This window comes from Phocoena phocoena, chromosome 18, assembly GCF_963924675.1.
Source record: "Phocoena phocoena chromosome 18, mPhoPho1.1, whole genome shotgun sequence".
Lineage (NCBI taxonomy): Eukaryota > Metazoa > Chordata > Mammalia > Artiodactyla > Phocoenidae > Phocoena > Phocoena phocoena.
In genome coordinates this window covers 67,628,470-67,895,630 of record NC_089236.1, presented here as the reverse complement: position 1 = coordinate 67,895,630, position 267,161 = coordinate 67,628,470, and the positions used below count along the sequence as shown (strand labels likewise).

General features: G+C 41.5%; 1 protein-coding gene across 9 annotated transcripts; it reads right to left on the bottom strand.

Moving 5' to 3' along the window:
- Window positions 1-48,013: 48,013 nt before the first annotated feature.
- MBNL2 (muscleblind like splicing regulator 2) lies at window positions 48,014-199,632 on the bottom strand. Of its 9 annotated transcripts, none has more exons than XM_065896032.1 (8): window positions 199,434-199,632; window positions 148,190-148,965; window positions 100,821-100,985; window positions 92,474-92,674; window positions 89,105-89,368; window positions 82,297-82,350; window positions 81,512-81,665; window positions 48,014-49,673 (listed from the first exon to the last, which is right to left on the bottom strand). In XM_065896032.1, the coding sequence occupies exons 2-8, from the start codon at window positions 148,361-148,363 to the stop codon at window positions 49,546-49,548; spliced, it is 1,140 nt and encodes a 379-aa protein (XP_065752104.1). In that variant the 5' UTR covers window positions 148,364-148,965; window positions 199,434-199,632; the 3' UTR covers window positions 48,014-49,545. The 9 variants fall into 9 exon arrangements, with proteins under 9 accessions (XP_065752104.1, XP_065752103.1, XP_065752105.1 ...); XM_065896031.1 differs by lacking the exon at window positions 199,434-199,632 and adding an exon at window positions 74,310-74,345 and having other exon boundaries at window positions 49,546-49,673; window positions 148,190-148,497; XM_065896033.1 differs by lacking the exons at window positions 82,297-82,350; window positions 199,434-199,632 and adding an exon at window positions 74,310-74,345 and having other exon boundaries at window positions 49,546-49,673; window positions 148,190-148,497.
- Window positions 199,633-267,161: the final 67,529 nt, after the last annotated feature.

The following is a 267,161-nucleotide window of genomic DNA, read 5'->3' as shown; positions in this document are numbered from 1 at the left end:
TGAGGGCCTTGCTGGGCACCACCCAGTCTGTCAGCATTCTTGAGAGCTTTGGTTTTATCTTGTATAAACATAAGAAGCTTTAAGGGAGGAGCATATATACAACGAAATGCAGCTTTAAGCGTCAGGACACTGAGGGGGAAGTGACAGACCCCCATCCAGCCCACTGCCCGAGGCGGCGAAGGCCAGAAACCGCGGAAGCCGCGCCCACGCTCTGTGACGTCGCCGGGGGTCCCTCCCACCTTCCCCAGCCCCGCCCTTCTTCAGTGCCTGATAAAAGTCGAGCTCTTCCCACGCCCTGTCAGCTACGGGCGCCTGGAAAACCGGGAGAGCGGATTCCCCCGCAGCAGCCGGAAGGCCCGGGGACACCTCATAGCAACAGCCAGCCGGGGCATCTAGTAGGAAGCTGGGATTCATTTCAGCCAACCAGCCCGCGCTTTTGGACCCCGTGGTATCATTCTCGACCAATAGAGAGCCGCTTCATGCCACGTGACACTGACCCATCAGCCAATGGAGGAAAACTCTAGTCGCAGGCTCAGCCATCCCATCTGCCACTGTTGGCCAGGCTGGGCGTTTGCCCCTGCGCACACTCTGCCAGCCAATCATAGGTGAGCTGAAGAAAGACGGAGACTTGCGTTGAGCCAACCAGAATTCGCGGTTTCCTTGCCACCAAGGGCCGGTAGTATGGAGAAGGGGAAGAGCTGGTGGGGTCTGGGAGGGGTCAGTGATTGAGGGGTGGGTCCCGGCACCCTATTCGGGCAAAGAAACGGGATGTGTTGCGGGCGAGAGTGATGGATTTCAGTTTTAACGTCGTCTCCGTGGCATTCTGCCTAAATGATAGACACGGAAATAGTGCTGAGGGATGTGGGCTGAAAAGTGGGGTGAACTGACAAAACAGGGACTCTTTAGGGTGAGAAAATGTCGGGTCCTTAGACATACAGCAGCAGTTGCATGGGTCCTCTATGCGTGCCTCCTAAAACGTTTTTAACAACTCAGTTTTGAAACTTACTGTTCTCTCTGTGGCATTAGATCTTAATTACACACTCTCTCCCACCCATAACGTCAAATTTAGGAGAAGTTATGTCCCTAAATATTCCTGGATTATATTTTGCAATAACTGGTAATTGGATTTACCTTCCATAAGCTATGTCCTTCTCGAACTAGTCTACACCCATCCATTACCATCTCACATTTCTTGGGAATAATAAGTTTCTATAGTTTTAACTAAGGTTTGATCATGGCATACCTCTTCAGCCTTCCTCTTCCGCACAAGGTCATCATGTAGAGAGAATTTTGGTCTGAGTTCATCAATAAAACAGATGTTCTTTTATCATCGTGTTTTTGGTCAATTATCAAACTACTACAAAGATGTACTCAGCTTTAGCAGTGTCCTACAGCCCTATCGCTCCATTATCTTAAAATGAATAACTTACCCTTGCATTATCTTGCTATAGCGTAACACACCAAGTTTTTGCTTAAAATAATTGCGGGCAAGTGTCCTGTCAAAATATGTGGTAAAATATGTCAATCATTATTTCTTGATTCCTTATCAAAATATGAGTGTTACATTTGAGCCACCAGAATCAACAGTGAAGGCAGATGGCAAAAGAACTAAGAATCAAGAGGAAATTTTTAGGAGAATTGAAACCAAAGAGCATCTGATACCTCATTTTAAGCTAGTAATGTGAATAAGTGAATTACAATTAAGAGCGTACATGGATTTGAAGTGAAGCTTCATATCTGAGCATGTTTCAAGAGGATTTTGTTGGTGAATACAGTGTTGAACTAGCATTTTAGAAGTCTCATATACTGTGTAAAACTTACGTGCTTTTTGTGGTTTCTTTAGTAACAGCTACACTTCTTTCACGGAAAAGACATACTGTCTCTTTTAAGATCCAACTTTTGTATTGTAGTCATAAGAAATCCCTAGGTTTGTCAGGGGTTGAATAGAGCCAAGAAGCATCAAACTTCCTCTCTTTGTATGGATCATTACAACCTGTGTAGTAGCTTGTATTACAGTGGAACTGAAAAACCATTCACTTTGCAAGAAGTAAAGGCCCAGTGACTTTTTTTGTTTTGTTGTAAGAAATTTGCATTGGGATTGTGGGTCCAGAATGTATCTTTAAACAACTGCTTTCATTTCTTAGGTCCCCAAAAGTTGAGAAGCTCTGGACTGGAGTGCATCTGATAGAAGTTGTCACAAAAAAATAGTGAGTCGGTGCCCAGTTACTCCACTTAGCATAATAGAGAGAGGACAGGTTTTTAAAGATATTTCTCAGTTTATTTTCCCTGACCTTTCATCAGTGCCAACTTTCTTGATAAGGAGAAGTGTAGAGACTGCAGCTCTTGGAGTAGTGTAGCTCATTTATGTTTCTCCTAATGACAGGCCTCAATTTTCATTCTCAGTGCTACCATAAAGGTAGATTTTTAATCAATAAGACTCAAAAAAACCATGTTAAGTAGGAGCGTATTTTCCTACCTATTCTGTCTTGGTAGTGACCTGATTTGAGGCTCTATGTGAAAGAGAAGAATTAGCTGCTAAAAGAAAGGATGTTGGGATGTGCAGAGAATTTTGAAGATTTGGGTGGGAATTGGGTGTGTATCTCCTGATCTCTTAATTGTTTCATTGCTATGCTAGCATGAACTATCTATTCTGAGAGTGATTTTAGAAATAAAATGTCTCCATTCATTTGTTTGTGGGAAAGACAAAATAAAAATGAGATAAAATAAAATTGAATTTTCCCCAAGAGCTGTAAATCTGTATGATAGTGAAAGCTTAACAGTGTACACTGACACTTAAGGGTCTCTTTAGCTTCAGAAGTACATTCATTGCTGGGAGAAAAAGAGAAAAACTTCATTTCTCCTCTCCCCTCTGAATCTGAGAATTATCTCACCTATGCCCACATATCCTCAACTGTCACACTTGTGTTACCATGGAAACCCAGCTCCTTTCTTTGCTTCAGTGAAAGATGTTGGAAAAGGTGGGATGAAGTGGGAAATACACTGAATTCTGGGACTTTCTGACAATAGCAAGAAGCAAGTATGCAAGGAATTTAATGTAAACAAGTTAGTAGAGGGCATTCGTAATCTGACCAGTGCTTTTCTTGGCTATAAGACCCTGATTCCTTTTGCTTCCTATAAAAGCCTACATATCTCTGATTAACCATAAAGGGGAAGGACAAGTCAAATACATTTAGCACCTATGAAATGCTACTGGTAATTATAAAGAGAGCAGAAAACATTTTCTTGGCCTCCCAGGCTCCTAATACAGTTGAGAAACAGAAGTATATATGAAGAGTGGAAAGGAAGGGGCAAAATAAATGTGTGTCTCTTTTGAAAATGTGATATGTCTCAGCACTTTAGAAAAGAAAAAGAATTAGAATGCAGAAATTGAGTATGTAAACAAACCAATGAAAAAAACCTTCTGATAGAGAAAAGAAATTTTTCTTTTTTTAAAAAATTAATTTATTTTTGGCTGCATTGGGTCTTTGTTGCTGCATATGGGCTTTCTCTAGTTGTGGCGAGTGGGGGCTACACTTCATTCTGGTGCGCGGGCTTCTCATGGTGGTGGCTTCTCTTGTTGCTGAGCATGGGCTCTAGGAGCATGGACTTCAGTAGTTGCAGCACATGGGCTCAGTAGTTGTGGCTCATGGGCTCTAGAGTGCAGGCTCAGTAGTTGTGGCGCACGGGCTTAATTGCTCTGTGGCATGTGGGATCTTCCCGGACCAGGGCTTGAACCCGTGTCCCCTGCATTGGCAGGTGGATTCTTAACCACTGTGCCACTAGGGAACTCCCAAGAACAGAAATTTTTCAATAGGCAATTTTCAGCAGAAAAAAAAAAAATCCATGAAGGAAAGGCTTAATGATTAAAATATAGGGGAGGAAAAAAAAAAAAGAAAAACCCTGAAGAATCTTAAGAGCTTGAAGGTCCTGAGGAAAATAGCTCTAGTGTAATTTTTTGAATATAGAAGACCAGTCACAGTGTTGCTTGCATACCCTGCAGTTTCCCTTTACTTTTGGGAAATAAAAAAAAAAAAAGGGATGAATCAGGATTGATCATTGATGGTAGCGCGTTCCGTTCTGTACATAGTTCAGAAGTAGGCGCATGACTCAGTTCTTGCCATTGGTCTGGGAAGAAGGCTGCTGGGCTGGGGGATTTCTGGGATTCTGACAAGAATGAGTTAATATCCCCACTTCTGACATCATTTGCTTCCTGCTTTGCTCATTGAAATATGAGTATGTGGCCACCACCTTTGGGCTGTGATGCCTTATGGGTGAGTTTGAAAACCAACAAGCTTTGGATGGTTAAGAAGGAAGGGAAGAACCTAGTCCTGGATGACAACATTGAATGTCAAACCTATGTTGGAAATGCCCACCTTTGGACCACAGTTAAGTAAACAGCTAGTGTCCTTTGTTTTATGTTTGTTAGTTTAAGTCTGCTAGGTTTTCTGCATCTTGCAGGCAAATACATCTCAACTGTTACACAGAGTGTTAGGGATTTGAGACAAAATGGTGTTTAAAAAGATCAGCAAGCATTTATGAGCACTTTCATTCTACTAATGAACTGCATGGTATTTCCAAGACATTATAATATTTATTGAGCACTTACTATGTTTATTATTCTAGGCTCCGAGGATACAGCAATAGACAGATAGCCAAAAGAGCTTGAATTCTAGGAGGAGGTACAGACGTTATAAACAGAAGAGGCAGGCATTAAGCAACTGATTACACATTTACATTATGTAATAACAGCTATAACTAATGCTAATAAGGAGGAAAAAAATCAGGAATTACAAGGGTGTGTAATAAAATAAAATATAAATAATAGAATATTACAAAATATATAACTAAATAACTGAATAACATTACAAAAACACTTTTCCAAGTGCACGGTAATAGTATGTATCATTTATACATGAATTCCTAGAGGTCAAGAGAAACATAATAACCTGGAGTGGGTTTGGTCAGGGAAAGCTGTCTGAGAAAATTAATATGGAGCCATGTTTTGAAGGAAGTGGCCAAAGAATAGACTAGGTGGGGCAGAAGATGAGAGAGCAAAAGAAGAAAGCAGGAATGAGGTAGAGTGAAATAAGGGGAATACAAAATCACTTGATTCCTTAATTCCCTCTAGCAACGCCATTGTAGGGACAACTATCAGGGAAAAAATTAGAAGCCAGAAGTCTCAAAGCAAGATTATAAAAAGTATGAAAATAATATAGGAAAAAGCAATATAGAAGAAGAAGTAGAAGAGTACAAAGGTACATTTGAACTTAAGGCATTATTCAAAATAATGGATAATTTATAATGTGGGTGTCATGAAAAAATTGTCATAAGGGGTAATTATGGACTTGAGGACATCATGAAAGAGGGATTCACACTTTGACAAATAGAAGCAGGAAGAAAAATGAAGAGTAGCAAAAAATGAAAATAAACAGGAAAACAATTTTTACTTATAGTTATTTTTTTCATGGTAGCTGTTATTGACATGCATTATGTAAAAATGAATGGGATTTGATTGAAAAGAAAAATTTCGACAGACCAGTAATATATAAAGATAGTCTTTTGGTAAATAATGTAACTTAAAATGTTTTTTGTAGAGTGCCTTTTTGTACCTTGCCATAGAAAAATCTTTTCAATAAAGTATCTGCAAGGAATAATAAATTATAGCTTAGTGATGCATTTTGGAAGTAAAGAAACACACAGATGTACCAAATGTAGTAGTATAGCAGCAATAAATAACCTGTAATAAAAATCAGAAGTTTGTCAGACATTACGTGGTTTTTGGTCAAATAAAATTGTAGTAATTTTTCTAATGCTATTTTCTGTACAAATATAAGAACATTTTAAAATTAAGCTACAGTAGTCATATGAATATCTTGATATTCATAATAATGTAACTAATTTTTTACATTAGTTACATTATTATGAATAATAAAAATGTTTTGCCGTTTCCAAATCACTTTCCCACATATCCAAGAAGCTTTTTGTTTTTAATAAAAAATTTAAAAATAATTAGGAGCAACTCTACTAATATGTGATATGAAGATGCTGAACTAGCCTTACTGCTCCTTCCTCCTAGATGGCTGGAGTAATATGGAGGGTGAAACACCCTGCAATGAAGAAGACTATGGGAAAACCCAGGAATGAGGGTTTTTTGTCGTTTTGAAATTGTCTGGGACTAGAAGAGGGTAGTGGGGATGTGGGCCTGGGGCAATAAGCAGCCAGCCACGCTGTGGGAGAATAAAGCAGGGAAAGAACTGTTGAAAATCTGCTAGTACTTCTCCTTTCCGCTGCCTTGGGAAAATCAGTGCCTGCCCCTGCATGCATTGTGACTCTGAGCTCTGGGCCATGTAGACTCCATAAGGAAATCAGGGCCGCACAGAAGCGCTGTGCTTGTGAGGAGCCATGAAACTCCTTGGCTGCCAACCAACTTAGGGCAGTTGCCCACCAACACCTCCTTCTCTAACTTCCCTGGCAGCTGACGAATCACAACCTAAGGACTGCTCCTCCTGAGCTTGCTTCTCTCTGGGGAAACAGAAGGTGAATTCTTGATCTAAGAAGTGATTGGCTGTAATTTTCTTGGGTTTAGGGTTCTTCACGGCAGAGCTCATTTACTCTCACCCCTGAGCAACTTGGCGTGTCTCAGACTGGGGTCTAGTAAAATGATGAACCATCCTTGTTTACCTAGGACTGCCCTGGGTTTAGTCTAGCATCCCAGAAAACCCCTAAGTGCCAGTGGGTCATCCTCGACCTATCCTCAACACATTTCCAGAGGAAAATTAATGCCTGAGCAAATTAGATTCTTTTGAGAAGTACAGTTATTTTAAAAGACACACACACACACAAATATTAGATTATGGTTTCCATCAGAAGCATAAACATTAGAATGGACCACAATTTGTAAATTAGCCTGATAAACATACTAAAAAAAGATAAGGGATAATGTTAGCTGTATGAAAACAAACAAACAAAAAGGAACCAAATGGCCATATTACAAATGAAATATATCCTAGCTGAAATAAAGAACAAGAGAGATAGGATAAGATAGCAGAAGAGACACAGTAAGGAGCACGTGAGAACATTGGAAGACTAGAGTTCATCTCGCAAAAGGAAGAAGGGAAGTGCAGAGAAGTAGAAAAGGGATAATGGAAAGCAGACGTAGAAGTGGCAGTATACAGATAATCCCGAAAAGAAAGAGAAGGAAAAATAAATGGATGACTTTTTAGAGAAATGAAAGTGTTAAATTTCCAATAAATGAATGGATGGATGAATGAACAAATAAAAGACTTCGGATGGAAGGGCCCATGCAGTATCAAAGGAGAATGATATGGAAAACCCACACTAACAGGTTATAGGGAAATTTGGGAGATCCAAGACAGAAAATTCTAAAAGTTTACAGTATGAAAAATTAATATCAAATTAACATTGAACGTTTCAATAATAGCATAAGAAGCAAGAAGAACAGTAACATAAGATTTTCAAAATATTGAAGGGAAAGGACTTAGAAACTGAAGTTTTATATTCAGCCAAATTGCCATTCAGATATGAGAATAGGAGACAGATAATCTCAGGTGTAGGAAACCTCAGAAATGTTGCAGCACAGAGATCCACACTGAAAACAGTGCATGAGTTCTTGAGGAAAAGGTGGTAAAAATCTAGATGATATTGCACGAGAAAAGATGATCAAATATTTTAGTGAAATCCGTTGTCTTTAAAAATATCTAAGATGAAAGAAATGTCTAAGAGAAAATACATCCATAAATTTTCAGAATTAAAAGTCTAGATAATATCAGCCTGATGGGGGTACATCAAGAAGTTTGAGAACATGACAAAGGTGTTCTTGTCTTATTAAGGGGGATGTTTTATATATACATATATATATAAATGTAATTATACATACATAATGTGTAATATGTATATGTATTCACAAGAAGAAAAAAGGAAGGATAATATTAAAAAGTATTAAAAACAATAGAATTTTTAAATATTGAAAAAATAAGATATTCAAAATAGATCCTGAGATATCAATAATTATTAAAAAGCCAAACTCACCAGTTAAAAGGGAAAAAAAGGTCCATTTACATGCGGTTTACAGAAGGTACACCTAAAGGATAAGGACATACAAAAATTGAAGGAAAAGTATGCTAGAAGTCCTATCAGGCAAATTATTAAAACAGGCAAAGGAAAGCCAGTATAGTGATATTAGTATCAGATTTAAACTCATTTTAAGTCAAAAGTATTCTTAGGCATGGGAAGAATTACTATATGATGATAATAGATTCAATACACCAAGAATTTTTACCATTATTTTACTAATAAAATAGCGTCAGATTATATAAAGCAAAAACTAATATAACCATAGGGAAAAATGGAAAACTCCACTGTCATATTCCCTATAACCTAGCAATTCTAACTCGAGTTATATCCAAATTAACTCTTGTGTGTGTTTAACCATAGCCATGTACAAGAATTTTTAGCAGCTTTGTTCATAATAACAAAAACAAAAAACAAAATAAAATCTTGGAAACATCTTAGATGCCAATCAATTGGAGAGTAAATTGATGTATCATGGTATGTTCACAGTAGAGAATTTTATATGATGGTCAAAACATGAATGATAGTAATATGCAACAATATAGATGACATTGTTCTTTTTTTTTTTTTTTTTTTGCTGTACGCGGGCCTCTCACTGCTGTGGCCTCTCCCGTTGCGGAGCACAGGCTCCAGACGCGCAGGCTCAGCGGCCATGGCTCACGGGCCCAGCCGCTCCGCGGCATGTGGGATCTTCCCAGACCGGGGCACAAACCCGCATCAGCAGGCGGACTCCCAACCACTGCGCCACCAGGGAAGCCCGACATTGTACTATTTACTAAAAATAAAGTAAGCCCCAAAGGTTGCCCATAGCATGATGCCCTTTTAACAATGTTAAACGACTAAAATTTTTAAAAATATACTTTTTAGAAATGCAGTTAGACTATGTAAAAAAAGGAAAAAGGGAAATGATGAACACATGCAAAACGATGAATGTATTGAGTAGAGGGAGGCAAGGAGTTGAGATAATGGGGAAAATCTGGTAGTTTTTCCAACATTTAGGGCTTTTATTTTGTGGGGTAAGTTCACAGGTACTTAATTCATTATTTAAAATGACTAAAGAAATAATAAAAGTAGATCATGCGTGAGTCAATAATAAGAATGTGTCATGGATCAAAGATTATTAATCCATATTATATGCCAGAGTTAAAAACAAACTGTATATAATGACTCAAATTCTAGAGATTCTAATACTTTAAGGTTGGAGTGTTGGGAGCAGAACAATAAAAGACGTAGAACAATATCCTTGCCTTTAAAGAGGTGAGGTACACTTTTCTCTCTCTCACTGTGATTATTAAACCTGCCACTCCCCAAACTTGGCATTCTCAAAGCGTCTGTTCCAATGTGAATGAAAGTGGAGGGAGTGGGCAAAGGAAGAGGGGCTGGGAGGAGGAGATGATATATAATTTATCCAAATATCTCTAGTAACTTTTCTAAAAACAAAGTATTATATGTCCCGCTCTCTCCAGTGAATTCCTTTCTTATCTTCTCGGAGCTTCTGACTCTGACTCTTGACCTATCTCATGCCATCTTACCTTCTAGCGCATACACATTCATTTCATTTCATACTCTTATACTTTGGAATGCAACTTAGACGAATGCAAAAAAAAACCTGGCCTTTGACTTCATACAGACCTGGTTTCACATGCTGAGCTCCTCCACTTTACAGGGTGGGTTACTCAACCTCTGCGAGACTCAGCTTATAAACTTGTAAGCTATAAGAACTGTGTTTATTAGTTTGTGTGGCATGTGATGTAGTAATCCCTAGGCATAAAAAAAGTGAAGTTTTTGTCAAATCTGTACATGCCTAAATGAGGAACCATATGATTTCCATTCCAAAGTGTCATAATTAGTGATTTCTAGGCAATAGTGTCAGGAGACTTTCCATAATATCACATGTAAAGAGGAACATTAAACGGGGCCCTAAAAATGAGCTTTAGAACTGACATCTTCAGCACCACACTCAAGTGCCAGGGTGAAGAAGTTCCATAAGGCAGTATTCATTCAACAGATCTCTATCAAGTGCAAACTATAAAATAGGCACTGTTCTAAATGCTGGAGATACAGCAGTGAATAAAGTTGATTCAATGTCTTTCTCCCATGGAGTGCAACAGTCCAATGGGGGAAGACAATGAAGAAGTAGAAGAGTCAAAATAACGAGGTAAAATTAATGTTTACAATGTATTTTACTTAACCCAATCTGTTTAAAATATTATAATTTAAATATATAATTAAGATAAAAATTATTAATAAGGTGTTTTACTTTTTTTTCATACAAAGCCTTTGAAATCCAGTGTGTATTTTATACTTACAGCATTCAGACTAGACACATTTCAAATGATCAATAGCCATATGTGGCTAGCGGCTACCATATTGGACAGAACAGTTCCAGGTGATAGACAATGGTTCAGGGGAGCAATGGAGAGATTTGAGACATTGTTTTGTGGGTGATGCTGACAAGCCTAGATGATGGTTTGGATGATGGCATGATAGAGAGAAGAAATCAAGGAGAACTTTCAGATTCTTGGCCTGAACATACTGGTCTGTGTGGTTGGGTCAGATTTTCAGAATGACTTTGCTTTGGATCCTTCAGATTTTTACTTGGCTGATTCCTTCTCATTTCCCAGGTTTCTTCTCATATGTCACTTCTTTAGAAAGATCTTTCTTAACCACACAACCTAGAGTTATCTCCAACCCTAGAACATGCTTTTAGATTACTGATTTCTTTTTTTTTGCGGTACGCGGGCCTCTCACTGTTGTGGCCTCTCCCGTTGCGGAGCACAGGCTCCGGACGCGCAGGCTCAGTGGCCATGGCTCACGAGCCCAGCTGCTCCGCGGCATGCAGGATCCTCCCGGACCGGGACAGGAACCCACGTCCCCTGCATCGGCAGGCGGACTCTCAGCCACTGCGCCACTAGGGAAGCCCTACTGTTTTCATTTTTGTACGCTCATCATTACTACCTGAAACTGCCATTTTGATTATTTGTTTATTGTCTGTTTACTCCACCAGACTCTAAGCTCTTCTCTCTTGTTCGTTGTAATCCTCGGTACCTAGATCAGTGCCTAGTACAAAGCTTAATACATGTCTCTTGAATAACTGAAAGGAATTTAGATAAACAAATTTTACTTTTTTACCACAAACTTATAAAGATCAAAATAGAGTTTAAAAAATTCCAAAAGTCAAAAGAGAGTTAAGAAGATGCCTGTGTTATAGAAAAAGCAAATTCTTATGACTTGACTTGCATTATGCTGTTTGGTTTCTAAGATTAGCATTCAAGACCACCTACTGTGTGCAAGGTGCTGTGCTTGTCATATGTATATATAAACTAGCCATTATGTTAAAGATTAGGCTTTGCTTTGAAAAGGGACTTATAAAAATGTAGGTACAGAATTATTTAGGATACATTTCCATGTATGGTCTATTCTCTGACATCTTTTTTTTTTTTTCTGATTTATGTTTAGTTTGTGAGTTTCACAGTTCTCGTCACACTTGTGACAGATGTGTGGTTAACCTGAAGGCTTTGAGTTAGGACATAATTTTCCAAAATAACTTTTTCCATTTGAAGTAAGGGCAACTGCTAGTTTCTTGCTGGGGGTTACAATACTCTATCTTTTTACACGGTAGGTGAAATATTCTTTTGTCGGAGATTGGTCAGTTCATATAGACACGGACACTGGAGATAGAATTTCCCACTCACCGCTTGTGACCCCGAGTGTAACCCTGAGCAGACTTCTGTCTTAACATCAATAGTACATTATTGCAGTGTCTCCTCTGCTGACTGAGACAGGGACAGTGTTTTGTTCATTTGAATGTTGGTAGCGTTCAACACATTGCGTACAACATCTCGGGAACTCATACAACATTTGCAAAAACCTGTAACTGCACAATTGAACTCTAACTTTGCTTCTGAAAGTCCTGTATTTAACACACAGAGAAGATGAAAACAGGGGGAAAAAAATGGAGATTTTCTCAATATCAAGGAGAGGGAGATATAAATATTTCTCTAAAGCTCACCTTATCCCCCAAAGAAACTTCCAGCTCAAAAAGAGAAAGTCCACAACAGGCGAGGTAGGCATCGATCTGTGGGTTTGAATGTAGAAGTGCCAGGAAGAATTTGAAAAATCACCTCTTGTATCAGCTGACTGCTGCCTGAAATTCTGCGCTTAGGGTTTTGGTCTTTTGATGTAAAAGCTTTTTTTTTCTTTTTTCCCAATTATAACGTAAGTGGCAGATACGCAGTTAAATTGCACCATTATCCTATAAACTTTAGGACATTCAGCTATGCTTATCTGGCAGGAAGAGAAAACAGGGAGAGTAAAGTAGAAGAAAATAAGTTAAGTCAGTGCATAAGTCATGGCATGAATGTGTGCCCAGAGTGAGCATGAGGAGGCCACGGGAATCCACTGTATTGATATTTTGCATCATATGCTATTTTTTTTTTAATGAGAAGATTAATCTCTTCACATGGTATGACATGAACAGTGGCAGCCTTAACAATTACTAGATTCTTAAATTTGATTCAAATGCTCTCTTTTTTTCAAGCGGATGTGAGAATTTTCCAGACTTTGGAGCTGTATCTTTCATCTGATTCCATCAATTTCTCTTCTGCTTCTTACTCTATTGTGTTAAACAATGGTTTGGGGCACCTTGGGGAAGACAGATCAGAGCCACAGTGGAAGGTCCATCCAATTGTTCCTCTCAGCAGCCAGCCAGTTATCTTGTCAAGGAGAGTTATTCATCCTGCTTTCCAGGGTTATCGCCTCAAAACTCAGCTTCCTGCTTTTGCAGAACAATATATCCTCGTTTTATTATTACCCTAATTGATGCTTCTCACACAGCTTCACAAAATATTAACACTCAGTGAAAATTAACCACATCAACTGGCTGCACTAGTTGAAGGAGAAATATTGCTGCCTCTATTCTGTTGGGGACTGGTCTCTGGCATTTATAGGGTTTGTTTTTTTTTTAAATAAAAATTTTGACTATTTCTCATACAAACTAATGTTGTTTCCAGTGAAAATATTTATATATGTAAATTATCTAAGAAATATTAATCTGTTGACATACTTAGATTATATGAACAACAGTTAGCTCCAGGAATGAAATGAAGCCGGTTCTGCACTACATACTGACAAACTGAAAGGAGATACAGTGGGCAATTTATGGTTTTGTCAGGTTATGATTATGGTTCTCCAAAGAAAGAAATCCACGTAAAATAATTGCGAAAGGAGACCTAGCAATAGGATGTGTTACTAAGATTTTTATGCCAAAGGCACAAAGTTTCAAAGGGCTCAATGCTGTCTGGATATCAGGAAACCTGGGGATTTTCTATCTGGATCTGTGACTTATGGGCTAGGGGTGGGGCTGAAGCTCAGTAAGACATTTAACCGTGGCTTGGCGAGTCATGTGTGTATGGGAGCTGGTCTTTATATAGTAATACTCCTCAAACCCTGGCTCTCCAAAAGTAGAAATAGAGAACACTAAGTCATTCACGTCATCTACCTATTTCGTTTTTCCACTTCACTCGGTTTCGGAAAGCACTGAAGTACATTTCATAAATTCATATAAGATAACCTTAAACAAAAATTAACTATAGTGATACATCTTCTAATTCCAAGAGTCAATGAGATCTTTCTGAGAAAGTTTAACCTTATTTGTCCAAAAAAGTATTTATAGAAACTGTATTTCACATTGGAATACGTCTATGTAATAACTTTCATCATGGCAGTCATACTTTGTCTTGCTTCCCATGTGAGTGTCTGTGGGCAAGGTGTGCCCAGGTCCCACCCAGGTCTCCCCAACTAAGAATCTGGGGGACAGAGGGGCAGGCATGTGCTTACTGGGAATACTATATATGTTGAACAAAATCCTCTAGATGATTCTGTCATGCCCTTATGGTGAAAATCAATGTAACAATATTAGTTCTGCATTTTTGAAAGGAAAAATCACACTTTTAAGAGGTGATCCTGCAAATTGCTACTGAGGATATCGAATAAGAAGATTACCTACCCCAAATCCAGAGCCTAGTTTAAATTCCACGTCCCCATATGTCCCTCAAACTAGAATTAATTTCTCTTTCTGTATTCCCCAAACACTCCATACTTTTCTTTTGATACGTACTGTAATTTTTCTTGTATTATATTTATTTTATCTCCATCTGTCCTCTCAGCTAGTATGTGGACTCATGCATGTTTGCAGCAGGGGAGATAAAGGTGGAGAAGCTATAATTTTTTTCCTTATCTTTCTAATCTTTATATTGCTTTGGCTGGTCAATAGTATATATTCAATAAATGTGATTGGATTGGATTAAATATGAAATATTAAGTGGTATTAAAATTATGATCAAGTTCAAAATTATTGAATTGTTATATTATCCTCTCTATTAAAAGGTGTCATAGCACTTAAGATCAATGGTGTTTTAAAATTTTGAACTTAAACTCTGAACCAGCTAAAATCATAACAGGAGGGATTTTTAAACAATATAATTCTTCAAAAAGCAGTAAAATAGGCTTAATTCACAAGACTCATCATAACTGAGTCACATCCTTCAGGTAATCATTTGCTAATTTTCTAACCAAATCCTAGTACTGAAACACAAACAAACTCTGGATCTGACAGAATAGTGGAAAATACAGAAAAGCTCCCATTTTTTATCTCATTGCATGTAAAGTCATTCTTAAAAGGAATCACATCAAATTCTGTTTTAATTAAAAATAGCCAATAAGAAAATTCTAATTAGGTAAAAAAATAAACAAGCAATTATAAAACGAATCAGCAAGGCAAATGAGTTTTAAAGATGTGAGTCATCAAGGTTAAAATAATATTAGGACAATTTATAAAAACTTGAACAGCCTTTGATATAGTTTTGTCTGTGTCCCTTAAAATTTCAGGATCTTTTATTGTTGTTTAGAGATCAAGGATGTCTGAATAGTAGGACTTGGACAAGCTGCCTAAGGAAATATTTATTATGATTTTAATTCCTTTATTAAAGACCCCCTCTTTCCTTCCAGCCTGAGGTCTGGTGTAGACAGGATACGAAAGCTTAGCGGTGGTGGTGGGCACAGAAACTCCACAGGGACTCAGACTAGAATAGCCAGGTGGAGAGTTCCCTGGCAGTCCGTGGTTGGGACTCCACGCTTTCACTGCCGAGGGCGAGGGTTCAGTCCCTGGTCGGGGAAGTAAGATCCCCCCAAAATAGAATAGCCAGATGACAGCAGACAGGGTAGAGAAAAATGAATGCCAGTTTCCTCATTGTGAGTGCACAGTGGGTGCCTTGGTTGGGGCCCTTGGCCCCATAACTCTCATGAATTACACAATCTGATCTTCTGCACAGAGGTTTTCAGAGGCACAGTTGAGTGTGCTAAAATGGCTTCCCAGGATGTTTCTGTGCACCCACAAGCCCGGCTTATTTCCAGATGTATTTGGGAAAAATCAAAAACAGGCTTCCTCGGTACTAGAGAGATATAGTAAAAACGCAAATGACCATTTTGTATCCATTTATATATTTCTTTGGGAATATTCACTCAAGTCAGGCTCCTGAGGACCCATGTTGACAGCATATGAGTCCTCTGCTCGTAGCTCGTTGGCACACCATGTCTAGCTCAGAGGCAGGCAGATTTGTTTCCTCCTGGGACTTTAGAAGTGGAATCTGCAGCTGGGCACGTGAACTAAGAAGTGATGGAAAGCTACACTGAGGAGGCCTTTTTTGGGGGCTCTATATACAAATAAATCAGCAGAGAATGCCAGTCTACAGAGAAAAGCCAAAGAATGAAGCAGATTCATAAAAAAGGTAGAGAAAAAGCAGTGATGACCTGCTTAGTTCCAGAGGCGACTGCTCACTCAGTTTCTGAGAGGTGTCCTGCTCGTGAGGAAATCCAGTCGCATTTCCTGCCATTGCCATGTGAGATGCCTCTCCCACTCCGATGTTATACTAAATTTTCCTTTTCCTTAAGTTAATATCAGTGGGTTTCTATTGCTTATAACCCGAAGACTCCTGACAAAGACAAGATTATTCCATTAGGATGTGTTCCCTTAAGCCTCAATTAGGTTTACATTGGAAATGAACAGCATTCTGCTGTCAATTTGTCAGCATTAATTATACGTTATGGCCCAAGCACTGTTCAGAGCCTAATTGCATATAGCTTGTGACAGCGACTCTTGGAGCTGCTGCATGTTGGTTAGTTAGAAGTTCCAGCTATATTCCCTGGAGAATATAGCGTGTCCTTTCTGTAATGGAAATATTGTCTCTCATGCCTGTCATCTTTTGCATTAATAACAAAATGCAACACAAAAGCTCCAGGCAATAGCCAGGTCACGCACCTTGACGCCTGGGATGCAGCTTATCTCACAGACCCAGGCCTAGAGGCGGGGTGCCAGCTCTCCAAACATGGATAGGCGAGGCACATTTGAGTATTTCCTGCAGTTATTCATATAGAGGAGGTGTTTTGCTTCAACTTACCATTTGTTCATGTACTTGTCTTCTGGAGAAACTAAAAAATAATATGAAATTATCTAGTTCCGCTGTAAGACAGCATCTGGCTTACCCAGAAAACAGTTGTAGTTTCTCTTGTGAATACAGGGAATTCCTCATTGTCCAACCTGAGGTGAAGGGCATGTAGGGTTATAGCCTAAGTCATATTTGTAAACTTACCATCATCTCTAAAATAGCTTCATATTTAACTTTTAAATCAATTTAGAGGTGAAACTCTCAGACTATACCATTCATCATCTAAATTTGAATACTCTTGAGAGTAAGATGGGATGCTGTTAATAATAAAGCTAGGACACCAAGCATAAATTGGGGCTGCCACAGGCAAACTGTATGATAAGTCACCCTACACTTGGCCTTTGTATTCAAGTTTCTGAGTGACTTAATTTTAACATAGTCATGTTGGTAGCAATGATAAAAATCATCTAGCTAACATTATTACATTAGACATAGTGCTGTTTGTTTTATTTATTTTTATTTTCACAGTGGTATGTTTGTTTTTGTTTTGTTTTGTTTTTTGGCATGGATTTTGAACACATCAAATTTTAGCTGCCATTTTGGAGACTTGCCCGTACTCCCACCACTGGTCACTATCTGTATAAATGGAGGCATCTCTGGGGCATCAGTCGCTTCACCTTTAAGATTAAGTGGATTATATTCCGTAAACCTAAAGTTCCTTTCAGCTCTTAACAGTCTATAATACACTTTTTTTTTTTTTTTTAATTTTTGGCCGCACCATGCAACATGTGGAATCTCAGTTCCCCGACCAGGGATCGAACCTGGGCCCTCGGCAGTGAAATCGCGGAGCCCTAACCACTGGACTGCCAGGGAATTCACACTTAACAGTCTATAATCAGTGATATGTACATCTAAGAATTCTACTTTTTTTGGAGACATTTTGATTATTTTGATTCAGGTCACTCCTTAATACAAAATAGAAACTACGTATGTCCATGGATAATATTATAAATATGTTTTATACACATATAGTTAATATGAAAGTAATTTTTTTTTTTTTTTGGCTGCATCGGGTCCTAGTTGTGGGATCTCTGTTGAGGCATGTGGGATCTTCCGTTGCAGCGTGTGGGCTCTTCGTTGCAGCGTGCCAGCTCCAGGGTGCATGGGCTCTGTAATTGGGGCCCCCAGGCTTAGTTGCCCTGAGGCATGTGGGATCTTAGTTCCCCGACCAGGAATCAACCCCGCGGCCCCTGCATTGGAAGGTGGATTCTTTACCACTGGAGCACCAGGGAAGTCCCTGAAAGTAATCTTAATGATGCATTTATGAAGTTGCACTGACAGCATGGTGTAGCATCAAGCCCCTGGACTAGAATCTAACTGCTTATTTCCTCTGTGAAAGGTACTTAGCCATCTGGATCCTGAATACCTTCAACTATAAAATGGGAAGAAGAATAGCTACTTTTTAGTGATACTATGAGGATCAAATGATGTGTAGTACGTTAAAGTATCCTCTGTATACCAGGTAAATAGATGTATACAATCTGTAAAGGCAGTCCTTGTTCCTATTAGAATGTTAGTGTTATTATTGAATATCTGTATCATTAATGTGGACTGCTAATGGACCTTTCTATTCTCAATATTGGCTTTTACTGTTAGAGGCATATTTACATTAGGTAAAAGTACATCCATAATTATATACTTTATTAGAGTCAAACATTCCTGGGCCAAAATACCTTCTCTCACCTTCTGAATATATGACCTTGGAAAGGTTACTTAGGCTCACAGAGTCTCTATATTCTATCTGCAAATGATGAATGAGTAATGTATATAAATCACATGGCACAAGGCCTAGTTTATGTGAACTATCATTACTATTATTATAGTTAAGATAGTATTGGAGAATAGAAGTCAAGGTCTCTATTTAAGGTGGGGAACAGAGATATTTCCGTAAGAGGAACTTTATATAGTGCGTGTAGACTACGGAAGTGTTTAAAAGTGAAGAATGGCAGTTGAGACAACAAACCCACAGACACTTCGTCAGCACTGTTGTTCCCACTGGGCAGATCTCATTCATGGTCATCGTTGAGCCATCTGTCATGGACTGGCCACAGTGCTATGACTCCTAAGAATTCAGATTTACAGTAGGGTTGCAGATATGTTTTCCTATACAGGGCTTCTGCCAGTGAAATCAAAGGCCTGGCTTGATGAACTCTGCAAACAGTGTTAAGTTGCCCTTAATCATTTTATTGATGAGGCAGAACAGTCTGATGAGTAATAAACCAATTTTGCCTGAGCCCTACCTGCTCCTCTTGTAAACACTATTTGGAGGAACCCACTCCTTTAATTTGTTGATGAGAAATCAAGTATGGAGTGTTGATGATCGCATTTAGAGAATTATATCTGTGATATTAATGAGGACAGGCAACATGACTGATGATGGTGATTTACCTAACATGCATCAGAAACAGACTTGACAACTTGATTTTACCCTCATTGTCTCAATTAATTCTAATTAAATAAATGCATGACTTAGACAAGGGTCAAAAGTTATCATTGCTTGGTAAAGATTCTGAATTTTCTGGTGCCAAGAAACATTTGCCTCAGGTTATTTTCAGCTGAGTCTAAAGCTTGCTGTACAATTATTTTTGAGGAGAAGGATCTAGATTTAGTAGATTTTTGGCCAACTTCTGGTTCTCGATTTATGGATTTGGCAGTTTCTTAAGGTCCTTGGGTCTATCCCAGCTCTCCTCCTGCCTGAGGTGGAAACTATGGGAACCACGTGGATGTGAAAACCCCAGCCTGCCTTCATTCCCCAGGACCTGGAGCTCTGTCAGGATCTGATTGCCCCGTGGACAGCCCAAACTTCAATTCCTACTCTCCACTCTGGGATTCAATTTCTTCTCCGTTCCTGTATCCAGTGATTTCCAATTCCATCTTCCAATTTTAGCTTTGGTGTAATTATATTTGATATATTTTATCCAACATTTATAAGTGTTTGGAATAAGACCAAGGACCCATCTGCTTAGTTTCCAGATTTTGGTATAAAGAGGATTTGACTTCTCCTGATTTTCAGATCTCCCAGAATGCCATGTCTAATGTTTGTCATGAACAGAATTGGCGTGAGGAAACTAGAGCCAGGATCTAAAATCTCAGAGTCCATCACAGTATGGCAGGTTATTTGAGAAAACAAAAGACAACAAAACAGTCTCCTATCCTAAAGTATCTAATATCTGGAATAAAAGGCACAAACCTTAAACTCTGATGGCAGTGAGACTGTAAATTTTAAACTTTGAGGAGTAACTGGGATTATTTGTTTTACCAGGAATAAGCACAATAGGTCAGGTAGTATTTGAGGAAAGTTCAAGGTGAAACTTGTAGAGTGTTGACTTTTGAGTAGGACTGTGGTCACCCCAAGAAGTCATACCGACATCAGCGCAACCTTCCTGGACCCTGGAGCGCAGTCAAGGTGGAGATGTATGTTCCCCCTTGCCATGTCAGGTTTCCTATCAGTAAGTCACACTGTTCTTAACTTCTTAGGTTCTACAGACTTTAAGCAAGCTTTTTATTTGATTACCTTAATTATAGTGCTTGGTACCTTAATTGTGTCTTCCAACAAAACATAAATTGGTGTAAAAGCATTTTGTGTCCTTAAACACAAGCACTCACATTCGTACAGGGTTTTCCCATTCCCGTTTTCCTGCAGGTTCCGGTTGGCTGGTTCTCTGAGGCTTGGTGACAGTGCTGGGCAGTCTGAGTAGGGCTGTGCTCTGGCAGGGACTGATGGGGTCCTGGAGCAGCAAGATGCACACAGAGTAGCAATATTCTTTTCTTTTTGGTGTTCAAAAAGCGTCAGATTGCATTGTGAATAAACACATATTGGAAGGTTATTAAAGGAGGTGAGCACCGCTTTGCCCCAACCATGTAAGTTCACAGGCTCCCTAGAGGAAAGCTGGCTGAAGATTGTTTCCGGATGCTGAGACTTCCGGCTTCATAGTCAGGCCTTTCTCTGTCCTGCTGCCTCTAACAGCACTGAGAGAAGGGACTAGGGTAGACCAAGGTGAGATTTTCATACACTTCCACTGTCCCCTACCCACTAGTTCTCAGCACTACGTTATCAAAAAGGCAAGTTAGGAGACAACCCAAGTGTTCATTGACAGATGAATGGTTGAACAGAATACAGTAAATCCCTGCAACGGAATATAACTCAGCCACGAAAAAGAATAAATTGTGGCACATGCTAAAAAATGGATGAACCTTAAAACATTATGTTACGTGAAATAAGCCAGACACAAAAGGGCAAATATTGTACAGTTTCACTAACATGAAATACCTAGAGTAGGCAAATACATAGACATGGAAAGTAGACTAGAGGTTACCAGGGTTTAGGGGAAGAAGAGAATAAGGAGTTGTTGTTCAGCGGGTACAGAGGTTCTGTTTGGAGTATGAAAAACTTTTGGAGATGGCTGGTGGTGATAATCGCACAATATCATGCAAGTAATTAGTGTCCCTGATCTGTACACATAAAAATGGTTAACACAGGGGCTTCCCTGGTGGCGCAGCGGTTGAGAGTCCTCCTGCTGATGCAGGGGACACGGGTTCGTGCCCCGGTCTGGGAAGATCCCACATGCCGCGGAGTGGCTGGGCCCGTGAGCCATGGCCGCTGAGCCTGAGCATCCGGAGCCTGTGCTCCGCAACGGGAGAGGCCACAACAGTGAGAGGCCCACGTACCGCAAAAAAAAAAAAAAAAAAAGGTTAACACAGCAAATGTTATATACATTTTAACACATATACAGACAGAGGTAAGTTAAGGGGACCATCACTTCGGGAAAGATGTAGAAGGTATATTTTTCTCTATTTCTCTAAGTACAGCTGTATGTAGTTATATGAGCTATAAGGACAAGATATATAAACCATAAGCCTCTGAATGGTAGAGAGAAAAAGGCAACCTCCTAGGGGTCTTGAGATCCAAGGAATGACACTGTTGTGAGTTCTGTGGGTTTTCTTTTTGCCTCATGTATCCCAGACTGGGTGCGGGAGAACTCAGCAGCTTGGGAACACCAACAGTTGCTGCCAAAAAAAAAACACAACAAAACAAAAACATCCCAAAGAAAAGCCAACTTGTCATCGAAGATGCTAGTGCCAAATTTAACGTGGGGGTAGGGTGGGGCTGGAGCTGACCAAGGGGTGACTCTGTGCCTGCACCTAAAGGTACCGTACACTTACACATATAGATGGAATCTAAAACAAAGGTCGTGAAGAACCTAGGGGCAGGATGGGAACAAAGACGCAGACGTACTAGAGCATGGACTTGGGGACACGGGGAGGGGGAAGGGTAAGCTGGGACGAAGCGAGAGAGTGGCATGGATGTATACACACTACCAAATGCAAAATAGATAGCTAGTGGGAAGCAGCTGCACAGCACAGGGAGATCAGCTCTGTGCTTTGTGACCACCTAGAGGGGTGGGATGGGGAGGGTGGGAGGGAGACGCAAGAGGGAGGGGATATGGGGATGTATGTATATGTATAGCTGGTTCACTTTGCTATAAAGCAGAAACTAACACACCATTGTAAAGCAATTATACTCCAATAAAGATGTTAAAATAATAATAATAAAAGAATAGCGCCTGGGATTGTTATGGCTACAAAACCTGCTGGAAGTTTGTCAAAGACAACATCAACTCCCCTAAACTCCTCCCTCACTGAGACGGTACAAAGCCTCTGCTTTAATCTGAATGTATTCAAAATGTTACCTCTTCACTCACTTCTAATTTTCCCAGAAAATTTTCAAAGACTGGTTTGTTACCATATGCAGTGAGGGACTCCTTGATTATTGCAGCTCAATTCAATGCCTGTAGAGGCCTAGCAACCCATGTAATTATATCCAAAGTAAAAATGGTTACTGGGGAGAATTTATACCCAGAACTATCAGTAGGCCAGTACTTGTAAACAAAGCCTCAGGAATTTCTAAAATTCAAACTATCATCCTTGATGAAGTTTTGCCAACTTTGGATCCTGTGAGAACAAAGTTCAACACAAAAGGGGACTCCAGATCCCACCTCTGCTTCTCTGTGAACAGTAGGATACAGAGTGAGCTTCAAGTTGAACCTCATTTGTCTCCCTCATTGTCTTTGTTGCACTGGACAGATCACTGAACTCTGTGCTTTCGTTTTCTCATCTGTAAAATGGGAATGTTAATAATAATAAAGATTCTTTTAAAGAGTAAAAGTCAAGTTAGTTGCTTATAGCTCCCATTATAAAAAAAAAAACAAACCTTGTAAACTCTTAGAAAGCAGGAACTGTCTTCATCTTTAGAATATTCCAGAAAAACCTGCTCTGCTGCCTTGTAGACACTCAAGGAAGACTTCACTGACCAAAGCAGTGTTCTGTATGAACACTTAAGCACCAGCACTAAGTACTCACTGAGCTATTGAGTACCTGGAGCTACTCATCTTCTCATCCCTGGGAGCTGGAGATCCACACTGCCTAGTCACAGATCCTATTTTTGACAGCAGTCTAGCCACTCTCTCATCCCAGGCTGGAATATCCCAGTGGCAGGGCCAGTGGGCACAGTTCTTCATTAAAGGCTCTGAAAAGCAATTACATCATTCCTTATTTTTATATCTCCCTGGGAGGATATGAGGATTATCTTGGCTTCCTCAAATCTAATTAAACCATGAAACCACCTTATAGAATGGACTGTTTATCCTTATCTTGCAAATTATGAAACCTTAGGGGTTAAGCGACTATGTTAAGCTTACTAATTTAAGCATGGGGAAGTATAAACAGAATTCAACACTTACTCCACATTTTATCCACTGGGTTCTACTCTCCTGGCGCTGAAGAAGAAGAATCTAGCGCTCACATCCTTTATGCTTGTTTTTTTCTTCCCATAGTTATCTGAGGGACTTTAATTCCCTAAATCACAAGGTGGTAGGTAGAATTTAGAGTAGTGTAAGAAACCTGTAAGCTAAGAGATCACTTTTTGAGGGGGGTCTAGATATTTAATTAAGGAAGTCTCTAGAAAAGGACATAACAGAATTTCCTTAATCTATACACCAGTTTCAATTAGGCAGTGGTTAGTTAAAATGCATTTATAGGACAACCTAAGTCAAGAGTTAATGAAATTTGTCATTTATTTTGCCTGCTATAAAAGGAGAACCATACAACTTCATTCTTGGGTATCTTCTCTTGGTTATTTACATGAATTATTTGTCTTATGTCTGGAAATTTAATACATGTCATAGTGCTGCAAATTACACAATCCATCTCAGGTTTTGTAGTTTGCTGTCTAAATGGGTAATCAATCTGAGCTATTAGTTTTATTTATTCAACCCGGTTCAGGAAGTAGAAATTTGACCCCATTTTACACTGTGCTGAAAACATAGATATGGTTAGTCCAAGATGTTAGATGTGGTGAAGGTAAAAAGAAAAGCAGTTGAAATGAAAGGTGAGTTGATAAATGCTGTGCTGATTCTGCATGGCAGGACCGTGGGAGGAGATTAATCTACTGTCTCTGCTAAGGCAGAGACCAGAACACACTGGCTAGTAGGTAAAGCACTGAATTAAAATACGGCTTCATTCGTCATTCTGAATCAGTGAAACAAACTTTGGCAATTTTAAGAAACGAACTCTCAGAGGTACAAAACCGATCCGCTTCCTCTTATCTGATAATTAAAAAAAAAATAATGTTGGTTTCTATCCCAGGATCCTTGAACAAAGTGTATTGGAATGTTATACTAGCTTAGTTACTACATCCAGTGACAGACTGCCATGAAAAACAGATAGTGAAATCCTTTTTGAGTTGGATTTTGTATGACTGCCTTTCATTTGAAGGGAAAAATGCAGAATAAAGGATGGGAAGGTTTAGACCCCGTGACTATGCATCCGAGCTCAGGGAGGAAGAGGAAGGAGAATGGGTCACACACACAAAAAAACAATTTAAAAACTTCAGGACACACTCAGGTATTCACATCTCCCCACAGCCCCTCACTCCTGCCACTGCCTCATATGAGGACATGCTTTTTACTCGACTTTTGAAAACAGTCTGCAATTTTAAGCTTTCCAAACTGCTAAATAATTAACTTTTATTAAACAGAACATTATGTAGAATCCCATGAACTTGACCACTAGGTAGTATTGCAGACAGAGAGAGGATGGAGGACCACGTTAGCTTTAAGACTGTTTTTTTTTTTTTTTGGGCCCAGCCACTCCGGGGCATGTGGGATCCTCCCGGACAGGGGCACGAACCCGTGTCCCCTGCATCGGCAGGTGGACTCTCAACCACTGTGCCACCAGGGAAGCCCTTAAGGCTGTTTTTATCTCAGTGTTCATAAATGTCCTTTGTCAGACAACAAGGCCTTTGTGTGCACTGCTTCACTCTGCCCAGAACATTCTCTTTCCTCGTCCTCCCTGCACTCCTGCACTCTTCCTATTTAACTCATACTCAACCTTCAAATTTCAGTGTACAATCCTTTTCTAGGGAAACTCTGTAATTCTCCAGACTATCTCAGATTCCTTTGTCTCATACACTTTTCACAAGACCTTCTTTCACAGCAGTAAAATTTATATTTATCATGAAATTATTTTATTGATATCTGTCTCCTCTAAGGGAAAGTAAGCTCTATGAGGTCAGGGGCCATGCTTGCTATTTCTCATCATTTTGCCTCTAGGTTTTAGCACAGTGCTTAGAGCATAGCAAGAACTTGATTAATGTTTTGAATAAATGACCGAAAAGCAAGAGCAATTTTGCTTTTGGATTAAGTAAGAAAAGGAACTCAAAACACAACTTCTGTGCCTTTCAAAACCACTATGGGTTTTGAAGTTCTTGTGACCAGTATGAAGGGACAAGTTCTCCATAGAATGCTGGCTCAGGGATGACTGTGAACTTCACAATAAAAGTGTCTGGCTAATTTGGAAATAACTATGAAAGATGTTTGGATGGTTGATTCATTATCATGTGACAAATAAATAACTGGCTTTAAAATTAACAATGATTTTTTTTATCATTTGGTTGGAAGAAGTAAAGAAGAGAAAATTGAGATGGACCTACTGGGCATCTTGGCTAATTATAGTCACATCATTCCTGCTTTTTTCCACCACTGTAACATCTGCTGACCTTCTGTGACATATTGTATTGCTCTAGTACAACAAGAGAAATCAGCAAGTCTGCCATCTTAGGGAGATTAGAAAATAGGACTTCCTTTTGTTCCATGACCCCAACCCCCGCTTGTGGCCTTTAGTTCCCCTTTCCTTTTTCAGGGAAGGTATTACCTTTGGGTTTCCTCTTCAAAACTGCGAAGGAAATTCAAGATTTAGTTCGTTTTCAACTTGCTGCTTGGCTTAGTGACAAAACTCAGCTATTGTTTTATTTATTTTTTTATTATTTTTTTTCAGCTATTGTTTTAAAGATCAATATAAAGTTGAGAGTAAAAATTGAGATCTGAGTGAGAAGCTCTTTGTGTTTCCTTTTCATCTCATCTTCAGTTAATTTAATACATGTTTGTTGCAAAGCTATGATACAGAATGCACTATGATTTGTGTTAGCTGACTAAAAAAAAAGATTCACAGTCCAATGGGGGAAGCAGAGTTGTAGCTAGCAATATAAGACAGATAGTGATACGTATTAGAATAAGAGTACAAAGAAAGTTCTATGGGAATATAAGGGAGGACAGATTAATTTCAATTTAGGGATTTTTGGAAGACTTTGTGAAGAATTTGGACCTTGAAGATGGATCTTTAATGATGGGGAAGATTTCATTGATGTTAAAGAGAAAAAAGAGGGTCTTTTAAGCAGAAGGACACAAGGGGAACCTAGACAAGAAGGTAGGAGAGCACAGGGAATGCTTTAGAAATATATGATAATACTGTGGGGCTAGAGTTCCCAATGTTTGGTGATATAATGAGTAGTAAGATTGTAAATGCAGAGTGAAACTATAGAGTAGGCTTTGAATGTTATGCAAAACAGTTGCAACTTTATAGATAGTGTCTGTTCTGGAAAGGTTACCTTTATCCGAGTTTTAGTAAGTTTTAGTTTAGAATGGTTTAAGATAGCTGGAATTCTGTTCTGATGAGGTAGTGAGAAATAAGGAGGCAGGTCAGCCCAATTTCTTTTGTCTTGTGTTAGTCTCTAGGGGATTTTGGCTCTAATTTATCTGAGATGGGTACATGGGCTTTGTTGGTGGGAAGGGGGCGTGGGTAAATGATACTCAGGTTGCATCCAAATGTATTATCTGCAAAAGAGGCTGGCTGCCCTGTATCCTGGTTGAGGCTGGAGGGCGATGGAGGAGGAACAATGCCTCTTTCCACTGTCTTGCTGGCCTGCATGGCTTCTTTTTCAAGACTCAAAGCATGACTCAGCGTCGCCGATTGATTTTGAAGTTCATTTCAGCTTTGTAGATTTTTTTATTGGCATTTCCTCCCATAGTCTGACAATAGGATGTGTGACAGTTTTTTTTTTCATTTCATTTTTTTCCCCCCAGTGTCCTATATATATTGAAGTTGAGAAAGGCTAAAGTCTTAGGCTGCTATCTAGAAGTCATGTCAGACTGGAAATGAACACAGGATATTTTGAAGTTCCTTTTGGTGATTTCATGGTTCAACAATAAGAGAAATAATAAGAAAATCTTGATATATTTCTTGTCTGTGATTATTTTCAAAAATCTGACAAGACCAAAGTGGAGCTGGAAGATCATGTGGGCCACTATTGTAGTATCCAGGGGGGAGGGATCAGGGAGCGAACTCAGGTCATTGTAGTAGAAATGGAGAAGAGAGGATGGACATGAGATTTGTCAAAGGGGTAGAATATGTAGAGGTTATTGTTGATTGGATGTAAGAGCTGAGAAAAAGGGCAAATTTGCAATATGACCCAGGTTTCTGGCTTCAGTGACTGAGCAGATAGGTGAAAGTGCCACTCAAAAGAATGGGGAATGTGAGAGAAAATAAAGACTTTTATGAGACCAGTCATGAGCTCATTGTGGATATGCTGAGGTTGACATGCCTGTGAAGTTTTTCAGTGCATATACAAGCAGTGGGAGGAAAACACATGGGATTAGAGCTTAGAAGATATATCTGGCCTAGATTTGATGGTCAGTAGTCTATTACAGTTTATACCAAGGAAATGAATGAATTTCCCAAAGGTTATGAAAATAAGAAAGCCAAGGGCAGAAGCTTTAAGACCATAGAAGGAAAGACCAGGACAGCTCCCGTTTAGCAAAATTTAAAATGTTCAAAAGGCTAAAAGAAGGAACAGGGTTCCTACCTCAAGAACTGGACATTTCTGGGGAGAAAGAGCATCCAGATTTGAAAAAAGAAACATGCAGACATTTTAAGCAATGAAAGATATTGTCATTAAAATAAAAATCAACAGATAGATTAAAGAATAGACTAGATGCAGATGAAGAGAAAATTAGTGAATTGTCAAATATGCCTGATGAAACCACACAGAATGCAGAACTGAGAAATAAAGAGATGGGAAATACAGAAAAAGAAATGAAGAGACATCGAAAATGAAATGAGAAGCTTCAAGAAAATGAAATGAGAAGCTTCAATTAAGAGCTAATAGAAGTTCTGGAAGGAGGAGTTTAAGAGCATTATGGAGAAACAATATTAAGAAGAATTATTAGAGGTGTTTTAAAGTTAAACAAAAAAGAAGCCTGAGTTTGAAAAGGCACACAAGCTCAGTTAAGACCAATGCAACAAATCTGCATCTAGAAACGTTATATTAAAATTACAGGACATCAAAGGTAAAGAGGAAAAAATATAAAGCTACAAAAGGCAAGACATATTATGTGTAAAGAAACAAATCAAATTGACAGTTGTAGGATCACTGTGATCATAGATATCAGAAGACAATGAGATATTTTCAGAATGCTTGGGGCAATTACATTGTATAACCACTTAAATGTCATTCAAGAAAAGGCACATATTTTTATTCATTTCTAAGGAACATTACCACCTACCAACTCTTCTAGCAGGAACTTCTAAGGGATGATACATTTTAACTGAAAAGAGCTGAACCCAGAAGGAAGGAGTAGGAAACTCACATGCAGAAAATTGACCTATGTCTGAGTTGGCATTGCAGACCAATGGGTAAAAGATACTTGACTCAATAAATGGGGCTGAGGCATTCCATTCTCCTCAAGGGAAAAACAAAATAAAATTGGGTCCCTGCTTCACTCTGTATACAAAAATCAATTCTCAGTGGAGTAATTTGAAAGGCAAAATTATTATAGAAAAAATATAGGAAAATATCTTTATGGCCTCAGGGTAAAGAAAAATGATTAAACCACAGAGAAAAGGTGTTAATAAATTTGACTATGTTAAAAATTAAAAACAAATCTGCCCCCACCCCAGTAAGATTGGTATGTAGAACAATTTTCAGAAAATTCAAGTGGCTAGAAACTTATAAGAAAGAGGCTTAACTGTACTAGTAATTGGAGAAATGCAGATTAAATCCCAGTGGGATTAGCAGACTGTCAAAAAATGTAAATTGACAATATTAAAAGTTGTAGATTTGGCATATAGAAAGGTAGACAACTAATGTCCATTTGCAGTAATAAATGAATATTGACAGTATTCACTAAATCAGGACAAAAATCGTGGTGTATTTATACAGTGGAACATCATATAGGAGTGAAAATGAGTGAACATGAACTGTGTATGTGCACAGATAATTCTCACACATAACACTGAATGAATAAAGCAAGTTGCAGAAGAATACAAACTCTACGGCACCGTTTACACAAAGTTAAAAAACTCAAAACAATATTGCATGTGGTTAAGGATACATACATGATAAAATTATGGAGATGCATGGGAATGGTATAGCTCAAATTCAGGAGGGAGAGTTATGTGATCTAGAAGGGTTCACAGGGGTTTCACCTGTGTTGTAAATACCTTATTTATCAGGTTGTGAGGTAGGTACCTGGTCATTTGTTGTTTTGTTCTGTTTGGCTTTTTATGCCTTAAATTTTGCATAATGCTTTTCTAAAATGAGTAGATCAGAGGTGAGGAATTGGAGAAGGCAAGTGAAGACCATTCTTTCTACTTTTTTTTTTTTTTACTGGGAAGGAAAGAAGAAAAGAGATTGTATTCTATTTCTTGACACCAAGTGATTGGGAAGAATTCAAAAGTTTATGCTATTTTGTAGATAAACTGACATGTGAAACTGCAGAATTCTGTGCTCAAATTCAATATATTCAAATTTGTGAGGTAATTTTTATTATTTGGACCACACCATGGTCTAATCATGCACAACTTGGAATTATGTTGAATTAAATCATTAGAAAGCAAAAAGCTCAAAATGATTTTTTCTTTGTATTATTTCTTATTCTCTAATTAATATAACTTTTTGAGAAGAACCAATAGTATACATATAGAAAAATCAAAATTGAAAATACTAAATCATTAAAAATATGTATAAAGATCATTCTTTCAAAGAAGCTGAAATTTGATATGAAGTTCTCTTAAAACCTGTGCTCTAAGTGTAGATGGTTTGTGGTCAAATTTCTTTGTTTATGGTTTCAATTCCATACACTAAACTAGGTATCTTTACATATTTTGTTTCATTTATTCATCGTAAAACTTTAAAAAATGAAAGAACTCACCAACAACATCCATATCTCTTTAATGAGATGGGATAGGTATTTTTAAATGTGTGTTAAAAATTATGTGCTTTAGTTGTCTCCTCTTTAGAACTAAATCAGACATTTTCTGAGTAGGGTACAGCATGTTCAGTACTAAAGGAAAACCCCTGCTTGGAACAAAGGTGTTACTGAATAGCTCTGCCAGAGACCTTTATTTCAAAGGCAGAATTTTATTTCACAGGAAATGTGAATATGAAATGTGAATATTACTAGTAATTAGCTTTTAAAATAGCAGGAACTTCATTTTCTTCATTTATGCTTGGAGGCTAGACATGGAATTTGTGGGGTGTTTTTGTGGCTTGTGTGAAATTGTTAGAAACATGCCATATTGTAGCTAAGAAACATACCAAACTTGGTCTTCACCTGAGACAGCCCCTGCAGCATGGTCTTGAGGAGGCAGTAAACCTGGAAGATGAGCAACCACTGTTCTCAGCAGGTGCTGTCCCAGTCTGGGCCCCCAGCCCCACCCCCTTACACATTCATTCTTGTCTCCAGTGGAAAATTTAAAAGAATTAGTAATCATAATAGCATTCACTAACTGTTCAATCTTGCTGTCCCCATTTAGAGATGGTAAAACTGAGGCACAGAGAGGTTAAGGGTCTTAACAAAGGCTACAATGATTGAGTGGCCAGAGTCAAGCTTTAAACTGAGGCAATCTGATTTCAAAGCTACTCACTTAACTGCCATGCTACATGTCTTACCGTATTTGAAGACATTAAACTTGGCCATTAATGTGAGTTACTATCTCACACTAGGAAGATTCTATCATAGTTTCTGTTATCGCCCCTGGTAGCTGTTATCACTGGTAAGTTGGGGCTTAGATCTTTACCCTCAAGCGCTGTGCTGATGTACATATTCTGCTAGGTAATACCAAATCGTTTTCTAAAATGATGATACCAATTTAAGTTCTCAACACTGCATGAGAGTACGTCTTGTTCTACATTTAAAGTTTTTGCTGACCTGCTAGGTGTGAAATGGTATCTTGTGTTTTTAAATTGCATTTCCCCAAATTATTGATACAGTGGAGAATTTTTCACATCTTTGGGCCATTTGTATTTCCTCTTCTATGAAATGTCAGTTCATGTCTTTTGCTCATTTTCATATTGTCTTTTTTTTCTCATATTGATTTATAGGAGTCCTTCACCTATTCCAGATACTAATCTTTCATCTCATATGTGTATCAATGTCTTAGTTTGTGTCTTCTTATTGATCCCCTTGATAAATAGAAATTCTTAATTTTAAAGGAGTTAAATTGATCAATCTTTTTCCTTTATCATTTTTGAGCTTTTAAAAAACATTTAATGTATCTTGCCCTACCCCCAAGATGGTAAAGTATTCTTATGCATTTTCTTCTTAAAAACTTATAGATTTGCCCTTTACATTTAAGTCTTTAATTGGAATTGGTAACTTTCATGATGGTGGGAGGTAGGGATCCAATTAAAAAAATTTTTTTTATCCATTGGATAACCAAATCTCCAAGTACCATTTATTGATAACCAAATCTCCAAGTACCATTTATTGGACAGTTTCCCTACTCACATTGATTTTCCAAGTCCCTCTGTCTCTCTGTCTTGAGTCAAGCTTTCTTATAAGTGTGGACTGTTTCTGGCCTTTCTGTTTTGTTTCATGGGTCTACCTTGTATGATACTTTATCAGTTCCACCTTGTCTTAGTTGATACAGTTTTATAACTAGTTCTGATGTGGATTGGGAAAGTCCTTTACCTTATTCTCCTTTGGGAGTGTTTTGGTATTTTTAGTCCTTTGCTTTTCCATATACATTTTAGAATCAGTTTGTCAGTTACCGTAAACGATGTTAGTATTTTGATTGGATTGCATTAAAGCTATAGATTAATATGGAGAGAAGTGACATCTTAATGATATTGTTTCCCATTTGTGTACATGGGATATCCCTGTTTTATTAAAGTCTTTCAAAAAGTTGAAAATTTTTCTCAAAAAGTCTTTGTACATCTTTTGTTAGATTAATTCCTAGGTACTTTATGCTTTTGTTGCTATTGACACTGGTATCTTGCTTAAAAACTTATTTTCAAACTGCTGTTGGGTACAGTTATACAATTTTTGTTTATTGTGTGGCAGAGACAACTTTGCTTATCATTAAAGGTGTTTCCCTTTCTTTCTGGACACACATCTTTCTTCTTGGCCTTCCTTCCAATTAGGTGCGGCCATGTGACTCACTTCTGACAAATGGAACAGGGGGCAGCTATGATATACACCACATTGAGGTCTGGCCCATAGAAACTTCCTCTCTGGCCCCCCATCCCTTCCCTCTAAGCTGCTGGATGTTGGTGCCAGAAAGACTTTGGAAGCCACATATTGAAGAGGGTGGCATCTCTATCCGTTGGGTCCCCAAGTGACTGGGTAGCATGGAGGCTCATCTCTCATCTGCTCCAATTAAATTAGCTTTACATGATGAGAAACAATTTTTATCTTGTTAAGCCACAGAGATGTATCCATTACATCAAATACGATTATCTTAATTAATGCGTATTAATTCTAATGCCAGCAAGTCAATAAGCACATTTATTAATCTAAATATTTACCTGTTGATTCCTTAGTATTTTCCACATAAATATTACATCATTTGTAAATAACGAACTTTGCTTGTTTTCTTTCCTATTTTTTACAGATTTTATTCTCTTTCTTGTATTACAGTACTAGCTAAGACCTCCTGTACAGTGATGAATCAAAGCAACAATGGTTTGCAAGTTGCCTTGCTCCTTATATTCAAGGGAGTTCTTTTAACATTTTGCCATTAATTGTATGCCTGGTAAAATTTTGTATACATCCTTTATCAGGATATGGAAATTCCTTCTTATTACTAACATATCAATGGATTTTTTTTTGTCATAAGTGGATGTTGCTTCATTTAATGATATATTTGCATCTTTGGGAGTATCATATGTTTTTCTTCATTAAACTGATAATGTGCTGTTATATCTCTTTTCATGAGTGACATTCACCATAATTTTAGCTAAGACTCAAAATTAATAAATCAACATCCATTTTAAGAAGAAGATTCTCTACATTATCTATTGGTTTCTATTTTAGGGAAAATTTCTGTTACATTTATTATTCTCTTCTTCATACTTTTTTGGGACTTATGCTGCTTTTTTAAAAATTTAATTTATTTTTTATACAGCAGGTTCTTGTTAGTCATCAATTTTATACAAATCAGTGTATACATGTCAATCCCAATCGCCCAGTTCATCCCACCCACCCCCACCACCCCGCTGCTTTCCCCCTTGGTGTCCATACATTTTTTCTCTACTTCTGTGTCTCAATTTCTGCTCTGAAAACTGGTTTATCTGTACCATTTTCTAGGTTCCACATATATGCATTAATATACGCTATTTGTTTTTCTCTTTCTGACTTACTTCACTCTGTATAACAGTCTCTAGATCCATGCACATCTCTACAAATAACCCAATTTCGTTCCTTTTTATGGCTGAGTAATATTCCATTGTATATATGTACCACATCTTCTTTATCCATTTGTCTGTCGATGGACATTTAGGTTGCTTCCATGACTTTGCTATTGTAAATAGTGCTGCAATGAACATTGTGGTATATTACTCTTTTGAATTATGGTTTTCTCTGGGTATATGCCCAGTAGTGGGATTGCTGGGTCATATGGTAATTCTATTTTTAGTTTTTTAAGGAACCTCCATACTCTTCTCCATAGTGGCTGTATCAATTGACATTCCCACCAACAGTGCAAGAGGGTTCCCTTTTCTCCACACCCTCTCCAGCATTTGTTGTTTGTAGATTTTCTGAGGATACCCATTCTAACTGGTGTGAGGTGATACCTCATTGTAGTTTTGATTTGCATTTCTCTAATAATTAGTGATGTTGAGCAGCTTTTCATGTGCCTCTTGGCCATCTGTATGTCTTCTTTGGAGAAATGTCTGTTTAGGTCTTTGCCCATTTTTGGATTGGGTTGTTTGTTTTTTTAATATTGAGCTGCATGAGCTGTTTATATATTTTGGAGATTAATCCTTTGTCTATTGATTTGTTTGCAAATATTTTCTCCCATACTGAGGGTTGTCTTTTCATCTTGCTTATGGTTTCCTTTGCTGTGCAAAAGCTTTTAAGTTTCATTAGGTACCATTTGTTTTTATTTCCATTACACTAGGAGATGGATCAAAAAATATCTTGCTGTGATTTATGTCAAAGAGTGTTCTTCCTATGTTTTCCTCTAAGGGTTTTATAGTGCCTGGTCTTACATTTAGGTCTCTAATCCATTTTGAGTTTATTTTTGTGTGTGGTGTTAGGGAGTGTTCTAGTTTCATTCTTTTCCATGTAGCTGTCCAGTTTTCCCAGCACCACTTATTGAAGAGACTGTCTTTTCTCCATTGTATATCCTTGCCTTATTTGTCATAGATTAGTTGACCATAGGTGTGTGGGTTTATCTCTGGGCTTTCTATCCTGTTCCATTGATCTATATTTCTGTTTTTGTGCCAGTACCATATTGTCTTGATTACTGTAGCTTTGTAGTATAGTCTGAAGTCAGGGAGTATGATTCCTCCAGCTCTGTTGTTTTCCCTCAAGACTGCTTTGGCTATTCGGGGTCTTTTGTGTCTCCATACAAATTTTAAGATTTTTTTGTTCTAGTTCTGTAAAAAATGCCATTGGTAATTTGATAGGAATTGCATTGAATCTGTAGATTGCTTTGGGTAGTATAGTCATTTTCACAATATTGATTCTTCCACTCCAAGGACATGGTATATCTCTCCATCTGTTGGTATCATCTTTAATTTCTTTCATCAGTGTCTTATAGTTTTCTGCATACAGGTCTTTGGTCTCCCTAGGTAGGTTTATTCCTAGGTATTTTATTCTTTTGTTGCAATGGTAAATGGGAGTGTTTCCTTAATTTTTCTTTCATATTTTTCATCATTAATGTATAGAAATGCAAGAGATCTCTGTGCATTAATTTTGTATCCTGCTACTTTACCAAATTCATTGATTAGCTCTAGTAGTTTTCTGGTGGCATCTTTAGGATTCTCTATATATATAGTATCATGTCATCTGCAAACAGTGACAGTTTTACTTCTTCTTTTCCAATTTGTATTCCTTTTCTTTCTTTTTCTTCTCTGATTGCCGTGGCTAGGACTTCCAAAACTATGTTGAATAATAGTGGTGAGAGTGGACATCCTTGTCTTGTTCCTGATCTTAGAGGAAATGGTTTCAGTTTTTCACCATTGAGAATGATGTTTGCTGTGGGTTTGTCATATATGGCCTTTATTATCTTGAGGTAGGTTCCCTCTATGCCCACTTTCTGGAGAGTTTTTATTATAAATGGGTGTTGAATTTTGTCAAAGCTTTTTTTTTACTACTTAATGTGGATGTTGACTTATTTTGAGGCTTTCTTTACTAATATAAACATTTAAGGCTATACATTTTCCTTTATCATATTATTTACATCTTTAAAGTTTATATATATTTCATTATTGTTCAGTTCAATATTTTCTAATTTCCATTATTCTGTCATTCAGAGGACTGTTTTAAAATTACTAAACAAGTGGAGTTTCTAGTTATTTTATCATTAATTTCTAACTGTTGCATTTTTTATCAGAAAAGTGTGATTGGATATGCATTATTTGCAGTTTATTATTGAGGCCTGCATTAATGGCCTGGCACAGAGTGAATTTTTTAAAATGTTTCTTATGTGCAAGAACATAATGAATATTACTTAATCTTTTGAGTTCTCTTTTTATTAGGTCAAGCATGTTGATATGATCTTTAAGTATTTCAAGTATTTCCTTATGTCAGTCAATTACTAAGCAGATGTATAAATTTTCTTTGATGAGGATTTCTCATAGTTCTATCAATTTTGCTTATATTCAACTTTTGCTCATGTGTTTTGCATTTATGTTATTATGTGCATACCAGTACAGAATTGATTTTCTGATGAACTGATCATTTGACAAGGCCTTTTAAAATATCTAGTATTGCTCTTGGCTTTAAAATTTATTTTGTCTTGTATTAATGTGGTTATACCAGCTTTCTTTTGGTTAGTTTTTCCTAGTTTCTCCTCTTTCATGCTCTGACTTTCCAACTTTCTGTGTATTTATGTTTTAGAAATGCTTATAGTAAACATCACATACCTAGGATTTTAAAAAGAAATCCAGGCTGGCAATAATATAACAGAGAGTTCAGTCTATTTATATTTATTGTCATTAATGATATTTGCATTTATTTCTACTCTCCCATTTTGTGATTTTTATGTATTCAATATTTTGGGTTTTTTCCCATTTCTTTCTTTGTATTTCCCTTTTTCCACCTTCTTCTGGATGTTTTGAGTTTTTCTGTTTGCTTGTTAATTTTTTTTTTCCATTTGGTAGTTGTACTCGCCATGGTTACCTTTGGTAGTTAACCTAAAACAGTGTCTTTGAAACGGTGAGTTGTGAAAATAATTCTGTGGTTATTGACCAGGGCTTTAAAAAAGTACATAGAAGAGAATGGTAAATGGAATAGTAAATGTCTAATTAGGGAAAATGTTGTTTTCATGACAATGTTGTTTCATATATATGTATATTTTATATATATGTATATTGCATATATATGTATATTGCCCTTAGAACAGGGCTTATTATTACTGCCTCTGTTAGCCACACTGGTCCACTGGTTTTATTTTCAATCATTCTCACATGGCCGGACAGCAGGGCCCTGTAGAACCATATTAGAGTCTGAAGCAAAAGAAAAAATGTGTGCACTTTTCAGGATTTGTTCTCATATACAAAATATATATACTTTTCAAAATATCCTCTCCTATTGTGGACCAAGTGACAAAAGCTAATGAAAGGTCAACAGTTTAAAAACAAGACTCTATAGAAAGCCCCACGTGGCCCAATCTGATGTCAGGCCACTATCTCCCTTCTAAACCCACCCAGCAAGGACGTGTGGGCCGATTGGAAAGGCCAGTTCCCGCTGCAGAGTGACGTGGGGCGACATGTCAAACAAACAGCGACAGACAGTCTTGTTCACAATTTTGATATTTTGTTCATTATGAACTTTTCCCCGTTAGTTTTGATTTTTAAAATATCACACTAGCAATATTCTTTATCTGGATTACTGGGTCTTTTACTGGCCACCTGAGGTGGGCGAGTAAACACGAATCCAGCCGTGCTGACGGTGTAGGCGCTGGGGCTCCAGCTGCAGGCCCACTCTGCCTGGGAAAGGTCCAGTCTAGTGTTTGGTCTCCTGTGCCATGTGGAGACTCCAGTTTTCTGTAGTTGGGCACATGCCACCAGGCAAAGGGTAGATTTGGTGCTAGCTCACGTTAAAATATTCCCATTAAAAAAAAAAAATCTCTGAGCATTTCTTACTTTCTTGATAGCTCCGCAGTGCATTTAAAAGAATTTTCTTTAATATTTTATCCAGTTGTCTTGTTCTTTTCCTCCAGAGGCTCATTCATTGTATTTATTCTATTGTACCCCTCTCCCCCAGTCTAGAAGTTTCATTACGAAAAGATATAAAAAGATGAGCTGTCTGCTGAGTTCAACCAGTGTCTGCTGACTAGCCGCTGGTTTACCTAATTCCACTGTGAGGCAACCAGACTATCCCAGTTAACCTTGCCAGGAGCATGGCTGACAGGCTGTCCTTCTAGAAAAATGATACATATAGAGGAATTCCTTTTAAATGGCCAACTTGTCAAAGTCTGATTTTTCTTTTTCAAAGGTGGTTAATGCTTTTATGTTCCAGGCACAGTTCTAAGAGTTCGGTGTATGTTAACTCACTTTATTCTCACAACTACCTTATGTGGTAGATACTATTACTGATCAGCTCCTTTTTACAGAGAAGGAAAACAGGACTAGAGGTTCACTGACTTGCCTGTGATCACACAGAAAGTGGAACGTCAGGATTTGAACACAGCCAGCTTGGCTACCAGTGCCATGCTCTTAACCTCTATGCTGTAGGGCCTTCACTTGTCACAGGACGTGGTGCGGTTAGCCCAGACCAAGGATCAGCAAAGGGCTCCCTGACTGCCCCAATTTCCTGTCTCCTACAGTGGCTCATGTGCGTAGAATATATGAAAGCGGTAGTCCCTGTGTCCTCAGGTAGTCATCAACTCATGCACTAGATATGCTAATTGATTTCTGTAAAGATTTTTACCAGAGCAGTCACCAAACATGTGGCTTTTACTCGGAACATATTGATGACTCTTGGAGGAGTTGAGATAATCTCAGTATTACGTGTATGTGTTTCTTAATTACTCCTTGCTGTCTTAATGGGTGCTTTGGTCAATAGTGCACGTGAACTGCACTAGTTTCCAAGTGCGACCCACTTCAACTTGTAAACGCCGCGACTGATAGGGAGGAATCACTTCAATTATTTTGAAATGGCTCTGATGGGTGGAGCGGAGTTTTATACTCCTGTGCTTTATTTAGAGCCAAAACTGGCTCCAGGATCGTATTTACCAAATGCACACTGAATACTCTTTGTTTTAACCATATATGAAGATACTTGGCTTCCGTAAGAACCAATTTGATCATTTTTCTGGTTTCTTTTCAAAGAAATGCTGACAAAGAGCTCAGTAATATAAAAGACTAAGAGTGAAACTTTGGACCAAGTGAAACATGACTTTTCATGCCTTTTAAAGGCATGCTTTAAAATAAAAAATAAAAGCTATGTTTCCTCTGAAAGTATGTGAAAATTTGCCATTTTTGGAATCCACAATAAAAAAATACTTCAGTTTTGATTTCTTTCTTCCTCTTTCTTTTCTTCTATGATTAACTGAGTACTCTCTCAGGTGAGACACTTTTACTGGCAATTAATTTTCTTTATCAAAAAGAATCAAATTGCAACATTGAATATAGTTCTTGCATCAGTTTGAAAGGAACTCAAAGCTTGGGCAGTGGAATTAATAAATGGTAGAGTTGCCTTTCTGTCTCAATTTGGATTTTCTGGGAGGCAGACTCTGAGGTGGAGAGTCCAATCCATGGAGAAGGGAAGGAAGCACGATTGGGCCAAGGGAGAGGTTGGGCTGTGATGCATGCTCAGCAAAAACCTCAGCCCACACCCTGGGGAGCTGGGGAGCCCCTGCAGTATTTGCCCTGAGTTGGGCCAAGCTGGGGGCCTTTATACTCCTGTGTCAATCAAGTGGACAAGGGCTGTGCTGGGGGAGGGAGCGAGACTTTGGACAAGGCAGTTCTCTTAAGTCAGTGCAATTCCAGAAGGAGGCCGGCAGCTGCACCTGACTGCTGTCACTCCCAGACATGGGGAGTGAGTGCCTCAGCCCGAACGGGGAGCTGACTGTAGGCTGCAGCAGCCGCTTACCGCTTACCGTTCTTTGAGTTGTGGCTGTCTCGTAGAAGCCAATGCCCTCTTCCGTTTTGTGTGCCTCTCATTCCTCAAGTGTAGAATCCCTTTAAGTGTAGAATCTGCATTCATTCTAATCACAGGCCACTGTGTTTCCATTCCTGTTGCTCCTCATGCTTCTTGCTTTGCCAAATACTATATTTACAACTCCTCAGCTTCCGTCTCAAGAAACTCCTCCTTCAGGGAGCCTTCTGTGACATCTCCAGCTCTCAGTAATCTCTCATGACAGTCACTGGTATTTAATAATTTGGAATTTATCATGAAATACCTCAATACATGTATTTTGTTTTCAGCCATATGTATCTCTAGCTAGATGGTAACTAGATTATGATGATTTCAGATTATTTATAATCTAATAAGAATATATGCTCTTTTTTTTAATGTTTTCTAGCATTTTGTAATACAAAAATATTTGTTAAATGAGTGGATCTGCAGTTTGTTTAGTTCCTTAGCCAAGAATGTGGATCGGGTATAGGCAAAGTTTATGAGAAACTATTTGAATTTCATAATTTTATACTTTCACTTATGTCTGTCTCTTCTGACACCATGGTTTTACTAGTCATTCATTCAAACAAATACATATTGAGTTATGTTCTTAGACACTGTTCTAAGCAGAGGGGATATGGTAGTGAATAAGACAAGGGCCAGACATCACAGAGCTTAAATTCCAATGAGATAACCGATAATACAACTGAAACAGATGAGCAAAATAATTACGCAGTGTGATGGGTGTTATGATGGCAGTAAACATAGTGGTGAGATGGAATCAGCCACTTTAGATCAGGGCTGAGGTGATATTGTCTTCAGAAGGAAATGATTCTGCCATGGCCAGAGAGAGAAGACAAGCACCTACGGCATAAGGAGTAGGAATTTAGGAGGCAGAAAGGACTCCATGTATTTAAGAAACAAAAAAGAGGTCTGAGGGATTGGACGGTAGTTGGCACAGCATAATACACTGGGTGAGGTTGGAGATGTTGGCTAGGGTAAAAGGTTTCAGATTTTATCATAAGAGCAGCGGAAAACTAGTGAATACTGGTGTTTGTCTTGTTTTGTGTGTGTGTGTTTAACTAGGAGGTAGAGGTGTTTGTAGGGCACACATCTGTAAGAGTATAATAAGCAGTATGTGTATGTATATATGTGTGTGTGTGTGAATTGCATGTAAACTATCAACACAAAAACAGATGCTAAAAAAAAATTTGCCAACCATGCTAGAGGTGAGATTGAATTACCTTTCTGTTCTCTATATAGGAAATGACACCACAAAAGTGTTATCATAAGACGATGGGGATACATTCAAAAATGTAAACAAAACATAAGGCATGTCAAATGGTTAATTCATAAAATGGCATGTTTTTCATATTCTTTTTCTGTGTATTTATTCTCATATTTAATTCTATATTCATTTTTTGGATTCTTTTTCTTTAAGACCCCTCTTCCCCAAGTTTTATAACCTTCAGACCCCACAAAACCTGGAGTGGATCCACCTTTGATTGGGACGATGATGTGATCTGATTTTTATTTTATGAATGTGCTGGCTGCCGTATGGAGAATGGATCAAGAAAGGACAGGAATAAAATCAGAGAGACTCCAATTTGTATCCAAACAATCACAATTCTTTGGAGTTTGGGTATTGAAGACGGCCATCAAAATGGTCAAGTTTTGGCAGTGGTTTTCCTTCATTGTTTTCTAGAGTCAACAGAGCCTTTAAGGGGGTGGCGCTGGTTAGCACCATGTCACTTCTCACACTCTGATGTGTGTATGAATCACCTGAGCGTCTGGTTAGAATGCAGGGTCTCCTTCAGTTGGTCGGAGGTGGGGCCTGGGATTCTTCATTTCCAACAAATCCCCAGGTGCTCCTGTGGAAGTTCAAGGACCACGTCTGGCATAGTGAGGTAGTAAAGCACTGTGGATCCAGAGTCAGGCAGCCTGGGTTTCAACGCCATTTTTCTACAAACTTTGTGACTTTGGTTAAGTTAGCTAATCTTTCCAGTCCTCAGTGTTCTTATCTATTAATTGGTGTGCTAATAATAGAATCAACCAGAGAGGGTTATTGTAAAGATTAAATGAGATGATCCAGACTAAGAGGCTATCACAGTATAAGGGCACAAAAATATTTGATATGATTATTCTTGATGTAGTTATAACACTTGGTCTTCTTAGCCAAGCTTGGCTAAGACTTCCTATGAATGATTACCGAAATTTCTCATGCATATAGAAAGAAAGGAAAAGGCTTTCTCTGCAGTATGGATTAAGTAAAATTAATCCAATCAATAAAAACTTATAAACAATGGAATATATTTGCAAATCAAAATTACCAAGTAACGGTCTTCCCTGGTGGCGCAGTGGTTAAGAATCCACCTGCCAGCACAGGGAACATGGGTTCAAGCCCTGGTCCGGGAAGATCCCACATGCTGCGGAGCAACTAAGCCCGAGCGCCACAACTACTGAGCCTGCGCTCTAGAGCCTGTGAGCCACAGCTACTGAGCCCACATGCCACAACTACTGAAGCCTGTGTGCCTAGACCCCGTGCTCCACAACAAGAGAAGCCACTGCAATGAGAAGCCCACACACCGCAGCAAAGAGTAGCCCCCGCTCGCCGCAACTAGAGAAAGCCTGCACACAGCAACAAAGACCCAACGCAGCCAAAAAAAAAAAAAAAAAATTACCAAGTAAAATAAATATTGAGACCAGTGAAGAGCAGGCTAAGCTGCTGATTAAGTCACAGAATGTTGCATCTAGAATAGAAGTTAGAGATCTTATAGTCCAAATGGTTCATTCTACAGACAAAACCAAAACAAAGCAAATGGAAGAGGCCTAAGGGGTCATGACTCTGGTCATCATATATCATGTAGGTGGGATCTTCTTATTGAAAAGACAACAGAAACCCTTTCATTGATATTTTGATATCTATAGAAACCTATCTTTATTTAGGTTGTGACAGTTGAACTGTGTCCCTCAAAAGGACATGTTGACATCCCAACCCCTGGTCCCTGTGAACGTGACCTTATTTGGAAATAGGGTCTTTGCAGATGTCATCAAGTTAAGATGAGGTCATTAGGGTGGGTCCTAATCCAAGATGACTGGTGGCCTTATAAGAAGATAATGTGAAGACAGACACACGGGGCGAGGCCCTGTGATAATGGAGACAGAGACTAGAGGGACGCAGCTGTGAGCTAAGGAGCGCCAAGGATTGACGGCCTGCACCGGAAGCTAGGAAGAGGCCGGGAAGGATTCTCTCCATAGCCGCAAAGGGATCTTGGCCCTGCCAACTCCATGATTTCAGACGTTAGTCTACAGAACTGGAGAGAATTCATTTCTGTGCTGTAAGCTACCCTCGGTGCGGGGCTTGGTTCCAGCAGCCTTGGGAAACTATAGTACTCTTTATCGTTTCTCCATTTTTCCACAGGTTTAGTTTTCCTCTTCTGCCCCACAGAAAGCTTCTTGAGGGTAGGAACTGGACTTTGCCCATGTTCGTGTTCCTTGAACAGCTTAGCAGTGCTTAGTCGGGGCTCAGTGAGCATTTGTTGAATTGAAGTAATTGTAGGCTTCCCCAGAAATAATGCAGCTCATTATTTGTTATTATAAACCCCCTATAATTTGCTTGTCAGCTTTTGACATTGTCATCGAGGACATAGAAGAGGTGCCTCTTAGTTGCCAAGAGATGTTTGGATAGAATGAGGGAATAAATACTGATAGGGAAACCCAGGAGCGTACTTTAATATTATTTTAAGAAGAGTTACTAATATTCACTGAGAGTTTGCTATGTGTCAGACTCTGTTCTCTGTGGTCAGTGCACATTCTTTCATTGAATCATCATAATGTCTAGGTGAGAGAGATCCTGTTAGACCCAAATTACCGATGAAAAACACCGAAGCTCAGAAGCTGTAAAAAGCAGAGTTGAGAGTCAAACTTGGGCCATAAGACTGTAACATTTGCTCTTAACCACTAGACTATTGGGAAGTGCAGACGCTGATCATTCCTTTCTGCAGAACTGAGAGATCCTCAGCTTTGTGTTTATGGACGATAATGTGTTTAGATTGCTCTCCATATAAACGTGTGTGTGAGAGTGTTGCATATATATTTATTCTGTGGTATGTTTGTTACCTCCATATATACAGGCCATCATGTTCCTCAGACATATTTAGAACTTATGAGCCAGGTTTCCTTAGCTGCCACGCTACCGTTTTTTTTAAAGATTTTTTTGATGTGGACCATTTTTAAAGTCTTTATTGAATTTGTTACAATATTGCTTCTGTTTTGTGTTTTGGTTTTTTGGCCTTGAGGCCTGTGGGATCTTAGCTCCCCGACCAGGGATCAAACCCACACCCCCTGCATTGGAAGTCAAAGTCTTAACCACTGGAGCGCCAGGGAAGTATACTCTTCTCCCTCTGTAAAGCCACAGGTTTTATATTTAAGTGAGCGGGTTTCCACCTTTGTGTGCGTTGCAGCACTTAGTAGAGGAACAGAGAGCCTCAGCAAGGAGAGCACTTTCCTGTTGTTTTGCACTGTTGTGGGGTGACCCCTTCGTTTGAAAGAAAGTTCCTCTAATGAAAGAAAAGTTAGATCCCCCTAATTTAGATCATTTTAGTTTACACAGGAGGATTGATAAATAAACTTCTCCCTTTGTTTATATAAGCCCAAGTCCTGAAAAGACCCAAGAGCAAAGTTATCAGAGAAAGGAATGACTGTCTGGACACAGTTGGATTTTAGGTGTGTGTGATCCATGTGTGACCTTTATCTAGGAAATCATTCTCTCTGGCTTATGTGACATGTTCATCTTTTTAGGGGCTGCTTCATCTTGACTTAATGACATACGCTTATTGGGAAAAATTCAGTGACTTTCAATATTTTTTATTTCAAGAGAATCATATTGAAGTTTGATTTAAAAAACTGGATGAAACTAGAGAGATGGTGCAATGTCACATTCCTTCCAGCTGCCTCTGGTCCTAATAAAGAATTAGACTCTGTCCTAAACCTAGAATAGTACTTTGCAGCCCAGAGCTACAAAATATTTCATAAATTGTATTCTTGCGATAGGGAAGAAAACCTGTTTATATATCCTATGAAAGGATTCTTATCATGGCTTCATCTTAAACTTGGATGAATGGTCTACTCTGAATTCTTTTCTGAAATTTGGGCCTGAAAGTTTGCCACAAATAAAGCTCACGTCAACATGACCGTAGAGTTAGGACAAGCCAGGGCTTGAGAGTTCTGCGGCTCTATGTGATCTTAAACGAGTTACTTAATTTTTATGTGTCTTGATATCTCATGTACATTCCAGGTATAATAACTCCTTCATAATGCTAAGGATTATGTCAAGTATATATGAACAAAACAAAGTTACTTTCTGATTATACCCTATTTCATGAAAATAGCTATATGTTTTCACCAACTTTGGAGGGGATGTCTGAAATGGTTTTATTAAAATATAGGCCACATAGCACATATGACATTTACATGGGGGACCTAAAAGGACACCTCAAATGGGTGGGCCGTCGTTCTTCAGAGTCGCTGAAGCAGAGGGAGAAAGTCACATGACTGTTGATCATGCATTGGAAATCCCCTGGACAGCTGTGGATCTAGTCACCCTGAGGGCAGACTCGGGAAGGTAGTGTTGATCTAGAATCAAGCTGCTTGTCACAGCAGAGCCTCTGTGTATCTTGATTAAGAATCTCTGCAGCTGTTAGAACTTACTTATTAGTTATTAGTAATTCTCCTCAACAACTGGGGTGAGTTTCTATATAGAAACCTATATGGACTATTTCACATAGTGCTTGACACATAAGCTAGTCCCTGGGGAATATTCTCAATCCCAGTCCTTCCCCATCCCTGCCACCCCCCCTCCCACCAAAAGCATGGAGGGAAGTCACTACTGTGTTCATTTTGTATGATTCGTTCTGATTCATAGTGACTCAGTCATTTCTATGGACATAGCCCAGTCCAACAGCAATGGTAGCCTAATATTTCGGAGACCCTAGGATATTTGGCGGGGAAGAAGAACTCATTCTTCAGCGAGCCAGTATTTCCTTGTCACGGACGTCAGAATGTTGAACTAGATTTTGGTTTGCCTGGCTGCCCCTAAAAGCTTTAAAGTATTGCAGAAGAACTGTGGTTAATAATAAAGAGAGTATGTTTCTGAGTCTGAAACATTATTTTTAGTTTGGGCTGCCCCAAATTAAAATAACACCTTCCTATTGGCAGAAAATTATAGAATAATTGATATTTAAATATTTTCTGTGCTGAAGAGATAAATTAGTTTTATCCTCTAAGGTTTAAATTTCTCTTTTGATTTTGATGTAGTAAGTACCATAAAAAGTCAGTCTACTGATGAAAATTACACTTCATAAACCAGGTGTGAAAAGTTTTGAGTACAGTTTGTCTTAGATTTTTCACTTAAAATAACAACTTGTTCTCGAAACTTGACACCTTGAACTAACTTAACAGAGAATGTTTTCTTGTCAGGAGTGACTGATGGAATAGCAACTTTTCTTCTGCTTTTACAGTAAAAGAAATTGCTCACCCAAACATATAGCCAATTTTTCAAACATCCACAAAGGTGTGAAAGTATTTTTACCCTTGGAATTCCTGATGGCACTGTTTAAAAATACAAGTGCCTTTATTTGTATATGCCTGATCTGTTGAATGTTTGTGTTGTCTGCCCTTATAAGGGGTCTCATAATCACTCAGAAGGCCTGAAGCTTTAAACCTGCCATGGAGAAAATCTTCTTCTCTCCCTGTTTCTGCCTTGGCCCATAGAGGAGGTGACTTCCGCCAACCTCTGCATGACAAGGACTGTTCCCACCTTCCCTGAGAAATATCATGGGCCCCAAAGGACAGAGAAAGGAGAAGACTGAGAAGGTGCCCCACACCTCTCAGGAGGCCTCACTTTGTTGAGCACCTGCCCTCAGGTGTGATGCTCAGCTCTTGTGCTCTCCTCAGTCCACCCAGCCAGGATGTCCACGTAGAACAGGTTTCATCATTCTGCCTCTATCTGAAGCCTAAGGTCTAAGACACGTTGCTCAATCAGGCTCTTACCTGAAAGCCTGTCTTATGGATTAATGGGCATTTTCTTGTCTGTTAATTAACTGACGTTTTGTTCCCCATTTGGTTACTGATCTCTTCACATCTCTTCATATTCAGGCAGAATTCTGAAGATGAGGGCTGAGTGGTGGGATTTATTTTTATTTCTAATTTCAAAGGATAATAGAAGTAGTTCCAAAATGATCCTTGTAAATTGTTTTTCTTACTGTTAAAAAGCCCAAAAATCCAAAGCCTGCTCTTCTTTGAAGCTACGAAATGTTATCTGTATGAATGTAAAAGCCATTTGTTTTGGCTAATTATCAATCTGTCTCAACAACAAAGAAAGGAGGATGACTAGAAATCCTTTTAAATGCTTCTTTTATTTCATTGGTTGTACATTGGGTGAGTGAACTGAATATTACAACCAAAACATAGAATTGATACAAATTAGACTCCTGTTTACACTGTAAGGTAATGAATGAGGCAATTCTTTAAGTGTTACAGAAAGATTTAGTAGAAATGTTACCAGTGATATGGCTCAAAGAATATTTAGGTGAAGTGCTGTTATATCCTGAAAACCAAGAGTGAAATGTAGTTCCCATACAAGTGGCGAGTTCATCTTTTAACTACAGTATTTGTTGAATTGCTATCATCATGTCTTGGATATTGGTGATTTTGTTCTGTAATTAAACAAAGCATTTAAGATTTATTCATCATAGTCAGACTTCTGAATATAAACAAACTTTTGGCAAATAATATTTATACAGAAAAATAGTTTTAGATCCTCTCAAATCCCAGAATTATTCTATAAAATTACATTATAAATAAATAAAAAGCAAAATCTGTTGTACATATATTTGTACATCTATGCATTTGCCTTGCCTCCTCCTTACTGTAAATGGCATATTTATGACTCTTTGCATATTACAATCACAATTCTGGAAAATGGATATCATAGTAAAAATACAGTCTCCTATATTCGCTTGGGGGTATAGGTGATGTTTCTGATGCTCCATTATTAAAGGGCTGAAAATAGTTGTGTGCTAAAAACTTTAAAAATCAAAATCATGAAACAAAAGAAAAAAAAGACAATGTTACAATAATTAGTCTACAAAAATATTTCAGTGATTCCCATAATTTACCTTTTAGTAATGTATACTATGTTTTCAATGAGTTTAAGTGAATTAACAAAGAAAAAAGAAAATAAGTTTGAATGTTTTAGGCAAGTTGTAGCATAACTACATTGTTATAGCTGAGAAAATTACAAATATCAATAATACATAAAGATGAAACTACCAAAGAAATACAAGTTAGATACAATACTTTCCCACAAATTAAAACAAATGCAACAATACAAGCACTATGTAAGATTACACTTAGAATGTGATTTTTTTTGATAGGGTTATCAAATCTATGATATAAGATAAATAGTCATTAGACTTTGACCGACATTAATTAAAATGGCAGATTTCTTTTTCCTCAAACAAAGATGATATGGTTGGTGCATCTAGTTTTCAGAACAGGCGGTGGTGCCAAAATTTAAAATATTTTACATTCAATCTCAAAAGTCAAAATACTTCAATCACTAATACGTTCACAAAGAAAAGGGATGTTTTAAACAATTACACATAATAGTAATTCATAACAGCTGTTTCGTTTTTTAAACAATAATTTAAAAACTATGTAGGTACTGTATAGGCTATGTGCAACATATAAAATGTGAAATATGAAATATTTGGTACGATAGTGCTTAAAATAAACTTTAAAACAAACTTTCTGAACAAAATTTAATTGTATCGCTATTACCTTGAAGATCAACCAAGTATTTAAAAAAGTAAACAACATTAAAATATGTTTCATCCATATATAGTATATATATATGTATGTGTATATATATGTATGTACTTGTATTAAAGTTTTTTATACTTTTGAGACATAAAATATGCTTTAAGGTGAAAGAATTAAAAGAACTATTTTTTCCATGCTGTAGTCAGTTACAACCTTTTAATCCAACTTTTGAAATGCAAAACAGTAATGGATTTTTTAAAAAGTGAAACTATCTACTTTTTGTTTACATAGTAATTTAGATTAAAGTCACAGTCAAATTTTCAGTGACTAAACTCAAACTTACTTAAATTAGAATATTATACAGATCTCCTCACCTACAGCTTCCTTGTTTGTCTAGGTTTTTAGTTCAGAAGAGTTATTCTGTAACAGGCAACCGGATGGTGAGTTTGAAAGACTAATCCTTTTGATTAGACTGTTGGCATGGGCCTCTCATTCTTGTCAAGCTGGATGAAGTCTGGCAAAATCTAGGCACTTCTACAAAGTCTCTCTTATAAAACAATTTTAAAAATATACTTGTAAAATAATACCTTCAAGACTTTGTTTGGTGGGGTATGAAGATCATACCGTGCAAAGTTTCTTTTTCAATCTAGTTAATGTTATTCTAGAATCACATGATTCAATGCGGCATCTCCAGGCAAACCAAATACCACACTTTGATGTGTCCCCAGTACTTGTGCTTGAATTTCCGTTCAAATTTTAGACCTGCAGGACAGGTAACGGTTTTACTTCACTTCTCATCTTTGCTGCAGCATTCGTGTTGTCAAGAAGTGAAACAGCTTTGATCCAGTAGGTAAATGAAATGACAGTAATTGAAGTTAGAATCGAACCTGCCCTTGGAATAGGTTTTTTGTTTTTTTTTTAACTAATGCTAATTGTTTATTGCTAACTTTGAAATATTCTGAGTCAAAATGAGTAAATTGGTTGGACTTTCTGCATCAGCTATAGTTATGGAGATAAGACAATATTCCTAGGACAGAAACTATGTTTAGAAACCCTTTAAAAGTAAACTTTATCCTTTATGTCTTTAAACATCACAGCTGGTCTCAGGTAGTTAACTATCTTAGGTTGGAATATACTAAGCATACCATATTTAATACTCATATATGATATAGCAGCACTAGCTTCTTAGAGTTGTGGTCTGTCCAGAAGAACTAAATCTTTATTTAGCATGCAGTTTGTGGCAATTCTATTGAGGAGGAAACAGGATAGTATGTACAGTAACAATGTTTAGTTATTCTCAATGCAGATTCTTGGCATTCCATTCCGTTTCTGCTGATTATTTCAGAATTATCTGTTAAAGAAAAAGACAAGTGTGATTTAGACATCCTTCTTGAGGGAAGATAGCTAGTTTAAGTTTTACTCTTTGAAGATAGACATTTAAAAATAGGAATTTCCTGCAATTTCTCATAGTTTTGATGCAATTATAATTTTGCACAATCCCCACCCTTCATGCTGAAAATGTTTACACGTAAGCATTCTGCTGTGTGACCGCTGTAAAGAATGATGATTCCAATGCACACTGTTTTCTGTAAAACTGTGACTGCATATATATGGGCATGCAGTGTGTTTAGACCTTAATCTCTTCTCTTAGTTTTGGCTTCGTATCTCTTTATTATACATTCAATTCTCATTCAATTAACATTTGCTAATGTGATCAGGAAGTCTAATCAAAGAATTAGTTTGTACGTGAAAGGTTCTTTGTAAAGATTAAATATAAATATTTTAAAATGTGTAACAAATTAAGTAATACTTATCTATTAACTTGCATTTATAATTCAAAGATATGTTCCCATCAAAAGTAATTTTGTTCCCAAGATACAATAACAATTAGTTTCAAATTCAGGAACCGTTTAAATGTCCCATATTAAAGAAACAAGAAATAACATTCTAATAAAGCTGTTAAAAACAGTCTTGATAATTCCAAAAGCACAGATAAAACTAAACTATCAAATGCAAGTTTGACATAAGTTCATTTCCAACTTCATAACTTTGCAAAGGACAGGGAGTTTGCCCTGTGTGACCCAGTCAACTAAATGTCAAGCTTAAAAGCCAAGCTTTTGACACATTCTAACAAAAATATTTATTCTTTGTGCAATGCTTTGACCAAACTTTGTGCAATTAATAAACAAAATGTTTATTTATTAAATAGCCAAGAGTCTTCGTTTTCCAAATAACTGGTAAATATTCTTTATGGTCAAGGTCAGCCAATATTCCTACACACTGGGATCCAGTTCCCAATAAAAGCCTCATTTCTACAAGTATGATTTCTTATCCCATATGTCAGAATTTATACATGTGGATATTTTTTACGTTAAGTGGGTATTTCTGCAGTTAATATAAAACAGTTTTAGTACATACACTTAATTTCTCCTCTGAAATAAATATGAGTATCCTTTATTTTATTGGAATATACAGATATGTATGGAATTGATAAAAATAGAGGAAGAATTCATGTATGTTAAATATTTATACTAAATGGAAACTCAAAACTTTGGATAACAGCAGATCACTTTTTTGTTTTTCAAAAAGTTCTAGGAATTTAAAATTAATTGGGAAAAAATATCTCATGTACTGATATACAACTAAAAATAATGAGATATAATGGTTTATATGTAAATATTATCATCATACTGTCTTTGAACAGTCATTGCAAATAGCTAACATTCAAATTCTTCAGATGGCTATATTATAGCTTCATTCTTAGATTTAGATATTTGATTATTAAATAGGAATTATTCTATTTCATCCCTTAGCTTCAATCTTGTCTATAAGTTTTCCAAATAAGAATGTGCCCTAGGACATCAGATCATGTTTTTCTTTTGTCTTTCTTTTCACTTTAGCAGAAGCCTCTCTAAAATATTTATGGAAAACAAACTTGCAATTTCTTAAATTGATATATATAATAATATATGCTTTAGAACATATTCACATTCTTGCTTATTAACTGAAATGAAAATGCCATATAGGATGAAAATTCCCAACCACCTGGAAAGAAAAAGTATCCTACAGAGAGCCCAGCAATGGACAAATCTGTATTATAGAAATTAGTTAACAATGCTTTGGACTTGACTTTGACAAACAGACGTGTCCGGCCACCCAGATGTAATTGAACTGTAAATCAGCCCTGAAGTTAACTAGAAGCATTAACTGGGCTCACCCAGACTGCTTTGCCCCTCTGCCTCAGCCTACACACCATCCGTTGTATGGATAAAGACGTAAATAAAAATGACCTCTGGTACTACTGAACTCTCAGCCGCACTGCTTCCTGGCATCTAGGCCAGAAAACTCTGGCCATACCCTGGTCTATGTGTTGGGCTGTCTTGAGGACTGTATGTGTGATATTAAAAAATGAATTACATCCCCGCCAGCTGTGAGCTTCAAGAGGTTTAAGAGATTTGATCTTAGATGGTAGGAAAGCTATGGGTGTTTTTTGGTGGTAGCATTTTTCTCAGAAATACCGTTTGATTATTAAATATTTTCCTGAGAAATATAGCTTGTTGGTACAGTCTGAATTAAGTGTACTCTGGGGTGAAATACATTTTGGAAATATAGACAGATCAGGAATGCAGATGAGGACCGGTTCCCCAATGAGAGCCTCTTGTTGCACTCCTGCCCCTTTGATCACTGCTTCTGATGTTAGAAGGCACATGACATTACAGGTCGTAGGGCCCACGGGGAGGGGAGGACAGTTTCCAGCAGGATGGAACCTCTGGAGGGAAGAGGAGGGCCAAGTGGGCGTGTGTCAAGCGGGAAGGGTGTGGAGAAGCTGTTTTGAGGGAAAGAGGGCTCTTCTGTCTAGTTTTTGCTATGGCTTTTCTTTAGTCAGATTATATTTTTAATTCACATCAAAAAACCATAATTTAAAATAAGATGAATAGGTAATCTTGTGTTTCCCTGTTGCCTCTCTTCGGAGATTCTCTTCCACACCAATTCAATATGAACATATAAAATAGGTTCTATATATGAAAACTTCTTCAGCCTCCATTGTAATTTCAATGGCCAGGAGGATCAAAAGCTTCAGGAGGGGGCTTCCCTGGTGGCGCAGTGGTTGAGAGTCCGCCTGCCGATGCAGGGGACACGGGTTCGCGCCCCGGTCCGGGAGGATCCCACATGCCGCGGAGCGGCTGGGCCCGTGAGCCATGGCCACTGAGCCTGCACGTCCGGAGCCTGTGCTCTGCAACGGGAGAGGCCACAACAGTGAGAGGCCCGCGTATCGCAAAAAAAAAAAAAAAAAAAAAAAAAGCTTCAGGAGGTACCTGAATATTTCAATATAGATACAAAATTCCTAAAAGAACAGGCTTATATGTGGTCCCAGAACATGGGCTCCAAGTCTGATATTGACAAGTCCTAATCCTGAGCTGGTCTATTTTAAAACAATGGTTAATTAAACCACAGTTCACCAAAGTGACCTCTATAGACTGGCTGTCAGTGGCATCCTTCCTGCCCTGAACTCATCAAAACTGAGGCTGATATCCAAAATTCCTTCCTCAACCTCCAGGCACTGCAGCCCATGCTTTTTTGGAAAGGTCAGTCGAAAACTCCCCTGGGGACTGCCAGCATATGTAGAGGTCAGAGAAATAGCTACTACACTAGGTCCCCTAAAAGTCCCCTCCCTGAAGCATCGTTATTGTCTCTGTTTTAATTTTAATAGATACTCCCCTGATTTTCCAGGAGGTACTAAGAAATTTTTATCAAAGCCTTAAGAGCTATGTCAGTATTGCCGGTCATATTTCACAGACATGGAGAAGGCAGCATGAACAGTGTCAGCTGGCTTGCACAGTATACCAAGTACTTGTGCAAACCAGCATGAGCTTAGAGATGTTAGCTCACTCTGCTCCCTGGCATGGGAATCCCCTCCAGGGTGTAGTGACAGTCTGGGATGGGACCAGGAGACAGTGATTCCAAAGAGCAGGTCTGCGCCTCTCAGGGTGCCAGTGGAGGTCAGTGCTCAGAACCCCTCTGGGAGCTTGGGAATCAGGGAAAGGCGAGGCCATGGGGTAGGGCCTAAAGCAAACAGAGCCTGGAGCACTGGATGAGAGGCAGCAATGACAGTGTGCAAGAACCAGGTGCATAGCAACTGCTGATGGACCTGTGGGCTGCTAGGCTCCCTGCTAGGTCATCCCTGCCTGGGTGGTCAACCACATCCTACCCTAGGCCTCCTCCAGACGGATGCTGCAAACATGTCTGCTTATGACAGCAGAAGCCCCTACCCAATCAGAGTTCCACCGCTTCAGCTTCTAAGGGGCCCTGGCAAGCTGTATCATAGGAAAGAAATCGAACATATTGAACAAGTTGTATTTCTGTTTATCTCTCTGATAGACTCAAATAAGTATTATTTTCTATAACAGAATCATGATGAAGATGGGGATTAAATTATTAAAATAAGATTCTAGCTAACCTTTTATGGTAAATCAAAATCTTGAACTGAAAGCATTATTTTCAATTTCTTTTTCCACTAAAAGGAGAACACACAAAAATGAGAATAGCTGATGCCCACCAAATCGGTGATTCTGTTTTTAAGACAAAGACACACTTGATCTCAAAAAATGATTGCGTCCATAAATCTTCAGTGGACCCTCTAGTCTTTTTGCGGTATGCGGGCCTCTCACTGTTGTGGCCTCTCCCGTTGCGGAGCACAGGCTCCGGACGTGCAGGCTCAGCGGCCATGGCTCACGGGCCCAGCCGCTCCGCGGCATGTGGGATCCTCCCGGACCGGGGCGCGAACCCGTGTCCCCTGCATCGGCAGGCGGACTCTCAACCACTGCGCCGCCAGGGAAGCCCGGACCCTCTAGTTTTAACAAGAGTGTCTGCAGGCAAAAGTATCAGTTGGCTGCAACAGAGTCTACCAAGCAATGAACATCTCCTTCAGGTGGTTGGATTTAAGAATGTAAAGATTCTGCTTAATCCACATCCGTAAATGATTCCCATATGAGCCCAGGACACAATGAGTCTCATTTGTATATACTGAAGACAAAATATGAATGGCCTCAAAGAACATTAAATGGGTTGTTTCCCCACCAAATGTGTTATGAGCAGCCATTTAATAACCCCTGCATCCCCAGTGAAATGCCTACCGTTGACTCACAGTGCAATGGCAGTCAAGCTCACTGCAAAGAGGACCGGGTTAGGCACTGCCTGAATGCTAAGCCTACTGGGGCTAGGCAGGAAATGGGCATAAGTGGGTGGATCAGCCTGGAAGTGTGGCAGATGGAAGCGCCCGTGCCTAGAAGGAATGGAGCAGCAGGTACTCACCTCCAGCCACCTGTCACCTGCAGAAGCCTGGGCTCTATAGTGCCTGACCTTTCCATCTTCCAAAAGAAGCTGGAAATTCAGCTGCTGATTCACATTACGGAAAACAACTCTGTATGGGTCAGATATATCTTTGGGCTGAATTCAGCTCTGAGCTGCTAGTTTGTGTTCTCCTTGAGCCTTACTTTCTTGAAGGAGATATCTACTAAGCCTGGATTGCTAGCTTCCTGAGCCGGGCCGTAGCCAAGGCTGAAGGCATCATCCAGGGAGGCAGCGCTGGTGATGGTGGGCGGGATCAAGAGAGCACGTCTAATGGGGAGTTCATCCTGCAACTTTCAGACATTTGGCTTTCACCCAAAGGAACAGGGTACTTGACCCACCGGCACCTTCTACCTAAGAAGAAATTACTGACCTCCCTTGACTGATTCACCAGATACGAAATATACATATTGCCTTGTCTTTTCCAAGATGATGATGGATTCAGAATGAGCCATCATGTGCCCTTACCTTTGGTGTGCACTTGAAAAAGAGCTGACCAGAGTGAGAAATGCACTCGGTTGAAAGCAAAATAGTCTGTGCAGAAGCTAAAACACTGAACTTGAAAGCGTGAATACCACGAACTCAACAGCGGAACTAACTAGCACTCAGGCAAGAGGGTTCAAAGAAGATAAATCAACATATAATTTCCTCAGTGCTTCACAGGTATCAAGTATTAATACTTTCTGAGTTTTCTACCTTGTGGCTGATCTCCAGGAAATGTACATATAAATAATTTTGGAAATTGTGAGCTTCTAGATGACTTCTAGACATGTTCGCACTTCTTATGTCAGTGTGTTCATTGCACACATTCAGAGATGTCAGATGAGTTATCCTTTAAAATGTTAGTTCAGTAGTAAATTCAGTAAGAACTCTTACTGCTTGGCTTAAATGATAGAAAAAAACATTTCAGTGAAAAGACCAACTGTTTCTAGGGATCCAAACCACGAGAAACAGTTAGAAAAGAGGGCTAATGAATGTTTCAGTTAAACATTCAATACTAACTGTCTTTGTAACGTTGAGTTTGGAGAGGTAGATATAATATACCTTATCAAATATCTGTGTGGCCTTGCTGAAATCTGAAGGAATCTCAGTGGATCTGCATACCACTAGCATAAGAGCTCAAGCAGACATTTCCAAGCAGGGCTGTTGCATTAACTGGGTCCACAGCACAACCAAATTTCATAAGGACAGGGGCACTGTCTCATTCCTCTTTAGATCCCTAGTAAAAAGGATGGGACTAGCTATATAGGAGGCACTTCTTAATTACTGGTTGCATGGATGGCTGAATAAGTAAGAACTTACCGAGGCATAATGCCACAATGTTGGCAACTACAGAAGACCAACAGGCCTCTCACAAGCAAGAGGTTGCAGTGGAGGCAGGAAAAGAACCCCTTGGAGAGTTTACATCTCTTACCCTTTCAGAACAGCTAAGGCTTCAGGAATATCCAAGAAAAAGAAACATTCATCCCCATCCCCCCACCCCATCTTCTATATAGATAAAAGGAAAAATATTCCAGGCTGGGGGCAGAATCACTCAGAGAATGGAAACATGGCAGATAAACAAAAATGGCACCTGAAGAAAACTTCTAGACTTAGAATATTTCTTAGAAATCTCTTCTCATGGTTACAGGGCCCTGTTTCCTCAGAAGATAATTAAAGAAAGGGATGTTTCACTGTCTCCTTAAACAAAACTTATCATTAATCTAAAAATAGACAACTGGATGGAATTTCCTAAAAATATGGCCAAGCTAAGGAGGCCAGCCTGTTGCTCACCATCCCAGTATCTTTGTCTTTATTCACGGTATTCTTCTTGTTCCTCTCACTCATGTTGCTCTTCGCTACTTTCCACTGGTGTTCCTCCGTCCTCCAGGCCCTGCGTTATTTAATATTCTCTGCATCTTCTCCCTAGCGCTCCACACGTCTTCTCCATGGAAGCCTCTACTGTCTGAAATTCCCTGGTTTTGTCTGAGAGGTGAAACTTGTATTTTGGTTGAAGCAAACTATACAAAAGCAGAAAGACATTTGTACATCTTTGGCTGCCAGAGAATTCTGTACTTAATTCTAGGGTAGATTACTATAGATTAGCATACTATGAATTATTAACATCGAAAGCAAATGCCTTTGGTTTCTTGGTGGACATATGTTATCAGAGTAATTCTCGTGATATGTGTTGATCAATGAACACTTTCAAGAACTTTGACTTATTTCATGACTATTCGTAAATTTTGTTTTTGAAGATTTTTTTTGATGTGGACCTTTTCTAAAGTCTTTATTGAATTTGTTACAGTATTGCTTCTGTTTTCTGTTTTTGGTTTTCTGGCCGCGAGGCCTGTGGGATCTTAGCTCCCTGACCAGGGATTGAACCCGCACCCCCTGCATTGCAAGGCGAAGTCTTAGCCGGGGGACCACCAAGGAAGTCCCAGTATTTGTAAATTTTAATTGTATAAAAAGTTCAAAGATAATTAGAGGTGCATGAAAAGACACTTTGAAAACCAGTCACATTCATTATTTGAGCGGTGCGTTTTTCCAGGGCAGGGCAGGGTCTTCTGCCGTATTTGACTTGTTTTCCAAGTGGAGTTTTATTTATACAGAAAAGGCATATACTGGGTTGTGGGAGAAAATTCTCAAGTGTGACAACCAGTTTCACTCTTGGGAAGAGCAACCTGAGGTTGGTGGGAAGGCCCACAATATTTAGCAGAACTTAAAGGTACTTCAGTGCAGATTATTGTTTTGCCTTCTGTCATTAATATAAAGTTTACACTTAAAACTCTAATTCTTCTGTTTTCAATGACATATCACTTTGCTGATGACTCACGACTGTCTAGTATTTTCCACTCTACGATATTTGAACAAAAAGACTTTTCAGATATACTTTCTAAGAATTATCATTTAAAATACTACTAACTGAGTTTTTGTATGAAAGGCAGTAACACTGGCCTCACTGAAAATTACTGACGAGGGTCCACCCTGGCGATTGATATCATCTGGATAAAATACATACATGGAACTGCTTGATTTGAGTAAGATCCCACTCCTTGCATGAGTCCAAGTCACCTGGGAAAATCCAGCCTCTTGTGAGTATTGCAGCGATGCTTTGATCACGATTCCCAGCTCCACCCCTGAGGGAACGCTGAGGCTTACTTCTGTTGCTTTCATGGTGAGACGGGAATCTACACCTCAGATCATCTAAAAATCCATACATCATTCATGGGTGACTTTTTCTCCAAAATGATATTTATGAGGAAGAAAGGAAAGGCATTGGAGAGGAGCTTTTCTATTCCTCACCCTTCCCCCTGTTGCTATAGCAGTGTTGAAAAGAAAATCGCTTTCGGGAGTGTTGTGTGCTCATTCAGGAAGAGAGGGGCTATGAGACCATGTTTGCTCTGCAGGTGCCAGAGCAGGTCGAAGTAGAACAAAATGCTAGATTGGAAGGGCCACACGACAGCCAGGAAAAAAGAAATTGGCAAATCAATTATAGCATCCAAGGCAAATGCGAAAGAGGGTGGTGTGAATGCATCTGGTGGCCACCCAGGACCAGGTTCCAGCTTTTACCTTCCTATTCATCCTCTGGCATTCTTGGTTCCACACCGTACATCCCATTCCTACTCCGCACACCTTCCCCAACAAACATTCCAATCACGCCATGAACCATAGACTGTGGTTCCTCTACCCTCAGCTGGTGGAGAAGGTGAAGGACTTTCCTATCACACACTGTCTGGGGCTTTGGGTTAAGCATATGCTTTTGGCATCTTTCTTGAATTCTAAAGATGTGGAAACATCCATGCACATGGTATTTAGCCTCTTTCATGCTGTGAGCACAATATTATCCTTGAGCAATGTCACCAGTTAAGTACACTATTATAGGCCAGCCTGGAGACCTAACCATCAAATCCACCACTGTCTCCATAGGAAAATTACTTGAGTTCCAAGCCAAGTGGCAAAGGGAATTTTGAACAAACATTTTTAAAATTAGGGACTGTATGTATATTAAGGAAGGCTAAATTCCTCTACTACATCAAGAAATAATATATAATAATTGGGCCACACTATTTAAAAATACTGTAAAATATTATAGAAAAGGTAATAAGATATTTTTCTAAAAATATTAAGTTTAGAATATGTGCAGTGAGATCCGGAGCAAACAAGGCTGTCTGGGATTAGACAGGCTGCCCACATCTGAGGCTACTTCAGGGAAGGTGACCTCTGGACATGAAGGGAGAATCTAAGAAAACATTTTTTCTACCTTTAAAAACCAGTTTATGCAGCGACTGAAAAGAAATTCCAAAAGCATTCCTTTAAACCTGTTTTTTTCAATATGGGGTTTTGCTCCCAGTAATAAATTGAAGAATCAGGCCAAGAAAAATCACAGAAGCAAGATCCTGCTGGATTCAACATTAAGTCCCCAATCCTGCTCAGCGCCCTGCTTTTGTATCCACTGCCATTATGTTAGACTTAGGATCCTGGGCACATCTTGGCCGTAGTAAAACAGTGGAGCAGAATGTATAATTCAGTCTGCTAAGAACTGGCTTTTAAGACACCAAAGGCAGAAAAGTAACCAAATGCTGGGATTCAGTAAACAGAAGGGTAAGTTAATGTCATGCATGGGACGTGAAGTGTGCCTTTGTGTACTGTAGTCATCTTCCACAGTTCTCAAATTGATAGGATGACACTGCCATTTATAGATTTCCAGCAAAAGTAGTTTTGTTTTGTTTTCTTCCTTTTTAGTTCTTTGCCTGGGTGTTTGTGTATGTGTGTCAGAGAGCGAGAGAAAGATGAACAAAACCACTCAATGTGTGTAAAATGATGGTGCAAAGGAAAAATCAAAGAGAGCCCTGGAGTGGAATTTCGGGAGGCTTGTTTGTGCCACCAACCAGCTTTGTGACCCTTCTGGGCCTTAGTGTCTCACTCTGCTTGTACCACATTGGCATCTCTGCAGTGTGGTGGGTAGTTAACCAGGTTGCCATCTGTCCTCCCTAATAACTCCTCAGAAAGTGCCCTAAATATCCTGGTATAATAGATGGCAAAATAGAAACCAAAGGAAGAAAGCAAGCTCCTACATTCTCTCTTACTTCTCTGTTACTAACTGTCCTCCCTCAAAGCTCAGTGCTTAGGCCCATTCTTTCAGCTTCTCTACTTTTTGAGGTGATCCTTATTATATAATAATTACTTTGACTGTAATTACTTACATGTTGGTTTATTGCCTGTCCCCTTGACAGTGTAAGAGCCACAAGAACAGGGACTGTTTTGTTCATTGCTGTATTCCCAGAATTTTGAATTTCACATGACACATAGTGGGCTCTTTATAAACATTTGTTGAGAAAAAGTATGAAGATGCATTGCACTGGGTTAACAGTGGGCTTTTGTTATGGCCTCAGAATAGACTCAGCTTCTAGCCTGCATGGTTCACTGAGGAAGAATTTGCATTTGCACTCAGTTACCTGTTTCATGAAAAGAGAACTCTTAAAGGAAAACACAGCAACAATAAATAATTTTTAATGTGAAAAGATTAATTTTATACTATGGATTAAAAAAAACAAAAACCTACGTATAATTAGGCATCTTTCTTTCCAATCCTAATTCTTTCTTCTTTGGAGAAATGTCTATTCAGATCCTTCACCCAATTAAAATATTGTGGTAAAGTAAGCAGAGCATAAAACTGACCATTTTAACCATTTTTAAGTGTACGGCTCAGTGGCATTGAGTGCACTGACACTGTTATGCACCTGTCACTGCCCTCCGTCTCCAGAACTTTTCGTCATTCCAAACTGAAACTGTGCCCATTAAACAATAACCCCTCTTCTCCTTTCTTGCCAATACTTAACGCCTCCTTCCTTCTTTCCCTCCAGTCCTTCTTTTTATCCTCCCCATTTTGGGCTTCAAAATGGAATTGTTCTGTTTGCGTACCTGAATCGTCATCGATTCCTTGGGATACTATGGAATTGAGCTCTATGGTTTTACCTACAACTGAATTAACCTCTAGTCGCTCCTTTCACAGTTGCCTCCTCCAGGCTGCCCAAAACATTCCTTCTCAAGTAGAACGAATCAAGTAGTGATGTTCGTTTAACCTGAGATTTATATGAAGGTAAGGTTCTATGAAAACAGTGGAGAAAAACAGTATCTCTCTTTTAAAATTATTGTTTAGAAAAAAAAAAAGAGTCCTGGATGAAAGGACTCCTCCTGGTAGACTCTTTTTTTACAGAAGTTTCTTGCCCGTTTACCACCCTTGGGAGGGTGAAATGGTGCCCTCATTCATCTGCTTTCTAGCTCTTGTTTACTGGACTGAAATTTGAATTTCCTTGTTGGTCTCATCAACTAACCATATTTTCAGACATTTCTGATATCGAACTTGGATTTTAAAAAAGTTTGCTTCTACTGGAACTTTCTTCTTAAATGGTTAAAACTTTGTAAACCAATAGGTAAATTCAGTAGTTAGCAGTTTTTAAGGGAACCATATAAAGAACTTCACCCCAGTCCTACATTGACCATAAGCTCCAATCTAATTCAAATATGGTGGAGAAACAAGAGAACAGGATTTGGAGATCAGTGAACCTGAGTTCTAAAACTGTCCAGCCACTTCCAACCTGCTTGAATCTTAAGCACATTATTCTTTAAAATTTGCTCTCCTCTGGAAAATGGATGAGACACTTCACAGAGTTCTACTGAATATTAAATTATGTAATGTATATAAAGTGTCTGATATGTAGTAGTGTTTTTTGATAAATGTTGCTTCCCTTCCCTTGGTCTATTTATTTGAAAATTCATAATCCTAAATAAAATTTGGTTTCAGCTTCTACTTAAATAGGCATTCAACTAATAATTTTGTGCATTTAAATATTATATGATCTGTTTGACACTCCATGTGTATTGATAATAAATCTGATTTTGATGAGATTAGGATTTTCTAAGATGTCAAATGCACTTCCCTTTCTGTGTATGTATATCTTGACCTGTCACTGACAACTAAATAAATATAGGCTGAACTTCTTTATTGTTCGTGAAAGTCTTGACTGTCATTCATATTAATCATTTTCCAAACTAAAATCTTTTATTATAAAAGCATCAACATCCAGTACCATACAGTGATCAAAGTCTACTGCAATAGAAAGTTACATCCCTGGTGGTCCAGTGGTTAAGACTACACGCTTCCACTGCAGGGGGCACGAGTTCAATCCCTGGTCCAGGAAGTTCCGCATGCCATGGGGTGTGGCCAAATAGATAAATTAATTGATTTAATTAAATAATAAATAAAAAATCAAGTTAAAAAAAAGTTACATCCCATGGGAGGCAGCATCTCCTACTCTTTAAATTTAGATCCAGTTCAAACCCAGCTTCTAGACCTAATAACTGTGTTACCATGGGTAAGTGATTCAACATCTTTTATTCTTAGTATTTCTCTTCTCTGTAATGGGAATCAAACGTTGTCCCTAATGCATAAGTAGTTGTGAGCCTTAGATAATGTAATTAACAAGTGCTTGGTGGTAGTAAGCAGGTGCTACTGTTATCCTGTCGTAATAGTTCGCCTATTTTAATTTCCTAGGCTATGCCACAAAACATGAATATGAATATTTTGACAAGGTATAGCATTTACTAATAATTCTTAGATCACTGGGCTTAGAGCAAACCACTATTTATGGATGCTTCTGCACACCCAGTCTTGTCTAATAAACACCCATACTTCAATTTTCAAACCTTCACCTCTTCTCAGATAGGTTCACATAACCAGCAGGAAAAATGAGGGGACTTAGGTTATGAGTTTATGTTAAAAAAAAAAAAAAAAGAAAGCAATTCTTAAACACAGTTTTCCAAGGCAAAGGAATATGGTAGGGTTTTCTTCTCATTCTTCACACACACCTTAGATCTCCCTATTTTAACTTCTTTCCTTGTTCAAGGCCATCCTTAATGTTACAGGGGTCAGAGAAGACCAAAGAAAAGAAGATGAACAATAGGAATTGATTCAAGCAATTCCTTTTCTCCTGGATCTTCATAACTAAAGTGGTTCTCTGGCCCTTTCAAATATCTCGGGATAACAATGACAAGAATTGAAAGAATGAATAATGGAAGAGTTATGAGCAATATTTTGAGAAAAAGAAGGAATTGAGTTTAATATCCGTGGGTATCTTTTTGATTCCTCCAAAACCTTTCTAAATTTTAAGGAGGAAGAAAATCCATTGACTGTTCAAAAAAATGTATAGCTAGCATATTCATGTTGGATTATGGTTTGAGGGAGGGAAAGAGGACTAAGCATGGTGTTAGGAGATCAGTTTCTAATCCCTTACGTAACCTTGAATGAGTCACTTAACCATTGTAGGTCCTTTTCCTCATTGTAAAATGGAAGGTTAGGAGCTTGGGGGAGGTTGTATAGCTGGTTTTGCCACTTAATAGATGACCTTGCACAAGTTTTTCAGCTTCTCAAAGCTGCAGTCTCCGTATCTGTATATTAGGGAGAAGAATATTTCCTTACAGGGCCATTTTGGGTTTTAATGAGATATTTCGTATAAAAGCTTAGCATGATGTCTGGCACTTGGTAAGAGCTTACTCATGGAGAGACGCTTGTGTTATCTTTGTGCTGTCTGTATGCTCTGTAGTACTTTGGGGTCCCTTTAATGATTATTTAAAGCACTTTCTCAGGAAGGCAGTGTGGTGAAAGGGAAAAAACACTACCCTAGGCAGGACACAGACAATTGGGTTCTAGTCCTGGCTCTCTTATTATTTATGTGACTTGGGTAAGCCACCTTACTGATCTGGGGTCTTGTTCCAATTTATAATGTAACTTGCATCATCATTTCCCTTTTCTGTTATTGTAGAAGTATGGCATGGTTGTAGTCAGTTTGCTCTTTTGACTTATTGCCTCTCATAACTTTGATGTAGTTAATGCAGGTCTTGGGTCAGACCTGCAGTGCCTGAGGCAACAGTGACTATGGGAAAATGGGTGACGTTTTACAGCATTCAGCTTAATGATGCCGCTTCCAGAAATGCATTGTGGTAAATACCGAAAAGTGTCTGTATTTGATTATAGGAAGCTCATCGACATAAACTCTGAGATCTTTGGAAACTCCAGAGCAAGGAGAGTGACGATAATACTATAATTTGATCACTGAGAGTTAAAACAGACAGACCAAAAGTTTCAGCACATTATATGTGATGCCGAGGCATGATGGAGTCTAAGTGCTAGACTAGCTGTAGTTTTTCATAAACCAGTGTCAGAAAACACCAGGCAACAAATTTCTCCTTTATAGTACAAATAAAAGTGAAGAAGTGTCAACAGGAGCCATTCTATTTATGTAAGTCATCGGGAGATATGTCTTGTAGAAGGTTGATGTGGCGGGGAGCTGAGAGCTGGTGAATCCACAGATACTATAGAAACTGGCAAGAGCTGCTGGGAGAGTAAAGGATCAAAATGCCTCCCTGAATTTTCTTGATTTTCTTAGTTACCGTCTGTCCTCCTTCATAGCTTCAGGTTCTGAATTCATGGATTCAACCAACCATGGATAGAAAATATTTGAAAAAATAAAATTCCAGAAAGTTCCAAAAAAAAAACCACTTGAATCTGTCATGCGCTGGCAACTATTCAGATAGCATTTACATTGTCTTAGGTAACGTAGAGATGATTTAAAGTAGAAGAGAGGATGTGCGTAGGTTATATGCAAATGTGCCATTTTATATAAGGGACTTGGGCATCCATGGATTTTGGTATTACTCGGGGTCCTGGAACCAATGCCCCACAGATACTGAGGGACGAATGTATTCATCCTCCCCTCCCCACATTTTCCCTTTTCTCTCTATCCCAATTTTATCACTTCATCAACAAAGTAGCTTCCTTACCGGTTAACCTGCGCTCGGCCCATCCCAGCTCACACCTACCCACTCACTTCCTGTAGATGAGTGTTTGCAAGTCTCTCGTTTCGCATTTTGCTGCCCTGCCCTCAGCCTGCCTTTTGACCTCCTCAGTAACCTAACCTCTCCTCACCTGCTCAAGGAGATTTTCTAGTCCTGCCCACGTGTGTCTTCCCTTCACTCCCTCACTCACTGCGGTGTGGCCTTTAGTGCGTGTGAGCTACACTGTCCCCCACTTTAGAGCTGATGTAGTAATAGCTGCTCTGTCTGCATCTTTTGTGGGATAAAGTCCGAAACTGATTCTGAAACTCCTATCTGAGCCACGAAGGCTACTGGGGAAGAAGGTGGGATAAGGGGGAAGCATTGAGCTCAGGGTCAGAGTTTTGAGGTCAAATGCAGGCCATTCTGCTGATTAGAGCCACGGCCACATCTGAGCCTTGATGTCTTCACATGTTAAAGAGCGAGAATAGGGCCCATCTGATAGGGTTAAAGGTGAGAACACATGTAAAGCATGATGCTGGTACATTTATAAGGCCAGTCTCCTTGCCCCTTACCCCACCCCCAGCTCTACCCCTTACATTTCACTCTGGTCAGGAACAACCTCACCAGTTCCTTATCTAATTCCTACACATCCTTCAAGACCTGCCTCTGCACTGTTATACACAGTAGTGTGTATATGTTAGTCCCAAACTCCTAATTTACTCCCCGCTCCCACTTAGGGCCAAGGCTCTGCCGTGGAGCTTACTTCCCATGCAATAATGTTTGAATCCTTGACTATTTCACTTTGTGACCTTGTCTGATTGCTTCACATCTCTTTGACTAGGCAGTAAACTCCTGGGTACCCTTAGCACCTCCCCACACTGGTGGCCTCTAGAATGTTCAGCAGACTCAGCCAGGTCTGACCTTGGAAGCCATTGACTCCTGAGATGTGGCCCAGAGAGAATGCTGGAAGAGGCTGAGAGGCCGGACCTCATGCCAGTTTGTCTTTGACTCATCATGGCGTCATATCCAGTAAGTGAAGTGACAGTCAGGCCAGCTTTGTGTCAGGAGACGGCAAGGATCTCTCCTCTCCATCCACCCACACAGCAAGGCTGTCGACTTCCCCAAACATGCAGGTACAAGTGTGGGAAGGCAGGCAGCAGTGGCAAAACTTGGGGAGATAGATGCCTGTAAGTCAAAAATTTTCTCTGTTCATAGCAACTTTTATTAAAAACGAGACCCCATTCATCTTGCAACCCTTGGCAATGGATCCAAATTCCTGCACTGTGCCTAGTCTCTCTTCCCTTACAAATCTAGAGCTGGAAATAAACACACATATAGGATGAGCTGTATATTTATTCCTCTCAAAGAGGAAACCTACGATTAGAAAAATGAACATGATTTTATTATGGTCAACAAAAGCCAAAGTACTGCTGGGAATATAACTTTTCAATCTAAAAAGATTCCCCCAAATTCCATCAAAATGCAAAAGAGGATGGGATTTGAAGTAAAATAAGTAGGACGATCCACCAGGCAGTCAAGTTCCACATAAGGACCCTTGACATTTTCTCTTCAACTGCACAAAATTGGAACTGATATTATGTCTTTAGGAGCTGTATACAAAAGAATTCTACTCAAGTTTCTCACCATGAGGTGTAAATTATTCATGAAAGATGAAAATGTACTAGATTACAACACTTAACATAACTTAGCCTTTCCTTGGAGAATCTGCAAATACATATATTAATTAAACCTCATGGTAGCTCTGCAAAGCAGCTGCTCCTGAGGCAGGAAAATGAGAGGCCTTTTTTCTTCTTATTTTCTGCCTTCTTGAAGAGAAAAAATAATCTGCCTCTATATGGTTCTCACAGATCCAGCTCCACCTAAGACATACGGAGCGGCCCTCCCACCTCTCCTCTCCACCTTAAACATCTTTTTTTTTTTTTTCACCAGACTAGCAAGACTGGATTCCAGTGCCCCAGCCACGTTGCACCATGGAATTTAGACTCAAATTGCCAAGCAGCTTTAACCAATGGTGTTAACTGAACGCAAACGCCGCCATTTTTATTGTTTTGATTTTTTTATTTGAATAGATAAACAGCAGGCTCCAGTTAATCTCCCTCTCTCTCCTCCTCTGTCCCTCCACCCCTCTTTCTCTACACACACACACACACACACACACACACTCCCTCTCTCCACAAAATATTTGATATGGCGATTCTGCCTCATTTGAGGCAACCAGATCCATTACTGAAACGGAACCTTCCTCTATAGTTAGAATATCAGCACAAAGTTAGAGAAGGCTGAACAACGTTAGTATATTATGATGCTGAGATGGTGTCTCAGCCTGAGCACTATTAACAGGCCCTGGATTTGGACAGTTGCTGTCCAGGCCCTTTCAGAGCACAACATACTTGGGGCCCAGCTGCTTTCTGTTGACTGTTCTCAGGACCCAGCAAACTGCGAGAAAGGAGTGGTTCACAGTTTGATCATCCTTGCAGGGAGGCCAGTCGCTCTACTGCATATTTCAGGGGAGGGAACTAACAGGGGTCTACTCCTCCCACGCTGGGGGTTTGCAGAACCCAGATTTTTCTTGTGAAAAAACACAGGCTCCAAACGGGTCAAGTGGTGAATAGTGGGGAATGTTTAATGCCTCCTACATTTGTCTGAATATAGTCCTAACAGATGGCTTTGAATAATAGATGTTTTAGAAAACTCTTTGAGATGAGAGATTAAGTAAAACATGACCTTACCTTTCTAGACTTCTTGGTTAGGATGGGGTGATTTACTGTAACTTTGTATATAGAAGTCCAAGAATCTATATACAAATAGCTTTGAAGTTGTGTTCATGTTTATATGTGAGAAATGAGTAAAATCTGATGCTCTTAAACTTTTCTCATCTCCCTTTAGTAATTTGTAGCAGGCCTGATAAAGCATAATATAGGTATCTGGTTGCATGTAATTATTTTGTCTGGTAAGATACCATTGAAATTGTTATTATATATATACTAATCAGGCATGTCTGGAAAATGGGGATTTTCTGACTTACCAAATATCCCAATAAATGGAGGGCTAGGAATGTATAATATGTTATTAACTAATTTTCAATAAACTCTTCCTAAGGCCAGCTTTCTGTTGAATGGATTTAGTCTTTGGAAGAGGATGCGGAAGATGTGATAAAACCTTGAGGTCATAATTAAATACCAATCAGCACTTTTTGGAGATGTAATTAGTGTTGTTAACATATTGCCAGAAATATAATTGATTTCACCAGCTTTAAAGGCACTGCGTGGGATGCTCCATTAAAATATTCCTAATACCCAGTATGTAAGAATTTGCCTTCCTAGCATGGACTCATGACCCAGAATGAATTAGATGAATAACTGCCCTCCGCGTCCACATAGCTCTAACTGTGGACACGTGGACAACACGTATTCACTCCAAATCTGAAGGGACCCTTTCTTCCAGGCAAAGGCCTGGGAGGTGTCTGAGCTTTTGTGGCTCTGATGTCTCATTCAGGTAGAGAGTGGGGAGCCTCATATTAGGCTCAAGTACCCTGGAGGCATTTGCCCAGGGAGTCTGCCCAAAGGCTATCCTTAAATTCAGGTCCTACAGAGGCAACTTCCTGTGGTTAACCTTTCATGTCAGCCCAGATCTCTTCTTCTGCTACATGACATTTATTTGGACAGGTTTTGCCATAGTATGAAACCATTTTTATGTTTCTCTTTGGCTAAACGTGCCTCTCCCTATGTAACAGGCAAAGGCCAGGCAAAGTCGGCCACTCGCCGGCTGCCACTGTCCCACTTCAGGCTCTTGTGAAAGCCTCTCCATGGTCTCCGCAGACTCTCCTGCCTTGTCTCCATCTGCCTGCTCTTCTCAGAGTTGTGTTCCGTCACTTTCCTGCTTGAAAACCTTCAGTGGCCAAATAAAGGCCAGCGAACCCTTTACCCTGTCATTTAAGGTCCTACACGCTCGGAATCAAACCTACGTTGTAGCCGCTCACGAAAACCGGTGCTCTGGCCAACGGGATTGTTAGTTTTTCTCTGCTGAGCTTTACACTTCCCCCCCTTTGTTGTATATCAGCACTGTCATTCCATCTATCTAATGATGATGCTTTAAGGAACACACAGATAGAGTCCTTCTGGAATTCAGAGGATAGAAAAAAGAAATTCTAGCTGCAGGGGTTCAGGGAAAGACTCAGAATACAAATTGTATTTCAATTGGGCCTTCAAGGATGTTATCAGGTAAGGTGAATAATCTCTGTATATAAATGAAGAAACTAAGATTTAAAATATATTTACTAGGAAATTATTTTCTCCCCTTTTGAAATAGAATGTATTTTTGAAGTAAAAAAATAATAAAGCAATGACAGGATAGAGTACCATAATAATTTAAGTTAGAGGGATTTCAATCTGCACTCTCATTTTATTAAATAAAATTTCTTATAATGTGAAAAAAACTAGATAATCCATATACTAAGCTGCTGACCTCTCCTTTTTCACTGTATACTCTAAGATTAAATTGGCTTCAATATAGGCATCTATAGATGTATATATACATCCTGACCTTCTATCAGCGAACTGAAATTGACTGACTTATATAGTACCTGGGTTTTCATTTCTGATTGCCCTTGTCACGATGCTACTTGTGAGATGAGTGGCAGAGGCTGGGAGTAAAGTCCAGGGCCATGATTCACACAAAAGAAGCCCATGAATCTGCTTCACCAGGACTAATGACTAATTCCTTTTCACTTCTTGTCTTAGTTCTCATCTTACTTGTACAGAAATTATTCATACTTTTCAGTCTACTCACTGGGTATAATATAACATAGACTATTAATAAGTAGTTCTATATCATAATTAATATATATCAACTATGTATATGGTTTCTAAATGTGACCTGGCTATTACATAACTAGCCTGAAGCTCTGCTCAGATTCAGTTCATCTCCCCAGCTTAGAATTCACCTCAGTCTGAGCTGCATTAGCAGAACTCCTTCATTTTTCCCTAAAGCAACAGAGCTTGCTGCTATTGAGTTTCACTTTAAAGACAGTTTTACCTGTGGCAGAAGTGACTTCCGTTCATTTATAATTATAGAGAGAGGCAGTGTAGCATGGTGGTTAAGAGCAAGGCCTCTGGGATCAAACTGCCTGGGTTTAAATTCCAGCAAGACCATTTATTAGATGTTTAACTTTGGCTAAGTTGGTTAACCTTGGTTTCAGTTTTACTGTCTATAAAATGGGGATGACAGTAATATTTATAACACTGTAGTAAGGATTGAGTGTATCCTATACATATGTATTCTTTCTCATATGATATATATAATATGATATATAAAAATATGTAATGTATTATATAAGAGAGAAACCATTTAGAATAGTATCTTGTATCTATAAGTAATTTGTTAATAATAATATTATTATTATTAGGTGTAACTTGTATATTAAGGCCCAAAGACCTTAATTGAAACAGGAGATAGCTGTTGGTAAATTTGTTTATTGTATTTTTGTTCACATATCTACTCCCAGAGCTAAATAACCAAAAAATAATTTTCTATTTCCCAGAAGTATTTGGATCTTGTCGTCATTTAATTTCAAACTGCAAGTCTAAGTTCAGTTAAAACTTTCATTGCTGTCACCTTGATTAAGCCCTGAGGGTAGAATTTATAGATTTATTGCCAGTTCAACTTGACTCACCATGGGGTAACATGTGAAGGAAACTTGGGCCGGAGGAGCTGTCATGGGATGTTTTGGTCTATGTTCTTTCTTCTCTGAATGACTTGTATCTTATTACAAATACTTATGAGATTTGAACTATTTGAATTGACAGTCTAAATTGATCAAATGAACTAAAAAACGGTCAAAACCCTACCACATTTTGTGTTAAAGACAGATGGCTCAATGAAGGGAAAGAAGGGAGGATGCGTATCGTGCACTGAACTCTGAAATCAGTAGCACCACTTTCTACTCTGTGTTTACCTTCATAATCTCATGCGTCGGGCTTAGCACAGCAGGTAAGGAACCATACGTTTGTTGAATCTTAGAGCTGAAAGGGACCTTGGAGGCCATCTAGTTCTAATCTTCCTTTTACAAGTGAGGAAACAGATTCATTTTGTTTAAATGACATGTAATTCACATGGACATGATTCAGTGTGAGTTTAAAGGGCGAAATCTTAATAAGATGAAAACTTGTCATTTCACAGCCATCAGAAATCTCTCTGAATTCTGAACTCTTGGGCACTAAAAGAATTTCCAAATTCTTTTGTAACTGCTTTGCTCTTTGAAACTTGTTGAAAATACATTAAGAATATCATATCTGAAAATATATGTTTACTACTATTTCTTTTTCTGTTGTCTTCATGTGCAAGCAGACCTTCGTTAAGAGTCATCACTGAAGTGCGGTCCAGCAACGATTACATCTGATAAACTGCAAAATGGAGAATCGAGGATTCTTGAAGCTACTGTCAGGTACTCCTGTAATTGTACTTCTTTGGATTTAATTGACGTTAACTTGTTAGTTCCTTCACCAATCACACTCTGCTGAAAAGTGATATATTTTAGCTTCTGAATAGTTACGCTTCCCCTACACACATACATAAACCTACGCATACATATGCAATCTCAGTTTTTTCTACCAAATTGAGCCAAAGAATCATTAGGCTGGAAAAACATTTATGATACATGATCAAGAATTTATCATAATAAAGGGATTTATCCTAAAACTCCAAAATAGTTCTTTATCTTGACTTCCTTTCCATTCCCAGGAAAGAGCTCTCTGTATTAGAAGTCCTTAACTTGCCGTAAAGTATAACGTTACATTCCATTGTAACGAACACTCTATTATGCTTGAAACTTGCTTTCTGATGAAGGGACTTTATATAAAACTTCTGCCCCAAATCGCAAAAGCATGGTTCAGGAAGACAGGACTTAGACGTAAAAGAAACCTTTCCAGTTTCCCTACTAAGAATGACCATGTGAAAAGAGGTGCTTTGAACCTAATGATGGAAGGACGCACACTGTCTCTCCCTTCTGCCATCCCATCATTTAAAAAAATCTTCGCAGCTAAGAAAGTGATTTGCTGTTCTTTGTTCTATCTGTTTGGAAGCTGAGCTGGCTTTCCTTAGAGGGAAGCTGGCATGTTGAGGTGGCGAGTGAAGAGCTAAAGCGTTGTCCGCAGTTGGTATTGCCTCTGAGGCCCTGCTTGGCCTCTCCTCCCTCCCTCCTCGATCTTTTCTGCTTTATCAAAACTCAGAGGGCACAGGAGGAGCTCCCAGGATTTTACTTTTATTCCTTCATATAAGTGCACTCACGCCTATCTTTTCAGCAATGAAACCTATGGCTCTGGAATCACTTATGCACTAGAGCTGGGAAAGAAGCGTGACTCCGCCCTTCCCGCCTGCAGAATGGAGTTTGGAATCTGCTATTTATGCCCAGACATGATTTTTTCCAGTTTATCCCCTTAGCTGGGACCTTCCCTCCACCTCCTCCTATATGTCTCGCCATCTTTTATCAGTACAGTTGATTTTATTAAAACAAAAGTCAAAACAAAACAAAACGAGAAAAAACCCACTACACTCACAGCAAAACCAGAATGGCTCTTCTGTGAAGGGAGAGCATGCGCAGTCAAGTGTATTTCCGGGCATGTGAGAGTTCATGCTTCTACGCCTCTCCTGGGACCAGAAGCACATGTTTGCAAGTTGGTTGGCTGGGGTTAGGGTTACAGTCAGCCTGTGACGACAGGAAACAGCCAGCTGGCCCTCCCTGAGAAAGAGTCCATCTGAGGTCTCACTGGCACATGCGTTAAACCAAAAGAATTACACGCCCCTGATCAGTTATATCCAGCCTTTGTGAACTCGGTGGCCCCGTCCTCTTCTTCCAGGACCGTTTGTCTCTCACCTGGGAACCAAGCGAGTTTGGGAGCACATAGGACCCAGGTGAAATGTTAACAAGAATCATTCAGACCTCAAATTTGACACTAAGGGAAAAGGGGAGACTTTTCTAAGAGGAGAATTTTCTTTTCCTCCACAACAGATAATAGGGTCTCTGAATGAACTGAATCCAAATACAGCCAGCTCTGAAGCACTCCCAGGTGAGCTTTTCTGATTTTTCTGTGACAATTCACAAAGCCCTGGATGCGTAATGCTGCCCTGAAAGGAATGTAAGCCTGTCAGGTTAATCACACAATATTAGGTACGGAAACGAACAGCGCAACACGAAACACAGCTACATCATTATTTGCAGTAAATGTTAACTCTAAATAAGTGCAACCTGTCCACAAATGCTGGCCATAAACTAATCAAAAAAATAAAATAAAATAAAATCTGATGGATAAACATGAAAAAAAAAAATTCTCCCTGAGAATTTTTTTTTTTTTTTTTAACTATCAGCACTCATTTAGAGTTTGGGATTTGTGAAAGAAAAGCTTTAAAAGGAGCAAACCTGATTGGCTGTGGCTGCTGCTGCGAAGGGGGCACTTGTTGCAGGAGCTGTTGCCGCAGAGACAGTGGCTGACGTAGCGCTGTGCATCATGGGTACTTTCAGGAGGGGGACCATGGGAGCAATGAACAGGAGGGTGTAGCGTTACGGTAACAGAAGTGGCATTTTGGCATATGGTGAATATCAGAGCAGCAAGCCATCATGGGTTAAACCAGCAGATGGCATGCAATCACAATGCAAAGCAAGGAAGCATATGGGAGAGAAATAAAAAAAAGGGAAAATAGCTTATTACAAGTACAATTAAAGGAAGTTTTAAAATATCATCAGTGATTCCCAGAAAGGCCAAAGCAGATTACTTTGGTTGATGTATTTATAAACCCTTTTACCTCCAGCACTAGATCGTTCCCAAGTCAGAGTCTACAGTGCCTGTAATAAACGGTGCTCCCCAAAACGCGAAATTGTAATGTCCAAATGAAGGAAGACTATGCAATATTCACTTTTAATCATCATTCTAAAACATCAAAGCCTCGATGATGTAGGCCTAATTTGGGTTAGAATTTTCTTGGAATTAATTGCAGTTAAATTGAATGTTTTGGGTCGATTTGGGCCTGCCTGCTTGAACTGGAATTACTGGGGATTGTGGTTTATTTGGGTCAATAAACAGTAGAGCAGAAATCATGGCCTTGATGTCAATTGTAACACAGTCACTGTGAAACAGCCAGACAAATTTCGCCAATGTTTATTTTTCTTTACTCTAAGTGGAACTAATCCATATGTCCTTAAGACAGACTTTTGTACCAAGGCATTGGAATGCGTGGGGATAGCTTATGTATGTACTATTAAAAGTTAACATCTAAGGGAATGGTAAGGTACAAATACTCATCACAAATAAATCAACACAAAATTAAAAAGGATAATAAAGCAAGGCAGTTGAGACATTTGTTTTCAAAATACATCCATCTATAATTTTTTTAAAATAAATACTTCTGGGAAACTCTGATAACTCTAACACACAGCAAAGAGGAGATAAAGGCACACCACATGAAACTTTAAAACATTGATGAAATTAGCCTGCCTCTCTGATAAAGTAAGCTTTTTCTTTTTTCTTATGCTAAACCATATAAACTATAAAGAGAAACAAAATACAGATCATTAAAAAGCAGACTTGTACTTGTGGTTTTATGTCTTGCAGTGGTTGTTCTAGTCACATTAAGATGGTCATTGTCTTCAGTATACAAGTACATTTTGAAACCTATACATTAACTCTAAAGCCAAATAAACCTTCAGATCTACCAGTTCCTACAGCATTTCTACGATCTTTGAGATAAATCTCAGTCAAGTGAAGGTATTGTACATAATATAAAAGACAAATAAAAAAAGGTTGGAACCTACCAATACTGGTAGCGGGTGTCATGCACAAAACTGACCCTGCATGTCATGCAATGGTAGGTGGAAAAAAGTGAATAAAGGGAAAGAAACAGGTTAGCGGTTTAGAGTTAACATTCAAAGTGAGATTGAAGCACAACCAGAAATAAGTAGGGTTAGTTAACACAGTCTTTTAGAGTCATTCACATGTTCAGTGTGGGCACAAATATATCTGACTTATTTTAAGCCAATATTATTCATTACTTTTCACACTTTTGATTCATCTCCATTGACATGATTCTAGTAAGAATGACATGTGATAATGCAGCAGTCACCTTCCTCTAAGACCTCGCAGTATCTTACAGACATTCTCAAGTTCATCCTCCAAGGTAGGAAGTGGGTATTTTACAGATGAAAAATCTGAGGCATAGTAACTACTCCAAGGTCATGCATCGTGGGTGTCAAGGCTAAGGCTAGAAATAGAATTCTGTTCCTAAATCCAGGTCAGGTTTTGTATTCACTATATCACACTGACCTTATTGAATTAAAAGTTTGCTTGTTTGATTGTAAAATGTTTTGTGTCAATAACAATATGAAAAGAAAAACAGTAATTAAGATTCTGTATCCTCTAAATCAAAGGGTTGCAGGTCAGGTGAATTTTAGATTACTGCTTGGAAGCCCTCAATGTAGGAAGACTGAGGTTCCCGTGACGGGATGACCGGATGTGTGTGTGACCTATTTTCTGTTATGAGATTCATTATGACAAAGGAGCGGTGGCTAGCAATAAAATCTAAACACTGCAGAGGCAAAACAGCACTGAACTGAGGCTGGGATAGGACCAGGGCTAGGGGTTTTTGGTGTCTAGGTGGGTAAGTGGGAGGGTGGGAAGGAGAGAGGGAGGGAGGGGGGTTTACAGCCTTTCCTTGGGAATAGCTGCCTTACCTGTGGGTGGTCATATTAATGTACTTGAATCAGAAAACGGACCATGAATATAACATACGTTGTGGAATACTGAAAAAAGAATTGTATTGAAAGGAATTATCTACTTCTGGTTCAGCTCCTTAGAGTGAAAATCAAGGTAATGTAAGGATTTAGATAACTGAAGATTGGGTGTCATATGGGTACCAGAGAAGTAGTCTTTAATGAAGGTAGGTGTACCCACTTAGGGTTTTAGAACAGCCTTCTGAGATACTGGGTGAAGAATCTGAGATGTGTACGTCTTTATTCTCTCTGCTGAACTGTTCACACCTGAGGGAGACTTTTTGCCTGATCTGCATTTTGATCAGGCCAACATTAACTAGTCAGGAAAAGAGGCTATTTAACTGGGCCACTCCTGGATTCTTCAGCAAACATGTGCTAATATATCCAACTGAAAACACACACACAAACACCTCATGACACCCTATCTTTCTCCAGCCCTATGTTTCTAAACTTCTTCACAATCAAACTTCTGGAAAGTTACCTACACATAAATTTGCACTTCCTTGACCCCGTTTATTCTTCAATCCTCTCCAATTTGGCTTTCATTTTCACCTCTCCACTCAAACTGCATGTCATCAAAGAACTCCGTATTTCTGCAATCAGTAAGAACCCTTCCATCCTGAGTCATGGTAACATTTAGCACTTGTCCACTCTCTCCGTAATAAACTACTCTTTTCCCTTGGATTTTCTGATAACACAGACACAGACACAGACACATATGCAAACACAGACACACACACACACATACTCTATCTCTATATACTAGAGTTTTTCAGGGCTCAGTCTGGTTCCTTTTCATCTACTCTATACTTTTCTTCTGGTATGTCATTCACTCCATGGTATTAATTCAATTTAGGATTTAAATGCTATCTACAAGCTCAAGGCTTCCAAATTTATGTATCCCGCCCAGATAGCTCCTCTGAGCTCCAGGTTTTTCCATCTAACTGTTTATCTGGCCTTCCTACTTGGATTTCTCACAAGCATCTCAAATCGAACATGTCCAAGCATTGACCTTTTCCACAGCATCTGTTTCTCCACCTCAGGAAATGCTAGATGGACATCACCATCAATGTCATAGCTCTAGCCCAAACTGAAAGTTCTCCCTGACACCACTTTCCCTCATGAAATTCCCTGGTCCAACTCACCAATAAGACAAAGCAGTTCTGCTTCTAAAAGAGCATCTTGTGTTTGTCTATTGGTCCATCTTCACTGCCACTTCTCATGGCTTGATCACCATTTTATGATCTGGGATCAGCTATGCAGTAACATCCTAAGTGGTCTTCCTGCCTCCATTCTCGTCCCCCCCTTTAGTCCATTCTCCATTCTACTGGCAGAGTAAACCTTCCCCAATACAGGCCTGTTCACTTCTCTGCTGGAAATGATTCATTGCCTTCTCATTGCTTTTAGGATAAAGGTTCCCATGGTCTAGTCTCTGACTATCTCCCCAGCTCACACTATACTCCTCCCCTGGCCCCCATGCACCAAGCTCCAGACAGATTAGCCTTTCATTTCTTTGAAATGAACTCATCACACTTTTGTCCTACTTCTGGGCTTCTCACAGCTCTCCCCCCCTGCCTAAAATCATCATTACCCCATTCTTCATTTTCCAGGTCTCGAGGTATATGTTGCTTCTTTAAAAAACTGTTCAATTGTTCTTTTACCTACATTCACATGCCACTTAAATCAGTTTCCTATTTTAAACCTTACTGAACTCTCTACTTTTTCATTCATTATACTCATAAAAACTTTTAATTATATACTTCTATGGCTATTTATTGAAATCCACCTCTCCTCTTCCACTGTAAACTCTGGAGGGCAGGGTTCATGTCTGTCTACGTCTGTGGGGCGCATGGTAAACAGTCAATTGAGTGAATGTTCTCAGCCACCAGTGAGAGTGTGTTGGGAGCAACTTGTTCCTAAAATTTATTAAAGTACCCAGTTTGTGAATGATTTCAAAGTCAACCATGGCTGGATTCAAAATTATCCCTATAAAAATTCCATGTTATTCTCTCGCATTCCAATGTGGATGGGCTTTCTTGGAGCACTTTCTTTTCTTGGACACACCTGAATGTCACTGGGTTGCAGATCATCAACAGTAGCTCCTACAGCCACACTGGGCTAGGACTGGAACCGTCCTTTGGCTTCAGTTCAGGATGTGCCTGAAATGCTCAACCAAAGCAATGTGATGAGCATCTCTCTCTATGTGGCCTAAAAGTGATATGCATATCGGAAACACAGAAGTTTTGCAATGTGTGGCTGTCTTACTCGGTGGCAGATTCTGGTCCTGATCTTCTTTCTAAGCTCCATCTCTGCCTTTTCACCCCACTCTCTCCCACCCCCCACCCCTGCAAACACAGCCCCTTCAGTACTTTACACTGAGCTACAACGGGCAACTTGTTATTCCTCAATTACACTGTTCCCAATCCATGCTCTTCCCCTGCCTGGGATGCTCTTCCCGCACTGGTAAAATTTTCCTTTCAAAGTCCTAAGCAAATTTCTCCTCCTTTGGAAAGTCCTTCTTTCTCCATCTCCTTCGTCACCACCACCTACCGCACGTCCGATGGCGAATACATTGTCTCTTATTTCCTCATTCTCAAATCGCTTTGCCCACTCCCTAAGGTAGCCCTTCACGCTTTGCATTATATTTGGTTTTTGCCGTGTTCTGAACTCCGTTGTATGCCCCTACTGGCTTTGGAACCCAGAACAGACTACGTGTTCAACAGTGGCTTGCTGAATTCAATAGGATAAACACATCTTGCTATGGTTATACAGATAGGGTTTCCACTAAACACTGACAAATCTTTCACCAAGGTGTGTGATACACTTATGTAATAGTATGGTTTCTGATCATTAGGCAGTATTTGTGCTAGCACTTCCCTGTTCTACTTACTCTGTATTTCCAATATAATGAAAGAAATCAAGGAGAGAGTCAGTAGGTCGTCTTTGCTCTGACCGGCAGAAGCATTTCACTAAGGCACTAATTCTATTAACAAAGACTTCTCAAATGTTTTCTGCTTCAGTTGCACAAACATTTCAGCTCTAGAATCTGCGAGTAGGATTATCTGGACAATTCCATGAATCATATATTCCACTTTACGGCAAAGGCACAGCCTCAGTTTTCCCATCTGCAAAATGCAAATAATTATGCCTGCCACTTGGCGGAACTATCTTGAAGGGTAATGAGATAAGAACACTTAGAGGAACTCAGAATAAACCTGTCAGAGAAATGCCAAGAATTATTATGCTGCTATTTCTGTGTGTGTGGTTTTTGTCACTTTCCTAACATAGCAAAGAAAAAGTATAACCACTAGGTTAAAATAATGCCTATCAAAAAAGGAAAAATCCCACCCACTGCAAATGTGCTAGGGCATCAACCAGGGTGATAATTATATTAGCATGGGTTTGGAGAAGAATCCCATATTTTGCGTAATATTTTAAATTAATATCTCCACAGCCTGGAGGCAGAATTCCTGAAATTCAAAGTCACATTGTATCAATGGGAGAATTTTAGCAGCATATCAAAAACTTCACTGTGAATGACCCTTCAGTAAAGGGTAACTTCCAGGAGAACATAAAATGTTTTTTTGTTTCACATTTATGATAATTGTTAATGTAAAGTATTTAGAGAAATATCAAAATGTGTCAGTTTAAAAGTAATGAGCTCCTCATTTACTAAGTAAGAAAATTATTTTTGAACATGATCACTTAATTTTCACAGTTTAAAACAACAGTGATTAACAAAGAATGATTATTATCATTATCATTTTAAATTAGGATGAAAATGTGGCTTATGAGAAAGAGTGCCTGAAATAAAAACTAGAGCCAAAATAAACACTGAATTTTCTGTTATGGATTTAACTGGGGGAAGGACTATGCTAATTTCCTTTTAATAAAATTATCCTTTCGTCATTTAAGAGAAACGTGAAAACTTCATAGAAGTTGAAATACCATTTCAGAGCATGAGATCCACATGTTTGTTCATGTTTGTGTCATGTTACAGATGGAAATACTTCTAATCCACAGAATTAAGCGGGCTAGGACCCACTTTTCTGCTCCCAAAGCCCACTCTATGGAGAGTTGCTGGACACACTTGAACAGTTCTTAAAGAGTCCAGCAGGGGGCGGAAGTGCACAACCACAGCACCCAGAACAGCCTTTGGGTCCTCAATACAAGCATTTCATCAACTATAATCAGGCCATTGCAAATGGGACGTTATTCGTTCTTACTTTGGAAGTCTTTAAATGGTTTCCAGGTGAAATATTTTTAAATGAGAATTCTTCCAGTGATTTAACAAGTCAGTCATTATTGAATTGAAGTGTTAAATATGAGTTAGAGGCCTTCAGCCTTTTGCATGGCTTAGCTCCAGGGTTTCAGAGGCATTCCCAGGAAATGGTAGTGGCATTACTGCCCAGTCTTCAGAAACAGACTTGTCCTTTTCTGTTTTTCCACTCAGTATATTCTTCCACAATTTTTTTCTCTTAAAATATCTAGTGACAAGGTCTATCAAATAAGACACTTGTAGAAATCACACAGGACCTTCAGATAAGTTTACCTTCTAGTAATTATTTTATAAACATGCTATATCAAGTGGATTACAAGTACAGTCACTGCTGTGCTATAACTGTACTGAGATGTCACTAATTAAGGCTGTAATAGGACAAGGTTGAAGCCCCAGTAATTACTGATTTGGAGACACATTCTACAGGTCTATGAGTCTATTTATTTTAAGAGAAGAGCAGAACTAAAATAAGAAAACTATATACTAAGAACCACTTTACTAATGTAATTTATATTTTTTAACTACAATATAAATATTGTTAGGTTAATAATTCATTTCAAAGTGTAGATTTTATATAAAGAATAGGATAGAAATATTTATTCAGCTCCCTCCTATGTTAATTCCTGATATGCTACAGGATTTAAGAAAATAGATAACAAACGTGAAAAGTCCACCCATGTGGATTGGGATCAATATGCTTTTTTTTTTTTGATAAAATTGTTATTCACCTATATTGACCTTCAAGTCACTGTCATGGGCTGAAAATTTTGACTTCAAACTAAGAACTCAATGGACAGCCTTCTCACTAAAGCCTAAGTCACTCCCTGGTTCTGTTTTTATTTTTCTTTTTGACACTCCAGCAAATTTTATTTTGCAAATGTTATCCCTTCTTTTAGCTCAGACTAAAAGGTCAAAACCCCAGTCATTTATGGTGACTCTTTGTGTTTGTGTATGGTGTATGTAGGTCTGTGGTCAGGAAGGTGGGTAAAAAAACAGAGGAGGGTTGGCGTACATTGTAGGTAAAAAAACAGAGGAGGGTTGGCGTGCATTGTACTCTTGTTTCTTCACTTTTATCTGATGTTTTATGCCAGGCTCTAAAGGAGAACTCTGGCCTCTGCCTATGGAGGCTGGCTGGTGTCATGTCATGTACATCGAGCTGGTCACAGGGAAACTGGGTTCTAGGTCTTTTTCTCTTTAGTAGTGCCACCTTGGGAAGTCACTGCACATTTAGGGGGCCTCAGCTTTCTCATCTGTAAAACAATCAATTGGATGAGGAGATCACTAAGAATCCTTTAAACTTCAAGGTTCTGTGATTAACAGAATTCATTTCTTAGTAGGATGACAGAGTTAAAGCACCTTAGCACCTAATATTATCAGGCATTGGCTTAGAAACTGAGGATAAGAGTTCTCTATATTTGTGAACTTGGTGGAAGTTGAGAAGGATGGCAAAAGAGATAGAATGGATGTAAAAATATGAGTAGATGTTTGCTTTAATTTGAATAGCCTCTTTTTTTGTTTGTTTGTTTGTTTTGTTTTGTTTTGTTTAGTGCTCTGAATAGGAATAGGAAAAAAAAAAGGTTAGTATTTACTGGAATTGCTATTTTTAGGTCATTCAGGGTTAATGACAAATTTCAATTGTCACACATAAGAGGTCTTACTTACATAAACAATTTTTACACAGCTTGTGTGAACACAAGAAACCAAAAGCCCTAACTGCTGTTTGCTTCTCACGGGTTCAAACTGTCACTTAACTCTATAAAATATTTGGCTTTAGAATCCTAACAGTCTTTAGCTATTGTCCCAAGCAAGGTAAATTATCTAGATAGCTAGGACAATGATGAGTTTCAGGCTGTATTTATCGTACCTTTAAAAGCAAACTAGATGCCACCAAACAGCTTAAAGGAATGAGAAGAAAGCACATGACCGGAGGGCACACGGACACAGGACTTGGAACTGTCAGGGCACGTACCTGTCGGAATGAACGCCGTGTGTTGCTGCAGCTGTGCACTGGTGAGAGCCTGCTGGTAGTGCAAGACGCTGGGATTAAAGACGGTGCTGGCACCGTTGCTTTTTTCAAGTGCTTGTCTCTTTGGTAAAGGATGAAGAGCACCAGGAGGAAAGGCCTGTAAGGGACGAAGTGGATAAGATACGTGTAACTCAAAGTGAGCACACCTTCAGTGTCCACAGAGATCATCAACTGCAGCATACTCTTAAAGAATGACAGCTAAGGAGATGCGTCTGCCATGCACCTTAATTTAAACAGCGGCAACGTCGAATGAGTGAGAGTTTGTTACCGAGAGCAAAGCATGATTTCTGTAATCCAAAACGGTAGCATCTTAACTAAGGAAAAGAAAAGCTATCAAGCAACAACAACGAAAAATGACTTCAGCTTTTAAAATGAGTTAAACTAGTCTAAGGGGGGAAGGAAGCATTTGTGTTATTATTAATACCTATTCTTTTCCTTAACAAGGTGGCAATTTCTTGAATTTAAAGGTTAATTAGAATTATAATGAGCATTTTTCCAAGCCAAGTAATTTAAATTTGCTTCACTCTTTTGGAAAAGGTATTAAAATTTGTTAGGATTAATTTATTCCACATATTACATATGAAAATGAGATGGCTAAACACCTTATTGAATTTTTTTCATTAATTAATAATAATGATTGTTTGCAACCAGTATTTTACAAGTAATACAAATCTCAGATGGTTCTCTGAAAAGCTACATGCAAAGCGAAAGGTGAAAGGTCAAAGTACCAGGTCTACAGATGCTTCGAGAGGTCGCTTCATTGCTTTGGCAGTCGACTGAGTCTTTTAATAACAGGCAGCGAGCACATGATGGCAGTGGGCCAATGGGATTCAAGCGAATTAACATACAGGTAAACAGCAAGCAGAGGTGCATCATGGGAACGGCATTGCATTGTGGATAGGTGAGAAGGAAAAAAATATTCTGAATGCAATATACAACGTACAAAACACTAGGCATGCACAACAACAAAAATGTTCTCTAAAGAAATGAATATTACACCTTAAATTAGTATTGAAGCAAAAATGCATCTACTATACCTTAGTTAAAAGCATATAAGAGAGTAAAATATAGATGTTTGAAATTCAGGAAAGTTAATTAAAACAGCAGCTTGCATACACACCATAAGCATTTTTTACATTGCTTCAGAAAAAAATGCAAAACTTTTAAGGGCCACAGGATTGAAGAACTTCTGATAAGTTAGTTTTCAAATATAAAACAATGAATGCACTACGTATAACATCCAAGTTATAAGATCCAAGTTGAAAAAAAAGATAATATCTTTAACTTTTATAAAAATAATTTTTAACGAAGATCTAGCCTAACAAAATGAAGCGGCAAACTGAGACAAACAATTCAGGCAAAAAAATATTCAAACACAAGATTATTTAGGCAAAACTGTTTGGGTTTGGATCTTAATTTTTTTGTCTGAATTATGTGGGTAATTGTCTCAATTTTTCTCTTCACTTTGCTAGTGTGGATCTGGTAACGTGGAATAAGTTTCCAAGCTTAACAAGTTTTGAATTTGCATAGTAGGTTTCTCACATTTCCTGCTTTTATTCCATCATATGGTTTCTAATGACTAACTTATCATCCATTCTGTTTTCCACCACATTTGAAATTTTAATTCAATTTATCGCAAACAACTTACCAGATTACACTAAGAAAATACCCTTTAACGGGTATTTAGTGTCCTCAGGTATCAAAATAATTTATACTTAATAATCCTAGTCGTACTTTTAAGTATAATCAGTGACCAACCCAGTTAATGAGATGTGGGAAACTCTTGGCTAGAACAAGTACAATAGCTAAAAATAGCAAACAGCTAAAAGATAGCAAAGAACTGCTTGGACTATTAGAAGTCAAATAATATCTTTAACTTATAACCATACTTGTGGGCAGATAGTTTCATTTAAACAGCTGAAATAATAATAAATAGTGATTGATTTAGACCATGATGAAAAAATTTTCCTGTTCCTTGATAACTGTTGTAAAAAAAATCTAAAAATTTTATGATGGAATTCTAGGAAAATAAAGAAATTCAAAGGAATAGCTCCAATGCAAACAAAAGAAATGAAATACCCATTTTCTATGTTTAGCACAATAGGTAAATCCCTAAGGTTTGCACAATAAATACAGAATGTTTTATTCTAAAGTTCTGGGTTACAGCTATGGCATTTGAGAGAAAATGGAATAGTATTTAACCCTCAAAATGGGAAACAATGAATGATATCTTCCTTGGCCAATAAAGAGCGGTTCATCATTTGAAGACTCAGGATTAAAAGTATGGAGGTGATAGGAGGTAAAGGAAAGAGCTAAGGGTGGAGCGGGGTGGAGACTAGCAGTAAAGCGGAAAGGACTATAGGTAGAGGAGAGGCTTAGAATGGCCAGTGGAGAAGCTGCTTTGGAAGGCAGTCTGGATAGAGGCCATCACATAATATGAAATCATTGTTCTTCAGGCAGAATTGTGAACATTTTCAAAACCCAACAAGCTTCGCAATGAGAAAGCTTCTTGGAATATTCTTTCCTCAAATGTCAGTTTGCCATGATGTAACTTTCATGACACCATTTTTGTTTAAAATCTTTCATTCCTGTATAGTTTTACACTGCTAGATAATGCAGTTCTTAAAAACTAAAAAAATTTTTTGCTTGTATTAGTCTGTACTAACTACATAAAGCTGCACGGCCTGTTCTCGTAGAGGACACTAACAACATTAACCGGATGGCTAAACTCAAAATCATTTTGGCCTCAACTCTCTGGTTTCAATTCTTTCCTTCACTTTTCCAGTCTTTGAGAGTTATAGAACAAATCTGCTATTGGGTTGATCTTTTCTGATATGCTAGCTACAAGAGTGATTATGTCTCCACAGGCTGGTATTTATGAGCAAAATTTTGATTTAACAGAGCATCATTTAATGACGTCTCCAAGTAGAAAAAAGAAATATTAAATAGTTCTCCTTAGGATCGACACCTGAAAGGTTAATGTTCTCTTTTTTTCCAATCTTAGTTTGATGAAATGCAATTGTGACAGAAATTATAATAAACTAGGAATTTAAAGAAGCTGAGAGCCCTAAACTGAGCTGGACAGTGACTGCCTTTCCCTTTCTACCACTCCTTATTTGGGGTTTTCTTTACTAAATGCAAATATCTTGTCTTTTCAAGGAAACACTAAGGTCTTGGAGGGTCGAGTGTACATATTAATATCTTGCACACCTCACACTTTGAGGCACGTGGGTAGAATGTTTTTAAAAAACTGTATGGATGAATAATCATGTTCTAATGTGGCTCTGTAGTACACAGATGTTCCGTTTTAGAGGGTATTATGTGGCTGCAGGCATATGTTTACCTATATTGAAAGATCTTCAGGCTTAAAATAGACCTGAGAGATCCCCAAGCCTGGTGCATCTTGGGAGCTTCCTTAGGCACCTATGCAGAGAACGAGGTTCTCTTTAATTGAGCCCCTACTGTGTGCCAGACACTGGGCACCCATTCTTGCTGGCTTCACCAACATTTCTGATCCTTTGCCCCCTCTGGGCTTTGTCCAGCCTTATATACGTACAGCCAGGCTTTTCATTTTCTGGATCAAGGAGCAAGCCAACTTCAAGCCAAGGCAAGCCAACCAAGGGCCCGGCATTAGAGGCAAAGACCAAACCTGAGGAGTCAGGAAATGCTGACGACAGTAATCAGAGCTGCCACTCGAATGTGGAAGAAAAGGATGTGGACAAGTAGGATGGGATTCAAAGTTCCTGTACATGTTTTCTTGAACAACTGAAACTTATCTAGCTGATGGCAGCTGGTCCTGTTTCCTTTTACAAAATAAGTATCTCCTGGTGTAGCCCCATTTTGGTGTGTGTGTGAAGAAGGACTGCTGACTTGCAGACGAGATACCCTTTGTGTTAAAATTACCAAAGAGCAGCTCTGTCTGGCTTATTTTTACATTTGAAAAATTCTGATGAGGATGCTGCTCATGTTTTAAGAGGCAGTGCAAAAGAATAAGGCTCTAAAGGAAAGGTGTCTCTTTTTCTGGAATCAAAGCTTTAGATTCCTTTTCAGGGTCCAGTTAATCCAGAGAAGGGGAAATCCCGGACAATAATAAAAATTGCACTACAGAAATTCTTGGTGTTCAGATATGGAACCCAGGTGAATGGAATACTAATATCTTCTGACTGCAATCATCACTCCCATTTGTTCTTTTAAATAAGGAAATAATAGTTTTTCTTCAGTGTACTGAGTAATCTTGCTATGAGAATAAGAATACTTTGACTTCATCCAACTGCAACTAGACTGGTTTCAAATGAGCCTCTCACTTCAACTAAAAAGACATGACAGATTCCGTAATTTTCATGTCATTGTCAGAAAGAAGCTGACGCTTTTGTTCTGAAACTACATTCCTTTGGGTTGTCTTTGACGGTGTTGCAAGATCACCTGAAGTATCGGAACTCCAAATCTGGGCACAGGGTAACAATCTAGGAAACTATGGTAACTAAATATACTGACATCCACTGCAACAACATCTGTGCATCTTGATGAAAATGATGTGAAAATGCACAGAAGGGCACATAGAGGAGTCGAATCTTGATTTAAAGATACCGGGCTGTTTGTGTAAATGGCCATTTCTTCTCTTATCTCCATCAACCCAGGTCATCTACCATTGACATATTCTAGGTGCACTGTTCCTTCAGTGATTGAAGAACATACTGACTGCAGATGTTTAGAACTGGTACTTCTAGGTAACAGCCAGATAAATCAAGGCTCAGCTGTAAAGGTCACTATTAGTACCAGTGTTTTCTTGTATTTAACAGGTATTTGAGGTATAGGGACTAAGTTTTTCATAGTCCCAGAACCTCATTTCAGAGATGGCCAGAGATGGCCAGAGATGGCCATCGCAATCCAGGCTGAGCCAATCACGGCATGCTATTACTCTCACCACAGGACAACCACCAAAATGACCCTGGTGGCTCATTTTTTTGTTCCTAATTAGAGATGGTATAGATACTATTTTTGTCTCTTGTCAGGAAATGTAAGAATGTGTCCCTACAGGTGTCCAAAGCCATGGCCAGTGTTGTCTGGAGAAGCTGATCTTCGAGAATGGAGCTGATATACCAAGAGAAGCAGAAAAAAAGAAAAGAGAGAGACCTACTGGTTTTCAAGTTTCTGGATCCATCTACCCCTGAGCCCTATTTTACCTCTCCTCCCTTGGAGGGCACTAAATGATCTAGTAAAGTTTTTGTCTCTTGCAACCAGAGTTCTAATTAGCCTTGGGGGTATCCTTGATACCTAGTTATGACTTATAACATTCGCTTAAGGTAAAAACGTGTTCTTTGTGCCCAACGATCAACACACCAGTTAGAATAAATTTGGGCTGGCCTGAAAGAATGATTACAATGAAAAACATTTTACTTCTCGGTAGGATGAGATCTTCACTAAGTGGATGAAGATGGATTCCACACTGCACAAGTGTACAGAAGACCTCATTTGCTCTCTAAAAGAATTCCTTTTTCATCAGCATTAAGGGACCAATTAATTCTCATCTCCCCTACAGGTCCCTCACCCCCTGCACCTAATTATAATCAGTTTTGAAAACCACTCTTTCATGAGAACAAAAAGGGGAGAATTTATCTATATTGTCCTGACTCTCTTATGTGGATGCATACATTCCCACATATGTAGAAACTCACAGAAAAATCATGGTTATGTCCAGTGACGAAAAAACACTAAAGGCACAAGGACTCTGAGAAGAAACAGTGAGAGAGATGAAGGACTCAGTGCTCAAGATACTTGGGAATAAGCTGAGATTGGAAAGGTGTGAGTAAACACACAGGCCACACTAAGCGGTGATGACGTTAAGGGCAGGCTCTGTGCCTTCCTCTCTGCATCCCCGTTGCTTGTCACTGGGCCAGGCCTTATAAACGTTTGTGGAGGGAATTCCCTGGCGGTCTGGTGTTTGGGACTCTGTGCTTTCATGCCGAGGGCCCGGGTTCAATCCCCGGTCAGGGAACTAAGGTCCTGAAAGCTGCGTGGTGTGGCCAAAAATAAAATTATAAAAAGTAAAACGAATCATTCTCTAAAAATATAAGATAAAATAAAATGAATCATTCTCTAAACAAAAAAATTTGTGGAAAGAATGCTGAGTAATATGAACTTGGTGTATAACAGCTACCCTTGCATTCTGATCAGGCATTAGTGTTATGAAGTGGTGGTCGCTAGTTAGAACAATGTGTTTTAACCTATACCTTTCATATCTGAAGCCATATCTGTCTTTCTCGAGGGATGACTGGCCACTGAGTCTTTCCTGCCCCCCTCCACCCCGGACCCCATTATGCATTTCCATTGTGTCATGGAGGAACATTATCACTGTCACTAAACTCCAAGCTCCCTGAGGGCAAGGAAAGCTGCCTAAGTTATTTTTTTCCGGCCGGCAAGTGCCTGATGCACGGCAGGTCTCATTATACAATATGTTTTGAATGAATGGATGCCCAGTGCCTATCGTATATTAAAACAGACTTCTGTCAAGCCAGAGATCTCACATGAAAACAAATTAATTCTACAGGCCAGTGCGGTGGTTCTCAAACCTTGCTGCACACTGGGATCAACTGGGAGCTTCTAAATAAAGAAAGAATAAAGAAAGCAAGCCCCTGCCCAGGCCAATCCAAACTAATTAAATAAGAAACTTGGGGGAAGGGACCGATGTTAGAACCTTTCAAGATCCCTCAGGTAATCCCAGAATACAGCTAAATTTAAGTGTTCTAGGTAGGGGCTTCTCAAATGTTACTGTGTATACAAAACACCTGGGGATATTTTAAAATTTGAATTCAGAGCCCAAAGGTCTGGGGTGGGGCCTGAGACAGGACAGTGACTCAGGGACCTGAGGCTGAGTTCCAGGACTTCTTTTTTTTTCCCAAGCACCAGCCCTACAGCTCCGTCTTCAGGTTTCATGACTTGATGTTCTGCATAAAATTTCATTTAGGGAGAGAGAGTTCGCAGCGTGGCCTTTGTGATAAGTGACAGAAAAGGGACAAAAGATGGGGGTAGGGAGAAGCCGGGCAGCGGGGGCCGCCGGCCGAGGGCTCCTGGCTCCGGACTGCCGTCTCGGGAGCGCTGCGGGTGATGCGCAGCCGCCGCCGCCGCAGGCCTCCCGCCCTGTTTCCCTCTCTCTCTGTCTCTGTCTGTCTGTCTGTCTCTGTTTCTGGGCCGCCTCCCTGGTCCTTCCCGCTCTGCGAGGAGCCCGGGCCGGTCCCGCCCGTGTCAGGTCTCCGAGCAGAGCTGGGCGTGGGGAAGGGCGCTCGCACCCGCCCCGCGTTCCCTGCGCCCGCCTGAGGGATTTACTTATTGTGCTGCAGAAGGGAAGGAGGGAGGGACAGAACAGAACAAAACAAAACAAAACGGGGGCAACCGAGACAGGACGTAGGCAGCGGAGCAGCGGGAACAGCAGCCGTCCCCCGCTCCCAGCGGTCGGGGGAGCGTGCGCGTCCCCGCGCGGAAGGCGCGGCTCCGGGCTCGCGGGCCGGGGAAGGTGCGCGGCGCGCGCGCCCCACTTACCATGACTGTGGCCGCGGCCGCGGCTGCCTGGGCGGCCACCGCGGCCTGGTTGGCTTGGTGCTGCGCAGCTTTGATTTTGGCCTGCAAGTGTGCAGGAGGGTGAAAATATTTGCATTTCTCCCTCATGCAACGCCCCTTTATGTAATCCATACAAACGGTTACGGTGTTGTCGTTTGTGTCGATCATGGTGCTGTCAGCGGGGTGTGCAAAGCGGCAGTCAGTCTCTCCCCGGGCACAGTTTCCTCGCTGGAACTCCCTGCAGACCTAGGACATGGGGAGAAGAGCACACGATGCAGAAGGAGGCCCCAGGGCCGCCGGGAACTACCTCTGCGAGCGCAGGCACGATGTAAAAAAAAAAAAAAAAAAAAGAAAAGGAATAAATGCCTTTCCTTTCTTTTAGTGGTGTCTTTTGTGCCATTTACAACATAAACATTCGATTATCCAGGACTCAAGTAACTGGAATCCCGGGCAAAATAATTTGAGTTTTACTTCCCCCTCTTTTCTGGGGGTGAGAATCTATATTAAGAAAGTCAAAATCTGCAGTTAAATCAACAAGGCCCCCATTGTTCTTGGGATTTATTTATTTATTTAGAGAAGGAAAGGAGGGAGGGAGGGAAGGAAGGAAAGAAAGAACATATATATATAGTAATTTGGAGATTTTATATACATGTGTGTGTATATATATATACACACACATGTATATAAAATTTGGACGTCTATATATAGCCACATCTTCTACTATGACAACTCTGGGATTTTACAGGGTTTTTACACGGAGGGATTATTTCACCAAAGATCAAGCCACAAGGTCATTGCTACACAACTGCTAAAAGAACAAGGCGACGTGACGAACTTGTTTCTCCTCTCTGAGGATGGGGAGTGGGGCTGGAGTGAACGTGAATACTCCCATTTTCCCATAGGTCTGTCCTGCTCCACAAAGCTAATGTATGCTTATACTCATAAATTAGAAGAACTACGATATCTAAGACACCAAAACTTTCATTTAAGTCACAATATTATTATTCCTGACAGCACAGAAAGAAGGTAAAAATACAAAATAAAACGGAGAGAAATATGGGAAGAGATAAAGGGAAAGAAGTAAAAGGAGGGAAGTAGAATAGAGTTTGAAGTGTTGATGTATTGTTTCTTTTTTTTATTCCTTAATCCTTAATTATCCTGAAATCTCAAGTAACTGCAATGCTCCATCCTCTGAGAATTCTCGTGGATCAGGAGTTTACTGTTTAAAGAAAATTTTCTTTGGAATTTAAAGAGTATTCTTAACCTTGCCCTAAATACCGATAACGTCAAGTAACACAAATAACATATATACATAATACTTATATTTATAAATATCATTATCAGGGAAGAATTACTAGTAAAATTGTAAGTTATTTTCTTCTCAGGCTCCACATCCAAAGTTGATGTGCTCAAGTGGTGGTTCACATCTTTATCATTAGTGACATTACAGGAAGGGTCACTGACATGACATTCGAGCCTTGTGGGAGTCAAAAGTACTTGGGAAATACAGTTTCACTGACCGGTGACCAAACGAGTTTAAAGGGTAAACAGATAAATCACAAAATTTTTAATTGTTTCATTCTGCTTTGGATATTATCCAACATTCCATCTTTAGCTCATAAAACGTACAAAATAAAAATTACTAAACTGTTCCCACAGATTCTGAGTATGCCTCCCTCTGTAAGTGGAATGACTCCAGGCTAAGACTGCATTGGGGTGTAGAGTAGCCATCAGGCATTTACCAAGGGGCTCTGTGTGCAGCTGCCTTCATTCCTGGTTTGAAATGAATTGCAAGCTGCTTTGCTAAAGTCCTCGTGAATCAGTTTTACATATGTCTTTGTCTACCAGTCCTGTTGGGAAGGACAACTTGTTCCCAACTCAGCTGATTTAATTTGTTTTCTAAACCACACGGTCACGTACTGAACACGAAACCTTCATGGGTCCACCAGGTGGAGCCCCAAACACTTTTCCAGTCCCATGAAAGGTCTGTTCAATATTCACAGAGTTAGTCTTGATCAAAACAGTAGCGATGGGAGTTTATTGTCTTTTCATTTGGGGATCTATATACTCCAGATGGAAGCTGATATTAGGCAACATTTTATCATTTTCAATATTTATTGGGTAAATATTTAAACAAATGCACATTGAGAGAACATTCTCAAATGATCCAAGATAAAGCACAGTGTACATCCTAACCATACATATATATCACCTAACAACTAACTGATGGTTGGATTAAAGGAACTCTGAAAAATCTATCAGACTCTTTACACACCCATATAAAATGCTCTATTAAATGTCATAGGATACAGTAGTTAAGATAAATGGATGAATGCCCTAACTGATTAAAGAGAAATTTTACCTAGTAAAGTGCAGGTGAGTTGGTTTGACTCATGACTTAAGAATTATGTTTTATAAATATATGAATTTTTAAACTTTTTATTTTTTATCGGAGTATAGTTGATTGACAATGTTGTGATAGTTTCAGGTGTACAGCAAAGTGATTCAGTTATACATACACATGTATCTATTCTTTTTCAAATTCTTTCCCCATTTAGGTTGTTATATAATATTGAGCAGAGTTCCCTGTGCTATACAGTAGGTCCTTGTTGGTTATCCATTTTAAATATAGCAGTGCGTACATGTCAACCCCAAACTCCCTAACTATCCCTTCCCCCCACCCTTCCCCCCCTGGTAACTATAAGTTTGTTCTCTAAGTCTATGTTTTCTTGACTTTTGTAGATCACTTCAATTTAAGTTAAAGAAAATATCCCAAATCAGTAATTAGATTTTCCCAGGCTCCAGTTCCCCGTTTACCTATACATAACTGGGGCTGATATCCTGGAACATGCTAGAGCAGCCATACTAGGTCTTCAAATACTGAAATATGATCATACCACTTGGTCAGTAGTCACAGTCCTACGTCCTCCCACCCCTGTCCCTGAGTGTCCCCCTTGTCCTGGCTGCTGGCCTCCTAACCTGCCCGTTACCAGACCTTTCCAGGATCCAGCAAAGGTTCACGCCTAGAACAGCTGGAGCCCTCGGGAGCCATCTTCGTGGCCTGCATAGTGATTGATTCAACGTTCCACTGGTCGTTACATATTTTGCCCCTGAACACACATTCCACACAACAGATTTTTGTTTGTATTAAACTTATTCTTTTCCCACAGACTAATTTCCTTTATACTTGACCTTAAATTCAAACAATAGCATTATGAATGCATGCCTTTTAGGTGAATGTGTGTGCATGGCGGTTTTGCAAGACTGAATTAATATCTTACAAGCATTCACTTACACAGAGGTATAGTTCTACCACAAATGCATCTCAAACCACAAATATAATTGAAGTACCTCCAGTTTGTCAGTCCTGAGAAGTTTCTGAGTTGCAGTTGAGCCCGGAACAGTGACAGGTGGACTTCCGGGAACAATAACAGGTGTGGTGGGTAGAATTTCCGTTGGGACTAACCCAACTCCAGGGGTTACCGGTGCTAAGTAAGGAGCAAAGCTAATCGCCGTATTTGTCCCTATTGCGGGACCTACAGGAAAAGTGGGCTGTTAAAGGAAGATAACACAAGACAAAGATTCCTTTAGAATAAAACTTCTAAAAATCACCAGCAAGTGTCATTTGAGCAAAATTCATTCATTGCATACAAGACTCTTTGTGTTAATTGCATAGATCAATGCTGAACTGTGAAAATTCATTAAGCTTCTCTGTTTTTTGCTTAATAAAAATGAAGTCCATACAGATCCTCTCTTCCCCAAACCATACAAACACATGGGAGAACATCACAGAAACCTAACTACAGGGACCAGGTGAAACTTTTGTTCCCATGAAAGTGTTCTCAAGAAAAGAATAAGTCCACTCTAATTGCTCATCATTCCAAACTATTGAATGTTACAACAAGAAGGCAGTAAAACTTACGGAATGCTGACTCATAATCTTTGATTTCTCCTACGTGTCTCTCAAAGGGAGAGGAAGAAAGAAAAACCCTTGACTATAGACTGATTTTCAGACTGACCAAGTTTATACACTCTCAAAAAGTGGGGATTATTTGGTATTTTATTTTGCTCGGATTTACCAGTATGTTTCCGTATTCTATCACTAGCATAGATAACCCCAAAATTCATAGGCAGCTTACATCTAGACCTGCTATTTCTTGCTCTAGCTCAACTATGTCTAGATCCAATCTTCCTTTCCTGAAAGGTTGGACAGAAGGGCGTGAACTTTTCCATTGGCCATTAAAAGTTGCTTTGGTTTCCTAGGTCGCAAAATCAATGCAGCAGTGATGAAGGTATAGAGTTCCTCACTAAACTTCTCTATCACTATACTCTGTGTCCAGAAGAAGTATATTAGAGGGTTGACGGGATGATTGTTTTCAAAAGCTTCACCTGAAAATATGCCTTTCAGAAAGGAAATAATGCACATTTAAGAGAACAACAAACTTGGCTTCACTTTTTTTTTGTTTCTGCGGTACGCGGGCCTCTCACTGTTGTGGCCTCTCCCGTTGCGGAGCACAGGCTCCGGACACGCAGGCTCAGCGGCCATGGCTCACGGGCCCAGCCGCTCCGAGGCACGCGGGATCCTCCCGGACCGGGGCACGAACCCGCATCCCCCGCATCGGCAGGCGGACTCTCAACCACTGCGCCACCAGGGAATTGGCTTCACTTTTAAAGAGCCAATGTTAAAAATGTACATTTAAGAGAACAACAAACTTTTGCTTCACTGTCAAAGAGCTGATGTTAAAAATTTAAGATGCTAAAGATTTTTCTTAGAATAAACTTTGCACTGAATTGGATCTGAATAGTTTTTGGGTTTTTTTTGTTTTTAGTTATCGGATGACTTTTACCCTATTTATTTTTAGCATATTTTAGGTATTTGCAATCACATGTTAATGCAATTTTCTCATATTGAACTATGTGGTTGGCCATGTCATGCTACTTCTCTATTTGTACATTGTGGGTAACATTCTTGTTATCTATTTATAGCTCCGAGTTGTTGAACATATGGGAAAAATAATAATCTGTGTGTATTACGTTTTTTGTTGACAGCAATAATGGAAAAATATCTTTTACAAACGATGATGTTAGAAAGCAGTGAATTATTGATAGTTTGTGGGGGGAATTCTTGGAGAGGCTGAAAGGCTTCACTGAAGTGGCTGGTCGGGGGAGGGGTGGAAGAGGTGATTCTAATGGTCTTAGAGGGCTGCTGCTGCAGTCTCACGAGGGGCTTTTAGATCTTTACGGCTCTGACATAAAATTCACTTTGGGGGAAAGTTGCTTCATGAGGTCTTAACATGGGAAATTGACAGCAGTTAGGATTTTTTTTCTTCCTTGACTTTCTACAGAGTTTTATACATGAATGTTTTCCATTTTCAACCCATTTGAGTCATAATTATAGAACGTTGTGGTTTTCAGTAACTGTAGCTTTTATAATTTAGTACTGTTGAAAAGAAGCCAAGTGATTTAAATGGTATAAGGGCTCTATAATGTTAGGATTTAAGAAAATCAATTCTGAAAGGTCATAAATCACAACAGATCAGTGATTCAAAGAACCAGCTATATCAGAAATGCCTGAGGGGAATTTCACAAATAGAGATATCACAAATTCTGACTCAGTATGTCTGGGCAGGGTCCTTGAGATTTGCATTAAAAAAAACTTACTACATGATCTGATGTGCACCCCAGTTTGGGGACAACTGTCATAGATGAGGAGTGAAAATAAATATTAGGAAAAACCAGTACTAGTAGTGTAATTTAATCTAGAGGCTAATGATTGAAGTAAACATTTAGAAATTAGAGCCCTCCCCACATCTCCATTTTTGACTTTCTGTTGGAGCAAATTCCCAGCCTCCCTCCCTTTTAGATAATTTGAAGCCCGGGTCAGTGTAGGGACACACACTCAGGTTGTACCTTGACTGTCAGTGGGCTGTCAGAACCTCAAAACCCATTTCCCAAAACCTTTTTGGATATCAACAAATCTCTCGCCATTAGCCAAATTTTGTTCCTTGTTCATCTAATTTAATGGTCGAAAAGGAATGCTGCAGTTCGTTTTATTGATGTTAGCTGTAATACAGGTCACAGAGAGTATTATTTAAAAGTAAAAACACAAATATTAGACAAAGGGAGACAGGAATTCAAAATCCTGAGCTCGGCCAGTTATTAATCTTTACCCTGGGCAGGAGATCAACCTCTCTGAACTTTAGTCTTCTCATCTGCAGAAGGGAAGTAAAACTACTTAGCTTCAAGACTTGGGCTGAGCAAGGTGTTAGTTCTGTCTTATAATACTTCGCATGGTTGGAACGCAAGAAATAGCAGCTATCATTAGTAGTGTAAAAATCAGTATTAATAAAGGTTTTTCCCCCCAAATTGTCCATTGATTCTATAACAGGAATGTAGTCAGGATAGCAATATAATAATAGAGGTATAAAATCTTACTAAATGATAGCAAATATCTTCTTTATTTTGAAATATAGATTGGGAAAGTATGTATTTTCTTTCATGTGAAAGTTAAAAGTTCATAGGCTTTATGAAGATAGATTCAATTAGATATTTTCTCTTTTTTTGTCTAGAGTGTTTTCTGTTGAAGTTGAATAGTAAAAAAAAATACAGTTATGGTAATTTTCAGAGATGGGCACTATATTATCATTATCATCATTGACAGTAATACCTTACATCTGTGAAAGGTTCGGCCATTTTCAAAGCATTCTCACACACTGTGTCTTCCTTAATCTCCTCAATACCCGCGAGAAGCAAGCGTGACAGCGAGAACTGCACAGTCTTCAGGTGAAAGCAATTTAGAGTAGAGCCCACGTGGCTTCCCCAAGGTCAGCGCTGCCGAGGCAGAGTCAAGGCAAACTACCCGGGACCCCTGGCTCCCAGTCTGGGGCTGTTTTTACTCCTCCGCACTTATTAGATTTCATTGGTAATTTCGTAAAACAGAAGAGGGAACAAAAACACGAGCTGCCCTTACAGACATAAGCGTACAGAGTGAGCATCGGCGGGGAGCCGTGTCCCACCGTCAGCCAGGGCCTCCCTCAGGCAGGAGGTTAGGGCTGCTCTGAACAGCTGCCTGGAAAAGTGGGTCTCAGATCCTGGATTCAAATTAAAATCTCCAGGTGGAGTTGAGGCTGATGTCTGAACTTGAGTCTGAGTTGGTAGCTAAGAGAAGGGCAGGTGACCCTGCTCCTGGAAGGCCACGAGCTAGGGCTTGGGAGAAGCGGCCCTGCGGTTCCCGCAGGAGGGCTGTTGCCAGGTGGTCTGAGACGAGATCCATTTGGTCCTCCTCGTCTCTCAGCACTAACTGCGCTGAGAGAGGCCAGAGGACAAGAGCTGCAGAGAGTCTTCTGGAAGAAAATCATGTCCGAAATGCTGGTCTTGGCGTCTTCGCTCTGGACTTCACCCCACCTGCCTGTGTTTCTCGCTCTCTACTCTTCCTTCTCAGTACCTTACAGCAGTAGGTCTGGATTCAGAGATCACACACTCACATGTGCACACATGCTCTTTGATATTTTGTAGTGGCGAGGAAGGATCGGGGCTGGGGAGGAATGACTAAGTGGCCTGAGGTATTTTATAGCTCTAAAACGTAGTCAATTGACTTTTTAAAACAAGAGCGTGAGAGCTCATACATTTAGAAAGCTCTGACTTCAAAGGGTAGGTATTTGGCACTCAAACTGAAAGGCCTAAAACATGGCATCTCTTAAGCCTTCTCCGTTTACTCCCGGAAGCATCTCTGGAGCACAGAATACTCAACACTAGACCTTGCCCCCAAGGACCAGATTGCATAGGCTCTTGAATCCCTGTCCTACTAAAGGCTACCCACCTGCTGCTTTATCTTGAGTGTACGTGGGAAGGTTGTGTGGGAGGTGAGGGGTTGGGGGCAGTGTGCTGGGAAGGGAAGGGAAGGGAAGGAAGAATTGCTGTTACATTCTGTTAGGAACTGGAGAAAGAAAAACTGCTAGGAGGAATAAGGTGAATGAGACTTTTGAAATGTAATTAATTTGAGACAGAAGAGGAAAGAACAGTTTGCATTTTCATTCATTCAGTAAATATTCATTGGTGGTACAGACATGGTGCCAGAACACTGTGTCTACATTTATTGAACTTAAACCCTAATGGGGAAGGACAAAGAAATAAAATGACAATCCATTTTTATGGATAAGCAGAAATGAGGAGGCCTCACTGGTAATGACAGAGATTGGTGGTGGGTCGCAGGGGATAGAGCTGGAGTCTTTATGAATAAGATGAAGTTAAAATGTGAAGAGTAGTAGGAAACTTCCAGCAAAAGCAAAGGCCTTGAGGCAAACAAGAGCTCTATGTGTTCACAGAATGGAAAGTTTGGTTTGGTCTCAGTGGACAAAGGAAGAGTGGCCCAGAATGAGTTGGTGAGCTGGGAAGGGACATGATCACAGATGACACTATAGATAAAGTCAAGGTTACATGTTTAGGCTTTGTCTCCAGTGAAATGGGAAAGCGAAGGGTTGGAAGAAAGGGAGTGATATGATGCCTTTATGTGTTTAAAGGCAACTTTATGCCGGTTGCTGTGTGCAGGATACATTGGAATAAAGCAAGAGTGGAACTTGAGAGATTAGGAGGGAACAGCTTATAAAGTATTTTGAAATACTTGGCGGCTCAGACGAGGGTGCTGGGAGAAGAAGTAGATGGACTTGAAGGCACATATGACAGGATTTGCTGATGAACTGGATGTGAGAGAATCTGCTTGGTTTTGGTTTGAAACTGCTGGTTGCACATACTGAGATGGAAGTGTAGTAGAATAAAAAAATGGGTCTTGAACATGTCAAGTTCCTGTGAGAAATTTGAAGGTGAGTCCAGTAGGAAGCTGGATACCTGAACCTGGGACTCAGAGGAGAGGTTTGGACTGGGAACGTGCATTTGGGAGTTCTCAGCCTGTAGATGATTCAGAGCCGCAGAAATGGATGAGACCATGAAGGAGAGGGTAAATGAGAGAGCGGCCCAGCACTGGGAACATCAGTGTATAGCAGCCTCAACATATAACAGAGGAAAAGAATGGGCAATGGAGTCAGAAGAGGAAGGAACGATCAGAGAGCGAGGGGTGCTCCTCGAAGGAGAGATTGATTGCATGTTACTAAGAGGTGGAAAGAGTACAATAAAAGCAGAAGTGCCCATTGGTTTAGCAACATGGAGGTCACTGGTGAGAGATTTCAGCGGATGGGTTCAGGGGAGATGGGAGATAAAGGGAGTGGAAAAAATATGCATAGCTCTTTAGAGAAGTTTACCTAAAAAGGAAACCTAAAAATGGAGGGATACTGGCTACTTTATCAATTTCTTTGTCTTAAGCAATTTCTGCATGTATTAATTTCCCGTCTCTGGTCTAACAAATTCCCACAAACCTGGTGGCTTAAACAACATGCATTTATTCTTTCATAGTTCTGGAGGCCGTAAGTCTGAAATCAGTTTCACTGGGCCAAAGTCAAGGCTTTGGCAAGATCATATTCCCTCTGGAAGCTCTAGGGATGAATCCATTCTTTGTCTCTTCCGTTTTCTGGTGGCTGCTGGCATCCCTTGGTTAGTGGCCACATCACTCCAGTCTCTGCCTGTATGGGCACATTGCCTTTCTCCTCTTCCGTATGTGTGTCAACTCTCCCTCTGCCTCTCTTATAAGGATGCTTGTGATTGCATTTAATCCAGGAGAATTTCCCCATCTCAAGATGCCTAGCTTAATCACATCTGCAAAGACCCTATTTCCTTGTAAGGTGACATTTACATTTCCAGGTACCTTTGAGGGCCATTATTTGGCCTACTACCTTGTATTAGGTCACTAATTCATTCCTGAGACTCTGAAGTTATTTGTTTGTAGAGTTAATGATTTTTAAGTTTATTACATTTTTCGTCCTAATTTTTCTTGCGATTTAAAAACCTCTATTAAAATACTTAAGTGTAATATTCCTTCTTCATAGAGTAATTGTGATTATTGTCTTCTAATTAATATATGAGACAATACGTAAACATAACTTTCAAAGGAAATTCAACTAATAGTTTATAACAGGAATGGAATTTTCTTATTAACACTGCCATTATTGGGTACCAGGGTCAATCCTTACAAATTCTAAGTAAATAAGTAATGAATGATTAAAACGATATAATGCAGTGTTGCTATGTTGACCTAGGTGGCTCTAAGTTTATTCCCATAGATGTCATTTAATATGTATAATTAAATTATTTTAGCATTTAGGTAATTTAATAAAATAATTTATACGTGTATCAATAAAGAGAACCATAAATTATACATGTGAATGGTTTTAAGTAGATCCACTTAAACACCTGTATTTGGTGTTAAATGTGTTCAGAACTCTACCTGTGTTGTCCTTACATCTAGGATAACTCCTACTCATCCTTTAGGATGTACTTATTTGGGACTTCCTCCAGGCAGCCTTTCCTGCCTCATCCAAAATCATAATGCCCTGGGCCTGAATCTTATGTTGTCTTTTCCTTGTGTCTGTCTACACCCACAAGACTGTAGCTGATTTATCTTGGAGTCCCCTGCACCTGCACTTTTTTCTTTTTTTACTCTGGGCAGAGCTGGTTCCTGGCTACTTTGTGCCGCTATTCTTGGGCAGAAACCCGGAGACAAGCAGAATTGCCAACAATCTGCCCAGATTCTCTCCCCTCTTCCTGGACCAAGCCCCACCTTCCCCATCTCATCTCATGGATGCACAACAAGAAAATGTAACTCCCTGGTAGCTATCCCTTTTCATTTAGCATCTTTCAATGACATAGAATTTTCATACAATAAAGACTGATTTTTAAACAATCATCTCTTGTTTATGTACCTTTTCTTTCAAAAAGAGCAAATTTCACTCACTTCACTGGCTTTGTTTTTTAAAAAATTAGCTTGTTTTTGACAAAAAATTTACAAGTGTAAACGAAATTCACTAAAGCCCAAAAATGCACTCCTTTTTCTCAGGGCCTCATTCCTAGAGCAATTTCCAGACCTTTCAGGAAGTACTTTCAAACACTGTGAAATCAGGGAGAAAATATGACACAGTACTGAACTCCCTGGGCGTTTAATCCTGTGGGCCTTGTCTCAGCTCCTGCACCCTTTGCAGGCCTCTGAGACCAGAGACGTGGGTGGCTCAGGCAGCCTTCCTTCACGCCTCTGCCAGGCTCCAGGGGGAGCAGACTGCAGAAAGCGCCCTGGTCAAGATGTCTGAGGTCCAGGCTCAGCTCCACAACTGATTAGCTGCAGGACATTGGGTAAATCCACTAACTTCTGTGGTTTCATTTTCCCCTTCCTTAAAATGATACCATTAAACTGAATAATCTATCTGTTGCATTGCTAATAATGTTTTAGGCATCAGAATCTCTTCTTTGCATAGATCATCAATTCATACTCTAAATGAGAACGTAGAACTATTGCCCTTCTAAGATGGTTCAAATATGGAGGTTACTGGTGAGAAATATGGGGGTTACTGTCACTAGTTGTAGTGACACAGATTTCCCAGATATCGATTAGAAATTGTCTTTGCCTACAGTTCCTACATGCGTTTTTCCATTTAAATAATCTAAAAAACCCTATTTTCAGCATCTAGTTAGCTTCAAAGCTATTTGCTTTAATGGTAGCCAAAGAGACAAAGTAGGGGGACACCATTTTAGGTCAACGTGGCCTTGCCTGTACCAACACTTTAATCATCAAGCCCATCATGAGATGCAATGTACTTACCACTGGATGAAGTGGGGTTCCTGGAAACATAAATTGCATCTGCTGGGCAAGCATTGCTGCTGCAGTTTTTTGCTGGATCAAATTGTTCCTCCCGTTAATTTCGAGTTGAGTTTTTAAATGTGTTGGAGGGTGAAGATACTTGCAGTTCTCTCTTGAACAACGGCCCTGGAAGAAAGAGTTTTGGTCTTAGGACTGTCGTAAGTAGCTTTCAACTCTGTTGTCAACCATTTCACAATCATTCCTTATACACGAAGGTGTGTATCTGTGTGTGTGCACATGCGTGCACACGTATGTTGGAACATACAAGGGGTGAATCAGGCATTCGATGATTATCAGTCTTGCGCAGACCTGTTGAACAGAGAAGCGTCCTGAAATGTTGTTGTTTTCAGTGGATTCTAACTCTGACAAAGGACCCCAAGGAAACGTGACTGCTGAGAGTAAAGTCGGACCCTTCTAGGCAGTGTGGAAGGCCATCAGAGGAGCATATTTATTGTGACTTATCAAAAGGAAGCTTTGAACTTGCTAAACGTTGGTTTGTGCTGGAGTGATGACAAAATGTGAATAATTATGCGCCACATTTGTGCAGCGGGGAAACTAATCAGAAGGTCTTGAAATGTGTGCTCCAGGGTGGCTGAAGACACCCCTAAATCAAATGATTGAAGAAGAGGCGGTGGTAGAATAGGAGCGGACATTTCTTAGTAACTGATGCACAGGTGAAATTTCCAGGCATGAACTCAGATAATCACCTGCAACAGAGCAGTTTGCTCTAATACACGAAAGCTGCAGCCCATGTCCCTGCCCCAGTCCCGTGACAGTTGTATAAAATTAAATGTCACAATATGAGGTAGTGAAGAGTCTTTACAGCTAAAGTAACATCGGGATGTTAAAGTTGGCAAAGTGAAAAAAAAAATTAATTAGGTGACAGGTGTGCCTAAAACCAGTCTGAAGAGTAATCACAAATGGTAGTGTTTATACTGAATTCCCAAATTTTCAAAACTACCAATTGAGAGAATGATGTTGATATGTGAAGTATGCAATTTCTGGAGAAAGAATAACGAACTGTGTTAACCAGTATGGGGGTTGTCAGTCTCTAAAGAATTAGTCTTATTTGCAACCAAGAAAAGAGAATATGGGTTTGTTTACCAAATATAAAAGTAATTTTAAAAAGCAAGCTGGGTGGATCTGGGCAAACAAATTTGTTTATAGTCATCCTAATTCTAAACATCTGGAGTTCGCACGCTGCCCCCTGCTCATTTCAGCTGTACTTGTGGTGGCGCAGGCTCCCTCCCAAATGTCAGCCTCCTACACTGCCGCGGAGAAGGGCAGACAGGAGTCCTGGGCTCAGCCTGGTGCTCTGCACTCATCAACCCGTGTTAGCAGCATGAGAGGCTGTGCCGCCCTCTGTAGGGAGGACACAGAGGCGGGCACCAGGGACCCCAGAAGGAATTGGTCACGTTTCCGCTAAAGTTATTCTGTAACAATGGGCAAGGGCACCATGTCTCCTTAGGCTCAAGTTCATATTGTCGATGTTTCATTCAGCATCCTAAGGGAGAAAACAGACATCTTGGGTCAAGTACTGGAAGGTCCACTGTTAAAATACTGGCAAACTGGACCCACAATTTAAAATAATCCACTTAGTTGTACACCTGAAACTAACACAACATTGTTAATCAACTGTACTCCAATACGAAATAAAAAGTTAAAAAAAAATAATCCAAGTCAAAGCAGTCTAGAAATCTCTTTCTCTCTCCATCTACTTCTGTCTGCAGATTTTTAAGGTAAAGTTTTAATCCTAACTTTACTTTGCTCATTGTTTTGTGATGTCCTAGGGTCCCTCCGGCCCTGCCAACCTGCTTCAGGCATGTCTTATTTTACTTCTCTTTCTGTCCTCCCTTGACAATTGCCCAAGTGTCTGGATTTTCTAAAATAAAATCTCCAAGAAAGCATTCAGATTGGGCCAGCTCCTAGAGCACAAGAGTATGACTAGTCTCTGGACTGGCTGCCTTATGTCAGGTGTCCAAATACATTCTTATCATCTATTGTGGGAGGTGGTCACGGGACGTGGCTACTGCCCATCATCAGGGGTGGAGGAGAATTGAACAGAGTGACATCTCTTGTATAGAGGATAAGTCTCCCCAGGCTTCTCTCTGACAAGCTCAATTCAAACTCTCTTCAAACACAGTTCACTCGGAAGATGACACCCAGAGAGGCTCATGTATACAGGGTACACGTATGGGCCTATGTGTACAAATGTACAAAGGGCCTCATGTGGGGATGTGGGAAAACAAAGTTCCATAGAATGGAGTTGGAATTTGTGAAACATCCGCACTTCTACCCGTTTGGCTCTTCTATTTTGCTCGTTCATATAATTGTCAATTTGATCATTCGTCTTCTAATGTAATGCTTCAGGTAAAAATTTCGATGAGGCTAGAAAAATATGGTTTTTTTTGTTAATGCTGTCGTCTCCTGATACAACTGGGGCTCTTAAGGAACTACATAAACTATTTTCAGCCAATACAACATGATTTACAACATCGAATTGGTAATTTATGGATGGAACCTTCTTTTCCATGAGAATTAATACAATTTCCTACTGTTCTTACCTACACACTTGGAGTGAGGTATATTATTGATTACCCATGTACCAGACAATTTATACATGGTTATCTCATTTTCTCCTTATAACAGCTGTAATGATCCCTATTTTACAAAACAGCAAATGTACTCAGAAAGATCAAGAAACTTTCCAAAGGTTATATAATTGGTAAGTGGTAGGGCTGGATTTTAAATCTAGGTTTATCTGACTCAATTACCTCACTGTACTAACCTATTTATTAGCAACAGTTAAAAATCCAGGGACGATAAAAATCTAGCATTCTCCTTCATAGAACAATAGGCTACTTAACACAATTTAAAGTATAATAGAGGGCTTCCCCGGTGGCGCAGTGGTTGAGCGTCCGCCTGCCGATGCAGGGGACGCGGGTTCGTGCCCCGGTCCGGGAGGATCCCACATGCCGCGGAGCGGCTGGGCCCGTGAGCCATGGCCGCTGAGCCTGCGCGTCCGGGGCCTGTGCTCCGCAGCGGGAGAGGCCACGACAGCGAGAGGCCAGTGTACCGCAAAAAAAAAAAAAAAAAAAAAAAAAAATATATATATATATATATATATATAAAATAGAATATATATGAGGATTTGGGAGTCGAGAAAGATCATTTGCCTGGGTCTGTCTGTCGGAAGGGGGTCAGAGGAGTGGTTAGGCTTACAGGCTCTGGAGGCAGATGCCTGGGCACATAAGTTGGCTCTGCTTTTTCCTACCTTTGTAACTTCGAGCAGATTACTTGAATTTCTTGTATATTGGTGTTTTCATCCATACAATGAAAATAATTATTGTGTTTTCCTCTAAAGGCTGTTGTAGGATTAGATGAGCTGATACAGGCACAAGGTGTAGAGAATGCCTGGCACGTAGTAAGCACTGGGGAAGCGTTGTCAGCATTACCAAAGAAAGAAAAGATATTTGTATGTCATTTTCTTTACAGTAAATGCAGGATTACAGATTTAGTTATGTTTTGATTGGCTTTTTGTTTCTTCTCTAGAGTAGCTTTTCATTTCAAAACATGATAAAAGCAATCAGTACTTAATTATACTTATTCAAATATCTTATATTTAAAATTATTTTCAAGTCTACAGGATATTTCTGCAAGTATCCATATTTGAGGAGAGAGCCCTGGAACATAGTTCAGTCTAGCGTCAATATTTTGAAGGCTGTTGCAGCACAGATGTATGAGGCATACAATTCAAAGCCTGGGAAACTGCAGGCAGCAGAATTTTAGTAAGGGATACTATAGGACTCTAAAATCCTAAAGGAAAACTTACTGTCAAAATATAACTATTTGACACAGTAAACAATTGGTAAGGAAGTTTTTGTTAAGGCGTAAGATCTGTCAGGATACACGTCATCGCACAAAAACTGTTGATTATCAAAGCAAGTTGTCATAACCCTACGGGAGAGGGCAGTGAGCAGAAATGTAAAGCATCTTTGTATATCATTGTGAAACAAAACAGAAGTGTCAAAAATAGCGTCTCCCAATTTTAGTCCAAGAAATGAAGACGAAAATGTCTTGGGAAAGTCTTCCTGTGGCTGCTAGGATTGTTTTTTTTTTGTTTTATTTTAACTCTTCCTCCCTTGGTTAAACACTGTTTCCGAGAGATAAGAGAGGTGAGGGTCCAGCCCCTGGAGAAGGGGGCTGGCACAGCTTCTGTGGGATGGAGTGGGAGGGCACCATTCCAGAGTCTTTGTGAAGAATCTTCTAGAACTGGAAAATGGGAGCCCTGGAGGAGTCTAGGCAGATGGTCCCACACCAGGGTCTAATGTGGAGATTGCAGTCCTCAGGGGCTCCGCCCACCCCGGGTGGGATGCAGCAGGTTTAGAAATGACAGGTGGTCTGGATCACACTCACCATTGTTCTTGGTCTATTTCCGGGCTAGGGTCTCATTCCTTCCTTCATTCAACAAATATTGATTGAGACCTTGCTGTGTACCAGGACTTGTGCTAAGTGCTAGTTAACTAAAGGTGAGTAAACACAAGATCTGCTGCCTCCCTGCCTGAAGCCTGCAATCAGGTGGTGAAGACGGATATTAGCCAAACAGTGACACAGATAAATGTATAATTACAAACTGTGGTCCCTGTTCTGGAGGAGAAGGCTGAGAGACAATGGTGGGAGAGGGTCAGAATTGAGACTGGTGGCAAAGGAGGGCTCTGAAGAAGTGACATATTTAAACTGAGACCTGAAGGATGAGAAGGAACTTGGCAAGGGAGAGAGTGAGGGCTAAAGTGTGTGTGTGTGTGTGTGTGTGTGTGTATTTGTGTGTTGAGGGGGAGAATACAAAATGAGGACAAAAGGAAGAGGACGTGCTAGGAGAATGTACCATCTGGGGGCCTTCTTGAAGTTTCTCAAGGCTGGAATACAGAAGGGGGTATGGGTTGCAGTGGGGGGATGATAAGAGATAAAACGGGAAGAAGTAGACTAGAGCCAGATAACAAAGAACTTTGGGAGTCAAGTTAAGGGCTATGAACTTCATTGCCACTGAAAGTTTTGAAGCAGGAGAAGCGCAAGATCAGATTTATGTTTTACGCTACGTATAAAATCTTACCCTGATTATTAGATTTTGTATCTCTAATGTTGTTACGGTTTGCATTGTTTGGAATCCGCTTATTTAAAAACAATAACAGAATTCTGACGTAGTTTACATAGGATTTGTGCACTTCATTCTGCTTCCCAAAATAATCTCTACTCCAGGAAAATTTAGTTTAGGGAGGATGGTTAGAAGCAAGTGAGAATTTCAAGCTGAATTAAGTTTATTAAAATAAGCGACCATGAAAGATTCTAATGCAGAATACCCATGTTGATTCTTAACAGGATGAGGAAAGATGCTGCATAACTAATATGTACTTGTCAGAACAACAGATCGTAGCTATCGGAATTACATGGTCATTACATTGCACGACGTGGGAGAAAATAAATGCAGCTTTGGCTAAGAAAAAATTTCGGAATCAGGTTGGTGTGAGAAAGGAAAAGCGTAATTGGAGAATGAGGTTTTCCAGTTGCTTATTTTAAAACCAGGAATATTTAGAGCCTTTTCCTAGTATGCTCCTAATTGAAAAAGTCAATTAAAATATGGAAGCAAAAAAGAAAACAGATTAATTAGGAGATAATTAAAGGGATTAACAAGAGGAGTTTGGCCCATAGGAATAGCTAACAGACAACTATATCCCATTAGTTTTCCATGGGAAAAGCAATGGATTTTATATGATCTGCAGTTCAAACTGACAATAGGCCCTGCTGTGCGACTCAGGGGTAATTTAAGTTGTTTCTTGGTGTGGGCCACGCCATTGAGCAGCAGGCTCTGCAAAGGCCCTTTTGGGAAATAATTCCAGTTGAGGCCCAGGGTCACAGCCTGATCCACTGAATTCCTCCTCTTCCCGTTGGGTCCTGGCTGCTCACTGCTTTCAGCGTGTGATGGTATTTTCAAGGGAGCAGGCCTGGCTATGGAATGGAGAATCTGACTCTAAGACTGGGGGCAAATGGTATGCGTTCCCAAAGTGGCCTGCTGGGATGCTCTGAGTCCAGGAGCCTCCTTGGGAGGTCCATGGAAGCCACTGAAGAACCTCTCAGATTCCCTCGCGTTCCGCACGCGTGAAACCAACTTAGCGAAATCCTGATGTCCTGGAGTCACATTCCTGAAGCCTGTTCTATCTTGGAACCTTTCCTGGAGAAGCAGTTGAAACCAGTGGTAAAGGGAACAGTCTCTGGAACTGGACTACTTGGGCTCAAAATCCAGCTCTGCTGTTCTTGCCATGGGACCTTGTGGCCTCCAGTTGCCACATCTGTAAAATGGGGATAACAACAGTTCCCCCCTCATAGACTTGCGTAAGGATTAAGATTTAATGCATATACAGTGTTTGAGCAGTTCCTGGCACATAGTAAGCCCTCTGTAAGTTTTTATTATCCTCCTTCCCTGGTGGCACAGTGGTTAAGAATCCACCTGGCAATGCAGGGGACACGGGTTCGATCCCTGTTCTGGGAAGATCCCACATGCCGTGGAGCAGCTAAGCCCGTGCGCCACAACTACTGAGCCTGTGCTCTAGAGCCTGTGCGCTGCAACTACTGAAGCCCGCGTGCCGCAACTACTGAAGCCCGTGTGCCTAGAGCCCACGCTCCGCAACAAGAGAAGCCACCGCAACGAGAAGCCCACACACTGCAACAAAGAGTAGACCCCGCTCACCACAGCTAGCGAAAGCCCACGCGCAGCAACGAAGACCCAATGCAGCCAAAAACCAAGCAAATAAACAAATAAATAAAATAAAAATAAAAACAACCTTGCTGATAACTAGTTCAGTTTCTGTATCACGGTGCTTCTCTCTGGCCTGTCTACCAAGCTCTTTAACACTATTCTTGTTCTCACAGTTAGCACCAGCCTTGGCCATTTCTCTCTTTGGAAGAACCTCAGATCTGTTTTTCTTTGATATCTGTCCTGCTGAAACTTGCCAGGCCTGATTAACATGGCATGACTAATGCAGAGTCTAAAGCAGCTATGCATTATAGTGGGGAAATCCTGGAATTCTGGTTGTGGCTTCATCCCTAAACGGTTAGATTAACTTTTGCAGATAATGTATAATATTCTGTGCCTCAATTTTCTTATCTGTCAAATGGGGGTGATGATGTTCCCATATCTCAACTCTTTCCGATGTCTGTGAGAGCTCGAGAGACGGCCACACTTGCTCTGAAAAAAGTCATAATTTGCTACACATTGTCAATTCTACATCTATTTCCCCCTTGAATGTTCCTAATCTAGTAAAAGGAGAAAGCCACATAAACCAACAGTTACAGTGAAGGGTGACACCTGGGAGGTATGTTGGCAACAGTCCCAATATGTTATGAGAATTGTGAGCGGTCTGTGTGACAGGCGGGGCAGGAAGTGCATCAGCGGAGGCGGCAAGTTAAGTCCAAATCGATTAAGTCTGGGAGGATCTCTTAAGTACCCACAGTGGAAAATTCAGTCAAATAGACCACTGCTTTGGTCCCTGTGACATGTAAAGTGTTTAGCAGATGTTTTCTAAGTGACTAAACTGGCTGGGGGGGAGTCAGATGCTCACAGCCTCAGTTTCCCTAGTTTCAAAATGTCTCAAGGTTTTTGAAAGTGGGAGAAAAAACCCAGAGGCCTTGGTTTGAGCAGGCGAGGTCCAGCCCTCTTCCCCAAGGCTGGCGCTTTTCCCTTCCTTACAGGGAGCTGCGAATGCTTCTGAGTCTGTCCTCTCTAGGTTTGCATTTAGGGCAGCCTGTAATCCCCGGAGAGGCTGGAAGACCTTGGGGCCATCACCAGTGCTCTAGGAGCAGATCTGTGACTCATTATAGTCATGCCAATGTAACTGCCCTATTCCTTCAAGCACTATTGTGCTGTTAAGACCTAATTTGTGACCGTTTAAACAGATGAAACATAAAAATTAATAAATGGGGAGGAGAGGCAAAGAGTGTGAATTGTTTGCAGTTTGCCATTTCAAAGCACGTGTCAGTTTTACTTTTTAATGGGTTTGGCTGCCTGAGAAGTTTAATTAATCAATCAATTAATTTGTTAACATTAAGACTCAAGTTTATTTATTTAGTCAGTTAGTTAGTTTTTGCGGTATGCAGGCCTCTCACTGTTGTGGCCTCTCCCATTGTAGAGCACAGGCTCCGGACGCGCAGGCTCAGCGGCCATGGCTCACGGGCCCAGCCGCTCCGCGGCATGTGGGATCCTCCCGGACCGGGGCACGAACCCGTGTCCCCTGCATCGGCAGGCGGACTCCCAACCACTGCGCCACCAGGGAAGCCCTCAAGTTTCTTTTTTAATATATGTTTCAGAATGTACTGAGCGTGTCTCCTTCCCTTGCTTCTCCAATTATGTGAAGAATTCTTTTTCACTGTTTTTCTCTTCGACTTCTTTTCTCTGTCCTTGAGCCTGGGCAGTTTAAGTGTCTCAGACTACTGTGTCTTATGATTGGAAAGAGCTGTTTGTCAGTTTGATTGAGGCACCAAGCCCTGTCTTTACTGGTAAGGATTATCCATCTTGTTAACTTTATATGTTAACTGAAGATGTGCCAGTTAAGAGAAATCAGTGAGACCAAAAATAGCCCCTCCATTTTCCAGAGATTTAAGGAAACTGATTTCCAAGAATCAGATGCTTCATTTCAAAATTATTTTATTTAGCTAAAAGATTAATATCTTCTGAGTCACAGAGGAACACTGAGTAGTGTGGACTGTGATAATGTACTGACATAACACAAAACCGGTCTAGCTGCTGTCTGACTTCAGAGTGTCCAGTTTCCTGACATCACGTTCATCCGTGTATGCGTGGCTATGGCTGTGGGTGAAACAGAAGCTCTATGCAGTATTAATCTCACAGCACTAGGATGTTTCCTGTGTGGGGAGGGCAGGCCTTTCTGGTCTATGTCTTATACTTCTCAGTACAGAGACCCTCACACGGTGGGCACTCAGTGCGCGTTATCAAATGACTGTCCTCCTCTCTCTCCTCCAGCAAATCACGTGCCGAGCCCTGTGATATTAAATGGGCAGTCAAAACACAGAGTGAGCAATGCCACAATATGGGGGAATTCAAGGCGCTTTGTGAACACATTGTAGGGAACTCTGCCTAGCTTAGGGGCCAGGGGTGACTCTAGTGGAAGGCACATATCACGTTCAGACTAAGATCTTTATTGGATTATCTAGTTGCGTATATGCGGAGGGAGGTGGGTAGGTAGGGAGTAAGGGTTGGCGATTTGGACAATTAAAACGAGCCAGACTACTTCATGACCACTCTGGGGGGGCGGTCAAGTTCCCGAAGCCTTATAAAGGCCTTCACACGGCACCTGAAACAAAGCAAATGCTTAGGAAATATTGGCTGCTGTTTTTTTTATCATCAGATGATCAGTATGTTCAGAAGCTGGTCATTTTCCAAATAAGTGAAATCTAGCCAAAGACACAAACTTTATTTTACACTTTCTGTTATTGTACAGTCTCTTTCAGTCTGATTTGAAAATCATGTGGTCAATCACCTACCCCCCCCCCCACACACACACACCATAGGGAACTTCCTGGAATTCGGACACTGGCAGACAATCAGCCTTAAAGGCTGACATTTACTGGGTATAAATACCTCGGTTCCACTTAGAAAATAGCCACAGTCCCAAGCCTGTGGACTGTCAGGTGTTTTCCCCACTTCTCTGGTCACTCTAGCCCCTTCCCCCAGATCCTGCCACCTCTCCCTCCTGGATCCCAGGGATCAAAGAGTTAAATCTGGCACAGCAAGGGGGGGCCTCCCTGACCCAGGTCACTGCCCTGGGAGGTATTTATATTAACAGATTTTGCATATCGCACCTCATTATAAATATACTTGTGACGAGGCCAGAGTGCCCTGGTTGTTGGTGTCAAGCTGGGTAAGGCTTCCAGGAGGAGGTGGGAGAAGGGGTGGGTGAGGTATGGATGTGGCATTGGGAAGGGGGGGTGGGCAGGAAGGGGAGGAAGATGGGGAAAAAGACCAGGAAAACAGGGCCAATCAGGTGAAGAAGCGCTGGAAGGAGATGGAAGGGTAGAGTGTCCTTTTCAGGGTGCATTCAGTTTTAGTAACAAAAGCACATTCCTCTTGGGCTGGTGTATTACTCACTGCCTTGAGACTGACCTGCAAACTGAGCAGCTGCAGGAGGAAGCTGCACTTGATTCAAGAAACACAGCCTGGGAGGTAGGGGCGGGCGTGGCCCCTGCGTCACTGCGGGGCCAGTTCTGCACCGCTTAGGGGAGGATCAGAGCAGAGGTGAGGGCTTTAGTGTCTGTCTCCCGCGGGCAGGAGCTGTGGACCTCCATTCGTTTATTCATTCAGCAAATATTGTGGAGCATCTGCTCGAGGCCAGAAACTGGGGATTGCGCACAGGGTACTGAGACGTGATCTTACCCTCAATAAAAATAGCAAAGACTTACATAATAGTGCACATATCATGTACCAGGAGTTTCTAAGTGCTTTTGGTACAGCACACTCTAATCTTCAATACAAGTGCTTCACAGAGGAACCGTTAATATTCTCGTTTCATGAGATAAAAGGGAGGCACAGAGAGGGGAAGTGACTTCCCAGAGTCACACAAGTAGTCAGTGGCAGAGCTGGGCATCTGACCCAGGCCGGGTGGCAGCCTGTGCTGTTGACCCTCTGAAGAGCCATTTTTAAGAAACCGAAAATCCCATGCAACGTTCCTATTACACCTTAGAAAGCATTCTTCACACATAATGTCTTATTACAGCTTCACAACATTCTTGTAATATATTACTCCAATTTAAAGGGAAGGAAAATGAAGCTCCGAGAGATCTGAAGATACTTTCCAAGGCCAAGTTGCCAAAGTCTACCAGGCTGAATTCTGGGCCCCATTACTAAAAAGGGTGCCCTCCCCTGCCCCTTGCTGTCAGTGGGGGGAAGCTGCAGGGTAACATACAAAAGATTTGTTCAGAGCAGAGTGGACCCCTTGCATAATAATGAACTAAATTAGGGAGGTGACACGGGACGATTGTGTCGTGGGTTGAATTGTGTCTTCCTGGAGAGACGGGTTGATGTCTTAAGCCCCACTTCCTTGGAATGTGACCTTATTTGGAGATAGGGTCTTTTATAGAGGTAATTAGGTTAAGATAAGGTCATCTAGGTGGGCTTTAATCCAACATGACTGGTGTCCTTATAAAAAGGGAAAATTTAGACACAGGGACAGACAATGTGAAGAGACACAGGAAAAAGATGCCTATCTCTAACCCACGGAACGTCTGCGGCTGCCAGAAGCTGGGAGAGGGGCCTGGCACAGTTCCTTCCCTAGACCTTTAGAGGAAGCATGGCCCTGCTGACACCTTGGTTTCAGACTCTGAGCTTCCAAAACTGTGAGAGAATAAACTTCTGTTGTTCTAAGCCACCTGATTTGTGGTACTTGTTACAGCAGCCTTGGAAACAAGTACAATCACTTATAAGAAATGCTAGATGATGGTTTTTTTTTCATGAGATTGGAGGCTACAACCAGCAAAACACTATGCTATCTTCTGACACAAAGATTTGGTTCTGCGAATGGGTATTCTAATTCTTTTCGCGAACTCAAGTAACAAGATCCCCTTGTCTTATCAAAAACAAACTACCGCAACTCCCAAATCCTTAACAAGCACAATGATTTTCTGCAAATGAAATTTTGTCAGCTTAAACACTATTAGATTTTTCACATGGCAGATTTAATAGGAGAGATTTATTTTAGTAAAAGACAAAATGTTTCACTAAAGAACTTATTAGGAATGCATAAAGGCCTACTGAGTCTCTGAAGATCCCATTTTCAAAGAGAAACGTTGGGATAATTTTTATGTCCTGATTACAGAGAAAGGCTCGATGAAGATTGTCCTCGATATTAAATTTGTATGGAGGAGGCAGATGGGGGAAGGGAGAGGAATCACTCAGTCAAGCAGGAGGGAAGTCAAAGAAAGTGTGTAAGTTTGGCCAGCATTTTGAAGTTGCTTTTAAAAAGATTGATATGCATTTCTGGGAAGTGAGGCCACCTTCACAGGTACTTGGATGCACCAAGCGACGATGTTAGAGGACTGGGTGCAAGGACGAAGCCTGCCGACTCCAGCCCAGGTCTGCCCTACTCCCTCCCTGCTGACCGCCTCACCTATTCATTCTCTCCCAGGTTCCCAGGACAAATCCTAAACTGAGGCTGGCTGTTAGCCCCTGGTGGATACCAAGTCAGGCCCCCTGTTTTGATGGCTAGACGACTGCTCTGTGCTACGTCCCAACTTTCTGCTTTCCTCTTCACCTTGTCTGCCTAGTGGGTGTCCCAGTGGGTACCACAGGGTTTCTCTCTTCACTTCCAAGTTCAAGAGCTGAGAGACTGCCTCACTCCAGGCTCCCTCCTCAGGCTGGGTCTGTGACCCACTGGGGGACAGCTGCTAGCCACTTGCAAACCCACCAAGGATCATCTACCTGGATTTGTCCTCTCTGTCACCCACCCTCAGCTGACACCCTGCTTATTTTTCTCAGACTTCCTGCTGCTGAATATTTCTCTGGGATGCACCTAGAAGGGTGGACACACAGTCAGTGGCTCAGTCAGCATCTCTTTGGTCCAGGGGGCAGAACTAGCTCCAGACTCTGGAGCCCCTCTGGTCAGATTCAGCCAAACACTGAGATATGACATTATTCCCTTTCCCTCTTAGGACTGTTTGTGGAGGAAGTGTTGTCCCTCAGCAAATCCCAGTGTTCCCCATTAGTGGCTACAGGTTGGATACTTAAGCTCCTCATAGCCCAGCAACTGCGGGTCAAATTTATTTATAAACTGAATCAATCCATTATTAGAGGGTCCAGTGTTTTGTGTTGCTGTTGTTTTTTAAGAGAATTACATATATGGTAATAATACTTGGTAACATTAGTTGAGTACAAATACATACTGATATTATTATTATTACTGACTACTACTACTACTACTACTTATTATTATTATTATTATTTTGCGGTACACGGGGCTCTCACTGTTGTGGCCTCTCCCGTTGCGGAGCACAGGCTCCAGACGCGCAGGCTCAGCGGCCATGGCTCATGGGCCCAGCCGCTCCGCGGCCTGTGGGATCTTCCCGTACCGGGGCACGAACCCGTGTCCCCTGCATCGGCAGGCAGACACTCAACCACTGCGCCACCAGGGAAGCCCTGACTACTTATTATTAAATACATACTAGGCACTGTGCTAAGTGTTTCACCTGCATTGTCTCAAGCAAACCTATCAGAAGGGGAGGTGCTATTAATCTCTCCATTTGATACATGAGAGAACCCTGACCTGGCTAGATTAACCACCTTGTCCCAGGTCATACAAGGAGCAAAAGACAGAACCAGGGTTTCCACAAGGTTACTCCTGAGCCACTGCTCTTGGTCCCTGTGCTTCTTTCACATGTTCATATACTTCAGTGACATTTACTGAATGCTTACGATGTGCCAGGTAGGGTGCTAAGAGCTTTACAAGAATGACCTTGTTAGTGTTCATTATAAGCCTCTAGGGTAACTCTTATTTTAATCCCCATTTTGCAAAAGTGGAAACCAAGGCTCAGAGAGGTTAAGTAACCTTCCCAAGGCCACACAGCAAATAAGAGGAAGATCCAAGATTTGAACCGATCCAACCTGGCTCAGCCAAAACTGCCATGCTCCGAGAATATAAATTATTAATTCCAACGATATGCCCAAGTGCTAGGCCCAAGTGGATACAAAGATGAAAAATAAATTGTTCCTAACTTTAAGACACTCTAGATACACAGATCTACAATGCATATACACATGAATGGAAGAAAGGGAAGAAGCCATAGTAACGAGTAATATTTGAGTTTAATATTAGCTGAAAGGATCCATGTAGTGTTTCATAAATCAGGCATTCTTACAAATCCAATTAAAGTGATTGAGTACATTTAATAAATATGGTTGAATTTTAACACATCAAACTAATAACTGAGGGGAACAACCAAAGTAGACCCCTGCCAGCACATCTGCAGGTCTTAGGGCAGAAGGAGGCACCACTAACAGCCCTAGAGACTACCCTGTTTGGAGAGAGCACAAGGTTTCAGAATCTGCAAGTGACGCACCTGGATATCAGGGAGATAAATGGATTATGCATATATCAAACCATAGTTCAAGACTAATGCGTGTACGTTTTAGGCACGCGTCTGTGCTTTGCTTATTGAAAAGGCCTAAAGCCCCGGATGAGGGCCGTTCCCCAGGAATAGTCGGTGGAGGTTGGGGTGCCCTGCACCTCCCTGGATGACTCCAGCGTGGAACGTCTGCCTGGCCTGGCATGGCAGAGTTGAGCAGGGCAGAGTTGACACTTTGTGGGATCCACTGGGAGTGCATGCAGTTGTGAGCTGTTTTTATAGGACTGGTATTTTGTTCATTTTTATCTACTCAATTTCACCTGGTCACTTCTGTGATCCTAAGGACAGGGGAGCAGGGCAAGGCACTCAGCCCAGGGACTCTCACAGGACCACCCGGGGTTGAACCTGTGTCTGGTGCCTCATCTCTTCACAAAGCCCCACGTCTCCCATGTGGAGTCATCTGGCCCTGGATACACATCCACTCCATCTCCTGCATTGTCCCTCCCTTTCCATCCCACTGCCTCCGTCAGGCCAGTGAAGCATCGGATGTGGCCTGATGCTGACGCGAGACCACTCACCGACTTCCCTTCCTGCAGCGCCCTGCCCTTCGCTCACTTGCCAAACGCTTGTCTACTGTGTGCCAGGAAGCGCTCTAGGAACAGAGGCTGTATCAGTAACACAACTCACAGATACCCTGTCCTCATGGAGCTCAGTTTCTACTTAGGGCAGACAGGCAATGAGCCGTACGTAGCATAAAAATGAGGAAGTTGCAGGGTTGAATGCGTCAAGTTCTGTGGGGGAAGAAAGGGTGAGATAAGTTGGATGAGGGGGACTGAAGTGGGGTGCATTGTCCTGTTAAATTCAGTAGGCAGGGTCAGCCTTCCTGAGAAGGTAATTTTGGAGCAAAGACTTGAAGGAGGTAGACAGTTGGGCCTGGCCTGACTGAAGCAGCTCATTTCAGGTGCAGAGAACAACCAGTGCAAATGCCCCAAAAAGGAAGTGTGCCTGGAGTGTCTGAAGCTAATGCACCCGGAGGGGTACCAGGAGGCCAGAGGCCCTGGGCACCCAGAGGCAGGGCAGAGTTGTAAAGGAGGTCAGAGATGCAACAGGGTCATGCTGGGCCCTGTAGGCCACTTTAAGGCCTTTGTTTACTTTGAAGGAGATGGGGGTTTTGAGCGGAGGAGTGACATGATCTGACGGCTATTTTAGAAGGGTTGCCCTGGCTGCTGTGTGGAGGATAGACAGTGGGGGCCAGAGGCACAGTGAGACCAGGTATGCTGCCCAGTTGTCCGGGGGAGGGACTGTTATGGTTTAGGCCAGGCTGGTGGCAAAGGAGGTGGTGAGAAGTGGTGGCTTCTGGTGATATTTTGAAAGTAGATCCAACAGGATTTCCTGACATGCTGGATATAGAGTATGAAAGAGATCAGGGTAGGGTTTTGGGATGACCTACCGGAAAGGTGGAATTGATGTCGTCTGAGATGCAGAAAGGCATAGATCAAGCCAGTATTGGGGAAATCGCAGGAGCTGTTTTTGGACATACTGAGTTTGAGATGTTTATAGCATATCGAAGTAGGCGTGTCAAGGAGGCAACTGGGTATAGGAATCTCAAGTTCAAGAGAGAGGTGTGGGGTAGAGATGTACATTTGGAAGGGCTGGGCATCTGAAAGGTATTGACAGCCATGAATACACCTCCTCAGTTATGGCCCCGGCTGCACCATTCTCCCTCTGAGAACCTCATGGAACACCATTCCTTCCTGAATCACGTCCAGATGTCCTTATCTGTGAGCAAGGCCTCCCATGTTGTCAGAGAGCGAGCTTCCTTTCCAGTCTCACCCCTGCTGCTCTCCTTTCTTGCAGCCTAGAGCCACATGCAGCGGGAGCTGGGACACCTGAGTCCCCATTGCCTCCCTTGTTCCTCTGTGACTTTGCTGAAGCTGTGTCCACTCCTTTCTTTTCTTTCCTTTTTCAAATTGTTCAAATTCCACTTCCCCTCCAAGGCCCAATTTAACTGACCTTCCTCCATGTGAATCATTCTCCAGCCTCTTTACTTTTGTGTTTTTGCCTGCCCTGGGCTGTTTTAGCAGCCTGCACCGCTGGGCGGTACATCACACCTTATGCCTGTTCTTATCATCAGGATTCTTGGGACCAATCTCAGGTCTTATTGTAAGTTTCTCCTGAGCAGAAGTGCTCTCATTTGCCTCAGAATAGCCAAAATGTAGAGCCCAGTGCCCGGCAGAGGCAGAGCTTGTACACCATCAACATTTGCTTAACAAATGAACCTTGGGGAGACATGGATTTTTGCAAGACAAGACCCTGTATACCTCGCGGGATGAGATCTAGGGGACAAACAAGTATAACTTGAAGACGATTTTCACTGATTTAGAGGCCACTTTGTCCCACTTAAGGATTCTTAAATAGTACAAATACATAATGGAATCTAATAAAAGCATATAGAGTAGGCTTCTTTTTTTTCCACAAGGACAAAAATACTATTGCAAGTTAGTTTTAAAATGACTGAATGTGTTCCCTAAAATGAAAATACCAACAAGTATGTGAATTCTTACTTTTACCAATAACACAAACAACTACATATTAATAGAAATGATTTACATATATAAAAATTTCACAAAGGTTTGCTATATGTCAGACATTTTACATACCTTGACCCTGATTCTCACCACAACCCTGGAATTTTGTATCCTTATCTTCCTGTTACATATTGAGTGAATTGAGAGAAGTAACTCACCTACGTTACATAGCTTGTCGGTGGTCACAGAGCTAGCAGGTGGTAGAGTCAGGATTCTAACTTAACTGTCTTGAAAACCAAGGGCAAAATTCCTTGCGTCCTGTCATCTGACCTCCTCCCTTCCACCTAGAAGCCCTCAGACCTACAGTTTCTGACCTCAGTGTCCAAGCTGCTGATTGTCTTAGTAGAGGAAAAATATCATGGCATGATGCTTCCAATAATCACATTCTTAGACAGAGTTCACTACCATTTCCAGACATTCATTCACTCAATGCATATTTCATGAGCACCTCCCTCCTCTGTGTCAGCCACTGTTCTCAGCAAGGGAGAGAGAATAATGAGAAAAACAGGCAAAAGTTCCTACCCTCAATGGAGCTTACATTTAATGAGGGAAGACAGACACTAAACAAGATCAATAAGTAAAATCTATAGTGAGTGTGATGGGGATAAGGGCTATGCAGAAAAAGAAACCTAAGTGAGATAGGAAGTGTGTGGCTGGGGGACTTGGCGGTTTTTGTTAGCATGACTGCAGGAGGTCTCAGTGAGAAGCTGCCAGTTGAGACCTGACAGAGGCAGGGGAACAAGCCTGGTAGATTCTGGTAAGAGGAGGCAGGAAGTTCAATGGTCAGGAGGCAGGAGTGTGCCTAGAGTGTTCTAGAATAGCAACCAGGGCAATGTGGCTGGAGCAGAGTTTGCAATAGCAGTAACTAAGATGGGAGACGTGAGGAGGGTGAAGTGACCAGAGCATGGTGACCAGGCTCATCAGGACTTTGGCTTTTACTCTGATTGAGGTGCAAAATCAATGGCGGGTTAATGCACTGGGCGATACTACTACCAGAGGTTTCCACGGTCTTCATATATTTTTAGAATGTATTAGCAACTTTAATAAATTATGAGGAAGTGCATTATGTCAGCCTTCCAATCACTAAATATTGCTGATCTCATGCAGAGCTCCATATAGCACTGCCCTTGTGACCGGGAGCAAAGCAGGGAGAGCACAGAAGGCTTAAATGCAAGAGGCCCAGATATGGGGCGGGTGGAGAGGGGGGACCTATCTCCAGCCCCCAGACCTTTCCCACTCTCTTCCTTGAAAGGAAATGGGTGGCGATCCCCACAGCCTCCGTCTCAGTCTTAACAGCTAAACTACTGGGAACAGATCAGGCCGTCTTCACTCCCGGCTCTTGGAGCTGAGCTGCGGGATAAAGCCATCCATCAACAGCCCGCAGATGCACCTCTAAGAAGAACAGCAGTGACACGTGCACCTATGCTTCTCTTCTATGAATCAATTTTTCCAGTTATTGCCTAGGATGGCTCATTTCTAGATTGTCCTCACGTGCCATAGGGATTTGAAAATTAAAAACTTTTCAATGTTTCAACTCAACACTAAGAGCTAGTTCTTGGTCATAATTAGTTGGTTCCATTCGAATTAGTACTGGGTAGCAGCTCTTATCCTCTCTTCAGAGAAATAACAAGATCAAGATCGGCACAGAGAAGAATGATCTGTAATGACCGATGGGGCAGGTTATGCAGAAGGACTGTTGGTGCCTGGGAGCTCACGGGAAGGGGCTTCACCAAGATGTGCGGGCCTAGGAAGGCACTATGGGCGGAGGACGGACGGACCCCAACCTGTCACTACCCGCCTAATAGCATCTCAGCACTGGCTTAATTCCGCCAGCTTTTCAGGAACCTCAGAAGCAAACAAGGAGAGCTTCTGAGTGACCACCAACATGCACACGGTTAAAAAAGAGTAATTTCTAAGACACAAAAGCCATTTCAAGAAATTGATCAACAGCTTTTTCCAAGTAGTGCAATCACAGTTTGCTATTTTTGCATTTCTGAAAACTTTTCCTTTCCTTTAAACTAAAAAATAAAATCCCATAAAGAATAGCTAGAAAGCAAAGCTTCAGTATGTGAGCTGGCTTGTTCTCTTAAATTTAATTGTAAAACGTTATTAAAAATTTGGGAAGTATGGGGCTTCCCTGGTGGCGCAGTGGGTAAGAGTCCGCCTGCCGATGCAGGGGACGCGGGTTCGTGCCCCAGTCCGGGAGGATCCCACATGCCGCGGAGCGGCTGGGCCCATGAGCCATGGCCGCTGAGCCTGCGTGTCCGGAGCCTGTGCTCCACAGCGGGAGAGGCCACAACAGTGAGAGGCCCGCGTACCGCAAATAAAAAAAAGAAAAATTTGGGAAGTATGGGGGATGGGAATCACTCTTAAGAGCACCATGCTCTCATAATTATTACTGTCTGAGGGCTCCCTTTTGATGTTTTCCCTATTTGTATATAGTTATAATCTTGCTGACCAAATCATTTCATATCCCGATTGTGCTCACTGAGCCTATCATTAGCGTGTTTGTTCCTCTCTGCTGATGGGGAGTTTCATTTATGATGCCTGCTTTATACTACCCTGAAAGTAGGTAGCACAATTAACTATTTCTCTCCTTTTCTTAAAAAATTTTTTTAAATTTATTTTTTATTTCTCTCCTTTTGATTACAGTTTTGCACTTTCATAAATAATTTTGTGACAAGCATTTCCACATGCATAGTCATCCTCCCTGCCCTGTTTTTCTTTCTTCAGATTAAGTGGAATTATTGGATTAAAGAGGATGGATTTTTGCATGGCTTAATATATCTTGAATCAGCGTATTTTTAAGTGAAATCTTATCTGAGCACTCAGCGTATCTAGATGTTTTTCTCAAGAACTAATCATATTACACTGATTTTTATCAGACAATGAGCATATGTTTTTCTTTTTGCCTCAACTGGCAGGAAACTCAGAGCTAAAGTTCAAATCCAATAATGAGTTCATCTCAGGTGACCTGTAATAGTTTCTTTTGGATTGATATTCTACTTTGTTGTCCCTTTGAAAAACAGTGATGCTGAATTCTGAAAGTTCCCTCAGGTTCCTTTTAGAAACAGGGTGGTTATAAAGCTCACTCACGTACGCACGCAAACACACACACAAATGTGCCTTTATTGTACCTTAACACACAACTTCTTTATGTAATCAGCATCATAAAGTCCAAATTCTTGGAACTGGAATCTGTGAGATGATCTAGTGCAATCCCCTCCTTTTACAGTAGAGACACTGGGCTAGAGAGAGAACATGACCGGTCTGGGATCCCAGAACTCCCTGCAGCTAGAGCCAGGGTTAATGAGAACCCAGGCCTTTTCATGCCCGATCTGAGCCCTGAGCAAAGCCCGAGGAACTGCCTATTGATTGGCTGTACCTTACACCTTGACACTTTTGCCAGGGGCTCAGTCGTAAGCACCTCTCTCCATCTCTCTCTCTCTTCCTTTTGCCGCCATTTCTCATTGCCACCATCCTCTGTGAGGCACGTGTTATTTCATTCCTAGAGCCCCGATTCTGCCCACTCTGGCCCATCTCACACACTGTCACCGTATTAGTTTGCTAGGGCTGCCTTAACAAAGTGCAGATGGGGAGGCTCACACCACAGAGATTCATTGTCTCCAGTTCCGGAGGCTAGAAGTCCGAAGCCAAGGTGTTGGCAGGGCCACGCTCCCTCTGAGGGCTCCAGGGGAGGATCTGTTCCAGGCCTCTCTCCTTGGTTCGTAGATGCCTGTCTCCTCCCTGTGTCTCTGTGCATTGTCTTCCCTGTATGCATATCTCTGTGTCCAAGTTTCCCCTTTTAATAAGAACACTAGTCACATTGAATTAGGGCCCACCCTAATGACCTTGCTTTCTCTTGATCACCACCGTGAGGACCTTCTCTCCAAACAAGGCCACATTCTGAGACACGGAGGGCTTGGACTTCAACATAGGACTTGGGCAGGGGTAGAGGTGGGGTGGAGTGAACGGGTGGAGGCGGGATGCAATCCAACCTGGAACAGTCGCAAAGGTCTTTTTTCCCCAAGTTTTCATCTCCCTGCTCAAAATCCTTCATGGTCCTGACTTGCCAAATTAATTCTAAATTCCTCACTTTGGCGTTCCAGTTGTCCCTTGACCCAGTTTTGACATATCATTGTTATTTCATCTCCCCACGCGCCCCGTATTCCTCTACACTGCTGTCCAACTGCATTACTCTGAGATTGCAAACACCCCACACTCTCCTGCCCCCAAGCTCACTCTCACGCAGCTCTTTCTACCTCAAATGCCCTCTTCCCCCACCTCCCAGGCCCGTCTCAGGCGCCCTCCTGTCCGCTGAGCCTTCCTTGTCCCGCACAGACATGTCTCTTCCTCCTTCAGGGCTTTGCTTCATGTATCTTGTTGGCAGTTAAGGATTATGACTATTGTATTACAGTCACTTGTGTGTTCCCTCCTGCTAACCTGGATCCCTCTTAAGCGTAGGAACTTATCCATCCTTGCATCTTCCCAGTGTCTTTTCTTTTCCAACTTCCCCCAAAGTGGTTGCTGGTACCTCTGATGAACAAACACATAGCTGGCAAAAGATATATGTACTCTTCTGCAGAGAGCAATAGTAACATGTCAGGTCATCTAAGACAGCTCCTCTGTAACAGCGTGCAGACTCAGTGTGATGTATATAATAGACAGCGGAATAAATAAAATAAGGGTTGGATGTAAAATCTCAGATTGTTGGTATGTGGGCATGGCTGGTGTTGAATGGGAGATTATTTTTACTAGGAAATTCCCTTTGTCCTCATCATTTTCCCCTCCCAGTAGAAAATTCCATGAAGTTTGTTTCTGAAGAAAAGTAAATATCCAGATGGCCAGAGCAATGACCTTTCTCTAACGGAGGGGATGGATTTGTTATCCCGCCAAATGTTTGAGATTCTTCCACCGGCACGCATAATTGCGAGAGATGTGTTAATCACCCTTACGTGACAGCTGGTGGGACTTCCTAGACAACTCTGAGAGGAGTATTGATCTGGAGTCATTGTCAGTGACTGTGCTGTGGTGATATAAAGGTAAGGTCCTAACAACAGTTTCTGAATGGGCAGGTCAACGTGCAGGTTCTCTATGAAGTGGAGCCTGCAGGCATTAGGGCAGCTGGCCAGTGCTTGTCAGGAAACAAAAGCACCAGTGTAGCTCTTCAAATGACATCTGAATGAGTGGCACAGGCAAACTCCCAAAGATGTAATCCCTATTATTATAATAGCTCTATGGCTCAGAATGGGCTGTTATCAAAGAGAAAGACAAATCCAGAAAACGAAGATGAGATTTTCTTTTTACCCCTACAGCTGTGAATCAGCAGCACCCACATCATCGACTGTTACTTAAGGGAACTGAGTGCACAGCGCTTGACTCAGCACTGTGGACATGTTGAAGAGGAAGCAGAAAATATGATCCTTGCCCTAGAGGAGTCACTGTCTTGGCATGGTGTGGAAAATAATTTAATTCTCCAAAGTCTTTTACAGATCCAAGATTTTGTGAGTCTATGATCAAGGAAGAGAACTATTTTATCTTTAAAAAGCAAAAATGTCATGAATATTCTTTTGTCTAAAAGGCAATTCATATTCCCTAATATAACTTGCTGTGTCGCTTCTACATCAAATTGCTCAGTTTTTGTACCACAGATCTGCACAAGAGAGCTTTTGGATTTATTTTCCCCTTTCCTATTGCCAACTAAGTATTTTTTTCTTTTACCTGGAGTCATGTGAAATATGGGATTACTTGACTTCTCTGAAATCAGATATAATGGCATGTCTGCTTCCAAAGTAACCACTTTGTTGTTCATTCATACGTTCCTGGAAAAACTATCTGATTTTGGTTTAGTCTAGGGAAAATACATTCAAGTTTTTTTTTTTCCCTTAAAATGTGTAGAAGAAAAATATGCATCTCTTTTGAGCAACTGGAATCAATTTAAGGTTTTGGCACACACCATGGAAAAATCAATGGAAGTTAAAAGCTGACAGGCAAAGTTTGCCTCTGCAAGTGTCAATAAACTTGTGCCCACTAAGAAAAATCAAAAAAAAGGATCTTTGACAACCAACTAGGGTGGTAGGTCAAGTAATCAACCAATATAGTTTTATAGAAGATAATTATACACTGGATGCTGGGAGGTGGGACCCATAAAATTTAGGCTTCCTTTCTATCTCTCAAAAGAGTTTTCAATTTAACTAGGGAGATAAACAAGAGCATGCACAGAACAATAAATAAATAAGATGTTATGTTGATAACAAGGATCAAACATCTAGGCATGCTGGAGGAACTCATGAACACTGAGGATCTAACCAAGGTTGAGTCTCCCCACAAAGTCCACACGTCCTGTTGAGAACACATCCACATCTGCTTCCCACCCAGACAAGAACTCATAGTCCTTGAGCCTTGTTCTTGTTGCTTGACAACGGACATCAGGCTCTACTGAGCCCCAGGAGACCAATGTCCAAGACTCTCTACTTCCCATGCATGTTTTTTTTTTTTCACATGGAAGGTGAGCTAATAAGTAGGACACCTATTTTTCTCCTTTCCTTTCTGGTGCCGGGAATTCCTTCAGGTTTTTCTAGAAGCATTTGCTGCTTTGTTCCTTGCTCAGAGGGAGCAAGTTAAATGAGGATCACCAAAGGCTGAGCTTCCCATTTATGTCCCAGGCATTCACACTGGTGGCCCAGGGCCAGCCTCTCAATAGTATCAACAAATCATGGCAATGTAATGTAATATGTGTCATGTAAGTTACAGTGGTGGCAAGAGGCCATCATCCGTCTGGTCTCAGATGGTAATTAAAGGCTCCATAAGTATGGGTCTTGGGGAAAGGAAAGAAAGGAGTGGTATTGGGGGAGAGAGTGAGAGTGCCCGGCAGTGTCAGGCACTGCGGAGAGGTCAGGTAAAATCCAGAGTTGCAAAAGTGATCTTTGAATATCGCAATCACATAGTTATTGGTGATCTCATCAAGGGCAGTTTCGGTGGGGCTTTGAGAAAAAAGTCAGATTGCAGTGCAGTGAACAAGGCCTGGAAAATGGTGAGAAGTAAGGTTGGACAATTCTTTCACTGAAATATCCTAGTAGATTAGGTCCCTCTGGTCAGAGATGTCGGAGGAAGAGGAGACAAAATGATGTTTAATGTTATGGAAAATGTCTCTATTTTTCCACTGTGTGAGTAGACAGCAGGGACCACGTGCAGACTAGCAGTGGAAGGCGCCCAGCCAGGGCACTAACAATGCCCTCCATGCTTGGGGCAGAGAAAGCCCCACTGGAATCCTGTTTTGGTTTTGGTTTGTGTTGTTTTCCCTTAATGTGTGTGTGTGTGTGTGTGTGTGTGTGTGTGTGTGTATGTGAATGCATTTGTTCTATTCCTTTTCTGTCCCTCCTTCTCCCCCCACCCTTGCTCGGTTCCTCTTAGAAATGTTAATTACTTTTGGGTAACTTTCTGTCAAATGTCTTGAACTTTTCATGAGAAATCCACCATAAGAATCTGGCAAAAATATACAGAAAGCCTGCAAATACATGATTTGGGATTTTTGAGGTAATGATTTAGGCTTTTAAGCGGTTAACCTAAAATTATATCCACTTAGTATTACCTGAGCACTGGAGACTGATCAGTTTTCTGACTTGCTCACTTTGCCCGGTACGTGGGTAAGTCTCAGAGTTCACTTTTATTTCCAAGTTGTAGATTGTAATTAGCTAAGGAGGAGTTTTCCTATTATAGTAATTTCCTAATTATGCATAAGGACAGTAGAAAGAAAAGTTGGGAATAATAGTAGTTCATCTAAAAAGCTATTTTAACCATTAGCTTTAAACTCAACTGAAGAATTTAACCAAAACTCCTGATAAGAAGTAAAGGAAGGAAAGTAACAGGAATTTTACCTTTTAAAAATGTCTGTGGAGGTGATAATGATCAGTTACTTGCTTAAGGGTGGGCTTGCAATTTAAGAGGCCAGAATATGGGCAGAAAGCCCAATAGACCACAGAACAGTGATTTTCAACCCCCCTTTTTTAAGCAGCAGATTTCCAGTGAAGCCTTATGTAGAAAACTAATATATAAATCAGACATGAGGCAGAAAAATCAAATAGAGTTTCTCTAAATTGGCAGAGCTGGAATCTCTCCCACTTTTCCTCTTCTTGGGGACTGTCCTGGAGGTGACTACATAGGGCTCTTCATTTTAATTCTATATGGTAATGCATTGCATTTGTAAGCATTTAATAGTTTGCAAAGCACTGCCATTTTCATCACATCACTTCATTTTTATGAAAAGTCCATGAGCTAGGCAGACTAGACACTGGCATTATTATTGCCATTTTGCAAATAAGTTGCTTAAGGTCATCTAGCTTCTCAATGGTAGATCTCCAATCCAAAACCAGGTCTTCAGAGCTCTTCTACTTTGGTACACTGTGAAATCCTTCACTTGTCAGCTCATGACACTCCTGTTCCAGGTCAGGGTATATTTAAGAATTTGGATAACATACTAAAGGACAATAGCAAATATTATTAAATTAAAAATTAATAAGTAAATACACCTGTTTTCATACGTTGGACCTATGTAAAACGGTACATACATTTTTAAATATAAATTTTAAAATCATAGTTCGTATAGGCAATGAGCAAATAAACTCCTCCCTACTTAGCCCCACTAGGTCAACCCCTACAGAGGTTAGGTGAATAAAATATGTGACAAAGCTTTCCTCCCTGGATAACAGAACAGCATTTCCTAAATATGACTTTCCAACAGAACTAATCAGAGAACTTTTATTTATTTATTTATTTAAAAATTTTTTTTGGCCGTGCAGCATGGCACGTGGGATCTTAGTTCCCCGACCAGGGCTCGAGCCCGTGCCCCCTGCGGTGGAAGCGCGGAGTCTCAACCACTGGACCGCCAGGGAAGTCCCAGAGAACTTTTTTACAATGCAAATTCCTGCCCCCTTGATTGAAAATATAAGTCAGTAGGTCCAGATTAGAGCCATTCTTCAGATGTGGGGTTCGGTTTGTAAAACACAGATAAAATCATACAGTGGATTCAGCTTCCCCAGTTACTTCCAGAGAGTGGGCTAGAAGTTTTGGGAGAGGGCTTTTCAGGTCACAACAGTATCATTTATTCAATTATAGCATTAAATTCTATTCCAGTGACCTGAAAGAATCAGTGCATATCCAATTATGTCTAATTTATACCCTGGGACGTGCTGGCTCTGGCTCAATGTAAAATCCTGGCAGAATTGCAATTTAACAAGCTTGACAGGACATCAAAATTGCTATGTCGTTTCCAAACCCCATTAAGTGGGAACCTACATGTTCCTATGATGTTCTGAGGCAGTATACACTATTATTATTTTTCTCTCTGTTTATGTAAGGCAAATGCTCAGCAAATACTTTACCAGAAAACAAGAACCGGTTAGAGGGAGCTACTGTGCAAACAGGGCGCTTTGCCACCCAAAGCAGTGGTGCTGAGACAGTAGACACCGCGTCATCCTTTGTGGTTCCAGCATTTAATGGAATTTAATATATTCTTAACAAATTTGACATGATTGAAAATATCACAGCAGCGGCCTGGGCAGGTTAGAGTGGACCAACGGCAGGCAGGCTGCGGTGCGCTTGGGCTGGAACTTTCTCTGCACGTCCTCCACGCTGAGTCTCTGATCATGGCATCCTCTGGTGCCAACTGTCCCTTTTCGACCTCTTTTGGTGGCACCTAGGGCCTCTCCTGGCCCCTGTTTGTGGGGACGCCCCTCTTCTCACAGCAGAGCAGAGAGCTGCCGGACTGGGATCCCGCAGGGTCCAGTTTGAATCCCTGTTCTGCCACTCAGGGGCCGTCCTTTCAAATCCCAGAACCCATCTCTTCAACCACAAAATGGACGAAATAAGATCTCCTTCATAAAGTGATTGTGGAGCTGGCTGAAATAACCACGCGCATTTGCGGGGCACGCAGGGTGTTCACTCAGCGTCCTCTCCCTCTGGCCTTTGTTCCCCGTTTTACTCTCAGCCTGCCAGTCTTTCCTGCGGATGCCCGCTCCCTTCCTTTCCAGTCTGTTCCTGCAGCCGACAGAGTCCTGACCCTGAGAAATCCAGGACTCACGCCAGCTTCCTGGGAATGCCCCCGTCTTCACTCTGGTGACATTTCTGCACCTGTTGTATTTGGACTGAAGTTCTCAGCATCAGACTCGGCTCTGCCACGGACCAGCCGTGGGACAAACGAAGCTCTCGAAGCTTCAGTTGCCACATCCACAAAATGGGCACAAGCTCACAGGGTTGGTTGTGAGGATTAAGTGAAATAATGCTTTTAAAGAGCTCAGCGCGGTGCCGGGCATATAGCAATTCTCTGTCCTCATAGTGAGCCACAGTCTCTTTTTCACTTGAAATTGTCTTATGCGCTATTACCAGATCATATGTCGTAAACTTCCACTTTATCCTATCCAACTGTCTCCTGCTCAAGGAACTCCAAGTCCTTCCTCACCTGATCCCAGCCCACAACCAAAATATCTTTAGGAAAAAGTATGAACCACTCCGTTTGACATTCAGACCCTCCATAGTACAGGACACCCCGCCATATCCGAGCGATTTGAGATTCTTTTCCTCTCATTTGCCTGATCAGAATAATGAGGTACTTCTGGAGGAAAGCTCTTCGTACAGCATTTGGGGATTGCCTATGGCTTGGGTCAGAGAATGGAAGAAGGGCGAATGGCCTAAAAGGAGGACTTTTGCTTAGGCTCTCCAGTTGAGAGGGGCTTCGTGAGGAAGAAGCCAGTGGAGATGGCTGCGGTGCCAGGGAGAGACAAGCTGAGGATGGGCTGGGGAACTGCTGCAGGAATCTGGTGGTGTCTCTAAGGCACCGCCTCGGAGAATACACTGCGTTACAGTCACCTCAGGAAGAGCTGGAAAAGGTCCAACAGAAGAAATCTGAGAGGAGCAGGTACAGCTTAGGGTTCTCCAGCCTCTGAAGAGATGGGAAGACCCTGCCTGCCCTCGTCTCTAGGGGACCACAAGTAACCTGGAGCAGCGCAGGGCTCATCACCATTTGCTGTTGATGAACTAGCACAGGCCGGGGGTGTTTTCTGCGAACTAAGCCCCTTTCCTAAACCGGTTACGTTGTTAAATTGGCCAGTGGAGCTGGGCTGACTCGTAGAGCTTCCTTCCCCCAAGCCTGGGGGAGAACTCAGTGCCAAGTGAAGCATGATACAGCGCTTCCTATAAGTAACTCAATCCTCTCGCACCGGACACAGCGCTCAGACACCAGGGTGACCTCAACCCGAAGGCATCTGAACTGACATCCTGCCACTCAGGCAGCACCCCTCTCATACCTCAAGAGACCACACTCAGCCCCATTCCATTCCATCACTTCTGCTTTTCCTCCTGAAATGCCTGAAGTGCTCACACACTGAGGTAATTGCAAGCCAGAGAGACCTAAATCTATCCAGAAAATAGAGGAATCTAGACCCAAATCCCACCTCTTCCACTTACTAGCTCCGGGATCCTGAATCGTTTATAGACGCTCTCTTCGCCTCACTTACCTTACCTGTAAAATTAGGGTGTCTATCTTAACGATACGTTATAAGGATACGTGCAATAATGAATGCACAATGCCTGCCCCGCACACAGCATGTTGCAGGTGTCAAGAAAGTCTCACTCTCTCCACCCAATATACATGTGAATGTTTTTATGTCTAGACAAATATCACATGTGCCCGTGGGCCCGATTCCAGTCTCATCTCATTGAGGAATTGTCACTTAAACTTCCTCTCCCAGTCATCATTCTGAAGTCCTTCTTACTTTAATGGCTTCACCACTCACTTGGCCATATCAGCTGCCGCTGTTACTTATCTGCTCAGACACTGATGTCTTGTTTGGCCAGTTAGACAGACTTTCCGGAAGGGGAAGGCTGGTGTCAATGAAAATTCTGTCTCATCACTCCAACTTTCTACTTTGTCTAGCATTGTTATAAATGCTCCGTATATTTGTGTGAGTTACAGAGTGAAGGAGAAAATCTCAGGGGAAGGATAAAGGCCAGTGGCGAACTGTCTTTTTAATAAATTACAATCCAGTAGGTGCTGAGCATCCACATCTTGGAAGCATTTCAGTGGTGCTTAGTGTGGAGGGATAGTGGGGTAAAGATATCGGAGGTGAAGAATAAGACGGAGAGAAAGGCAATTTTGCCAGAGTTGTAAGAGGTCACTTGGGAGGTCAAGTGAGCTGCATGGAGCCCTCCCCCACTCGGGATTAGACAGCAGATTAGCCAACTGACCTCGTTACTGGCTCCCAGGCAGTCGTAATCTCTCCCACTCACATTAAACGATTCAAAGAAATGCTGACGCAAAGATTTCCTTTGAGATGCTGCCCCGTCCTCACTTTAGAGCAAAACTTCACATTCCCCGTTGTTTTCTATTTGTGTTCATGTTCTCTATATGACGGAGGAGACAACTAGCTGCCCACCAAAATCTACTCCCTTCTTCTTCCGCTGTAATAACCTGTGGTTGGGTGTTTGGTCATCCAGCCGGGGCTGCACATCCAGCCTCCTTTGCTCTAAGGGGTGGATGTCTGGCCGAGTTTTCACCAATAGATCGTGAGTAGAAGCGACGCGTGCTGTCTCCAAGTTGGGACCCTTGAGATAGTAAGTGGGCTTCTTCCATATTTTCTCCTTTCCCCTAAGGCTGGTCGGAACTTGGATGTAGCAGTGATCCAGCCTTGTTCATGCAGATGCTAAGACTCTAAGGCCTAAGAACTGCAGAGCCATGGTATGGAAGGAACCACAGCCCTGAATGACCGTGGAACACCCATGACATCCTTTATGAGAGAGAAATGTTTCTCGTTCACTGATCTATGCCATGTGTTTAAAAGCTATACTATTGCGGGGTCTCTTACTACAGCTTAGCTGCAGCAACCCAATTGCAGCATATATATATATATTATACATTATAATATATATTGTATATAAATATAATCTGTAGATACTATATAACATGATATATTAATATGATGTGTGATGTACTATATAATATTATATATAATAGGTACATTACATATGTACTTATAGAAATATATCTCTTGGAATGTATTTTAAATACAAATAGATAATAGTCTATAAAATATTGCAACTAGCCTTTTTTCCTACTAAATAATCTGTTTTGGAGATTTTTCCAATTCAGATGTGTGTATGTTTGATATAGATGATAGACAGACACACTTCTGAAGTGTCAGATGTATTTCTTAGTATCAGTGATCCATAGTTTATTTAACCAATGTCTTTCCTGGATTACCCTATGGACTAGTTTTGTGATCGCTTTTACTTTTCACTATTATTACTACTGACATGAACACCCTTGAATATGCTTCTCTGTTCACATACATAAATATTTCTCTAGTGTAAATATCTAGAAATGGGATTATTGAGTTGAATACTATGAACATTTAAGAATATAATTTATTATTGTCCTCTTAAAAGTCTAAGCTAATTTATACTTTCATAGCATATGAGAGTGTGTAACTCTCTATAACACTGTCAATGTTAGCAATCTTTAATTTTGCTCAGCTAATGGGGAAAAATAGGGAGAAAAGATTATTACGGAAAGAATAAAAAGATATCTAGAACAAGAAAGATGAAAGTAGCTGGAATCTAGTACGATAAGCTACCAAAAAACCCCATCAATGATCACACTTTGTGAAATTCTGAGCCACTTGTACTGTTCCAACGATCACAGCAATTGTCAGTCCTAATCCTGTAACTCCTAACATCCCACTGCTTTCCTGCTGTCTTTCTCCCAAACCAGCCAGGTTCACGACAAGTTATACACTTCACTCTGCTCTTACACTACACGCTAGGTTATCATGACCGTAGGTAATTATGAGGCTGAGCTGCAATGCATCAGTGTGTTTGTCCTAACATTTTAACAATATAAATAAATGCTGAGGAGGACACCAAACTGCGTCATCGCAATAGCTGAAGCCCCACTGCAGCTGTCAGGAACACGCAAGCCATTCTGTCTGTGTATTCCTCTAATGCTTTTCCAGCCCAAGCAGGAGGAATAAAACTTTCCCATTTCTCTTCCCCAATCCCCAACTTTTTTTTAGAAAAGTTGATTATTGCCACTATAATAGGTATTTGCTAAATATTTACCAATCTATGCTATTGTGCTAAGTCCGTTAAACAAGACCTTATTGGTGAATTATAGACAGAAAACTATCTCTGGAATATAAGCAGGCCTGAGATAATTAGAGAATAATTGTGCAGAAGGAAAAGCCAGATTGGTGTGACGTGGAGGGAAGAAAAGCATGGGCTGACCTGAGAGCAAGTCCCAAATCGTCCCAGTTTATGTGATGATTTTATCTTATGTGATTTTGCGTAAGATACTGAATCGTGCTAAATCTCAGTTTCCTCGTGTTTTATTTTCTGTTTTTTAAAATTAATTAATTTATTTTTGGCTGTGTTGGGTCTTCATTGCTGCTCACGGGTTTTCTTTAGTTGTGGCGAGCGGGGGCTACTCTTCGTTGTGGTGAGCGGGCTGCTCATTGCGGTGGCTTCTCTTTTGCGGAGCGCGGGCTCTAGGCGCACGGGCTTCAGTAGTTGTGGCACATGGGCTCAGTAGTTGTGGCTCGCGGGTTCTAGAGCACGGGCTCAGTAGTTGTGGTGCACGGGCTTAGTTGCTCCGCGGCATGTGGATCTTCCCAGACCGGGTTTCGAACCCATGTCCCCTGCATTGGCAGGCAGATCCTTAACCACTGTGCCACCAGGGAAGTCCCTCCTCGTGTTTTAGAAGAGGCACATTTATTGAGTGCCTACCATGTGCCAGCCTCCATTCTAGGTGCTTGGGATAAAGAAGAAGGCAAAATGAGGTTCCTGCCCTCAAAGAATTTACATTCTGGGGATGGGGGAGGGGAGAGAGACAGACGCCAAGCAAAGAGAAGTATTGATCTATTCATTTATTTAAGAAATAGTTACTAAGCCCATACTTTGGCAAAAGACTGTTCCAGGACTTGCTTTAAGAATCTGCCTTCCAGGGACTTCCCTGGTGGCGCAGTGGTTAAGAAAGCGCCTACCAATGCAGGGGACACAGGTTTGATCCTGTGTCTGATGAGAAGTTTCCCTGATCTTCCCCAGTCCCCAGTCTGAGTTGGCTACCCTACAGTGCGCTTCCAGAGCGCATGCCCTAGAGCTTACCATGCTCTAGAGCACACAGACACCCTTCCTGGTACTTAGCATCCTGTATGGAAGTTGCCTGATACTCATCTCTGACTCCTCCCCACACCCACTAAACTCTCACCAACTTGAAGGCAGGGTAGCATCTTCACTGCTGGATCCTCTATGCCAAAGACAGAGCCTGGGACACATCAGGCTTTAATAAATACATTTGATAAATGAATGAAGGCAGAGAGAGGAAGAGAAGGTAGAAAAGTTAACAGGGCAAAGGTCTAGAGGTAAGGCACAGGTACAAAATGAATCTCTCGAAGGCGTGAAAAGCAACTTTGACCTTCAAATAGTAACACTCATTCAACAGTGCTAGATAGAAAGGCCAAACAGAAGCTCAAAGAAAGCAGGTCTACAGAGAAGATCCCCAGAGTGAGATGCCCTTTCCTACAAGAGAAAATGAAATTGGACTCTTGGCCTCTGAGATCCAGTTATTCGTCTCTTCATCTAGTTTATGTTTAACTGTTTCAATGGACCTACTGTTTAAATGGCAATGAGTCAGGTTCACACCACGCCTTATCCAAAAGCCTATTTCGGCTCCGTGCAGTCAGACTCGGTGTTTGGGGCAAAAGACCCGGAAACCTTCTGTAGGTCTAGCCTTCCTCATTTTCTAGTATATATATTGAAATGCTCAAATAGGCCATCTCAGCTAATAATAGTCTTTTTTCCTCTTTTCAGCACCTTTTGCAACTACCTCCAAATTTAAATGATAGAGAAAAACTGATGGCATCATCTCTACTATCTTATTAAACCAGGCTTCTATTAATGATGATTCACTGAAGTGTCAAGAATAGATACACTGAAAACTTCTCGAGCATATTAATGTGTTGAGCATCATACCACACGTAGCTGCTGATATAATTTTGAGTTTCCTCTGGAGGAAAAAACAGTTCTTTTGGATTCTTTTCATAAACAGCACCTTGAAAAAAGCTTTCAGATGCTCAAAGACACGAATCTTGCTCCGTTCCCTTGGGTATATCTGATTTAAAGGTTAATAAGTAATTAGGGAGCACAGTCATCCAAAAATTACCAATTAATATGCCATAATTTTCATTAAAAATGCTATTAATTATATTTTTGTACAAATGTCCTGGACTGGCTAATAAGAAGTTACCTAAGGCGATTCTGAACCTTTCAGGGAGAAAGAGAAATTAATCCATATCAATCACTTTTTAAAGTTATGTTTTGGGCTTGAGAGATCAAACAAAGGAGTGTCTTAGTTATTTAGTGTGGATAGAATCTGACAGGGTCCCATCGTTTATTTTGTACTGAGTCATTGTTGCTCAGAAAACCTGATAAGATATCTCGGCAGATGTTTAACGTGGAAGTTTGACAAATAACAGTTCTTGGGTTCTTATAACGTAAAGCAACCCTTTATAAATGAGATCAAACTTTTAAACTATCCAGATATATTTTGTCGAGTTCCTAGGAGACTGTGAACGGAAAGTTATGATTAACTGATTAAAGCATGTTATATATTTAAAATTTGTTCTATACCTTAAATGATGGTATCAGTCACTTATGAAAAATCCACGGAATTCCAAAGTTGAAGAGCTCATGATGAAACTTCTACCATCGCTCTAAGGACGCTACTAGATTTAACTTTAACAGTTTTACAGATCCCCAAACTCTTCTGTTCTCACCATCTTATCGCGTCACCTCCTGTCTGAATGCAACATCTATTCCCATTGTGTGCATTGTGGCTGGCAAGCGTTTGATAAACATTAGAACTGGGCAGGTTGCAGCTCTACACCATTTTGGTACATAACAAATTGTAGTGGGAATATTTATCATCAATGAAATGAACCAAGTGTGGTGTTAGGAACTATACAATCAACTCAGACACAAACTATTGATATTCCATTGCATCATAGATATTTACTGGTTGTTAGGCAACCAAATGTTCCAACACTGACACCGGGGAAAATTTCTCTTGCTGGGCTTGGCCATTTTAGTAATTAGTTCAGCATGGGACTGTCTCATAGTATCTCTGGCATATAAAAGAACTTTATAAAGGACATTTAATACAAATCCCAGGCTTGCATTATTTGAGCAGTTTCTGAGATGGGAACTTTTTTTTTTTTTTTTTTTTTGTGATACACGGGCCTCTCACTGTTGTGGCCTCTCCCGTTGCAGAGCCCAGGCTCCAGACGTGCAGGCTCAGTGGCCATAGCTCATGGGCACAGCCGCTCCACGGCATGTGGGATCTTCCTGGACCGGGGCACGAACCCGTGTCCCCTGCATCGGCAGGTGGACTCTCAACAACTACGCCACCAGGGAAGCCCCTGAGATGGGAACTTTTATCCTACCAGGCACGTTTATTAATTTTTTCCTCATACTAAACAAATACCTGTCTCTCTACAGACCTTATACATTGGCTCCACTCTTTACCTAGAGCAAGTTTACTTCCTCTTCAACATGCCAGCTCTAATATTTGGAGAAGGCTATCATGTCTTCTCTGAATCTTTCTTTCTGCAGAGTAAATATATCCGATTCATTCCCTTATTCAGAATTCCCCATTATCTCACATGCTGGCTGTTCTCCCCTCTCAATGGCACCATAATATTTTAAACTGGGACTAACTAAGATTGGTTGCTGTTTTATAGTTTACAGTTATTACTACTGATTTATAGGCTGTTGTGTGGTTGAACATTGCAGTTAAAATTGGCACAGGAATAAGACGTCAAGGGTATAGAACAGGTGCCTGTTTTTATGTTTTTATTTTTTTTTAAATCCTGACTTGGAAAATGCTACCAGTGAGAAATCACAGCATTTGTGCCTTATTGGAACCTTGGAAGACAAATGGAAACTTTAAGTAAGACCTTCAGGGATGCCTAATAGATTTATGCAGCATAAGAACAGTTTCAGAGTGTGGGATGCGATCATTTAAAGTAATATTTTCTAAATTTGGCCGGGCATATGAATCATTGGAGAGCTTCTAAAAATACGGATTCTCGGGATCTGTACCCAGACCTACCAAAGAGGTGCCTCTAGAAGTTCCCAAGGGAAAAGCATTTGGGAGCCATGGATGTAGGGTACGCAACATGAAGATCAGTCCTTCCTTTGAGCTAATTCTACCTACCCCATAAAGCTGTCTTCTGTGACACGTTTTCACTGCCTATTACAGCCAATTACTCTCTCTCTTTTCTAAAAAAGCCTATTCTTCTAATAATTGGTACCAAATAGTTTGGTATTTAATCGTTAATTTTACATGGATTTTTGTCTCCGTTATTTTATAAAATCCCTCAGGGCAAGAACTCCCAAGGAATATGGCACAATATTGAACAGAGTCATTGATTGATTGGTGAGGAGTTTTGGAGGTAGCAGAAGAAGTTAGAGACAAAAGGGAGACAGATACTGCAGGAGTCTAGCTGGAAAAGTTTAAGATTAGGGAGATTAAAGTCTTTCTCTGTTGAAAGAAGTATCTTCTGCTCTGTGCTATGGCCTGCTCCCAGTTGTAAGTGATAGAGTACACAGACGTTGCTTGACGTCTCCACCTCCATCAAACCTGATCCTTGGAGATGTCAGACAGTAACCCACAGACTACATTATATAAATATGGCCAGAAGGCCTATTATTTCCAGTGTTTCTAGTCCATCTGGAACACCAGACATAAATGAGTTCTATCTCTTTTGGTGCAATTCTATCATCTGACAAAGTCAATAGTGAGGGTACTGTAGGTCCTGATAAAATAAAGATGAAGGTGTTCCTTAGATAGTTACATAGGATGTTTTTTTCTTTTTTAAATGTCAGAGACATGTAAGACTTCAAAATTCATTCAAATTAAAAATCAAATTCGAAGCAATGATGCTTACATGAGATAGATACATAATACAATTAAAAATAAAAGAATGACAAGCTATATTTGGAAAGCATGAAGAAAAAAAGCAGGGATGGTACATTTGTATTAAAGAATAAATTTGACAGAAGGTCAACTACATATTGATACAAGTAAAACCATAAAAAAGCCACGAGTCATGAAACAGTAGGCACAGAGTAGCATAGTGTCAGGCCATGAAAAGCAAAACTTGCTAGAAATATAAGGAAACACATGAGTTGTATTAAAATTTCAAAATTACATAACTCTCTGGTGGGTCAAGGAGACAAAAATAAGCAATTAAGGACATAAAACACATGAATTATTTAATGTTTGTATAAATATCGATACACTGATATAACTTTGCACCTAAGAACAGAAAATGAATCTTACAAACACTGATCATGATGTGGACCATAAGAGATTTCAGTGCATTTTTAAAGTAAAAATTGCACAACTCCATTATCTTAATAATAAGATATTACTAGAAATTAATATCAGAACTTTAAAGGAAAAAAAAACTCAAATTGGACATTTTAGAAATAGTCACATAAATAATAAATGAGTTAATAAGCAAACTAGAAAATAACAAATGTGAGAACGTTGTTGAACAAAAACCTATGAGATAAAAAAAAAAAAACCTATGAGATGGAGGCAAACCTATTTTATGTAGTGATTCACAGCTCTAAATGCTTTTTGAAGAAAAGAATTATGAGAAGACACCTAAACAGTCTACATGGGAATTTAGAAAAAAAAAAAAAGATAAAAGAAATTAAGGAAAGCTAGTGAGAAAGAAAATAATAAAGTAGAAATAAAAAAATAAATGAAACATAATAATGAGAAAAAAATAAGCCTATCTTTTGCAGGATTGATAGCTAAAACCAAGAACATGTTCTTCAAATAAAACAGACAAATCTCTGGCAAATCGGGCCAATTTAATCAAAGAAAAAACTAGAAAGAAAAAATATAATAACATTTATAAATAAATTTATTTAAACTATTTAATAATAGAGAGAAGATTAAGGCTTATAACAGAGTAAAATAAATTAGTGATTAAATTGAAAACTTGAGTAAAATAAATAATTGAGAAAAATGTAAATTAAGATGAACTTAATGAGAAGAAAATCTATAAAGAAAGAAGAAATTGAACCACTTATCAAAAAGTTACTTTTACTTCAATTAGAGATTTTAGAAATTTGGGGGACATAGGGCTCTCTGAGAAAGGAACACTTTCTGCAATGTAGTTAAAGAACTGGGTTTAAACGCCATGTAAAAATAACCTAAGTTTTAAAATTTAGGATTGAAATTGGTAATAAAAAATAATTCTGAAAAACAAATGATCCAATAGAACTTTCTGTGTAAAACGGCTAAGAAAAAGTTCATGCGATTCAAGCCAATCTCAAGACTTGACCAAAAGAAAACCAGAAGTAATAGGAACTTCTATCATACAAGGCACATTTAGAAGGGTTTTCTAGATAAGCAGCCTGATTTTGCGTAGCAGTACCACTACTCAGATAATAAACTAGCTTCTCCCGGGAGCTCTGGTTCCCACACAGCTCCTGAGTGACCACATAGAGAATATCCTCAGAGAACATTAAGAATAAAATAGCCAGCAGGGCAAACAGGACCAGGAGAAATGAACTCTCCAGAGGGGACGGTAACTTCCCTCTCCAAACCATCGGTTCCACGTGCCGTAAAGGAACAAACGAGGCTACGATGCATATTCATTGGCCCTTTTAATACGCCACCAGGATGCATCTTTCCTAATAATATCTACCTCCAAATTTTATTTTAAGTTCACTCTTCTCTATCACTGCCGCCACCACCACCACCACCCCCACCCCCACCCCCGGTGGCATTGGCAGTGACCGGGACAATGCAAAGCTTCGCGCACTGAGCTCCCGGCCCAGCCTCCTCCTGCAATTCCTTGTCCAGGCAGAGGACCTTCTCACAAGGCAAAGCATCCTCTCGCTCAAATCTTAGTACGGAGCATAAAATCCAAACTCCTACACAGTCTGTCTCTTATTCCTTGTCTCAGGTGCATCTCCCCCTGACCGATGATGGGTCATGCTCTAGTCACCCTCACCTCGTTTCCAGAAGTTGGCTAAGTGCTTTTCTCTCCAGGCTTTAGGGCTCTCTTTTCCCTGTGCCAGGGGAAGCTCTTCTCTCCTCACATGGCTGCTTCCTTCTCACCCTTCAGGTCTCTGCTCAGAAAGCACCTCCTTGGGGAAAGCATCCCAGGCCATCCTTTCTGTTTAAATTCTTCCTCAATCGCATTGTTTTCTATCCACATACCTTGTATTTCCTTTTTAGCACTTCTCACAACTTAAAAATAATTACTTTTTGCAGGGGCGGTGTTTCTACCCATTTGTTTTCTGTCACTCCCATTAGACTGAAAACCCCACTGGGTCAGGAACGCTGTGGGCTTTTACACGGTGATGCCTGCACTCTGTGGGCGCTCAGCATTTCGTGAAGGAATAACAGTCTGGATAAATTGTGATGATTTGATTAGTTTGTTTACTTTTCTCTTGTTGTTGTTTCCCGCACTTGACTGTGAGTTCCACGGGAACAAGGTTCCTGTGTCTTTTTTAGGCACCAAATGTCGTGCTTGGCACTTAGGGGTAGCTCAGTGGCTATTTGTAGAATAAGTAAATGAATAAAGATATCGAAGTCCTCTAGGATATGAAATTTCTTTCGCCTCAGCTTTATACAACACTCAGAACGTCTGGATCTACTAGAATCCTTCATTAAGAATTCTGCTATCCCAATATTTTCCAGTATCGCTGTTTCTGTTAACAACTCAGGCACCCAACGGGAATGGGAGAGAAGCAATGTGAATTAAATCACTCAAATGAGGCTGCTGCCGGTTAATTTTAGATCCTGAGCATCTGGGTCAGTGCTTAGTTTCATAGCAGGTGTGGAGATGATATCTTCAGTGTCATTATTAATGATTTTACTAAGGGCTGGGAGCACTTGAAATATTCTTCCGAATGAGATTTGAGAAGTGGACCAGATGGGCATTTTTAAGAAGGCTATATTAACTGTATTCTACTTTTCAGCAAATAAGTCTTCATATTAAGATTGATTACAAATGTACCTTAGTGCCCATATCATATTCAATCAAAAATTGTAAGCAGTGATTTTTAGAAGAATATGAAATACTCGAGTAAGGTGATAGTAATCTAAATGAAACATATAAACATGCCTGAAGTTGACTCTAGTCATTTTGTTTTGCTTTAACCAGGTTAAAGCCTCTGAGTCACTTTTTTTTCCTCTCTCTCCTGGCAGTATCTCGTCTTCCACAGGGCTTAATGTTCATTATGGGTACATGACTTCAGTCATAAGAAAACGGTCTTATCAGTCACAGCCCCAAAATGCTGGTTGGTCAGGCAGGATGGCTAGGTAAGGTTGATCACAAATAAACATGTCAGCATCCACTTACACACTGAATCCAAGGGTGGGTGCTCAGGGGAGCATTTGTCCTCTATCAGTTTTATCCTTCTTGGTCAAAACAGAGCTGAGAAAGAGTAATACATACTAGACTATAGTCTTTTGAGCCAGAGGAAATTGAACCAAACCAAGTGGAAAGAATGTTCTATTTACCAGTAGCAGGTCAGTTCATGGGGAAATTGTAAAACAGGTGAAGTTCATTATTGGTGAAGCTCCCCTAGAACAACCCTGGTCTCCAGCCCCAGGGGTGAGCCCCTGCCATGGTTTAGACCTTGACACTGAATGCCAGCTGTCTTTGGCTTCCTAGAAACTTGCTCTTGTGCAATGAGACAAGTATGTTCTAGGTCTCATAGTCTCCGGTCAGGCTCTTTTCCCCACCAAAAATGAAAATTAGCTTATTTGATAGATCAAGCTGTCCTCATCTGCTAACAGAAAAAAGTTCGAGAGGCCTCTCAGGTAATGCGGACTCAACAGTGACTTTCTAATGACGAAGACTTTCCTGTGTGACTCAGAGAAGTGAGTCTGATGGTGGGAATGTCAGACCAAATGATATAGATTTTTATGAATTTTATGGAGCAGTAATATTTCATAAGAAGAGAGGGGAACTGACATAGAGTTGCCCACTTCTTTTTTGCTGAGTAAGGACATTAAGGAAAAAAGGACAACAAAACACATCCATTGAGAATCATTTTAGAAAAGAAAGGAATATTATGATAATCAGAAAAAAACAAGAAGCAGACAATCTCAATAAAAAAGCAACCTTTTAAGAATTTACCTCTATGAAAAAATGTACTTCATACAGTTTCAGTTATGCCAGATGCTGTACAACGTCACGCCTGTAGACAGCAATGCTGTGTTGTACACTTAAAAATGTGTCGAGAGGGTGGATCTCCTGTTGTGTTCTCATCACAATAAAAACCAAACCAAACCAAAAAGATACACAAATGTATTTCAATGTCCTAATTTTGTAGAAGACTAGTGAAAATGTTGTCCAATACCAGTATCAGTCTATGGCCAGGCTTTGGGGAGGGCTGAGGTGGGTGCCCACAGTGGCCCAACAAGCCAGTCCAGGAATTTTAATAGCTGTCACTTGTGGGCAAGTCTCCATATGACCTGCCTATCAGTGCAGTCAAAACCATGAACGTGATCCAGAAACCCCTTCTGGGTTGTAAATCAAAGAACTTGTTTGTACAAAGCCTTTAACTTTGAGGGGTTTTCTGTCTGTAGATTAACAGAGAAAATGAATAAGAGGTAGCCAAAAAAGTGATCTGAATTTTGTTGGAACAGTGATACTTTAAAGTGTAGGATTTAAGGATATACTTACTTATTCACTGGTAAATATGATTGCACACCCAGCAGCTGCCAGGTACAAGGAAAGAGCAATGAGACCCCTGCCTTACAGCCTTAACTCCTAGCTGTGGACATGGGCAAGCAGGAGATACGTAGGCAGATAACATCCCTTAAGGACAAGTTCTGAGGTTGCTTTTGTGGATGGATGTGTGATATTTAAGCGAAGTCCAGACTAAAGTGAAGAACTGAGGCTTATGGTAACCTGTGGAAAGAGCATTCCAGGTAGAGCGAACATCCAGTGCAAAGGCCTGAGGAGCAAAGAGGCCAATTTGACAGGAGCACAGTGGGACCAGGAATGCAGTGGGGTGCAGACCACATGGGGCCTTAGGGACTTCAGGTTTCATAAATGAAATGGGCAGCTATTGGAAGGTTTTGAGCAAGAGAGTGACATGACTTACGGGTCACTAGAGTAGGAAGTGGCAAAAGTGAAAGCTACAGTAGACTATTATAACAATCCATTTGAGACACGATGGTAGTTTGGGCCAAGGCAGTCATCATAGAAGTGCTGAAAAATGCTCAGATTTAGGATATCTTTTGAAGGCAGAGAGAATAGGACTTACTGATAGAATAGACTGAGAGATTGGATATGGTGGTAATGGTAAGAGAAGATTCAGGCTGGGTTTCAAGATGTTTCATTTGATCAACTGAATAAATGGTACCGTCTATTGAGAATAGGTACCATGGGAACAGCAGGTTGAAGGGGGAATCAAGAACTTATTAGTGGATATATTAAATTTGAGATGTCACTTGAATATCCAGGTAGAGATGTCAGGTTGGCAATTGGATACATGAGTCTAGAGTTCAGGGGAGAAATTAAGCCTAGAGCTAGAAATTTTTTAAAACTTCAGTATATAGAAAATAAACAGCCTTTGGGTTGGATAAGGTCATCTAGGGAAGTCCAGTTTTCTGGGCAGAAAGTACAAAGCTCCTGAGGCAAAAACATGCTTGGTGAGTTACCAGAAGAGTCAGGTAACTGTCCGCTGTGATGTGAGCAAATGCAGAGAAGATGCTCAAGGGTCAAGCCTGGAGAAACGCCGGCATTTAGAGGTCGGGAGGAGGCAGGAGATTCAGGAAGGGAGACAGAGACGGAGTGGCCAATGAGGTAAGGGGAAAACCAGAGAGTGAATCACCAAAGCAGTGTGAATCAAGTCTTTCAAGAACGATTAAGAGCAGTTTATAAATTTACTCTGCCCTCAATTAGCTCTATTGATGGAAGAAGCTGTATATGCTGTTCTATTCCCAGTGTTTAGTGGCACCTGTCACAGGATCAGTATTTGTTTGTTTATTTCAGACGATAAATGTGGCAGTTTTCAGGCTGAATGCATCCTGTAGGTGTGTTTTAGTTGAACTTTGGGGTTTAAAGATATTTTAATTGGTTGCCAAGATTTAGAAATTGGGGAACTTCACATCAAAACTTGTATCTCTGGTTCTTTTTTTAAAAATCTCCAGGATTCTCACAAGGCAGACCACAGCTGTTTGTGGCTGGGTGGCAGCTGCCGTCTTTAGAGGGGTTCTGTGCTCTTCAGCTAAGTTCCTGCCGTCTCCGGCGAGCCCTGGGTCTCCCCAGCCATGAGTGCTGAGTCACTCATTCATATTACTTGCTGGTTCCTGCAGATTTTGAGTTTGTACCTCTTGTTTAGTTAAAGAGGGAACGAATGAATAAACAAACGAATGAATGAATGTTTACTGACGAGTAATCTGGAGCTGGGAGAGGTGAAATGATATAAGCTTACATGCAGAAATGCCAGGACTCAGCTATAGCTTCTCAGGCCAGGGCTTTTACCTAAAATCTTTGCTTCCAATGTCATTGTATTAAAAACATCCTAAAATAAAAACAAGAGTTTGAATGAAAGAAGTGTACTGACAAAATGCTATTTCCATGTTTGGAAAAAATAGAATATTAAACAAATCGTTTATTATGATAAATGTAAAGAAATGGTTTCCTAAGAACTGCTACACAGACTAGCAGAAGTTAACATCACTGCCCAAGGCAAAGTGAATAACAAACAAATGTAATTATTAAACAATATAATTAAGGTTAAAATTAGTATTTTACTCCATTAGTATTTTTTTGGAGGAGTAAGTTATGCCATTTTTCTCTGTGAATTATTTTTATCTATTCTTACATGTTTTAAACGCAGACTATTATAATCATAGAATGACAGTTTATCATCATCCCTTCTTTTACTCACTAACAAAAACTGGAGTTTTTTAAGCCTCCTCTCTTTTGCCAGCTCCGGTGATGGCTAGTGGCTATTCAGGGCAGTGTGTGGAGGTGGACTCTGAAACGCAATCTGGGATCATTGAATGAGACCACAGTGCTTCATTTCTGATGTTCGGACATTATTGTTATGCATTGAATTGTGTTGTCCCCCTCCACGCCTCCACCCCCGCCAAAAGATATATTGAAATCTTAAATAGAATTATCCCTGTCCCTCAGAATGTGACTTGATTTGAAAATAGGGTCATTGTGGATGTCATTAGCTAAGATGAGGTCATATTGGAGAAGCGGGGGGCCCTAACCTAATATAACTGTTGTCCTTGTAAGAAGGGGAAATTTGGACACAGACTCAGAGGGAAGATGAGGCAAAAAGAGACACACAGAAAGACAGACACCTGCAGCTGGAGGCAGAGATCAGAGTAATGCTACCATAAGTCAAGGAACGCATGCACGACAAGGAACCAGAAGAGGCAAGGAAGGATCCTCCTGTAGGAGCTGCAGAGGGAGCGTGATCCTGAGGACACTTCCAGCCCCATAACTGGGAGATAATAAATTCCTGTTGTTTTAAGCCACCCAGTCTGTGGTGATTTGTTACTACGGCCCTAGGAAACTAACATAGAGATTACCTTGTCTGACTCCTCATTTTATTTATTTTTTAATGTTTTAAAATATTTTTTAAAAATTTATTTATTTAAACTATTTATGTTTGCCTGCGTTGGGTCTTCGTTGCTGCACGCAGCCTTTCTCTAGTTGTGGCGAGCGGGGGCTACTCTTCACTGCAGTGCGTGGGCTTCTCGTTGCAGTGGCTTCTCTTGTTGTGGAGCATGGGCTCTAGCCATGCAGGCTTCAGTAGTTGTGGCACGTGGGCTCAGTAGTTGTGGCTCGTGGGCTCTAGAGCGAAGGCTCAGTAGTTGTGGTGCACTGGCTTAGTTTTCCCACAGCATGTGGGATCTTCCTGGCCCAGGACTTGAACCCGTGTCCCCTGCATTGGCAGGCAGATTCTTAACCACTGTGCCACCAGGGAAGTCCCTGACTCTTCATTTTAAACTGTGTTAGAATGTAGGTATCTCACTGGTGGAAGCTGTGTCCCTAGGAAAGTGGCATCAGCCATAAATGCCACAGATGTGCTATCCCTAAGGAAGACATTTAGGCAGATGCTGCATTGCTTGAGAAGCCTCATTCCTTTGCTTACTGAAGGCACTGAAGCTGATTCCACCTGTTCTTAGACAGGGAGTAATGGCCCTCCTTTTGTCCTGGAAGCTAAAGGTATATCATTCCTTAGCAGAGAATATCTTGAGCATTAGGAAGAATTTGGCTCTAATCTTGGCTCTAGGAAAACTTGGAAAATAATCAAAAAGTATCTTTAATGACCCTCTGGTCTTCTTGTGCCCACCTTAATGTGTCAGACTTCTCCTTGAATGAGAGTTCCGTAACTCACAGTCCAGAGACAGCTCTTAGAAGCCAACATGAAACCTTGGAGATCTTGAGATTGTTTGCAGTAGTCTGAGGGTATGACCACTTTTCTGGGTAAAGATTCCATAGTTTTGATTAATTCTTAAAGATGTATACTTCCCTACAACCAGCACATCAAGAAGAAGAAAAAAAAAAACTAAGGGTGCTTGGCATGATGGTCAGGATCCACCTAAGATTTTGTGCCTGGGGAACAAGGCATAGGGATGGAGTGGGATGATGGCTCAGGGTGGAGACAGGATGAAGAATGTGGATTTAGATATGTTGAACTGCAGGGGACAATGGACCATTCACATGGGGCATTCAGTAGGCATTGGGAGCCATAAAGTTGGCAAGGAAAGGGCACACACGCAGCGTTGGGATTGAGCATCACAGAGGGGGGACTGAATATTTGAGTGCAGGTCCGCTTTCAGAGCTGATCACTGAACGTGGCCTAGGAAGGACCAACGCTGAGTCTCGGAGAGCATCTACGTTAGGGAGCAAGGGGAGGAAGAGGTGGCGTTAGAGGTAAAATAGGCAGGCAGTTTAGAATGGTAAAAGAATGAGGAGCATGCCCTGGGGGAAAAGAGCAAGAGAGACCTCAAAGGAGAGGCTGGCCAGGCTTGTAAAATGAAATATTTAAAGAAAATGGTGAAGACTCATGCAGAGAAGTTCTGTGTCTGAAGTTCACCAATGATCATCAATAATCCCTTTTGAAAAATTGTGGGGAGTTTTTCTTAATTTATGCATACTTTGAATGGTTATGATTGCACTTCTGCTATGTGCCAGGTACCAACCACGTTAGGTGCTGGGGCACAAAGATGAATAAGACACAATCCTGCCTTTGGGAAACTTACTTGCTTGTGCAAGGACACATACTTAGAGGAATCAACTGTATATGGAGGTCTGAATAGTGTCAAGGGAGGTCACAAAGGGGAAGCAGTTGATTTACAAGGGAGAGTAGAAGTCATGATAGGGAAATGGATCTCTTATGCAGGAAGTATAATTGGTGGGTCCAAGAATTCTTAAAGTGTGAAGCTGTCCTGTACATTATCACGTCATAATATCTGAAATCATGCATTTCAGAATCACGTGGGCACACACACACTCCAACACCTTGAACCAAAACCACATTTTTAAAAAAATTATTATTTATTTATTTTTGGCTGGGTTGGTCTTTGTTGCTGCGCACGGGCTTTCTCTAGTTGTGGTGAGCGGGGGCTACTCTTCGTTGCGGTGCGTGCGCTTCTCTCACTGCGGTGGCTTCTCTTGTTGCTGAGCTCGGGCTCTAGGCATGTAGGCTTCAGTAGTTGTGGCATGAGGCTTCAGTAATTGTGGCACACGGGCTCAGTAGCTGCAGTTCGTGGGCTCTAGAGCGAAGGCTCAGTAGTTGTGGCGCACAGGCTTAGTTGCTCTGAGGCATGTGGGATCTTCCTGGACCCTCAGGGCTCAAATCCATGTCCCCTGCATTGGCAGGCGGATTCTTAACCACTGCACCACCAGGGAAGTCCAAGAATTAAAAGTTTTAAGAAACTTGCTAAAATCTCAGTTTAATAGTAAATATCTAACCAGAGAAGGGTTGGATTAATAAAATGAAGAGATTGGGGATGACCTGGAAAATGAATTTCTCATTTCTGACCTGATTCCATATCTTAAAGTTCTTATGTTCTAGTTTTCAATCTACACTGTTTTTATAGTGAATGCTTCCATTGGTGATAATCATAGAAGCAAATACTTTGTTTACTTTTTTGACTACAAGCAAAATAAATACTAATATAAAAATGTGCTTATGCTGTTATAGTTTATATGAATTGTGATTTATCCATCTATTCATTTCTGTGTAGACAAAATGATTTATAATTTTAAAGTCTAATCTAATAAGCTTAGACAAAAAAGATTAAAAAAGAAAGAAAATGGAGTAGCTATTGAGGTAAATCACATATCTATAATTTTTCAAATTTTAATCCTTAAAATAATTCTATTGATCTATAAATGCATTCTTCTGCTTTTAGTATATAGACACATTTTCCCTTTAATATATGACTTGAAGTCTTGTATTTCAATTTTCACTTAAAAGTCTTTTTACTTTAAGATCAATTTTTTCCAAAAAACATACCCAGTCCCTTCATACTCAAGAAAAGACTAAGGTCACTATTTTGTAAACTCACAGCACTATGATTTCCCAAATCTTTTTTTTTTTTAAGCTATATATCTTACCTATATCCAGTGATGTTAGAACTGTCCTAGACAGTCAGGGATTGATAGAATCCATAATCTTAGGGCAAAATCAACCCCAAAGCATTATGGGCTAAGGCATCCCCATTTCCTTCAATTAGATCTTTCATTATAATTCTCCCATTTCTTCAAGCCCAGGCTCCACCAAACTCAGTATACAACTCAGGTGCCACAGCCTCCAAAAACATTTCTTGAAACAATCAGCTGGAAGCCAGCTCTCCCATTTATGGACCCCCATAGAAGTCTGCCCTCTATCCTTCTCTTAGGGCCCGTGTCCCTTTCTGTCTTGCATTGTAGCCATTTGCTTTGTTTTCCCTACCAGACAGTGAGATCACCAAGGATACCATCTTGAATCACATTCATTTCTTCTCTGATGTGCTGTGTGTTAACTTACACATAGTAGGTTCTCAAGAAGTACTGCGTGTGTACTTAATAATTTCTGTTAGCCATGACAAATTGTCAGAGAGAGTGAAAAACCTGTTAAGTATTTTAGGAAACCCTTGGTCAAGAAAGAAAGCCACAAGAGTAGAAAATTCTTCAAGAGGTGAATCAGAATAACTGGCACATAAAAGTGACACATTCAATTTCTTCACCTTTGTATAACCTCCAGAAGATCAAACGTTAATAAAATATTTATCCTCAGTTGTCACAAGCCAGACTTTGATTTAAAACTCTTGGGTACATGAATGTCACGCCAGACCAAAAATACAGCACCATGTATTTTTAATTTAAACATGGATCCGTAAAAACTTTATATATACCTGATATGAAAAAATTAGAGTGCAAATCTCCCAACAGTCACCACAAATAAGAAAACAGGATCTAAAATCGATTGTTAAACGTCTGTAAAAGTACAACGACAAATATCCTATTTGAAAGTCCAATGTGGCATTGATTTGACACGTAAAATACATTCTCTTACCTTTAGGGAATCAAAGCAGGCGATTACTCTTCCATTTTCGACCTGGCAACTTTTGGGGGGGTGAGCAAATTTGCATTCCTCATCAGAACGGGAGCACGTTCCTCTCTGGAACTGTCTGCAGACTTCCAAGGTCAGCCATTTTGTATCTCTGACCGGGGCAACATTCAAAGCCATGATGAGAAAATAATTTGGATCCTGTTCGTTTCTGTTAAATGATGAAATCAAATCAAGTTCCAATGATTCCAAAACTATTGCTGTGAAAAATCCCACATGTAAGTCTGAAGGTAAGTGACAGATTGCTTAAAGAAGCCCAATCCGGGAAACAGAGTGAGGAGAGAATTTATCGGCAGGCGGTCACTCATCAATCAATATGCCCCACTCGAAGACTGCGGGCCGCAATGAAAGCATGCTCAGTGTCATCTCTGGCTGCAAACGTCCGAGTCGCCTGATCGTTTTGCAGACACAATTGTTTTTAATAAAGTGACTTCAATATCATGGCACTCCTTGGGAGAATATTTAGTTCTGATGCACGCAGCTATTGACGATGCTGGAAAATAAGCCACTTAGATGTTCAGATCTGAGCAGGATTTCTCTTTCCTTTCACCTTTTAAAATTCCGAAATCAAGCAATTGGCAAAGCCAGACAACTGAGGTATCTTCATCCACTCGTAAGGTCAGGGTAATGTGTATTTGATAGCAAAACACGATAACACAAAAGCTCCCGGGCTGTGGTTTCCAGCAAAAGTGACTTCACACAGGCACTTTTAAATCTTGAACCTGCAAAACACAAATAAAATATCAACTTACACCCAAACTCAATGGAATCAACACTTTAACAAACTATTTGGCTCTTATCTAGAATTTGCGAAAGTGTGGTTTAGAGCTTTGAGCTTTGAATATAGTGAGGAAAGTTATGCATTAAAAAAGAGAGAAAAGAATGCGAAACTGCAACTGTACTGCAGAACTGATCTAGGCAGCAGTCCAAAAGTTAGGAATGACTCAAACAGACGAGTGTGGCAGACACAATAATTAGGAATTCTGAAACAATTCAATCTAACGTGCCTAATCGCCAAAACAGTGTATTAGAACTGTGACTTCCAATTAATTTCACGTTTAGGCCATTGATTGTATTGTTGGAAATGCTGTAACCAATCATTTGGGATGTGACTCTCCTAAATAATAAGGATATTGTCATTCTGGATGAAGTGTGGGCTCCTTACCCTTTCCATCCTTTTCTAGTTTACAGAGATTTGAACTTAGAGAGGGAAAGGTAGATCTGATATTTATTCTCAGATCTCCTATACTTTCTCTCTACATTTTTTTTTTTTTTTTTTTTTTTTTTGTGGTACGCGGGCCTCTCACTGTTGTGGCCTCTCCCGTTGCGGAGCACAGGCTCCGGACACGCAGGCTCAGCGGCCATGGCTCACGGGCCCAGCTGCTCCGCGGCATGTGGGATCTTCCCGGACCGGAGCACGAACCCGCGTCCCCTGCATCGGCAGGCGGACTCCCAACCCCTGCGCCACCAGGGAAGCCCCTCTCTACCTTTAATACTTGCGTGATGTTAGTGTTCCTTTCTAGGCTGTAAGCACTCAGAGGGTAAGGGCAGTTTGCATATTCCATTTCTGTTTCCCTAGGGCCTTAGTTCATGGCTATTTGGTCCTCAAAAACTATTTCTCGACTGATTTAACTGATGACTGACTCACTGACTAAGTGAATGAATGCAAGTTCATTTTAGCTGAGTCCAGTTTAGATTTTAACGGAGTCACAATCTGAGAATGTTCTGTTCTGTGGAATGCTGGAGCTGAATCACATATCTAACACAATAAAAATATAACAAGTCAATTCAGATTTCTAAGATCAGCACGATTAGTTTCTTTTAATATCTCCAAGGGTTATGAAACTATTAAAACGTTAAAAATTTAACATTACTGAGTCAAGCATGAATGGAGGACAAATACCAGAAGTTGGTCATTTTTATATATTGGATATGCCACGGGCTACCTTAGATACTTGCTTAGCCTTGACGGCCTTCTAAAATATTTATAACTAAAAACTTAATGGAGGCTGGAAGTAGGTTATTTAAAATCGTCATGTACCATAGAAGTTCAGAGAGCAATAATTCTTGAGCGATTCACAAGTGTTCCCTGAAAAAGTAAGTCTCATGATCAATTAAGTTTAGTTAACTCCAGGCAAACCGAGCTGAACAGGCTTCCTTGCAAGAGGGCTTTCTTCGGCCTTGGATGAGTCTCTGATAGGGGAAGAGAAGCAGTGGCGTCTCTCAAGCTTATCTGATTGTGGATCACTTATTTAGCGGGACGTCTCCCAGGACTAGTGGGAAATGCTTCTTCATCCCAATACTTCTCTGACTTGTTCGTAGAAGTGTTTGAATGAGTTATAATTGTATGTGCACTTAAGGAAATTGGCAACCTGGAAAGCTATGACACATTCCTAGCTTCCCATTGTGAAATATTTGAGGGGCCAGACAGGCTCCTGCTTGTCTTTTTGGCAGGATTGCATTCCCAGCAGCTAACATCAACTATCTTAACTTCAAGAGTTTAAGAAGACGACTTTAATAACCAAATTGCCTCTGGGTCGGGTTTCACCGACCAGCCTGGACCTGCACCCTCATTACCTCAACCCTTACCGCTAAACCCTGTGAGAACAAAGCAAGGGAAGCAAGGGACAAGGAAACATTTCTGCTTGTGTGTTCAGTGGAGCTGAGGCGCCAATAATGTGGAGACAAAATGAGGGGCTGGACACACGTAGTTCATATTTGCCAAATATTTTGCAGCGTCCCCGAGTCCCAAGGACCTGGGTCCAATGGGGTCACAGAACAGCAAAGACGCAGGAGATGCTCTTCCTCAAAGCAGCACAGTCTTGGCCGATGCGTCACGTGTAGGAAAAGAAAGAGACAAACACAGATTCATGCACAGATGGCAAATGAATCATTACTCAAGTCTTCCTAAAAACCACACGGGAACAATGCCCTTAACTCAATCCAGTGAATGGGGTGCACTTTTGCTTATACTTTTAGATAAGAAGACATTTTTTTCCCTCTGGGAGAAACGGAGTGCCATTTCTACTACTATGAAAATCCAACCAGAATTTAGGTGGTCAGACTCTATCAAGATGGACTTGCTTTTGGAAACAGAGGAACCAAGTTTCTGATGGCCAGAGTCCTGTGTAAGTCAAAATGTTCCACAAGGCCCGTCAGGTTGCACCTAAATATATCGCTGTCCTAACCGTTCATGAATCCACTCTTTCTCCCAGCTTCTTCTCTGTTTCTATCCTAAAAGTTACCGAGCTACTGTTACAAAGATATCACCTCTCTTGGGCCATGACAACCTCCATCTTCTGGAGTGGGCACAGCAAGCAGCTGTGGGAATGACGAAGTGAGAATAGATTTAATTGAGGTCACGGGAGGCCACCGAAGGAGATGGGCAAGGATGGGCGAGGATGGAGAAGACCAACCTTTAACATGGTTATCAAGGGACAAGACTAAATTAACCAACACATAGAGCAAATTACATATCGGGTCTACCAGACTGGAGGCTCCTGGGAGGCCCACTAGCCACCCGTGTCTATTGAGCACTTGAAATATGGCTAGCGTCACTGAGGGACTAAATTTAAATCTTTTATTTACTCTTAATTAACGTAAATTTAACTTAAAAACGGATCCTCAGTTTACTTATCGGAAAACTTTTAAGTATGCTTGGGCCAACTTGAGTATATGAATCTACTTTTCAGTTGTAAATTTTATGAAATCTAAATACAGATCAAGTATTTCTAATAAAAATCCAGCATCCTAATTGAGATGTGTTCTAAGTATAAAACACACACTGATTTCCAAGACTTAGTATGAAAAAAAAACCATGAAAACACCTCATTAATATTGCTTCATATTTACTACATGGTGAATTGATAATATTTTTAACAAACTGGATTAAATATTATTATTTAAATTAAACTCACTTGCTTCTTTTTAGCTCCCCTCCAAAAAATTCAGAATTATATATGTAGCTTACATTATATTTCTGCTGATGGCGCTGTTGTAGGGGCTTTTGCATTTCTTCTATTAGCCACAGCACTTTCTGGAATGGTGGAAAGTACCCTGTCCTAAGAGCCAGGTTCCAGCCCTTGTTTTGCCAAGCCTCCTTCATATGACCTTAATAAGTCAATTTCTCTGAGATCCAGTTTCTTCATCTGTAAAATGTTAATGATAGTTCCTACCTACTTTACATGGTTACTGCCACAAAGGACTGATTACAGAAGAAACATAAAAACACTCTGTGAACAGTCAAGAGCTGTCCCAAAGCAAGGTGATGAAAGGATGAGCCGCTCTATAAATATTTACTGAATAAATCCACTTCCAGGCTTCCTCTCTGCAGTCGTTCCCTATCAATGACTGGGGTCATGCCTGGGGTGGATCTGCTCCAGCCACAGATTCTGAGAGCAGGACGGTACCTTGCAGATCAAAGAGCTGACTGCACGGGGCGCTCGCTCGGGGCCTCTTATCCAGAGCGCCCCTCATTTCTCAGACCATCGTATTCTGCAGCCGAAGGGAACCCACAGAGGAGTTGCCCCAAGTACACATCCCACAGTGTCACTACAAAGGCCTGAGCCTGCTGTCTTCCTCCAGCTGCTACCAACCCAGAAGTAGATGAAACACTTTTAGGGCCCGGCGGTCACCCTGGGTGTGATGCCGAGTCCCAGTATGCTGGTCGCAGTGGTGGGGAGTCCATCTGGCTCGAGGCCTTGGTGGGAGCACAGCTGCTGAGTAAGCTCCCAGCGTCCTGGGCGAGGGGGGAGCAGGGGGTGGCACTTTCTAGCTCACCTGCCCAGAGGGCTCCCTGTTAAAATGTGTCTGTGTGGAGAGGGCACGTCTTTCTATTCTCAAAAAGCTGCCACGGGTGTCAGCTTTGGACCCATTTGATGCCGGGCGCCATTTGCCTTTCCTGGAAGTTTCTGCGCTGCTCTGGGAAGCAAGGTCTCTTGCTCCCATTATTTTCCAGTGTTTTCTGTTTAAGTTTCTCTCAGTGCTTTGCTTTTGCTTCTGTTTGCTTCGCTGCTTTTCAGTTGTGCTTCAGCTTTATTTCCAGCTTCACAATCAATCCCATCCCATTAGCTCCTTCCCAGGCAGAACCTGGGCCGAATTCTGAAGCACTTGTTCCCAGTTATTTCTCTGGCCGTTGTAGGTATTCCCTTCCCCTGTCCTCTCCAGGCATTCAGGCACCCCACGTTCTCTCCCCCTCCTGCCTTTCTAAGCCCCTCACAGAGGAGGGTATGATCTTGCCCTTGAGGCTCTGATGACTCACCAGGCTGGTAGCCCTCACCGGCCCTGCCCCCGAAGCGGGGCTCCAGCCTGACCTCCTTCATTCCCCTTTTTAAAATTAATTTTATTTATTTATTTTTTAAATCTTTTGGCCACACCACACGGCATGTGGGATCCTACTTCCCCCGACCAAGGATGGAACCCGTGCCCCCTGCATCGGAAGCGCAGAGTCTTAACCACTGGGCCGCCAGGGAAGTCCCCTTCATTCCCCTTTTGATGGCCTCTCTGTAGTCCGTCTTTTAACACTGCCTGGTAATTATTTTTAAGTAGACACCATTATTCCTTAATTCATGAGAACTGTGAATACTGATTTATCCAACTGTCTCCCCCCAGTATAAGCGCGTGTGTATCTAATAGACTGTTATTAGTTTCAAATCCTCAGGGTTCCGTTCAGTGCTTGGTATCTAGAATATGCTCAACGAATGTTTGTCCAATAAACTCCTGACCCTCCTCCAAAGAGCATTTGCATTTTAACATGGACCAAAGCCTAACCTAAGGGAATAAGGCTCTGAATAGAGTTTCAGTATTATCCTGTAGGAAAATTCCAGCGAGTGCCAGCAGCTTACCCTGTTGTTGCCAAGGAAGCTGGGGGTGTGGGTGAGGAGCTGCCCCACAGATAAATTATTTGAGCTTCAAAACCCTGAATCTTTAGACCAGAGGTTTTCAAAGTGTAGTATACGTGGGCCAGCAGGCCCAGCAGCCCCTGGGAGCTCATTAAAAATGCAGGTTCTCAGGCCCCAGCCCAGAGGTCCTGGGTCCGAAGTCTTGGGGGTAGGGCCCAGCAATCTGTGTTTTGACAAGCCCTCCAGGGCTGACTCTGAAGCACTCTCAAGTTTGACAAGCACTGTGGTAAGCATTTCTTGCTGTCCTCCTGTGTGCCAGGCATCCTTTGGGTTGCTGAGGGAACCAAGATCTACCCTGAGTCGATCACAGGGTCTTGGGGTCACCGATTCCCACACAAACAGTTGCGGGAGGGCTGGCTGAGGGTTTCTCCCAGTGGCTGTGTTTCCGATCAGTCAAAACAAAATAAAACTAGATGACACAGGAAACACCTGAGAGATTTGTCCCCGCTAAGACTTGATTCTGAGAATTTGAAAAATAGATTGTCTCATAGCTTGCAGATTTTGTTCAGGATGAAGCAGGCCTTTGATGGGGGTAAATAGGGCTTTGTTTCTAGGGCCCTTGTCTGAGGGAGGACCGTCTTAGGGGGCTGGCGGTCCTTGGTGGCCAGCAGCTTGGTCCTCAGCCGCGTGACGCCGGAACTCTCCACAGAGGGGCTGCTGTGTAAAGCCCCGACGCCAGATATGACAAATATGGAGGTTCACTGCTGGACTCATCTTCAAAGGAAAGGCAAGATTGAAGTTCAAGGATAAGGAAGGAGGTTCTGTAGTACTTCCTGAAATGCCAAAGGACTTGCTGTTCAACAGTACAAAGTAATCCCACGCTTTTTTTAGGGTCTTCACTTACGTGACGCTTCATCTTTCAAAACATATTGAAAACTCTTCTAGGTGTTAGATTTTCAGAAAGCTGTGACTTTGGACTGCAGGAAAGAATTCGCTGTGCACGTTCGTTCCTTCCTTACAGTAACTCTGTGATGTCACAGGGTGAGTTTGGAAAGCACGGTCCTCCACTCTACCACCCTGGCGACCTGCCCCAGGCCACGGCCCTCAGACAAGCCCGGGCTGTGGACCCCAGGTGTCCTCACCTTGCCAACGCTTTGTAGCCAGTTTGTACATTTCTGAAGGGAAACACGTCAATCATGTCCAATCTTGAGACGGAGACTGATGAAAACGTTAAGACCGCCTTAAGGAAAATAGTTGCGCAGCACGCAGCTCCTCCAGCCAACTCTTGGTCATCTAAGGTACTTTAGCTGTCTGCCAGACAGCGGCCTCCTAGAGAGCTGATTAAAGGATCCTTGCAAAACAAACCGATTTCTGAGTCAGACAGTCAAGGACTTATTATCCATTAAGTAATTTATGGGATGCCTTTAATTTTATTTTGCATAAATCTAATTACATAAAGAAACTATGTCTCCTTGAGTTTCCTAACTTCTAATTTGGAGAATCTTGGATTTCCTATTTTTAATCCTTTATTTATTTATTTAATTTTGGTAATTCATTTTCATGAATTTTTCCCTTTTTATGTATATATATATATATATATTTATATTTAACATCTTTTTTGGAGTATAATTGCTTTACAATGATAGGTTAGTTTCTGCTTTATAACAAAGTGAATCAGCCATACATATACATTTATCCCCATATCTCTTCCCTCTTGCGTCTCCCACCCTCCCACCCTCCCTATCCCACCCCTCTAGGTGGTCACAAAGCACCGAGCTGATCTCCCTGTGCTATGCGGCTGCTTCCCACTAGCTATTTTACATTTGGTCGTGTATATATGTCCATGCCACTCTCTCACTTCGTCCCAGCTTACCCATGTGAATTGGTGCAGCCACTATGGAGAACAGTATGGAGGTTCCTTAAAAAACTCAAAATAGAACTACCGTATGACCCAGCAATCCCACTACTGGGCATTTACCCTGAGAAAACCATAATTCAAGAAGAGTCATGTACCACAGTGTTCATTGCAGCTCTATTTACAATAGCCAGGACATGGAAACAACCTAAGTGTCCATCGACAGATGAATGGATAAAGAAGCCGTGGCACACATATACAATGGAATATTAGCCATAGAAAGAAGCGAAATTGAGTTATTTGTAGTGAGGTGGATGGACCTAGAGTCTGTCATACAGAGTGAAGTAAGTCAGAAAGAGAAAGAAAAATACTGTATTTTTAATCTTTCAATTCTTAAAACACATTGTTGAAAAATGATTCTTCCTTCCTGTGAGTGGCTTGACGTCTCCAGCTCTATTTCTGGAGCTTAATTTAAAATATCTCTCCACATGCTCTCTCCTTCGGTCCTTGACTCCCTGTATCCTGCGTGTCAGATGCAAACGCCAGGGCTGGAGAGGAACCCAGAGCAGCGCAGGCTGGAGAACTGGGCTAAAAGCCACTTGACCTCCGGGAGTGGGTGTAACCCTGCTCTGTAATCACAGCCACTGAGAAGAGGTCCCCGACTGGGACCTTCCCATGGGAACCCCGGAGGACCAATAAAAATACAGAAATGAAAGCAGTCCCAACTGCCAAAGGCAATACAGAACCTCATTGACTTTTCCAAGCAAAAAAGTGAAGGGAGCAGCAAAAGTGATTGTCCTTAAAAAGATTTTTCTTTCTAGACACCTTAAGATTTTTTTTTAATTTATTGGAAATATAAATGAAATAGTGCTTTGAAACTTTGGCATGGGTTAGGGGTAAGAACAAAGTTTTCTACCCTGGATTCCAGTCAGTCATTCCTCTGTCCCGAATAGCTGTGGAATGTCACCTAAGCTCTCTGAGTCTCAGTTTCCTTGTTTGGAATCGTGGAGACTGGACATACCTAAACCATAAATGGATGTATTGCAACCAAAATATGATTAGTAGTATATTATAAGGACTCTCTATTTGGTGTCTAACCTTGTCAGCATTAGATAAGGCATCAACTTTCCTTAAATTTGTGTTCATGTACACACACACACATACACATATACACGCACAGGTCGAAAGGACTCCTATTCACTAAGAGTTAGACATTTCTGTAAAGCAAATGAAGTGTAACTTAAAGCAAGTAGAAAGTCTCTTTCTTTGATGGTGGTACAAAGTATGAAGTCCTTCAGAGAATGTTAGACAAAACTTTGATAGATGGTCTTCAAAAACAAATTCCAAACACTCATTCATTCTAAGCAGGGAAAGAACCACGGCTACCAAGCATGTCTTCATTTCACATGGTACTTGTTCTTTTGAATATACTTTCAAATACATTTCTATAGAGGAAATTAAACACCGGGGCACCCAAGCCACACAGTAAGTCAGATAAGCCAATGTTTCATAATAACAGAAATAAAAGGAGAAATTCCCCCACTAAAAATTTTCCTCTTGGACCTCGTCTCTTAAAGTACAAGTGAAAAATTCACAAAATCCAGAAATCATTTTAATGCATGAAAATTTCCAGCCCATTTTCATTGTAGTTTCCAGGAACAGGCAGAAAAAGAAATCCCTTCTTCAATTAGAAGAGATTTCTAAACATACTCCTGAAACTACAGCCAGATATAATATATTCAACACATATTTGTATTCAAATTATGTTTTTTCACTGCGCCTGTGTTTTCTATCTAAACATTTATCATTCAGTTAGGAGCTGCTCTTATTAGAATAAAAGCAATTGTATTAGATACCATTTAAGACTGACAGCACTTACCGGTTTCCTGGATGTCCAGGACCCAGTGGCTGCAGTGAGAACAATTATCGAGCTGCAGGCTGCAACCTAGGCCTGAATGCCAGAGAATTCTTCCCAGAACTTCCATTTCCTTCCCAGCCACAGCTGCTGGTGGCCAGGACTGCTTTTCAGCTGACCTTTTCCCTTTTCTCTCTCTCTCTATTATCACCAGACAAATGCCTAGTTCATCTGCCTGTACACGTACAAAGACCAGTGCCCCCTCCTTTGACAAAATTTTTGTAACGTAACTTTTATTACCACCAGATGAAGACATAACTTTTATCACCACCAGATGAAAATCGTAAATAATCTAGCCAACATGTGTACACATTGAAGAAGACTCAAGGTATTGTCATAACTGAAATATAACTAAGATATCAAAGGAAGTCGTTATTTATAAGATAAATAATGTGTGTTTTAAAATGTCCACGCTTAGGCACAAATATGTTAGAAGACAGAGTGAAGTGGTCGGATGTTCACACCTTATTTTGTGTGACGGGCACAATGCAGACTGACATGGGTGAGACAGGTGACGTGGCTTTTAAAGATGCCAGTCAGGTCCTGTTAAAGTTCCTAACAAGTTAAAGAACAGTCTTGACTCAATTTACCCAGTTGTTGTATGCTTGAAAAATTCAGTTATATTGACTGTCCAAAAAATAAAAACAAAAAAGAAATCAGATAAAAACACTCCATGCAAATACATGAAACAGTTAAGATCTTGACCCAGATCCCCCAGAACAGGATTTTTATCCACATGAATGTCCAGGAGGACACTCAGAACTCATGAGATACAGACTAGTTCTTTACTCCTAGGGAGTCGTATTCATTGCAAGATGTCAAAATCCTTTACTTCAGCCCATTACATTCCAGAGAGGTTGCCTGGTCATTAGGACAATGGGGGAAAAATGCTCCTTTAAATTTCCAAAGTTCTCTATAAGGAGTGGTGTCGTCCCCATTGAGAATAGTGCTGTAGGGTCTTAGGCTGAGTTAGTCTGAGGAAGTAGGCTCAGTTATAAACTATCAGGATCTTTACTCTGGTAGATATCGGGGAGCACTTGAGCTCTAGACAAGACCCCAACTGGAGGATCACTTAGGCTGCACTAGAATTAGAAGAGCTCGCAGGTGGTGAAATTGGTTGGCAATTCCAGCAATGGTCCAGGAGCAAAGGAGTAATCCAGGCCCAAAGTTATACTGCAGGGGTGGGAAGGAAAAGGACGAGGGTGATTCCATATCATGGCTGGGGTAAAATCATCAGAAAAAGATAGACTGGGGGGACTTGGAGTGAGGAGTGCAGGAAAGAGATTTGTCAAAGAGGACCTCAAAATGTGGGTCCTGTGTGGGCAGAAGAACACTGATGCTTTGCCCAGGAGGAAGGATGTTGGGGAGTGGAGGCAAGTTGGAAACGGGACATAGGGGTCGTGGTCATGGATACATAGTTGGAATTAATGTTCATAGAAATGATAGCTAAAACCACAGACTGGCTAAAATGGGAGAGAGAGAAAAAAGAGAGAGAGAGAAACACATATCAATATTTACATCTGTGTGTATATCTAGGAGAGAAAAAAAGAAAGAGTTGGACAGGGTCATGGACACTTTGTTCAGTTATTTAGAGGTGACAGAAAGAGGAGCAGGTGATGCCACAGGAAAAGAATAATGAGAGACAAAAGAGCCTCTGAATAGCGCTGCATCCAGGGTGCTGGGAGAGAGATTCAGAGTTTCAAGGAGGACCAAGCAGCTGAAAATGTTCAGTGCCACAAGATCAAGGGCATGTGGACAACTGGTGGTGGCTAGACGCCATAACGAGGAGGTCACTGCTGACTTTCCAGGTGCCAGTTTCTGTGGTACTTGCACAGGGGGAGGAGGGTGCCCAGCGCCTGGAGCTCCCTGGAGTATCTGAGGTCGCAAGAACACCGTGGAGCAGCCAGGAGAGGTTTTTTTTTTTTTCTTATTATTTATTTTTGCTGTGTTGGGTTTTCGTTTCTGTGCAAGGGCTTTCTCTAGTTGTGGCAAGCGGGGGCCAATCTTCATCACGGTGCGCGGGCCTCTCACTATCGCGGCCTCTCTTGTTGCGAAGCACAGGCTCCAGACGCGCAGGCTCAGTAGTTGTGGCTCACGGGCCTAGTCGCTCCGTGGCATGTGGGATCCTCCCAGACCAGGGCTCGAACCCGTGTCCTGCATTAGCAGGCAGATTCTCAACCACTGCGCCACCAGGGAAGCCCGCCAGGAGAGTTTTGAACCCCCTGTGCTCTGCAGGCAGATGGCCCCTGATCATCTGTGCGCTCCTGGGGAAGTGACCTTTGTGAACCCGAGGTTTGTGCACAGAATTGTAAGAGACCCAGGAGAGTGGCGAGAACCTGCTTCTCCATCACTCTCCGTCCTTTCCTTTCTCTTCTGAGTGGAAGGAGAGAAACACAACAGGAATGTGGGAAAATGCCAGGATGCGGCTGTGGGCCAGAGGAGGCACCAAAGGTAGGGGAGGGACGAGGGCATTAGCTCCAGGGGAGGCTCTGAGACCTGGGCCGACAGAAGGAGGGAGCGACAGCGACCACCTGCTTTCCCGTTGGAGGGCAGGCAGGAAGAATGGGGCAGCTCTTGTGGCCCCTACATCTCAGCCGGGGAGGAGGTGTTCCACCTGCTGAGACAGGCTGAGGTGGGACCTGGGATGTTGCCCACAGAAAGAGAGAGAAAGCCGAGGAGTGTCAAGCTGCCCAGGAGGCACCACCTGAGTGGGACAGTGTGAACCTGTTCTGAAATGAATGATTTCTCCATCTATCCTTGGCAACCTCAGAGCAGGGGCAGAGAAAGGATGCTACCGAATTCAAAGGTCCAGGCCTCGGAGGTGGGACAATTTAAAGCAACACAAAGGGTGGAATTCTAACAAGAAGATGTGCAGAGGTGGCTGAAGCCGAGGAGGTGGGTGAAAGGGCCATACTTCTCTCCTTGCGGAAATTGTATCTGTTATCCCGTGACTGGGTCTGAGTGCATCATGAAGTATCTGTGTGTGTGTGTGCGTGTGTGTGTGTGCGCATGCGGGCGTGAGTGATGTCAGAAGTGCGCACGGCTGGACTCCCCAACCAAGAGGTTCCAGATCAGTCGTGGGCTCAGCACATAATAATCACATGTGATCTGCGAGTGAGTGAAGGGCCAGTGGCTTCCCTTGGGTGCGAGTGAATAGCTGCGGAAGGTGCCATAGGAGGTGCGCACATGTCAAGAAGGAAGAGGCGGGTGTTGGAAGAGGCCGGTGGGCAGAGGCAGCTGATAGCTTCCCTGGTTGACAGCACTAGCCTGGGGGTGAACAGCGAGATAAGACCCAGGGACTAACTTAAAACAAATATTTATGGAGAAGCATTTGAGATAATGGTTTTCAGGTGAAAGGTAATAACGATGAGAGCATTCAAAGAGTTTATGCCTCGTGGCCAGTGTTACTTGGAGGAGGCTGGCATATCTGTGGATGGTGAATGGTGGTGCTGAGGAAAGGGCTAGAACACAGGCAGTTTGGCTGCAAAATCCACCAGGCCTCTGCTTCACCATTCTCTTCTCCAGTTTAGAGCTTTAAGCCCACTGGATGGTGATGACTCCCAAATGTGTATCCCTTCTCTCTCTCTCCCCTCCTCCTTCCCTCCCTCCCTCTCTCCCTCTCTCTGCTAGCCCACCTCCCATCCATTAGGAAGTTCCACTGGCCCTACCTTTCTAATAGATCCAGAACCTAGGCCCTTCTCTCCACCTCCCCTGTGGGCACCTTCAACAACACCATTACCTCTCCTGTAAGTTAATGCAGTAACCTCCTAACGCTTGCCTCCTGCAGGCCCATCTCATATGATTCTGACAAATCCCTTGCAAACATAATCAGATCACATCACTTCTCTGCCAGACGCCTCCAGTGGCTCCCCACCTCCCGCATGAGAAAGCCAAGAGCCTTGTGATAGCCCGTACTGACCTCCCGGATCTGCCCACACCTTCGCTGACCTCCTCTCCTCTTGTCCACTCCCCCTCAGCCACCCTTGCCTCTGGCTGGGCTTTGAGTGGCCAAACATGGGCCTGCCTGGGGCTTTGACCTGCTCTTCCCCTGCTGAGAATGTACTCTCCCAGATGTTCAGATATTAGCCTGGGGTAGGCCATTCCTGATGTGATATTGTTTCAGCCCTACCTCCTCACTCCAGCTCACCCTGCTTTATTTCCCTCCAGAGTCCTGATCATTATTTTACACTCACATATTCACCTACTTATCTGTTCATGTTCTCCCCCAACCACAGTGTGATGTCCGTGAGGGCAGGGTCTGTCTGGATCTAGTGCAACACCAGAACTTTAGGACATGATAAGCACGCAATAAATATCTGCTGAATGAGTGAGTGGCTGCGCAAATAAGTGAAAGAACGTACTACACAGCGCACAGTTTGTACTGCCTTTATGGTTTGCTTTGTTCCATCTTCACGATGTGGTTTGTAATATTCCTCAACCATTGTTCTTGTGGTTAGCCCTCTGGGACTCTGATTTCTTAGGTTTAAAAATGGAGAGGGTGCGACAATTTCGAAGGCCACTTCTGTCCTTCAAGTTCTGTGATTGTGCAGTGATTGGCAAGGCTGGTTTAAGGAGAAATGTATTTTTAGGAACTCTTCTGGAAATCTTATCAGCTCGGCTGGGTTTGGCCTAGATTTGTTAGCTGGCTGTTCGAGCCGGGGGATCTAACAGGAACATCAGTGCGGGGGTTTGGGGGGAGCCTCTGGGGAGCTCGTTGTGTTCCTGCTCCAGAGTTCAGATCCGAGGGGGCGTCCAGGCGGGGTGGAGAGGTGGCGGCTCTGTACTCAACACCCGGCAAGGAGCAGCTGTTGAATACTTCAGCCCCAGGCTGCAAAAAGGACACAGATCTAGGTCTTGGGACCCCAGGGATTTAATTGTTCTTCTTTACATTTTCTCTTCTGAGAAAAGAACAGCACACAGAATGCTACTGTAGCCCCAGAACTCAGCCACACTCCAGCCCTGTCTTCACGGTGTGGTGGTGGGAGCTGCTCTGCTCTCAGACCTCCAGGAGGCTCTCGAATTTTCTGAACGGAAGCAATACGGGCTTCTGAAGGCTGTCAGCCGAAAAAGGTTGCTAAAAGTGGACGTGAATACGTTTCTTGATAAGACTGGGCTCCAAGAGGCCCTGCCCCAGCCGCGGTGTTCTCCAGCAAGTTAAGGCACAATTTGTGAGCCACACAGACCCTCAACACAGGGTACCCTGGGGGGTTAACGTATCTCTGAAGGCAAACCAGAGAGAGCGGGCTTTCCTCCGTCCTGGTCCCCTGAGCCAACGGCCATTTCTAGCTAGGTCCCATTCTTCTCCAGATTTGTAAGCTGATGTTGACTACGTCACAGAGAGGTTCTGCTGGGAAGAACCTTCCAGCTTTCCATTTTCTTTTCACATCCAACCCCACCCCACTAACTATGGGGAACACAATCATTCTGTCACAGAACCAGATATGGGGTCTGTGGATTGGATGCTCCCAGGGTTCAGAAGATCCCAGAAGGATGCAGAGTGCTACTTGTTTGTTTGAACACTGTGGGAAAGATACCAGCAGGGTCAGGCATGCAGGTGATGGTATTTCATTAATATTTAACCAAATAAAAATTTCCCTACAGAGCACCATTTGACTTCAGCAGAAAAACAGAGCCCAGGAATTCAGGATCAGGGAGAGGTCAATCTATTAAAATAGGATTTTAGTTTTGTTGTCATTTCACTGACCCTAGAAGTTAAAAAAAAAAAAAATCAACTTCCTGCCACACTTTTAAAAATGGCCATTGACAAGGCACGACTCAAGTCGCAAGTACAAAGCAGGCTACAAAGATGGTGTGTCAACAGTTCCTCTTATCTTTCAGGAGATGGAGCTAGAATCGAGATCAACAACAAATATTTACTGCACTTAAACCCGGAGCTCTGAGTAATAAAGAAGGACAAACCTGGCAACCAAAGGGATATTCTGTAAAAATGTATGGCACTCTGATACGGGGCGTTATCAGGTCCCGTGATTCCTAATTGCTGGAGGCAGGTAGCATCCGCTCACGATTTGTTAAATCAAGCTCGCCCTCCCGTTCCTTCCTTCTTTTGTTGCCTCTCCGCCCAGACAGGGCGCTCCTCCGAGGCTAATCACCACTCTGGCTCTGCTTCCCCGCTGTCGCCAGTTGTCATTATTTCTAAGCGACGTCACCCTGTGCTGTGTCACCATGGCAACAGCAGGCCACCACTTTGAGGCGTGCAACAGGGAAATGAGAAAAGGAAAAATAGTCACGGGCTGAACCGCTCCTGGTCACGAGCAACTTCTGAGGTGGCAAACGTGTTTCTTCCCATTTTATGGAAGGGGAGACTGAGGAAGGGCTCAGGCTCTCCCGCATTCCTGTGAACGGAGGAGCAAAATGTAAAACCTGATGACCACACCCATGGAGGTCACTCAGCCATTTCAACAAACAAACAGAAAACAACAGAGAGGGTGGGTGCTTTGGTATTTTGTAGATGAGCCAAAAGATCCATAGACATCTATTTTTTTTTTTTTTTTTTATGCGTTACGCGGGCCTCTCACCGCTGCGGCCTCTCCCGTTGCGGAGGACAGGCTCCGGACGCGCAGGCTCAGCGGCCATGGCCCACGGGCCCAGCCGCTCCGCGGCACGTGGGATCCTCCCAGACCGGGGCACGAACCCGCGTCCCCTGCATCGGCAGGCGGACTCTCAACCACTGCGCCACCAGGGAAGCCCCATAGACATCTATTTTAATGTACAAAACACTGCTCTCTTAACTACATCTTTTGCACATTTTTTTCAAACACACAATTCTTATTTCAATGTATGTAGTATTGCTTTCCCGGGTCTACCGACCTGTGGACTCAGCTCCTTAGTTCTCCTCTGCCAACTGCATTTCTTTCAAAAACATCCATTTTCCTTTAAGAGATTTTTAAGAGACGTACTGCTGAGTCAGAAAACGAATAACCTGGTATAACCTGTCATACCACCCTCAGGACAAGCTCTCAAGTTACCTGTTCATTATTTTTCAAAATGATTTTATCACCTGTGTTCCCATGTGCATACTTCAACTGCTCTTCTAATGCTGCTTATTCCTGAAACTGGTCTGTCCTCCTTCTCTAAGAGAACCAATAGCTTTGAATCAAACCAAATCTGACAAGATAAGATGAGAGAGAGGAAAAAAGAGTCTGAAAAACACCTTCTCCGGTATGCAGATCATCCCATGGTTACCCACTTATGCTCTTTGCCTATTCCAGTACCTGAAATCTTTTTTTTTGGTCATTAACACTATGTATGAAAAAGCAACTTGTCCATGAAGTAATGCTTTTACATTTAAAGTATGATTTTCCTAATGCAGTCTCTTTGTAACAGGGATGAACTTGGAAATAATTTTTATGATGCCAATAAAACTTTATTGTGTAGATGTAAATGATGTTTTGCTTATTGGAATGGGTCTTCTTGGCAGCAATCAGAATGACTTTCTTAGAATTTAACAGAAGTGTGCCTCTAAATGAGACATGGATGGTTGACTTAAATCCAGGCTTCTATTTTTTTTTTTTTATGATTTTGCAAATCCAGGCTTCTGAGAGTCAAGAGATGCAGCTTACAAAACCACGTGCCCTTGAGCCAGCCTTTAAACTTGAGAGTTCCTTTGCCCCATCAATAGTAGGTTGTTTCTAAGACTCTGCTGATCAACTGTCTGTGAAAACATTGGAAGACTTAACACAGAACACTAGTGTGAAGATTTCATCCCTGGGGTCCTTCCGGAGCCATGGCAGGAAGATGGCAACTGACGGTGGAAACCTTGGTGAAGGCCAGTGATAACCCTGCAGCGCTTGGCAGAGATGATCTTGTTTGCCTCGCTTTTCCCAGGAAGAATGACTCAGCAGCAAACATTTATTAGGCCGGGCTCCGTGCTCTTCACTGGCCCGGACACTATAACCAACTCCCCATCACCTCTGCTAACAGGTGTTCCCAGGTCTCATCCAGCTTCGCAAATGCTAGTTCTGATATGTTCAAAGAAAACTGATAATAAAGATCCCTGTCCCCAAGCCAGCAGTTTTAAGGGTTCACTCATATTTGTCTTAAGGTGATGCTTTAGGCTACTCAAGGGTGGCCTTCAGGAAAAGCACCACTCTGCTCACAAGAGCAGAAAGAAGATGGAGTGTTTGAACGCACAAGGCCATGGGTAGATTCCGGACAAGTTGTGGATAACTGGCTCAGCTCTCCTCAGTCCCCAGCAAAAACACAGTTAGCTCCTCAGGTTCCAGGCAGTTTCCAGAAGGAAAGGGCAACCAGTATTTCTTTTTCCAAAGTGGAAAAGTATAAAAGGTAAAGACCCTCTGAAATGTACTTGACTGCCCTTGGCGGGGGTGGGGGGGGGTAGCCTAATTGCCTAATTGTCAGAAAATGCATAGGTCTGGGAGTCAGAAGAGATGTTAGTTTTTGCACAGTGACATGCTTGCCAGGAGATTTGGGGTGAATCACAATCCCTCTGCAGGCCTCAGTTTATTCAGTTATTAAAAAAAAGGACCAAGCAGTGGTTTTCCAACTCGCGTGTGAGCAGCTACAGGGCCAAAGGTAAACATATAGCATAGTCTATGGAAGCATCAGTTTTACTTAAAAAGTTTTAGGGTAAAAGAGGTATGTAATTTTAAATTTTTTATACTAGAGCAGACATATATAGCAGATAGAAGGCAAGATTTAGAAGACTTTAGATAAGTAAGGGGACCTGGTCCATCAGTCCTTCTAAGCTTCAGGAGACCAACTCCTCTCTCCTTTGCTATCAGGATGCCTCAGTGGAAAAACTTGAGAAATTCTGAACAACAGGGTCTCCAGGGCCGCTTCTACCTTTTACATCTAGCGATTGTGTTTCTCGCCTAGTAGTGAGAGGGATCTTTAGGGAGATACCTGTCATCTAGTGGGGTTTAGTTTGTTTAGTTTGTTACCTGCAGCGGAAACACAAAATTCATTATAGCTAAAGATTTCATCTGAATCACTAACCCTCCTCAAAGAAAATAATGCTTCTTCCGGCCATTTGCTTGCCTAAAATGAGCATGGGGGTATACTCTGGACTTAGTGTTACCTTTGCGGCTGGGAAATCTAATATACCAATTAATTTACTACAGCATCAGGGTCAGCCAGAAGCACCTGGGCTGTTCATGTCGCTGAAAAGTGGTGTCCATTGCATTTCAGTTGTATTTGCTCACAGTGGACAAGAGTCAGTCTTGTTTTAAGAAATCCATCTAATTAATTATTTTCTTAATGATTTGCACTATGACCAAGGATAATTCGGTAATTAAAAAGCAGATCTGGAATTGCAGATCATTTTATATGCCTACATGTATAAGAATCAAATATTAGACGAAGGAGGGCTAGGTTTAAAGTCAAAAGAAGTCAAAATGCAAGTTCAAATCAAATGTTTAGACTGAAAAAAATATTTTCAAAACAGAGGCCAGGGGCTTCCCTGGTGGTGCAGTGGTTGAGAGTCCGCCTGCCGATGCAGGGGACGCGGGTTCGTGCCCCGGTCCGGGAAGATCCCACATGCCGCGGAGCGGCTGGGCCCGTGAGCCATGGCTGCTGAGCCTGCACGTCCGGAGCCTGTGCTCCGCAACGGGAGAGGCCACAGCAGTGAGAGGCCCGCGTACCGCAAAAAAAAAAAAAAAAAAAAAAAAAAAGGAAAAGAAAAACTAATATTATTAACTAACTAACACTCTAACTTATTTCCACAATACCCTCTGAAAAACACTGGCCTCTATTTCAGCGGCCATGGCTCACGGGCCCAGCAGCTCCACGGCATGTGGGATCTTCCCGGACCAGGGCACGAACCCGCGTCCCCTGCATCGGCAGGCGGACTCTCAACCACTGCACCACCAAGGAAGCTCACAGTTTTTTTTTAATTTAAACTTTTACAACCAAAATTTTCACGAGCTACTTACTCCTTGGTAATTGTTAAGCGTCTTCCTTTTCAATCATAATGTAACAAACTCCTCCATCATGCTTCACAAATTGGAATTAATTTTTTTTAGATTTCTAAGTGTGAATTGTGGTTTATTTTTCAAAGGGAAATCATAAATATTAACAAATTTGGAAATGATTCCGTGTGGTAATATTTTAATCTGAATATCTAAATGCTTCTTACTCAGCAACATTTATCAGCCAAAATTCTATATGCTTGAAAACATTGTATTGGAAAACTCCTAAGAAAATGTGTAGCACATTTTCTAGAATGTAAACTTCCAAAGAACACTATATGATAATGTCTGTAATAAGTACGATGTTAGTATAAAAAGAAAATTTTTGTGTATCATTATTTCTTAAAGGGAGGATTAGCTAAAGGATTTTTTTTTTAAATGAGTGTGAAAATTGGTAGACTTGGAGCACATTTAATTTTCTTGCATTTACTCATATAGCGCCAGTCTTTTCCCGACTGACAGACCTTGATGAGGATATAAGAAAATGGAGAGGGAGAAAGAGGCCTCTGGTAGCGAATGAACAAGATCCAGAAGTGATGTTTGCTTTTACTCACGTGTCACAGGTGTTTCTATCTCAAAGGATGAAGTTTTAACTCATAAGCATATCATTAGAATGTAATAAGAACTTAATAACTATATACATTTCCACTTGACATCATTTAATCAAGTCATGTACTTTTGGGGGTACACTTATGTGAACAGAACTATACATTCCTAATAATTCTAGGCTGAGACTCTCTAGGGTTGGGATGAGATTTTCATTTCTTTGCTTTAAGCACAGGGTTCAATGAACAGTTGTTGAGTAGATAAACGGATGGATGGGTGGACGGATGAATGAATGGGACAAAACAAAACAAAAATTTTTGGTTCTCCTTATTTTAAATGTATATATCAGTTATATTTTCTATAAAGCAGGAAACTTTGTGCAATCAGTCTAAATGTACTAGCCTGAATTTTGTTTTTAATATCATAAAACTAATATTTATGAGATGTGTAAGGGTCTTAGATTTCAGTTAGCAAGATGACATATCTACTGCTGGTTGTGTTATTAGTTGAAATTTCTCTGGGGAAGCTTGCATTCATAGCAGGATATAAAATAAAGAGAAACCTCTGTCACTAACTATTTGTTTCTGAGAATTTTCAAAAGATGAGCTGTTCATAATTTTCAGAAAGTCAAGAAATGGTGCAGCCGATACATTAATATGTAACAGGAATATATGGCATAACTATTGGAAAAGAGGAGAAAATGTTATCATCTTCAGATGATATGACTATATACCCAGAAAATTCAAGAGAATTAAATTTACTTCTCACAAGGAAAAAGTGAGTTCTGTTAAACTGCCAGAAATGAGACAACGAAATAGAGTTAAATGGAACCAATAGTTTTCTTGTTCTCTAGCATAGCAATAATCAGGTAGAATATATAATAGAAAAATATATCATTTATAATAGCTACATAAAACATAAAACACCTGGAAATAATGCTAACTGAAAATGTTTTAGACAGACATGAAAATTAACAAACTTTACTTGGAGATGTAAAGTAATATTTGAATAAAATTCAGAGATATTTCTAGATTAGTATTCTTATCATTTAAAAATATTAGTTCTTACAAAATTATAGATTCAACACAATTTTAATAAAATATTAAAAGGATTTTTTGTTGCTGGAAGAGGTCGTTATGAGTATGAGAAAGAACTTAAAAATGATTTTGAAATTTGACAAAGAAATAGATGAGGGCAGAACAGAAATTTTTGAATAAGAATCATAATATATAGAATTGGCCTTAGTAGATGGATACATACACTATTAATCTAAAACAATCAAAAGAGTTTGTTACTGATGAAAAAATAGATAGATAAATCAATGAAATTGACTAAAAGTATCTTGAAAAAGATCCCAGTATACCTAAGAACTTAGGATCCAAGATAATAAGTATACAGATGGGAAAAGATGCCTTATTCATATTGAATAAGACTCGTTTAGAAAAATGGAAAAAATAAGAAAAAAATTAATTTGTAAACTCAACTTGTACTGTCCATCAAAATAAATTGCATGTTGATTTGCTTAAAAAAGATAATCTACAAAAAGGCAAAAGAAAATATAGCTGAATCTTTCAAGAACAGGCATGCATGTATTTCTAAGAATAAAAAAAAAAACCCAACAATGTATACAAAGAAAACAAAGAAGAACAACAAAACGGTCGATCTTTTACGGCTTTAATAGGCCGTCACTCGAAGCTTCTGAATTCTTAGTTCAGTGTCAGCTTGTATCTAACTTCCCCCGCAAAATCCCCAGTGAAATGACTAAAGGTTGGTTTAAAAAATATGGAGAAAAAAAAAAAAAAACTTTAAGCAGAGTTAGAAATAAGGAAAGTGTGTCAGCCACGTGTTTTGAAGCCTGTGCTACTACTAGTTATACTGAAAAACCCCAAATTATGCCCAGGAGCTATATTAAACCAAAAAACAAGAGTTCACTGATTTGTCTCCTTTGTGTAGTAGAAATAGCAACAGCAATGGGGCTTGGCTGAGTTGGATACTTGGCATACAGGCTGAGCAACGGAAAAGTTGGGTAGAGAGAGTAACCCCTATGACAAGAAACTGAGCAGAGGTGGCATATCCCTGGTGGGCACCCCCTGGCCACAACTCTCTCTAACCTATACTGAAGCTGTGCCACCACTGAACTCTACCAAACTGACATCAAGGCATTTTCTACTTAATATTTGATGAGAGAGTCTATCTACAGTCAGGTGGCAAGCAAGGAAATATACAGACTCCTCTGCCCTGTTTGAATAAAAAGAACCAAGCCTGGACAGACTTCTTTTCATTCAAGATGAATAAATGAATTTTTAAAAAAAAAGCAAAAATCTAGATATGCAACATAGATCCAATATGAGACCAAAGGAAAGATTCTGCAAACTAAAAAGAGGATCAAGGTTGAGCACTCAAGATTTATCATAAAAAAGTGGGAAATATTAAAACAGCATCTTGCTTTGTGTTTTCAGTAAAGTTCAGTAAAGCTCATCCTCTCTTCATGGACTTATGACATAGGAAAGGGAAGATGAGAAGCAAAGACAACAGAATGAATTGGAAAGGGACTGAGAGATATCCAGAAATAAAAATGGTAGTTGATTGACATAAGAAAGGAATCTGAGTAAACCAACATTTCAATAGCAGATTACAAATCTTCATTTTATGCAGTAAAGAGCACTGTCGGTGTACAAAATGTAATCAGTGAGGTGGAGAATACACAAGACACATTTACACAACGTAGAGAAAAAGGAAAAAGATTAAAATGATCAGAGAGCTAGTGACGGATATGGAGGTCAGAAAACAAAGATGCAGCTTAAGAATTATTAATGCCCCGGTTGGGGGTGGGGGGTGGGAGAGAGAGAGGGAGGGAGCGAAACAAAATAGAAGCAATAATTAAAAGATAGAGGGGCTGCCCTAGTGGCGCAGTGGTTGAGAGTCCGCCTGCTGATGCAGGGGACGCGGGTTCGTGCCCCGGTACGGGAGGATCCCACATGCCGCGGAGCGGCTGGGCCCGTGAGCCATGGCCGCCGAGCCTGCGCGTCCGGAGCCTGTGCTCCACAACGGGAGAGGCCACAGCAGTGAGAGGCCTGCGTACCGCAAAAAAAAAAAAAAAAAAAGATACAGGTAAGAAAGTCTTGGGAGGTTCAAAAAGGAGCTGAGAAAGAAGATCCAAAGAGAATTCAGTGTCGTAGGCAAAGCAACGAAAAGTCTGTGAACATCCTGGCAATTGTAAAGATAAAGGAAGATTTCTAAAATTATTACCCTTTCTGCTCAGAAAAGAGTTACCTACACATGAACTGATTGGCTTCTGACTTCTCCTTTGCAGTACAAAACACTAAAAGTCAGTAGAAACATCTCTGTTGAATTTTGAGGGGAAAATTTATTATTCCAAATAATATACTCAATCATATTAAATTTCTTGCATGAAAGTGAAAAATATTCTCAAATATGCAAGGGATCAAAAACTACAGCAGTTCCCAGGAATACTGGGATATATCCTAAAGGAACAAAATCAGGCGCTGGGATTAAATATTTATGTATCAGGATGTTAATCACAGCATGATTTATGAAAACAAACAATTAGAACCAATGTAAATGTTAAGTGATGGGAAATGCTAAATAAATTATGGTACCTTCATATTATTGGACATTAGGCAGCTCTTAAAAAAAACATGTTTTCTAACAATGTAGAATGTCAGGTCCAAACACTTAATCGTGTGATATAAATATTTTATATTTTCTTCTTTAGGAAGCAAATATTTTATTATCAGAAAACAAAACAAAAAACATTCTGAGACAAAAATTCTAAAAATGCCCCCTGGGCTTTTATGCTTGCAAATGTGTCACTTCCTCATTTAAAACTGAACAATAGGTCAAATGTTACGAAGATCTAGGGACAATCATTTAGAAAGTGTGGATACACTTTCCAGCCTGAATAGCCTCAAATGCAAGATAGTAGCAAGATAGGGAAATCACATTATTTTGCTAAGTCTAGACATATTTTCATGATTGTGAACTTTGCCCAGTTAGATGAGATAATAAGCATATCATATGTCATAGTCGGTCGTCCAAGTTGCTCAGCAGAAATTATAATAAGTGTTACTGAAAACTAAGTCACAAAGTAAAATACGGTTTAATATTTAAACAACTTGAGGTTAATTTGAATAATTCAAACTCACAGTGAGTGGGTCATGGTGGAGGAGGCTGGCCAACTTTTAAGAAAAGAGATTAGATGAAAGAATGAACAGAGTGACAATGGCTTGCAAATTGTAGCTTTCTAATAATAGTAAAATTTGCATAACACTTTTCACAGAACTTGGAATAAAAATGTTAAATTATAACTGCTTGTTATTACTTCTAATAATAAGACATAACTAATGCAAAATTAACCACTAAGTCACCAAATGAGACAGTTTTTTTTTTTTTTTAGAAGATGTTGGGGGTAGGAGTTTTTTATTAATTAATTTATTTTTGCTGTGTTGGGTCGTTTCTGTGCGAGGGCTTTCTCTAGTTGTGGCAAGCGGGGTCCACTTTTCATCGTGGTGCGCGGGCCTCTCACTATCGTGGCCTCTCTTGTTGCGGAGCACAAGCCCCAGATGCGCAAGCTCAGTAGTTGTGGCTCACGGGCCTAGTTGTTCCGCGGCGTGTGGGATCCTCCCAGACCAGGGCTCGAACCCGTGTCCCCTGCATTAGCAGGCAGATTCTCAACCACTGCGCCACCAGGGAAGCCCGAGACAGTTTTAACATTACATTCAGGCTATGGCTCCACCTTCTCATTACCTCCTTTGCTTTTATAAGATTTTAGAAAAACAGAGAGGGGATTCTAAGAAAAAAAGAAATGTATCTGAATTTTATTATTCTTAACAGCAATAATGAACATAGGGTTTCCTTTTGTGTTTTAAATGGTTAAAGATACTAGGCTATGGTTTGGTCTCCTTGGGAACTCATAGCACATATTTTTAGAAGGGTTGGCTAAGGTTTGGAATGAAGTATGAGTCTGTGGTACGGGGGACCCATAATCACTGTTCATGCTTTAATCAACTAAGCTATTCAACCACGTACAAGAACCTCAAACATGACTATGAAATATTATGAAGAGCAAATTGTTCTGTAAAGAATAAATAATTACACATTAAATCCAGCAGTAATAAATATAGGAAGGAATATTTGCCGAGAAACATTGTTTCTAGTTCCACATAAAAACATTAAACTAGAATGTGACTGCCTGAAGATAAAATATTTTAAGTTGAGAAAGGGTGATGCAGGATTTGCCATATATGCTTTGATTCAAACTAAATGTGTCCTAGATATGGGTACACCTAAGAGTTTAGGGTAAAAGTTACAAGTAGAGCAATTGGTCAGCAGATCCAAATATTAATTGCTTATAAACTATGTAAAATAAAAATAATGCAACTGAATCAAAATGTGATTAAAATATAGGGTGAGTGACATTGGCTTTTTTAAAGCTTTCTGACTAGTGAATGAACTAAAGAAATCATCTAGAGTTCTAAACAGTTTTCATATAAGCAACACCACTGCCTCAAAAACCACGACATTTTACATCTGAATCCACAGATGAATATCCCAGATTGATTAACTTCAACCGATCAACAAGAGGAACAGATATGAGAGAGATGACGCCTTCTCCGAGAGCTCTGAGAATAACCATAGTCACGTTTTCCTAGAATGAAAAGCTAGTGGTTTTCTGTCCTAGACCTTAGAACGTATCTCTTTTCTAGTCCCTCTTTCAAAAGACAATTAAATCAAGAGACAATCTCGAATTTTTTTTTTTTTTTTTTTTTTTCTGTACGCTGGCCTCTCACTGTTGCGGCCTCTTCCGTTGCGGAGCACAGGCTCCGGACGCGCAGGCTCAGCGGCCATGGCACACGGGCCCAGCCGCTCTGCGGCATGTGGGATCTTCCCGGACCGGGGCACGAACCCGTGTCCCCTGCATCGGCAGGCAGACTCTCAACCACTGCGCCACCAGGGAAGCCCAACAATTTCGAATTTTAAAAATCAAGGCAGCATACCATTTTAAAGAAAAAAAAATCTCCGCCTGTCTTCTGAGGGCTTTTGTATTATTAACATCTAGCCAGGATTCAGGTGCCTGTCCCTCCTAATACTGTCGAACATAAAGAAACGAGTAAAGCAGACTGCAGTCTTTAATGAGTCCTCTTTTTGAAGAAACATGGTGGGCAATCTTAGAGCTCTCTTCATGTCTTAGTTAAAAGCTTCAATATAATTATTGTCGTTAGTATCATCAGCTGTCATTTACACAGAATTTTATACAGTGAATGAAGTGCCTCCAGCATGCACTATCTCATTAAATTTCAGACGTGGACAATACGTACTTAAAGGGTTGGTCTGGAGATTGTCAGCCTGCACAATAAGGAAGATTTCCAATTACTAGTTTCATTATTTAGGCTACTCAACACTTTCTTCCCCAGATTACCGGTAGCAATCTCATTGTGACCCCATAAGTGATTCAGATTCATGATTGCTCCTGTGCTATTTACAGAACAGCAATAAGTATATTAAGAAAATCTACTGGCTTTGCGATAAAGCTGACGGTAACCAGCTCATAAAGTTGATATCTATGTCCTTCAGCAGGAAGGAAAAATCCCATCTGGGGGAGCCTGTCCTGTGGTGTGGTTCGGTACAATAGCTCTCTTTTTCTTTACAGGGTCAAAAATTCAGCAAAAGAAATTAATAAAAAGCCTTCTCAGAAGAAAAAAAAAAAAGCCTCTCTCCCTACCACCAAAGCCGCTGCCCCCTCCCACCAAAAGACAGAGACAGTGAATTTTAGAAACAGGAGTTTATTCACAGTGCTTAACTAACAGCAGACTTCTTCTGGATTAGAACTGCAATTTACATACTGTATAAAATGTCAGGATGATATTCTAGTTCCTTACACACGCTGCTGATTTTATTGTATTCTTTACAGTCTCTATCCTCCTATAAAAATTTCCCCTTTCGTTTAGATAATTTTCTAACACAAAGAGTAGGCATTCACATTTTCTTTTTGAAATAAAAAGGCAAAGTGGTTTGCAATAAACATTTGAAGTTCAGTAGGGCGTTAGTCCGCAAATATAGATGTATATATATGAATATGTGTATGTATATGGAGAGAGAAATAATAGTAACCGACAGTTACTGAGGGCTCTCAAAATGCTAAAGTTATAAAACTCTTATTAGTCAATACATTAAAACATCACTGCTAAAGTCCTGTTTAAAAGTTAGGATGAGTGGTTATGTTTAGATTCTGAACTCCAAACAGAAATTTCGACCAGCTTTAGAGGCTGGCTCCAACTTAAGCCACACATTGAACTAACAGTCTAAATGTTCTAAACCTCACTTTTCTTATCTATAAAATGAGGCAGTATTATGAAGCTCTCAGAGCAGTGAGGAACATTAAATTAGAAAAAAAATTTCACATTTTGAAAGTAATTGTCAAAGTGCCTAGAACGTAGCAGGAGCTTTAAAAGAGTTGGTTCCTTGCCTCTGTTCTGTTCATTATGTTACTTAACCTAGAAATGAAAGAAAAGTGTGCTGCGCTGCGGACCTGGCCCTGAGTTTCCGATTTGCTTTAGTGGAGGGAAATAAGCACTTGTTCACTTTCTTTCAAAAACTGCAAGAGTAATGACTACAGATTAAACTATAACAAAATATCAGGATATCATTTCAAAGGGCTCAGTCCTGTGTTAACTGCTCCCCACCGTACCCCTAATAGCACATTCAGGAGAAAGGAGTGAAAGAAGAGTTGCAGGGTAATTCTGTTTCCTCAAACTTAGTAAAAATAAAAATGCATTTTACAGAGCTACATTTAGTAAATGCAACTTAATTTTCTTAGAGTTTCAGTGAGTTAGGATAGTTCAATGGCTACCATCCTTGCAGAAAGAGCCTTTGATGGCTGGATTTTGGAGACACACAGAAACTGTGTCACCTGCAGCATGGAAGTTACTACCGTTTTGCGGTCTATTCCGGAGCTGACTGTTGTGAGAATTCCAACTTTCTAACACTTCAGAAAGGCCTACGCCAGGCTAACAAATGGACGTCACTCAGGTTCCTTCTGGCCACCTTTCCCATCCGCAGCAGGCATGACCAGTTGATCCCAGTGCTCTTCCCCTGTGGATCTACACTTGGCACTCAAAAATTTCTCAAAACAAGTTTCTAGGCAGGCAGCCACCGCCAACTGATTAGAGTTCCCTTGTGAGTTGGAACCACCCCGAGACTAGGCTAAAGGTTACCTTTGAACTACTTATGAAAAATGGGGGCAGAGGGTGCGTGCTTGCTGAATAAATTAACTGTCTTAACGTCATTCTAATGGGAATATTTACCCTACTTAGGAGACCAAACTTCTCAGGCATTTCATTACCATTCATTTAGATATAAATACCTGTAATACTACTTATAAATCATTCTTATCTCTTCATTAATAAGAGCTTCTTAAGAGCCATTATGAGATAAAATAGTCTTGGCCAGCTCACATCGCTGTATGTCGCTGTAATTAATAAAAGGGTACATCTTTATGAATAGTCTATAATTCAGGCTCTTCCATAATTAGACTGAAATGAAGTTTTATTATATTTCAATTTCATTTTCTATAATAGTGGATAAATGTAAGCCTACCCCAGCGCAGACCTGGGGTGTCTTTCACCCAGATAAGCCTCTGTTTTTATGAGCAGTGTAAAGATGTACCGAGAGCTGATTTCTTCAAAACAAGCGCTGTGAAACAAATGTCTGATTCTTTGGCCAGTGTGCATTAGTGGCAAAACAAACAGGCCATTCTATCTGTGGCAAAGAATGAGATTGCAAAGTCAATGAGGAACAAGGCGCATTGTCAGCTGGTCTACATTGTAAAACCAAAGGCACAAAAGCGCTGTTAACACATGAAAAAGCCAAAGTTTCACGGTTCTCAGTGAACTTCAATGGTTGGTGGAATCATCCTGAATTTAAGTTGACTTGTCTCTATTTAGTTTCCATATTTTCCTTACCAGAGGACACGTCTCCCTTTCTGATCATGATCTACTCAGCAGTATTATTGGGTACTGGCCTCTTTTTCTCTCTGTATCTCTCAATTTGTTGCTCTTAAAATTATAGCCTGTGTTTATTCAGGACAGCTAAAAAAGAAGTCAACATGTTTGAAAGGCAAGCGAACAAATTCACTGCAAATATTTTCATGAGTGCGGGTTTTTCTTTGGGCATGTGGTAATATTTGAAATAAATCAAACACAACTAAAGAATCACATTGGAATTTTGCAAGCATTTCCATGACCTAACCCTGTAATGCTAATGCCTTTAAACCATGAGGAATTTTGAAACCACCGTTATCCAATGTCATGTGAGACGAATTGTTGTTTTTTTTTTTATTTCGTCATTTTTAGCCAGCGGGGAGGGCAGGAGACGGTCCACGCTGTGGCCAAAAAGAAGGGTGCGGTTCCTTTTCTTGCCTTTTTGATGGTGTGGGAGACGATGGTGTAGGGAGAACAAGCAGGAATCTGCGGAGAAGTTTTCCTTCGACCCTTTTCCCCTGCTGTTTCTGATGAATGATAACAAAACAAGATCTAGGCTGGAGGACAAAAATCTCCCTAAATGTCTGGCCCTATCCATGCTGAATAAAATAGTCTTGTTTCCGTGCATCTACATCATGCTATCTGCCGCCATATTAACTCTTAATTCATGTGTTTTTCCCTTGAAGGGTAGGAGGAAAGAGGCAAAAAAAAAAAAATCTAATTGCCTAGTAGTTTTAGTTTATAGATGAGACTTGATAAGCCTCAGAAGCCACTAATTAGAAGGTGCATGCTAATTAGGAGATTGTGACAGCCTTCTCCCCTTTCTTTGCTGGCTGTCATTTGGTGCATCCTACAAGGTCCCCGATCAAATATCCCTTCTTAGAAAGTCATTCCCTACCCTGTCCCCCATCCCCACTGCCCCAGAGAGCCACTCTCATTCTCCCTGACCACTGTGACCCCCTCTCATGTCCTTGAAGTTGACCTTGTTGTTGTTGAGTCTGGCTTGAACGTGAGCCAGCTGAGCCCAGGTGCCAGGCTAACCCATCTTTCTAGCTCAGCACCCAGAACGGCGTCTGGGTACTCGCCTAGGGTCTGTTGACAGATTGACCAAATAAATAAATGATCCAAGAGCAGTTCCTAAGAAAATTCAAGGGTCTTAATTTTCCATCCTCCAGAGTGAACTGAAAATCAATTTACCTAAGCTGCAGTGAAACTTGATGTGTTCAAGGAGCACTGTCTTGTGATCAACTTTCTCTCCTCCATCCACTGTCCACGCCTGCTACTGGCCACTGCTGCAGACAGTCACGTGGGGGAGGATGGAGGACAGGAGGATTGGGGTGGTGACACTCTGAGCTTGCGCCTAAGCTCTGGGGATCGAGGCGGAAACGGATGGAGACTCTACCACAGGAGCGCATCCACTCAGGCAGGGGGAGGGGGCCAGGCCGTGTGTTGGGTGTGGAGCCCTTAGTGTTAGACTAAGGAGACTCAGTCTTCTCTCATTTCTCCTTCCACCAGCACCCTTTCAGAAGATGACGTCAGTGGAAAATGACTCCATAATACATGCCACTTATAGTAGCATCCCCACAGACCCAAGCCTAACCGTACTCGAGCTGTCAATCAAATAACACAAAGGTGAAAAAAAAAAACCAAGTTCTGCTATTCCGTGCTTTTTAAACAACACTTAGGTGCCCCACCCCAGGGGCTCCAGGGACCAGGGAAATTCCTATTTCTTATTATGTTTACTGGAATCCTCTTCTAGACCTTAAAGTCCTTGGGAACTGGGAATGTCATGTACGTTTCTATGTTCCCCGCGGGGTCCAGCACAAGCACCAGGCAGGCCCAGGCTGTATCCTGCAAAATCAAAAGCTCACAGTCAGGATTGTGTTTTTGGGTAGAAGACGGCAGGAAGCAAGCCTGTTGATGTTACTATTGTCTAACTGAGGGATGTGGATGTAAAATCCCCCTGAGCTGATCAAGGGGCCTCATCCTGGTTGGCCTGACCCACCCCAGGGAGCCAACAAGGGCCCTGTAGAGAGGTGGCCCCGCAGGGCACAGGCTATGTCTCAGATGGCTGATGGACCCTGAAGAATGAAGGAACTTTACCTACGTGCCTGCTCCCCGCTCTTTCCTATCTCCAAACACCCCAAAGCACAAGGAGGACCGTAAGAAAATGCCTTTTAGGTTTCCAAGGATACTTTTCGTAATCAAAGTCTCTGGAGGTCCAGGAAAGTGGGTGGTTTTGCTAAAGTCCTGCCCATTTCACTGCAGCCAACCCTGGGTAGAGAAAGACACCTTCTCCAGGTTGTGGGAACGCAGGCCTTTCCTGGTAGCTCCAGCAGGCATCGGAAGTGTCCTGAATCAGGCAGTTTCCTTTCTGTGGAGCCCCGTGTGTGTGCACAAGAAGAGCTCATTTCCTCCTATTGGCTTTTGTTTAAATGGTTGCCTTTGATATGGGATGTGTTCCGCTCTCCTTCGAAATTATCTAAATCCAGGCATCCTTCTCGACTCAGGAGCCACTCCAGTTGGAGTCAGGCCTAACTGGTTTAACTCTAACGGCCTTTCCCTCCCTCCTGCCTTAGATTAAGCAGTTAAGTGCCTGGGGCCCTTAATCCAAACAGAGTTACAGTTAGGGTTCTCCATTGTGCGCGAGCGCGCGCGCGCGCGCGCGTGTGTGTGTGTGTGTGTGTGCGCGCATGTATTTTCAAGATAGGCTTGCGCGTGTATGTCTTAACACCTCAGTGCAATTGCTAGCTACCAATCCTCCTCGTTTTGCTTGCTTTCTATAGCATCTGCGGACAGGCACACAGTTGGGTTTTAATCAGTACATTCTGAATGGAGGGAATGAGTCTTTTGAAAATGATTCACAATGAATTTGAAGATTTGCAGATATACCGAGCTGAAGCTAAGCCTTTTCTATCCCAGAGTATCATAAATTTCTCTTTGCACTCCAATCCCTGTTTTTGAATTTCTTTTTCACTTTTCTGTTATTTCTCCCTTGTGTTGATCAAATGGACTCTGTACCACACTTCTTTCCTCCTGTTTGTGTGTGACCCAGATCTCATGACCTAGAGCACCAGCCACCATCTAACTTGTGAAAATACTTCTGCTGTTGATGGCTTCTCAGTGGGAAAAAAAAAAAGGACATGTGACATTGAGCCTTGCAACACAGGCAACTGGGTTACTATATCCAGGAAGGAAGGAGCACATGGTTGCAGGAAACACCTTGGAGCAGTCCTTGCTTATTTATTCTCTAAGCAACAAAGAGTCAACCTTTCCTCAGGGACCAAAGGACCAGAATGGACTGGCAGATGTCAGGAGTGTAACCGGGCCTCAGAGGAAATTCATTCATTCATTCATTCGTTCATTTCCAAAAGTTTAAGTTCAGGAATTCAGTCTCCACGTGAGCCAGTTACCATCTGCTTCAACGACCTAAAAGCAGCCTGAGTGGGGACAGAATCAACTCTATCTTTGCCAAAACAGCTCAAGGCACGGGCAGTCACAGAGCTGGGCTAAGGGCTCCACTTTCACACACACACGCTGTATGAAACTTCTCGAAAGTGGCTCAGTCCTCCTGTTTTCAAAAGCAACAGCATTCCTTCAGTCCAGGGTAACATGCTCCAGTGTCTTACCATCCTTACCAAATATAAGCCTTCCCCAAAGTCCGGTATAGCATTATTTTGTAAACTATAAAGCCTTCTTGAATTTTGCTGAGAAAACAGTGACGTCTGTGAGTGATAACAAGACTTTAAGAAATTGCAGAAATAGTCATAGTGAAACCCCTACCCTTTCTGGAATTGTTTAGAGGTTACGTAGCATTAATTGGAGATTAGTCCTCAGTAGCTTCACGTTCACCCAGAGAAAGATACCCAAATATTCTGTATTGAGTGTTTCTTCTGTGCCGTAGGGAGAGTTCTTTATATGGGTAATCTCATGCAATCCTAACCACCACCCCAAGAAGTGAGTATTACTACCCTCATTTTAAAGACGAGAAAGCTGAGATTCAAATACATTTTGTAATTTGCTAGAAGTTGCGCATCTAGTCTGTGGCCCAGCCGTAATCTGAATGCAGGGTTTGAATTGTCTCTTAACCTCTGTGCCAGGAGGTCTGTCAGTCCTTTGTGTTCAAATCACTCTGTGGTTTTACAATAAATGCAGATTCCTGGGCCCTACCCCAGACGTCCCAAGTCAGAATCTCAGAGGCTGAGGCCTAGGAATCTGTCATCTGTTTTATTTTTTTAACAAGCTTCCCAAGAGTTTGTGCAGCCAATGAAACCAGGGTTTGGAGTAACTGGTAAGGGCTTTTGAAATGGGTTCAGAAAGAAAACACAACTTCTTTCTTCTCCTGAGGTTAGAGTTGGGTGGGGCAGCGAATGTAGTGCAGACATACGACCTTGTCCCAGTGGCTACAAGAGCTCATTGTGGCCTGGACTGTGGGCATGTTTCTTTTTTACTTAGTTTTCAAGTGGCCCCCAAGCACGAATAAATAGGCCAATCCATTTTGTGAGACGTGCTGTACATTTTGCACAGCTAAGCGTAATCGGAAGTATCTGTCCTACAGCAGCTAAACAACTAAAACTTATTCGCAAAGTAAGGGCACTCCGGATAACTCCCCAGTTGATACACTTCACCCTTCGTCTCTCTCTGCCCGTCGTCTTCATCAGCAAAACTTCTTCTGTGAAGTTTCAGTGAAAAAAGAGCCCTAGCTGAAGGGGTCAAGGTTTAGCTGGCCCCTCTCCAGTACTAAACGACAACTTCATACAAGCGTGCACAATCTCTGGGGGGAAATGCATTCTCTCTGTGTCTGTGATAGAAACTTCTGGGTGTGTTTGGGTGGATGATGGACTATGTATTTCTGTAACTATGACTCGTGGCTAATGATCATCTCTAGAAAGGCCTGCCTCAATTATAAAATAGTTTAAGCATTCTATCGTGTCCCATAAACATTTATCGAACGCCTACTTCTTACCGGACATTGGTTCAAGTTTAACTTGCACGAGGATTACTAAAATAAGGAGCTTTAAAGATATTCCACATGTGATATCTCTATTGACAGATTGTTACTTCAGGAAAGAGTGCTAGGCCCACGGATCGTCTTTTTGCTGAACCCAGTGAGATGAAGGAAAAAGCTAAGGAGAATGAGTAAGTAACAAAGCAACAACCGAATAACATTGGTACAGCACTTTAGAAAGAAGTGGCAGTCACTGCATTTTAGTTAAGCCTGCAGTGACGCAAAGCTCATCTTTAATTAATAATTGCGGATCAATGCAGTATATTGGCTCACCCCACGATGGTTATTTTGAATAGAGCAGGATTCATTTCAAGGCAAAGGCCTCTCGGAGTCTCCCTGGAGAAGCATTTAGACCTCAACTTACACCTTCCTTCAAATATGTCTGATGTTTCCCCCCCTTCCTTTTACAGCAGAATCAGACCTGTTCCCTACAGATTTTCACAAATGACTTCAGCAGAATCAGACCTGTTCCCTACAGATTTTCACAAATGATTTCTCCCTGGTGGTCTCAGCCCATCTATCTCTTGCAGCCCAGCCCACCTTCTGACAGACCTACACAGTCTTATGTTAACCCTGCTTCTCCTCCACTTACTTCCTCTCCTTTGATTGCTCTAAATATTCCACACCCCCTCCCTGAAGATTCTGGCTTTCCACTCTCCCGGTACCTGGCTGTTCAGCTGCCCAGTCACCACTCTCTGGCATTATTTTCCATTATCACCTGGTTTTAGGAAACCGTAATTCAAAACACATTCATACTGTACCATTGATCGGTGTTGTTTCTAGGACATAGTAAGTCCCCTACACACGAACCTTCAAGTTGCGAACTTTCAAAGATGCAAACGTGTGTGCCATCGGCGTCAGGCGTGAGCGACATTGCAGCTTGCCCTCCGTCTCCTGTTGCTGGCGATCCTTCAGCTCTACCGTCTCCCCGCTCCTCTCCCTCCTCCAGTCAGTAACTCTTCTTGCCTGTTCCCTCGATGCCAGTCCTTGTACCCCAATTGTTGTACCATGCCACTGCACTTTTCAAGGTACTGTACTGTAAGATTTTAAATGTTTTATTTTTTTGTGTTTGTTTGTTTTTTATGTACCCCAATTGTTGTACCATGCCACTGCACTTTTCAAGGTACTGTACTGTAAGATTTTAAATGTTTTATTTTTTTGTGTTTGTTTGTTTTTTATGTATTATTTGTGTGAAAAGTATTATAAACCTGTTACAGTACAGTCCTATATAGCCAATCGTGTTAGTTGGGTACCCAGGCTAACTTTGTTGGACTTTACGAATGTGCTCTCAGAATGGAGCTCGTTCATATGTAGGGGACTTACTGGAGTGAATAGACTGATCTCTTCTCACAGACCCAAAGGCAAAGGGAGACACCCTGAGGCCCACACACCTGTTCCAAGGAGCACCTGCACTCTGAAATGCTGTTGACGTTGGATTTCTTTGCCAGCGGGAGTATGCCTAGGAAATCCCGTTAAATGTAAACCTTCCCCAAGCCTGTGCCATCGACCATTTTCTAGATCACACTTGCTTCCTTAGGGATCTCAACGCCTTTTATGAGTGCAGACACCTCTGTGGATGTATCCCAAATGTACATTTAGCTCTGCACTCCACGGAAGCCATGACCCACACTTCCATGAGGACATTCCAACTTCACTTCAAGCTTCTGATGACCGGAACCAATCTGATTCCCTCCCCCACGCCTTCTGGGGAGCTTCTGTCATTGGCATCATGAATGTTCCTGCAAACTCACTTCACCCCCCCTTTTCCCTCGGCTTCCACAAGTCCTGCCCACGATCTTAGGACGCTGCCCTTGTACCGGTGCCTCGCCTCCCGCGACGCTGCATCGCCACTATTCCAGCTCACGCCTCCGTGACTCCTGGGTGCCTGTGGTTCTCGGCTCTAAACTGTGCTCACAGAATTGTCTCCCTCAGGTGGTGTCTGACGCCATCACTCACCTGCTCACAAACATTTGGTGGCTCTCTGCTGTACTCTGGATAAAGTTCAAAACCTATAGCTTGGCATTCAGGGTCCTCCAAGCATTTCAGCTCTGCCCCTGAGGGTATTCCCTAGACTCTGCCCCCTGCTCCGCGGACACCTGCACGGGTGCCCCCAAGTGCATGCACCGTGGTCCTGCCCTGCCTTCACACGCTGGGTCAGAGGCTGTATCTTCCAGGAAGCCCTCCTTGCCTCACCTGGACAGCAGTTAACCTTCTGCAAAGACACCTTACACCCCCCTTGTGGCACGGATTACCTTCACCAGGGCGATTTATTTGTACATTTTATCTGTTATTCTAGAGCATAAATTCCATGAGAAAAAAGGAAATGAGGAAAACTGAAGACCGTGACCTTTCACACAGCATTCTTTTTCTCCGCAAACTTTTCTGTAGCCAAGAAAACTTCACTAAGTAGAACACATTTGCTCTGGCCAAGCAGGTGAAGATAAAATTAACAATGATTCTGTCTCTCCCACGGACACTGGGGCTTTCACAGTGTGCAGGGCACTTCCGGTACCTTGTTTCACCAAATCATCACAAAAATCCTGAGACGTGTCACGATGATCTTGATTTGTGCCAACCAGGAGATCAAAGCTCCAAGTGTCTTGGTAACTTTTGTTCATCCTAAGCGGGGGAGGCCAGGGTTCAAATCCATGTCAACAATGCGCAAGCTGTGGCTTCTGGCCATCCTCAGCCACCCTTATTTATCTTTTGAGACCTGCAGTCCCCCGAAAGGGCAAAGGGCACTGTCATCTGTGGTCTCCAGGGTGTCCCTTCCTCCCACTAGTCTTGACTGCCAAATAGGATAAAAAAAAAAACCCCAAAACCTTTTAAGCAAAACTTTCATGTGTTTGTAAAACATAAAAACAGGGAGAGAAAAGTAGATGATTTGTACACCATGACCAAGTGGCCTTATTATTACTATCATGATTACCATCATCACAATCATCGTTATTATTTAACACCGATGACTTCCTTTCAAGTTTGCATTTGAAGCATTAACTTCCACTGGCCCGGGGGCAGGACGTTATAGGGCTTCATGGTTCCTGTTATTAGTGGGAATGGAGCCCCACTTCGGAAGCCCGGAAGTTTAGGAGAGAAACAGATAAGGTGGGGAGACGTGAGTGGAAATAAAAGACGGAAACAGGGGTACCTTCTGACTAGTTCTTCGTTTATCTGATAACAGGCAGTACCCGGCGGCCAGCTACATTTAAACATTTTTTCTTACAGGCAGGAAAGACTAAAAGACCTAGCCCCTTATCCTAAGTGTCCAGCTCGCTGGATTCCACCAAGTGAACACATTGGGTAACCCACACCCGGACTGAGAGGTCACGTCTTAGCAGGACCCTGGCTGCCCCTCCGGCGTCTCTCTGGGTCATAACCTCCCTTTCCGCAAAGGGTGAGCCTTCTCCTCAGCTAGCCACTACGTCTAACTAGCTGGCTCCAGGTGAAGTTAACCCTTTGTTCTGGCCAGGACAGCGTGTGTGTTTTGAGAAGACTTTTCTGGTAGCAACTGCTATTTCAAAGCGGAAAAAAAAAAAAAAAGTGTGTGTGAGGGAGTAGTTTTGTGTGTAGGAGAAAAGTGTTTCTAATTTTCCATCCTGAAGATGTGAGGGGAAGAAGGGAGATGTGAAGGAGGGAAATAAGTCAGAAAACGCAGCCTCGCTCTGCTTTCCCCATTAGAAGCTGGAAGCATTCCAGCGACATGCCATTTTGAGAAAGGAAGCAAGTGGAATCGCCCTTCCCTACCTGCCTCAGCTTGGCTGGAGCAGGCCGGCTCCTTTTTCCCAAGCCTCTGGATACGGGGCTAGGTCTCTGATTATTATTTCATAGCACAGTGTTCACTAGAAGCCTGATACCGTACTGAACATATGGTTTTGATTTCTTTTTTCGGTTTTGAACCAGAGAGCAAGATGGAGAGTGTCACAACCCTAACTCCAGGATTTGCTGGTCTTGCCAAACTGTAAGGTGAAACTAACTCCAGACCGATGCCCATCCTGCTGTAGCAGCTGCGGTGGGTCGGGGCAGCGGGGCACCCACTGAGGACCAGGGGCTAAAACGTGGCGGCACTGACCCCGGACTGCTGACCTGACAAAACACGCAGGCCCTGTCCGAGCTTCTCTGTTACTCTCCGCGCTCATTCTCAAGCTGGAAGGAAGGGATCAGAACGTCAAATAAAAATCCACAGCCTTGGGCTTCCCCGGTGGCGCAGTGGTTGAGAGTCCGCCTGCCGATGCAGAGGACACGGGTTCGTGCCCTGGTCCGGGAAGATCCCACATGCCGCGGAGCGGCTGGGCCCGTGAGCCATGGCCGCTGAGCCTGCGTGTCCGGAGCCTGTGCTCCGCAACGGGAGAGGCCACAGCAGTGAGAGGCCCGCGTACAGCAAAAAAAAAAAAAAAAAACATCCACAGCCGCAGAACAATTAACTCAGGACGCAGCGTGTATCTGGCTAAGGGGACGATTATTAACTCGGGGATCCACAATGTTTGAACCGCAACCATCTCCAACTTCACCTCTTGGGTTGTCAGCCCGGCATTGTTTCCCCAAATCACCACTCCTCTCAATTATTTTGTCTGATCAATTATTTAGTGTGGTCTGGGTTATATGCCATCAATTTTACCCTGAGGGGGAAAAAGTTTCTTGCTCCCTAGTGGTCAGCTGGAAAATTTGTAGGTTTAATTAAAAAGGCAAATTTTCAACAAGGCGAAGAGTGCTGGCTGGGTTTAGAGGATTAGTGAAACTAGCAGTAAAGAAAAAAAAAAAAGGCAGTGTTGTGATAGAGTAGGGGGGCCTGGGGACCTTCAGGTTAATTATCAACCTGGGAATTTTCCTAAGAAAAACTGGAGGGCTTATCTCAACTCAAGCTTTAAAGCCTTAGAACAGGCTTTCTCTAGATGAAACCTGGCCAGTTAGTCGGGAAATGGTTTACCAGCCTTCCCTGCCTCCCTTTGTTTGTTCAGGGAGGCCCTGAGTAGGCCCTGGCAGAACTGAGGGAGAAAATCCTTCCTGGTTTCTTTCTCCCACTCAGAGGAAGGAGGGCAGGTTAGTGCAGCCTGCTGTTGACTGGAGCTGGGATTAATTAGTTCCTTCGGTGACCTTGGCATCTACTGATGGCAGAGTGTGTCTCTAAGCCGCTGAGGACTATGCTGAGAGCCCCAGAGAAACTCTGGAAGACTCAGAGCTACTGCTAAAACGATTGCCCTTTTGTCGTGCCAGAAGACAAACGCAACAAAACAAAAGGAAACCCAAAACACGTACTTTACCTCTGAAAACTGCCTTAAGGTGGTATTCAAGTTGCGTGAACATTATCATTTATGTCTTTCTATCATCTATCTATCAATCAATCTACATCTGTGTATATATACTCATCTATATAGCTATCTATTTGTGTATACATTTATCTATATCTTTATCTACCTATCTCTATCTGTATATATAAATATTAATCTGTATCTATAACCATCTATTTATACAGTAATCTAAAGCTATCTATAGGTGTATCTTTATTAATCTCTATCTATGTGAGTGTATTATATAGATACATATATATGAATCTATATCTATCTATTTATCTATTTCTTATCTATCTCCCATCTATCTATCCATCTATCCACCTATCTATCTATCTATCTATCTATGGGTGGTTTTGCAAGTCAATGCCCAGGAACTTACCAGGCATTTCCAGAGGTGCCTAGAGCCTACTGTTGGAACGGAAGACAATTTTCAACCCTTCTGTGCAGTTGGGGAAGCTGTCTGTCCCTCCCCCGCTTCACCTCCATCCATCACCTTTTCCCCACTGTGCTCAGGCCTGAACAGAGCTGAGGGAAAATGGAGAGCCCCACCCCCTTCTCTACCACAGCTGGTTCAAGGTTCAAGTACAACACCAATATGGGTCAGCAATGCGACAAAGCTGCCGGAAAAACTGTGTATCTTCAGTTGCACAAATAAAGTATTCTTTCCTGAAGATAATAGGCAGTGCCCGCTGCTCCTATCAGAGAGAGCTTGTTAGCTATCTTTAAATATGGGAAGGGGCTCGTCTGCCGAAGGGGCATTTGACTTGCTTAGGGTCAATCCAAAGGCCTGAACAAGGGCTGAGCACTGAAGGTCGTGGGGAGTCACGTCTCGGTTTAGCACAGGGAAGAATTTCATAACAAAGCGCTACGGTTTGTTTGCATCGTGGGGTCGTGACTGGCCGGCACATAGAGATGGATGAACAGCAGTTAGAGTCTGCTTGGCAGGACCGTGGCAGAGGGTAGACGCGGATTGTGCCAGGTAGTCCCGCCAATTCCTTCCATCTTGGGATTCCCTTCTGCTTTTCATCGCACAGTTGTGGGTTTCGTCAGTTGGGTGGCTCTCGGAGGGGCGATCGGAATCTGGTGGGGTGTGCGAAGTTCCTCTGCCAACCCCGATGTCTCCTCACAGCTCACCCTCCTGATACCTGAGCACCCAGAGGAGCAGAGACGCGCAGCAGGTCACAGGAAGCAAAGAGTTAAAAAGGCCAAAGCTCCGCGTGGGTCCGGCAGCCCCAGAGGCAGCGAGTCCCTTTGAGCCTGCCTCTTATTTGCAGCTTAGCTGCAACCGGGAACTTTGAAGAAAAGAAACAGGGAAACTCTGGAGATAGGGTTTGTTTTGTTTCCTGAGGGGACGGTCTTTGTGGTGGATGCCAGGAAGCTGATACTTCAGGGTTCAAGTGATGGGCTTCCTCAGGGGCAAATAAAGAGTCCTTTCTACCAGCTAAGAGTCAGGTGTGACGAGAACCCCAGAGACATGGGGCATCTGTGTGCCATTTGGGAGGGGTGCCAGGTACAGCCTTGGCAGAGAGAAGAGAACCCGGGGAGAGAGGTCATGGGTCAGCTCAGGAGCCAGCAGAGTAAGGGAGAAGGAGAGCCTGCAGTGCCACGATGGTCAGGAGATGCAGCCCGAGAGGTGTAACACGCGCCCCCGCCAGAGAACGGGAGACACGTGTGAGTGTAAACAGCTCTGCACGAGAACAGGGAAGTCGATGGCAAGGAAAGGGGATTTCTAAGTCCTCCTAGAGGGTAGCAAACCACAGCCACACAGAGCATCTCACTTTCACACAGGCCTCACAGCTGATAATGAGCGTGTTATCAATTGAAAGTATCTAGAAGGCACCTCGGACGAGATCTTTCTTTAAGCATCTTCCTGCACACCTGGACACACGCACACAGACACACGCACACAGACACAGAGGAGATTCAGGAGTAAGGAAAAGGCCCACTAATCACAACAAATAATGAAGATGATGCTCTAGCTGTCCCTGGAGATTTCCCAGGTCCCTTTGTGAGGAGGAACTCACGGCTAAAACTGAACTCATGCCTGCCCAGGCTGCCAGGAATTGCTTGTTTGTGTTCTATTTAACCGTTTAGTGAATTCTGCTAACAGTACGTGCAAATGAGAGAAGTTTTCCCGAAGCAAACCCCTTTTGTTGCTACCCCCAAGTAAGCACGGTTGGAAAAGGTCTGGGTGTTCGGAAACTTGCCAACTGGAGTTTCACCCCCTGCTCTGTGTCACTTGTTCATGTGTGACCTTGGTAAGGAACTCAGCCTCCTGGGACTTTATTTTCTTTGTAGAAAGGTTTAACTGAGTTGATGTACATAAAGCTCTCAGCAGAGGGCTTGGCATATAGTAGACACTCAATAAATACTTGTTTCCTTTCAGTCCTAAAAGGTTATTGGTAAATTAAAAATGCATAAAAATACCGGTCGTCTTGTGTGTGGGCTAAAAGGGTATCTGGGCAGGGAAGACTTTCCCTAATTCTGGTTAGCGGGACCCCTGGTTCTAGGAGAGAGGGGGCCGCATGCTGGACATACAGAAAAATGAAGTTCTCGAGGGCAGGGAAGGCAGACGGACATGAAACAAGATCTAAGACTGTCCACAGTTTCACTGAAGCCACCACCTGCGACAGCTGTCGTTTCTCTTAACGTCTTCACTCATAGCATGAGACTTTACAACTAGCATGTTTAAACAAATGTGGTTTTAATTGCACATAACTTCCTCTACACTCTTCCTATTCTTTGGAGGAAATGAGGGGAGAATGAGAGCATCCTAAGGGAAATGCTGGGTTTGTCAGAGTTCCCCGAAGTAACCCGCTGAGGCTGTCAGACTCGCTGGCTCCAGCTCCAACCACTGTCTAGAGGGAAAAGTCTATGGCTGATTTTGAACACATATATTTGGTAGGAAAAGATATCTCTGGAGCAGACGTGGAAACAGACACACTAGCCTTCCCTGGAGGCAGTGAGCAAATCTTTTTGGGAATTGGTGAGAGTCTGTGTCCACAGAGAAAACGGCCATCGCGGGCACGGGGCGCCATCCACAGACCTGCTGCTGTGGCCACGGAGCTGCTGGAAACTGCTGGAAGGCTCACCTTCGTGGCCTCCACCACAGCAGCTTCGGTGCAAGGCTTGCAGGATAAGTCGGCTCGACCTCTGCTCCACTCTTGGGCCCCGGAAGCCTGGAAAGGCCTCCTGGATGGAGGAAGCAGGTCCTGGCCCTCAGCCCCACAGAGCCTCCTTTAAAATCATCTGAGACCCGGAGGCCCACCGCCGTCTACGTTAACGCCAGCAAAGCCTCCAGGGCAAGCAACAAGCGTCATCTTCATCTGGGAGGAATGCAGGATCTCGGCCCCCGCTCCTGATCTACCGAATCAAGACCCTACAGTTTGAATTCGATCCCCAGTGGTCTGCTGTGCACACGGAAGCGTGAGGAGTGCTGTTCTGGCTTGCTCACTGTAGGCATGACGGTACTTTCTCATTGCCTTCAGAGTAGTCCTTACAGCTGGGTTCAGCTGACGCCTGCTAGAGCCAGCAATGAATGGACCCTAGGTCTCTGACAACAGGTCAAAGGCCTGTTCCTAGGTCTCTGACAACAGCAATATCTCCAAGCACTCTGGAATGACTGTCCTAACCACTCATACCCTCAAAACGTATATTTTGAGATACAGAGGCATACATCTTGATCAACAATTATTGTTGATTTTAAATGCTTTCTTTTGGTTATTAGTGAAGAGTTACTTTTTAAATAGTCAAATATCTATGTCTGTATCTACATGAAAGACCCAGGTGGGGAGCTCTCCTTATCCGCCGATACTCCGTGGCTCTCACCATGGCATTGAGTTGATATTGGCCTCCACGAGGACCACGGGCTGAGCACTCGTGTCAGAGAGGGTAAGCTCCGGCAGAACAATGCAGCACAGGAGCCATGGAGGCCGTGGTATGGTGTGCAACAGTCTTGGTTACTTATTTTTTGATTGACAGTTTTGCTCCTTTGTGGGTATTCGTTTTCCCGATTCCTTGCTAGCTCTTATTCTCTCTGGGCCCGGGCAGTCTTCCCCAAGGCTCATCCTTGGTCATCTCCCCGTCTCCATTTATGTTCCCTTCTTCTTGGAGGCAGTAAGCACTCCTGGCCTCAACAATGGCTTCAACACAGGTATGTCTCAGTTTACGTTTGCAGCCTGGTGCCTAAGCTGTTCTCCATTTCATGTTGTCAGATGTCTACGGATGACCCACTTCGATGACCCATCGTTAGCTAAAACACCATTACCAGGACTCAAAACTCAAAACTCATCCTCCCTCCCTCCCCTGACCCCATTCCCATGATGGGCCCCTTTTTCCATCTACCCCTATTTTCTGTTAGGGTCCCACAGATATTTCTCCTGCTAGAAACTCCAGTGTCACTTTGGCTCTTCTGAGCTCTCACTAGCCTCTATTATTTTTCCTTCAAGACATCTTTTAGATTTGCCCTTATCTCCTCCATCCTCACTCGGCCATTCTAAGCCAACTCCTTCCCACACGATGCCTGAAATATTGCAGAAGTTTTCCGGCCAGTGGCATCACTTGTTACAAATTTTCTAACCTCTAACCTGATCTCACAAGTTCAATTCAATCCTTATAAAGCATTAGACGTGATGCTGTAGGTAACAAATGAAACTCTTCCACGTGGCTCTTTAGTTCTCCCAGAGTCGCACTCCCCCACTCTGTCTAAACTTATTTCCACACTGAAAAAATGCTTCTTTTCCAGCATTTAATCCCTATTCTTCAAAGTTCCACACTGGCCCCTACATTACATCATGCTGTTCCTCCCTTCTAGAGATAATCTTCCTTCCTCTATTTTTGACTATTGTCCTCTCCAAACTTTTTAGATCATATATCCCCATCAGAAAAATACTTTCGTGCAGGAACAACCATTATAAGGTTAGTTACTTATTTATAAATGTTATACTTGCCTAACAATACTAATATGCTACATACATTATCACACGTGTGAAACGTGACATTTTAAAAGGACGGGTTAAATAACATATAAGATGTAATTTCAACTATTTCCTTTCCTCACGGAGATGATGGCCTTGCCCTAGGCTTGGGGTGTAAACATCCCATTGTAGAAACACTGATCTAGAGACAGTACATCCATAGAGAGCTAGAGGAAGTATCTCTTCCTCTTCGGAGCCTTATCTAGTACTCCAACCCAAAAGGAGTTCCACTTTCCTGAACTCCCAGAGCATTGAAAACTACAGGCAGTAAATCACTGACATAATAGATACTTCACCAATCCTTTTAAGTTGATTAGGTGAAGCTAGTATCTAGGACGCCCAAAATAGATAGATTTTTAAAAAGTAATTCAACATCTTAATCAAAAACATACTGTCTTCCCAAAATTGCCTGGGTTGAGCTCTAGTCCAGTAGGCAACATCCATTGCAAGAAAACTCCAAGTCAGGCTGCAGTGTCATTTCATTTAAAGACCGTTTGATCTCGTTGAATATCATACACACAGATTCCCACAGTTTTGAGGACCAGCTTTTCCGCTGTTTGGCTGGTGAGATTTTTAACCTCACTCAAATTGGGTTTTTATTTAATTTTTCAGATGGGGACACATAGGGGGCTTTGTGGCCGTTAAAAGAGACGATAAGGATAAAAACAGAAATGATATATGAAGTAAGATGCTAGTGTTATTACATTCAGTATTTATACATCATAATGTAAACTATATAAAGCACATCTGAGATTTCTAAAATAATCGGCCTCCTACCTTCACCTTGAGCTTTCTTTCTGCAAGTAAATTATTTTTATTTCCTCTATTTTATTTGCTCAGCTGAAAACAGGGTGCTGCCTCCCTATAGGATTTGGAGGTATGATCGGGCCTGAGTTTAAATCCTGGCTCTGCCAGATACCAGCTGTGGGATCACGGGTGTGTTCCGGAAACTTTCAGAACTTCTATTGGCCAGCGTTAACTTTGCGGGGAAAACATTAACTTCATGAAGTTCTTTTAAGGTTCGAAATACACAAGATATGTGTGTTAAGCACCTAGTTTATAACACATGCCACTAAAACATTCATTTCTGCCCCAACCCCTTTAACAGGCTTAAGAGAACTCAGTGAGGTGCTCTAATGGGCAAATGGACTACTTTGAATTTGGGGTTCATTGTTGACTATGGTTCTTCCCTGACCTGTGAGCCTTTTACAACCATTTACGATTGTTATGTTCTAGAAGCACCTCCTTGCCAGTCATAGCCAGACTCACGTTGCCACTGTGTGCCTGGGTTGGGGCATGAAACTAGTGTAGGTTTTGTCGCCTAATGACTTCTGAGCAGTCAGAGCTGGGAAAGCGAAGCCAACCAACCTCTCCTGCTCTGCTGCCACATCCAGACTGCCTACTGTACTAGTTTTGAAGCGTAGTTGTCCAAGAAAGCATCTGGGGACAGGAGAAGGTGACACGCATACTTGTAACCAGGAGCACTTGTGTCTCCTGGTTTTCTAAATTCAAATCCAACACTGAAAAAAATCAATGAATACGAGTTTTTAAAATCCGGTTTATAACTCATCTCCGCCAGAAGCTTTACCTAGTACATCCTCACAGGCATGCTCTAATCTTAGGCTCCCAGTTTTTAACCCTCTGTTTGAACTGTTAATTGAGATAAAGTCTGTGAAAGCTCTCTGTAGAGGGTACAGAACTATACATATGCTAATTATCCTTCTGATGGCATTTGTGTGCTGAGCTGCTCTTATCTTGTTTGTAAAGTGTCTTGTGCCCCAGCTAGTGTGGATTGCAAACTGCTCAGGCCCAGGGACCTGCAGCGTCTTCCATGCCTCCTGCCTCCTTCTGCTGTCTTCTGAGATGGCTCACTCCCCCAGAGTCCTTCTCTGGCAACCAGCTCGCCTCGATGCTCCTAGACCTTAGAACCTGCCCATCTGCCTGCCAGGACCCATCGCTGAAAAGAATTCTTGAGGCTCCCTTACACCCTCAGTCTCCTCTCCCAGCTCTTCCCAAACTTGTGGCTTGTCTGTGCCCAGAGCACACACATTAATTTTGATGTCAGGGTGAAAAACAAAGCAAAACAAAAACTCTGTGTTTAAAAAGGGAAATAGATTTTTTTTTAAAGTAACTGTGCTTTTAAAAAAGAGTTGTGTGTGTCGGGGTGGTAGAGCTTAATTAACCCTCCAGGGTCAGGAATCAGGTTTCCTTGCTGGGATGGGGACGGTGAGATCTCAGCCACCCCGAGGCTCAGAAGTGTGGGAGAGGGTCTAGGATTTCCTTTTGCTGATTGATGGTTAAGATCCTTTTGGACGATGCACCCATATTCCCCGGTCATTTCGGGGCTCTCTCCCGAGGCTCAGAAGTGTGGGAGAGGGTCTAGGATTTCCTTTTGCTGATTGATGGCTAAGATCCTTTTGGACGATGCACCCATATTCCCCGGTCATTTCGGGGCTGTCTCTCAGCTTGCTGAGAAGGGGGAATGCTCTCCACAGCCTCATAGTTTGGATTTGCGGAGGCAGCATTCTCATACGTCTGTCGCTGATCGTACATCATTATATATTATTTAAACAGTATTATGCTGAGAAATATAGTAGAGGTGAAGAAATTACAGAGTTAAAACTCAAAATTCCTTCTCTTATACCTCCCCCAAACGCCAAAACTGTCTCAAACCTACAATTCATGTTTGATGGTTAACAGTGTTAAATTAATGTTAGCCAATAAAGTTATTATTAAAGTCTTTGAAACTTACAATTCTGCATTGTTTCTTTCTGTCCTACATTTTGCACATACTCAGAGTTAGCTATTAGGTAATTGACTTGTTCTAACCAAATGGCAAAAGCCAGGGGAGCCAAGAGGTGTTTAATAAACACTTGTTGACTGATTGATGGAATATACCGACCTAGGACCTCGGAGACAATGCAGTCTTTGTCAGAGCACTAAGGTAAATCAGTGGGTCCACTTTTATTACCAAGCGTTTCTGCCATATTGAGGGGAGCAGGCCAGCCGAAAACTTATCCATCAGCACTGTGGCTCCGGATCACAGAAGAAACCCTATGGCCTCGCCTTTCACACCTATGTTCACCCTCAGCAACGGAGCGGGGACCAGCTTCAGCTCAACGAGGCTGAGCAACTGGAGGCATGGCCTGATGCAGACCAGCCATGACGCCACCTTGAGCCCCTTACTATGAATATTATCACAGCTGCAACTAACAGTTTGTGCACATTAAACAACAAAACAAAACAACAAAAACCAAGAAACAACTGAGCTGAGTAGAAATCTGGAGGTAAAAAAACAGTATTGCAACTAATTGACAAAGCCCAGCTAAGTCTTCCTGCATCGTTCTTCTGAAGTAAAGCAGAGCATGAAGTACCAAGTTCTTTGCTCCACCCGGCAGGGGACATCTGTGCCCATCTGGTTCCTTCCAGAAAGTATGCCTGGGCACATGACATCTTTACTTCTCTTCACAGCCACTTTCTCTCTTTCTTTGCTGGGCCTTCAGGTTGGGCCTCAGGCAGGTTTTATGAGAGGAGCTAAGTGTCCTGCCCCTGTGCTGTTCTACCCCCGGGCTTCCGGGCTCCCCTGGCCTGCCTTTGGACCTACAGCTTTCTCGTGACTTTGCTCCGGGCCGACGTTGATGCCTCACACCTCCCTATCTTTCCATAACGCCCCTCGCCCCCCTGCCCACCTGCTCCCCAGAGATGCCAGCTTTCTCTGCCTGACACGGCAGTCACAACTGTTTCTGACCTACCAGCTCTCCTGTGCGGCTGTACCTGGAGCTACTCAAGACCCCAAACTATGTTTTCACAACCAACAGGTCCTGCAGGTGTCCCACCTCTTCGTTAATCAGAATCCTTTGCCACTTGCCACGTGGCCAGCCTCCTTCTATTTTGATAATATGTTTTGTCATCTTGGAAAATGTAAACAAATCAGTAGGCCTTCCCATTTTTTTTTTTTTTTCTTATTGACGTCTCGTTGACATACAATACCCAGCTTTTCTGTTACCGGTAGGAAAGTGCAGGAAGAAAGGAAGAGAAAACGCATGCAAGCCTGAACCTTATCAGTCTCCCATAAGGAAATCCCTCAAACTCAGCATCTGAATCCGCTTCTCGCAATTCTTGCTTGGAAGCGTGAGTACCTGATCTTGAATCTCTGTGGCACTCCCCGAGCGGGACTGGCTGGTAGCCATGTGATATTGATTTGTGTTTACCATAGCAACGGCAAATTAAAACAACTAGCAGGGAGAAGGCAGGCTGTTAACCAGTAACGCTGCACAACCAGTTAGATTTCACAAGCGTGTTTGTCTCCTTTCCTCTCATTCTCTCTCTCATTCACTCCACTTGCGCACATGTAATACCAAAGTCAAAGAAAAAAGCACTAAATGCTTTGGGCACTGCAAGGCCTGTGTCTGAAGGGTCTGGTTTGCACAGTTTCTAGTATATCGCACAAGATCCATGGAGAAAATGCACACAGCAATGCTCTGATCTCCTTGGAAATTGTATGCGTTGGTCTAAGGATAAATATCCCTAGAAAACGTACATGAACATGAAGTAGATTGAAGCGTTCTGTATATATGACTATATATCTTAACACCCTAAGGCATTTACCAGTTTCACTAATAGGGAGGTTTTATCCCTTTGTACTTTAACTAGCTCACTGTGTCAACAGACAAACAACTTTTTTGTGTTTTTTGGATGCAAGGTCAAGACCTCTCAAAATGCTAGAAGTATGAAGGAAAGTGTAGCAAGTATTATTCAATTCTATTAAGAGAGAGAAAAATTGAGATGGGTGCTTGCTTGAGGCTACACAACACAAGCAGTCCTAAAGAGGATGCAGACAAGGACTGGGAACTCCCGAGAACTCCAAGCTGTTCTAACGGAAATTCTTTCTGAAAAGCCGCCTTATTAAAAACTAACCATCCCCTGATCGCGACGACCAAGGTTGCCACTTGTGACACGGGATGAACAGCCTGCAGTACTGGACTGCCCTTCCTTGGGTCCATCTGCACGAGGACACGGTGCTCTTTCTATCAGAGCGGCTGTTCCCACCATCACGACCAGCCGCGAACCCGGTGGCATAACCTGGGCCCTAAAAAGTGGCTCTGGGGGAGCTAGGAATGGGGCCACGGGGACTGTCTGCCCAGGGGGCAGTGCTGGGCTACACTGAGGGGAAGTGGGACCAGAAGCAGAGCTGTGCTCCACTCCCTGCCGCTTCCAGTCAGCACGGCCAGGGTCCTGCAGAAAAACCGCCCTGACCTGCCCGACATGAGGAAGCAGGTAGGAGAAGGTGCCCTATTTCTGCTGGAGGTCGGTTTAGGGTTTAGAAAGGACGGAAATATGAAGACCTAACTCAAGACCTGCCAAGTGACAGTTAGAACGTTCCTAGCCAGGACATAAAAAAATATTCCTCTCCACGAGCTTGAATAAAAAACACACAGCAGAAATAGTTGGGAGATGACGTCAGAAGTTCTGGGCTAGTGTCCTGCACTTCTCCTTGAAAGTAAAAACAGTGGGTCTGGAAGAATCTACGTGGCATTGCCCTTATTTAAATGAGTACTTCTACGGCTTCTTCCAAAACAGGCAAGCTAGCTGAAGAAACTTCATCTTGTGTACAGGTTATAAGAACCTCTTTATCTTTTTACTTTTTTATCCCCAAAATGCACATATGACTCAATTAACAAATATCTTTCCACTTAACCTTTGTCTTTTCAAAGGCCAGTGATGCTTCTTGAACAACATTCACGGTGGTGATGGTTACGCAAGTCAGATTTTTTTTTTTCTTTGCTTCAGTGCTTGCTAACTATTCTAAAAATGTTACACATTTATTGTAAACATATGCTTCTGAGGCCTAACAAAAAAGCACAGTTTCCTCATGCCTGGCAGAAATTTAAAACGGAAAAGGGCAGAAAGAATTCTTTAACAAATATATCCTTTCCTTCTCTTGGGCCAAGTGTGTTAAAAATAAATCTTCTCCATCATTTCTCACTGCTGCTTCTCGGCTAGAAAGTTGATATGGTTCGGCACAGTGAAAACACAGCTTTAAAAGCTAGCCTGCCCTCATTAAATTATTCTGCTGGCTGTGTGTTCTCATTAAAAATGCATAAAGATCAGATAATTGCAGTAAGCATTATTAACCCAGCTTTACTTTTGAATGTAATGGTTCCACTTTTAAGCTGGAAACAAAGGCTCAGACATGCCAGAAAAAGAAATGTAAACATTGAACTACAGTATCAAAAACTTGTCAGAAAGCTACCTCTTGCTGGCTTGTTAAAAATGTGCTTTTGAAACTCAGTTAAAGCCGTGGCATTGTAGAGCTAGGTAGGTCCCTAATTTCCAATAAGTAGACGTAGTTCTTGGGCTAAACGTCCAATTGATAATTATTTACCGTGAAGTTTTTTTTTTTCTCTTTCTTAATTACGAGTCTGTTTTCAAATAATAGGATCAACGTAAACTTTATTTATTCGGGAGCTAACTACGACAGTATGAAAATTTTCTAGAACAAGAAAATAACAATGCTCCCAAGAATTCAAACGGTTTTTGTTGAGTAATCAATGGATCTATTCTTCGAATAAAAACTCGTTTTATGCCTCACCCCAGACAGGCAGCATAGATCCACGCTTTGCCATTTCTCTTTCTCGAATCAAAATGTTACGTAAAACTCCAGGGTCCCCCCTGCAAGTATTACATTTGAACTAGTGGAATCCGGTTTCCCTGGCTTCCCTAAGCAACATACACGGAATGCAGCATACTGCAGCAAACTCTTTAAACATTCAGGAAAAAAAAAAAAAAAAAAGAAGGGGGGGATGATTTCCCTACCTTGTTTAGCTCTGCCTCTCCTTTCCTTTTACAGTAACCCCAGGAACATCTGGCAAAATCAAGCGGCCGAGGCTTCTCCGCTGCATCATGGGGAAGAAATTTCCATGTGAATAGTTCTCATTCCCTGTTTATTGTACTCTGAGAGCCGTCTGCCGTATCTGGAAAATTTTGCCTTCAGATGATGAAGCAAAGACAGTCTAAACTCTGTTGCTGTAAGCTGCAGCCCTTCCTTCCGACAAATCCCTCCCAGCTGTGAGCAGCCAATCCCCAGCAAGTTCGTCAGCCCTACTCGTCTGAAACTGGCCCTAATAGGATGACTGACACAGCAACACAGCACTTGCAGTGTGTGAAAACAGTGCATCCATACTGATGAAAGAGGAATTTCCCTCTCAGAAGAAAGCAATCAGAGCACCAAGACAAAGTGGCACATAATTGGCAGAGCAGAGAGAGGGGTAGCTCCGGAAAACACCCTTTAAGACAGCCAGCCCAAAGCTTGTGGCTGCATTGTCAATACTTTGGAAAACAGAAAACTCTGCACATTTAGGAAAAATCCAGCTTGTACATGAAACTGAAGTCGTTACCCCATTGGACAAAGCATATATTTTTTTAAAAGGAAAACAATTCGATGTCTGCCATGGAAATTAATATACCTTACAAAACGTTTGCATATGATTTCCATTAGTGAGGAAGGATGTGTTAGTCCAAGTGCATAGTCAAAGTCAAAACACGCTTATATCCCTCGCACAGTTTTCCTGTATAACATCTGCTACTGCAGTGGTTAGTTACTGCAGCCCATATATCTTTCCTCTTAAGTTTTCAGACTCCCCGGGACTTCAATTAAAGAATTCTGAACAATAAAATTGATATCTGTACTTTACCCTTTGTGCTCTTGGCAAGATCCCCTGAGAGGATTAGGTGTGCCTTAACCTAACCTTAGCTTCCTTGGTTACCCCTTGATAAATACTGTGCATTGGTCCATATTGTCATTAAGGAAGCAAACAGCACAGGAGGATGTTTACTGCTGAATACACGTGGCAACGTGACCCAAGGGGCGCCATCAGGTGCAACTCCACAAAGGATGGTCTGGAGGTGCTGGAGTTCCTTGAGATAAAGCAGAAGAGGAATGGAAAGCTTAGTAAGGGTTATTTACTTCTTTCCCAGTCAATGGTACTCCGTTTTGAAAAAGTATAAATGGCATTTAGAAAACACAAAAAAGCATGCATTTTCCTTCCACTAAACACAATATTTTGAATTTTAAAAAAACTGCATTATGATTACATGGCTAGACCAAGGTGGGAACAAAGGCCCATTCATCTGAAAGGTTGAACCCAACGCACTGTTGTTTATAAGTGACGGCTTGATGCATCTGTAATGAAGTAACAGTTGGGGTGGAATGTAATGGTTTCTTTTGACTTTGGCAATTGCATTTAAAAATCACAATGTTTCATATGATTTGTAGGCGCTTTCTTTAATGGAATACCATACTTTATTCCCCTTGAATCTTATACTTACAATTTTTTTTCATCCCAATGTAAATCCAAGATATACCTAACTTAGAGTCCTTCATCTACTATAATTTTTCTGGAAATTTAAATGATCTCTGTGGTCAAACAAGTAAACAATTATTTTTAAATATTCTTAATATTATACTGCATGTAAATGGGATATCACAGGTTTATGAATATCCTCTCCCTGATCCCCCTCTGATTATGACTTTAAAACTACCTTTCCCTTAATTTCAATCCTGAAATTTTAGTCTTCTTTGACTCATTCTTCTGTTTTCTTTTGTTTTAAAGGCCTGTTTTAAAAAAAAAAATGTTTATTTTATTTATTTTTGGCTGCATTGGGTCTTTATTGCTGTGTGGGCTTTCTCTAGTTGTGGCGAGCGGGGGCTACTCTTCACTGCGGTGCACGGTCTTCTCATTGCGGTGGCTTCTCTTGTTGCGGAGCACGGGCTCTAGGCGCGCAAGCTTCAGTAGTGGCGGCGCACAGGCTCAGTAGTTGTGGTGCACGGGCTTAGTTGCTCTGCGGCATGTGGGATCTTCCCGGACCAGGGCTCGAACCTGTGTCCCCTGTGTTGGCAGGCGGATTCTTAACCACTGTGTCACCAGGGAAGCCCATTCTTCTATTTTCATTCAATGAAATTAAATCTGGTTGAGTTTTTTCCTTCTAGCTAGTTCACAAATCTGACCTATTACCTGGCTAATGCAAGTGCTAATAAGCTGGCTTCTGGGACTCAAGCCTCCCATGTTCAAGCTCCCCTGTTGCCAGACAGGTTTTCCTAAGTCATGTGCTGTCATGTTCCTTTCATATTCAATTCTTCTCTCTTAAAATCCAAACTACCGACTTTCAAGGCCCTTCATAATCTGGGCCCTCCCTTTCCACTCAACTTTTTCTACTCTGTTTTTCTAAGTGAACTTTGTGAAGGAGCCATGCCTGAGTCTCCAGGACCTGGCTCCTACAGCCCATCTTCAGACCTGACTCCCAAGAGCTTCACCGAATAAAGTCTTATCCAACCTTTAAACCTCAGCTTGCATCCTCTTTCTTCTGCGATGGCTTCCCTGTTCACATTGTCTTTTCTGATCTTCTCCTTTAAAGCATTCTGCACTGTTCATTTTAGCAGACCATTAAACCCTTAGCAATGAGTTGATCTTCCCATCTCAGAAGGCTAGGCTTGCATAGTATACTAAAGAAGGTAATGTATGTAAAGTGTCTACACAGTGGCTGGCACGTGATACATGCTCACTAAATGATGGCTATTCTTATCTTAATTTCTATATTGTTCATTGCATTTAGCAAGATGCCACACACAAACTTGCTCATTTCATGACTCCTATCTCAAGAATTGATATCATATCCATCCAATTGCACCAGCCAAGAATCTGGCAGTCATTCTTGACCCTCCTCTCCCCAACCACCATATGAAATCTATCATCAAAGCCTGTCAAGTTTAGCACCTAAATATTTTGAAATGTTTCACTCTGCTCCATCTCCACCAGCGCAACTTTGTCCAAGCTCTCAGTGTCATTCACCATGACTATTGAAATAGCCTCCTGGCTGGTGTCCTACATATATTCTTGATCCTTCCAATCCCTTTTCTGCACATCAGCCAGAATAATAATTCAAAAACAGAATTTTGAATACTCCACATACATTTGCTATGGACTGAGTTGTGTCCCACCAAATTCATATGTTGAAGCCCTAAGCCCCCATGTGACGGCAGTTGCTGATGAGGCCTTTGGGAGGTAATTAGGTCATGAGGGTGGGGCCCACATGATGGGATTAGCGTCCTTATAAGAAAAGACACCAGCGAGAGAGATCTTTTTGCTCCCTCTCAGCCAAGTGAGGACACAGCAAGAAGGCAGCCAGGAAGAGGGCGCTCACCAGAACCCAACCATGCTGGCATGGTGATTTCAGACTTCCAGCCTCTAGAACCATGAGAAAATAAATTTCTGTTGTTTAGGCCACCCAATCTATGCGGTATTTTGTTATGGCTGCTTGAGCTGATGAACCTAACCTTTAAACATCTTTGAGTTGCTATTAGGAAGAGATGACAGTTTTCAAAATAGCCTACAAAGTCTTGTGCTACCCAGCCCCTGCCTACCTCTCTAGCCAACCAGAGGCCATTTCTTCAGGGAACCCTTCCCTAACCCACAAGAGGAGTTCCGGTCCACCTGTTGTTTTCTCTCACAGCCAAATTCATCTTTTTTTTTTTTTTTTTTTTGCGGTACGCAAGCATGTGGGATCTTCTTGGACCGGGGCACAAACCCATGTCCCCTGCATCGGCAGGCGGACTCTTAATCACTGCGCCACCAGGGAAGCCCCAAATTCATCTTTTAAAAACACAAATCTTATGGTGCCATTACCTGCACAGAGTCACTCAGTGACTCCCTATTACCTTCAGAATAAATCTCTTGCCTAAGACTTGAGTATATTCTCTCACCACTCCTCTTGAACTCACTTCCCTCCTACTTCACATCTAATATTACTAAACTAATTTTAATTTTATTTCCTAGAATGTATTATGCCCTTTCTAATTTAGAGCCTGGATTCCTTCTGCATGAAACATCTTTTATTCCTTTTATATCCATCTAACATATTTCCATCCAGCAACATTTAATGTACACATCACCTCTCCCAGGAAGCCTTCCTTGACCACCAAAGCTTCCCTGGAAATTTGACATTTATAGCAATTATCACATATCAATTAGCAATTAAATATGTCTTACTTGTTTATGTACCTCACTAGTCTCTATAACAGAAGTGACCATGTCTTTCTTGCCCATCAGTTTATTCCAGTACCTAGAACATGCAGTGATATAATAGACATTTGTTAAACAGTTGTTGAATGGTTAATGGATAACTTGAAAATAGCACTAGTAATAAAGTGGCAAAGACAAATTCAGGGTTCAAGAAAAAAAACTGATAATGAAGTCAAAGAGACAATGGATTTGGTCTATATATTAAAAAACGTTTCTCTGGAGAAGGGAAAGGAGAAATACTACAAAAGCCAAAAAGCACATGCAGTTATGATCATCTCCTTTGTTGGATATACCAAAGTTAGCAAGCTTACAGGCAAGAGGAAAATTAATCTTTGATGATGTTTAAAATGGAGGTGATTTCCATAGAAACAAAGCCTTCGTTCAAGTGGAAATGGATAGGTGTCCTAGAACAGATGGAAGTGTTGACTTTCCAGAAGAGATGGCTAGAAAGGAGAAGTTTGTTTACAGCAAAAGAGAAATGAGACAGGAAGACAAGGAGCAGATGGGCCAGGTTTGTGACAATTCAATCTCAGGGTGCATTCCTCTCTCAATAGAATACCTCTACCCTACACTTCCCCACCTAGTTCTTTAGTAGATACTATTTTTTATTTTCCTCTAGTTATTTTATATATAAATCCTATCGGAAGTCCTTTGAGGGCACAGATCATGCATTTAAGTCCTTTTGCATCCTCCACGCTGCCTAGCATGGAGCAATGCTGAATTAATTTTGGCTGGTGGATTTTTATTTATGAATCTGAAGAAAATTTGCATACTTAGAAGGGACTGGTAGTTTTTTTTTTTAATACATGGATTGTCAAAAATGCAGTAGGAAATAGAAAATTTGTTTTATAATCATTAGAAAAAAAGTTATAGTGTTTTCAATCAAATTTATTACAAAAAGTTCAACTGGTTCCTAAATTTTCTCTGTAGGTCCAGGGGCAGCAGACTTGGGGAAAAATTAAGACTAACATTTCTGGGTTAAAAAAAAAAAATTGCATAAAGCATATAAAAAAAATACTGTCTGAGAAATCCTTTGCATAGACATGGCACATAATAAATGCTCAATATATGTTAACTACGACTGTTATTACTGCTGCTGTTATCATCATCGGCATCATCATTTTTAGTTTCTAGAATTCTAGCGATATTTCACTGAGGAGTCTATGTGGTAATGGACTGAAGTAGAGATTTCCAGACTTTCTTGGTTTGTAGCAGTATTTTTTTCACCATGCTCCTAGGCCAAAAGAAACACCTAATTGTTCTATTTATTAACTAGATCCTAACAACTTAGTAAGAGTTTATGTTTTCACAAGTTTGTAGATGATTGAAAAGTTAATACAAAAAGTTTAAAAGAAAAAACAGTATTTTTATTTCATTCTTAAATAAGCTTAATTAGTTATTAATGAATTGTGAGTGTCTATTGGGCACTGCCTGCAATTCTCAAAGCTTGAAATAAGAGTGAAGCACTGCTCTCGTTTCCTGCTCCACATTGATTTTTGTGTTGCACTTGCTTTTCTTCTTAGCAATTGTTGAAAGTCCAACTTTGCAAAGATATATATACCATTGAAAGGAATGTAGTGTGTTTCTAATATTGGAATTGCATTACTTTGAATTAGTAGTTTGCACAGTTTCTGACAAATGCTAAATATTTCTGTGTTTCCCCTGGAAATATAAAATATTCCATGGAACCCCTGTGTGTTCACTGCAGTCTCCCAGGGTGACTCATGGTTCAATTTGGGAACCATGGCACTAAGGCAAGGGTCGCGACAGGTTGGCCAACATCATCTGTTCCAGTGTTTTTTTCTGGTGTGATGGCTGCATCAGGCTTCCTGTCCTGAGGCCCAAGGGCATTTGGAGTTGCAAAGACAAGGTCAGGACATGTCCAGCCCTGAAACCGAGGTCATTTGAAAACAAGCTTCTGAGTAGTGGGTGAACCTTATGGTCCTCAGAATTTCAAATGCTTGTGGGTCAAATAGAGAAGAACGTGATGGGCCAAAGAGGATGCTGATGCTGCCAGCTGTTCACGGGGAGAACTTGCCAGTGACCATTTGCCTTTCAAAATGGTGAATTCTGAAAATAAGTGCAAAGAGGAAGAGACAATGAGTCTTTTTCCTATAATTCCTCTTCATTAAGACCACACACATCTTTTGCAGCTCATCTCCATTGTTCTTCTAGGCTAGCTGGTGGATCACCATGCTTCCCTCATATTTCCTGTTATGGCCACCATAACTTGACCCTTCACCTATAAGAAAGGGTGACTATTCTTAGACCCTGTCTCCACCTCCTTATAGTAAAGTGGTGTGTATGACAGAGAATCCTCCAAACCTGAAATGCTAGAGGGGGCTGGTGTGCTCCTCTTGTTGGATTACCTGAAAGACTTTCCCATCCATTGCCTCCTGACCATCTCCTGACTGAAGGGTCAAGCTGGACTGGGGTCTAATAGCAACTGGATGGAAGGAGATTCCATAGCACCTGTCACCTTTCATCATAATATATAATGTACTTGATATTTATTCTTTGTTGTCCATTTCCTCCACTAGGATGTAGGCACCCACGGGCAGGGGGCTTTCCCTGTTTTGTTCATTGGTATCGTCCAAGCGCCTACCACATACTTGACATATGGGACTGATGATAAATATTCATTAAGTAAATGAATAAAATATGAGAGGACTGAAATGTGGCACAGGGTGAGTAGGAGATTGTGCTTGAGACACAGGAAACCATCAAAGCTGGAGTGGCACTTCCTAAGGGCCTTCCAAGGGTCATTAGGGCCACATGTGTGCAAACCAGGGATGAGTCAAGACCGGCTATTGAGGGTGCAACTTTGTGCCACCTGACAGCATGAGCTCTGGCAGAATTGGGATGTCATGTTTCTTATGTTCAATGAGCAGCCCAGATCACTGGAAAGGGTCTTGAATGGAATGGGAATAACCTCCTTTCCAAAAGGCTGAGAAGTGGGTGGTGAGTTTGAGAAAAAGATCTTGGTGAGTTCTTGGGTGAACCTCTGTGACAGCAGGAGAATGTGAGCTTGTTGACTAGAGAAGACAACTGTCGTCCTGGAGTGCCAGTATGAACTAGTTGTGGGAAATGAAGGGTGGCATGTGTGTAAGTGCAGCTTTGATTGCAAGCTTGATTTTAAAAATAAATACAACCAGTTTTGATATAGTACAATATGACGTTCTTTGATGGAATGCTTTTCAAGGCTCTCATTCCCATCTCCATCTCTTCCAGTTTCTTCCAGGACAGCCACTCTACCTAGATTTGCTTTTTCACTCATCTGATTAGGATTTATGAAATACTTGCCATACGTTGGTTCCAACTGAGATATGGAAGATATAAAGATGAGTAGGACCTGACCCTGAGAAGCTTGAAGAATTACACAGAGGTTCCCCAAAGCAAGATCCACAGATCTCAAAATGTTCCTGAAGAAAAGGGTCACAGCCAAGTAAGTTCAGGAAATGTTGGAATAACCAGTTAAGCATGTGCTTTCATCAAAGGACTTCTCAGAGGTTTAATTCTAGGAATATGCTTTGTGAATCTCCAAGGAAGGATATGTAGTTTGCCATGTTTGAAAATTTATTTTACCACGGACCCTTTTAATTAAAAAACATCTAACTAGTATGGTGTAACATCTAACTATATGGGTGATGCATTTTGGGGAACATTGGCCCAGATAAATCTTTTTTTTAATTTTTCTTGTCCTGTTCTTTGGGCCATGCCCATATCTGCTTACCTCATTCACCTCAACGTCTTTTATCTGATGCCAGATCTTCCTACTCTATTGAGGTCCTCAACTTTGCCGACAACTTGTGAGGCATCTACCACGTCTCTAGTGCTACTTTCTACTCATTTCTTGGGACCACAGTTACCTGGAAGTCCCTGTGGCTCCAGGACGTCTTGGCTGGACCAGACCTTCACAACCGTCCTTCTTGGTCAAACCTTGGAGACAATTTGCCCAGGCTTTTCTGGCCAGCAGAGGGCCCCTGGTGGTTGTCCAGTGACCTACGGGCAGAACTACCCTTCCAAATCGTAACCCCACCTAAATTCTATGCTTCAACGAAAATACCAGTTTCTGGAAAATGTGTTATTCATCTCTCTCCTCCATCAAATGTCACTCATGACAAGTGCTTCTCAGGATTTCCCATAGTCTTGGGGGTTTGGAGGGGGTAGATACAATTTACTTACATAGTAAATATTAATATAATATTTAATATTGTTAATTAACAATATTAATATTGTTAAATATTTACATAGCAATTACCATGTTGAGCACCACACTATGAAATACATGCTACTATTATCCCAGCCTTACCTTACAGAGGAGAAAAGTCACCTGCGCAGTTAAGGAGCCTTTCCGGGGCCACACAGCGAGTCGGCGGTGGAGCCCATTTGTCCCAAGCAGGCTGGCTTCAGAGTGCATTTTCTTTGCCACTACAGTATGCTGCTCTAAAAGTAACAGAAAGAAAAATCATACAGTAAATTAGAAGGTGTCAAGTGTTGTTAAAAAAAGAAAAGACAAAGGAAAAGGAAAAGTAGGACACGGTGCAGGGGACCAGACCATCTTACAATAAGTAGGCAGGACAGGCCTCCTTGAGAAAGTGTCCCTTGAGCCGAGATTTGCAGGGTTGGGGGAGTCTGTCATGGATCCCTGGAGAAACCTGCTCCAGCGGAAGATGCAAACTCCAGGGGGAACTCTGGAAGACCTTCATGTAGGAGGGACTTCTGTGTTCAACTGCTCTGGCCTCCAACTTGTCGCTGAATCCCACCCCTTGTTTCTTCATAGGTTTTCTCGGCTCTGCCCTGTTCTCTCCGTACTAATGGCATAATCCATTATTCAGTTTTGCTCAGTCCACAGCCTTAAAACGGTATCTTCTGTCTCTCTGTCTTCCAACCCAGGACTCCCCTCGCTGCCTTCCCTCTGTCAACAATCTGAAGGTGACAGATCTTTCTTTTCCCTTCTAGATGTTTCCCTATTTCTTTTCACTAAATTTGGGGTGATTCATCAAATCATCATCTCATTCAGATAATCCATTTAGATCTCAGTGTATATTCTTGATCATCAAAATTTCAAACTTATATAAAGTGTTCCGAATTTTCTTTGAAGAACAGGTGGTATGTTTTGTAATAAAAATTTTGTCTTTAAGAAATAATTTGTGCAAAGAGAAAGCATCTGGCTTTGTTTCATCTGCTACAGAAAAGGGAAAATGCCATGGATAGATTCTTTACCAGAAATGGGCAATTATTTAGCCTTCCATCTGGATCAGAGAGAAAAATAGGTTCACCTTAGCAACAGCATTCTGGTGCTGATGTCATCACCTTACATCATTCCGGTCTCATGTCACTGTGTTCTTTCTCTAAAATCTCAGACCTTTAAATCTCAACGCTTTGTAGAACTCTGCACCTAAAAGGCTTAATGAGAAAGGAAGAAATAACCACATTTAAATATTCACTGAGTCATAATCCTGAACTCTGTTAGCAGGTCTCTCGTCTACAGCCAAACAAAATAAGAATTGATCCTTTTCCACTCACTCCTTTTCGACTCACTCCAATTATTGCTACAGCTTTGCCTAAGATACCGTTGTATCTCCCGCGTCATGCTGATGCCCGCAAGCTCCCTCTCTGTGCCCCCCAGCCCGTTGGATTGCCAGCCTCCCCAACAAACCTGATCACTTACAAATGGAATTATTTTATTTTGCAAAGGAGCCCAGTCCTGAGGCGATTATGGTGAGATTACAATCATGGATCCTTAGGGCTGGAAGATATCTTACTATTCATCTAGATTCTAGCCCCTTATTTGAAGGCGAGGAAACACAATGCTTGGCTTTTATGAAAGCAGAAGAGATTTTAACCCTCTGGAAGTTTGTACTTCCTCAAAATTTCAGTGAGGATGATTACAGGGTGTCATATTATGCACTGGGTGCATACTTGGCCCCCATTCCCTGCATCTCTGCCCCAGGCGCCTCCCCCTGGTCTCCTTCATACACAAAAATTCCATACACCCAACTGGCTGAATTACAGCAGCCAGAAATCCTTCCTGTACCAGAAACTGGTCTGAGACTCCTCCACTTAAGAGTTTAAATACTCACTGTGGTCTCAAAATAAATAACATTTAAAAATTCGCAGTCGTGTAGGATCATTTAAGCTATGTTTATTTACAGTAGTAAATATTTGTATATATCTACAGGAAAAATTTGCTATCAATGAGTAGCAAACTATCCACATACATGCAACACCTTGGCAAAAGCAGGTGCTCAGCTTTCAAAACCACAAGCTCTGCTACAAACAAAGACTTCCTTCATGAGTTCTCATCACGTATTAACCGTCACGTTCCAGAAGTAATTTCAAAAGTTCTCAATTTGCTGGATCCCTGACTAAGAAGCACAGATGATATTTTTAATCTATTTTAATCTTAAAGCATAAACATTTTTAACATAATTAAGCATTTATAACTTTGCTTTATATATACTTTGAGTTACATAACATTGCTGAGCTAATAATTGGGACCATACTTTAAAAAACTCTCTATTCTCGAGATTTCACATCTAAATATAATGAGGAAACTGCCTTTTGGTTAGAAATCAACATTTTCCTTGGAAAGGACTTTTTAACATTGAAAATAGAGAAACAAAAGATTCCCAAACTTCAAGAAAAATGGAAATTTCACCAAATGGGCAATTAGAGCATATTTTTCATACCGAATCAACTAATAAGTACTTATTGCCCTAATTATTCTGACACCCAAATACGTTCTCAGAAGTGAAAAGAGGGCTGCCTAATTTATCTTTATGTCTTCAGTATTGGAAAGATTATTATCAAGCATTCATTGTACACTCTCTTTCGAAAAGCACTTTACAATCATTTTTCACTTCATACTTGTACTCAATCTGGGAGGTCACTTTCTTTACCTTCATTTTACAAGTGGAGAAACTGAGATGCCGAAGGTTGAAGGCTTCATCCTGGGTCTCTAAAGAACCTAATGGCTGAGGTGGGTGGTGAACCCAGATTCTGTGTAAAATTTAGGCCCTTCAGTGGCACAAACACTCAGACACGGTCTAATCCTGAAACTTGAGCAAAGATTCATACTCACTTGCCGTGTTTTAGCGGGGAGTTTGCAAGTGAGATTTTGGTGGGTTCTTTTGCTCATGAAGAGGAAAATAATAAGGAAAGGGATTGTCTTGAAAACATGAAAATATAGAACACTTCCTGAAATGTTCTAAAGGAAATACCGAGGTTTAATTTTTAAATTCATAATTAAATTACTCAGATCATATCCTTATGGTATTTTGAATTCATTTCTTGTGTGTTTCTAGCTGCTTGGGTAGCTGTTTGATTTTACTGCCCCCAACTTTAAGAACTCTGCTTAATGGACAAACCAGCTACAGCCTGACAAACCAATTAAATATTTTGTAAGAACACATTTTCAGTTAGTTTACTTAGTCCCTGAGGTTAACGTCCAAGGCCACTGGGTATGACCAAGGAGGTTATGCGTGGCAGATCTCCAGGGCATTATTCAGGTTGTAGTCAACATTCTGCAGTCACCATTCATAAAATACGTGCTCCCCTGGAGTTATGCGGTACACAACCTGCTCAACCGTACGTGTCTGCCCAGTTAACATCTTCAGATTAAGACTGGGGTGGTAGACACTAATAGGGGCTGGTCACAGATTTACCACTTTTAGATAATCTTTGTGCTTCTCCCCTGACTCTTTTCTAGTCTTCTGTAAATCCTGTCATTTTATTTTATTTTGTGGTACGTGGGCCTCTCACGGTCGTGGCCTCTCCCGTTGTGGAGCACAGGCTCCGGATGCGCAGGCTCAGTGGCCATGGCTCACGGGCCCAGCCCATTCCGCGGCATGTGGGATCCTCCCGGATCGGGGCATGAACCCGTGTCCCCTGCATTGGCAGGCGGACTCCCAACCACTGTGCCACCAGGGAAGCCCTCTAGTCATTATTTTTTCAAATCTTTCTTAAGCCCCTGACCCATATACATCTACAACTGAGACTTCTCTACACTGCTCCTAATAGCCTAAGGACTAATAACTAGGGTTTCTAAATCCCAGGAGATTGATAAAATAAATCCATGAATCAGCTTTTACTTCTACAGTCCTAGGAACAATCTAGTTCTGTTGTACAATCTGGGCCAGGCTGCAGCTTCCTCAAAAGGCTTGAGTTCCAGCTCTACAAAGGAATCAGCGGTATAGGGTTAGTCTCATTGCTCCACTCCCTAAGTCACAGAAACAGTCCTCAGCATTGAGTTCTACATCTATTCGTTGGCGCCACCGAAGCCCAAAACCTTCCCCAGTTTTTTCCTGCTCAATACTGGTCTTGCAAGATGATCTGGGGAAATAAAAATGGATTCCTTTTTAGATTTGTTTGGGAAACACTGCACACCACATTGTCCACTTGGAGATTCACATAGTGTGTTAGCATATCAAAGGCATTGAGAAGTCCTGCAAGAAATAAATCTGTTTAATTTTGTTTATCCCCAAGTTTACTTATTTATTTTTGGTAACTCCTATTAATAACAATAATGCACTTTGGGAAATATTAGTCTACAGAAGAACAAGTTCTACAAGCATTGCTTCTCAACATGACTTAAGACTCTTCCCTGATCTCAGCCTCGTTGGCTAGCTAGGTTTTAGCCTCCATAATAACGTGCATAGCACAACCTTGACCGTTTACAGGTTCTCCCAAGCACCTCACAGGATTTCACCATATAATGGGTTAAGCTTCGCAACAGCCTGCATACAAGAAAGAGAAGGAGGGAACAGGGGGCCTAGGGAGACAGCAAAGTAGAGGGAAAGGAGCCACAGACAGGTGACCAAGGGAATTCAGGGAAGGTCAGCCTGTTACCTGGCCCTGTTTTATTAAACCCATTTTGCATATGGGGAAATTGAGGCTTAGAGAAGTTATATAGTTTGGCCTAGCTCACGCTATTTATTCGGTGAACAGCTTTCAGCTGAACCCACATGGCTGACTCCAAACCCCTTGCTCTTCCATTTCATTACCTCTGGTATCATCTTACACTGGCTAATATCGCTACTGTGGAAAAGGCACCATGGTGCAGTGGTGAGAGCAGGCTCCAACCAGTCCTCAAGTCCACGTCCCATCCCTCCCACTGATTGGCATGTGACTTTGCCTGGGGTTCCCTTTGCCTCCGATTCAATTCCTCATCTCTGCAATAGGGAATAGTAATCCACACGGGATTGTTGAGAGGATTAAAGGAATTGGTGTTCAGAAAATACTTTGAATACTTCCCGTCACTATTTGAGTAAACAACAGATGTTGCCAGTTGTTTTTATTATTACTATTCACAGCTTAATTCTCAAATTTTACAAGTTTCATAGCCAAGGCTATGTCAGGAACTATCAGGAACTGCTGGGATCAAATGTAAAATAGAGTCCCTCTCTCCTTCCTCTCCCCTGAAGCTGAAGGGGGACTAAGAGATCTTTCTATGTGAAAAATCGCATACTTGTCAGGTGGACTCTATGATACCCTCAGTCACTGTGCGGTGAAGAGTGAGAGCATTGAGCATTCAACTAGAAAATAGAAAATATCCAAGTGGCTTGTGCTCCGAGGCTCAGAATTGTTATGGATCACGATTCAGACACAGGGGTGAGTTTTGCTGGGTCAAATGCTTTCTTGCTGACTCATGACTGTGGATACACAGCTGAGCGAGACAAGCGGATGCTTACTGAGAGCTAAAGCTCTTCTCTAGCTACTCACTGGCTTTTATATTGATTGATCTAATAGCTTTGATCTATAATCTCGAAAATAACTCCGTTTTTTTTTCCATACCAATGGAAATGCTATTAATACTTTCCTGACAAGGTAGACTGAGCAATTTATATGGGTTAAAAACACAGGAAAATACGTGTGAACTATTTCCAATATTTCTCCCTTTGTGTTGTCCTCCATCATAAAGGCTGATTACATTTAGAATTAAAATTTAACATTGGCAGTGCATTTAATACATTAATATATCTTGATGACACTTTACTGCAGCAGAGAGATGAATGTCATATTCTATTCGGGTCAGCTATGTAAATCAGCCACGTTAATGAGCTTTATTAAATCATCTTAGTAAAAGCTCCACTGTCTTAACTGTTTACTTAAATTCACATCCAACAAAAAACAGCTGTCACCTTCTGGCAGATCTTATTCTGAGTGAGAGTTTTCTTCTTACAAGAGGGAAATTGATATAAGTTGTAATCCAACCTAAATGTCAGATGCAGAGTCTTTTAAGAGGATACTCTGTTATCAGATGCAAGACTCATAGATCCCAACTCACTGTCACAGAAGAACATTGACAAAGGGGAGAGTTCAAGGGGAACGCTGTGCTTCCATCATTTACTTTATATGCAGAACATTACGGAAACCACTGAACTGCTGTACAGGCAACTGCGTGGACTTGGGGTGTCGACATGTAGCACATGTGCGAGCAGGCTGACGTTGGTGGAGCTGCAGTCCCCGTCCTCCTCCTTCAGAAGAAGAGATTTCCTAAATAAGTCGATACATCATTCAACTGCTACATAATTTTAAAAGTTTTTTCAACATTCTTAAGAAAGTATAGCTTTTTTTCTTCCTTAAACAGTATATTTAAACAGTTTATGCAAATAAATGCTTCCATAATAAATGTACTTTATGTGTTCAAAGAAACAAAGCTAGGAACTCCTCATGTTGGTAATACTTTGTAACAGTTTGAGTTGCTTCTATGTACTTAGAATAACAAACTTGTATTCTTTTGATTTTTTTTTTTTTTTTTTTTTTTTTTTTTTTTTTTTTTTGGCTGTGCTGCGTGACTTGTGGGATCTTAGTTCTCCGACCAGGGATTGAACCCACGCCTTCGGCAGTGAAAACGAGGAGTTCTAACCACTGGACCACCAGGGAATTACCAAAATTGTCTTCTTTTGAATGTATTTTGAAAAATATTTTAAATGGATGTTTTATTATTTCAGATAAGCCTTTTCCTAAGATATTTAATAACTGGTCAAGGCATTAAATCCAAGCATAGACCTTAAAACTCTCTCTGCTTAAGCTCTGCGACCCTGTAACTCACTGCAGCCTCTATTCCACATGTGGAAAAGTAGGGCTTACTGAAGTGAGATGATTTCATGTTGTGGGCTGTAGGAGGTGGTGACATGGCAGTTCTCTTAGAAAGGGGACATCCGTCACTACTGTGACTGTCTGGGGTAAATGAGATCCTCAGGCAGGTAGCTGAGACTCAGAAGACAGACGTAGGTAGGCAGAAGAGGGAACTGGTCTTTGCCAGTGAAAAATGAATGAGCAACACCTTGTGATGACAAGTTTTACAGTTTTTTTCAGCATTTCTTTCCCTTATTTATTCATTCAATTAAACAATGGCTATGTGCCAGGCAATGTTCTAGGCACTGGCGATCCATAAAAGAAGAAAGCAGACACAAATATATACACGCCTTCGTAGGGTGGGGGGAGAGCCATCATTTTCTAAATAAGTAAGTAAATTACATAATGTGTTAAAAGATGATAAATGCTACGTAGAACAGTAAAGCACAGAAAAAGGATAATGAATGCAGATTCAGGTGGTGGTTTACTGTATTGATGGGTTGTCAGGGGAGGCCACCCCAAACAGGCTGTATTTGATTAGACACTAAGGAAACAAGCCATAGTGACCCCTAAGAGGTCAGTTTTCAAGGTGGAGGAAAAACAAGCACAAACAGCTTGAAGTAGGGGTGTGCTTACCTGGAGCACATTGGGCTGGCAATGGAAGCTGTCGAGAAGAGATTAGGCTAGTTACCATGTGGGGTTGGGGGGTGACGGCCAGCGGTGCTCCAGTGTAGAGTCTCCTATGATATTCTAAAGACTTTGGCTTCTATCATAGAATTATTAAACTGTTTTGCATTTAACAATGTATATGTGAATTAACAAGGACCTCTACCCTTAACAATGAAAACATACCAGGTTTTTGTTTCCACATCCCTGCACTTAGCAGTGTTTAAAATGGGCACTGGCTAAGTCCTGATGACGACCCTGCGACCCCGATCCCCCGCCAGAGTCGTCTGCAAAGCAGTAGGTCTTGACCTTTTTATGGAAAGTGGTCTATATTATGAAAAAAGTGCGGCTTCTTTGATTCTGGTTAAAGGCATCCTTTCCTAGAGCTTTCCCATCTCCAGAACAGCCCTGGCAGACAAATCCTTCTGGTCTACCCATCGCTCTAAGCATGTCACTTCTCCATAAAAAAAAGACAAGAAAATCAATGGTGGACGAAGTGAGGAAGAAAGACAAGCACAGAAGGAGAAGAGAAGCCAAAGGGAGTCTGCACCGAGCAATTCCTTTGGCAATGAATGGAATCTGCCGGCCGCAACAGACCACACATCCAGCCCCAGGCCAAAGCCACCTGTGGTGCCCACTTCTCAGCTGAGTGTAAGATATAAGATTTCTCTGACTTTGGTAAAGATTCATCTTTATAATCAAGAACATTTCTTTTCTTTTCCTTTCTGCAGTCAGTAATTGAACCTTTCGACTTCTCTGCCACTCGTCATCGAAAAACTTCAGTGAGTAACTCTTTCTCTCCAGTGAGTAACCCTCTCTATCTCAGAACCTAGGATAATAGTATTCACATCTTTTATTCATGTCACATTTCTTTTTTAACCATTGCAGTAGGTGTGGAAGAACAGAAAGCCATGGAGATAAGGCAGCTTTTCAAATAACAACAATCACAGCAATAATATACTAGGTAGAGGGATTACAAATGTGCTGGGGTTGTTTTAAGGGTTTATATGTATTATCTCATTTAATTTTCATAACCCTATGAGGAAGCTACTTGACATGCGTTCTATAAATGGAGAGGTAGTAAGTGGCAGATCTGGAATTGAAATCTCCCTCATTTGACTCCCCTCCAGAGCCTATGCTCATCACCTCAGTGTTCCAGTGACAGTGCTTTTTTTTCCTAAGTTAACTTTTTGCTGTGAAAACATTCAAACATGAACGGAAGTAGAAGGGATAGTATAATGAGCTCCTAGGTATGCATCACCCAGTTTCGATAATTACCAAATAAGGCTAGTCTTGTTTCATCGATTTTTCCCCCAACACTATTTTACTTTGAAGCAAGTCCAAGACACCCAGATCATTTTGTCAATAAACATCCCATTATGTATTTCTAAAACAGGACTTTTAAAAACTATAACCACAATGCCATTATCACACCTAAAAGTATTAACAATAATTCATTAAAAACAACAAATACCCAGTCTCAAGCTGTAGTTTAACTACAAGGCCATAATCTTATAGGTATGACAAGATTTGGTACAGATGAAGGAATAAATCTACCAAACCCCTAATGGCATCATTTGTATTCCAGCATTGACACTTAGATGTGTTTGAGCAAATGAGGCTACTTTACATGCAAGTTGCTGAGGCCATATATTTCTCCAAGTGGCATAGCAGAAAACAACAGGATTTAGAAAATCTAGTTCTCAAGTTTGGGCTCCATGTTTAAGTTTACTACTTATACTCTTAGGGCCTCAGTTTCTTATATATGAAATGAGGAATTTCAACTCTCAGTGACTTATAATTTGGAATTCTCAAATTCTAGAACTTTCTGAAGGTTATTTTACATATATATATTCCAAAAGGATTTTATTTCATAAATATGATTTCCTTAGTGGACTGTCTTTCTAAACTTGAAAAGTGGAGTCATTGGTGTTAAAACGGAATAATAGGTAAATACCTTCAAATAGCCTCTTCCTCTCTGACACTCAGTATATTTATCTATCTACCCATCCATTTATGCATCCGTCAATCAACGTGCCTACCTATATATCTAGCAAGACATATGTCTAAAAGTAGTCTTTTAATAATATGTAAAATGAAACTATTATTTTTCACAGAACCAAAAACATAGGCAAGCAGGTTAATTATAACATTATAAGTACGATTGCTTTGTTATGTAATACGGGAAAAAAAGAAAGGATTGCAAACTCAGGTGAGACTCAGACAGGAGGGCTTATGTGTTTCTAAAGATAAGATGGTCTTTGAAGTTTCACTTTTCTTCTAATGGGCAGATGACTCTGACCGCCCCCAGCCTTGCTTTACCAAGAAGAAAGTGATAGATCGTTAAAAGCTCATCACTCAAGGGCTTCAAGGAAGAAGAGGCTTTCAAAGAACTTTCTTTTTTTTTCTCTCTCTCTCTTTCTAGTCTATTAGCTTAATGAGCAAGAGAGAGGAAATAATTTCAGAGAGAGAAGAGAGTCTGAGGTCAAAAGTAGGGGGAAAGGGCTAGGGTGGATGAAGAATAATGAACTTCCATAAACAAAGGTAGAGTTTAAATGAAACAAGTACGGGCATATAGTACTGCAGGACCTTGGGCGGAAGGCTGGGCAGCCTAGGTTCTGGAAGGAACCCACCTCCCTAACGCATCTGGAACTTGTCTCTAGGAACAGAGGGCAGAGAAAAGTGCTTCTTTAGCACACAGTGATTCAATATGTCTACTTAGTTTAAAACCCTCCACAACTGCTTCATTCATCTTTAAGTGCTGTCTGCAGGTGCTAGAATATTAAACAAGGTACTCAAATACAAGTCATGTTTGAGGGATAAGTAACTTGCAAATTTTAAGGAGATCTGACCAAAATTTATTTAAAACTCTTTACAGTCAAAATCATTAAAAAATGCAGTCCAAGAGGACTTTTTTGTTGTTGTCCAATGCCTATTAACATTCTATACAGAGAGGCAACATGCAAAACGCAAATGTTTTGAGTAGAAATTCTTACAACTGTGGTGGGTCAGCTTGGCTCAGCCGGAACTGTGTTTTCCCAGATTCCTTTGCTTGTACGGTTCTGGGTTAGCGCTGGTCACCGGAGACATTTGAAGTGAGAAGGGGAAGTGCAGCTGCAGCCATATTCCCTACCCTCTGAAGGTCAGGGCCAGGCTCCAGGCCCCGCGGTAGAGACCTTGCACATCACTGCTGACCCGCTAGCCGGAGGCGGGGCTGGTGTAGCACAGCATCCAGACTCACCGCACCTCCAGCTCCCACGAGATCTGCTCCTTCTACTTTTCCGAGGCATGGAGCAGGTGCACGTGCACCTCTGCGCTGAGACACCCGCTTCTCCCGCCACGGCATCGGGGTTGCAGGGGTTGAGACACAGGTGCAGGCCCCAACTGGTCTCAAAGGTTACGGTTGACTTCATAGGGCTCCAGTTCATCAGTGTCAGCTCCCTGCTCTCAGCCACATCCAGCTTTCTTCCCCACTTGCCAATCTGGCTGGTCCAAAGGCTCCATGTTTTAGGCTTAACATGGGGTGCAGAGCCAACAGCAGTAAGGGACTGCACCACCAGCTCCCACACTTGCAGACAGGTCTAACCCCTATAACAAATCCCTTATGTCTTACCATGCGTAGCAATTCTGCTTCTTGATCAAACCTCGACTGATTCACTAACCATATGAGGTAGAAAAACAATTCAGAAACTAAAATTCATTCAGTGCTTGAAAGAAAAAATGTCCTCCAGAATTCATGTAAAGTCCCCCAAATTGGCAAAAACCATATGAATATTGCATATAAAAGTGTAACTCATATTTCTTCATTCACCAAGATATTTATTAATCAATATTCTGTTCATTAAGACTAAAAGATCAAAACCTAAATAATTTTAAATAATGAATAATTCTAATAATTATTATGTAATAATAATTAATTTAATAAAACAATAACAAAATAGTTTAATAACTAAATGAATTGTAAATAATAATCCTAGTTTACATTATATACTTAATTATATATTCAAACATAAATAATCCTAATAAAAACTTGAACAATTCATTAAATAATTGTTGAATTAAATAATTATTTGACCATTACAGAACTTACAGGAAGATAAATTTGTCAGTTAATGAAATCCAACAATGTAGATTTTTGAGCTTCACTGTATATTTTCACTTTATCAACTATAAATAAATTCTCAGAATTAAAGAAACAAAATCCTGGAGAAGTGTCCAGAAACCACCCATTAAGAGTTTAGCAATTTCATGAACTTGCATTGCTTTAGCAATCTCCACTTTGGGATTATATTCCCCATAATGCCATTCTGAATTCCAAATCCACATCCAATGTCTGCTAGATGTATTCCAACAAATAATCCAGTGGAATCTCAACTCCAAACTCAAGTTTTCAGCATCTCCTTTCCCCTAGCAAATACACTCTTTCTCCTGACTTCCTAATTTCTGTTCACAGCAGAAATTGACATTTGTCATGATCTGTGGCCTCCAAGTATCTTTTAAAAACATCTCCTATGTCTGGGGAATTTCGCACGTGGTTAGTCTCATCCTAGAAAACTCTCTTTCCCCACCTTCCTTGCAGGTCCAGTAAGGTGTCTGACATAATCTATACCCATCAGCTGTAGCCAGGCAAGACTTCCACTTGAAGGAGACTAATGGGACAGAGTAGGTATCATTTGGAACTCGCTTTCTGGCAAGAGTGGCGGTTGGATGCTTTTGGCTTTCCAGGACAGCAAGGGTAGAGGTTCTGGTTTCTGTTGCCCAGTTCTGAGGTGGGAATTGTGGTGTCTGCTCCCCATGGCAGTGGTAGGGACTTTGTGGTATGCTTTGTGCACTGTTCCTGTTAAAGAGTCTCCAAGCCTGTTTCTTTGTATATTCTGAAGATTTTACAAGCTAGGTAGGCAGGATTAAACACTTAATCCAATTAGAGGAGATTCTCTTACTTGCAATTAAGAACAACTGGCTGATGCAGACACATAAGAGCAAAACGTCAGAATCCTCTTCATTTCTAAGCAGTTGCAAGATCTGAGTCCTTTTGCATCGATCCGCAAAATACCTTTAGAATCTGTCCTCATCTTTCTCTCCCAAAGTCACTACCCAGCGAGGCTCCGTAAATAGCTAGCAGGGTGTTTCCCATATATCAGAAGAGTCTAAGCTTTTTACGTGCATCAACTCGCTGAAGCTTCGTATCAGCTGTGCGATATATGCACCATTTACTGCCTGCATGAAGGAGGCAAAGAGACTGAGGTCTCAGATTAACTTGCTAGAATGTTGCAGAGCGAGGTCTGGGAGCCAGGTTTATCTCGTTCTAAATTTCGTGCTGCGGAGGCAACTTGCACGCGGATACCTCAATCCTTCCTTCACACTGATTAGAATGGGTTTGTTCGGATCATCTCATTCCAGCTGCGCCCCTATGCAATGTCTTCGACGATTCCTTGGTGCCCTCAGATAAAGTTCACAGGTATGGCTGCCATATAAGATCCTCAACCGTCTGCTACAACCATCTCCTCTGCCTCTTTATCTCATGTTCCCCGTGCGTGGCCCTTATGTTCAGAAAGATCAGACCATCCTGCTTTTCGCCAGCCACATCCTGTACTTCCCCACCTCTTATGGCTCCTTTCCAGGTCTCTATACCTAGAATGCTTTCTCCAGTTTTTGCTTCTCTAAGAGTGACCACGTGTGGAGATGTGCTTTTCGAGCCTGTGAAACATGACCTATATTCACCCCTTACTCTAGGAAACAGGCCTTATTACTCATTTCCAGTTAAGAAAACGCAGGGTGAGAAAGGCGAAGAGGTTTGCCAAAGGTCACCAGAGCTGTAAGCGGCAAGGTCGGAGTTTGAATCCAGGTGTGTCTGATAGGAAGCCTGAGCTGTTAACCGAGGTGCCATCAGCCTTCCATCCTATCCGAATGTGGATCAGAGGTTCCTCAGGCCTGAGCCCTCTTTGGTCTTTCCCATCAGAAGTCATCTCTCATCTCCACATGCACAGCTCTCGTCTCGTGAGTCTTGGATAGCAGTTACACATTCTGCATTCAGCAGTGGTCTGTTTATTTATTCAGCCAACTCCTATTTCTTAAGTATCTATATGGGGGCAGGCCCTGATCTTCATGCTAGGATGCAGCATAATACGCAGACACCTTGCCCCCATGGAGCTTATATTCTAGTGGGGAGACGTCAGATTAAAGAGTGTGTATAATATACGTGAGGAGGCAGTAGTTGCTACAGAGAAAAATAAGATCAATTAGAATTGTCAAGCAGAGAGGGTTGCTTTTTCAATAGGAAGGGAAGGGAAGGGTTTTCCGACAAGGTGCCACTTGAGTAGAGACGTGGAAGAGGTAAGGAAGCCAGCTGTCAGAGCTCTGGAGGACAAGTATTCCAGGAAGGGGGGCCAGTGCGTACAAAGGCCTGAATCAGAAGGAGGCCTGGCATGTTGTTCCGGGAATAGCAGGGAGACCAGTAGAACCAGTACGCACGAGCAAAGGGGAAAGGGGAGGTCGACAAACCCGAGAGGTAGCAAGGGCAAATCGTGTTGGATCTTATGCAAGCAATTTGTAAGGTCTTTTGCTTTTACTCTGAGTCAAAAGGGAAGCCACTGGAAGGTTTTAGAGCAGAGGAGTGATGTGACCTGAGTCCTGCATTGAGGGCAGATGACGGGGGCGGTGGTGGGAGCAGTGAGGTTGACTAGGAAGCTATTGCTGATGGCAGTAGGTGAGAGACAGTGATGGCTTGGATCAGGGTGGAGGGTCTGCATATGCTTTGATAAAACCAATGGGTCTTTCTGAAGGATTGTTGTGGAATGTGGTAGAAAAAGAGAAGCCTGGGATGGCTCCGGGGATTTGGGCCCGAGCACCTGGAAGGATGCAGCTGCCATTTACTGAGGAACGGAAGACTGTGGGAGAAGTAGGTGAGCCAAGGGAAGTGAAGGGTTTGGTTAGAGACACGCTCAATGTGAGATACCCATTAGACATTCGAGAGGAGGCAGATAAACGAGAGTCTGAAGTTCCGCGGACAGGGCTGGGCGGGAGATCCAATCCTGGGAGTCTTGTTTGCACTAAGTCTTCCTGACAGCAGGATCTGTGTTTGTTTATCATTTGGATCCAGGATAGAAGTAGAGGCTCAATAGATAACCACAGTGGAAAAAAAAGAGAAAGAAGAATTAAGGATAAAAAATCAGGCAAATGTTTAAGGAGTTAAAAAAAAACTTAACTAGTTTAATTGGATCTCAATATAATCCAAAGACCCATTAATATTATTCTCTAGAGAAACATTACATTACTGAAATCAAAATTAGGGGAATTATAAATACTTCAGATAAAGTGGTAGTCCATTTGTAGATCAAAGAACACAAACATATCGTTCATGTGAATTTCATCAAGAGAGTTGGGTGTGGGAAAGCAGAGGGAACGAGCACAGCGGGCTGGAGAGAAAATGGCGAAACAAAACAAGACGAAGAAAATTGCCTGAACAGATGAAAAACTACCTCTAGGGCAAAGGAAAAGAAACCACCGTAGCAGCAAACTTTCAAGAGATTATCAAGACTATTTCGGGAAAATGAATAAATATAAAGCTGAGCTTTGACACACTAATGGAATAAACGTCGAATCTCAAGAGCTAGGAATACCAGGATTCGTGTTTTAACCAGGGATGGGTAATGGATAATTTCACTTATAAAAACATGAATCTATTGCAGAGGTTATGAATTCATTCTTCAGTTTGTTCTGATTTAGTAAAAGTGTGGGGTACAAGGCAGAATGATCGTGCATGCAAAGAACAGTCATTTTTTAAATAAAAGTAGAAGCATGATATCAAGACAATTTATCTACGTGAGAAATAGAGTATATTTGTTACTCAAGCTAGAGAAAAACCTCTCACCAAGCTTACAGTTGGGAGAGTTAATACGGGAGGTATCTGACCTCCCCAGTCAAGTAGCAGGCTGGATAATCAATGCCTTTTGAGGTTCTGTGACTCTGCTTTTTAATTTGCAGTATCACTGAAAGCAATTTCCTGGCATTCCACAATCTAGCTCTAGGGGCAAAGTAATTGGTGACCCTTGGTCTGTGTAAACAACCTGAATAAAAAAGATCACAAAAGGCACATTAGAGAGACATTCAATTTAAATAGCAAGTTTCTAGGCTTCTGGTTTTCAAAGATGGAGCTTCAGGACCATATGGTGGCAAAGAATATCTTGGAAATGGGTAAGGTTCAGAAGAAAGTATGTGGGGAGGGATCATGGTAATTAGAATTGTAGAATTTAGCTAGTTATTCTGCTTTTCTCTCCCCACCATCCTCACCTTTCTGTGCCCTGGAATTAATCCTCTGTGGACACCCAGGAGGAGGTATCTTCCTGCCTCGTTTTCAGTTGCATTTCTGGAAGTGACTGTGACCCGCCATGGCACCGGCTGCTGTCGTGGGCCCCTCCTCCGTGGCCCCAGCAACACTGTCCCTCGCTTCTCCCCTTCAGACCTGAAGGTGATAATGGCTTCCCACTGTTGATAATCCCTGGGTGCCTCGACATCTCTTATAGGTTGCTTTTACCCTGCCTTTCTTTACCTTTGTGGACAGTCCCTTCTTTATTAAGTCTTCTGAACCATTTAGATCGGATTCTGCTCCCCTGAATAACACAAGAGTGCTAGGTAATTTCTAAGTGGCAACAAAAAATTGAAGGGTAGGGACTGTATAGTCTTATAATTCCCAAAACACCTTCTATGGCACTTCAGATGCAATGCAATCTTAATATTTCTGTTCAGAAGTTGTTGATGAATTATAGGCTCTACGCAGGCCTGTTCGCATCCTATGTCAATTGGATCCACCTCCTCCTTAAGACAGTCATTTCTCAGTCTTTGAGGTTTCCCGCCATGTCCACAGAGGATGCACAGAGTTTCAACCTTGCAAAGCACAAAAAGGTGGTTTATATTTGTTATTGTTTTACGGGACTGATACAGGACACAGCGAGGGAAAGATTAAGGTCAAAATTATTTGAAAACTAATGTTCTCTAGGCTGAAACAAATGAAGCCGCTTGTACACGTTTGTCTTGCTGGGACTGTGGAATTCCTTGGAGATTATCCTCCACTTACCTTTGACTGAGGCTGCCCAGTGTAATGAATCTATAAAATAGCATTTGCTTTACCATTAGTGAGAAAAACAACGTGCCGCAGATACGAGGCTCTCACAACTAAAATGGATTGTCACCAAGCTACATGTCAATTGGCGATATCAAAAATGTCCAGGATTACCAAGAATCAACCATTAGTGAAAATGTACCTAAAACCTTTTAGTCACTTATCACATCTAATTATCTGACACCAGGTATAATTATGCTATAACGTATCATTTTAGCACCACGACCTACATCATGCTAGTTCACCCTATATGCCATATTGAATTTCTAGTCTAAAATGATCAACTTCAGTAAGACTAATAAATGAGTAGTCAATACAGTTGTTCTAAGAACCTTCCAAGAGGGATATTTATCTTTTCATTCATTTATTTATCTGACAGTTTTTTTCTGAGCGCCAATTATGTGCTATGTAAGGTGCTAGATGCTGGCAATACAGTGACAAATAATATGTCCCTGAGGCACACACAGTCCAAAGGAGAGCAGGGTTGGTAAGAGACAAATAATTCCAAACAGGGAGCCATGCATAGTGGAAGGTGTGAGCTGACATCTTTGGAGTGGGCTGGGAGGTAGCTGAAATGGTAGAGGAGATAATGCCTTAGTTCTCTAGCAGGACAAACACAAGGCAAAGTCTTCCAGGTAGAAGTACCATCCTGAGAGAGGCTGCCTAGAGATTGCTCTCGCTGTTCCGCCAGTAATGGAGAGACGTCAGGAGAAGGGCGTGGATGGGTGGGCAGGAGCCTCACGTGCGTGCGGAGGCCTTTGATCTGTGCTGTGTAATCTCCGGATTTCACTGAAGTTTGTAATCAGTTTAACTCGTCTGGTCATTTAACAAGTATTTAAGGAACCTACCTGTATACGGGGTATGATGCTAGGCATTGAGGATATAGGCACGAGCAAAATGGAAAGGGTCCCTAATCCTCACGGAACTTAGATTCTAAAGGAGGTATGGTAAGGCGGACACTGAAAGGAAAACAATTTTAATGGATAAAATAGGTACATATTGTTATTAACGCTACCGAGGGAATAAGGTGCGTGTTGAGAATTGTGGGCCAGGGGAATGGACTCTGGGCGGGGCGTTCAGAGAAGACCACTCCGAGGAGTTGTTATGGAAGGAAAGGCCTGAGAGCTGAGGCAGTCACACACACAGCCGGGTGAATATTCCAGGCAGGATATGCCAGGATATTCAGGTAATGTTACGCCCTGAGGTAGGCGAGGAACCGGCACTACTCCAGAAATTAACAGACCAGTAAGGCTGGAGCATTGCGAGAAAGGACAGTGATCTGAGATGATGTGGGAGGGGTTACCAGGCGTCAGACCACGGAAGGCCCGAAGTCCAGGGCTAAAGGGCTGCAGGTTCATGGAAGATGCCCTAGGAAGGCACTTAAAGGCCGTGAGCAGTGAGGTGACATGACAGAGCCCTGGTTACTAGGTAGAGAGTGGGCTGCAGGCAGACAAGAAGAGAAGCAAGAAAACCAAGCATACGGCAGTTGTTCAGGAAGGAAGTCATGGTGGCTGGGACTTGGGATGGTGGCAGGGGAGACAAGAACTGGGTATACTTTGGAGGTAGCACTGCTCTGTCTTCTGACAACATTGCCGCGCAACATGGTGGCCAGCATTTCATCACATTTGTCTCCTAGCTTTATGGCCTGCACAGCCATGTCAGTGATGAAGCCGCTTACTGAAATGTACATGGCTTCGGGCCTTCCGCGGTCTGACACCTGGTAACCCCTCCGACATCATCTCAGATCACTGTCCTTTCTCGCAATGCTCCAGCCTTACTGGTCTTTTAATTTCTGGAGACTCTGGGTGGAGTGGAACAGGAAACATGACACTTACACTGTAGAAATAAAATCTTGTGGTCTGGTGGATGTACTAAGCTTTGCGGGGTGTGTGGGACTTGGGGGAAGGTAGGGAGACTTCTAGTCACTGGAAGATTTTACGTTCTGAGGTCAAGAAGGCTGCAATAAAACACTGGGGAAATGACTGCAGTAGGGACAAAGGCTGCTGAGAAGTGAGGACAGCCAGGGCAAGCAATGGAAGTGTGGTCCCGTGGAGGGAGAGCTTCGGGACATTGAGAAGGTATGACGATAGCTCATGAAATGGAGAGACGGTTGAGCCTGGAAGAATGGCCAGCAAGGAGGGAGGGAGACCCAAGAAGGAAGGAGTGGGTGAGCGCCAGGGGTGGCCAGGAGCCCTAGACACAACCTCTGAGAGGGACCTGCAGATTCGGCCATCATCTCATCAGGGACGCTGGCAAGAGCAGCTGAAGGGGGATGGGTGGAGGCAGAAGTGAACGATTGGTGAGGAAATGACAGAGTATAGTTGAATCCTTCAAGCAGCCTCATTTTAAAGCCAGCTTGAGTTGGAGTGTTAAAACGTGGAGCAAATTGCCGCGTTTGTATATGCTAAGAGGAATGAGCCAGTGGTCAGGGAGCACGTGAAAAGAAGGAGGGTTGATTGACAGAAAAAGACCAAGAAGACAAAAACCTTCTTAATATAGCAACATCCCTCATGGGTAGCATCTACCCTGTAATTTCTAGTCACTTTACCTTGTTATCACATTTAATCCTCACAAGAACCCAAGAGGTAGAAACTGTAATTATCTACATTTTACTGATAAAATAGTTGAAATTCAAATACTTTGCCCACGGTTTCTGAAGCCATAAAGCGCTAACACCAAGATGTAAACTCCGTTCAGCTGCAGGAGATGCCTCTTAAAACCCTGCACTGTGCTTCCTTCCCACTCTGTCGGCTTTAATACCAGCAGAAGCCAACAAGTCCACGTGTTCCTACCAGCTCAATGTCCATCAAACATACCTTTCAGGGTCCTGCCTTCCCACTGTTCCACATCTTGCCCTCAACCATCCCAGGGGCCCTCAGGGTGTGAACCAAACCTGGTAGAGCCAAATCCAGCTGATTGGGTAGATCTTTCTCCAGGGCTGGCTTGTCTAAGGAAGACAGTACTTAGGAGAACTTGTGCATCCCCTGGACAATGGTGCTGCTGTTCCTTTTTAACCCGCTGACTTTCCCTTCCCTTGCTACCTCTTCCCGACCATCTATGTTCTGTCCAGCCCTCCACACCAGGTGCCTCCCTGCAGCCTTCTCTCAAAGAAGGTCCTGTCCTCTATGTAACCATCCACCTGAAAACCTGTCAGGGCTCTTCAGACTTGGATGGGAAACGGGCGGCAGAGTTATCACATCCAAATATCCACCAAGTCCCTCTTGATTAAGCTGTCTTGGGACCAAAGCCCAAGTGTTTATTCTTCATCTGCTGGCTTCACGCATGGCTTCTGTCAAGCTTCATGTGAACCTGCCGACTGATACTGGGCATCCGTACACACTTTGACTTCACCTCCTCTTTATCTTAATTTACTCACTTACCAGTGTCACAGATGACCTACTTGTTTTGGGGTGAAGTCGAATAGTATTCCCTAGTACAGTGTTTTCCAAAGTGTGACCCACAGGTTCCTGGGCCTGCCATAAATCAACTGAATCAGAATCTCTGCAGGTGGAGTAATTCTAACCTCTGGGTAATTCCAACCTCTGGTGTATAATGACTTCCTGGCCCCTTCTCAGGATCCTGGGTTTCCTGCTTGCCAAGCCATGGACAGTAAATAGGGCAGCTCATCTGCCCAGGTACCCACGAGCCTGTTCAGATTCAGCTATTCTTGGGCACCCTTGTCTATGCTGACGGGCTCAATTCCATCTGTTTTCCAACTGGCCTAACCTTGGGAGTATTAATTATTTTCTTAAGCTCTTGTATAAACCAAGCCTTCAATTCCAAGGTATTTAGTCTCACTTCTGCCTCCGATTGTTTCCACTTGACATCTGCCATGTGGGCCGGGTCTGATCTTATTTTCTCTAGTGACAGTTCAGGTCCAGCCCAGGGTCATATCCATACCAGTAGCAAAAATTATGCTGGAAAAATACGGATGGGGTCAGATCAAAGCTAAATTAAGCAGTTGGTACATTGTGAAAGCATGAACAATGAAGATTTTTTTTTCCTGAATAAATATCCTTTAATATCAGGTCTGCCCCAGTTACTGAAGATGTTAATTTCTCATATTGTTTTCTTTCATTTGCGGATGTGAATGTTAAGCTTGAAAAGGCCAACCAAGCTGTCATAGTAACGAGGTTAACCACGGGCCAGGTGATTTCTGGTTTTTAGATCTTATAGTTAAGGACTGCCTGTCTTACATGTCTGTAGCAGGGAATAAAACGTAGGAAATGCATCATAGTCACTCCCTGACCTATAAACACCTAAATTACGAATGTTCTATATATAAGAACATCCTGTGCTGAGTCCCAAAGCGTGGGTAGAACATTTTCTTCTTCTCCTTTGAGACGCCATGGCAGATGCATCGAGGAAGGTCCCTTCTCATCCTGTACCAGGTGCCCGGCACAGCTGCAGAGGGAGTCCCCTTCCCCAGGGGACTCTTCTCATTGGCAGGGGGCGTGTCTTTTGCAACTGTTCTGAAAATGAGAGTGTATACTCACCGCATCCTGGGTTCTCAGTCATGAGTAAATTTTCCCACAAGAACGGTGAATAGATTAAAACCGTGCTAGTCCACGAGATTCCTTTTAATCCAAAACACAGCAGAATTATTCCTCTTACATTTTGCCCACACTGTGATTCAATCGGCGTTGGTGGGCTGGCTGACACAGATAACATGTTTTTCTGCGGGACTTGAATTATAAATTTCAATGAGTATAAACTTATACGTGAACTTCTAGAACACAATCTTCATGTAAACCGAAAAATGCTCCTACAGAGGGTTCAGGTGACAGCTCTTTTATCAGAGCCAGTCATTCCATTGTTCTATGTACAATAGCATGACTTGATTTTAGGCATTTTGATTCCCAAGAAAACAAAAAAATTGTCGATTTCATTTGACTTATTTTTAATGAAAGTACACATCTCTCATTAAAACTTTGTGTTACTATCCATAATCAAAGCAACAGAAGATATTTTAACCAAGAGATGATAAGTTACAATGAAAGATGAAACCAGTCTGTGATTTATGAATACGTAATCTGTTTGCAAAGGGATGTTAGGAGCAGATGTATTCTAGTGATACCATGAATTCAGATTCAGGCTTCGGACTCTGTCGGATGGGCCTCTGAAGACCAGCAATCGGTGCAGATGATAGGCACCCGCCACACTGGTGATCACCCCCCTACAGGAGTCCGTCCTTCATAACTCATAACGTCCTTTCATACACACCATCTCCTCGGACATGCAAAAGGCAGATGTCTCCTTTCTAGTGATGAGAATATCAGTCCCAGAGAAAGCAAATGACTCACCCAAATCCAGTAGATGTATGTGGACAAACTCAAAGCTCTTCTACCTCTAAGCCCATTGTTCTGGTACTATTTTGAACTTTTGTTTCAGGATAAATAAATACGTGATACAAAATAAACATGACTTTTCAACGCTTATCATGAGCAGTTACGGGAAATTCACTTCACTTCTCTATTTGCATTATCTTCATTAAAAAAATCATGTTCTGTCTTCTCTCCTCTATTATTCTAGAGAACAAACAAAGTGATAGATATGAACAAACTGTGAAGTGCCATCCAAAGGAAAGGGAGGATAATTATGCTGGTCTTCATAAAATGCTTTTATTTCACTGCTGGTGATTGTTTCTTTTTTTTTTTTTTAATTTATTTACACAGGACAAGGGAACTGGAAAATTTATTCAGAACCTTGTCAGCATCAGCGAGGCCACAGGTCGGTTTCAGGAAGGACTGAGCTTCAGCTCCTGTCACCTACTGTGGCCAGTTGGATTTGCTTTCTGTCATGCTACAGAGCACATGGAAACCAAGCAAGGGATCTGCTGCGGCAGGTGGCCAGAGCCCCAGGCCGTCGTATATACTGCTGACATGCGTGGTTTGAACTCCTTTGCCCAAACACAGACTAAATGATAAAATACAGAGCAGCCTGGGCTATCTGGTAATTTTCTCCGTCATCTTTGTAATCAAGCATGATTGAAGAAGTACGAGGTAGCAGGTGGCCCACGCAGCATCTCCAGCTGCACATGCTGTGCACGTGGTTTCAGAGGTAAACACTGAAAACCATTTGCTGAAAACTGGCTCAAAGTCCTTACCTGTCCCCTTAAGTTCTGATCGTCTTAATTTCATCTTGCATACGTGGGTTGCGTAGATATGCTGCTGGCTGATCCAGGAAGACTAGAATAGGTGTGTATGTATGCGTGCATACAGACACACTTGCAGACATACAGATGCATACACACACACACGTATATACAAATAAATATAGGTACATGCATATGTATACACATTTCTGCTGATACGTGTATACGTATATGTATGTGTGTATACACACCCATATATAGACGTGCATCCTTCCCCACAGAAACAAAGAACTATTTTGTTTCTTCTCCTACCAAAATACTCAGTGTCATCTTAACAAAGCCAAAATGCTCTGATTCCACCTTGAACTAACTTCCTCCCTCCCTCCCTCCTTCTTTCCTCCCTTCCTTCCTTTTCCTCTGCAATAGGTATTTACTGAGTTCTATCATGTACCAAGTACCTGTAAAACAAGATAGAAAGCACAATCCATTCCTGCAACAGTGAGGGACCCAGGCAACTAAACTGACCCCTGGAATTCAGTGGATGGGGTTTTGATGGGGTGAGTACAAGGGGCGTGGAGCACATTGCCTACTTTGGAGTGTTAAGATATGGCTTCCTAGGTCAAGGAGTGAAGCAGTTGTTTAAAGGACGAAATTTATTAGCAGGTGGCGATAGGAGAGTCCCAGAGAGAGAGATGAGCCTGTGTGGGCAATGGTGTGGAGGCCTGAGACAGCACGGCTCTTTCAGCAATTTCAGGTAATGTTGGCTGAGAGTGAAGAAGTCAGTGAGGCCTGGGTTGGGGGAAGTGGGATGGGGTGGGACACTGAGAGACAGCCAGAGAGACTGACAGGAATCGAGCCACGGAGAGCATTGGGTGTCACAATGAGGAGGTTAGAATGTGTGCTCAAGGAAGCCCTGGTCCACGGCCCAAAGGAAATCAGGGTGGCTTTAGTGAAAAATAAGGCGTCAAAGATGTGTGTTATTTTTGCCTCCCTTTTCTTTTTCTTTTGGCTTGGTTTTCACATGTATTCGTGTTCTGGGGAAATTATATGTGCATCAGCTGCATACAGACGCTTGGTTCCCTCAATCAATTGATTCAGAAAGCTATAAGAAACAGTGGATCCAGTTAAGGAGAAAACATTGTACATTTCAATGTGTGTGTAGCAGATGTGAATTCTGTGATCTAAACAGAAATACAGGAGGAGAGAAGAGTGTGTGTGTCCCCCAGTAAATTTCACCACTCGGAGTTGATGGGTATGATTATGGCCCCAGGAGTGATGATAATTCCCGATACCTGTGCATGACCCTAGTCGTCTTAGAGTGCCCTCATGTCCACCGTCAGGACGTTATTTGGGGAAGCATCCTGGGAGGAGTCTCGACCATGGATTTCCAGCCCCACCAGGCAGGAAAGAGAGCCAGGATCTGGCGAGGTGATGGAATTACTCTGTCTCTTTGATGATGGTTGCAGGGGAGACATTTGTCAGCCCAAGTGTATCCTCTCACCTTTTGTAGTTTCATTTTGAGGACAATTACTCTGTGGGTGAATTTAGGGAAAATATTCCCTCTGCAACCTAAAGCAGCCTTGCTCTACGCATGAATCTGTCAGAGGTGGCGAAGAAAAACAAAATTGTTCCCCAGAAGATCTAGTAAATCAAGGGCTACATCATTTCTCCACGGACTAGGGACAAATATCTTTGTCCTGTGTTCATTTAAGGAAAGATATTGTGTCCGTTTCCTTTTTTTTTTTTTAAGCTGCATGCTGCATGGTGTGAAGCCTGAAGCAAGAAGGAAACAGATAGGTTTGGCTTTCTAATGACATTAGGGAGTCTTATGCATGGCTCCGGGCTCTGATTCCTTATGTTTGCTGTCACAGCGCCAATAGGAGATTACGTCTCCTATTTTTGAACCTTTCAGCTTCTCTGTTTCATTTCTCCGCCTCTGGCACAGACACAAGCCTTTGAGTTACTTGCTACTTAGACAAAATCCTGAAAGAATATGAACCAAATGTAAACAGTAACTAAATCTCGGTGGTGGATTTAAGGTGGCACTTATTTTGTATATCTTCGTTTATACTTACCTTCGCTTTTTGGCAATGAGAACGTATATTTTTATAAACAGAAAAACAATAAGGCTGGAGCCCATTTGGAAACATAAAAATTACAAACCCTCTAGTCTACACTCCAAAAAGCACATGGCTTGTACATCTCCATGTCACTTGCACTTTCTAAGCAGTCATCCGTTAGTAAAAATTGGAGAGGATCTTTAAGAATGTCATCCCCAGTAGGACAAAATGCACAGGACAGGGAATCCTTTGGAGATGGACTTCTTACTCTTCCAACTGAGCGTGAAAATAAGGCAGTGGAGGTCAATGGGTCCCTACAAGATGAAGTCGCTGAGAGATCACTTGGGGAGCCCCTGGGATCCAATTTCAATACATCTAGATCTTAACCCAGAAGCACTTTCTGAGCACCGGCAATGACAAGTGTGTGATGCTACCCCTTCCCGCATATGATCAAAATATCAATGCCTATATCATGATGTACAATGATCATTTTAAATGCTATTATCGGGGTAAACTGAAAACAGGAATAACCTCTTTCTATAATACAAGCCTGATTTGCTGTGACCTCCAGAGGAATTTAGAAGTACCCATAGTTGGAGAAGAAAGAGCCTGCTGTTATACTGGTAAAGGCCCTGTGCGGTTTTCTAGTTAGTAAGGGGAACATGCATTGCATATGGGGTGATATTCACTCTGGCCTGTTTCATTAATTGACAAACCAGTTTTAATACTGTGTTTGTTTATATATAATATTATATGCATTTTTTATTAATGGCTAATGATAGCTAAATTATACTAAAATAATAAAGTCTACTATCATTATGGTCCTTGATGAATGGTAAGCTATAAGTATTCCAAAGTAAACAACTGACAAACTCTCCGCATTGGAGCATAGGGTGGCATACACTTCATAGGGAGAAGGAGGGATCTGCGATAACTTTGAGGTTTGAGGATGAGACGATTGGGTGTTGCCAATATAACCAGGACTAGAAATGCAAGAGAAGGGTTAGGACTGGGGGAAATTGTGAGTTCACTTTTTGACATATTGAATTTAAGTATCTATGGGTACATCCTGGTAGACATGCCCAATAAGTTATTGAACATATGAGTCCAGAGCTCAGGAAAGTTCTGGGATAGTGATAAATTGTCCATGTCTTATGGACCTGAAAACCCTTGTCTAATCTCCCCTTTTAGACAAGTGTCGACCTCAGAGTGCTATTCTCAGCCTAGGATTTTAGATACTGAGGCCAGACACTGAAGAGATGAAAGCTGACTTATCAAGAGAGAGCATCCAGGTAGAAAGTCAACCCAGTTCACTAATCCAAATCCAAAGGGGCAGGGTAGAGAGGAAAAACTCAAGGCCTGGGCAAAAGTAGCAAAGTGAGGAGAAGCAGTGAACTTGTAGGTGGGTGATAGAGTTTAGAAGGAGACCCTGAGTCACTAGAACAAAGCCATGGTGTTTTGTACGGAGCTCCTGGAGTTCTGGCCTTGAGTATGGAAGGGGATTGTATTAGTCTCCTATGGCTGCTGTAACAAACTACCACAAACTTAGTGGCTTAAAACAACACAAATTTATTATCTTACAATTCTGGAGGTTGGAAGTCCAAAATGGGTTTTGCACAGTGATATCAAGGTGTTGGCAGATCTGCATTCCTTCTGGAGGTTCCAGGGGAAAAGTCTCTCTCCTTGCCTTTTCCAGCCTCTAAAAGCTGCTCACATTCTTAGTTCATGGCCCATTCCATCTTCAAAGTACATTACCCCAATCTCTGCTTCCGTGATTAAAGGCATGAAAGATAGGCAGGAGCACAGACAATAATTGAGATAACACATATGAAATGCGAAAATAGACCAAAAGGAAATATATCAAATGGGTAATTGTTTCATTAGAAACATGGGAATACAGATCGTACTTTTGTCCTTTACTCTAATTCTCAAGCATTCTATAATAAAATATTAATTTAAAACTGCTTTTAAAAAGTGACATACCAAAGACTTCTTAACAGTCTGACTCGGGGAAGGGATGAAGGAATAAGTCATTAATGCCAAATACAGAAAAGAGGTGAAAAGCGGGCAGTGGAGGAATTACAGAACTGGGGAGTCAGATGGTCACTGATGATGGCTGGGGGAGAGCAGTTCCCAGGTGAGGTGGGAATGCAGACAAGACAGTGAGGGATTATATTGGAGACCATCAGGACAGCAGCTGGAGATCACTGGTTAGGGAGGGAAAGATGACAGCAAAACTTCTTGGAAGCCAGGGACCAGGAAAGCGAGTTGTTTTGTTTTTGTGTTGGTTGTTTCTGTTGTCATCGTTTTTAAGAGAAGAGAGGAGATTCTCAGTTCTGACCAAAGCACCAGGCAGAGCCGTGTAACAAGAGCTAGGCTATATTGAATGTACACTTTGAATTTTCCTAGATGACACTCTCTATATCTTGCAGGAAAGAGAAGCAGTGCCTGGTAGTGTTATGAATATGAGAATAGTCTTTTCTCTCTCTAACTATGGGAGAGATATTTCCATTTGATGAACCTCGGTTTCTTCATTTTTAACATGCATGGTTTGGATCAGATGGTCTCTAATGATCATTTAAGCTATAATATTTTATATCCATCTCTGAAATCTCTAGCTCATTTGCAAAGCCTTAGTTTCACCCTCTTATGAGAATGATTAGACCAAAGCACAATAGTGAAGAAAAGAGACTGGGGGTTTGATTTCATATCAAATTATCTGATTCCTATACAGTCCAAACAAGTAGTTCAGTCACCTAGAAGCACTTTTATGCAAGCAATTCAACAACTGAAAAAAATGGTAACGCCAGAAAGGGTAAGACAATAAATTCTGCCTCTTACCAACAACAGAACGCAGGTAAACACAATCCACCTGGGCAAGGATCAGAAATTACCGTTAAAACTTCAACATTTTTCCTTTCACATCCTTAAGAAAATACCATTAAGAGGAAAATTAAAGGGGGAAAGGAAGGCATGCACTAGAGAATGCACAGTTACCTTCCAGTCAGATCAGGCCAAGGTGCTTTCTGAGAGGTACCCAACTGCGGGTGTGAAATTGTCAAACACCAGGTGTTTGCCACTATGTATTTAGGAGAAACACAAATGGGTATCTGGGCAGAGAGGAAATCCCACTGGGTGTTTGGCAGGGTATGATGGCAGATTGAGGAGGGCTCAGAAAAAGGTAGAAGGAGAGATCAGTGAGGTGATGAGAAGGCATTTGCCAAAATGCATCTCCCAGAAAGAAAAATGCTAGTCTCAGGCAATAAATAAAGGGAAGGAATTTTACAGGTACACTGGAAACAGAAAGAATCTTCTTAAGTTCTGTGTAACTAAGAATAGAGGTAACTAGAGCTCAAGGACATAGTTGCTGAATGTTGAGTAATTAATCTGAGAGATGCGATTTCCTGCAATTTCTATTAAACATAATAATGGAAGGAATACTTGGGACAAACAGAGACACACAGAGATCGCTGGTGCTGAACAATCAAAGCAGAAGAGAAAACCAAATTTGAGACACATCCTGTAGCCACATCTAGATTAAGCTTTCTTCAATTCTTTGTTGGAAAGAGATTAGAGCTGATAGGAAGCCCCTACTCCGTAACAGTGGATTTTGAAAGATCTGCATTTATGCTCGGCTCCACCGCATGGTAATTGTCTAGCAAACCGCATGTACTTCCACTGCACAGTGCTGAGAATGCAGACATTTTTATGGACATTATAAAAATCTTGAGTTTAATTATTCTCCAAATATGGCAATAGACATAACTATACTTGGTGGAGCTTGCAATGGACACGCGTCCTTTTTGTTGTTTAGTTTTTCGCTGCCAGCATGCATTCCCCTTCCCAAGATCAACCAGTTTCCTTTGCCCAGATGAAATACACAATGGAGGGGAGTAATTCCCCAGAACGAATTCAACATATTCTTGGAAAGGTGATGGTGATGTGCACCATCTGACATATGCCTAATACAGTCCACTCGGTTGCCTGAAATCTACCACATCTTTATGCTCATCTTGACAGTTCAAAAAATACCCCAAACTGGGCTTCCCTGGTGGCACAGTGGTTGAGAATCTGCCTGCCAATGCAGGGGACACGGGTTCGAGCCCTGGTCTGGGAAGATCCCACATGCCGCAGAGCAACTAAGCCCGTGCGCCACAGCTACTGAGCCTGCGCGTCTGGAGCCTGTGCTCCGCAACAAGAGAGGCCGCGACGGTGAGAGGCCCGTGTACCGCGATGAAGAGTGGCCCCTGCTCCCCGCAACTAGAGAAAGCCCTCGCACAGAAACGAAGACCCAGCACAGCCAAAAATAAAAATAAATAAAAATTTAAAAAATACCCCAAACTAACATAAGTTAACTCTCCTGACACATCAAAAGTGAGCAATTCTCTTCTCTCAAAGGAACGTAACCCAAAGTTCTGCCAGTTTCTCCATCCATCTCCAAGCCTAGATTATCTGAGTGATTCCCTCTCCTCCTCCTGTTCCATTGTGTTCCATCGTTCTCATCAATAGTCTTCCACCTATGAGCTAAATGGCATGTATGTCACTAGTAAGACTATATCAGTAAGTGGCAGCAGGGAGAGGAAAGAGAAGGAACTCAGGTAAAACATTTAATAGATGCACAGCATCGCAAAGAAGGAAAACTGAGTAATAGACTTCTTTTTCTGTCCCTCTGACACACCTTGTTCCTTCCCTCCTGAGGGCTGTCATGCATACTGTTTTCCTGGACAAGCAGGAACCAGATTCTCTGGCCCAGGCAGCAGTCTTAGAAGGTGGGGCTGGGCAGAATAGTGAGCAAAAGGCTCTGAGATTCAGGGCATGCTTCAAGGGAACCTGGTGACCTCATATCTGATGAGAGCAGGTGAAGAAGCGAGCAAATCTGGAAGCAGGGAGAAGACATTCTGCTTAAGGGTCAATCCAGAGAGGAACCTAGGAAATAACCCGGAAATTGAGTTACAGGGACTGAGAGAGGTTTTCTGAGCACATTTGCATGTCAAATAGAAAAAGCAGAAGCTTTGGAGGGATGAGGAGATAAGGAGTGACCAGAGGGGCACAGAGAGTAGGAGAAATTGTGGTAGGTAAGCCAAAAGAGAAGTGGGTAGCATGGTCAGACAAGGAAAATGAATTCATGGGGTTGAGCAAGAGATCAGGAAGGCGGGGGGGATGATTAAGCGGCCAGTGAGAAATGGAGACAGTGAGAACAATCACTGCTAAAGAAGCTGGTCTGTGAAGAAAAGGAAATGGAGCAGAAAGGAAGAAGCCAAAATGTCAAGGGAGGTTTATGGTGTTCTGTGTTTTAAGATGAGAGAGACTGGTACATGCGTAAATGTTTGTGAATCACTGATTGCTCTTCCTTATTGTGTAAGTGATTAGGTCTTAAATTATATACATATATATATATATATATATATATACATGTATATATATATGTATATATATATATATATATTCAAAGCAATACATGTACAAAATTTTAAAAAGTCAAATGGCTCAAAGGCTAATAAAATGACTATAATTCCCCTGTCTCAACCTTGATCTCCAAGACTTACTTCCTAGAAACATGCTCAATGCTTTTAGCTGTTCATGTTGATATTTGCCATTGTATTTCTAAGCAATGCTCGTTTTGGACATTTCTATTGACTCCCTACTATGAAAGATGAGGTGGAAGTACTCTTAGAGAAAACCTATGTACCCACACACGTATGTTTTTCCCTTATTTCCCCAAAATGGTTATATAACAATTTTTTATTTAAATAAATATTCAGTGTTTACTATATAATTATTATTCATGTTGAGCCACAAAGTATACTATTATTGCTTTTTCTTTCTTGTACAGTTTGTTTTTCATTAAATTTCTTTGTGCTGATCATTAATTCTTCCCCAACCTCTCCAAGAGAATTGTGTATTCCTCTTAGTATAGTCAAACACATAAATAAATCAGGTCCATTTTCATAGCTGTCATTGTTACTGAAGCCTCTCTTACTGTCAACCTCTGTTCTTATGCTCCAATCCACCCCAGTTGCTCTCTCTTTATGCCAAAGGGCTGTCATCCTGGCATTTTCTTTGCCAGAATCCTGTGGATCAATTCCCACAGACTCTTCCTCTGTCGGAGCCCCTTGTTTCCTAGATTCTATGTCTTTGGCTTTCTTGGTTTACTCTGTCATTTTGGTAGTGCAAATTCTCCAGTATCTTTCTAAGAACAGATGCATAGGAGGTAAATTTTTGAGATTTCAAATGTCTAGAAGCGGGAGTAATCTGTGCTCGTACTTAATTAATAGTTTGTCTTGGAGAATTCTAGGTGGAAAATCATTTTCCACCAGAATTTGGACCTTTTTCCATTTTTTCTAGCTCTCACTATTGTAAATGGGAATTCTGATGCCATTCCAATTCTTGAGCCTTTATATGTGACATATTTTATCTTTATGGAAGTTTTTATTTTTAATTAATTAATTTTATTTTTGGCTGCATTGGGTCTTCGTTGCTGCATGCAGGCTTTTCTCTGGTCGCAGCTGGCGGGGGCTTCTCTTTGTTGTGGTGTGCAGGCTTCTCATTGTGGTGGCTTCTCTTGTTGGGAGCACGGGCTCTAGGAGCGTGGGCTTCAGTAGTTGTGGGTCATGGGCTCTAGAGTGCAGGCTCAGTAGTTGTGGTGCATGGGCTTAGTTGCTCCTTAGCATGTGGGATCTTCCCGGACTAGGGTTTGAACCTGTGTCTCCTGCATTGGCAGGCGGATTCTTAACCACTGCGTCACCAGAGAGGCCCCTATGGAAGTTTTTGAGATTATCTTTTTATCCTTAGTATTCTGAAGTTTAATGATAATGTGTCTTGTTTATATTTTCAGTCATTGTGTTCTTTCAGGAATTTTCTACAAACACTTTTTTTAATTTTGGAAATACATTTCTGTTATTTCTTTGATAATTTTTTTCTCTTCTTTCTTTGTCTCCTATTTCTGAAACATTGGACCTAATGAATTGATCGTCTATTTTCTTATTTTTTCTTTTCAATTTTCCTTTTCTTTTTCACCTTTTTGTTCTACTTTATCTTGAACTTTATCCTCCAAATCTTCTCTGAGTTATTGATTCATATTTTAGAATACAGTACTTTAGAAATAATGATTTCTAAGTTTCAAAAGCTTCTACTTATTCTTCAGATGTTCCATTTTGATGATATCCTGTTGTTTTTTCATGGCTGCAGTAGCTTCTCGTATTTCTCTGATAAGTATACTACATACTTTTATTTTTTTGCCCCTGCTCCACATGCATCTCTCAAAGTATGTTTTTTCTTTATTGTTTTTTTGTATCTGCCTCTCAAGTTAGTCAATTTTCTCAGTTGTCTCTGGAGATCTGACTTTTGGTACATTTTCATTTATTGATTACTGGTTCATACTCATTATTTATGGGCTTATATTCATATTTAGGTATAAAAACCTAAATACCTAAAAAAGCCGGAGGGATGTCTACTTCTGTAGTGGCAAAGTAGTTCATTGCAGAATAATCATCTATAAAATATAACTAAAAACATATGACAATATACATAAAACATCTGATGACAGGTATCACAAGGCTACCAAATCATCCAGGACTTGAGGGACCAAGATCTGTGAGAGAAGAGGAAGAGTTTGAGGTGGGTCTTACATCCTTTGGGACTTTTCCCTTCAAAACACTTGCAAATTCTTATGCAGCACAAGCTGAACTTCTTACTAACGCTGTTTACTCTCTCTTGCCAGTGCATTCCTGATGGCCTAGGTGACTGTTGTATCCTCTGAACCCTCTTGAGGAGAATCCTCAAGAGGGACTTTGGGCCTCATGTAGTATGTCTATTCCAGCAGGCCTACCTTTCTCCACCTTTTATACCTTCCTCTGCCATCTGCCAGAGAAATCCAGGCATTTCAGTTTTCCTCAGTGTGAGGCAAGCATGTACAGGCTTGCCTAGCAGTGAGTTTGCTCCAGCCCCTGGGATCCTAGCCAGAGTATTTAATACCATGTTCTAAGGAAGTGCCCTCAAATCAATGTATTCTCGCTTATACACCTTTATATTCTGGCCCCCTTGATCAATTACTCTTAAAATCTAATCCCAGGGGTACACTGCTAGTTCCTCCTAGTACATACTAGCTAATTCCTTCAGCTTCTTAGTGAGTAATCTCTTTCCTCCTTTACAGACACAGTACATTCCCAGCAAAGTTATGTTGGGATTTAACTCTAGTTATTCACCTGCCCTTCTTTGGCTGCTACAGAGGGTTGTTTTCTCAACAGAAGAATTCTACAGTCTACTTCCTGAAGACCCACATCTGGTTACCAGTAATCTGTGAGTTGAGGGGAGAAGGGACTGAGAATATCGTTATCAGTTTACAGACTTTCACTGAATTTTCTTGCTTTTGAGGTGAATGACTCACTACCTCTTTCCACTGGTTGCAGTGTTTCTGAGACTGGAGAGTCTCTGCTTCAAAACACAAACCTTCTCTGTTCCAAAACACAAACCTTCTAATGCTGAGCTAGGGGAGGGTGGTTAATTGGTTGCAAAGTGGGTGATGAGATTTAGGAGTTTGCTTCTTCTATAACCGATCATGTTTTCAACCATACCTTATAAACCTGCCTTCTGAGGTACCATACCTCATACCTCCTATCCCTCAGTATGTGCTGGGGTTTACAGCACAAATCAATCTGCTTCTTGTTAGCATTTCTCTATGTAGACACACAGTTTTCAGCTATTTTTCCTTTGCTAAGTCAATGACCATTTATACATCCTCTTTCCAGCTTCAAAACTTGGTTAACAATTCTCATCCACTGTAGATTTCTGTCCTGCTTTTCTTTGTCCTGTTGGGTCTACACCATTTATGTTCCTTTATTCTTATAGATTTAGGGACGAGAGTGGAGGTAAAGAATATATGAAACCTACTTTCTTTACCTAGAAGCGCTAAGACCAGAGCATGTGTAAATTCTGATGGAAGGCCTCAATCAGTCAAGAATTCAAGAGTTAAGAGATAATCAATGACCTGAGAGCCTTCAGGAGGAAGGAGAGAATGGGATCTAGAGATGAAGTGATAAACTTTAGTCCAGAGAAGGGCCAACTCTTCCATGTGACCAGAAGAAAATCGGAAAGAACTGGGTACAGACTGTGATAGCTCTTTGACTATAGAGTTGGGATATGAGGCTGTTCCCCACTGAATGCCCTCCTGTTTGTTTCCTGTTATAAACCTATCTTCTCTCATGCCCGCTGCCCACCCACCAGTATCATTCCAGGAGCAATTTAGATTAATCACATTTCCACTCTATCTAAGACAAATCTCCCTTTTCTATGTGTTTTATACATAATAGAGAAAAGCAATTATTTTAAACTTACTTTCTTAAAGGCACTGCATCTAAAGCCCCATGTGTACAAAAACATGCAGCATTTGGCCCTTGCCTTTAAAGAATTTTAAACTAGTGAGATAGATGATACAGAAAGGCAATTTTAACATAATGTGGTAAATTTTTATGGTACAGGAATATAGAGAATGCTCTGGAAACATACAGGAGGGCCCCTAGATCAACTTGGAAATCAGGCAAGATCTCTGGAGGAATTGAGGTCTCAGCTAAGTGTCAGATGATGTTAGACCAGCCAGGCACAGGTGGGAGGGGCAGACGTTCCAGAAATAGGTGATGGAATAGCTAGTGTAGGGTGGTGAGGAATCTCCAGCTGCATGTAGGGAAACTATAAGGCAGGGGGGAAAGTGAGAGGCTGAGGGTGACCTGAGAGGATGCTAGAAAGTGCAAGGGCCAGGTCGTGGGGTCCTTTGGTGCTGCTTCAAGGAATTAAAGAGGAGCAACATGGTCTGACTTGGATATTGACACAATGTGATTAGGCCATAAGGACTAAGGAGAGAGCAGGGCAGGCTAGCCATTGGCAGTGAGGGCCTGAACCCGGTGGGTGAGAGCAGGAATTGAGAAGAAGTAAGGGCAGTAACCGCAGCCAAAAGACCAGGCTGGAACTGTTACTCGGCCAGTCATTTGTACATGATGTCATTCAGCCTCATTCCTGCAGGGCAGAACCACACTCTGCCCTGTGGTTAATCCTGAGCTCCAGAGAGGACGACCCCGTGAAGTACCTGACGTGCTGCTTGGCGCACAGAACGCGGTTTCATCCCCTTTCCTCACTCTGTGTTTTTAAGCAACCTCCAGTTTTCCCTACTGTCTTGCTTTTGGTAGCTATTTGAGGCCAATTGTCATGATAAGTAAACATGCTCAGTGGACCCTCTTGCTTTAAACTAGTATGCGCCCCTGCCCGTCCATCCATCGTGACATTGCTTTTATAGACAGGTGCACGCATGTGCGTACACACACACACACACACCATATCCCTCTCCTCCCTCACTTTTCTACCATAGTCACCATCTCCCATGGCTCCCATCCTCCATTTTCTGGGCCAAGAATCCCAAAGACTCTTGAGGATATGAGGAAATTCAAGATGTCTCAAAGAGTTCACGAAATGTATTTGAGCGCCTAGTCTGTGATACCCAACAAGAACACTCCTGGCCTCTCGGGAGTTTTGGAAGAGGAGAGAGAGTTGGAAGGCTTTTAGTCACACCCTGACCTTCTCAACCATTTGGAGGCAACATCTTCCAGGGCTCCTAACTGATGGCAGTGAGGTAACTAACAGGTGTGAGAATCGTTGTTTTATTTTGCCGATGGAATAGCATGGCGATTTCATTTCTCATTCTCATGGTGCAGCCCTAGGAAAAACTGACTACAAATTCTCCTTTAACCATGCTGTCTTCGTGTATGTCACCTTCCCTGATGCCTCAGGAGCATGAGCTCCTAAGCCACGTCTGGTGGAAAATTTGCCATCTCTTCTAGATTAGATGCAGATGCAAGAATCCATCTTCCCCCAGTGGGACAGGTCTTGTCACAAATAGCTGGGATTTATGGGTGTTCTTCTGCAGCAGAAATCATTTCACCTTTTGAGGTAACCTTTACAGAATCATAAAATCAATCAGTTTTATTTGACATCCAAATCAGTGCTCTGCCCTAAATAAATTGCTAACACTTTATGTAGAGAACAGAACAGAGAATAGGACTGTGTTCAGGGCTAGGCAGAAGGGCACTGAAACAACAGCAGGACGATTTAGAGTTCACAGGTGACCAAGTGTGAGGCAGTGCCCTGAGCGCCCTGCGCCTTGGGTTTCTGTCTGTGATGCTGGATACCACCAAAATAAGCTCTCCTCCTTCATCCTGGAACGGGCCAACGAAAATGAAATGCCCGCAGGTTGATTCTTTTTCCTGTCCTGTTTGGCTTGGTGTCCAAGAAATCTGTGTAGATTTGTCTGGTGGGGAGAAAAGGGGACAATTCTAGATGTATTCTCTGTAGGCAGGATCTATTTGGCATGGTAAATTTTCAAACTGTAAATGATTCATATGGTGAAGAAAGGGTTTTAAGTATACAAATTGTGTATGGGTGTAGGAAACAACCTTCCAGAACACCGCAAAGTCAGTGCCGAGTACACTAGGGAGCATCTTTTAAGCCTCTGCTCTGGACGAGGTTTGGGAAGAGTGGCCCCAGTCGTAATTGGGAGGGAGGGCAGGCGGAAGGAGCAGTGTGAAAGGAAGACCGTTAGTCCTGTTATTAGACGTTCTCACTTGACCTTTTCACATACACAACTATAAAAGCCAGGAAAGATGGAGAACTTTAAATGCAAAAGACAATTGCAGGGTCATTTTGCATTCATGATGTCATTTAGGGACACAAGCTTTCAAAATACAATAAAACGTTTGACTTTGGCCAGGTTGAGTTTTCTCAGCAAACTATGAAAGCAGAGAAATCTTGTTTTTGCAAAATTTCCAACCTAATTTATCTCTTCTTGAGGACATTTGAGGAAGCATACAAACATTGATAGGCAGACATGAAGCCATCAGACTCTGTGTGTGTGTGTGTGTGTGTGTGTGTGTGTGTGCGTATTAAGCCTTTACTATTTTTTTTTCAGAGCAGTTTTAGGTTCACAGTAAAATTAAAGGGAAAGTACAGAGACTTCCCATATACTCCCTACCCCTAAACATGTATAGCCTCCCCCATTATCAAGTGCATTTGTTGTAACTGATGAACTTAACATTGACACACCATTATCCCCCAGAGTACATAGTTTACATTAGGGTTCCCTCTTAGTGTTGTGTATTCGACAGATTTTGACAAATGTATAATGACTGTACCCACCATTATAGTATCATACATGGTAGTTTACTGCCCTAAAAATCCTCTGTGCTCACCTATTTGTCCCTCCCCTGTCACCAACCCTTGGCAACTACTGAACTTTTTACTGTCTTCATGATTTTGCCTTTTCTAGAATGTCATATTGTTGGAATCATACAGTATATAGCCTTTTCAGATTGACTACTTTCACTTAGTAATATGCACTTAACTTTCAAGTCTTTTAATGGCTTGATGGCTTATTTCTTTCTAGCACTGGATAATATTCCATTGCCTGGATGTACCACAGATTATTTATCTACTCACCTATTGAAGGATATCTTGGCTGCTTGCAAGTTTTTGCAATTATGAATAAAGCTGCTATACACATTCACGTGCAGGTTTTTGTGTGGACGTAAGTGTTCAACTCCTTCGGGTAAATACCGAGGAGTACAATTGTGGATTTTACGGTAAGAGTGTGTTTAGTTTTGTTAAGAAACCACCAAATTGTCTGCCAAAGTGTCTGCAGCATTTTGTACTCCCCACCAGCCATGTATGAAAGCTTCTGTCGCTCCACACCATTGCCGGCATCTGCTCACGTCAGTGTTTTGGATTTTGGTCGTTCTAATAGGAAAAAAAAAGAGTTCGTTGTGTGTTTTGGATAACAGACCTTTATCAGATGTGCTTCTGCAGATATTTTCTCCCATTCTGTGGCTTGTCTTCTCATCCTCTTGACAGAGTCTTAAGCAGAACAGTAATTTTTAATTTTATTGAAGTCCAACTTATGAATTATTTCTTTCATAGATTGTATGAGTATGGCATCACCATACTCAAGGTCATCAAGGTTTTCTCCTAAGCTACCTTCTAGGAGTTTTATAGGTTTTCATTTTACATTTAGGTGTGTGATACATTCTGTTAATTTTTGTAAGGGGTTTAAAGTCTGTGTCTACATTCATATTTTTGCATGTGCATGTCTAGTTGCTCCAGCATCATTTGTTGAAAAGACTGTCTTTGCCCCATTTTATTGCCTTTTGGTCCTTTGTCAGATATCAGATGGCTGTATTTATGAGGGTCTATTTCTTTTTTTTTCCAGAAAAACAATGTATTTTTATTAATTTACTGCTTGATAGTCATCTATAATGCTTTTTTAAAAACATCTTTATTGGAGTATAATTGCTTTACAATCGTGTGTTAGTTTCTGCTTTATAACAAAGTGAATCAGTTATACATATACATATATCCCCATATCTCTTCCCTCTTGCATCTCCCTCCCTCCCACCCTCCCTATCCCACCCTTCCAGGTGGTCACAAACCACCGAGCTGATCTCCCTGTGCTATGCGGCTGCTTTCCACTAGCTATCTATTTTACTTTTGGTAGTGTATATATTCAATGCCACTCTCTCACTTTGTCCCAGCTTACCCTTCCCCCTCCTCGTATCCTCAAGTCCATTCTCTAGTAGGTCTGCATCTTTATTCCCATCTTGTGCCTAGGTTCTTCATGACCATTTTTTTTGTTTGTTTTTTAGATTCCATATATATATATGTGTTAGCATACGGCATTTGTTTTTCTCTTTCTGACTTACTTCACTCTGTATGACAGACTCTAGGTCCATCCACCTCACTACAAATAACTCAATTTCGTTTCTTTTTATGGCTGAGTAATATTCCATTGTATATATGTGTCACATCTTCTTTATCCATTCATCTGTTGATGGACACTTAGGTTACTTCCATGTCCTGGCTATTGTAAATAGAGCTGCAATGAACATTGTGGTACATGACTCTTTTTGAATTATGGTTTTCTCAGGGTGTATGCCCAGTCATGGGATTGCTGGGTCCTATGGTAGTTCTATTTGTAGTTTTTTAAGGAACCTCCATACTGTTCTCCATAGTGGCTGTGTCAGTTTACATTCCCACCAACAGTGCAATAGGGTTCCCTTTTCTCCACACCCTCTCCAGCATTTATTGTTTGTAGATTTTTGATGATGGCCGTTCTGACCAGTGTGAGATGATATCTCATTGTATCTCATTGATGATATCTCATATCTCTGTATATCTTCCTTGGAGAAATGTCTATTTAGGTCTTCGGCCCATTTTTGGACTGGGTTGTTTGTTTTTTTGATATTGAGCTGCATGAGCTGCTTGTAAATTTTGGAGATTAATCCTTTGTCAGTTGCTTCATTTGCAAATATTTTCTCCCATTCTGAGGGTTGCCTTTTCGTCTTATTTATGGTTTCCTTTGCTGTGCAAAAGCTTTGAAGTTTCATTAGGTCCCATTTGTTTAGTTTTGTTTTTATTTCCACTTCTCTAGGAGGTGGGTCAAAAAGGATCTTGCTGTGATTTATGTCATAGAGTGTTCTGCCTGTGTTTTCCTCTAAGAGTTTGATAGTGTCTGGCCTTACATTTAGGTCTTTAATCCATTTGGAGTTTACTTTATAATACTTTTTGATTCCAATGTTGTTGGCAGCATAGTTTTTGATCATGTCTTCATATGACAATGATTTTTGTCATACTTTCTGCAGAGAAAAGAAAGACAACTAGTCTCTTTTTTAACATGGTTGGAATTTATTTTCTATTTTTTTGGTTGGGATATATAATGCATATGACTTTACAAAGATATATACTTACTATTTGTAATAATGCACAGGTTTTATCCTATACACCTTAAAATTCATAAATTTCTTTTTTGTGCAATTCCCAGGCGAAAAGAAAAGGATGGTATAGTGTATTTCTCATTGCCAAAAAAAATACATTATCAAGTATATTTCTGAGAGGAGGGAATTTCTGGGTTTTGGGTTTTTTTCTGCGTTGGGTCTTTGTGTTGTGCGTGGGCTTTCTCTAGTTATGGCGAGCAGGAGCTACTCTTCGTTGCGGTGAGCAGCCTTCTCATTGTGGTGGCTTCTCTTGTTGCGGAGCACGGGCTCTATGCATGTGGGCTTCAGTAGTTGTGGCACGTGGGCTCAGCAGTTGTGGCTCCCGGGCTCTAGAGCGCAGGCTCACTAGTTGTGGCGCATGGGCTTAGTTGCTCTGTGGCATGTAGGATCTTCCCGGACCAGGGCTCGAACCCATGTCCCCTGCATTGGCAGGTGGATTCTTAACCACTGTGCCACCAGTGAAGCCCAGAATTTCTGTTTAAAGCAGGTATTAATGAGACTCTTTTACTAGAAATTGTATATATGTAATTACTGGTAGAATCGTCCTCAAACAAGCTTCCAGCTCTTCTCAAACCTTGTTTCTCTTCCATTATCCACATATTTCAAGTGCTGGATGCCGTTGGACATGCTGATATCGCAATATTACCTCTGGCCTCGTGATGATAATGATAGGCTGTCACAGTGAGTGGTAAGAACATACATAGAAGCCATTTTTACACTAGAACAGCTAGCAATAATAGCCCTACATCAACTGAGTTTGAATTGTATACATTTTTCTCACTAAACCCAAACTAAATGTATCACCAACTCAATTTCCCCTTTGGATCACAAAATTCCCAAGGCCACTTTATTTTTTTTTATTAGGTAAATATTATTTTTAAAAAATTTTATTGGAGTATAGTTGATTTACAATGTTGTGTTAGTTTCAAGTGTACAGCAAAGTGAATCCGTTATACATACACATATATCCACTCTTATTCAGATTCCTTTCCCACATATGCCATTACAGAGTGTTGAGTAGAATTCCCTGTGTTATCCAGTAGGTCCTTATTGGTTATCTGTTTTATATATAATAGTGTGTATATGTCAATCCCAATCTCCCAATTTATCCCCCTCCTTCCCCCTTGGTAACTATAAGTTTGTTTTCTACATCTGTAACTCTATTTCTGTTTTTTAGGTAAGTTATGAGGGTCTATTTCTGAGCTCTCTATTCTGCTCCCTTAATCTATTTGTCTACTCTTTCACCAGTACCACCCTGTCCTGATACTGTAGATTTACAGTAAGTCTTGAAGCTGGGTAGCGTCAGTCTTCTGACTTTGTGCTTCTCCTTCAATATTGTTTTGGTTACTCTGAGTCTTTTGCCTTTCCATATAAACTTTAGAATCAGTTGTCAATACCCACAAAATAACTTGCTGGGATTTTGATTGGGATTGCATTGAATCTATAGACAAAATTGAGAAAAAATTGACAATATTGAGTCTTCCTATCCACGAACATGGAATATCTCTCAATTTATTCAGTTCTTTGATTTTGCTCATCAAAGTTTCATACTTTTCCTCATATAGATTTTATACATATTTTGCTAGGTTTACATCTAAGTATTTCATTTGGGGGGATGCTAATGTAAATAGTATTGTGTTTTTAATTTCAAATTTCACTTGATTTTTGCTGCTCTATAGGAAAGTGATGAGCTTTAACTTTGTATCTTGCAACCCTGCTATAACTGTTTATTAGTTCCAGGAGTTTTTTATTTATGCTTTTGGATATTCCACATAGACAGCCACGTCATCCATGAACAGAGCCGGTTTTATATTTTTCTTCCCAATTGGCTTATGTTTTATTTCCTTTTCTTCTCTTGTTGCAGTAGCTAGAACTTCTAGCATGATGTTGAAAAGGAGTGGTGAAAGGGGACATCCTTGCCTTGTACCTTATCTAAGTGGGAAATCTTCCAGTCTTTCACCATCAAGTATGATAATAGCTGTAGGATTTTTGTAGATATTCTGTATCAAGTTGAGGAAGTTCCCCTCTGTTCTTAGTTTACTGAGAGTTTTTATCATGGAAACCATCATTTTCTGAAGCCCTTTTTGCTGACGACTGAATCTCTAGTGTCCAGCAGAGTGTGTGACACCTTACTGCATTATATCAATAGTTGACCCTTGAACAATGCAGGGGTTGGGGTGCTGACCCCCTCCCAGCATAGTTGAAAATCTGCATATAACTTTACAATTGGCTCTCTGTACACCTGGTTCCATATCCGCTGCTTCAACTAACTGTGGATGATGTAGTACCGTAGTGCTATTTATTGAAAAACACTCTGTGTGTAAGTGGACCCGCAGAGTTCAAAATCTGTGTTATTCAAGTGTCAACTGTATTTTGTCTATAATGAATTAGGGGATAGGATTGAAAGGAAATGAAACCACCTTAGCTATTACCCTCTCTGTTTCATTTGACAACATAGTGTCTCATAATAACTACAAGAACATGGTTGTCGAGTAAGAGTTACCTGAAATTACGGAGCGTTCAGCAATCTGACCTGGATACATTTACGACAAGTCATTGGTTGCTGAAATGGCCATTTACAGGGATGCTGCATGGAGGGCAGCTTGAGAAGAATCCAGAAAGAAGTCATGTGGCTGAAGGGAGCGCAGATAAACTTTGCCTTCTCAGGATGCAGCTTACATCTAAGCTCCAGCGCTTTCTGTGTTTGGTGATTTAGGGCAAATCCTTTCACCTGTCCGAGCTTCTGTAACCTCCTTTGTGACATTGTAAGAATGGAAAAAGCTCCCCAAGAGACTGCTGGGAAATCAAATGAGACAGTGCAAGAGAAAGAACTTTGAAAATTACTTAAGTGCCATAGAAATGTTATTTAGTTTATTGTTTCTGTAAAGTATGACCTGGTGGTCCTTGAGAAAACAATGTATCACATACTGTTCTAAATAAATGTTGACAGAAAATTGGGGCTCTGAGCTGCATGTGTTGGCATGATATTTGTAGTCCTGCACTAGGTTTATTCAACTCATAAAATACTTGTGATGTGCCTACTATGTGCCAGTCACTGTTTAAGCACAGGGGATGCATCAGAAAATAAAACATACAAAATTCCAGACCTCATGGAGCTTACTTTCTGCAGAGGCAGAGGAAAACAAGCAAAGTTAAAAATCATATAGACTATGAGAAAATGGCAAGTTCAATGGGGGCAAAAGAAAGTAGGAAAGGGAGGTAGGGATGGGGAATGCAATATTTATATAACGCTTCTAGTCTCTTTCGTTTACATAATATCTGTTCTTTCTTTGTTGTTCTTCATTTGTTCTTCATTTGTTGACAATTCTGGAAAGCCACAGGGGAAATAAAAGTTAATTGGGGGCTTCCCTGGTGGCGCAGTGGTTGAAAGTCCGCCTGCCAATGCAGGGGTCACGGGTTCGCGCCCCGGTCCGGGAGGATCCCACATGCCACGGAGCGGCTGGGCCCGTGAGCCATGGCCGCTGAGCCTGCGGAGCCTGTGCTCCGCAACGGGAGAGGCCACAACAGTAAGAGGCCCGCGTACCGCAAAAAAAAAAAAAAAAGTTAATTGGGGGATTGTGTTTGATGAGTTTTGCAGCTGCTCTTTTTAAACTTCTGGACCACAGTTTTATTTATTTATTTATTTAAAGTATACACCAACAAAAAATTTGGGCCCTTTTTTTCCCCCTGCCACAATGTATGCTAATGTGGCAAGAAATTAGTCAATTTAAAATTTGACAAATATATAGGTTAAGGGATGAAGAAAACATACACTTTTGGGGACATGATAGAAGGCATTCATTCCTCAGACCTCATGTTCTATTTTCAAAATGATCTCTACACGTAGGAACACAAGGAACTCTGGAAGTATAGGAAAAATGTTGCTCCCAAGGTCATGTTTATGATCCATGTAGAATGAAGACCTTTAGTTGAATACCCAGCTTTATGATTAAGTATAAAATTTGTCTATAACTTGTCTAAATATATTAAATAAGCTGATTTATAAAAATATAAAATATAATAAGGGTGTCTAATTTGAAAACAGTGAAGTACAGCCTCATAAATACAAAGTGTTCATTCTCTAGAGGTTGTTGTTTTGGTTTGGGTTTTTTTTTCTTTTTTTTTCCCCTCTTTTTAGTGTTTGTTTGTTTTCGTTTTAATGCTTTATTCCCTTTACTTTGTAGGTTTTCCTATAAGAATTTCTACTTTCTGGTTCCCATTTCTAAGATCCACCTTTAAACAAAAAGCAACTCACTAACTGGTCTTCCCACGTTTGGAGCTTGCTTCCATGATGTGGAGCATGTAGGTGAATGCTACAATTTAGAGGCAAATCTGAGAGCAATTCAACTGGCTTATCTCTTTCAACATGCTCCTACGCCCATGTGTGCTCCCCTACACGTGTTCTGTTTGATTTGTTTTGTTATTTTGTCAATTCCTGGGATTTCAAATTGTATGATTCTTTGCTGTTTTATTCCTTTAATTATTATTCTTCATACAGGGAGGTAGCCCCCCCAATATTTTAATACTCATTTATTCATTGGTGCAACAAATGTTATTGGGCATTTGCTTTGTGTTGTGTAGCATTCAAGGCACTTCTCTTATCTAAACTTTGTAATGCGAACGGAGTCCAATGGGTAGATCCGGGTAGAAGAAGACCCTTAGGTTGTTGAGGTCCCCCCACCCTTGCCGCTGCAGAGTCAGAATTACCCAGAAGAGGAAAGAATTGAGGCACATGCATGTCCTAAGCCTTATCTACCTGCATCGTTCACACCTGAAATTAAGATGGAGAGGAAAGGCATCCACTACTGGAAGAATATGAACACATTAAAAGACCCTCTGAAAGGCTTTTCTGAATTCGTATGATTCCCATGCTGCCGATAGCTTATTTAATTTGGGAGGAAACACCCTAAACAATACATCTCCTAAGTTAAAAAAAAAAAAATCATGCCTGCCCCTGCCTTTAACCAACATGGAGTACCATTTTCTTACTCTAAAGATATTCATGTCTTAACGCTGTGTCTTCTCCACTCCCCTTAGATCTTTAACAAACTGTTACTTTGTGTTTACCTGGCAACTATCCACTAAGATTAGAAAGGGTTTCTACTTACTTGTCTTAAAACATTGATAAACAGTAGCCATAGAGGGGGCAAAGCACATTTTTAAGGATGGAGGAATTCTACCCCAAATAATAAGTTACAGCACCCAGGTTTGGGAACAGACTTCAAGGCTCTTGATACCCAAAGGTGGACTCCAAATGTCATGGACAGTGTGAATTATATGAAGAGAAAATACAAAATTAGACGGGGTGGTATATTTTTAAAAGCATAATTGTATTACTAGGTGTTCAAGTTCAAGATTCTGATAAGATCATCCCTCCTGGGGCAGTGTCTTGGTGCTGGTGAGTTGCCGGTACGCAGATGACTGTCTTTTATGTGTCCCTACTAGAGAGGATTTGTCACCCTTTACTTCCTATGGTTTGTATCATCAAAACATTTTTAAAATTTTTCTAGAAATAAATCTATATTACAATGTTGAATATGCTTTTCAAAACTACTCATGCCCCAAAACCTTCCAACTGAAGTTCTGATTCACTCTCCTTTCTTCTGAATAATTAATTCAGAACCAAAGGACTCACAAAAGACATTAGAAAAATGATGTCAGGAAGATTTTTTTTTTTTTTTGAGAAAAAGTAGCTCATCTTGGGTCAGTGCTTTAGATAATAGAGTTTAACTGTGTCACAGATAGAGAAGAAATGTAATAGCAAAGCCCCAATTAAATTAAAGTGACATTTCCCCTTTTAGGGGATTATTATAAAAAACGTTCATTTCTCCTCATTTCCCTCAGGCTATATTTTTGCATAGGCCCTTAGCGTTTGTTTTGGAAATAGAGTTTATTTTCTTTTTCTAAATCTGGTAACATAATGAGAATGATTCTCCCCCTGGAGGCCTGCGCTAGACCTTTGTTTGTGGCCCAGGAGACACAGTCATTGGTGGTATCGCATCAGGTGAAAAATCAGAACTGGGGTTGCCTGGAACTAAGACGCATTCTTCCCCTTGGCATTATTTAGAAACAGAGAAAATTAATCACCTGTTTCTAATTGTAAAAATTTGTCTAAATTTGGCTCTCTCTAAAAGAAGAAGACTATAAAAATTGATGCAATCCTTTCAAAGTCCCTGCCCTTCAGCCAGGGACCGAACTTTATAATTTACAAATGTAAATATCTGGTATCTGGACAAGACCTCCATTTGTCCTCTCATCCCAGCCCACAGAGGTTACAGCCAGGAGGCTAGAAGGGAGGGTGGAGCCCGCTCAGGAAAGCTGTAGGCGGGCACTTGCCCTGTATGGTGCTCTTTCTGCTTGGTGCCTTGCTCTTCCTCAAACGTGTAAGGACAGGGGCTTCCCTGGTGGCGCGGTGGTTAAGAATCCGCCTGCCAGTGCAGGAGACACGGGTTCGAGCCCTGGTCCAGAAAGATCACACATGCCGCGGAGCAGCTAAGCCCGTGCACCACAACTACTGAGCCTGAGCTCTAGAGCCCGTGAGTCATGACTACTGAGCCCGCGAGCCACAACTACTGAAGCCCCCGCGCCTAGAGCCTGTGCTCCACAACAAAAGAAGCCACTGCAATGAGAAGCCCGCGCACTGCAACGAAGAGTAGCCCCCGCTCACCACAACTAGAGAAAGCCTGCGCGCAGCAACGAAGACCCAACACAGCCCAAAATAAAATAAATTTAAAAAAAAAAAACCTGTAAAGACAGAGCTCGTTCTTTGCTGTGGTTCGTTGTCATTGGATGGTTGTTCGTGGTGGTGGTCTACAAACCTAATTATTCTGCAGCGGGCGGTGCGCTCAGGCTGGCAAAGGAAATGATCTTCTGTGTTGTCACTTCCTCTTCCCCTGAACATCTAAATCTCCCACCTAGGAAGCCCGAACTTCTCAAGACCTGCGGTCTTTGCCATCTTTCCCCAAATGCCCTGACTTTCCAATCTCCCCGTCCAGACTAAAGTCTTCTCTGGTCACCCACATCTTGGCTAGGTATGGAGAATAAACCTGTTTTATATTAGACCTTAAAAATAATAAAAATATAACTTTGCACAGGTTTACACTCTTGTGAGCAATATGGAAAGATGAGTAAATTCACTCCACCCAGTCTGAGCCGGTGGGGAGAGGCTGGGCTGCAGCACAAGTTCCTTTTCCTTCCTTAATGACTGTCCTGTCTTCCTCCTGAGGATGGTGAAAGAACAGTGAGTAGTACTAGATACCCAGCTATGGGAGGGTTTTAGGACCTGCCCTTCCCAGTTTCACAATTTCCCTAAGCCACATGCAGCAGGAACTTCGGTTGTAAGACAAAGAAACCTATGCACACGAATGCACACGTATCAAAAGTAACAGGTGTTAAGTGGAAAATACACTCATTTCTCCACACAGGAGCATTCTCTATGCAAGAATTCACATATATGAGCCACTGCTTATGTACAGAACGTTTCCACTTATCCAAGGTTGGAGCCCAGTAAGCATTGTTTCTTGTTCTTCCACCATACTTTTCATTCTTAGAGGTGGCTTCATGTAGATCTCAACTGGATGTACTCCTCAGACCCTGTGTCCCTGTGTTAAAATACAGAGCTTCTATCTTTTAAAATATCACTCAGTATATTTTTAAAAAATGGATCCCAAACAATGTAAATATATCTACCGGTTCCAAATAATTTTCACAACTTGGGGCAACTGAAGACATGGCAAGCACTTGTTTGTTAACTGCTATTAAGTTCCCAGTTCTATCAGGCATGTTAATATTCCGTCAGTGTAATGATAGAATCCACGGTCAACTCAAATATGCTATTCTGTTATAAATACATATTTTAGATATTTCCAAGGTGATTCTTAAGCTTACTTGTTCATTCATAAAAATGTTACGGCTACAATCTTAATTATAATGAAAACTCATAATTATTTATGCAAGTTTTGCCTGAAACTTTTAGAATGCAGGATGTTACTAGAGAAGCTGAACGTTCCAACCTCCTCTGGGAATTTCTGACCTTAAGTCCAGCACTGGCATGGAACCCACCCAGAGACTACCTTCACCCTCTGTGGTGAGGTCCAGCTTAGCTGTAAAAGGAGTCAAGATGATGAGTATAACGAACAAGCCATGAGAACAGAGCCAAATGTGAAAACGTCTCTAGAGGGGGGTGGGCAAGAGAAGATGCTGGGTTCTTAACAACCAAAGAGTATGAAGTCCAACTGGATTAATTTTCCTTTCGATGTCCAATGCCACTAGAATTAATCTGCGTTGGCTTCAGTGAAAGACAGCCTAACCAGTGCTTTTCAAACTTTACTGTGTATATGATTCACCTGGGGATTGTGTTGAAAAGAAGATGGAGGGCTTGAGATTCCTCATTTCTAAAATCTTCCAGGTGATGTTGTCTATAGACCACAATTTGATCATTAAGGACTAACCAGCATCTTCCCACAAACCACAGAAAATCCCACCTTCAATCTCAGACAAAACTTAGCATGGCATTCTCCAACTCCACTGAAAAATTAAGTGTGAATTGCTTCTTTTCACTTTTGCCTAAACAGTGGTGTCAGAAAAAAATAGGTTTTACAGAAGTAAACAATTGTTGAGTGAAATGAAATAAGTCCCTCTTCAGCAAGCCGTAAAGCCGATCTCTGGCTACATCCATGATAATAAGAGCAAGGTTGGAGACCTGAGATTCCTGATTCTCATTCCACGGTGTTTATCCTTGAGAATGAAAAGTCAGTGCCGATAACTATGGTTAGCTAGGCTCTAACGAAGCAGAGGGGCAGCCACCCAGGCTGCAGAGGGAGGGTGAACCCTGCAGGCAGTGGATGTTGGCCAACCAGGGCTGCACAGCTTACCAGTACCCATCTGATGCGTGCCCTGAGAACAAGTGGGGAAGCACTTCCATGCTCAGAGAATAAATGGGGGCTGAGAACCGGCTTAAACGCTTTATTATTACCTCAGAAATTACATTCCATATATAAAGTGGTCCAAACGCTGCCTTGAGTTACTCCCCTACAAAGCCGAGAGAGCTTAGTGCAGAGATCCAAAAGAGAATTGATGGAACCAATATTTTTAATTTTCAAAAGGTGCCTTTATAGTTGGCCATAGACCTTTTAAGCATATTTATAGGCTCACCTGCCTAATTTTGTCTGTCTCTCTGTGTGTTTTAGGTACCTGACAAGCAACTGAAGTTACTGCTGCCTCATTTTCCACACAGTTTTCAAAGACCTATTAAGTGCAAACTAAATGCAGTTAGACAGAAACAAAGATATGACTGCCCTTTACTTCTAGTAAGTGGAAGTCATCCTGTTGTGGACCTACATTTATTCTTACGTTGAAGCAATGATTCCTTTCAATGAAAACAATCTGAGATTTATTAGGGGGTTTCTTTTTGCCTTTGGCAGCAAACACAGAAGCAGCTAGCTCAGCAAGGTGAGCTAAATGCAATTTGGACTTTCCTTACAACTCAGCTTAAATCACACAATCCGATTGAGAGACAAGTTTAATTCCAGAAGGCTCTTTCACTCCAGAGTTAATGTTATAGAAATTTGTTCCCAAACAGCTATACTGGCTTTTAAACATAAGAAAATAACTTCCTTTCCAGCAAATATAATGTCTTTGGATTTAGACAAGGGTGAGAATGAGAGGAACAGAACTTGATTTTAGACAGAAAAGTTATTACACTAATATGTATAAAGCAGATAACTAATAACCTGCTGTATAAAAAATAAATTAAATAAAATTCAAAAAAAAAGAGAAAAGGTATTTAAAACCTGGATCTAAAAATACGTATATTAGCCATTGCTAAAGAGAACAACTTGGAATGAGAGCATGGAAAATGTGTTTCCAAGTCAAATAAAAATAGCTGAAACATATCCTGAAGTCCATGGGTGTAATTAGTCCCATGATTCCCTGAAATCTAAACCAAGGAAACAAGGAACTCTAAAAATGAGCCCTTTGAAAAAGTATGGCCCCTGGGAGTCTAGGCTCATCTCAAATTTGTACTTACGGAAGCTGAAAGGGCTGGAATATTCATGTCCTGACTGTAAGAGAAGCCATAGAATCAGATCTACCCAAAGGATTTCTTTTTTGGAATCAATGCAACCTATTTACACAGTCTGCAATGTATGGTCCCTCTACTCTTAGAATCACCTTTGCAATAAGCCAAGGTGAATTCCTTCCTTCCTTCCTTCCTTCCTTCCTTCCTTCCTTCCTTCCTTCCTTCCTTCCTTCCACCATTTATTCATTCAAGAAACAGTTATGCAGTACCAACCATGTGGCAAGTACTGTGCTAAGCCTTAGGGATAAAAGCAGAATAAGACACCCTTCTATTCTGCCTTCCCTGTTACTTCCAGACAGATTTAATCAACTCCCTCTTTTGCACTGCTGATGCTAATCCATATGCTTAAAAACTCAACTGGGTGAAAAATAGGGTTAAAATCCTCTTGTGAAAACTTATCTAATTTTCTTATGAGAATGAGAAGGTCGGTCCACCTCCAGTCTTTTTTTTTTTTTTTTTTTCTTTTACGGCTGGGGGTCCAGGAGGAGGAAATTCTGCCTGTTTCGTTAATCAAGTTTCTCCAGCTCCGAGACATATTAGGCACAAATATTGAATGAATGAAAGAAGGAAGGAATGCCTCTGATTCCTGAGCACACTGTATAGTCTGGTACAGAGTATTTGTCCTCCAGAAATATTCACTATGTGAAACTGAATTCACAGAGTCAACATCCAGCGAATGAAGCAGACCTAGAAATTAATCATTAGAGTTTGGTTAAGTCTCTTCTGCATAGAAGTATGTCAAGGGGTAGCCATAGCGTACGGGAGAAATTTATAGGTACAATTTACCTGAAATCCAGCATATTGGCACGTTTTCCAGGCATTAGGAAACTTCACGGTAAGGTGGACATGGTCAAGCCATTGGCCACTTTGTTGTCAGTCCTTTGTGAAAGGACACCAGACCTCTGGGGTTGGGTGTCATACTTCATGGTTTGCTTCTGCCAGGAGTATACACTATCCTTTGTCCTGATCATTCAGAGAATATTCAGGTAGCCATAGATAGTTCTAGTTTTATTAAAGGTTTTATTTTCTCTGAATATAATCATTTTCTTTCTTGCTTTATATTTACTGTTTAATCAAAATTATCTGTGCTCATGGGATTAAAATAAAATTTTTTTCTACAAGGCTCTTTTCACCTGCCTTTTGTTCCAGCAGCCTCTTTTCACCCGCCTCCCAACTGCTTTAACTACTTCCATTTGATTATTTCTTTTGATTATACTTATATTTATCTAAATAATGTGCTCATACTGTTTCTGCTACTTTTTTTTGGTTCTCTGCGGAAGACTAGAATTGAGGTTTTTCAGCCCCCCATCCTCAGTGTGCGCGCACACACACACACACACACACACACACACACTCCCCTCCCAGTATTCTTCTTACACAATTAGATTGCAATGTTGATTTGGATATGTATATTGTCTTTTATGTTACTGTAAGGCTGGAGAACACTATTCACATCTAAGTCCTGATTACATTTCCTTTCTTTAATTCATTTTTATGTCTGCAGAGTTAGTAACTGTTCTGATTGATTGATTGATTGGGGGGATTGCTTAATTTTCTAGGTACCTATTACTAATTAATCCCCAGACTCCTTACCATAAATGTGAATCTCCTCTTAGCCACACACATTTGGTAAGTCATCGGTTCTTCTGTTTTGAGACATCCCTCCAGAGCCTCCTGACTTCCTGCTCCAATTCACAGATAATGTTCTCTTTATTTACTGTTGAGATGTCTTCCTGGGATCTCTCTTCACCATCATCTTGGCTATTTCCTTGGCTACTCTTTGTGTTTGATTATTTGTTTCCTGGATCCAATGCCTTTTTATTGACATACTCCTTTGCTTTAGAAGATTTTCTCTTCCAGTAGCTTCCTGAGAAAAGGTACAAGGGAGGAAACTTTTTGGACCTTGAATGTCTGACAGTGTCTTTATTTTATCCTCTCAGTGGATGGTGGGCTGGGTATAGAATACTAGATTGGAAACCATGCCCCTCAAAATTTTGCAGGCTTGTGTTGATCGTTTATCTCTACTTTCCCATACGGTATTGAGAAGTTCAATGCTATTCTGAATCTTGATCATTTGTTTTTACTTTCTGAAAGCTTTATGAAAATGTTTCTTTGCATCTAATGTTCTGAAATTTGGTGATGATGTGCACGCACTTGGGCCTTTTCTATTCATTTTGCTCACACTTGGTAATCCCTTTAATGTGGAAACTCACATACTTACATTCTGGAAATTTTATTTGTAACCCTTCTTAGATTATCTTCTTCTCTCTGTTTTCACTTTCTTTCTTTATGAAACTCTTGTCATTTGGTTCTGAGGCTCTTGGATTGATTATCTATTTTAAAATATTTTTCTCTCATTGTTCACTTATTTGTGTTTTCTCCTTTCTAGAGGAGAAAACTTTATCTTTCAACTCCTCTGTTGAGATTTTCCTATCATACTTGAAAAAAAATTTTAAATTCTTTTCTTAAATGTTCCAGAATGTTTCTTTATAAAGGCTTCCTTTTCTTGTTTCATGAATGTAATAATCCACCTCAATCTTTTTGAAGTGTTCTTCTTTCTACATTGGCTTTTTTTATTCCAAATTCCTTTTTTACTCTTTCTTTTTTTTTTTTTCCACTTCTGACTTTCAAGTTGGCATATTTCCTATTGCAACTGTTCATCTTTCACTCTCTGCTCACATATGAGTGGGTCGGTAAAGTGCCAATGATAGCTCTTTGCAGGGAGGGCTTGCTGTCAGGTGAAACTCATTATAGAGCAATCTTGTTGGTCATTTTATGAGGGCACTGATGACCCTAAGAATTTCCAGGTCCCTCTTATCTCTTACCAACTAGTCAGATTCTCCAAGGGAAAAAAATTGCAATATACTATCTATAATGTATTATCCTGACTGCCTGAATATAGGCATCAAATAGTGAAGGGGGTGGAGGTAGAGGTTATTTCATAACTATGTGTGTAAAATTCCACTTATTTTCTCTATTTTGAGCATTCTTAGTGGTCCTGTAGCCGGCTTGCCCCAATTCACAAAAAGCTGATTATATGCATCTCTTCCCAATTCTACAATCAGAGACGTTATGTTGTTAGCTTGAAATTAGCTTTGGGGGGAGTATTTCTGCCTCCGAAGTTGGCAAGGGGGAGACAAGTCGTCTCCCCCTCTATGCCCCCGAACGCTGAGTGGATTGTTAACATAACCAGTGTGCTCTATGCAGCACACTAGGCCTGCCCCCAGCTGTGTCCGGTCTTTCCCCATGCCAGGACTCCTCCGGTTTACCCCTCTAAAAATACACTTTAAGTCTCCTGCCAGGGTTGGGGGAAGGAAACATGTTCATGAGGTTGTGCAGAGTAGGAGAGAGAGCGGGAATCTAGCATCTAACTGCCTCTCAGATTTTCAGACCACGCTCCCGTTTTCCACCCTCTCTTCACCCGCTCTTTGAAAAGCACCCAGCACCCCCAGGCCTGAGTTTCTGAAGCACAGTCAGGTTACTTCTCGTCTTTACGTGCTGCTGCCTGAGGTTTCGGCTTTCTGGGATCGGCCCAGTCAGCGGCCATTCATCCATCTGTTTTCCAGCGTGCAAAATTAGGTTCTTGTTTTCTCCTCTTTGTTTAGGGTTTATACCATTTTTTATTTTTCTTTTTTAACCTTTTATAGTCCATTCAGTGGTTTGAGGGAGGAGCAAAGTCAACGCAAACTCAATCTGCCTTTTTTTATTTCAAAGTCAAACTGAAGAGTTTATGGTGTCTTAGGGGCAGGCCAAGAGTCAGAGTGGTCCTGAAACACTCCTCCTACCCTGGGCCCACCCAGAAGTACCTCTCAGGGCCATGGGCAGCCCCACAGCCGAGGTGGCCTTTCTTGGGCTCCAGTGAATAATACGCAGGTCAGAATTGTTTGGGGCAGAGCAGAACTGCATTAAGTGAGGATGGAGTCACCACGTATTTGTTAAGTACTTGCTTGATGCTATTCGGGGCTTTGCCAACTGTTGCAAACTTGGTAACTCTGACTTTCTGAAAACTCCCTCTTACTGGTCTTTGTAAAACACATACATATTTTCTCTTGGAAAAGTTTCCAAGTACCAGGGCAACCTGAAGAGATCCTGTGGATTTGCGCCATTACCTGTCGGCCTACAAATTGGTTAGGATTTATCTGGCAGTTGAGAAATAATTAATCTCGCTCCTGTTTCGTGCAGCCTGCAGGTTCACACCATTCATCTTGTTAAATTCAGTTTTTCAGCTCCAAGAGGTAAGGGGGCATCTCAACCGAATAACTCCGGAGAACAAATGGCATTTCTGGGCAGATTACTTAACAAAAACGTGTCCTGGACAAGGGTAAAGCCTTGCTGATTCCTTTCATTCGGTTCCTGGTGGACCTAGCGGTGGTGAGTGTTGGATGAATGATTATCGTGGGTTGAAAAACTTTTCCACTTTTGGTTACAAGATTGGCAACAATTTCTGAGACAAACACTGCTGTGACAGCAGGCAACCATGTAGCGCCAAAGTACAATGGGAAACACGCTCCACAGTTGTTGGCCCAGACTCCTGGGAGACCTTGTGTCTGGTGACCGGTGTGCGATATGGTGGGAGCACCTCAGGCCAGTTACTTCCATGCACTTCCTGATTTCACATCTGAGAGAACAACTTCCCCGCTGAGACGAGAGGGAAAGGGATCCATCCCCTCAAGATTTACCTCTCAGGGACTTCCCTGGTGGTCCAGTGGTTAAGACTTCACACTCCCAATGCAGGGGGCCTGGGTTCAACCCCTGCTAAGGGATCTAGATCCTGCAATGCCACAACAAAAGATCCCACATGCTGCAACTAAGACCTGGTACAGCCAAATAAATAAACAAATATCTTAAAAGAAGATTTACCTTTCAAGGGTGGGAACAGAGTTGATAAATGATTTGCATATGCATGTGGAGTTAGAAATATGTGGATTCTAACCTCTGCTCCACCAGTCTCTAGCCATTTGTATTGGGGCAACTGTCCTTTTCTAAACTTCACTTTCTGGAAACTGAGGTGATAATTAGAACTACCTGGGGAAGTTACTGGGAGGGGTAGGTGCAAAGCCGCGGCCTGCAGGCTGGCTCATGAGCTCCCTAAGTGTTTGCTGCTGTGGGGTTGTTCCTGTGGGTGGCATGTTTGCCCCCAGCAGCTGAGAGTCCTTCGAAGCAGCTGCTTTTTTTTTTTTTTTTTGCGGTACGCGGGCCTCTCACTGTTGTGGCCTCTCCCGTTGCGGAGCACAGGCTCCGGACGCGCAGGCTCAGTGGCCATGGCTCACGGGCCCAGCCGCTCCGCGGCATGTGGGATCTTCCCGGACCGGGGCACGAACCCGTGTCCCCTGCATCGGCAGGCGGACTTGCAACCACTGCGCCACCAGGGAAGCCCGAGGCGGCTGCGTTTGAAGGGATGGATCAAGGGGCAGGTTCTGGTCAAGAGCCAGGCTGCTCCCGGAGAAAGCAGAGAATGACTGAGTTGAAACTGAGGAAGACACAGAGTTGACATTAAATATTTACTGAGCGTCCAGAGCGTACCCCAAAGCAGACAGATTTATCTCCAGGAACGTTTCACTTAAGACAAGGCATTAAACATCCATCTGAAGCCTGAATATGTCCTCATTTAAGCGCTAATGAGAAGGTACCATAGGAAGCAGAATATTACACTCTCTCCTGCCTGCCAGGGCTGCATCTTGCCCCATTACTTTCTCTGCCCTCTGTTTTACACCCACACAGTTCAGAGGCCACGCCCTGCATCTCCAGGATAAAGCAGCTCAGCCACAGTGTGTCTTGGCTTGAGCACAGACAGGTTTTGTCAACTCCCTACACACAGCGAACACATTTTGTGGAAAGTTCCCAAGTCGCAAGCTGGGTTTGAGTCTTTGCTCCTCTCTAGGCATCTTTCACTTGTTTTGAATCATGAAACGTCCTCTGTGTGTGCACAAGTGTGTGTACAAGAGTGTGTGTGCACACGAGTGCATGTATATTTCTACTAAGAATGGACCTAATTAGTTCACTTTTACCTTTAATAATAGTGATTATCGCTACAGGAAATCACTTTGGATTTCATCCCATCCTATGGAAGACACTCACTAACTCTGAACATATCAGGTATAAGGCATATACATTAGCATAAAAATCTTGAAATTTTCCATGGAAGACAGTAGGTAATAAAGTAATATTGATCTGTATCTTATATGATGCTGCCTCTTTGTAGGATCACAGATTTTTCTTTTGAAAATAGACTTTATTTTAGAGCTATTTTCAGTTCACAGCAATACTGAACCAAAGATGCAGAGATTTTCCATAGACCCCCTGCCCCACACATGTACAGCCTCCCCCATTATCAACATCCCCACCAGAGCGGACATTTGCTACAACTGGTGAACCTACCCTGACACATCTTCATCACCCAAAGTCCATAGTTCATCTTAGGGCTCACTCTTGCTGTTTGTTGTACAGTCTATACGTTTTGACAGATGTATAATGACTTGTGTCCAGGATTTATTTTAACAGTCCTTTGGGCTTTACCAGATTGAAAGAATAGGACATGAATACAGAGATTTTCCTTCCCAGGATCCACAGACAGAATTGTCTCAGCTAAGAACATTTTCTAATGATAGAGCAAGGCTCCAACTTAAAAAATTTGTTGTTTTCTTCACAGAATTCTCAAATGAACATTGTCAATAAATGAGTATGTTTTCAGGGACAGAGCCTGCATGGTTATTCTTTTCCCCATAAGTAAGGTGGCTCAGCATCTCTGCTTCTCAACCACTTCTCCTCAACCATGCCGACTCCTATTCTGTCCAAGGTCAAGCTCACACAGCGGCAGTTTAGGCTGACTGGAGCCTTGACCCACGCCTGACCTGCAGTCATTTTTCTCCCTTTTCTAGTTCCCTCCTGTAGCTGCCGAGAGCCAGGGTGTCTTCAGTGTGCCCTTCCCCTCCCCCTGCTCCCCGCACAGTGCAGCTTTGTGTCACTGCCTCTGAATTCTGCCGTCTGCCCAGTCACCTCCTTCCTCACTCACTCTCGTGAGTCTACAAAGATGTCTTCAGACTACGATTTCTTCTTGTTTCTCATCAAAACCGTGCCCTGGACATCAGATGATGAAACAACTTCTGCCATCCTTCCTTGGGTACCCAAATGGACGCTGATTTTAATGCTGCTTCTTTTCTCTCTAGATCTCGAGGGCAGACAAAGCTCTAGTTTTCATTGGCTCCGTTATATTTTTCCAGAACCAAGCAGCTCCTGAGCTATAACCAACGTGAGAAATGGCCTATTTCATTTGCAAGCTAAAACATCAGGTACCTATGAGCCTTTCTTTATTTAGTTAGTGGGGGAAAAAAAATCATTCTAGATTGTCCATGTGGGACCATTCCTAGCTGCTGGTGGGCTATTGCTTTGTACTCAGCCAAAGTTACAGTACTGGGCAGGGAGGCATGGTTATGGAAACAGAGCTGGGGACAACTGCCAACATGAACATGTATTATATAAACACAGCTCAGATTACTTTCATACAGTCTGAATTTAGAAATCTCACCAATCCACAGGTGAGAAATATTCCTGCAAGGATCAAAGTCTGGAATAATAAAAAGTGAATGGACAGTGCCATGAGTACTAGGAGTACATGAGACATTTCTCATGCTTCAAGCAACTTGCCTACTTTGCAAGCAACCAAAGAAGCAGGAGAGCCAACCATAGTAGTTCATGTAACTTTTCAAATTTCCAGATGTTCTTCTTGTCTCTGCTGCTGTTTGGACAACTGCCATTGTGTTCCGTTTCCAATAGAATCTAGTGTCCAACACTCTCCTCCAGATGCTGCTGCTTTCTACCTCCTTTTTGCCAAATTATCCAAAACAAGTAGGGGTCTACTGTGGTGCACAGAACTGCAGGAATCCCCCTCAGTCCTGCTGCAGACCCAAGAGTGACCTTTCCACCGAGAGGTGGTCAGTGTGTCTTTCCTATCCAAACCAGAAGTGGCCTCGAAGGCTTCATTTTGGTCTCATGCACCTCATCCCCAGAAGTTAATAACCCCTCTGATTGTTGGGGGACCGGCCAAGGTGCCCTGGGAACAAGATATATCCTAGGCATCCCTGGCAACTATTCCTGGCTCTGGGTAGGATGGGAGATTAGCCATGCGTGCTAATGAAAATGCTAGAATATGGCTTGGGATTCTGAACAGGGAAAAGGCTTTCCGTAAAGTCAGAGTTTCAGGCAATTTCCTGCTCCAGTCACTCCCTAAACATAAAGGGTACTCCCTCTACAGGACCCTCCCTCTAGGTCTTTCATTACCCACTGGCCATTCTTAAGTCCCCCCCACCCCGATTAAATGAGATCTCTAGCCAACAGCACTCTTCCATTAAGAAGTCATATTTTTAAACTGCAAACCTCACTTCATTCTGAATGAAGCGTTAATTCTATACAGGATATTGGGTGGAATATGAGAAATGTGTGACATTTTGTCCATGATAGACTGGATCTGTTGTTAGAAAACTTTTTTTTCTTTTGAAATGAGAACACCTTCTTCTAATAAAATCTTAGGTAGAAGCCAGCTATACACATCAGATAAAAGTGCACCTGCGTGTTTCCCCGGTGGCGCAGTGGTTGAGAGTCCGCCTGCCGATGCAGGGGACACGGGTTCGTGCCCCGGTCCGGGAAGATCCCACATGCCTCGGAGCGGCTGGGCCCGTGAGCCATGGCCGCTGAACCTGCGCGTCCGGAGCCTGTGCTCCATAACGGGAGAGGCCACAACAGTGAGAGGCCCGCGTATCGCAAAAAAAAAAAAAAAAAAGAGAGAGAGAGGAGTGTCGTGGTTTTAAATGCATAATCTCTGGTGTAACACAATGATAGTCCTGTAGGCAGAAGAGAAGGCTGTGTCAGGACCCTATAGCTGCGGGGCCCTAGTTCAGGTTCCTCCTTCACTGAAAGATGCAGTCCTAGGGACACTGGTCTTTCCCAGCAGTTGGTGCTGATGTCATGATGCTTAGAGCTCACTTGGAGCACACTCTCCCTTTCCCCATTCTGCATGACTCCATATTAATATCACTTAAACAAACTCTCTTCCTCCATAGCCATCACTTAGCAGCCCCCCAAATAAGTCAGAGTCAAACCACTATACTTTACAAATATATAGTAAAGAATCAAAGCAAAAATACAGGGGGGAGGGTTTACTTAGTATCAATTGTAGTAAGCATGAATCCTAGGAAACAGCTACATTGTAAAATTACAAGGAAATCTCTAGGGTAAAGCCAAATCTTAGCTATCCATAAAGCATTACCTGGGAGTTGAAGAAAGGCAAGTGCGCTTTATTTGGGTATAAATGTTATGCATTCATACTGCTTAGTCAGGTAGCTCTGGGGACCAGAAAACCAGAAGCCAATATGCCTACTATCGCCAACCTGCTGTGTGTAGCTTTGCATTTTAGACTTCCTTCCTGGGTAGCATAGGGCCATTGAGGAATTTGTGAGGTGGAGGGAAGGTCCTTCAACAACTTCTACTGTGTTACCTCCAGGCTGTGACTCAAATCAGCTGAAGTCTGTGTGGTATGATGAGACACAAATTGGTCTAACATTGGGA

What these genes read in the sequence shown, in the direction of transcription:
- MBNL2 (XM_065896031.1), bottom strand. Translation starts at nt 148,363, where the DNA reads ATGGCTTTGAATGTTGCCCCGGTCAGAGATACAAAATGGCTGACCTTG. An exon ending in CGGCCGCGGCCACAGTCATG is followed by an intron (nt 82,351 to 89,104) that starts GTAAGTGGGGCG and finishes TGTTATTAAAAG; the next exon opens with ACTCAGTCGACTGCCAAAGC. An exon ending in GACACCCGCTACCAGTATTG is followed by an intron (nt 49,674 to 74,309) that starts GTAGGTTCCAAC and finishes TTTCTTTAACAG; the next exon opens with ATAATTCTGAAATAATCAGC.